This window comes from Ovis aries, chromosome 11 (assembly GCF_016772045.2).
Source record: "Ovis aries strain OAR_USU_Benz2616 breed Rambouillet chromosome 11, ARS-UI_Ramb_v3.0, whole genome shotgun sequence".
NCBI lineage: Eukaryota > Metazoa > Chordata > Mammalia > Artiodactyla > Bovidae > Ovis > Ovis aries.
The window spans coordinates 41,610,297-41,839,653 of NC_056064.1; the positions used below are offsets into that span (position 1 = coordinate 41,610,297).

Consider the following 229,357-nt stretch of genomic DNA (forward strand, 5'->3'; position numbering starts at 1 on the left):
AGACTGAAGCCCAGGGCTGTGCTCAGGAGTGGTGTCAGAGGGGAGGGGGCCCCCTGGCCTCTAGTCTGAGGGCCGGGGCTACCCTTTCTCCCTCTCCCAGCAATGGCCAAGCAACCGCCCAAAGAATCCTGCCCTGACCTTCAGTGACTCCTCCCCAGCCCCTGCCCCGCAGACAAAGGGCAGCTTCGACCATTAGAACGGGAGCACTGACCATGTGCTCGTGAGGATTTCCAGGGCAGCGGAACGACACACGGTTTTGGAAATCCTGAAACACATGCTCAGATGCGCATGACTGTGTGCCTGGCTCTGTGCTGGAGGTTGGGAGGCTGGACCGAGGCCCCACAGCCTGGCGCAGGAGGCTGTGGGCATCGTGGACGGCCCATGGGGCCAGGGCAGGGCAGGTTTCAGGGGAAGCGGGAGGAGAAGCTGAGGACGGAGAGGGAGGGGAAGGGGCCTAAGGATGTGGATAGACAGCCATGCCAAAAAGAACACGATGAGTGTGGCATTTGGAGGTGAGGGTGTGAAAGTGAGGCCAAGAGACCAGCAGGCAGGTGAGGAGCTGGTCTCCAAGGGCTTGTGACCAGGCTGAGATACTGAGAGTGGGGGGCATCGCAGGGGGAGGGGAAGGACCTGACCTCAGGAGGGAGGGACCCATGTTCCCTCAAGCAGACACCTTCTGGGGGCCCTGACCCAGGCTCTGGACACTCCCCTGCCCCGGAAATCCCAAAACCTAGGCCTTTGCTTTGGATAAACACATGAGCTAATGCCCTTCTAATCCAGACCTGCCCTCCAAAGCCTGAAGTTTGCAAAACAGAGAAAAGAGGCTTGTTCATGCAAGTGTGCCAGCTGCTGGGCACTGGGCTGCTGGGAGGGGGGGACGTACACGCAGGGCTGACCTAGCTGGAGGCAGAGGGTCGTGGGCAGGGATACCCCCTAGGCTGGAGGGGGAGCCTCATTCAGATGCCCCAGGGCTAGGGTCCGGGGTGTGGTCAGTGCAGGGGGCTGGGTCCCCAGGGAGTGGAGGCCCCCCAGCAGCAGCTGCTCTGCTTTGCTGCTGGCACAAAGAATCCTGAAGAAGCCAGACGTCTGCCCACTTAGGAAGCTGGAACTCAGGATTTGACTGAAAAGCCTCCCGATCTTTTAAATGTAGAAACTATTATAGCAAAATAACATTCTGGGCAGTTCAAACACAGCATGGATGTGAGAGAGTTCCAGGGGCCTGAAGGACAATGGAACCCAATGGCCTCCTTGACCAAGCAGTCCACTGAGGCCCAGAGAGGGAACGGGCCTGCAGACAAGGATCAAGTTGGGCCAAACCCAGGCCCCTGACTCTCCCAAGCTCACCCTAGCACCCCCAGCCACCTCCCAGGGAATCCCAGGAACAGCAGCACAGACCTTCCCACCACTCACCTGACCCTACCACACAGACCCCAGCCCCTTGAGGGGGAGGAGCTGTGCCCCTCACTAACCACCCCCCAGCCTGCCTTGGCACCCTGCCCTGCTGGGTCCCAAGATGCCCCATACTCTTCAGACCTCAGAGCTGCAGAATTGTTCTCCCACCTATAGACAAGGGAAACTGAAGCTAGAGAGGCCAGACCACTGCCCAGTTTTCCTCAGTGACAAGTTCCAGGCAGTAGGGAGGGGGCTCTATGCCAGCCTGCAGGAATCTGCAACTTGGGCCCCACTGGGAGGGCTGACTTGCAGGGTGGGGAGAGCAGGGGTGAGTCAGAGGCAGAGCTGGGCAGGTTCAGAGCGGCCCGAGCACAGGGCCAAGTCCAGAGAAATCAGAGACTCCCTGTGCCTGAAACGGGGGCTCTGCAGGGGCCCGGACACCCTGAAGGTGAGGGGTGAACATACCAGACAGGAGGAGGTGCCAACCCCAGCTAGTGGGAGCAGCAGCAAGAAGCTGGGGTGCTGAGGACCCAGAATGGCAGCGGCCCCCCATGCCAGGGACCCCTCTCTCCCTTCTGGCACTTTCTGCCCTCCCCACCCTTAGCCCACTTCTAACCCTGGGCCACAGCCAGGTGTGTTAATGCTGGCCTTCTTGGGGGGCAGCAGTAAGAAGAAATACCCCACACACACATTGTCTGGTGCCCTAAGGCCTTGGAGGTCACCCCAAGAATGTTGAGGAATCACGTTCATGCTGAGATGTTCCACACCTGCTCTGTGCAGGTCCCAGGCTAGGAGACACGGATGAATGGCCATGGGCCTGATGTCAGGGAGCCCCAGCCCACAGGAAGAGTGGGAACCAAAACCCCATGGAGCAGCCAGGGCCTTACCAGCTGCCAATGGGAAGAGGAGCATTCCTAGTGGCTAATATGCACAGGATTCTTCTAGACATTCAATCTGGTCTTCTTTCAAAAAAAAATACACATACAGAGCAGGTCATAAAATAACCCCTCCATGTGCTATTATCACACATTAAAATTACCCTGTTAATAGATAAAATGCAAATAGAACTCAATGAAAACTTTCCTTTCTTAAAGACATGTGAAAAGCAAAGTTCGAGGATTTAGAATGCTAGACATCCCAAAATATAGACTTTCTTTAAAAGCTTTTTTTTATTATTATTATTTTTAACTTTACAATATTGTATTAGTTTTGCCATACATCAACATAAATCCACCACGGGTGTACACGTGTTCCCAATCCTGAACCCCTCCCACCTCCCTCCCCATACCATTCCTCTGGGTCATCTAAGAAACAAAGCGCCAGTCTAGGTTCAATGCAGGATACAAAAGCTTTTTTTTTTTAATGTGGAGCATTTTTTAAGTCCTTGTGGAATTTGTTACAATATCACTTCTGTTTTACCTTTTGGTTTTTTGGCCATGGAGTATGCGGGATCTTAGTTCCCCAACCAGAGATCGAACCCACAACGCCTGCATTGGAAGGTGAAGTCTTAACCACTGAACCTCCAGGGAAGACCTTAGACATATTTTTAATATAAATAATCAGAGGGACAGACATAGTGTAGATGCTTAGTCCAAAAAGTGAACTTTTCTAAATTATATTATTGCCATACTTCTTACATGGTAAATGTAAAATAAATATTGAGTAAATCAGTTAAAAAAAATGTAGAGGAATGAAAGAAAGAAAAATGCACGTATAATCTCTGTGCAGCTCAGTGAATTTTCACAAAGTGAAACCAGCACCTGTATAACCAGCACCCGTATAACCGGCACCCAGATAACAAAACAATTTGAACATCTCCCAGAGCCCCCCACCATCCATCCCATGCTCTCTTCCAAGTACTAACCCCCCCACCCCAGGTAGGCATTACTAACAGCAGAGACTCATAGGACTGCTTTTGCGCTTCACATGATTGGGCTCATAATACAGCTCCCTTTATGTTTACTTGCTCAACATTATGTCTGCAAGGTCCTCTCACTGCTGGAGAGAATCCTGCTGTCTGAACACATGTGTGTGGGACTGCGACAGAGCATGGGAAAGGGCATTCAAAGCGGGGGAACCTGGTGGGGAGGCAGGGCGAAGGTAAGGAGGTGAGAAACAGCCCTGGGGGAATTTGAGGGGGAGGAAGCCAGGGAGGTGAGAAACAGCCCTGCCCCCAGCCTTGCTCCCATAGCAAGTGTCCAGAGCTTGGAGAAACTCGCAGGCACTCATTCTGATCCAAAGAGGGTCAGTGCTTAATGCCAGACCTGCTCCCAGGATGTGCCTCAGCCAGGAGCTAGGCGTGGGTCTGCAGCCCAAGGCCTCCACAGCATCCTGGCCCTGTGTCCCATCCACTGCTCCAGATTCCAGCCTGCTCCAACCCCACCTACCACTGCCCCCCACTCCTCCACCTGCAAGAAGACGAAAGGCACCAGAGACAAAGTAACCACGAGCAAGTAATATGCAAATGAACGAGACTCCCTGTATCTCCCCGGACAGTGGCCAGCGGGAGTGAGAGCCAGACCTCCAAGCTCCAAGTGGACAGACCAACCCCTCCCACTGACTCAGTCTTCCCACTAGCGCCTGGGATACACAAGCCCCACCCCCAAACCTTTACCCCAAAGCTCTAGTCTCCTGCGCTTCCTTCACCTACTAACTCGACTCTGAGTCATGGGGGCCTGCAGTATGGTGGCCCTGAGGTGGGCTCAGCCCCTGCCTTCCAGGACACAAACACAACCAAGAGCTGGCCTCAGGATGGCGATTCTCAGCCTTGAAATCACCTGGAGACTGGGGAACTCAGCAGTTCTGGGTGTGGTCCGAGACTCTGCGTTTCTGGCCAGCTCCCAGGGGATGCTGAAGCTCCTGATCCCAAGATACACTGCAAATAGCCAGTAGTATAGAAGTGTGTACCATGATGCCCCCAGGAACACAAAGGGGGCTCGGAGAAACGCAGGCAGGAGAGCAGTTAGGAAGCAGCAGGCCAGGATCAAATCTCAGTCCTGACCTGACTCTCGGTGAGCATGTGTCTCCCCATCCCAGAGCTCACAGTCCTGAGCCAAAAGGTGCCCACGCATAACAATTGACGGGACTTGCCTGGTGGTCCAGTGGTTAAGACTCCACACTTCCAATGCAGGGGACCAGGTTCGATTCCTCGTCAGGGAACTAAAAGCCCATATACAGCAACTAGAGAAGCCGTGTGCCCCCAGGAAAAGCCCACTCAGTGCAACGAGGTCTAATAAATAGAACAACTACCACCACCCCACCAGGTTCCCGAGGCTTCAGTGAGACAGGACTTGTCCCTGAAGCCTGGCCCATTGCAAGCCCTTCATACCTGGAGACATTAAAAACATATCCAAGGTTGACTAGGAAAGTGTCCAGGAAAGCTTTTGGGGGTGCAGGAAATATTCTCTATCTTGATTGGGTGGTGGCCCCTTGGGTAAATGCATTTATCAAAACTCATCAACTCTGCACTTAAGATGGGTGAATACTTCATTCCCTCAATTAAAGTTGAATTTTTACAGAGAGCAATGAGATTGGGCCTTGTAAGGTGATAAAGACAAAGATTTCATTAGGAGGAGGCAACTGCCCAGGTAGAGGCATGGAAGTGGGAAAAATGCAGCCACGGCCACAGGGAGGAGGGGAGGAGAGGGATCCCCTTAACTGACCACTTCTGCAAGGGGTTTAGGAGACCCAGGGCCAAAACTGGGAGGAGAATGTCCTGCCAAGTCCTCCAAGAGCTACTGAGCACCTACTGTATGCCAGGCACTGGTTTGGGACTTTACCTAGATCAGGGGTCACCCTCCCCAAGAGCTAAGAATGGCTTTTTACATTTTTTAGACTTTTTTTTTTTCAATAAAAGAACAACATATGAAAATTGGATGAAATTCAAAATTTAATGTCCACAAGTATTTATTGGAACACAGCCACACCCATGTGTTCAAGGGTTATTTCACACCTGGAGACCAGAATTGAGTAATTATGGAAGAGATCATCAGATGGCCAGTAAAACCTAGAAAAGGTTTGCTTCTTAATCCTGTAAGATAGAGGTTAAGACTGCACTATACGAAAGAGAAAAAATGAAGGTGCCACACAGCCCTCCTCCTTTGCTAAGGTTCTGACCTACGCCATCTCCAGGCAGGGCTGACCCCGCCTCCCTAGTCCTGCTTAGTAAACCCGACCCTCCGCATCCGAGCACCCAGTAGAGCGTCAGCGCCCCTGCCGGCGATCGGGGATTGGACCGAGCAAGTTGAGCCCCGACTCTTGCCGTCTACCGCCACCTGCTGGCCGTCTTTGGACGTGCATACAAGGGGTGGAGTCCGAGGGAGGGCGGGGCCGTGCGGACCTGTGTGGCACCGAGCGAGGCCAACCCGCAAACTCTTCCAGGCCGACTGAAGTCTTCAAACTTGTGTCCACTGACAACGTTTCAGGTCGTCCCTGATTATTTGATGGGTGAGAATACAATTGGCAGTGCCCAGCAGGGTGTCCAGATGCTTAAAAACGTTAGGTGTTAATTGTGTCTTTGAGACTCGGGGAGGGGAGGGGCGGGCGTTGGTGAAGGGGGTGCCCTGAGCAAGGAACAAGAGCTGCAGCCAGAGGGTGGCTGGAAGATACTTGAAATATCATCAACTGACCCAAATCTCCTGACCATGCATTGGGCTTTTCGTGCTTCTTTCATTCTTTCTTACCTTCATTCACTCCTCAATTCTTTCAAGAAACCTTTCTTGAGCACTGAAGGAGGCACCCCACTGCACCGAGAACAGGACAGTGTTCTGTCAGGTATATCTGACAGTCCAGCGGGGACGAGTATTACCCGTTAATTTCTGTAAGGCATGCGTGCTAAGTGCTAAAGCCACTTCAGTCATATCTGACTCTTTGCAACCCTATGGCTGTAGACCAACAGGCTCCTCTGTCCATGAGATTATCCAGGCAAGAATACTGGGGTGGGTTGCCATTTTCCCCTCCAGGAGATCATCCCAACCCAGGGATTGAACCTGCGTCTCTTGTGTCTCCTGCATTGGCAGGCATATTCTTTACTACTGAGCTACCTGGGAAAGATCAGTAAGGCATGAAGAGGCATATTTAGGGGGAATGGAGAAGCCTAAACCAGCAGAGCAGCACTCAAGGCATTGGGGAGTGCTTGGAACGGCCTGAAGGTGGGCGAGTTAGCCAGACAAGAGGGAGTGTGCGTGTGCAAAGGCCCAGAGGTGTGTGTGCCCAACAAGTTGCTGAAGAAAGGCCAGAAAGGCAGGAACACAGAGAACAGCCGGGAGAGGAGGCAAGACGAGGCTGGAGGGTGAAGGGAACTGTGCCAGGCTGTGTCTGCCAGGGTCTACCGACAGCCCCTGAAAGGCCCACAAAGAGGCAAATCACTTCTGCTCTTCAGGTTCACCCTTCCATGACTGGGCAGTTCTGATTGCTGCAAAGCCCTTCATTCTGGGATGAATCAGCCAGCTGTATGCTCCCCTGCCCACAGGCTCCTGTCCTGCTCAGGCCATGCATAGGCAGAGCCCCCAGAACAGCCTCTCACCCCTTTACACCCTCACTGGCTCTTCCCTGAGGGAGGCAGCCTCGCAAGGTGGGGTGGGGGGAAGGCTCCAGGTGCAAATCCCAGCTCATCCCCTTAAAGGCTGTGTGACTTTGGGCACCTTACGTAACCTCTCTGAACCTCAATTCTCTCCTCTGTGTAAGAGGCATAACCCTGCTCACCTCAGAGTGGGCGCACTTACAGGAATGGAGGCAGGACGTGCTCCCCCTCCCAGGTGCTCCCCCAGCGCCCCAGGCTGACCTGTGACACGGGTGGTAGGTGTTGGTCATCAGGGCACACTCCTTGTTTGCCATTTCACTCCCACTACAGTGCCTGCCACTCAGTGGGTGTGCAATAGTGTGAACTGAATAAATGAGTGAGTGAATGATTACTGATTACAGGCAAACCCACAATTGCCACTTGGGACATAAGCCAGCACAATTACAAATGGTAACAATGCCCACAGCTCCCCAGCTTAGCCAGCAGCACCCTCACTCCCATCACATCCCAGGTGAGGGTTGTGGTGGTTGTTCAGTCACTTAGTCGTGTCCGACTCTTCATGACCCCATGGACTGCAGCATGCCAGGCTTCAAGAGCAGTGGCCCAGAAGACAAGTCCATTAGGAAATCAGTCCTGAATATTCATTGGAAGGACTGATGCTGAAGCTGAAACTCCAATACTTTGGCCACCTGATGTGAAGAACTGACTGATTGGAAAAGACCCAGATGCTGGGAAAGATTGAAGACAGGAGGAGAAGGGGACGACAGAGGATGAGATGGTTGGATGGCATCCCCGACTCGATGGACATAAGTTTGAGCAAGCTCCGGGAGTGGTGATGGACAGGGAAGCCTGGCATGCTGCAGTCCATGGGGTCGCAAACAGTCTGACACAACTGAGCGACTGAACTGAGCCGAACTTCGAAGCTGGAGGAAGTTCAAGGCTGGGCTCCGCGTGCTCGCGGCGCCCTCTGCTGGGCAGACCCGTCGTTGCGTGCCCCGGGAAGAGGTGGAAGGACACGCAGTCTCTACCCGACCCAGCTCTCCCTGAGAATTGCTAGGGGTAATCCCTCCCCTTCACCACCCAACTCCTCTCCCCAGGGAAGCCCCAGGCTGTCCCTGACCCTCTCCAGACATCTTTGCCCTTCGCCTCAGGCAGACCCATTTCAGACATCCCTAAATCTACCCCGTCCTGCCCCTGCTTTCTCAGTTGGTCTCAATGGTCAAATGTTGGAGCGGAAAGGACTCCAATAATAAACAGCAATAGCAAATGGGGTCTTCCCTGGCTGTCCAGCAGTTAAGACTCTGCTTTCCAATGCGGGGCGGGGGGGGGGGGGGGGATCCCTGGTGGGAACTAAGGTCCCACATGCCTTGAGTGCAGCCAAAAGTTAAAAATAAAGCCCCCTCTCTGTTCCAACATCGCCCCTCTTCTGGCACCTTGCCCCTCTTCTGGGCCACACAGAATCCCGGAAAAGCAGAGAGTGTGATGACCGTCAGATGATTAGTGCAATCATCATTTCGCCTTCCGAAAAATTGGGGCAAGGGGACTGGAAGAGAGCCGAAAGTGGAGTCCTCGTGGGCATTTGCCGCGAGCTGGACTTTGTGATCAGTTCGTTTCTAGCACACAGACACTCGCCCGAGGCCGCAGGGCAGAACTAGGACCGAACCTGCCACTCCCTCCCCGGTGCTCCTTCCGTCCGACCAGGGTCTCCCTTGGGAGGGGGCGGTACAGGAAACCCACGCACACCCTCACTATAGGCCTCCCATTGGTGCTCCCACCCCAGAACAGACGCCCCCAGTCCTAGAGAGACGGCTCTCCTCCACACACTTCGAGGGAACCGGTTACTTTTTAGGGCCTTGAGTGCAGGGAAGACCCGGGAACATGGGAGGGGCGGGAGCCTCACCTGTTCTGAAGCCTGGTCTATGCTGCCATCTTGTGTCCACAGCAGGAAGTGCGCCCGATTCGCCGCTCGGAGCAAGTTCCCGAGTTAACACTCGGGTTGAGCGGGAACTGAGCCCTGCGCTCCATCTCCTCCAGACACAGGAAGCAACAAGGTACAGCCCATTCCTTTACAGTTCACTTACAGCTTACAGTCTGGCCTCGTGGCCTCCAAGTGATGTGACCCAAAACTCAACTCAGCACCGAATACTCACCAAGATAGAAGGTCAGCAAAAGTTTCCGAAAGATAGAGAAGCATCAGGAAAGTGATGTTGAAGCTGGGCAGGTAGGGGCTTCCCTGATGGCTCAGCTGGTAAAGAATCCGCCTGCAATGCGGGAGACCCAGGTTCGATCCCTGGGTTAGGAAGATCCCCTGGAGGAGGGCATGGCAAATCACTCCAGTATTCTTGCCTGGAGAATCCCCATGGACAGAGGAGCCTGGCGGGCCACGGTCCATGGGGTCACAGAGTCAGACACGACTGAGCAACTAAGCACAGCACAGCACAGGGACTTCCCTGGCGGCTCAGTGGTAAAGATCCGCCTGCCAGTGCAGGAGCCATGGGTTCCATCCCTGGTGGAGGCAGATCCCACGGGCCACAAGGACTGAGCCTGTGCTCTCGAACCTGGGAGCCTCAACTACTGAGCCCATGTGCCAAGTCACTGAAATTTGCGCACCTTAGAGCCGCTGCAATGGGAAACCTACAAACCACAATTGGAGAGTGGACCCCGCCCACCGCAGCCAGAGAAAGCCCACGAAGCAATGAAGACCCAGTATAGCCAACAAAAAATTATAAGCAAGAAACCTCTCTGAATTTAGAAAAAAAAAAAAAAAAAAGAGAGAGAGAGAGAGAGAGGTGGGGTGGGCAGGTAGAACTGGAGGCAAGTGAAGATGAAAGAAGGCCCTCCACACCCTTTTCCTGTGCCCTTTTAATGTTGACGCAGTGTCTTAGGAGGCTAACACAGAAGGGTAAAGACAGTCTCCATAAAATCCAGAGAATAGACCGTGGAACTCCTCTTTGGATCCCGGCTGGAGTCACAGCTGAAGGGGAAAAAAAAAGAAGAAGTAGGCACTCCAGATAGAGGGACTAGCCTGAGCAAAGGCAGGAGTCAGGAAAGCATCGTTTCGAAGGAATCCGGTTTGTCCCAAGACTAGATCAGGTGTAAGGCATTAATGGCAAGATCATTTGGGAGCCTAATGGGCAAGGCTGAGTTTGTACTTAAAACTTTACGCAGGGGTCTTCAAGCAAGGGCAAGCTCCAGCAGCTATGTCTCCAGGAAAAAGCAGTATAACTGCAGAGGAGGGGAGTGAACAGGACGACTGAAAACGGCTGAAGGACACGCAGTGCTGAGCGTGGTACCCCTGGGAGCGCTGATGAGCCAGGGCCACCAGGAGAGACGAGGCCTTCAGCTTGAGTTGCTCTCCGTGAACATGTCCTTCACGCAACTAGGAATAATACATTAGTAAAAATGGAAGCAGTAGCAGTCACGCAGGAGACTACATGGTAAAGGAAGCACTTTAACTCACACATGCCTTCGACCAGTGTTTACTGAGCCTACTATGCATCGGGCCCTGCACTAAAGGGCTTGCGATCTATCAGTAACTGATGGCTGATTCCAGTGGAGGAGGTGGACATTAACAGCCCTGACAAATAGATAAAATACGCGGTGTCCTAGAAGGTGCTAAGGGAAAAAAAAAAAAAGAGCAGTGACGCAGGAAAAGGAGCATGAGAGGACAGGGTGGAGGGCTGCAGCTTAATACAGGGTAATCATGTGACTTCCCTAGTGGTCCACTGGCTAAAATGCAGGGGGCAGGGGTTCGATCCCTGGTCAGGGACTAGATCCCACGTGCCACAACTAAAGGATGTCATGGGCCACCGCTAAAAAGATACCGCATGCCGCAAGGAAGATGGAAGATCCTGGGTGCCACAACTGAGGCCTGGCATAGCAAAATAAACAAATAATAATAAATAAAACAGCATGGCCGGGAAAGGCCTCTGTACAAAGGAGGCATTTAAGCTAAATCTTGAGAGGGAGGAGAGCCAGAAATCTTTTTAAGAAATGTGATACAAATGAACTTATTTTCAGACTCACAGACATAAAACAAATCTATGATTTCCCAAAGGGGAAAAGGGGTTGGGGGAGGGATGAATCAGGAGGTTGGAATTAACATACACACACTACTGTATTTACCATAGATAAGCAAGAAGGGCATACTGTATCCCACAGAGAAATCTACTCAATGTTTTGTAATAATCTATAAGGAAAGAGAATCTGAAGAATTTGTTTATATAACTGAATCACTGTGCTATACACCTGAAACTAAGACATTTTAAACCAACTATACTTCAATTTTTGAGAAGTTGGTTTTTTTTAATTTACTTCGCCTTAAAAGGCCTATATCCCCCTTCCCTTCCCTTCCCTTTTTCCTATTAAAATGATATTTAAATCTAACTTCTAAGCCACCTTGGGCTTCCCTGAGAGCTCAATTGATAAAGAATTTGCCTGCAATGCAGGAGACTCTGGTTCAATTCCTGGGCCGGGAAGATCCCCTGGAGAAGGGATAGGCTGCCCACTCCAGTATTCTTGGGCTTCCCTTGTGGCTCAGCTGGTAGAGAACCCGCCAGTGCGGTAGATCTGGGTTCAATCCCTGGGTTGGGAAGATCCCCTGGAGAAGGGAAAGGCTGCCCACTCCAGTATTCTGGCCTGAGAATTCCATGGACTACAGTCCATGGTACTTCTCTGGTGGCTCAGACGGTAAAGTGTTTGCCTACAATGCGGGAGACCTGGGTTTAATCCTTGAGTTGGGAAGATCCCCCAGAGAAGGAAATGGCAACCCACTCCAGTACTCTTGCCTGGAAAATCCCACGGACAGAGGATCCTGGTAGGCTACAGTTCATGGGGTCACAAAGATTGGACATGACTGAGTGACTTTCACTTCACTTCACTTCTAAGCCACCATGAAGTCACTCATTTTTTTCCTGGTTACCTCCCCTGTATGCTGGAATTATACGTGTTAATAAATATATTGTTTTTCTCTTTTAATCTGTCTTTTATTACAGGAATGACAACCAGAAACTTAGGACAGAGGGAAAATTATATTTTCCTCCCCTACAAGACTTTGGGGAAGAAAGCTATGTGACTGTCTGGGGAGAAGCTTCCAGATCCCAAAGTGGGAGCATTTCTGGCATGTTCTAGCCCAGCAAGGGAGCTGGGGTGGCTGGAGTGGAGGGCCGAGGGTCGCAGAGTTGATATGAGCTGGGAGAGGTGATGGAGGTTGATACAGGCGACCTCATAGAACATGTGAAGACCAGCTTTTACTTTTGAGCAGAAGAGCATCACAATGGGACTTCCATTTTAAGGAGCTTTCTCAGGCTGCTGTGTGGGGACCAGACACCAGGGATATGTGCACAGAGCCCAGAGTTTCCTAAAGACTGGATATGGGGTGGGAGAGAAGAGACTAGTCAGGATGCTGTCTCCATGGGGATGGAGTTGCCATCAGCCAAGACAGGGTGGCTATGGCAGGGGTAATCTTGGTGGGGAGGGGAGATCTCAATCTAGGGCAGGCTGAGTTTGGGATGTTTAATAAACATCATAGAGAGGATAACAAGTGAATTAATTTCAGTCCACTGGGTAACCATGTGTGTGTGCGTTTGTATGTATGCGGGTTTTACTTTGGGAAGATACGCAAGCCATAAAATTTACCATTTTAATTACTTTAAAATATATTCTTTGATGGCATTAAATAGATTCACATTGTTGTTTTACAACCATCATCCATCAGCATTATCCTCATAACAATCCATCTCCAGTAACTTTCATCTTCCCAAACTGAAACTCTGTACCCATTAAAAAATAACTCCACGTTCTCCCCTCCCCCAGCCCCTGGCAACTGCCATTCTATTTCTACAAAATTGCCTATTCTGTGTATTCATATACATGGAAGCATCCGATATTTGTTCTTTTGTGTCTGGTTTATTTCATTTAGCATAATGTCTTCAAGGCTCATTCATTCTGTAACGTGTGTCAGAATTTCATTCCTTTTTTTAAGGCAGGGTAATATTCTATTATATAGATATTCCACATTTTGTTTATCCGTTCATCCACCAGTGAACATTTGGGGTTTTTTCAGCTTTTGGCTAATTGTGAATAATGCTGCTATGAACATTGGTATATGTCTGTTCGCGACTCTCCTTTTAATGCTTTTGGATGGGTACCCAGAAGTGGAATTATGAGTCATATGGTGAGTCTATGTTTAGCTTTTGCTATGAGGAACTGCTGCACTGTTTCCCATTCTTGTGTGATTTTTCCCACTTATCCACAGGAGGGACTGAGAATCAGAGAGGGGAAGGGACTTACAGGAGGTAGGGATCCCTGAGCCCAAGTTCTCTTGATTACTGTGACTCTGACACCCCTACTAGAGAGAGACTTGGAAATAGAAACTCATGGAAGCTGAATTGAACCAAGGTGCAAACTTGGAAGCCATCTTCATAGAGCAGGTGGGGAAGCAGAAGAGAGGAATGTGAGACCCAAGAGAGCAGGAAGCAGGAGTTTGGGATGGGGCATGAGTCCAAAGAAGGAAGGGGAGCTAGTAGAGAAAGCAAAGGGACAGCTGCCCTTCAAGACAGTCCCAAGCCAGGCCCTCCAATCAGAGCTTACTAGCAGCTGTGTGACCTTGGGCAGGTTACTCACCCTTGCTGAGCCTTGGTCTCCCTGCCTATAAAATGGTGATACTAAAAGTCCTTGCCTCATCGGGTTGATGTGACAACTAAATGTGATGAACCAGGATTTGCAAAGCCTGTGACCAAGATATGAAAGAGTGTCACAGAGCCCAGGGAGAGAACAGTTAGAGCAGTCACTGGGAGAAAGGGGACAGCCCTCAGAGGGGCTGCTAGAGGAAACGAACCAATTTGTCTCTGGAGGGCAGTTTGGCAACAACCTTAAAGATATGCTGATCTGTCCACCCAGAAAATCCACTCAGAGGAACTTATTCTCAGAAACCCTGAAAGACGTGCAAGTTGAATTATCCGCAAGGATGTTGATCCAGTGCTGTTGATGAGAACAGAGGATTGGAGATGATGTCAATGTCCAAGTAAAGGAAACTGGTAACATTATTTCTGCTTCATGCAGACAAAAATTACATAGCCATTACAAATGCAGTTGATGTAGCTGTAGAATTAGAATGCTGTTTATCAGTCCAGAAAGAGGCTCATGTGCATACATATACATGTGCGGGCTTCCCTCGTAGCTCAGTGGTTAAAGAGTCTGACTGTGATGTAGGAGACTTGGGTTCAACCCCTGGGTTGGGAAGATCCCCTGGAGAAGGAAATAGCAACCCACTCCAGTATTCTTGCCTAGAGAATCCCATGGACAGAGGAGCGTGGCAGGCTATAGTCTATGGGGTCTCAAGAGTCAAGACACGAATGAGCAACTAAGTATGCGCCTACATATATGTTATGTTATATATATATAAAGTTATTGTGAACTTCTAGATGTTCAAGCTGGTTTTAGAAAAAGCAGAGGAACCAGAGATCAAATTGCCAACATCCACTGGATCATGGAAAAAGCAAGAGAGTTCCAGAAAAACATCTATTTCTGCTTTATTGACTATGCCAAAGCCTTTGACTGTGTGGATCACAATCAACTATGGAAAATTCTGAAAGAGATGGGAATACAGACCACCTGACCTGCCTCTTGATAAACTTACATGCAGGTCAGGAAGCAACAGTTAGAACTGGACATGGAACAACAGACTGGTTCCAAATAGGAAAAGGAGTACATCAAGGCTGTATATTGTCACCCTGCTTATTTAACTTATATGCAAGTACATCATGAGAAACGCTGGGCTGGAAAAAGCACAAGCTGGAATCAAGATTGCCAGGAGAAATATCAATAACCTCAGATATGCAGATGACACCACCCTTATGGCGGAAAGTGAAGAGGAACTAAAAAGCCTCTTGATGGAAGTGAAAGAGGAGAGTGAAAAAGCTGGCTTAAAGCTCAACATTCAGAAAACGAAGATCATGGCATCTGGTCCCATCACTTCATGGGAAATAGATGGGAAACAGTAGAAACAGTGTCAGACTTTATTTTTCTGGGCTCCAAAATCACTGCAGATGGTGACTGCAGCCATGAAATTAAAAGACGCTTACTCCTTGGAAGAAAAGTTATGACCAACCTAGATAGCATATTGAAAAGCAGAGACATTACTTTGCCAACAAAGGTCTGTTTAGTCAAGGCTATGGTTTTTCCAGTGGTCATGTATGGAAAGTTGGACTGTGAAGAAAGCTGAGCATCAAAGAACTGATGCTTTTGAACTGTGGTGTTGGAGAAGACTCTTGAGAGTCCCTTGGACTGCAAGGAGATCCAACCAGTCCATTCTAAAGAATAGCAGCCCTGGGTGTTCTTTGGAAGGAATGATGCTAAAGCTGAAACTCCAGTACTTTGGCCACCTCATGAGAAGAGTTGACTCATTGGAAAAGACTCTGATGCTGGGAGGGATTGGGGGCAGGAGGAGAAGGGGACCACAGAGGATGAGATGGCTGGATGGCATCATCGACTCGATGGACATGAGTTTGAGTGAACCCAGGAGATGGTGATGGACAGGGAGGCCTGGCGTGCTGCGATTCATGGGGTCGCAAAGAGTCAGACACGACTGAGCGACTGAACTGAACTGAACTGAACTGAACTGAAGGTTATTGTTTTATTTAACTTGTATGCCGAGTACATCATGCGAAATGCCAGGCTGGATGAATCACAAGCTGGAATCAAGATTGCAAGATTGCCGGGAGAAATAGTAACCTCAGATGGGCAGATGACACCATTCTAATGGCAGAAAGTAAAGAAGAACTAAGGAGCCTCTTGATGAAGGTGAAAGAGGAGAGTGATAAAGCCGGCTTGAAACTCAACATTCAAAAAAAACTAAGATCATGGCATCCAGTCCCATCACTTCATGGCAAACGGAAGGGGGAAAAGTGAAAGTGACAGATTTTCTTTCTTTTCTTGGGCTTCATAATCACTGCAAACAGTGATTGCAACCATGAAATTAAAAGATGCTTGCTCCTTGGAAGGAAAGCTATGACAAACCTAGACAGCATACTAAAAAGCAGAAATCACTTTGCCGCCAAATGTCCATATAGTCAAAGCTATGGTTTTTCCCATAGTCATGTATGGATGTGAGAGTTGGTCCATAAAGAAGGCTAATCACTGAATAATTGATGCTTTCAAATCATGGTGCTGGAGAAGACTCTTGAGAGTCCCTTGGACAGCAAGGAGATCAAACCAGTCCGACCTAAAGGAAATCAACCCTGAATATTCATTGGAAGGACTGATGCTGAAGCTGAAGCTCCAATACTTTGGCCACCTGATACAAAGGGTCGACTCATTGGAAAACAACACCCTGATCCTGGGAAAGTTTGAAGCAAAAGGAGAAGGGGGCAGCAGAGGATGAAATGGTTAGATAGATGGATGGTGATGGTAAGGATGACTGGCTCAGACATGAATTTGAGCAAACTCCAGGAGATGGTGGAGGACAGAGGAGACTGGTGTGCTACAGCCCATGGCATCACAAAGACTCAGACAACTGAGCAACTGAACACCAACAACTGTTTCATTACAGGAATTTTTTAACATGCACCAAAGTAGAAAAAAGTCATATAAAAGATCCCCATGCACCCACCACTCAAAGTTAACAACTGTCAATTCACAAGCCGCCTTCATTTATATCCCCATCCACCTCCTCCCTCCTCACTACATATTATTTTCAAATAAATTCCAGGAATCACAGCATTTCACCCTTAAATATTTTAGTATGTAGCTAGCAGCTAAGAACCCTTTTTCTTTAACATAACCTCATACAATTATCACACCTAAAATAATTAATCAGTTCAGTTCAGTCACTCAGTTGTGTCCAACTCTTTTCGACCCCATGGACTGCAGCACAGCAGGCCTCCTTATCCATCATCAACTCCTGGAGCATGCTCAAACTCGTGTCTATTGAGTCAGTGATGCCAACCAACTATCTCATCCTCTGTCGTCCCCTTCTCCTCCTGCCTTCAATCTTTCCCAGCATCAGGGTCTTTTCCAATGAGTCAGTCCTTCGAAGCAGGTGGCCAAAGTATTGGAGTTTCAGCTTCAGCATCAGTCCTTCCAATGAATATTCAGGGTTGATTTCCTTTAGGACTGACTGGTTTGATTTCCTTGCAACCCAAGGGACTCTCACGAGTCTTCTCCAATACCACAGATCAAAAATATCAATTCTTCAGCACTCAGCTTTCTTTAAGGTCCAACTCTCACATCCATACATGACTACTGGAAAAGCCAGTAGTCATGATTAGATGGACCTTTATTGGCAAAGTAATGTCTCTGCTTTTTAAAATGGTGTCTAGATTGGTCATAGCTTTTCTTTCAAGGGGCAAGTGTCTTTTCATTTCATGGCTGCAGTCACCATCTTCAGTGATTTTGGAGCCCAAGAAAATAAAATCTGTCACTGTTTCCATTGTTTCCCCATCTATTTGCCATGAAGTGATGGGACCAGATGCCATGATCTTCGTTTTTTGAATGTTGAGTTTCAAGCCAGCTTTTTCACTCTCTTCTTTCACTTTCATCAAGAGGCTCTTTAGTTCCTCTTCACTTTCTCCCATAAGGGTGGTATCATCTGTGTATCTGAGGTCATTGATATTTCTCCCAGCAATCTTGATTCCAGCTTGTGCTTCATCCAGCCTGGCATTCACTTTGCAATAACTTAAATAAGCAGGGTGACAATATACAGCCCTGACGTACTCCTTTCCCAGTTTGGAACCAGTCTGTTTTTACATGTCCGGTTCTAACTGTTGCTTCTTGACCTTAATTTTAATTATTAAAATAATTAATAATAATTCCTTAATAAAGAAACATGGTTTCTCTACTCACAAGACTTCTGACACTAAATGTGAGGATTTTCCATACCAAGCAATTCTGATACTAACTACCCATAGTTAGTAAGGACCTCACAGATTAAAGGTTCAGTCCCCCTCTTCAGACATCAATCACAAGTGGTGGATCCTAAGGTACCCACAGTTCTGTCCAACTCTGGTTACAAATTGGGGGTTCCCTCATCTTCCTCTTTGGATTCGATAATTTTTTATAATGGCCCACAGAACTCAGGAGAACAGTTTACTACTCACTCACTCGTGTATGTGTGTGTGTGTGTGTGTGTGTGTGTGTGTGTGTGAGTGAGTCACTTAGTTTGCAACACCATGGACTGTAGCCCACCAGGCTCCTCTGTCTGTGGAATCCTCCAGAAAAGAATACTGGATTGGGTAGCCATTCCCTTGTCCACGGGATCTTCCCAACCCAGGGGTCAAACCCAGGTCTCCCACATTGCAGGCAGATTCTTTACCATCTGAGCCACCAGGGAAGCCCTTACTATTACCAGTTAATTATATAGCAGAGTAGAAATGACAGAGATGAACAGACAGATGAAGAGGAATACAGAGCAAGGTGCAGAAGAGTCCCAAGCTCAGGGGCTTCTACTCCCAGGAATGAGTGCACCACCCTCCCAGCACATGGGGGTGTTCACCAACCTGCACCCTGCTTCTTAAAGTTTTTATGAAACTTCCATTACATAGGCTTGATTAATTCAATCCTTGGCCCCTGGTGACTAATTCCATTTCCAGCCCCTCCCCCTCCCCAGAGGAGGCTAGAGAATGAGACTGAATGTTCTAACTCTCTAATCACGTGATTGGTTCCTCTGGCAACCAGCCCTCATCCGGAAGTTATCTAGGGGCCACAGCCACATTAACAGACAAAAAGACACTTATCGCTCCAAAGACTTTGAGTCTTAGAAGCTCCTGTGTCAGGAACCAGGGACTAAGACCAAACATTCTAATAAAAAAAATTATTCTAGCACCCCTATCATTCAGGAAATTACAAGGGTTTTAGGAGCTCTGTGTCAGGAACTGGGATCAGAAACCAAATATATATTTATTTTATCACAATACCACACAACATAATAGAATAACTGGTCAGGGACCCCCTCGCACTCCAGTAGTTAAGACTCCACACTATCAATCGTAGGTCCAATCCCAAGTCAGGGAACTAAGATCCCACAAGCCACCTGGTGCAGTCAAAAAAAAAAAAAAAATCTGGTCAGTGTTTAAATTTCTCTCTAAAGAATCCACCTGCCAATGCAGGAGGTGTAAGAGACAAGGTTCAATCCCTGGGTTGGGAAGATGCCCTGGAGGAGGACATGGCAACCCACTCCAGTATTCTCGCCTGGAGAATCCCATGGACAGAGGAGCCTGGCAGGCTACAGCCCATGAGGTCTCAAAGAGTTGGACACAACTGAAGTGACTTAACACACACGCTTATAAATGACACTTTTTGTTTTAATTTGGGATCCATATAAGGTACACACAAAACAACTGGCTGTATAGATCTTAAGTCTTTCAAATGATAGGAACCTCCTCCCTGTATTCTCTTTCCCCTCCCAACGAAATTATTGTAGAAAAGATGATTTGTCCTGTAGATCCAGACTGCTGGTCAACCTGATAGCCAGTGTCTGGACTTTGCTGATTGCATTCTCATGGTGTAATTTAACATGTTTTGCTGTTCTCTGTGTTGCTTAAAACTTGCTACTGCTGCTACTGCTAAGTCACTTCAGTCGTGTCCGACTCTGTGCGACCCCTATAGACGGCAGCCCACCAGGCTCCCCTGTCCCTGGGATTCTCCAGGCAAGAACACTGGAGTGGGTTGCCATTTCCTTCTCCAATGCATGAAAGTGAAAAGTGAAAGGGAAGTCACTCAGTCGTGTCCGACTCTTAGCAACCCCATGGACTGCAGCCCACCAGGCTCCTCCGCCCATGGGATTTTCCAGGCAAGAGTACTGGAGTGGGGTGCCATTGCCTTCTCCATGAAACTTGCTAGTTTGACCTAAAGTCTTGATCAGATTTAAGGGTGTCTCCTTCTCAGCAGAGGCAATTTATAGGTGGTGCAGGAGAAATATGTTTCTCTATCAGCAACTTTAGCAGCTGTAGATGATCAACGCCCAGATCCATTCATTCATTCATTAAGAGCTGCAAAATGGCAACAGTCTAATTGTATCATTCCTTTTTTTCGTGAGTAATTTTACCTATTTAGCTTGGCTGTGCTAGGTCTTCGTTGCTGCACGGGTTTTTCTCTGATTTCGGTGAGTGGGGGCTGCTCTCTAGTTGCGGTGTGCGAGCTTCTCATTGCAGTGGCTTCTCTGGCTGGGGAGCACAGGCTCTGGGGTGTGAGGGCTTCAGTGGTTGCAGCTCCCGGGCTCCAGAGCGCAGGCTCAACAGCTGTTGAACGTGGGCGTAGTTGCTCCACAGGATGTGGGATCTTCCCAGACCAGGGATTGAACCCATGTCTCTTGCATTGGCAGGCGGATTCTTTACCGCTGAGCCACCAGGGAAGCCTGCCTTCTTCATTTATTACCTAGAATACTTCTATAAAGAGAATTACGTCCCTCCCCTACATCTACAATTAGTTTCCACACCGAAGGCACAGTTCTTCCAGGAAAGGCAAGCTCACAAAGTAATGATTTTCTAATATCTTCCAAAGGTGACTGCTAAGGATTTTCTTTAATCATTACAAACTTGTGAATTTAAAAACATCTAAAATTGAATATATTCGCTATACTTCCATCTATTGCATTTATTGGGCTTCTCTGGTAGCTCAGTGGTAAAGAATCTGCCTGCAATGCAGGAGACTTGGATTCAATCCTTGGTTTGGGAAGATCTCCTGAAGGAGGGCATGGCCAACCCACTCCAGTATTCTGGAGAATTCCATGGACAGAGGAGCTTGGTGAGCTACAGTCCATGGGGTCACAAAGAGTCAGACACGACTGAAGCGACTAAGTTGAAACAACAGCATTGCATTTATTATTCTTCTAATTATGTAAAAAATAAACATGGTTCTCAAATCAAACATCCAAAACAAGATAAAGTCAAGGAAATCCAGTTTCTATTAATATTCCCATCCTCTCTACTCTATATCCTATTTTCCTTTATGTCATCTTTTTTTTTTTTAGGATCAACGCACACACACATCTTTTTTCTTACTAAGACTAGGGTACCTCCTTCTCTATTATATGACAAAAACAAGTTATAAAAGAGTTTGTACAATTTGATCTCAAACAAAAATATTGTGTTTAAATGTATAATAATAGAAAAAAAAACATCTTTGATGTTTCTAACTATATCTGCTCTCTAGGAGCCCTGCAATCCCACACGCCCTTTGCTTTGCCAAGCGGAGCTAGGTCTTAACTGCACTCATGTCAAGCATGGGGCAGAGCTGAACTGCAAGATCAAGGGGCCAAGAGTTTAGGGCCTGGAACTGGGAATGGCTCAAAGTGGGAGAAGAAGGAGCCAGAAAGAGCTGCAAAAGACAGGCCAAGAGGGGCCTGCACAAGCTGACTTTTGGGATAGACTGTCCTCACTCACTTTCGTCAAGGGTCATGGGGTAAAACTTACATCGTTCACTAGTGTTTTAAGCACGAATGGATCCTTTGGAGTGGATCTGAAGCTATGTCGAAGGCTGTGAAGAAAATAACAGGGCCCAAGGCAGAGGGACACTCAGAGCAGTGGAAAGATTCATAAAAAATCCATGCAAACGGATGGAAATGTACCAAGCACCAATGAGCAATCACTTATTTTACCAAGGATTTGCTCCTGCAGTGAGGAGGGGCAGGTGGGACACACACCATGCACCAAGTTTTCCTCCCAAAGGCCACCTGAGATCCATCGGTTCTCCCAGCCCCTCCCTCTCCACCTGTCCTCACCGAATGCATGGCCCCCAGCCTGGATGGTGCACTTAATCCTTCCCTGGGGCTTCAACCTCAGCCCAGCATCTCAACTCAATGAGGTTCCTCCACCTGTCCCCTAAGGTCCGTCAGGGCTCTGAAATTGCTCTCCTTAGAGGGTTAACTGGGGATTATAGATTTAAGCCAGTGGGTTTTTCCTGATACATATGGGCAAGAACACTGAGGTTCAGAGAGATTGTGCAAATCGTCTTGTATTAGGGAAGAACAAATCTGGTCCCATGCTGGATCTGTTTCTTTCAGCTTAACATCTCCTTCTGCTTCATTGACTACGTTAAACCTTCGTGTGGATCGTAACAAACTGTGACAAATTCGTAAAGAGCTCAGATACCAGACTGCCTTACCTGCCTCCTGAGAAATTTGTATGCAGGTCTAGAAGCAACAGTTAGAACCGGACATAGAACAACAGACTGGTTTCAAATTGGGAAAGGAGTACATCAAGGCTGTATATTGTCACCCTGCTTATTTAACTCATATGCAGAGTATAACATGAGAAATGCCGAGCTGGATGAAGCACAAGCTGGAATCAAGATTGCCAGGAGAAATATCAATAACCTCAGATATGCAGATGACACCACCCTTATGGAAGAAAGTGAAGAGGAACTTAAAAGCCTCTTGATGAAAGTGAAAGAGGAGAGTGAAAAAGCTGGCTTAAAACTCAACATTCAAAAAATGAAGATCATGGCATCTGGTCCCATCACTTCATGGCAAACGGAAGGGGACAATGAAAACAGTGAGAGACTTTATTTTCTTGGGCTCTAAAATCACTGAAGATGGTGACTGACAGCCAAGATGCTTACTCCTTGGAAGAAAAGCTATGACCAACCTAGACAGCATATTAAAAAGCAGAAACATCACTTTGCCAACAGAGGTCCATATAATCAAAGCTATGGTTTTTCCAGTAGCCATGTATGGATGAGAGAGTTGGACCTTAAAGAAAGATGAGTGCTGAAGAATTGATACTTTTGAACTGCGATATTGGAGAAGACTCTTGAGAGTCCCTTGGACAGCAAGGAGATCAAACCAGTCAGTCCTAAAGGAAATCAACCCTGAATATTCATTGGAAGGACTGATGCTGAAGCTGAAGCTCCAACACTTTGGCCACCTGATGCAAAGATATGATTCACTGAAAAAGACCCTGATATTGGGAAGGACTGAAGGCAGGAGGAGAAGGGGATGACAGAGGCTGAGATGGTTGGATGGCATCACCAACTCAATGGACATGAATTTGAGCAAGCTCCAGGAGTTGGTGATGGACAGGGAAGCTTGGCATGCTGCAGTCCATGGGGCCACAAACAGGTGGACACAACTGAGCGACTGAACTGATCCTTTGTATTCTATCGCTTTTGCTACAAAAATGCTGCCTATAGCCTGAAATACATAGAATAGTCCATTCTCAAAGCTCTGACCTTTAAAAGTATAACAATTTTCCACTCATATAGAAATAAAAAGTTTCAGAACAGAGAATAACATTTGTCTTATTGAAGGTTTACAAAAACTTCAAAACCTGACCTACACAGACAGCTGCAGGAACAAAGGATTCTGGCAACAAGAAGTCTGCAGCAACTAACCACACCCTTTTGAACGTAAGCCTGGATTCTAATTCCAGGAAGATGGTACTTTGGGACACTTGTCCACCATCTTTTCAGTCTGCAGGCTTTCCAAATAAAGTCGCTATTTCTTATGCCAGCAACAGGTCTCTTGATTTATTAGCCTGTTGTGTAGTGAGCAGCATGACCTTGGACTTGGTAACAGTCTGAAGACACAGAACAGACAAGTAGCAGGATAGCCTTTCAAATGGTCCCTTGATTCAAACCCCTAATCTTGGGACTTCCCTGGTGGCTGGGTGGTGGAGAATCTGCCGGCCAGTGCACGAGACGTGGATCTGATCCCTGATCCAGGAAGATCCCATATGCTGCAGAGCAACTGAGCTCATGCACCACAACCATTGAGCCTGCCCTCTAAAGCCTGTGCTCTGCGAAAAGAGAAGCCACCACAATGAGAAGCCCGAGCAATGCAACGAGAGCGTGGCCCTCGATCACCACAACCAGAGAAACGGTCTTACAGCACAACGGAAGATAAAAACAAATAAAAATTTAAAACAGCAACAATCTTATCAGCAGGGCCTCCTGTAGGGACTGAAATGATTCCCCTAGGTTTGGGCTGCAATGCAGGAAGCTCTCAGGTCCTCAGGAGCATCTGGGAAGAAAGAAAAGAACACACTCACATGTACACACTCACACTCAGATACCCATCCACAGGCACACACCAATAGCACACACATGCACTCTCACCCCATTTATTCACATACACACACGCACACACGTATACACACGTCATCCCACTCGTCTCTAAACCACAACTGAACTCTGAAGATTCCCCTGACCCCTCAGGGACAGGCATGTGCCCAGCAAAATGCGGGTCAAAGTAGGAGTTCAAACACTGTTTAAAGAAAGGAATTAAGGGTCAAAAAAGTTTTCTAAAGTCTAGTTATGTGCTGTGATAGCTGCCCTGTCCACAGCAGTACTGGCCACCCAGACTCAGTCTTCAAGCATGAAGTAACATCCCCCCCTCCACCAGGACCTGGGGTTGCACTCCCAGGCACTAGCCCCATCAAGGAAATGACTAACCCCCTCAACAAGGGCAGAATCATCCAAGACTTCTCCCGGAAACCTGGCCCCTCTAATGGCCGTGCTGCCCAGCAAGAAGAGGGTCACCGCCACCCAGGCCAGTGATCTTGTCCAAACCCAGGCACCTTACCTACGAAAGAGCTAATGCCACCTGCTTTGTCAGAATCCTGTGAGACAGGAGTGGGAAACACTCAGGACAGCACCCAGTGGGCTGTGAGTGCTCAGTAATTGTTAGTTTCACAAAATAGAAAATGTATTGCCCAAGAATGAACACTAACCTAAACCATGGACTCCAGGTGATTGCGATGCGCAGCTTCATTGATTATAACAAATGTACCCCTCTAGTGGGAATGCCGATAGCAAAGAAGGTCACGCCTGCCTGGGGGCAGAAGGGAATTCTCTGCACCTTCCTCTCAATTTTGCTATAAACCTGAAACTGTGATAAAAAAAATAAAGGTTTTTTTCTACTTATGTCCTAGAATTCCTCTCAGGAAGAGCGTTATTAGGGGTTAAGAGGGCAGCATATAAGCTATTTGGGACAAAAGACAAGGCCAATGCCCCCAGCCCCCTGGGGCACCGTCAGGCGGCCATGAAAATAGTGAAAGTGTTAGTCACTCAGTGTCTGAGTCTTTATGACCCCATGGACTGTAGCCCGCCAGGCTCTTCTGTCCATGGAATTCTCCCAGCAAGAATACTGGAGTGGGTTGCCATTCTCTTCTCCAGGGGAATCTTCCCCACCCAGGGACTGAACCTGGGTCTCCCACACTGCAGGCAGTTTCGTTGCTGTCTGAACCACCAGGGAAGCCCTCAGGTGCCCGTATCTGGTCACTAACTGGTGGAAGTGTCAGCTTGGGCTGAGCTTGGGTGTGAGACAAAAGGAGAGACCTTCACTTTGCGGGTGATAGAACCCTCAGCCCTGCCCAGGAGGAGACCCAGTTTGGACTTGGGGAAGGAAAAGATCTGTGACTGACTCTTCACATGACTGTCCCTGAGCTGTTTTCTAAACTGGGAGCAGGAAGCAATTGGTCAGCTCATCAGAGAAGATTGAGGAGGGACTAGAAGGCCAGGAGAGAAGTCTGGTGTTGGTAAGGAGAAGGCTGGGGGGAACGCCAACTGTATGAGTGTGGATTTGCCGCTTGCTGGGCCAAGGAACCCTCTCTTCAGTCTGGGATCACCTAGAGCAGTACTTTCCAGGAGCTATATAATGCATGCCACCCATGTAACTTTAAATTTCCTAATAGCCACATTTTTAAAACAGGTGAAATTAATGATCTATTTAACACAATATATCCAAAATATTATTTCAATAAGTACTCATATAAAAGTTACTGAGCTATTTTACAATTTTTTTCAAGCTAAGTTTTAAAAACTCCATGTATGTTTTACATTTAACAGCACATTAAGTGTAAAATGAAGCTGCATTCAGACTGGTCCTGTTTCCAGGGTTCGCGAGCCACAAGTGGGCCCCCACATGGCCCTTCAAGAGTTGGACTTAACCGGGGGAAGGTGGGTGGGTACAGAGGAGAACAAAGGCCACCCAGAGAGGCCCGGGTTCCTCCAGATGACCCGGCCTCAAGGCAGAGCTGCACAGGAGCTGAGTGCCTGGGGTAGGGTACAGAGGTGTGGAGCCATGTGACTTAGTTCAGGGGACACCCAGCTGTGCCCTGTCAACTCTCTCTGTGTTTCTTCTCCAGGATCTCAAGTACAAGCCACCCACTCTCTCCCAGTTGGTAGGAGAGATCTTCTCACATCCATAGGAAGGACTTGAAGTCCAAGGAAGACTTGCTGCTGGGTGAACACAGAGGTTTTCCTGAATATGGCCCTTATATGAATGACATTCGCTTTTTTGTATATGTGTGGTCCCATGGGATCTTAGTTCTCCAACCAGGGATCAAACACGTGCCGCCTGCATTGGTGCACTGGAAGTGCAGAGTCTTAACCGGTGGACCGTCAGGGAAATCCCTACATTAGATTTTTAAAAAGTAAAAGGGCAGACTGCCAGACACACCTGTGTGGTTCTCCCAGAGAGGGGCCAGGTCTGAACTGATTTCCACACCACACGTCTGACGGTCTTCGCTCCATCTGAAATGTCCACACCGCCCCCCATGCCAGGGGATTCCTACTGCCACACTCAGGACATAGCACCTTGGGTGCTCCTGTGCCTGGCAATCCTCCCTTCTGCCTGGGTCCCTGGCTCTTTAGGGGCATCTTCCGAACCCTGGCAGGCTGTGAACTCTCTGACAGTGGGCACCAGGCCTGGCCCTTCTTGGCTTCCTTCACGAGACCAGGCTACACTTAATCCTCCCCACAAGCAAGTCTGCAGTTGGCCTGCCCAGGGAAGGGGAGCCAGGGACTCTGGCCTGTAACTCCCTCCCTAAGCAAAGCTGCCTCCCCTCATCCCATCCCATCCTCTGCAGGATCCCAGAGGAGAGGGAAGGAGAGGAAGGCAGGATGGGGAAGGCAGATGCTCTGCCAGCAAAGAAGAACTGAGCAGGAGTCCCTGGCAAGGGATGTAGTTTGGGGGGACTGTGAGAGGAAATGTGACAAGAAGAAGAAAGCCTAGCAGGACTTTCCTGGTGGTCCAGTGGTTAAGAACCCGCCTTCCAGTGTAGGGGACATGGGAAACTGAGACCCCACGTGCCTAGTGCCAGCTAAGCCCATACACCACAACTACTGAGCCCGTGTGCCTAGAGCCCGTGCCCCAGCAACAAGGGAAGCCACCGCAGTGAGAAGTCCCCGTGCCGCAACCAACAGCAGCCCCCACTCACCACAACTAGAGAAAGCCTGCAAGCACAAAGCAATGAAGACCCTGCACAGCCAAAAATAATAAATTTAAAAAATACTTTTTAAAAATAAATTTTAAAAAAAGATCCAGCACAACCAAAAAGAAGAAAACAGCCTGGCGGGTTGGGGGGTGGGGCGCGGGCGGGATGGTTGGAGGGTAGTAAAGCATAGTAGGCTCCAGGAATTTTTACCACCAGTCTCAAGATCGAGAGTTTCCAATACCCCATAAGGGTCCCTCGCGTCACTTCCCAGTACCCAACCCTGGGTGCGGGGAGGCTGAAGAGATGATCGAGGAAACGCACATCTCACAAAAACCCGGTGCAATCTAGGTGGTCAGAGCCACAGCAGGCCCAGGTCTGCCTCCTTTTCCAGGTGACAAGAACGGCAGACTTCATTCACTGAGGAAGGGTGAGGGGGCATGATTCCCAACATGTACATACATAACCAGTAGCTCCCAGATAAGGAAAGCAAGAAAGAGCGCATTTATTTGACTTTCAATCAAGTTAAATCCTGTGCCAGTTACCCCTCCAGCTGCTCAGAAATCCGACCTTGGGTGTGACAGGGCCTCCAGCGATCCCTGGGGTTCCTCTAGGTCAGAGTTCTCTTTAGCACCAGAGCTACCGGGAACTCCGTTGGACCAGATCAACCATCTGCCCTGGATACCATGGAGACACCTATTTCCCCAGAAGATGTGAGCCTTTCCTGGTGGGAGAGTCTGCTGCTTGCATGCCAAGTTCGGAGCCCTGGGGAATCTTAATCAAGGCTGAGGGTCCTCAAGTGTCCCACGCAGCCATGCCCTTGCCACATTCCGAGCTCATGCCCGAGAGATGCCCTCGTCTGCCTCATTCTGAGGAGCTCGCTCGCTCTTTCTCCCTTCTTTGCTGAGAACCTGGCATAATCCACTTAGTGACTAATAACATAACATTTTTACCATCACATATATTCTCTTTAAATCCCCTCAAAAACTTAAGAGAAAAGGTATGACTCTATCCTTCTGTGCAGATGGAAAAAAATGGAGGCTGGGAGCCTGAGTCACGCAGGCAGGAAGAGGCAGAGGTGACACTCAGATTCAGGTAGCCCATGCTCCATGTCCTGCCAGGACTCAAAACTACGAGCGCGGTAATAAATCAGCCAGTATTGTCAGCAGGCACAGATGTCACTTTCAGACAAACTCATTCTGGCTCCATCAGTACTCCACAAGCTCTCCGGGCTGGAAGCAATCTCCACACTGGACAGTGAGCTCTTATAGGCCTCTCCTTGGAAATGTCCCCAGCAGGGAGCACAGAGCTATGGACTTTAGACCTGGCAAAGGTCTTAGAAATTCCTGAGTCCTCCTTCTAGGGGATACAATGGAGTCCCTGAGAGGTGAGCAGGGCCTAGAAACTTGGTAGTAACCAAGATCTTGGTGTCCTACCTGCCCCAGGCTTGGCCTCTGAACTGCAGCCTGCCCAGAGCGAAGCTTGTGTGTGTTTGTGGCAATAACTGTTTACAGTGAACTGGACATCAGGTCCCTGCAATAAGAGCTGGAGAACATGCTCATCTAGGGCCACCCTCCCTGCCCTGCACCAGCAGGCCAGACCCAGCAGCTCCCCATGAAACCCAGGGTTGGACCTCTGAGAACTTTTCTCAATGCAGCAGCAGAGGCTACAGCCTGGGGCCAGGGGTTGGTCATCCCTACCACTGAGTACCTGTGAGACAGGCCGGGACCTGGGACCCTTTGCTGAAGTGCTTGCACCTGGACAAATGTATCCTCAAGCAACAAAACACAAAGAAACTGCAAGGAACTAAAAATAACTGTGTAAAAAATAATAAAATAACTGAATGCAAGTACAACTGGGGCAAATTATGGACAACAAGATACAAAAAGACTCAAAACCTAACTGCCACTTCTGAAGAGCCGGGAGCAAAAGCAGGGTAGTGCTCAAGGCCCCGGCACCCACCACCAAAGAAGCGGGCAAACCGCCTAAGCCTCCCATCTGGCCCAACCCCTGGATATGCCGCTACCCTCTGTCCACATAAAGAACCAACTCACCCATCCTCGGGGAGCAAAGAAGAGAACTTGTTGCTTGTTTTTGCTCTCCCATGCTGCAGCAGGGGCCACAATAAAGTTTTGCCTGGATTTTTCATCTGGCTTCTTATCAATTTCTACTGAGGGCCAAGAACCCTGATCAGTAACACCTACAATGCCTGTTTGTTCGACAATCACTGAGCACCCACTGTGTGCAGGTACCTATTGTGCATACACAGAAAAGGAGACAGGCATGTACCCTGCTCTTTTGAACTCACAGTCTAGCAGGGACATAACTAGGGAACAGGAAGAGCCAGACCATGGGCATGCCACCTGTGCCATCACACAGAGTCCCGTACTTAGGAGAGCCCTGTGCTTGGCTTTGCTGTCACTGTCTTGAAATTCTGAACCATTTTGGAACAAAGAGCCTCACACTGTCATTTTGCACTGGGCTCAGCAGTTTATGTAGCCAGTTCAAGGAACAGGCAAGCAAAATCCACTGGCTAATGCCAGATAGAGGAAGTCGGGGCACAGGGTAAACTCCCCGCTGAGTTCTAGAGAATGAGTGGGAGACGCCAAACAGAGAAGTAGAGGGAAGAAAAGGGAAGGGACCACATGTACAGACCCTGAGATAAGAAAGTTCAGGTGCTTCATAGAACACTGTAGAATGTGGGGCATGGTGATAACACCATGAGGCGGAAGGGGAATTCGGACCAAGAAAAGTCAAGATAATCTTGATGGAGAACAAAACAGGAGTGAGTGCTATTGGACATGAAGGCTTTTTGTAAAACTCCAATAATTGAGAGATTGTGGCTTGGGGATAAATAGACCAGTGAAACAGAACAGAATCCAAAAATTCACCCACGCATAAATGGAAATACAATGATGATATAGAAGGCAGGACAAATCAGGTATTAATCAACAAATGTTGCTGGGACAACTGGCTATCCACAAAGGATATTAGAGCCCTGTCTCACACCACACACACAAAATTCCAAGTGGTTTAAAGACCTAAATGTGAAAAGGCAAAGCTTTAAAACTTTGGGGGAAAAAAGAAACAGAATCTTTATAAACTGGAGGCAGAGAAACAATTTCTTCTTTATAACATAGAAAGGATGGAAAAGATCAGCTGGACCACATTGCTACTTTGAAATTTCATATTACAAAATATACATGCCCACTGAGAAGGCCAGTTCTGACTCACTTTCTCTCCCCAAACCCCTTTCAAGCAGAGCCATGTCTCTGAGTATAGAGGTTCCCAGGTGGGGGAAGGTTGTGTTCTTAGCTTCTCAGACTGGGATGGGTGTGAGACTGCGACATTAAGGAAGCCAAATTGTTATTTAAAAGATTACTTAGTAAATATGGAATCAAAAAACCTATCAAGAACACCTAGCTTTTCCTCCTCTGGGGCTTTCCATGTTCTGGATACTCATCTTGCCCCATAGTGGACTCTTTCCCACCCTCTAAGCATCAACTGGGATGTCATCTCCTCAGAGGCCTTCTGAAGCCCTTGTCACTCTCTCATGTCACCTTATTCTTTCTTGGCACCTGTCACAATCTGTCATCTTATTTGTTTACTGTCTCTCTCCCCCCCACTAGACTCCACGGAGCCGAGCATCAAGAGACATAAACCGGCAGCCCTTGGGACTAGCACACGTTTTATTTGGCTTGCAGTGTTTTCCCCAAAATTAAATTTATTGGCAATCTTTAGAAATCAAGAGATTTTATATAAACATCTGAATGTCCAAGTTGTCATGAAGACGATCTAGCACAACAGGGTAGAGGTGTCTGGTGGTGCAGCCTCTGGTTTTCACCCCCTGGCCTCTACCACACCCCATTACATCACACTTGGCTGGCTGCACTCCTTTATCTTACCTGTCTGACCTCTGGCCGCCTTTAGAGTCTAAAACCTCGCTATGTCCTCTTGCAATTATGAACATTTCAATTAATAAGCTGAAAGTGCAAGCAAGGCTGACCTTTTTTTGGTCCTTGTTTGGTCCCTGGGGGGTGAGGAGTTGGAGGCGGTGGGATGCGGGGCTCTTAGATCTCTGACAGGATCCAACCTGGGCCCCCTGCATTAAGAACAGTACAGTCTTAACCACTAGACCTCAAGGGAAGTCCCAGGTTGACTGTTTTGAAGGCAATAATTCAACTAAGCTCTGGGAAAGGTCAACCCCACACAATTTGTATGACACCAAGGACCCCCTTCTAAGTGCGTGAATTCTTGGCCCTCAGAACCAACGTTACTCTCCCTTGAACTCCTGCTGATGATCTTGACATTCTTTCCTTGGACGATCTAAATGGTAAGCTTAAAGTAGATTAATCCATTTTTAGATTAGATTCATCTAAATGATAAATTAATCTAAGTAATAAGGTTTTGGTTACACTACTGTACATTGATTAACGTGCAGCCCTAAATCCGTCAAGGAGTAAATCTGTAAAGTAGGGAATTGGGTGGGTTCATACATAGCGAGAATTTGTCGTGTTTGGGACTGTCAGCATCTAAATCCTCTCTAAAAAGTGCCAAATCTACCCCCACGAAAAGACCTTGCCCGGCAACAGGGTCAAGAAGGCAGAACCCTCCAGATCATAGTACGCAGGCGTGACCGAAACCTCCGCCAGTTGTCTGCGCCGCTGTCACCCTCCTCCAGCACTGCGCAGGCGCTTAGACAGACCAACCTTTCCCTCCCCCTTCCATCTCTCCCCTAGGCGAGGGGACGCCCTCCCGCAGCACACAGTTCCTGCGCAAGCGCCGTCCCGCGTCCCCGCCCGAAGGCCAATTGGAAGCGGCGGCGGCTGGGCGCAGGGGGCACAACGCCGTGGGTGGGGCCTGGACGTGAGGGCAGCGCGCTGGCGTCACAGGGGCGGCTATATAAGTGAATACAGGCGCCGCCCCTCCGCCCCAGTCACTGAGCCGCCGCCGAGGACTCAGCAGCCTCCCCCTTGAGCCCCCTCGCTTCCCGACGCTCCGTCCCCCCTGCCCGCCTTCTCCCGCCGCCGCCTTCCGCAGGCCGTTTCCACCGAGGAAAAGGAATCGTATCGTATGTCCGCTATCCAGAACCTCCACTCTTTCGGTAAGTCCCAGAAAGTCCCGAGGGGAGGAAGGCCCCGGTGGGGAGCTCCGGTCCTCAAACAGGGCCAAGAAAGCTGCTAAACGTTGTAGGTCTTCGTAAACTTGGGCGGAGGGGAACTGTCTTGGCCCGCGGGCTGTGGGGCCGCGGCCTGGGCCTTAGAGTTGGCCCCTGAGCGCGACCGGAAGGAGCGGGCGAGAGGTCAGCCCTTGGGCGGGCTTCGCGTCTCGGGTGGCGCATTTACTAATGGCTCCCGGGCCTCTTCGGGCCACACCCGCCCCTCCCGCCACCCATGCGTCACGTCCGGTACGTCACCGCCGTTGTCACGGTGTCGGGAGGGAGAGGCGGCGCCAGGCCTAAATGACACCCGCGCGCGCCAATGGGGCGGGAAGTGTGGCCCCGCCTTAGAGCTCGGGTTCCGGCCGGTTGCATCAGCTGGGTGGGGCGCCGCCGGCCTGCCCTGGCTCCCCCGACACGTGATCTGCTTCCCAGGGCGGGCCTGGGGCAGGAAGCCCAGGCTGGGAAAGCTGGCTGTCCCGGACTGACCTGTTCGAGGAGAGCCAACAAAGAACATGTCTGATCCGACCAAGCCCTGACGATTTCAGTATCAGTTGCTGCACGCAGAAGAGATCCAGTGGAAGGGTGGCAGTGGCATCTGAGCTCAACATCACTAAACGAGCTTGACTTTTCTTCCCAGACCCCTTTGCTGATGCAAGTAAGGGTGATGATCTGCTTCCTGCTGGCACTGAGGATTATATCCATATAAGAATTCAACAGAGAAACGGCAGGAAGACCCTTACCACTGTCCAAGGGATCGCTGATGATTACGATAAAAAGAAACTAGTGAAGGCGTTTAAGAAGGTAGGTTTTTTAATGAGATTTTAGGAAAGTCGTATTTACCCTGCCTCCATGGAGCTGCTGAATTGTATTACTTACTGAAAAGGGTTATTACTGGCATTCAAACTGTTGCTTGGCCTAATTTGTTTTACTTATGGTGTTCTTGCAGAAATTTGCCTGCAATGGTACTGTAATTGAGCATCCAGAATATGGAGAAGTGATTCAGCTACAGGGTGACCAGCGCAAGAACATATGCCAGTTCCTGGTAGAGGTGAGTTCTGTTGCTTTTTGTTGCTACATTTGTGCCTCTTCCCTGGCTAACTAATCTCAGATCTGCCTGGTCTGTTTTTATAAGGCTACACCAAACAGTTTTTGAAGTTCATAGTGTATTTCTGGAAAGGAGGGATTTGTCCACCTTAAAGTTTACTAGCTTGGATCTAGTTTAAGGATGTTGTGCACATAGATACTAAAACAGGATGTCTGGTTGGCTATTCTTAAGTGGCAAAATCTTATTACACCACTGATGATAAACTGAGTGTACCCTGAGTTCAGTGCATCTTGGCTCTGGGACTTTTCTTGGCCAAGTGTAGAAGTAGGAGGAGAGGATTGTTGTCATCAGAAACGGAGGCTCCCTTTAACTCTGCTCCCTCTTAAACTGCCCTTTTTTCCTTTGCAGATTGGACTGGCTAAGGACGACCAGCTGAAGGTTCATGGGTTTTAAGTGCTTTTGGCTCACTGAAGCTTAAGTGAGGATTTCCTTGCAATGAGTAGAATTTCCCTTCTGTCCCTTGTCACAAGTTTAAAAACCTCACAGCTTGTATAATGTAACCATTTGGGGTCTGCTTTTAACTTGGACTAGTGTAACTCCTTCATGCAATAAACTGAAAAGAGCCATGCTGTCTAGTCTTGAAGTCCCTCATTTAAACAGAGGTCAAGCAGTGGGCGCCTGGCAGTGTCCAGCCTGAAACAAAGCAATAACAGTGATGTTTCAGCCAAGTCCAGAGCCCCAGGATCACAGATGGCTATGTCTGGCCGGAAGCTCCTCGGCAGTCCCTCTGCAAAGTTCCCTGCCCTGAGAACATGTCACCACCTGAACAGTCCTCGATGAAGCGGAGAGTGGAGGATGGGTGAGGCAGCTGTACTGCTAGAGGGTGCCTTCGGTGGTCAGGGAAGGATCCTGTGATGTCTCCAACGTGACTGGGTGGGCAGGGCTTAGAGCATCCACCCTCCAGTGAGGTGACAGGACATCTGGCTTGCCACCAAGGTCTTCATGACCAGACATGTCCTAGTTTATCGACATCCAAACTAGAATGTGAGGCCAACCTTCTATCAGTTAAACTTTTGACAAGGGAACAAATTTCAAACCAATGTTATCAGTCACGTAGCTGTAGAGCTTGCAACTTAACTAGCAACAGCTGCCCAATGCCTTGTGAAGTAAACTGGTTTTTTGGTTTTTTTCCCCCCTTCAGTTTTAATGTTATGTAATGTATTTAAACCCTTATTTAAATAAAACTTGTTTTCAGAAACAATTGATTTGCAGATTCTGTTTAATATATAATCAATCACGTGCATGTAGAGGAACCACAGAAATGGCAATAGAGGATACATCTGGACCCACAGCTCCTTAACTGGGCCCTGACCCTCTTGGCCAAGAAAAAGTAGTGAGCTTGTCCCTCCAAGCACACTCCCAGCCCGCTTTGTTAGCTGTTGTGTAAGCATTTGCTCGGTGCTCTGTTGTCTCAGTGTCCTGAAAAGACCTGCTGAGAAGGGTCATGAAAAGTCAACACTTGTTTACTTAGTCACCAGACCATCTGTTAGCCTCCGGGATGTGTGACGAGTTGGTGTAGAGGCCACCTTGGAACCATGACAGTGAATGTGTCTGTGGAACCAACGTGACTTGGGTGGATCTCAGGAGTTAATAGCATAATTGCATCTATTTGATGCTTAAGAAAAATGAGATGTGGAAATTTGCAAGGCTAGTAGGTGCTAACATGTTTTCTAGGACCCAGGGCTCCACTCCTCTTCCCACCAGATGACCTAAATGTTTTACAGAGGTTGCCTGTTTGGTATATGCAAGGAATCATGGGACTCAAGATTCAGGCTAGTCAGACAGACACCCTGTGCTCGAATGCTGACCCCAGATAGGAGTGTGAGACTGGCGTAGAGCCATACAGCTTGTGACAAGGCAGAGGTCAGGCCACCAGTGGCTTGGCGGAAGAGATGCAGCATCTCAGGATTCAGAAATCTTTCCCACCACCCTCATCCAGGCCCTATAAGGCTGGGGAAGGCTCCATAAAGGTGTCATCTGAAGCAGGGCATTCCAGGCAAGGAGTCAAGACCCAGATGTGACAACCCAGTGTGTGTGAGGAAGCCATGGTAGGACTATTTAACTGGAACAAAGCCGGTGCATAGACCCTGATGCAATACTTCTTACTATATGCCAGGCTGGTGCTAAGTGACTCATTTAACAGTGGGGACTCAGTCCCATGGTGGGAAAGAGGGAATTGGAGAAGAGGGCTGGGTGGAAGGTTGGAGTAAGAGCTGAGTGGCCTGAGCCACAAGCCAAGACTTTTTGATGCTAATATGCAAAAGAATCAGAGTAAAGAATGTCTCCCAGGGATCTTGCTGGTGTTGCAGTAGTTAATAATCCCTCCCACTATAGGGAGCACAAGTTGATCCCCTTTCAGGGAACTAAGATCCTGCATGCTATGTGGCCCAGCCCCAAAAGTGAGTGAGTAACAAGATGGTTAATGAAATTTATGGCCAAAAAGTCTCCCAGCTCTGCTCCGTGGTTCCTCTCTCCCACCCCCAGTTACTTCTCTGCCTTCTCTTTCCCCTCTCTCCCATCTGCCCACTCCCAGGCATCAGCCCCCAGTGCCTACACTCTGAAACAGGGACAAAGACTGCAGACTGGTCAGCTAAAATGAGAGCCTGTTGTATTTTAAATCTATAAATAGCTCAAAGAAACCCAGTATATTCCAGAACAAACATTGTATCAGAAGGTTCTCGAATTGACCTTCCTTGTTTACCAACCTGGGTAGTTCCTCCTTGTGGCATCAGGGTCAAAAACTTTACTATTAATCTGAAAAAGAATGTATGTATAACTGAACCACTATACTGTACATCTAAAACTTATACATTGAAAATCAACTATAATAAAAGCTTTTATTAAAGGAATTAAAATTTTAAATCTATATAGGAAAAGAATCAAAAAGGTTGAATATATGTATATGTGTAACTGAATCGCTATGCTCTATACCTGAAACGAGCACAACATTGGCAATCAACTATACTCCAATAAGCTTTCCTGGTGGTGCAGAGGTTAAGGCGTCTGCCTGCAATGTGGGAGACCTGGGTTCAATCCCTGGGTCAGGAAGATCCCCTGAAGAAGGAAATGGCAACCCACTCCAGTATTCTTGCCTGAAGAATCCCATGGACGGAGGAGCTTGGTGGGCTACAGTCCACGGGTCGCAGAGTCGGACACGACTCCAATAAGCTATTTTTTTAAAAGGAAGCAACGACTGTTCACCATTACTTTGAAATTAAGAGCTCCCTGATTAGTTTTTAGCTTTTCAGGAGATAAGACATTATTTCAAAATTAGCTCATAACCTGAGGCTTTGGCAGTTTCTTCTCTTATCTCTAATTTAGATTGATAAAATGCATTGTTCTTGGGAGAACCTATTGAAAATTCAGATTCTAAGCCTCTCCCAGGATAGTTTGGCTGTATTGGGTATTGGCTAAACAGTGCCCAGGACCCAGCTACTTTTCAAGGGCCTAAAAAAGAGGCCTAAGAACTGAAGGGAAAAGTATTATCTCCTAAACTTGACTCCAAAACTGCAAAATCATGATTAACTGTTTAACACTATAGAAGATAACATCGTTAGTACCTACACTGTAATTCCTCTGTGGGCTTCCCAGGTGGCACTAGTGGTAAAGAATCTGCCTGCCAGTGCAGGTAGATGTAAGAGATGAGGGCTCAGTCCCTGAGTCAGGAAGATCCCCCTGGAAGAGGGCACAGCAACCCACTCCAGGATCCTTGCCTGGAGAATCCCATGGGCAGAGGAGATTGGCAGGCTACAGTCCTTAGGGTCACAGAGGGACACGACTGAAATGATTTAGCGTGCATGCATGGAAGCATAATAAAGGTTCTCATGAAAGAATCATTTTTAAGGGAGTCCACATGGCACCAGTGGTAAAAAAAAAAAAAAACCACCTTGTGGGTAGGAGATACAGGAGACATGGGTTCAATCTCTGAATTAGGAAGATCCCCTGGAGAAGGAAATGGCAACCCACTTCAGTGTTCTTGCCTGAAAAATTCCAAGGACAGAGGAGCCTGGCAGGCTATGGTCCATGGGATTGCAAAGAGTTGGACAGACTGAGCAAGCAGGCACCAGGCAGATTGTAAAATTTATAGACATCTTTTTTTTAATGTTACAGAAATACTTCCACCTCAAAAGTTACAAAAATATTATTTTAATATGAACAAAAAAAAAAGTTACAGAAAATGTATGTCTGTTTGGCCTATGGGTACCTTTTTATTCATTTGGTATGAGGTGTGATGGAGCCTCTGAGGATGTTACAGAAGCCTGCCAACTCCAGGAAATGGCCCTACCTTTAGGTCCAGAGATTCTGATCCAGAAGCTCTGATGGGAGCCCAAGGACTGGCCTTTTTAACCAGTATCAGCCGATTCCTATTGGGAGAGCCACAGACTCCACTTGAAGCACTGCTGTGGCTAATGGGAAGCTATTGAGGAACCTGAGAAGCATGTATGCAGGTTAGAAGAAGCACAGTTAGAACCACAGATGGCACAATGGACTGGTTCAAATTGGGAAAGGAGTACGTCAAGGCTATATATTGTCACCCTGCTTATTTAACTTATATGCAGAGGACATCACGCGAAACGCCAGACTGGATGAAGCACAAGCTGGAATCAAGATTGCCAAGAGAAATACCAATAACCTCAGATATGCAGATGACACCACCCTAATGGCAGAAAGCAAAGAAGAACTAAAGAGTCTCTTGATGAAGGTGAAAGAGGAGAGTGAAAAAGCTGGCTTAAAACTCAACATTCAAAAAACTAAGATGATGGCATCTGGTCCCAACACTTCATGGCAAACAGATGAGGAAAGAAATGGAGACAGCGGCAGACTTTATTTTCTTGGGCATCCAAAATGCAGACGGTGACTGCAGCCATGAAATTAAAAGATGCTTGCTCCTTGGAAGAACAGCTATGACAAACCTAGGCAACATATTAAAAAGCAGAAACATCACTTTACTGACAGAGGTCCATATAGTCAAAGCTATGGTTTTTCCAGTAGTCATGTACAGATGTGAGAGCTGGACCATAAAGAAGGCTGAGTGCCAATGAATAGATGCTTTTGAACTGTGGTGCTAGAGAAGACTCTTGAGAGTCCCTTGGACAGCAAGGAGATCTTATCAGTCGATCCTAAAAGAAATCAACCCTGAATATTCATTGGAAGGACTAACGCTGAAGCTGAAGCTCCAATACTTTGATCACCTGATGCTAAGAACCAACTCATTGGAAAAGAACCTGATGCTGGGAAGGATTGAAGGCAGGAGGAGAAGAGGGCGACAGAGGATGAGGTGGTTGGATGGCATCACCGACTCAATGGACATGAGTTTGGGCAAGCTCCAGGAGACGGTGAAGGACAGGGAAGTCTGGCGTGCTGCAAATGGGGTCACAAAGAGTTGGATATGACTGAGTGACTGAACAGCAACTGAGGAACTTTGAGCAGAAAAGAGACATCATCAGAGCTAAACTTGAGGGCCAGTCAAGAGTATTTTATTTAAGATGGTTGAAAAAGGGGTGACCAAGGATTACCAGCAGCTGAGAAACCAAACCCTGAGAGTTTGTGAATAATGTACATGAGTGCATTTTCTTCATAGCTTTGATCAGATTCTTTTAAAGGAAGCCATTACCCAAAACAGTTAAGAATCACTGGTCCATGATTTCTTTCTGAGGCTTGCAAAGCCCCAGGGATTATCAAAGGTTTTCCAGGCACATCCCTACAAGCAGTAACAGTGCCTATTTCAATATCGGTTTTTAAATTAATGACTATTTCAAATATTTAAAAATAGCTCTAAAACTGAGTGTGGTTTGAGCAGAAGGCGTGCACAGTGGCCAGACTGCACGGCGCTCCGAGGCTCGTGTGTGACTCACTCCACAGCCACTTTCAATAGCCATCCTCCAGCCGTAGTCATCTAGTTGGTTGCGAGGTTCAAATTATCATTAATCTTTTAGACCTTTGTGGTTAATTTATACCCAGAATGGACAACTGATTGAAAGCAGGAAGCATAGGGAGCACAGAGGTTGAAAAATGCTAATGTGGGAACGTGGATGCGATAGTCATTCTGTTCAGGTGTCAAGTCATTGATTCTCACTCCATTTCTGTGACATAGTAGAAAACAAACACAAGAGCAAATCAGGGACCAGGAGACTGCAACTTCCTTAGTTCCATGGTCCACTGTGGAAGCAGAACTAAAGACCCAGTGCTCAGTATCATCTGGGAGCTTGTTAGACATGCAGAATTTCAAGCCCACTTCAGACTTAGTAAAGGGCCTCCCTGATAGCTCAGTTGGTAAAGAATCTGCCTGCAGTGCAGGGGACCCCAGTTCGATTCCAGGGTCAGGAAGATCCCCTGGAGAAGGGATAGGCTACCCACTCCAGTATTCTTGGGCTTCCCTTGTGGCTCAGATGGTAAAGAATTTGCCTGCAATGTGGGAGACCTGGGTTTGATCCCTGGGTTGGGAAGATCCCCTGGAGAAGGGAAAGGCTACCCACTCCAGTATCCTGGCCTGGAGAACTCCATGGATTGTGTATAGTGCATGGGGTCACAAAGAGCCAGACATGACTGAGCGACTTTCAGACTTATTAAATCCATCTTCATTTTTACAGTCTTCATTAACAGAGTTTAAGAAGCACCAGTTTGGACCATAAAATTAGCAGCCTTCAGGGATTTCCCTGGTGGTCCTGTGGTTACGACTCCACACTTTCACTGATGGAGATATGGGTTTGATCCTTGGTCTGGGAATGAAGATCCTGTGAGTTGCATGCCCAAAAAAAAAAAAGATTTCCCCAATTAAAATTAGCAGACTTCAAAAAAAAAAAAAATTAGCAGACTTCATAGATTGATCTGCAAGCTAGTTAAGCAAAGACATTAACATTATATGAATTTAAATATTTTTATAAGCGCATTTTCCATTGCAGTTTTAGATCTGCATTGAAATGCACAAAAACAAACAGTGGAAGAATGGAAAGCAACAGTTCTGAGCTGAATATGGACTGATTAGTATCTTGGCACTAGCTGAGAGGTGCAGGAACCCGGCTGTCACAGCAGTCAACTGGGAACTCTCCAGTGATACCAAGCCTGAGCTCAGCCCTCAGCCTCATGACAGAATCCCTGGCGTGGCCCATGAGTGGTGATGAGCTCCCCATTCACCACCATTGAATCCTACCAAGCCTGCAGCTCCCACTCATCTGATTAAGGATGTCAAAAACAATGTTGCGGCAGAAAATACAGTGATGACTATATCAAATTTGGCTTTTCACTTATTGGGACCAAAGACAGCCCCCATCTCTCAGGTGCTGTTTGTTTGTTTGTTGTTGTTTGGCCACATAGCGTGTGGGACCTTCCCAACCAGGGATGGAACCCATGTCCCCTGCGCTGGCAGGCGAACTCTAAACCACTCAACCAGCAGGGAAGCCCTGCACTGGACTTTCTTCTTGTGGATTCCAATTGTAGACATTTGAAACTGCATCTGATAAAGCCCTGTGATTTGCAAACCAACATATCAGACTGATATGGGAGCTTTTCAGAAATGCAGAATTGCAGGCCCCCTGTGAGACCAACTGAACTGGAATCTACATCCTAACAAGACCCTCAGGGGGTCTCATACACATTAAAAGTTGAGAAGCACTGTTAGGAAACCCACTAACGAAGCCTCTACACACTCAACACACTGCTTTTGAAATAACACAGATCCCCCCGCCCCGCAAATTAAGAATTGTTGAGCTTCTGGTGGCACAGTGAATAGGAATCCTCCCGCCAATGCAGGGGACTCGGGTTCAATGCCTGGTCTGGGGAGAGTCCACATGCTGCGGGGCAACTAAGCCCGTGCGCCACAACTACTCTACTGAACCCCGGCTCTGGAGCCCCAGGGCAGTGACTACTAAGTACTTAAACTACTAAAGCCCAGGCACCTAGAGTCCATGCTCCACAGTAGGACAAACCATCACAATGAGAAGTCCATGCACCACAACGGAGAGCACCCCCCACTTTCTGCAATTAAAGAAAGTCCTAAGACCCAGTGCAGCCAAAGATACATTGTTTTCAATTAAAGGGCATTGATCTTTTTTTTAAATTATCAAGAATCATTGCATTTCAGTCAAGGTTTCCACAAGACTTTTGACAAGGGGGCCAAGACAATTCAAGAAGGAAGAATGTAGTCTTTTCAATAAATGTGCCAGGACCATTGGATCTCCACAGGCAGAAAATGAAACTGGACCCCTACTTTTCACCATATGCAAAAATTAACTCAAAGTGCATCACAAACCTAAATATAAGAGCTAAAAAGATAGAACTTTTCAGAGAAAATAGAAGACCTTCATGACCTTAAATTAGGCAAAGCTTTCTTAGATATGCTAGCAAAACTACAAGTGACAAAAGAATAAAGTAGATTAATTGGACTTCATCAAATTTTCAACCTTTTGTGCTTCCAAGAATACTGTCAAGAAAGTGAAAAAACAACCCACCAAATGGGGGGAAATATTTACAAGTCATATATCTGATAAAGGACTTGGATTTAGAATATATAAGAACTCTTACAAAGCAGGATTTTTTTTAAAAAGAACACCAAAAAATGGGCAGAGGATCTGAATAGACATTCCTCCGAAGAAGATATAGAAATGACCAGTACACCCATGCAAGACGCTCAGTGTCATGAGCCATCAGGGAAATGCAAATCAAAACCACCGATGTGAATAGATAACTAGTGAGAACATACTGTTTAGCACATGGGACTCAGTGCTCCGCGGTGACCTAAATGGGAAGGAAATCCAAAAAAAGAGAGGACATATGTAAATATGTAACTGATTCACTTTGCTGTGCAGCAGAAACTAACACAATATTGTTAGCAACTATACACCAATAAAAATTAAAAACATGAGATTCCACTCACAATCTGTAGAATGGCTACTACCAAAAAGACAAATAATAACCATTTTTGGTGGAGAATAGGGGAAAACGAGAACCCTCATACATTGCTGGTGGGAAAGTAAAATGGAATGGCCTCTGAAAGTAATAGTCTGTCACTGCCTAAAAAAATTAAACAGATTTAGCCAGTGATGCAGCCATTCCACTCCTAGATATATACCCAAGAGAACTGAAGACATATAGTCACCTAATACCTCGTCTATAAATATACCTAACACCATTGTTCACAACAGACAAAAAGTGGAAACAACCCAACTGGCCATTTGATCATGTGAACTGATGAGTGAATAAATAAAATGTAGTAGATCCATACCAAGGGATATAATTTGAAGGGGGGGGGGGAGACGAAGTACCAATGCATGCCATAACATGAGTAAATCTTGAAAACCTAATGCTAAATGAAATAAGCCAGACACAAGAGGCCATATTTTGTATGATCCCATTTATATGAAATGCCCAGTCATATCTCGAGACAGAAAGTCAATGAGTAGTTGCCAGGAGAAAGGAGGAATGAGGAGGGACTGCAAAGGGGGGGTAAGGGTTTCCCACTTGGGGTGATGAAAATGGTATTAAATAATGGTAACATTTGGGCAACTTTGTGAATATCATGAAAGCCCCTGGACTGTATACTTTAGAAGACTGAATGGTGTGATGTGTGAACAATCTCTCAGAAAACAGGTTATACGGTTGTTGGGATTTGTTTTGTTTTTTTTGGCCACACCTCGAGGAATGTGGGGTCTAGTTCCCTGTCCAGGGATCGAACCTGTGTGCCCTGAGGTGGAAGTGAGCAGTCTGAACCACTGCACTGCCAGGGAGGTCCCCTGTACTTTTTAAATTGCATCCTTTCAAAGTCCGGCAGGCAGATTATGAACAGGGATTGCCGCGTGGCGGCACACCACTTTGGTTGGTGAAGGAAAATATCCTCTGCCCTCTGCCAGGGATAATAATAGAATGAGGTGAGTTTGTAAGAGCAGGAGAACGTCAGTAAAGCCTGAAGAAACGCACTGCCCCCTCGCCCTTCCCAGAAATAGCTTTTCAAAAAGTCCAGTGAGGTCACAGGTGAAACCAGCCATCAAAACCTCCCATTTCTCCTTAGCCCTGCTGTCTGTCCATCTAACCAACCTCACGCTGGCTCAATAAATAGTAGAGTGAAGGGAAGAGACACCTTGCCATACAGGCAGCAGGAAAGCAGCAAGGAAAGACTTGTATTTCAGGCTTAGGAAATCAAACTGCTAAGTTCAAGTCTCAGTGATGAGTCCCGTGTCCTCTAGCAAATCACTGTGTTGGGTTTGGGATGGACTTGATTGATTTGACTTTACCCTACTTACCAAGCTGTTAGTGGTTTGGATGGTAAAGAATCTGCCCACAATGCAGGCGACTAGGGTTTGATCCCTGGGTCAGGAGGAGGAAATGGTAACCCATTCCAGTATTCTTGCCTGGAAAATTTAATGGACAGAGGAGCCTGGCAGGCTACAGTCCATGGGGTTACAAAGAGTCGGACACCATTGAATGACTAACACACACACACACAAGCTGTTATCCTTTCACTAATGCTGGCAGATACACAAGACTCCTGGGTCAGAGACAAGTAACCTTATAACCTTTATAACCCAGCGAGCAGCACAACTTGCAAGCATTCCCTTGCTCCTTGAGTTCCTCGGTTGGTGGCACAACAGGGACCCAGGTGGATGATTTGTGGGCAGTAGTTGCTGCTGAGGAACACTGAGCTTGGGGACTCTCCCTTCCTATTGGGAGATAAAGAGCTACATCCTTCAAGGCTATTCACTCCAAACACAACCCTGAGACACGGCCCAGGTGAGGAAGTGGTCCTGAGCTTGCATGCTTGGCACCCTCAGCAAGAACATTCAGAGATGCTCAAGGTCCACGATGGACTGCTTCATCACTTCTCGTAAGAATCACCAGCCTCTCCGTGCCTTCGTTTTCTCGGCTGTAAACTAAGGGCAAGACAGTCACCCTCCTCATAGGGTGATGGTGAGGATTAGAAGACATAAAGCACACAAAGTGCCTACCCTGGAGGCCTGGCCGCAGAAGTGCTCCCTAATCATTAATCCCATCATTTTGGGATGGAAGAGGGGAAAATGTGTTGTAGATGTCAGAAGGCTTTCCATGGAGGAGAACTGCAAGATCCAGGGGCATAGACCCCGATTCCCTGCTCACTTCCTCCCCACTGCCAGCTACCTGCGGTACCTTCAGCCAGAGCATCTTACTGTTTCCCTTTCAAGAGAAAAGGCAAGAAGACCCTCTCAATCAACATTGTGTCCTCGGGGTCAGCACAGTGCCTGGCACGAAGAGAGAACTTAAAAAAATTTTGTTGAATAGATAAATGAATGAATGAATGAATGGAAAAGTGAAGGCATAAAGACTCTAAGCAGGCAGGAGGGTCTGGGATGAAGGACCCTGGTGGGGGTTGACCTTGAACAGGACTATGCGCCCCCCAGTATGGAGAGGAGAAAAGGATGGAAGGCAGATTTGAACAACCTCGGTCACGATAGAGAGAAGGGGGATGACGTCAAATGACCCTGAGAGTGAAGGGAAAGAGATGAGTCACACGGTTGCCAGGCAACAGTGCAGCTGCAGCATATTAACCTGAAATCGAAGCAACTGGCCAGTTTCAGGAACTTTCCTGTTGACAGGGTGAAAGAGATAGGAACTGAGGAAGGGGTGATGGCATCCTCTGCCAGGAACTGGGGACCAGCCTGGTGAGCTCTGAAGCAGGACCAGGGCGGCAGTCTGGAGCATCACACACAACAGAAGTGACCAAACACGTGGCCTGGAGTGGGGAGGAAAGTGAGGCCAGGAAGGGTAGGTGGTTTGCGAGGACTCAAATGGGAGAGGAACTGGGCATCCAGCAATGGTAGGTTCAGCAGGAGCCAGGCTTAAGGAGAGGGGGTGGAACAGAGGTTGTGAGTAAGCAGAGTCATCAGTACCCAGAGACCAAAAGGAGAGATTAGGTTCACAGCTCAGCCTCCTCACCTCCTACATGTGAGACCGGGGGCAAACAAGTCAACCTGGCTGACCATCTCTAAAATGCACCTGTGTACAGAGTCCTCTCACGGGTACTTTCAGAATTTTTTTTCCCCGCTCAAAACCACTATCGGGAATTCTCTGGCGGTCCAGTGGTTAGGACTCAGAGCTTTCACTACTGGGGGCCCTGGTTTAATCCCTGATTGGGGAGCTAAGATCCTGCAAGCTGCGAGGCATGGCCAAGTAAATAAAACCACCACCTGACATTGCTAAACAAAACACTTGCCAATATTTTATTATTTAAAAATTCAAACACACAAAAAGTTGGATTTTAATGTGAATATTCATATACCCATCACCTAGATTCTGTTATATTTTGCTGTTCTTGATCTCATATCTATCGAGCTGTCTATCTTGTTTTTTTCATGCATTTCAAAATAAATGCACAGTACACTTTGCTCTAAGCACTTCATTAACTAGAGTTCAGCGTTTGCAATAGTTTTTTAAAATAAAATTGGCACACCATGAAATGCACAAATTGTAAGTGTGCACTCAATGGATTTTGACCAAAATGTGAGTTCAGTGGATTTTGACAGTCTGTAAACAGAGGTTAAAGCATCTGCCTGCAATGCGGGACAGCTGGGTTTGATCCCTGGTTCAGGAAGATCCTCTGGAGAAGGAAATGGCAACCCACTTGAGTATTCTTGCCTGGAGAATCCCATGGACGGAGGAGCCTGGCTGGCTACAGTCCACGGGGTCGCAAAGAGTCGGACATGACTGAGCGACTTCACTTTCACTTTCACTTTTCAAACAGGGTCCCAGGCTTGATTTTGAGTATTTAGTGAGATAATAGGCTCTTATTCAGCAGGGGGAGACATTCATGTTAAGATATGGGAGGCAAAACAGGCCCCAGGGTGGAGGCCAGGGTGTGACCAGGGCTACGGGAGGCAGAAAAGGTGGGTAGAACTGAGGAGCTGGTGTGAGGCCTGCCTGCAGGAGGCGGCACAAACCTGCAGGGGAGGAAACTCACCAAAGACAAGGAGGGAATGGATATTCTGGGAGTCAGCCAGATGCCGCCGCGCTGAGGATAAGCCTGTGGAAATGAAAGCACCAATGATGAAAATAGCAGCTCTTACTCAGAACTGGGGGCTTCCCCAGTGCCTCAGCAATAAGGAATCCGTCTACAGTGCAGGATACGCAGAAACGCGGGTTGGATCCCTGAGTCAGGAAGATCTCCTGGAGGAGGAAATGGCAACCCACTCCAGTATTCTTGCCTGGGAAATCTCATGAACAGAGGAGCCTGATGGGCTACAGTCCATAGAGGCCGTAGAGAGAATTTGCCATGGGTCAGAGACCAAGTGAAGGCTACAGGCATCTCCTTTAAGCCTCACCACTACCCTCCATGTAAGTAAGCCCCCTCAAGTCTGTGTCTCGCCTTAGATGGCATCCAGGAAGTGCCACAGATGGGACTCGAGCTCAGGGTCAGAGCTGCCTTACCCCATCCTTTCTTTCAACAAATGGCAGTCCTGCACACAGACTCCCGCCTGGGCCTCACCCCAGGTTCTGATGTCAGAGGACCCAGCTGCAGCCTAGTGTGGGAGGTGGGTTTAGAGCTCCCCAGGTGATCCTAAGGTGAAGTGTGGGCTGAGCACAGTACAGGCCCAGGTGGGCACCAGGTGAGGAGGCGAGGGACTTCCCTGGTGTCCGGTGGTTAGGACTCCGATGGCTAGGTTAGGACTTCTGGTGGCTTGGGTTCGATCCCTGGTTGGGGAACTATAAGCTCCTGCATGCCGCATGGTCCGGCCGAAAAAAACCAGGCTCCTTGCAACAGCCTTAAAACTAGTCCATGGGCTTCCCTTGTGGCTCAGCAGTAAGGAATCCGCCTGCCAGTGCAGATGACACAGGTTCAATCCCTGATCCAGAAGGATCCCACGTGCCTCGGAGAAGCTAAGTCCCCATGCCACAACCAGTGAGCCTGTGCTCTACAGCCCGGGAGCCCTAGAGCCGGCGCTCTGCGACTAAGGAGGCCACCGCAGTGAGAAGCGCGCCACAGCTAGAGAAAAGCCCGCACAGCAGGCGAGGCCCAGCGTGGCTGTGAAAATAAATAAATGAATAAAAGTGTTTAAGAAAGACTAGCCCTGCTCTCCTCTTCCCCTTCGTGAGTGTCAAATTCCTTCCTCCTGCCCAGCCTTTCTGAAGGTGAGAGGCAGGGCCAGGGAGCGAAGGCAGAGGCTAAAGCTTGGCCCGAGAGCATCGTGTGGGCTGTCCTCTCTTGGTCCTGCAACCTCACGACCCTCAGACAGCAAGTGAGGCCAGAAGCCATGAACCCACGTCCCCCTCCCCAGCCCCTGCCCTGGGAGGGACAGGGGATGCCCCAGTGGACACGAATGGTGCCCAGGTGTCACTGTCTGTCCCAGCACCTTCACACCCTCCAAGGTCCCGTCACCTGAGGCGGCTGACTGAGTCATCATCAGTCTCTCCTTTTTTTTTAATATCAATAACCGATCAGGAAGGCAAACATGGCCTCCCAGACAGCAGCTTGTCAGAGATTCCCCAAGGCTGGTCCTGGCAGGCGGGAGTGTAGTTGGGGGCATTGGAGAGAGGCTGCCCTGGAGAGTCTCCCCGCTCAGGGAGGCTTCTCCCCTTGATGGGGAACCATTGTTATGGTCTATTTTTGTGTGTTCTCCTCCCCAAGAATCTAAACTCCACCAAAGTCATGAGAAGGTCAGTGATAGTCACCTCTTATTCCCGGGGCCTCATCCAGACCCTGGTTTTCAGCACACACTCAGTAACTGAAACGAAAATGGACTAGAACAGCCAAAAGCTTTGAGAAACATCTCTCTTAATCGCCTTGGGAAAATCACCTACCAATTCACGCAGAGCCAGTTCTCACTGACGGAAACCTTCAAAAGGCTGGAACCCCTCGGACTCACTGTCTAACGTTGCCGTGATAAATGAACACAAACTCAGAAGCTTGAAACAACACAAATTCAATCCCCCACAGTTCTGATCGGAGTCCAGGTACAGCCTGGCCCGCTGGGCCAAAACAAGGTGTCACCAGGGCTTCCTTCCTTTCTGGAAGGGCCAGGAATAAACCCAAGTTCAAGTTCATCTGAGTTGTTGGCCGAGTTCAATTCTTTGCGGCTGTGGGGGCTGAGGTCCCTGTTCCTTGCTGGAGGTCAGCAGGGACCACTTCGGTCCTTAAGGCCACCTGCATCCCTCGTCTCGTCCTCCCTCCATCGTGCAACCAGCAAGGGCTGGTCCTTCACACTCTTCAACTTTTTTGCTTCATCCTTCAGCCACATCACTTCTGCTTCTAGCCGAGGACTGCTTTCTGCTTTTAAGGGCTCATCTGATTAAACGGGGCTCTCTCCAATCATCCAGGATGAACTTCCTCTTTTAAAGTCAGTAATCTTAATCACACGTGCAGTGTCTCTTTTGCCACATCTTCTCAGGTCCCAGAGACTGGGGTTGTGGGCCTCTTTGGGAAACCATTATTCTACCCCCACTGGGAGGAGAAAGATCCCAAAACTAGGAAGATAGAGACCTGAGTTTCAGGCCCAGCTTTCCTTGATCGGTCGTGTAAACTCAGGACAGGGATCGCTTCGCTTATCTGAGCCTCAGTTTCTTCATCTGTAGAATGGGGACATGCTCACACTTATGTCCAAGGATTATGGTGAAGAGCAACTACGTTCATTCTTGCAGAGGATTTAGTGCCTGTACTCTGCACTGTTGTTACAGTGAGGACAGGGGAGGGAGCTGGGCCCCAGGTTCTGGGACCTGCTCTTCAACTTGGTAGACCCAGAAATTGGATTTTCTGGTGTTATAGAGCCAGGATTCCACACCTGGCCTCACCAATTCCAAAGCCCTCTGCACACCAGTTGGTGCCGGCCTCTGAGAGGCCCAGCCTCCACAGCCTCCCTCCCTGCCTCCCCTTTCAATAGCAACTCAGGGCAGGCATCCCTCTGAGCCATGGCAAGCAGGAGGGAAAACCTTGGATTCAAAGACACTGATTTTTAGGGAATGATGTTCTTCAGTCCTTGGAAGGGAAGAAGCTACCCTGTGTATGCAAGATCTCGTCACATTCACCCTTCACTGCAGCTGTGTGAGATAGGAATGAGTGATAACCACTTCACAGATGAAGCTAACTGAGGCCAGAGGGGCTAAGGGGAGGAGATGCAAACAGATTAGATGCCCACATTGTTCTATGCCCTGCGCTTTAGGTATATCTTCTTCAAGACTCCTCTCTAAATAATTTCCTTCATTTCCAGGGGGAGAAAACAGCTCAGAGAGAGAGAGCCATCTGCCCAAAGCTGGAAGAGGGCAGTGCCAGGAAACCCTTCCCTTTGCCATAGGACAAACTCCCCTTGTGAGAACATGCAGTGTCTGTGATTGCGAGACCCCCACCCGAGCCCCGCATGCCCATGAGTGCCCGCTAGCAGTAGCCCTCCACCATCACCTGTTGAATGAGAGTACTGGCTTCTATTCTGTGCAGTGGCCACCCCTCTAGGCCAGAATACTGGAGTGGGTAGCCTTTCCCTTCTCCAGAGGATCTTCCCAACCCAGGGATAGAACCCAGGTCTCCCACATTGAGGGAGCATTCTTTACCAACTGAGCCACAAAGGAAGTCGGTTGAGTGAGAGTACCGGCTTCTGTCCTGTGCAGTGGCCACCCCTCCAGCAACCAGCCTACAGAACAGCCAAGGGAGCGTAACCCCCTCCTCAGCAGAAATCAAGTCTCAGTTCCTGTACAACCAACCAGGGCTCTGATGAAAGCTTACAACTTCCCGTTACCATAGCAATGTGAACATCTCTATTCCCCCAGGATGTGAGCAGAGCTGCTCCCCACCCCACCTTTCCTCCCAAGCCCCCTCAAAGTCCCTTCCATCTCTGAGATTCTGTGATTCAATTAATTATCAACAAGGTCTGCCCCGTTTTTGTCATTTTCATGTACTCCATCTGCTGAGTCACTGAGTCCTGCTCCAGAAGAGACTGGTTATTTATCAGAACATTTGGCTACTGGTTGCCATGGACACCTCACAGCCTGCTTCTTTCATCACCTATTAATTCTCAGTAAGGCTGGCTGTGAGCGTGGGTACCATAGCCCCTTATACAGGATCCAAGGGACATCAAAACTCCCCCAGACAGGGAGGGGGCCTGTTGACGCATGAACAAAAGCAAAATCTCTAGTCTCAACTGTGGAAAAATCGAACACAGCCTAGAGCTAGTTACATCCATCCAAACCAGGTCAATGCAGCAGTTTATCAAATAAGTCAACTAAACATACCACTCGATTTTCTGGTTTTCTGGCAAACGCTTTAGTCTGTTTGTTAACCACTTTAAGATGTATTTTTATATTGAAAGGTGCAGATTAATATCTCACTTTGAAAACAAAATGAGGGAGGGAGCCTGGAAGTGTACGAGCCTCAGGGAACTGGCTGAGGGCAGGGTGGGGGTAGGAAGGAGTAGGGGAGGAGGGGCAGACTTGAGAAATGATAGGGAGCCACAAGCTAAATCCAGCTCAGTGCAGAGAGCATCAAGGGCATGGGAGGGGGGACACTCAGGATTCTCCAGGTAAATCAGGTGAAGGGGCTTCAGAGGCAACCAGGATGCAGTCACCAGGCAGAGAGAGGAGGGCCATCAGCCCACGGCCCATTGCTCCTGATAACCGTGACACATCCTGTTTGCAGAGCCTGACAGAGGGGACAGAGGATCAATACCTCACTCCACACTCACACACTCCCTGTTCTTCAAACATCAACCTGTCGTGAAACACGCTTTCTCTGAATCTAAGGTCACTTGGTTCATCTAAATGGGATGTGGTCCAAGGGATGATCAGCAGGTGTCTGACCCTAAGGACACGGCAAGGGACTGTACCCCTGACCCCAGGTTGTCTGTCTCCCACCCGCCCTCATGTCCAGCTGAAAAACTTGCCCCCACCCTGCTCCTACCCCTCACCGTGAAGGTCAGCTCCCCTTCTCTTCCCCCACATCCGGATGACGATTGAGGACAGGGTGGGGCGGGGGTAAGGCACCTGTGCCCACCCCTATTCCTCTGCACTGGGGAGCCTCCCCTCCTGGGAGGGGGAGAGGTTTGGGAGGGGCCTTGAGGGTTTATAAGTCAGGGCTGGAACACCCAGCAGAGCGGAGGAGTGAGGCTTCGGGCCAACACCAGCATCACCCACCTCCCAGCTCCGCAGGTGAGACCACCCAGGAAGGGAGGGGAGAGGCTGGGACGAGGGTTGATGGGACCCCTACCCTCATTAAGTTACCAGGCTCACATCTCAGTGTCTCCGGGGCTGAGACCCTTCCTTTAGCCCAGAGCTGGGTTAGGTCTCAGCTCTAGGATCCACCCTGGCATCCCAACCCTTGCCTTCGAGCTGCCCCACTCTCTCAGCCAGGGCCCTGCCCTGACTCTCTGGCGCCATGCTAACCCCAGCCCTGAGGGGTTAGGATGAAGGCTATCCTCCCATCTCTCAGGTAAGAAAACTGAGGCCCAGAAGGAGATGTGACTTGCCCAAAGTCATACAAATTGGACAGGATTGGAACTGGAACTCATCTCAAGCTATTTCATAGACCAGCACTGCCTCATGGAACTTTCCATGATGGTGGTACTGTTCCATAGCCTCACTGTGAGATACAGTACTGGCCAGCCACATGTGTGCTAGAAATATGGCTGTGTGAGGGAGGAATTCTTTTAATCTTTATTTTCATTTATTTATTTGGCTGCCCCAGGTCTTAGCTGAGGCCTGCGAACTTTTAGTTTCAGGATGTGAGATCTAGTTCCCTGAACAGGGATCAGACTTGGGCCCAGTGCATTGTGAACTGAGGTATAGCCACTGGACCACCAGGGGAGTCCCAGGGAATTTTTAATTTTGTACTAATTTAAATGTAAAGAGCCACCTGTGCCTGGAGGCTGCCATATTGGACAGCATTGCTCTAGAGCATAGATTTTTCAACTTTGTGTCTTTAGCAGAAGAACCCTTCCTCTCCCAAAGGAAATTTAACAGAGAAAACAGATGAAAAAAGTATTTCATGTATACAAATGTGTTCTTTGAAGGCAATATTCTTATCATTTGCTTTCAATATAGCCAATCAGAACAATGAGGCTGAAAGAACATGAAACTTTCGAATCCTCAGAATAGAATTTTAGATTTGTTTGAGCATCCATTTTATTTTTGTATTCTGGTTTTCCCAAACTTGGCTCACCTTGATACAGAGCTGCAAATGGTGACAGTTTCCGGGTCTTTTTTTTTTTTTCAACTGGTAGATTGTAATCAGAGGAGATGTGCATGCTAAGTCACTTTGTTCATGTCCACCTTTTTGCGACCCCCATGGACTGTAGCCCACCAGGCTCCTCTGACCATGGGGGTTCTCCAGGTAAGAATACTGGAGTGGGTAGCCGTGCCCTCCTCCAGGGGATCTTCCTGACCCAGGGATCGAACCCGTGTCTCTTATGTCTCCTGCATTGGCAGGCGAGATCTTTACCACTAGCATCACCTGGAAAAAATCAGAGGATAGTCCTTAGTTAAATGAGAATGGCGGGAGAAACTTCCCTACCACAGTGGGACCCCACCATGCAGTGAAGTTGCTGTGGGCTTCAAAGAGATGCTGTGTGCTTCTGAGTGTGTATATCTCATCCATATTAGTATTTAGAAGTTCACTTAAACCGCAAGACTTTAACATTATAGAGCCACTCACATGGCCTCAAATTCTACAGAACAGTTTGGAAAGCCTTGCTCTGAGTTATAAATTCCTTGCCTTTAAAAAAGGCAAAGGTTGAGATTGGAGGATCAGGGGAGGAGATGGTAGGACCAGGAGGAACGGTCCACAAGCCCATGGAGAATTGCTGACCTGTCGGCAGGGAGGAGGGTCCACCCTGCCCCCGGGTGCCTGGACAACCCCACCTTTAAGCTCAGTCCCTCTCTCCTTTGCAGACAAGATGCAGCGACTGTGTGCTCATGCGCTGATCTTGGTGCTGGCTCTGGCCGCCTTCTGCGAAGCTTCTTGGAAACCCCACTCCCAGCTGCAAGACGCGCCCGTCGCTCCAGGGGCCAATAAGGGCCAGGAGCCTCTCAGGATGGACCGGCTGGGCCTAGCCTCGCACCCCCGCCGGCAGCTGGGGCTTCAGGACCCGCCACACATGGTCGCAGGTAGGAGCTGCTGACAACCGTCCCTGCTTGCCTCGCCCTGCCTGGTTTGGCCAAAGCACCCAAAGCCTGGTGGTCCTGGCCACGGTCTCTAGAGCCTAGATGTCCTTTCCCCCATCCTCACCTCCTCTCCCACCTCTGACCCTCAGACCTGTCCAAGAAGCAGGGGCCATGGGTGGAGGAAGAGGAAGCCGCATATGGATGGATGGACTTCGGCCGCCGCAGTGCTGAGGAAGGGGACCAACATCCCTGAGAACTGAGCCTTGGAGCCCAGTCACCTCCTGGCCCAGCCCAGCCCCATGAAACACACATCAAAATAAACTAGCTTCCAATGGATCAAGTTGTGCCAAGTGTCACAGGGCAGGGGATGCAGGTTGGGGCAGGGCTGAGCTGGGGAGGAGGGTTGAGTACTACTCCAGGGGCAGAGACCATGGCTACATCTCCTCCGTGTCCCCAGAGCCTAGCACGAAACAAGACTCTATAGTGCAGGGACTTCCCTGGTGGTCCGATGGTTAAGACTGCGCTTCCAGTGCAAGGGAGATGTGGGTTCAATCCCTGGTTGTGGAACTAAGATCCTGCATGCCACGCAGCTCCCCCCGCCAAAAAAAAAAAAAAAATCACTCTATATTGTGTTTGGGAGAATAGACAGCAGTGTCACAACCAGAGTGAGCTTTCTAAAAGAGAATCAAATCACACCACTCCAGTCAACCCTCCAGTGCTTCCCATTGCAATTAGAATACAACTTAGGCTCGTTGGGACTTCCCTGGCAGTCCTGTGGTTAAGACTCTGCTTCCACTACAGGGTACAGAAATTCAGTCCTGGGTTGGGGAACTAAGATCCTGTATGCTGAGCGGTCCAGCCAAAACAAGAAACCTAGGATCCTTGGCGAAGCCTTCAGATCTAGCCCCGCCGTCTTCATCCCCCTCATGGATGCCAAATTTCCTTCCTCCCGCCTCTTCCTTTCTGCCACTCAAACACACCATGCTCTCTCCTGCTCTGAACCTTTGTCCTCATTGTTCCCCGTGCCCAGAATGCTTTTCCCTGGGCATGAACATGCCTGGCTCCTCTTTTTCTCCCAGGTCTTGGTTGAAAGGCCTTTTCCCGAGAGGCTCGCCCTTTCTGCTCCTCGCCCTTCACACACAGCCTCCAGTAGTCTCTAACCATAGCACAGTATTGTTCGTGGAGCACACTTCACAATCTGTAGTTGTCTTGTTTGCCAGTTTATTCTCTGCCTCCTCAGTCAGAAGGGAAACTCTGTAAGGGTGGGGACCGTATGTCCTTCTTCCCTGCTCTATCCCAGTGCCAGAACAGGAGGTACCCCATAAATATTTATCACATGGATAGGCAAGCGGCTGGCACACACACTTGGCATCTCATTCATATTCCCTCGCTGCTCTTATGCCTGTCACAGCATCCTGCCAAAGTCACTTGCTACTCTCCACCTGAGGGTTTTGGCAATGTAAAGCAGCCTGGAAATTCCGGGGAGTTAGTGCCTCTGGAAGCATCTCTCAGTCAATGACAGATTGAAAGCTGGAGGATAAATACCCCACCTCTGGAACTCCACTGATCCAGTGGTTAAGACTTCATCTTCCCGTGTAAGGCTAGTAAGGCTCCCTCCCTGGTGGGGGAGCTAGGATCCCACCTGCCTTGTGGCCAAGAAACAAAAACAGAGGCAATATTGTAACAAATTCAATAAAGACTTCAAAAATGGTCCACATGAAAAAAAAAAAAAATCTTTAGAAAGAAATGCCCCAGCTCCCTCACCGCTGGGGTGGTTAATTCTGAAATGTATGCTACTCTGCCTTGCAGAGATCCTCAGCAGGACTCAGCCCTAGTTATCCATAACAGTCACCTGATCAGCAATGTCCTTTCTTGGCTCCCTTCTCTTCCCCGTCTCATATCCTCAGGCTGCTCCTGGTGTTTCTTGAGACGACCGCTCAAATAAATGCTTGCTCTCAAATCCTTATCTCCCAGTCTGCATCCGGCGGGACTCATCCCAAGACAGTGGGTACTAGGGGAATTGTAGGAAGCAAACTCTTATGATGGGATTCTGAGATCGGGTCCTGCACCAGTCAGACTCCATTGCTGTGTTAAGTGGGATGCTCATAACTCCTGAAACGTCACAATCATCTGTGGGTTTTCTCATCTTACATCACAACTCCATTCTAGTGAGCCTGCCTCTCTGAGCCTTTTGACTCCTGCCTCAATACTCTGCTGAGGCAATTCAGAAGTCTTCAACTCAATTGCTGTAGACTGTTGTTTTGTCTGAGCTTCAGGGAGTCATTCCCAGTGAGGCATTAGGCTTCAAGTGTCTTTGCCAGGAAATTAAATCCTGAGTCATAAGAGCACCCTTGACGCTTATATCAATAAACTCTCCCCTGGGAATCCCCTGGTGACCCAGTGGTCAAGACATTGTGATTTCACTGCTGTGGTCCAGGTTCAATCCCTGGTTGGGGAACTAAGACCCCACAAGCCACATGGCACAGCCAAAATAAAGTAAAATAAACTTTCCCCTGGTGGCTCAGATGGTAAAGAATCTGCCTGTAATTCAGGAGACTGGGGTTTGATCCCTGGGTTGGGAAGGTCCCCCGGAGAAGAAAATGGCAACCTGCTTGGAAATGGAAATCCCTACTTGTCCATTGGAAATCCCATGGACAGAGGAACCTGGCAGGCTACAGTCCACGGGGTCACAAAGAGTCAGACACGACTGAGCAACTAGCACTTTCACGTTCCCCTAGCCAACCATTCTACCATTCTGCAGTTCATCCTCCTGGATCTACCAACCTCAACAATCCACTCCATGTATGTTGTCCTGGTTCCTGCTGATACATATTATTCAGGTTATTCAGATCCTGCAGCATTTGGGGGTGAACAATCCCTTTCTTCAGTTATGTGGGGCAGTACTTCTCCACATGCTAGGACCTGATGTTAGCTTTTGATTTAGAAGCCCTGAAGGGAGGCAGGTGCAAAACTCAAGAAGCATCATCGTAGGAGGCATCAGCCTCAAGGAACCTTTGCACTCTCCAGGTAAAGGTAAGCTGCTCCCGTTTGACAAGATAGAGGCCCTTCTTCCAGCCCAGAGGATTCCTGGAAACCTGGATTTCAATATTTTTATTTAATTAAAGTATTGTTTATTGATACTGTTGGGTTCACCTCTAGTGTACAGCAAAATTGTTCAATTAGACACATGTACACATATCCTTTTCCGCTGTGGTTTATTACGAGATATTTAACTTCTATGCAGAGGACATCATGAGAAACGCTGGGCTGGAAGAAGCACAAGCTGGAATCAAGATTGCCAGGAGAATATCAATAACCTCAGATATGCAGATGACACCACCCTTATGGCAGAAAGTGAAGAGGAACTCAAAAGCCTCTTGATGAAAGTGAAAGAGGAGAGTGAAAAAGTTGGCTTAAAGCTCAACATTCAGAAAACGAAGATCATGGCATCTGGTCCCATCACTTCATGGGAAGTAGATGGGGAAACAGTGGAAACAGTGTCAGACTTTATTTTGGGGGGCTCCAAGATCACTGCAGACGGTGACTGCAGCAATGAAATTAAAAGATGCTTACTCCTTGGAAAGAACATTATGACCAACCTAGATAGCATATTAAAAAGCAGAGCTATTACTTTGCCAACACAGGTCCATCTAGTCAAGGCTATGGTTTTCCAGTGGTCACGTATGGATGTGAGAGATGGACTGTGAAGAAAGCTGAGCGCCAAAGAATTGATGCTTTTGAACTGTGATGCTGGAGAAGACTCTTGCAATCTCCCTGGACTGCAAGGAGATCCAACCAGTCCATCCTAAAGGAGACCAGTCCTGGGTGTTCATTGGAAGGACTGACGCTGAGGCTAAAACTCCAGTACTTTGGCCACCTCATGCGAAGAGTTGACTTATTGGAAAAGACCCTGATCCTGGGAGGGATTGGGGGCAGGAGGAGAAGGGGACAACAGAGGATGAGATGGCTGGATGGCATCACCAACTCAATGCACGTGAGTCTGAGTGAACTCCGGGAGATGGTGATAGACAGGGAGGCCTGGCGTGCTGCGGTTCATGGGGTCACAAAGAGTCGGACACGACTGAGTGACTGAATTGAACTGAACTGATTGAATATACTTCCCTGTGCTATCCAGGCCCTTGTTGTTCATATATGTTTTATATAGTAGATGGCGCACTGGTAAAGAAGCCGCCTGCCAATGCAGGAGACACAAAAGACATGGGTTCCATATCTGGGTCGGGAAGATTTCCTAGAATAAGGGAAAGGACAACGCACCCCAGGATTCTTGCCTAGGAAATTCCATGGACAGGGGAGCCTGGCAGGCACAGGCCATGGGGTTGCGAAGAGTTGGACACGACTTAGCACACACACGCACACACAGAGAGTGTGTATCTGCTAGGCCCAAACTCCTAATTTATCCCAACCCTTTTCCCCTTTGATAACTGTAAGTTTTTTTTTTAATGAGGTAGGGGATTTATTTATTTGTGCCTGACTGTGGGGCTTTCAGGATCCTAGTGGGGCTTGTGATCAGGGATCGAACCTGGGACACCGCACTGAAAGCGCTGAGTCCTAACCACTGGGAATTCCCCATAAGTTTGTTTTCTGTGTCTGTGAGTCTGTTTCTGTCTTGTGGATAGGTTCATTTGTGTTGTATTTTAGATTCCACCTGAAGTGATATCATACGGTATTTGGTTTCCTCTTTCTGACCTTTTCACTTAATAATCTCTAGGTTCATCCACGTTGTTGCAAATGGCACTGTTTCATTCCTTTTCGTGGCTGAGTAATAGTCCATTGTATATACCTGTCACATATTTGCTATTCTTTCATTAGTTGATGGACATTTAGGTTGCTTCCCTGTCTTGGCTATTGTAAATAGTGCAGCTATGAACACAGCATGAGTCTTTCGAAATTAGAGTTTTCTCTTGATACATGCCCAGGAGTGGGATTGCTGGATTGTATGGCAACTCTATGTTTAGCTTTTTAAGGAACCTCCAAAAGATTGGAATTAAAGGTGCCATTAAGGCACTAACTTGGGGATGTACACTGGAGGTGGGGATGCAGAATGTACTTTGAATCAGAGGTTCTTAAACAGTTCTGTATCTCTGACAGCTAGAACACATGAAGCCAGGAACCAAGCAGAAAGTGGCCCCATGACCATCTCTGCCAGGCAACCACCTCAGAAATGTGTACTTCCTCTCCCCACGATTCTGGACAGTTTTGGACTAGAAATCCTGGTTCCTGGCAGGAAATGTTTCCACAAAGGAAAACAGTAAAGATTCTCCTAAATCTAAAGTTACAGGGGCTTGCATTAAAAAGAATGAAATAATGCCATCTGCAGCAAGGTGGATGGACCTAGAGAGCAATACTCAGTAAAGTAAGTCAGACAGAGAAGGAGAAATATCTTATGACATCCCTTGTATGTGTAATCTAAAAAGAAATTATATAAATGAATTTACAAAACAGAAACAGACTCACCGAATTAGAGAAGGAGCTTATGGTTGTGTGGGGCTGCAGGGAGGAAAATGAGGGGAAGAGATAACTAAGAAGTTTGGGATAGACATGTCCACACTGCTATATTTCAAATAGATAACCAACAGTGATCTACCGTAGAGCACATGGAACTCTGCTCAATGTTACGTGGCAGAGTGGATGGGAGGGGAGTTGGGGGGATAATGGATACATGTATATGTATGGCTGAGTCCCTGCGCTGTTCACCTGAAACTGTCACAACATTGTTTGTTAATTGGCTATACCCCAGTATAAGATAAAAATGTTTTCAAAATAAATTAAGAAGTTACAGGGGCTTGGGAATTCCCTGGCAGCCCAGGGGGTTAGAACTCCATACTTCCAAAGCAGGGGGCCCATGTTCGATCTCTGGTCAGAGAACAAAGATCCTACATGCAAGCTACACAGCAGAGCCAAAAACAGAAATAAAGAAAAAAAATTAAAAATAAAGTTATAGGGATTTCCTGCATTTGGGGCTTTTCATGCCATTAGACTATCAGGCAAAAGTCGAGTACTAGTCAGGGTTACCGGCCCTGATTAACACAAGGAGCTAGCATCCCTGCCTCATAGTGGGGGCAGGAAGGAGTATTTAGGGTCTGGCACTCAGGGGGATTCACTGAGCTGTGTCCTGGGGCTTCCTGCCTGGTGAGAACCATAAACACGCAGTCGCTCCAACAATAGCCTGACCAGGGCCAACGGCCTAGTGTTCAGACCTCTCAGGAATGAAGACGTAGATTACTTCAGCCAGGAAAGCAACCTGGACCAGCTGAAGTGCCAGCCAAAAGAGAAGGGTGGTAGGGGAAGGAGATGAGAAATATCATTTAGGGATTCAGGATCAACTGCAGCACTGGGGACCATAGCGTATACCACTCATCTTCCAGATGTAATTCTTCTTTATAAGATACTGTGATCAGCCAGCATCTTAAACAAGCAATGCCTGGCCAGAGTGAATTCCACATGGGACTTGAGTGCATCTCAGAGGCACAGGATCTGGACTGTAGCAGACCCTGTCAGTGACCTGCCCACACCCTCAGTACATGGTCAGCGCACACTGACAATGGTCCATGACAAACACAGCTAGTCTCTGCCAGAAGGCTTTTCCCAGCACATGTTCTGAGAGACCAGAGCACCAGAGAGTTAACGCCCCCAGAAGCAGCCCTCAGCCAAGGATGACTGAGTCTTGGTGGAGGCCTGCCCTAGTTTCCACGCCCCTAGGATGGGATAACTGAAATGGGTTCTAGATCTGTGTGTTTCCAACTTTAATATGCATGCGCATTACCTGGGGACCTCATCAACATGCAGATGCTGACAATATAGGCATGGGGTGGAACCCGAGATTCTGCATTTCTGATTAACTTCCAGGGGATGTTAATGATGCTGGTCCACAGACAACACTCAAAGCTGCAACAGGCTGCTCTTCCTCCAGGGTTCCCCAGTATGACTGAGCCTCCATTTTTTTGGCAGCGCTGCACAGCCAGTGTGATTTTGGTTCCCAAAACAGGGCTCGAACCCATGCCCCCGGCAGTGGAAGTTTGGAGTCTTAATCCCTGGACCGCCAGGTAAGTACCATCGTTAGCTCCCTTCCGTTCTCAGTTCCCTACTCTGCCCCAAGAGGGCTTCCTGGGATCATCTTCTAAATAAACAACTTGTTTTTTTCCTTCATGATTAAAATCCTTATTATCAGTGCTCTGGAAACACCTTCACCGAAAACGAGAACATGACTAAACCTCTCTGAGAACTGAGCTGTTGCTTTCCAAAATGATAGACTGGAAATTGAACATTTCAAGGCAGACTCGTTACCAAATTTCTGGGAGTCTGATCTCACCTTGTTTTCTGCCCCTCTCTGCTTCCATGTTTGAGAATCCTGCCTTGGCAAGAATCAGTCTAACAGCCTCCTTTCATGGAAGAAACGACTCGTTTTCACATGCTGTTCTGGGGGACCTCTACCTAAGACAGAGGTGACTCTCCTTGCTTCACCCTTCACAGCTGGGCACCAGAGCAGGATCCCAGGAGCAGAAGGGATCAGGGAAGGAGGGCTGTCTAACTCGGGCTCTGAAGACCCAAGGGCTTGCGTTCAAAGCTCTGCAAGCAGCTGTTTAACTCTTTTTAATTTTCATTTATTTTTGGCTGTGCCAAGCCCTCGTTGCCATGCAGGCTTCTCTCTAGTTGTGGCAATCAGGGGCTACCCTCTGGTTACAGTGCGCAGGCTCCTCACTGCAGCGGCCTCTCCCATCGCAGCTCCCAGGCTCTAGGGCACAGGCTCAGCTGCCCCTCAGCATGTGAGCTTCTCCCAGATCAGGGATCAAACCTGTGTCTCCCACACTGGCAGGCAGATTCTTTACCACTGAGCCACCAGCAAAGGCCCTGTTGGACCTTTGGGAGGGTAACTTTACCTGCCTGGACGTCAGCTTCATCACCTGACATTCATTTATCATATCACCCACACCAAAGGATTTGTGGCTATAATTATGTGTTTAATCAAAGCCCGCAGCACATCATTCAACACTAGAGCCCATCCTCTCTCCACAGCTTTGCCCCACCGAAGTGCATGCACACACGCACACAGACACGCACACGCATGCTCATGCACACACACACATACGCATCCACATGCACACACGCACACGCATGCGCACACACCCATGCACACACACTCATGCGCACTCCCTGAGAAAGACGGCAGAGGTTGGGCCAGGTAGCACACAGGTCCTTTATTTCCTGCACCAGCACGTACACAGACTGACAAGCAACAGGAGCATGAGAAGCACTGTGGGGATCAGGGCAGATAGCAGCGGGGTCCTGGGCCCCGACTCCACTTTCCAAAAGTAAAGATGGGGAGAGGGAAAAATACCCAAATCAAGGAAACAAGGGGCACTGAGGGGAAGATGTGGGTGCATGACAGGGCCTTGGGAGGGGGCCTGGATACTCACAGGTCACAGGTGGGGAGGAGAGGAGATGGGGTGGGGAGGCCCCCACCAGGCAGAGGGAGTCCTCACCCACACAGACAGACACTTCCGGTTACAAAGAGTAATTAGGAACTGGGAAGAAAGAGCCAAGAACAGGAGATCCAGCTGGGTCTGCTAGCTGGTGGGGCCTCCCCCTGGGCTTCTTCACCCCCAGAGCCACCACGTGACCCAGGTCCAACAGCCACAGCTTTTGCACCAGCTGCAGAACAAGGGCCGAGGTTCCTTCAGCCTCTCCCAGAAGAGGCTTGAGGCTTGGGCCCTCAAGTTCCAGTCCAGGCTTGTCTGGAGTGAGCTGGTGACAGAGTAGGGGTCCTGCCTTGGAGCATGAGATTTGGGGTCTGGGGAGAGTGGGGCTTGGGCAGGCAGCAGAAGGAAGGGCCTCAGGCAGTCTGTGGGGCCTCTGCAGGCTGCTGGGGAACAGCAAAGCCTGGAAGAGAAGGGAATGGATGTGAACTGGAGGCCTGAGGACCACAGGCTTGGCCTGGGCAGCACGTAGGGGCTGGGCCTGCTCAGCTACATCAGAAAGAGACAGAAGCTGTTGATAGTTATGCAGGCTGTCCACTGCCCAGCCATAGTGGTCACCATTCAGAGTACAACCTGCACAACCGTATGGGGCAACCCCGATGAGGCCACCCAGCAGTGACCAAAGGGCCATCCGAGTCAGGGCAGTCCAGATAGAATGATGCGGCTGCCGACAGGTTGTAAACTTCACAGCAGACCCAGCAGGCCAAGGAGGCACAAAGACCAGGTTAGAGAAGAGGGACGGGAAAGGGGAGGCATTATGGCATAGCAGGGAAGAAAAGAGCTTCAGTGACCTCGAGCAAATCACTCTGCTCTCTGAACCTCAGTTTCTCACCAAATGGGGATAATACCTACCTACAGGGGTGTGAGGATTAAAGAAGGGAATTTGAGTCACTAAATCATCTTTGATTATTTCCATGAGCTCCTCAAGGGAGGGTTCTCATAGCCCAGGACATGGCCTGTTCTCAGAGGATGCTGCACCAGCCTCTGGGGCTTCCAGCTGGGGAGAGGAGACCCTTACTGGACCCACCGTGTAGGAGACCCTAGCACACCTTCAGACTCAGCCAGGGGACTGTTCCGACTGTGGCCCTTGCTGTCAGAGGCCCTAATCCCAATTGCCTGGGGGGTCCAAGAAGGCCCCCCTTCCTCCCAGGCTTTGGGAGTATGGCTGGCCATTTCCTCCTCCAGCCTCCGTAAGTCCTGGTTTGGCACCCCGGGTTCCAGAATCCCACCCTCCATGTTTGTTTTGGCCTGCTGCTGCCACTGCTGCAGGGTTGGGGGGCCTTGGGAATTGGGGAGGTAGGGTGGTGTACAGGGGAAGGGGGCAGGCAGAGACAGGAAGCTGAGGCACAGCGGGAGGCTGCAGCCCAGCCCTGACCCCCAGCCCAACCCTCAGGACCAGAGGGTGGAGAAATGGAATCCTATGCAAATACCATGAAAATAAGCATCAGGGCCACAGTTCCCACTGCTGGGGACCTGAGGGGTCTATGTAAATGATATGCAAAGTCCATGCAAATCAGTATGCTGGGTGGGCCTGGGCTGGGGTAAGTAAGCCCTTGAAGGGCTCACCTACCCTCACCTTTCATCAGCTTGATGATCTGCAGCTTGTCAGGCTGGCCAGAGAGAGGCCTCCACGGGAACACTCACCTTTCTGGAGCATCTTCTGCCTCAGCTGCAGCCTGAAATAGGCATCCTGTCAGTCGGCCAGCTGCTGGAGGACATACTTTATGTCCAGGTGTGAGGGGCCCAAGCCGCTGGCCTCCAGGGCTGAGGTCACCATGTTCATCTGAGTCGCTTCATCTACCTCCGGCTCTAGGTCCTCCCAGGCCTCAGCTTCCTCAGACACCAGTTCCGCCTCTTCTGTTATCCTCTCCTCAGCTGGCACCGCCTCTTCTATAGCCCCCAGCTGCTCCTCGGGCACCAGCTCTTCCACAGGCACAAAATCCTCGCCGGCATCAGCCCCTCCCCAGCCTCGAGCCCCTGCTCCTGTGCTCTCTCCTCTCGGTAGCGAAGCTCATATCTGGGCAGGCAGACAGGAAAGTCTGTTCCTACCCCCTCTAAACCAGAGCCTCCCCCTTCATCTGCACCCGGGGGCTCCAGCCACCAGGGCTCCCACTCAACCCCAGGCTCTACACAAACCCTGATGGTTACTCCCAAGTTCTGTCCCAACCAAGGGAGAAGGCAGCTGGGTACAAGCCTCAAGGCCTCAAACACCCAGCCCATGGCCCTGGCAAAAAGAAGAATGGTCACCAACACTGCACAAGCCCCCCTTCCCCCAGTAACTTCACCCTGCTGTACAGAACAGACTAGCAATAACATCTCCTCTGCCCTCCTCCTTCATTATTCAACTTTCATAACCCATCCCAGGTCTAGTTGCCATAGGAACAAATCCATATTAGTAAGGCTCAGACAGGTCGAGTGATTTGTCCAAGGACACACAGCCAGTAAAGGGCTCAAGCTGAGACTTAGTCCCAGCATTCCTGGCTCCTAGGCCAGTGCCCATTTGCCTTTTAGGCTCTGGTTGGGAGAAGCGAAGGCTTCAGTACCTGCTTGGAGAGGCCTCTAATCAGAGGGCCACCTATGGGGCAAGTTTTGAAGGCAAAGGGTTAGAGAGTCTCCCTCCCAGAGCATCTCAGCCCAGTTGGCCCGAGAGCCAGAACTTCTCCAGGGCTGAAGGATCACAAAGCCAGTGGCAGGGGGTTGTCTGGATGCTGAAAAGTGAGAGCAAGTGAAGAGGGAGACCCTGGTCGGCTTACCCCAGGTCTGATGTCTCCTCTGGAGTCACTTCCTAATTCCTTCAAAAGAGAAAAGGGCCTTTGCTGTCCCAAGGCAATGGGAAGCTGAAAGTGTGAAATCCCTGGGGACCCACGGTGCAGAAAAATCCCAGGGAGAAATGACAGACCCAGAACATGGACACAGAGGACTGGTGTTGAGTGGAAGGGCCAGGGACCGATGAGGCAGGAGGAAAGAAACCACGGCGGGGGAGGAGGGTGATCGAGCAACCTCCCATTACCAGAAAGGCTGCTGCTGACCAGGTAGGCAAGAGTGAGTGTGGGGCAGGCAAGGGACACACGCACCTTTCCATAAAAAACACAGGGTCTGGGATAATCCTCCTTATAGACATTCTGAGCTCCTCAGCCTGGGTCTCCTGGAAATCAGGAAGTGCCTCCTATGGACGGAGAGGGGGGACATTACCAGAAGATCTCAGCAGAAGCCCCCCCACACACACACCTCCAGGCCCAGGAAGGAACTGCGGATAGACACAGGGCACACAGAGGTAACAGGCAGGAGCCGGGGGCCTCACCAGAGGTACAGTGTACGTGTAGTGGGTGACAGAGCCAGCAGATGCCGGGGCCTGCTGGCGGAGGGTCTTCACCTCCTCCTGGGCTTCCATCAGCATGTCCCCACACTCTGAGCACTTCCCCTGCAGGTCCTGCAGCTGGGAACCCACCCACAGGCTCTGACGGGACCCAGGCGCACCCAGCCCGGACGCCTTGCCCACTTTCTCCCAAAGTGGCCGGGAAGCCTGGGCAAAGAGGCAACGGGCCCAGACTCTAGACCCATATAATGACACAGGGTGACCCCTGGATTCTACTTCATTCAGGCCCCAACTGAACTGCTAGCTGCCAGGCCCTGTGTCAGAACCTGAGTATGTGGAAAGGACAGCATCAGCCCCTGTTCAAGGAGCTGGTTAGACTCAGGCAGCCACCCAAGGGTGCTGGGAGCTCGGGGGAAGCCTCACCTCATCCTGGAGCTTCATCTGGATTTCTTTCTCCAAACCCAGCTGCTTCTGCAACGTCTCAGTCTCAGCCCCATACTGGAAGGACCCAAGGCCAGTGAAACCCCACCCAAGCTCTCCCCACACCCCTGCAGCCCCTGCTGCCAGCAAGTCTCCCCAGGCACATCATTGGGTGTCACCATCTCTTTAAAACAGAAGTCACATGGGACAAGGCCAAAGAAGGTGGAGTCACGTGGCCTGTTTCCTGGGAACACCCTGTGTCTCTCTTTAGGCTCAGTCCCCGACTTGGGACAAGGGGACAGGACGAGAGGCCCCCTGATGTCTCCTCCAACTCTGACTCTGACACAAGAGAGAGGCCTCTAAGCTGAATCCCCTGGGTGGGGGCAGGGAGAAGGGGACATGGATTCCAGGGGGCTGTGACAGGAGGAGGAAGCCCTGCATACGCCCCGACACACCGACCGGGAGCACCGCTGTAGCTTCATGACCCGGCCCTGCAGCTGGGCGACCTCCCTCCACTGCTGTTCATAGTTCTCCATCCTGAGAGCGAGCACCTCCGACAGCTCGGCCGTTTGCTGGCTGGCCTCCACTGGGGAAGAGTGGGGAAAAGTCAGCCCTGGCTCCCAGGGGCCCTCAGTCTCCCAGATGCCCCTGTCTGCCTGCACCCCGCCAGGTACCCAAGGTTCCATGGGGCTTAACATCCCTCACTCGGGTCTTCTTTTCAATAAACATTTACTGACTGACACAGAGCAGGGTGCGGGGGAAGCGGTCAGCAAGACCGGCCCCAGCCCACACTGAGCTCAAGGTGAGTGTGGAGACTGAGGGAAAAACAAATCACAACAGTGCAAATTATGAACTAAGGTGCCGCAAGTGTAAAGGGTGCATCCAGGGTCCCAGCTGCCACACCCAGTCCAGCCTGGCAAGATCTATGAAGCTAGGACCTCCACAGGGCAAGTAGGTCTCACCAAGCAGAAGCAGCAACAAGGCCCAGGCAGAGTGTGGAGGGGCCCAGAGTGGGCCACCGGACACCAGGAGAGAGTGCTGGAGTGGTGGGCAGGGCCCAGATGACTAGGGCTGGGTTAGGGAGGGTGGGGTTTATCCTTTGGCCAATAGGGAGTTACTTGGGCGTTTTAGGCAGAGGACCAATAGCCTGGCTTTAGAAAACTACTTTGAGCTGTGTGCAGAAGGGCCTGGAAGAGCAGGAATGGAGGCAGAGAGACCATGTAACAGGTGGCCAGGGCTAGAGGTAGCTGGGATGGGGAAGAGGAAGGAGACTTGAGCCTTTCCTAGGAGGCAGAAGCAACAGCATGTGAGGACTCCTACTCCAGGGGCCTGGCCCCAGGGGGTCATTCAGGGAACCCGAGGGAAGGAAGGCCAGATTTGGGGTGAGGACAACACCACCTCACTCCAGCTGTTGTTCTGCTGTTGCCACCTCGAGGCCAGCCAGGCCTGAGCTCCTCGGGGACAAACACTGTCTCACTCATCTTCATAACCGCATGGTCCAGGCACAGCCTCTGCCTAATACAGTGCCTGGGGGGATAGGGGGGTCCCCTCCCTCGCTCTCCCCCAATAACAAGAGGAGGCAGGCTTAAGGGAGCCCCAGAGTGCCTGTATAGCTCTTAACTGTTTGCACAAAGCACTTTCTCAACCGAAACCCCTGGAGAGGTCAGCAGGGCCAAGATGACTAACCCCCATTCTAAAGATGAAGTTCAGAGAGGTCAAGGAACTTGTCCAAGCTCACACAGCTAGGAAGGGTCAGAGCTGTGACTTGAAGTCCTGGGCTCTTCCCTCTGCACCTTGGGACAAGCCGCTACCCCAAGTTACAGGTTCACGTACAAAACTGCTCCACACAATCCAGGATGAATATCTGTTCCTCCTCCTCAAGGTCGCTGAGTTGAGACCTGGAGGGAGGGAGAAAGGAAGGGGCTGGGGAGTCAATACCCTCTGCCCAGGAGCACACCTTCTTCCCCCGTCCTCACTTCCTCTCGACGCTGCTCATTCTCCTCCTCCAGTAGCTGCAGCTGCTCCTGCAGGGCCTCCAGCTGCGGGCAGTGCTGCGACTCTGACTCCATCACGGGAGTCCTAGCAGAGGGAGTGACGGAAGTCAGGGTGCACGGGCTTGAGGAACCCAGTCCCAGCCCACCCAGGGCTTCCCCACCCCACCAATCCCAGGCTGACGCGGAGGCCTCAATCAGCCCCAGCAACCCCGCTGGCAGATACACGGCGCTCCTGTTTCCAAACAAGAAAACTGAAGCTCAGAGAAGGGATCGCCCCGGTGCAAAGGCAGGACACTCATGGGGAATTCCCCGGCGGTCCAGTGCTTAGGATGCGGCGTTTTCACTGCTGTGGCCTGGGCTCAATCTCTGGTCCCGGAACTGAGATCCTGAAAGCCATGAGGCATGGGAAAAACTGAAACAAAAAAAAGGGCAGGGCACTCACAGCTCTGAGGCTTCACAGGGATGCTCAGGCCTCTGCTCTTCTTCATCCCCCTCCTCCTTTTCTTCTTCCTCCTCTTCCTCTTCTTCCTCCTCTTCCTCTTCTTCATCTTCATCCTCCTCCTCATCAGAGTCTGAGTACAGCTGAAGGAGGTCATCCTGCAGGCTCACCTGCTGTCTGTAAAATCTGGCAAGGGGAAGAGGAGCCCAGGGTCGGGCACGGGCAAAGGCAGGCACAGACCCTGGCACAGTGGGTTGGCAGCAGGCCTGAGATACACCCCTCCCTGCTCCTCCCATCCAGGCACCTCCTCCTCGGCTGCTGTTCTCCTCCAACACAATGCTGTTTTGTTTCACCAGGGACTGGCCAATGCAGGCTGCCGTGTTCAGGTCCCGCTCTCTCTACAGAAGGACCTCCATCCATTGGGGAATAGGGTTCCTGGCTGCTGGGGTCTCCCAGACACGTGGGAGAAGCTAGGGGTCAGAGGGAAGCAAGGCCACTCAGGGAAATCCCCTCCATCCCCTAGTTCTCCAAGGAACCAGACAAGAGCTTACCATGAACCCACTGTGGGACCTGACTCAGTTTCCCCCTATGGAAAAAGAGATCAGACTGGATGGCGCTAAGAGCTCTCCAGCCTGAACATCCTACATCTACCTGTCTTCCACAAGAGGGACCTCCAGCTTGGCCCCCAGAGAGATAGCCAGGCAGGAAGATGCCTACCCATACAGACATAGTGAAAACGGGAGCCTGGCTGAGACTGGGGCTGGCCCCGCGTAGGGTGGGCAACATGCACCTCCTCCAGCAAGCTTGACATTATTTTGACCTCTTCTTGGGTGATCTTCTTGACGGGCGGACGTAGGTCAGGACACAACACTGCAGGAAAAAGTGGGCAGCCGAGTCAGGAAAAAGGGAGCATATAATACCCGGCACCGTAGCGTTCGGGGCTTCCCTGGTGGCTCAGCGGTAAAGAATCCGCCTACAATGCAAGCGACCCGGGTTCAATCCCTGGGTCGGGAAGATCCCCTGGAGAAGGGAAAGGCAACCCACTCCAGTATTCATGCCTGGAGAATCCCATGGACAGAGAAGCATGGCAGGCTACAGTCCATAGGGTGGCAAAGAGTCGGACACGACTGAAGCGACTGGGCACGCACCTTACTGCTCTCTGCCCTCAACAGCAAGGACCAGCAAAGAGGATGAAGATGGAATTCCCTCTCTGCCGCCAATATCCTCTCCATGCCCCGCGTAGTCAGCACTCCCTTCCCTGCTCCTAGAGCCAACTAGACTCAAATTTTCCCCCTTGGAGGAAAGATACTAAGTGAGGTACTGTGATCACAGTCCTACAGCCCCTGGAACCTAGGAGATTGGAGGTGGCCAGCGGAAGTTCAGCGCCGACTAACTCAACATCCCTTACCCAGAGGGCAGCCCTGGCCAGCTCACTGGAGCCTCATGGGTCACAAAAACAGACGCAGTCACTCACGCCTCACGTGTTGCGCGAGGCGAGGAGGAGGAGACTTCTCCGGAGGGAGGAGGAGAGGCAGATTCTGTCTGAGGCTCCGCCCACCCCCAAGATTGTTTTGGGGGGAAGCCAGATCTTGATCCCGACGTTGGCAAAACTGCCCCCTCTGTCCACCCATCTCCCGGTGGCTGGCGCCACGGACCAGTGCAGGCTCCGAGGGCACCCGGCAGCGCCAGCCGCAGCCCCCCGCCCCTCCCCTGGCACTGCGGTAGCCTTGCGAGGGGGCACTGGGAGTGCGCAGGTCTCCCGCAGCAACTGGCGCGAAGAGGGGGCCCCGGGGCCCGACCCACCGAAGGAAGTCTGGGAACGAGAGAAGCGGGGACGGATACGCGAAGACGAGCCCGGAGAGGCGCCGCAGACCGTGACTTCGCTAGGGTGGGCGGAGGGGTGGAACTGAGTGCCAGCGGGCGCCTGGATCCGACGGGGCCTCCTCCTCCCTGCTGCTGCCCTAGTCCGACTAGTCCTCCTCCAGGGGCCCGGGGGCCAAGTTTGCCTTCCTCCAGCTCCCGAATAAAGGCGGTGCGCTCGGGGCCGGACACCCCAGGCCGCTGGCCGATGTAGGCAGCCGGTGCCGTCAAGATTCTCGTCGCCTTTCCAGTCCCCAAGCCAGTGGCTCGGGGACCAAAGGGCGGCCCTTGGAATATGAAGCGAGTCCGCGACGCATCCGAGTTGTCGGGTACGGACTGGGCATTCCCCTGGACGGCCGAGAATGCGGACGCCAGCTGGGTTCCAGCCTCCGATCCAGCCACGGATGCGCGGCGAGCCCCGGCTGAGGGTCCCGAAACGGCTGTGGAACCGGATCCTGCTCTCTGTCCGGGCGCGGGTGCTTGCGCAGAGGCGGGCTCGGGCACGGCGTAGGGCTCCGGAGCCGGACTGGTTGCGGATAGAGGAGCTGCGGCTACTGCCGCCGGATCCCCGGGTCCCGGCCGGTTCCAGACAGAACCCGGCCCCGACAGTTTAGGGCGCATCTTGAGTCCCCTGTTGACTCGAGCAGCTGGGGCTTTATAACCTGTGTCTGGACGTGCGCCCGCGGGGCCGTACCACGCGCGGGAGGGGGCGGCCGAAGAGCAAATGGTGGTGCCCGGGGCGAGGGGACGCGCAGCGGGATGCGCTTATGGGGGCGGGCCGGAGCACAAAAGTAAGAGAAGAGCGAGAAGAGGCGAGTGGACGTTCCAGCTGTTTCCGCGGACCTCGGCTCCGAGTACTGGGCTTTTCTCCCCTCTCCGACTCCGGAGAATGGTTTTGCCCAAAGCCGCAGCTGGCTGGGAATTCGGGTACCGGGACTTGGAGGTCTTTAACTGGGGGACAGCCCCTAGTTCCGCTCCAGCCCGAGGCTTCTCGGCTGCCTTCCGGGAGCTAATCTGTGAGTTGAGTCTTTCCCCGTTGATTGAGGGATAAATGCAAACTCCAGTACGGTCTCCACGCGCTGCCAGGCCTGGCGCGTCACACTCTGATCCTGGCGCTAACACCCCCGATGCACCAGCCGCTCGACAACCTTCTTTCTTATTTTTTAAGTCGTCTTATAGCCTTTCCTCGTGCCTTACCTCCGCCCTCATTCACTTTGCCCACTCTGGCAAACACCCATTCTTCCGGGAGACCCCACTTAGGTGTCTCCGCATAAAAACTCCTCCGACCCGGTCCTTTATGCGATGGCCGCAGTGGTCACGCTGTGTCTGTCCCCAAAACAAGACCTGCGCTCAGCACAGGGAGCGTGTCCCTCAGAGCGCAGCGCAGGACGGGTCCCTGTGGGGGTCTCCGTAAACCCTGAATGAACTGTGGAGCAACAGAGTTCAGAGGCCATTTCTGTGCCATTGGACTGAAGGAACCTACAGACCAAAAAGATGGCTACATCACCGATTCTTTTAAAGCCTCGGGATCATTCTTGGTGCCCCAATTTCCTTCTCTTCAATACTATCAGTCACCAAATCCTGGTTAATTTCCCTCCTAATGTGCCGCCTTCTTTTCAGCCCTCCTTCTGTTGATGCCTGATTCTCTCTCCTCATTCTCCCTTCTAAATTGTAATCCTCTGCTCCCATCCACTCCACCCCCATCCACATGAATCCATCTCTAATCTAACCCACCTCTCTCACACCCCTATTCAAGCTAAGGATTATTCCAGGAGCCCTTTTCCTACAGCCACCACTCAAAGCCAGAGCCCAGGACAGAGGCTGTGCCCAAGGTCTGGGCCTGGGACAGAGCCTCCTAGTGCTAACAGCATGAGCCGGGTGTCCATGACACAACCTGGAACAGGAGGCGCATCCCAGGAAGGAGAAGCAGAGTGTCCCACTCCCATCCCTCCCGCTCCCCCGGGCAACCACAAGCCTGCTCTCTATGCCTGTGAGTCTGTGCCATATTTCGGATTCCACATATGAGTAGTATCAGTGATATTTTCTTTTTCTGTCTGACTTACTCCACCTAGTGTAATAATCTCTGGGTCCATCTATGTTGCTGCAAATGGCATTTTTCATTTTTATGGCTGAGTAGTATTCCATTATATACACACCACATCCTCTTTATCCAGTCATCTGTTGGTGGACATTTAGCTTGTTTCCGTGTCTTCGCTATTGTAAATAGTGCTTTTATGAACATTGTCCGTGTCTTAATAAAATCTTGCTTTTAGGGAATTCCCTGGCAGTCCAGTGATTAGAATTCAGTACTTTTATTACCAGGTCATGGGTTCAATCCCTGGTCAGGGGACTAAGATCCCACAAGCCCCACGGTGCAGCCAATAGATAGATAAACAAAATCTTACTTTTAAAGTAATAATACCCAGACATACATTACCCCTTGAAAACTCATGTCCTCTACCATGAGTGCTGAAAATCAGTTTCTGGCATCTCTCCTACTTTGTCACCCAAAATATTCCAATCTTACATAGTTTTACTATCATCTTGGCCAACAAGAGTCCAACTTTTTGGCAACACATGTTTGGGGCTCCCATCTCACCCATCTGCACCTCTGCCATCCCCCATCATCCACTCCACTTGGCCATGCAGGATTTCTCCCAACTTTTGGAATCTGCCATGCTTTCATTCAGTCACTCAACTAGTCTTCACTGAGCTCCTGCCAAGGGCATGGTTCTGTTCTAGGAACTGGGGATACAGCGATGAACCAGACAAGTCCCTACACTCAGGAGCTTCCACTCCAGGAAAACAGACGAGGTAACACTAACTCTGCAACCAACTCATCCTAAAGGAGATCAGTCCTGGGTGTTCATTGGAAGAACTGATGTTGAAGCTGAAACTCCAATACTTTGGCCACCTGATTCGAAGAGCTGACTCATTTGAAAAGACCCTGATACTGGGAAAGATTGAGGGCAGGAGGAGAAGGGGACAACAGAGGATAAGATGGTTGGATGGCATCAACGACTCAATGGACATGGGTTTGTGTGGACTCCAGGAGTTGGTGATGGACAGGGAGGCCTGGCATGCTGCAGTTCATGGGGTTGCAAAGAGTCGGCCACGACTGAGCGACTTAACTGAACTGACCTGAACTGAACACTAACTATGTCACATGATGACACCACCTATGATATCCTCTGGAGGCGAGCACTGCGGAAGAGAAAAAGAGCCAAATAAGTAGGAGGAGGAACAGGTGCTACTGTTTCAGAAAGGGTGTTTTGGAAAGGCTTCCCTGAGGAGGGAAGAGAGTCCAAAGAGTCAGATATGACTGAGAAACTGAACTGAACTGATATGGAGGAAGAGCTGTTCAGGCATGGGAAAAGGAAGAACAAAGACCTCAAGAGTCATGCACGATTGGATGCTCCTGGGATAGGACACCACCAAGGATTTTCCAGCAGGAGAGCAACATGGTCTTACTTACATTTACAAAAAGATTATTCTGGCTGCTGAGTAAAGCAGGAATTCCGGAGCAATGCTGTTCAGTAGAAATTGAATGGGAGCCATAAACACAAACCACAGATGTAATTTCATCATATTCTTTTCCATTGTGATTAATCATAGTGTGTTGAATATAGTTCCCTTTGCTATGCAGTAGGACTTTGTTGTTTATTCATCCTATATATAATAGTTTGCATCCGGTGTTATTTGCTCAGTCATGTCCAACTCTTTGAGACCCCATGGACTGTAGCCCACCAGGCTCCTCTGTCTGTGGAATTCTCCAGGCAAGAATAATGGAGTGGGTTGCCATTTCATTCTCTAGGGGATCTTCTCAACCCTGGGATCAAACCTGGGTTTCCTGCCTTGCAGGCGGATTCTTTACATCTGAGCCGCCAGGGGAGCCCCAAGTTTGCATCCACTAACCCCAAACTCCTCAGTCCATCCCTCCCACATGCCCTACCCCTTGGCAACCACAAATCTGTTCTCTATGTCCATGAGTTTTTGTTTCCTCACACACGTAATTTAAAATATTCTAGCAGCTGTATTTTAAAAGCTTACTTTTTAAGCCAAAAAACAGGCAAAATTAGTTTTAATAATATATTTTATTTAACCCAAAATATTAATCTCCAAAATATTACTTAAACATGTAATCAACACAATGATTAATGAGATTGCGTTTTTATAGTAAATCCAGTGCGGCTGTAACCTTACAACACATCTCAGTTTGAACTGGCATTCATTCTTGTCTTTATTTCCCTAAATGGAATCTGTCTTTTTTTCCTACATGCTTTAAAATGTCTTCTCTTCATCACTGGCTTTCAGCAACTTGATCATGGTGTGTTCTGGTGGGGTTTTCTTTTATTCTCCTTGGGCTTCACTGAATATTTTTTTCTAAGTCTCTCTTCTAGAATTTCAATTCTAGTGGTATGTTAGATCCCTTGAGAGTAACCACAGGGCACTGAGGCTCTGTTCTTTGTCTTTTTCTTTCAGCCTTTTTCTCTCTTTCCTTCAGTTTCCATTGTCTCTATTGGTTTATCTTCAAGTTCACTGATCTTCTTTAAGAAACAAAAACAATTTTTTTTTCTTGCGATGAGAACTCTTAGGATTTACTCTCTTACTGATTTTCATACATAACATGCAGCATAAATAATTATATTTATCGTGTTATACGTTACATCCTTGGTACTTTTATCTTTTAACTGCCTTCTCCCACTTCCCCCTTACCCTGCCCCCCACCTCTGGTAACCACAAATCTATTTGTTTTTAAAGTAAAATTGACCTACAACACTATGTTAATTCCTGTTGTACAACAGTGACTCAATATTCCTCTACATTTCAAAACGATCACCATGGGAATTCCCTGGTGGCCTAGTGGTTAGGATTCCAGGATTTCACTGCCTTGGCCCAGGGTCAGTCCCTGGTCAGGGAGGGAATTGAAGTCCCGCAACCCCCATGATGTGCACCATAGCAAACTGTGGGAAATTCTTCAAGAGATGGGAATACCAGACCACCTGACCTGCCTCCGGAGAAATCTGTATGCAGGTCAAGAAGCAACAGTTAGAACCAGACATGGCACAACGGACTGGTTCAAAATTGAGAAACAAGTACATCAAGGCTATATATTGTCACCCTGCTTATTTAACTTATACGCAGAGTACCTCATGCGAAATGCCAGGCTGGATGAAGCACAAGCTGGAATCAAGATGGCTGGGAGAAATATCAATAATCTCAGATATGCAGATGATACCACCTTAATGGCAGAAAGGGAAGAGGAACTAAAGAGGCTCTTGATGAAGGTGAAAGAGGAGAGTGAAAAAGTTGGCTTAAAACTCAACATTCAAAAAACTCAGATCATGGCATCCAGTCCCATCACTTCTTGGCAAATGGATGGGAAAACAATGGAAACAGTGGCAGGCTTTATTTTCTTGGGCTCCAAAATCACTGTGGACTGTAACTGCAGCCATGAAATTAAAAGATGTTTGCTCCTTGGAAGAAAAGCTATGAAAAAACCTAGACAGCATATTAAAAAGCAGAAACATCACTTTGCCCACAAAGGTCTGTATAGTCAGAGTTATGGTTTTTCCAGTAGTCATGTATGGATGTGAGAGTTGGACCATAAAGAAGGCTGAGTACTGAAGAATTTATGCTTTTAAACTGTGGTGTTGGAGAAGACTTGAGAGTCCCTCATACAGCAAGAGGTTCAAACCAGTCAATCCTAAAAGAAATCAACCTTGAATAGTCACTAGAAGGACTAATACTGAAGCTGAAGCTCCAATACTTTGGCCATCTGATGCAAAGAGCCAATTAATTGGAAAAGACCCTGATGCTGGGAAAGATTGAGGACAGGAGAAGGGGGTGACAGAGGATGAGATGGTTAGATGGCATGACCAACTCGGTGGACATGAGTTTGAACAGACTCTAAGAGATGGCAAAGGACAGGGAAGCCTGGTGTGCTGCAGCCCATGGGGTCACAAAGAGTTGGACTTGACTGAGCAACTAAGCTATATATATATATCTCCATTCTTGTGTTTTTTTATTTTTTCAAAATTTATTTTTAATTGAAGGACATCTGTTTTTTTAATTACTTATTTATTTATTTGACTTCGTTGTGGCACATGGGCTCTTCCATCTTCGTTGTGATTTGCAGAAACTTTTAGTTGTGGCTTGTGGGATCCAGCTCCCTGACCAGGGATTGAGCCCGGGCCCCCTGCATTGGGAGTGCAGAGTCTTAGTCACTGGAAACAGCAAAGAAGTCCCTATCCATTCATCTGTTGATGAAACATTTTGCTTCCATATCTTGGCCACTGTAAATAATGCTATTATGAACATAGGGGTACATAAAGCAGGCATGTTTTTCCTATGGTTGGTCAGCAAAAAGTTTTATTAGTATTTCTGAAGTATAGTTGACTTTACAATGTTGTGTTAGATTCTGGTGTACACCAAAGTTGTTCAGTTTTATATATATATATATATTTATATATGCTTTTTCATATTTTTTAATTATACATTATTACAATGTACTGAATATAGTTCCCTGTGCTATACAGTAGGACCTTGTTGTTTATCTATTTTATATACGGTAGTTTGATTCTGCTAATCCCAAACTCCTAATTTACACCCTCTTTGATAACCTTCAGTTTGTTTTCTGTGTCTATGTGTCTGTTACTATTTTGTAAATAGCTCCATTTGGTCTCTTTTTTTTTCTTTTTTCCTTTTTTTTTTTTTAACTGCACTGCAAAGAATGTGGGATCTTGGTTCTCCAGACCTGCGCCTCCTGCAGTGGAAGCATGGAGTCTTAACCACTGAGCTGCCAGAAAAGTCCTTGTTAAAAAAAAAAAAAAAAAAAAGATTGATTTTTGGCTGTGCTGGGTCTCAGCTGTTGCACAGGCTGTATTCTAGTTGCAGTGCTCAGGATTCTCATTGCGGGGGCTTCTCTTGCTGAGGAGCACGGGCTCTAGGGCCTGTGGGCTTCAGTGATTGCAGCACGCAGGCTCAGCAGTTGCGGCACACCGGCTTAGCTGCTCCTCTGCATGTGGAATCCCTGCACCAGGGACTGAACACATGTCTCCTGCATTGACATAGATTGTTTCCCACTGAGTCTCCAGGGAAGCTCCCTATTTTTTTTCATTTGTCATATTTTGTGTGCTCAGTAGCTCAGTCCGACTCTGCGGACAAGACTCTGCGTAGACTGTAGCCCACCAGACTCCTCTGTCCATGGGATTCTCTAGGCAAGAATTCTGGAGCAGGTTGTGATTTCCTACTCCAGGGGATCTTCCTGACCCAGGGATCAAACCCATGTATCTTGCATCTCCTGCACTGGCAGGCGGCTTCTTCACCACTGAGCCACCTGGGAAGTCATGTTTTAGCTTGTACACATGTGTGCTTAGTAGCTCGGTAGTGTCCAACTCTGCGACCCCATGGACTGCAACCCATCAGGCTCCTCTGTCCATGGAGATTCTCCAGGCAAGAATACTGGAGTATTCTTGGAGTGGGTTGCCATGCCCTCCTCCAGGGGATCTTCCCAACCCACAGATTGAGCCCAGGTCTCCTGCATTGCAGGTCGATTTTTTACCAGCTGAGCTACCAGGGAAGCCCATAAGTGATATCATTTGATATTTGTCTTTGTCAGCAGAAAGTTTTAAGACACAACCGAACCCCAAGGGCTTGCCGTGGATGGGGAGGCTGGAGAACACCAGGAGATGGCCGTGACCCAGCATCAGCACAGCCCAGACTTCACAAGGTTGCAGTTCCTGGACCGTGTTACTGAGACATCTCTGCAGCTCCCATACCAAGCACAGAACAGGACTAAAGTAGGGACCCATTCAATTTCTACTGAATAGATGTTTTCTGAATTGAATCATCCCTGACCTGAGCCACTGGGAGGTTTGCGGTGAAGAAGAAAGAAGTAGAATGGAGAAGACAGAGATGAAGGGTACCCATCAAGCTCCCAGGTGACAGTGCGGTCTAGGTCCACACATTGGTGCCTGGCAACTCTCACTGTGACCACCAGAGGGCAGTGCCAGTCCACGTACCACCATTACCCACCCTGAGCTCCCTCCCCTGCAGGTTCATCATCTCCCCACAAAAGAGGCAGTGCAGGAATGGTGACTCCATTTTTCAGATGGAAAAATCAGGGCTCAGACCCTAGTCCCTCTGCAGTAAGCACTGTGGCCTGCCACTTAATGCTTGGGTCAACCAGGTTAGCTAGGCGTACTCCCTACCACAGACATGAACTTGGGGCGCAGACACTCTGATCCCCACCCTTGGGCAGCACCCACTCAGCTCAGGCCACCTCCCCTGGCCTGAACCTGGAGAAAGCCACCTGGGACAGAGTTCCCTATGGAAAGATGCAGGGATGGGGCAGACCAGGCACCAGGCTTAGCGTTTGCAACAGACTGGAGAGCAGGACGGAGGCGGGCCCTGGACTCGGGAAAGCAGAGACCCTCACCCCCACCCCTACTCTTGCTCCTTTCCTGCGGGCCTCAGGGGAGCCCTCCCTCACCTGGCCCCACTTCCCAACCAGCACTAGCACTTCCCCAAGTATAACCTCGCCCCCCCCACCCCTCCACCCCTCAGAGTCCCCTTTCCCTTACTCCTCCTCCCAAGACCCTGGCCAGACTCCAGGACACTGAGCCCTCCGAGCACTCCCCTGATCTGGGGCGAGGACATGGTGATGCTCTGGGGGCCTGAGGCCCTCAGCCACTGTCCTCTGTTGTCCGGGACAGGGAAGGGAGAGAAGCAAGGAGAGAGAAGAGAGGGGAAGTACCTGGGGTGATGGTTGGAATGCGGAGCGGGGGCTCCATAGGGGATGGGCAGGACCCTGGGCAGAGCGATTTCCTCCACTCTGGGCCCCACCAAGCTGTCTGCCACAGGGGAAGGGAAGAGGTTCTTGTACCCTTAGAATACCCACCACCCACACAGACTGCAGGCTTGCTCCTTCTAAGGTTGGCCCCCTCCTCTAAGAAGCCCCCCATGCTCCCAGACCAGGAGGTCTCCTTGTTCTGCCCTCTCCTGGCATCCTGGCCTACCACACTCACAGTTCACCATCTAAGACTGACAGATGAGTTCAGTGCAGTTCAGTCGCTCAGTTGTGTCCGACTCTTTGCGACCCCATGAATTGCAGCACGCCAGGCCTCCCTGTCCATCACCAACACCTGGAGTTCACTCAGACTCACATCCATCAAATCAGTGATGACATCAGCCATCTCATCCTCTGTCGTCCCCTTCTGCTCCTGCCCCTAATCCCTCCCAGCATCAGAGTCTTTTCCAATGAGTCAAATCTTCGCATGAGGTAGCTAGCCAGAGTGTTGGAGTTTCAGCTTTAGCATCATTCCTTCCAAAGAAATCTCAGGGCTGATCTCCTTTAGAATGGACTGGCTGGATCTCCTTGCAGTCCAAGGGACTCTCAAGAGTCTTCTACAACACCACAGTTCAAAAGCATCAATTCTTCGGTGCTCAGCTTTCTTCACAGTCCAACTCTCACATCCATACATGACCGCAGGAAAAACCATGCCTTGACTAGACAGACCTTTGTTGGCAAAGTAACGTCTCTGCTTTTCAATATGCTATCTAGGTTGGTCATAACTTTTCTTCCAAGGTGTAAGCATCTTTTAATTTCATGGCTGCAGTCACCATCTGCAGTGATTTTGGAGCCCCCCAAAATAAAGTCTGATACTGTTTCCACTGTTTCCCCATCTATTTCCCATGAAGTGATGGGACCAGATTCCATGATCTTCGTTTTCTGAATGTTGAGCTTTAAGCCAACTTTTTCACTCTCCACTTTCACTTTCATCAAGAGGCTTTTTAGTTCCTCTTCACTTTCTGCCATAAGGGTGGTGTCATCTGCATATCTGAGATTATTGATATTTCTCCCAGAAATCTTGATTCCAGCTTGTGCTTCTTCCAGCCCAGTGTTTCTCATGATGTACTCTGCATATAAGTTAAATAAGCAGGGTGACAATATACAGCCTTGATGTACTCCTTTTCCTATTTGGAACCAGTCTGTTGTTCCATGTTCTAACTGTTGCTTCCTGACCTGCATATAGGTTTCTCAAGAGGCAGGTCAGGTGGTCTGGTATTCCCATCTCTCAGAAGTTTCCACACAGTCAAAGGCTTTGGCATAGTCAATAAAGCAGAAATTGATGTTTTTCTGGAACTCTCTTGCTTTTCCACGATCCAGCGGATGTTGGCAACTTGATCTCTGGTTCCTCTGCCTTTTCTAAAACCAGCTTGAACATCTGGAAGTTCCCGGTTCACGTACTGCAGAAGCCTGGCTTGGAGAATTTTGAGCATTACTTTATTAGCATGTGAGATGACTGCAATTGTGCTATAGTTTGAGCATTCTTTGGCATTGCCTTTCTTGGGGATTGGAATGAAAACTGACCTTTTCCAATCCTGTGGCCAATGCTGAGTTTTCCAAATTTGCTGGCATATTGAGTGCAGCACTTTCACATCATCATCTTTCAGGATTTGAACTAGCTCAACTGGAATTCCATCACCTCCACTAGCTTTGTTCGTAGTGATGCTTTCTAAGGCCCACTTGACTTCACATTCCAGGATGTCTGGCTCTAGGTGAGTGATTACACCATCGTGATTATCTTGGTTGTGAAGATCTTTTTGTACAGTTCTTCTGTGTATTCTTGCCACCTCTTCTTAATATCTTCTGCTTCTGTTAGGTGCATACCATTTCTGTCCTTTATCGAGCCCATCTTTCCATGAAATGTTCCCTTGGTATCTCTAATTTTCTTGAAGATATCTCAAGTCTTTCCCATTCTGTTGTTTTCCTCTATTTCTTTGCCTTGATCACTGAGGAAGGCTTTCTTATCTCTCCTTGCTATTCTTTGGAACTCTGCATTCAGATGCTTATATCTTTCCTTTTCTCCTTTGCTTTTCTCCTCTCTTCTTTTCACAGCTATTTGTAAGGCCTCCTCAGACAGCCATTTTGCTTTTTTGCATTTCTTTTCCATGGGGATGGTCTTGATCCCTGTCTCCTGTACAATGTCACGAACCTCCGTCCATAGCTCATCAGGCACTCTATCAATCAGTCTAGTCCCTTAAATCTATTTCTCACTTCCACTGTATAATCATAAGGGATTTGATTTAGGTCATACCTGAATGGTCTAGTGGTTTTCCCTACTTTATTCAATTTAAGTCTGAATTTGGCAATAAGGAGTTCATGATCTGAGCCACAGTCAGCTCCTGGTCTTGTTTTTGCTGACTGTATAGAGCTTCTCCATCTTTGGCTGCAAAGAATATAATCAATCTCATTTCGGTGTTGACCATCTGGTGATGTCCATGTGTAGAGTCTTCTCTTGTGTTGGAAGAGGGTGTTTGCTATGACCAGTGCATTTTCTTGGCAAAACTCTATTAGTTTTGCCCTGCTTCATTCCGTATCCCAAGGCCAAATTTGCCTGTTACTCCAGGTGTTTCTTGACTTCCTACTTTTGCATTTCAGTCCCCTATAATGAAAAGGACATCTTTTTGGGTGTTAGTTCTAAAAGGTCTTGTATGTCTTCATAGAACCGTTCACCTTCAGCTTCTTCAGCGTTACTGGTTGGGGCATAGACTTGGATAACTGTGATATTGAATGGTTTGCCTTGGAAACGAACAGAGATCCTTCTGTCGTTTGAGATTGCATGCGAGTACTGCATTTCGGACTCTTTTGTTGACCACGATGGCTACTCCATTCCTTCTGAGGGATTCCTGCCCGCAGTAGTAGATATAATGGTCATCTGAATTAAATTTACCCATTCCTGTCCATTTTAGTTCGCTGATTCCTAGAATGTCGACGTTCACTCTTGCCATCTCCTGTTTGACCACTTCCAATTTGCCTTGATTCATGGACCTGACATTCCAGGTTCCTACGCAATATTGCTCTTTACAGCATCGGACCTTGCTTCTATCACCAGTCACATCCACAACTGGGTATTGTTTTTGCTTTGGCTCCATCCCTTCATTCTTTCTGGAGTTATTTCTCCACTGATCTCCAGTAGCATATTGGGCACCTACTGACCTGGGGAGTTCCTCTTTCAGTGTCCTATCATTTTGCCTTTTCATACTGTTCATGGGTTTCTCAAGGCAAGAATGGCATTCTCAATGGCAAGTGGTTTGCCACTCCCTTCTCCAGTGGACCATGTTCTGTCAGATGAGATGATTATTTTAAAAATAGTGAGTAGACTTCCTTGGTGACCCAGTGGCTAGCACTCGGCACTCCCAATGCAGGGGGCCTGGGTTTGATCCCTGGTCAGGGAGCTAGATCCCACATGCTGCAACTAAGACCGAGTGTAGCCAAAACAACGAGGGCAGCGTCTGTTTCACCCATTTCTGTATCCTCAGGACTCTAATTAGAGTAGATGCTCTGTACTTGTTGAATGAGCATGTGATGGACTCTCTGGGCGAGTCTTGGCTGTTGGGGGGCAGTGTCCCCGCCAAAAGCCAGAGAGGGCTGACTTGCCCAGGCAGGGTGGGAGCCCAGGGTTCTGGACTTCTAGACCAGTGGTCCCCTAGATAGTAGTAGCCTGTGCCCTTCTAGAAAAGTCTCCCTCCAGACGTCTGCTCAAAGATCTTCTTTGTAACCCCAACCTCAGCCCCCAGCCCCACTTCTTGTTCTGGTTTTGCCCTCTGGGGTCCCCGGAACGGGGCTGCACTGCCCAGTGCCCTGGGCCCATCTGACAGGTCTTTCGTCACTGTGCTCCTCCCCAGGCTCCCTATCCTTCAGCCAGGTGTGAACCCCATCCCTCCTGATCTCACTGGGGCCCCCAAGCCAGCCAGGGGTTACCAGTGGCGCTGTGGCATCAACACACACCCTGGTTCCGGGTCCCAATCTTGGAGGAAAAGTGCCTTAGGATTAAGAGTCAGGGGTCCTGAATTCAGATCCCAGCCTGGCGCTCACACAGCCATGCTGCCTTTGGCACGTTTCCTCTCTGAGTCTCAGGGGCTGCAGCTTGTATAATTTACCTTCATTTTTATACACCTCGCAGGGCTGTGAGGACTGAGATTATTTAGTAAAGCACTTCGCACCTGAGGGCTCATAACTGCTGTTGTTCATATTAGTTAAAACAACAGAATTATAGGCAGGTCTCTGGAATATCTCTGGCCTCAAAAGTAAAATGAGAGGCAGATCTCCAGCCTCAAAACTGCTGTGAGAAATCACCCAGCACAAGGTCAGGCATGAAGGAAAAACTAAATGATTGTTGTTATGACCGGCCCTCCAAGAATGACCCCGAGACAGAACCTCACCCTCCAGGTGGGGTCGCTGCTGCCTTCCTGTTAAAACCTCAGGAGCGGGACTTTCCTGGTGGTTCAATGGCTAAGACTCCATGCTTACCATGCAGGGGATCCAAGTTCAATCCCTGGTCAGGGAACTAGACCCCGCATGCTGCAATGACAAAGATCCTGTGTGCCGAAACTAAGACCCAGCACAGCCAAATAAATAAATTAAAAAAAAAAAAAAAAAAAAACCACCTCAGCAGCCCTCACACCCCATCTTATCTGGTAACCAGTTGACACACTGTGGCCAGGTGCATAATGCCTTCTGCTGTTTGACTTTTGCCTGGCTTTCCACCCTGTTTCTCACTATACCACCCCTTCCTCTCATGGGCCAGACACACCAACCACTGTTATCTCTTAAACTCCCCACCCAGCTTCCTGTGTCTGTGTCTTTGCTGTTCCCACTGCCAGGAATGCTGGAGCCTCCCAGTGAGGCCCAGCAAACATCTCTGTACACAAAATGAGGTTCAATTGTCCCCCACTTCCTCTCGGGTTCCTGGACCCACCCAGACTCCTAAGCACGTCCTCACTTCTATGCTGTCTTACTGGCCTTGGTTTATAGTCCATCTTCCCCCGGAAGACCAGGACATTAGCATTTCTACCCCCAATGCCTTAAACAAAGCCGAGCAAAGAGCCAGCCCTTAGGAAGTAGTAGGCTTCCCTGGTGGCTCAGGTGGTAAAGAGTCTGCCTCCAATGCAAGAGACCTGAGTTTGATCGTTGGGTCAGGAAGATGCCCTGGAAATGGGGATGGCTACCAACTCCAGTATTCTCGCCTGGAGAATTCCATGGACAGAGGAGCCTGGCTGCTGCTGCTGCTGCTGCTAAGTCGCTTCAGTCGTGTCTGACTCTGTGAGACCCCGCCAGGCTCCTCCGCCCATGGGAGGAGCCTGGCAGACTGGGCTAAAGCGGGATCCATGGGATCGCAGAGTCGGACAGGACTAAGTGACTAACACTTTCACTTTAGGAAGTAGTTGGTGACTGAATGAATGACCCATGAATCTCACCAGTGCAGCACCACTGTATCCTTCCAGAGACATTATACTTCTAGCAGTGCTGACTATGCGTGTGTGTTAGTCACTCAGTCGTGTCCGACTCTTTGCAACCCCAGGGACTGTATCCTCTATGGAATTCTCCAGGCAAGAATACTGGAGAAGGTTGCCATGCTCTTCTCCAGAGGAATCTTCCTGACCCAGGGATCAAACCCAGGTCTCCTGCATTAGCAGGCAGATTCTTTACCACCTCAGCTACCAGGGAAGCCCAGTACAGACTAGGACTGCATTTTCAGTCATTTCCCAAAGCTTCATTATACTAGCAATTTAGGTGAAGTTGGGGCTCAACTGAATTTCTCAAATCCGTCCTACACTTACTGAGTGTAGCTGAATTTCCCAATGTTTCTTATATGTGCATAGATGTTTTTAAAGTATAGGATTTAGGATTCCATCTAATTACTTCCTATCTAGCTATTTTATCTTTTTAAATATAAATTTATTTATTTTAATTGGAGGTTAATTACTTACAATATTGTATTGGTTTTGCCATACATCAACATGAATCCACCACAGGTATGCATGTGTTCCCCATCCTGAACCCCCCTCCCTCCTCCCTCCCCATACCATCCCTCTGGGTCTTCTCAGTGCACCAGCCCCAAGCATCCAGTATCATGCGTCAAACCTGGACTGGCGATTCGTTTCATATATGATATTATACATGTTTCAATGCCATTCTCCCAAATCATCTCACCCTCTCCCTCTCCCATGGAGTCCAAAAGACTGTTCTATACATCTGTGTCTCTTTTGCTGTCTCACATACAGCATTATTGTTACCATCTTTCTAAATTCCATATATATGCATTAGTATACTGTATTGGTGTTTTTCTTTCTGGCTTACTTCTAGCTATTTTATCTTATCTACTGTATCTTTTAAGCCAATTTATATGCTGTAGAGATGAGGTGATGTAGAAATGTTTTTAAAATATTTAATGTAAGACTCCCATTAATAACTATTTTTCATAACAATTTTTAATTGACAGACTTTAAGAGCTATTTTAAAGATAAGATTTTATTTTTAAGATACATTTTAACAACTTGATATTAAAATCTCACGTTGAACTTTGCCCCTTTATCCTGGCTCATCACCATTTCTGGGGGAGGGCTTGGTTCAGCCACCCAGCAAGTGACCCTTGCTTGTCACAGATATGCCTGTCTGCATTGGTATTGTTGATACCAAGGTAGAGATATTGAGTGTGTGGGTGGCAGAGACCTTCCTCCAGCTCTCCAGACATACAGGGTCAGATTTCTACTCTTTGGATATGGCTCAATCAAGTCTGCCCACCTCCCCTAAACCTGTGTTTCCTTCTGATATGCTACTAGTCTTTTGTTGAAACCCAGACACTCAGCTCTTCTGCTGGTTCCCCAACTTAACCCACCTAAAAGGCAGCAGTTGGTCCAGACACTCATTCCCAGTTGCAGCAGACATGCTTGCTAGTCTACCCTAGGTCTTCTATATCCCCTTTCTTACTATCAGAAACCTGATTTTTTTTTTTTAATCAAGGAGGCAATGTGCGCAGCTGAAATATTCTATTTCCCAGCTTCCCCTGTAGAAAGAGATAGCCATCATGTGACAGTGTCCAGCCCACGTCCAGATATGACCCTGGAGAGAACATCTTTTCTGGAAAAGGAAAAGGCAGTGCCTCTCTAGAAAGAAAGCCCTTTCCCCTCCTTCCTGCTGGAACTGTTGTGCCTTCTCATTGCATCCTCATGCTCGGGAGGTGGAGTGGGCAATATCCCCATTTTACAGAGGATATTGAAGTTCAGAGAAGCAAACTGACTTTCTCAAAGTCGTGGGGCTCAGACTGCTCCTATGTGAAAACCGAAGGAGCAGCCAATTCATTCCATTACTAACTTGTCTTTTTCCCTTTCTGGCCAGGCTGCCAGGAAGCTCAGCACCTAATGAGGAAGCTCAATCATGGCCGGTATGGACTCTTACCACGTGTGCTGTGCCACCCCTTTCCTTCCCCTGTCCTCACTGCCTGTCTCGAGACTTGAATGAGCGATCCTTTCTTATAAGTCATCTTGAAGCCTCTTTAGGAAAAGACAGGGGCTGGGAGACAGAGTTATCTTTCACAGCCTCCCCAGATCTTCTCTCCACTCTGCTCTGGGCAGAGGGGCACATCATGAAGACAACAGGGGTGGGCTCTCTGGTTTCTGATTGGGTTTGGCAAACAGGACACACCAGTAGGAAGCAGTGAGGTCACAGTCTTCCCTTATTAGGCATTTCCTCTGTAGGGCTCTTCCCAAGAAGCACTCCTTCCCTTCTTGCTCGAGGGGAGAGGAGCTGAGCTCTCCATAATTAGCCCAGGGCACTACCCTCTCCCTTCCTGGTTCCTATACTATCCACATCTTTGTAAACTGTCCCTTTATCAAATCCTCAAATAACCTAAACTGAGTGTTTCCTATCAGGGCCATCTTACAGGCTGAATGTCTGTGTCACCACCACCCCCACCACCACTAAATTCATCTGTTGAAGTTCTAGCCCCTAGTGTGATGGTGTTTGGACATGAGGCCTTGGGGAGTAACTAGGTTTATATGAGGTCACAGGGTGGGGCCCTCATGATGGGATTAGTGCCCTTAAAAGAAGAGGGCTCCTTGGAAGGAAAACCATGACAAACCTAGTCCACATGTGCCTGCGAGCAAACTCTCTTCAGTTGTGTCCAACTCTTTGCTACCCCATGGACTGGAGCCCATCAGGCTCCTTTATCTATGAGATTCTCCAGGCAAGAATACTGGAGTTGCCGTGCCCTCCTCCAGGGGATCCTCCCGACCTGGGGTTGAACCCAGGTCTCCTGAGGATTCTGTATTGGATTCTTTACCACTGAGCCACCAGGGAAGCCCTAGACAGAGTATTAAAAAGAAGAGACATCACTTTGCCAACAAAGGTCTGTATAGTCAAAGCTACGGTTTTTTCAGTAATCATGTATGAATGTGAGAGTTGGACTATAAAGAAAGCTAAGCACCAAAGAACTGATGCTTTCAAATTGGTGCTCTGGAGAAGACTCTTGAGAATCCCTTGGACTGCAAGATCAAATCAGTCAGTCCTAAAGGAAATCAACCCTGAATATTCATTGGAAGGACTGATGCTAAGCCTGAAGCTCCAATACTTTGGCCACCTGATGCAAAGAGCCAACTCACTGGAAAAGACCCTGATGCTAGGAAAGATTGAGGGCCGGAGGAGAAGGGGGCAACAGAGGATGAGATGGTCGGATGGCATCACCGACTCAATGGACATGAGTTTGAGCAAGCTCCAGGAGAAAGTGAAGGACAGGGAAGCCTGGCGTGTTGTAGTCTTTGGGGTCAGACATGACTTAGCAACTGAACAACAACAAAGAAGAGGGAGGGAATCTCTCTCCATGAGTAGGCATCAAGGAAAGGCCACGTGAGCACATTGCAAGAAGGTGGTATCTCCAAGCCAAGGGCACTCTCACCAGACATGGAATCTACTGGCACCTTGCTCTTGGACTTGCAACCTCCAGAACTGTGAGAAATAAATGTCCATGGTTTAAGCCACGAGTCTATGGTATTTTGTTACAGCAACCCAGCAGACCAGACAGGCCTGGAACACAGAGTATGAGAAAGTACACTGATCTTTCAAGAAAGACCTTCTTGTGGGAATTCCCTGATGGTCCAGTGGTTAGGACTCCTCACTTTCACTCCCAAGGTTCAATCCCTGGTTGTGGAACTAAGATCCCCCAAGTTGCTTGGTGTAGCAAAAAAAAACACTTCTTGTGGTCCCTAAAAATTCTGTTCTCCCTCCCATTTCATCTCAGTGGAGTTTGGCTCAGTGTCTCATCACCTCTCACCTGCACCTCACAGCCTCGTCCTAATTGGGTTCCCTGCTTTGTCCCCAATACCTCTGTGCCACTGCCTCCCTCCACTGCCCGAGCTCCAGACAGGTGTAGACATGAAATAGATGTGGTGACAGCAGGCCCCCAGGGGCCACATGTGTGTCATACTCAGCCCTCTCCAGGAAGGAGAATTTGGGAACATCAGTGCAGGACCATCACATAAGCTGTCAGTTACACTGTGATGGATAAAATGAAAGCAGAAAAAAAATAAAATAAAATGAAAGCAGAGGAAACAGCATGGGCCGAGATCAGGCGTCAAGAAACAGCTTTGGAAGATGCTGGCTGCAGGAACAGGGGAGGGGAGGCAGGCAGGGGCTGGGCCGGGCCCACCACAGACCAGAAAGGAACCTGGCCTCCAAGCCATAGGCCACATGGAGTGTTCTGCTCAGGAGAAATCAGCCAGTGCTCATTAAGGCTGCATGGGGGGGTTGGGCAGGGAGCATAGGCTGTAGGCTGAGAGGCCAGCAAGGAGGGTCCCCATTGAAGAGATAAATATGGCCTGGTGTCCTCCAATCCCTTTCACCACTTTCACTTTTCACTTTCATGCATTGGAGAAGGAAATGGCAACCCACTCCAGTGTTCTTGCCTGGAGAATCCCAGGGACGGGGGAGCCTAGTGGGCTGGCAACTATGGGGTCGCACAGAGTCAGACACGACTGAAGTGACTTAGCAGCAGCAGCAGTCCTCCAAAGGGGGGACTCACCTCTAGTCAGCTCTTCACCCCTCCTGAGGTTTCGAGTTATATGTATTAATTAAATCAACTCCAGCTCATGGATGCTCCTTTCTTTCCGCTTCTCCCCTCTCCTGCCTTTTCTACACACAAGGTGGCCACAGACACTCAGGAACCAGCCATCGGAGTACCAGGCTAAGGGAGCTCCGTCCCCCTCGATCCTCTCCCTCAAACAAACTCCATCAGATCAGTGTGTTAGTTTTATTTTCTTTGCTTTGGTCTATACAAAAAAAAAAAAAACCAATAACCAAAAACATAAAGCGATCATAATAAAACTCTGCTGGGACCTCCCTCAGCCCCCAGCACCCATGTGCAGGAGGTGGTGGTGGGGAGTTTGAAATAGGAAGAGGAAGAGAAAGCCCCTCACCGCACACCAGAGGGGTCAGCCAAGAGCACTTCTCGGGGGTCAGCTAGGGTAGTTGTGTTGGCGGGAGGAGGGTTCCAGGGCACTGTCCCCAAGCTCCCCTAGGAGAGGCCAAAGCCAACTGAGTGTCCTGGGGCGGGGACAATCTCTCCATGTCTCCCCCCCATCTTCCCAGAGGATCCCTGAACTTTCAAAGACAAGCTTTGGATTCTGGGCCTTTTGGCCTTGAACCTGGGGCCTGGAGATCCCGGGGGCTCAGCACAGTTGGAGTTCAGTGACCAAATCAGAAGCCAGAGCTGTGGGGCCCAAGCCACTGGAGACGGGCACCCTGGGAGGAGGCGGGAGCTTCGGTGGAGGGGGGACAAGGTGGGTGCCTCGAGTCTTAAGTTTTAGTGCCAGGGCCTCAGGGGTGGGAATGGGGTATCAGGCCCTGGACCCACAGCCCAGAACAGAAAAGCAGGAGCAGATCACTATCCCAAGAAAGACCCCACAGAGGACCTCTGGAGGCACGGGGCTCGGCAGGAAGTTGCAGCCCTGCTGCCCAGGTTCAGGCACTTGGCTATCTGGCCCCATCACCTGCACGGAGAACCTCTCAGATGGGGAACCGCACCTGGTGGGGTTGGGAGGGAGCAGACACAGACACAGGGGTTAGGCCAGGTCCATGGCCCTTGGAAGCTCATGCCACTCCTGTGTCACCCACCCGCCATCTACAGAAGGGGCAGGAACTCGGTGCCCAGAGCAAAGATAATAGAACAAGGCAGGCAAGGCATGCCTTCCCTGGGGCAGCTCAGCACCCAGAGGCCCCATGCTTGCTCCCCCTTAAAGGAGCCAGGGTTTCAGGGAAAGCCTGAGAGGCCTCCCGTGAGAAGGAGGTCGTAAGGGAAGGGAAGCCCAAGTCTCAGCAGCCCACAGGGGGAGAGAGAGCTGCAAAGCAGGGGGAGGGGGCGCCATACTAGGGTCCGGGCAGCTAGGCCAGCATGTGGTCTGCAGTTGGGTAGGGGGGCCTGAGGCCGTCGCTGTAGGTGTCAATGGGATAGTCCCCATCCATGTCCATGTGCATCTCCAGTGGGTCCATGGGCACGTCGCTCGAGTACATGGGGCGGTAGGTGGCGTCCATGTCTGGCAAGGAGAAGGGTCTCAGGCTATTCTGCGAGGGTCTGGACAGCCCTCAGCCACACCTTCCACCCCTTCTTGCCCCAGTGGGCTGGACCCCCCCACCCCCACTGAGGGACCTGGACTTCAAGTCAGGGACCTGGCCAGGAGGTGGTGTGAACACTACAGTGACTGTCACTAGTCCTTTGGCCCAGTGGACAAAAAGCTGCTCCCTCGCTCACACACACCCACACAGGACGCCCCTGTGCCCCAGCACTCCAGGGTCCTGTGCAACTCTGCACCCACTTACCATCAGCATAGGGTTCATTCATGGGGATCATGCTCTGGGCCTGAGGACGGAGACAGAGAGAAACATTAGGGGAGAGGGGAACGGAGGAAACACACTCTGGACTGGGGCGGGAGAGGTGGGGAGAGAAGAGCAGCAAGAGATGTTTCTCTTGAGGAGCCAAGGAGGTCTTCCCTGGTGGTCCAGCGGCTAAGACACTTACAATGCAAGGGGCACAGGTTTGATCCCTGGTCAGGGAGAAGGCAATGGCACCCCACTCCAGTATTCTTGCTTGGAAAATCCCATGGACAGAAGAGCCTGGTGGGCTGCAGTCCATGGGATCTGAAAGTCGGACACGACTGAGCAACTTCACTTTCACTTTTCACTCTCATGCATTGGAGAAGGAAATGGCAACCTACTCCGGTATTCTTGCCTGGAGAATCCCAGGGACAGAAGAGCCTGGTGGGCTGCCATCTCTGGGGTCGCACAGAGTCGGACACGACTGAAGCAACTTAGCAGCAGCAGCAGCAGCAGCAGCAGGGAACTAAGACCCCACATGCTGTGCAACCAAAAAACAACAGATAAAGGGGGGCCAAAGGAAAAGCAAAGACCCTTTGGAGGCACCTGCAGCATTAGAGCAGCCCTGGGGAGGGGAGTGTTGGGGAGAGGACTAGAGAACAGGTGTCAGGAGCGGCCCCACACAGGATCAGGGCAGCCGTCAGCCTGTAACAGCACCTTTGTGCAAGTTAGGGAAAGGCACTCCTGCCCCAACACTTTATATCAGTTTGAACATAAAATTGCCATTTTGTAGGTCAAAAACAGTAGATGGTCCAACCTATTACTTTCATCTGCTGGAAATTGTCATAAATGATTCAATTATAAAATTAAAATCTATTGGGAATTCCCTGGCAATCCAGTGGTTAGGACTCTGCATTTCCACTGCAGGGGGCCCAGGTTCAAACCCTGGTCAGGGAACTAAGGTCCCCCATTCGGCATATTAAAGAAAATAAAATAAAATCTATGAGGCTGACAAGATGGTAACACCCCCCACAACACCCCTGACAAAGTGCTGTCCTTGTACAGTACCCAACTTGCACAGCCAGACACTGCGACCCAGCCCAGGATACTCACAGCCTCCCAGGCGGCAGGGTCGTGCTTGAAGAGGGAGTTAGTGAGCTCCACAGACACCCGTTTGCGGTAATCTGGGTTCTTGTCCTCGGAGATGCGGAACAAGACGGCAGCGGCGTAGGTGGCTGAGCAGGGAAAGGACAGGCCAGGAAGGTCAGGTGCTTGCCTCCACCTCCCCCAGCCTCCCTCCTCACCCTCCTCGGCCCTTTGCGCCCAGCCCAGCGCCTCACCGGTGCCCTCATTGCGCGAGTGCAGTAGCTCCATGAGTGGGGCCGACGCGCCCTCCGCGTCAATGGCGTCCGCCGCCTCCTTGTCCTGGGCCAGCTCGCACAGCACCCCGGCGGCCACGCGCTGGATGTTCTCCACCGAGGAGTAGAGGAGCTGGGGCGAGGGGCGCGGGCGGGGCGTGAGGCGAGCCAGCAACACACCTCACCACCCTGCCAATCTCGGCCTCCCATTTTCGGATATAACTCAAGCCCATAGTAAAAAGTGTGAAAAGTCTAAGTAAAATCTAAAGAAAGGAAACGCAGGGAATTCCCTGGTGATCCAGTGGTTAAGACTCTGTTTTCAGTACTGGGGCGTGGGTGCAATCCCTCCTTGGGGAACTAAGATTCTATAAGCCTTGAGGTAAGGCCAAAAGATTTTTTTTTAATTCTTTTAATTTAAAAAAACCAGCCACAACCCCCTACCCAGACACAGCTTCTTTCCATTGGTTTTTCATCATAGTCATAAACACGTATTTGATTCTTTTTTTTAAGACTTTTTTTGATGTGGACCATTTTTTCTTTAATTTGTTACAATATTGTTTCTGGTTTATGTTCTCTTGTGTTGTGTTTTGTTTTGTTTGACCTCCAGGCGTGTGGAATCTTAGCTCCCCAACCAGGGATCAAACCTGTACCCACCCTGCGCTGGAAGGCGAAGTCTTGACCAGTGGACCACCAGAGAAGTCCCTGATTCCTGTTTTTTAATTAGACGTTGTAGCATAAAGCATTTTCCCATATTATTCAGTAACTTTTCCTTAAAAATCTATGAGTTCAGGGACTTCCCCAGTGGCCCAGTGGCTAAGACTCTGCTATCCCACTGCAGGGGGCCTGGGTTTGATCCCTGTTCAGGGAACTAACTGCCAGCCTGAGAAGAAACATGGCTAAAACACACAAAAAAATTATGAGTTCATACTGGTACTCAAGAGAGAAGGAGAATGCTACAAAGCAAAACAACAATGGAAATTAAAAAACCTCATCCATCACAAGTGGAAGTAGCTACCAGCACAAGTTCCTTACACTGAACATTAATAATTAAAGGGAAAAAATTCAAAAACTGAAAATTCTTCGACACCATTGTCTATGTCCACATGATATAATGGACCATTCTTTTTTTAACCATTCTCTTATCACTGGACAGTCAGTTAATTTTCAGTTATTGTTAGTAACAGTGTGACTGTCAGCTGCACATATACATTTATACCACATTTTAAATTACATTATTTCATAGAGAGTCCCAGACCTGTACTACTTGATCAAAGAATACCAGTATTTTCAAGGCTGTCTATACACATCACAAAGTTGCTTCCTGGAAAGGTTTTACCACCTTAGCTTCCCACCAGCAGAGTATAAGACTGCCCATTTTATCGCATCTTCACCAGCACAAAGCACTCCCATTTTTTTTTTTCTTTGCCAATTTGATAGTGGGAAATGGGCTCTCCCTGCAGGATAAGCTTCATTTCTTTTAAACCCCTGGGGTTGATAGAGCACTGTTTGTTTATGAACCACCTGGGAATTACATGTGCCTCTCTGTAGATAACTAGTGAGGTTTAATATTAATGAGATATTAAAGATATTAATATGAAAGATATTATATGAAAGATATTAAACTCTTGTCTGTAGCGAGGCTTGCAAATATTTTTCCAGTTTGTTGTTTACTTTTCAATTATGTTAGGCTATTTCTGACATTAAAACCTTAATGTTGTTTCTGACATTAAGAATACTTGCTGTTTTCGTTTGTGGACTCTTCCTTTACCTCTGAGCTTGGAAAGCCTTTCCCATGTTGGAATTTGCTAAGTGATCATGTCTGGTGTGGCCACTTTTCTCCAAATGCTTCCAAAGACGTCTTGATGCTCGGCCCAGACTGCCTCAAACATTCCCATTTCAGCAGTGGGGAAAAGCAAGTGTTGGGGGAAACCTCTCCTGCCCACCTGCCCTAGACTCACCTGCACAAACAGGGGGATGGTGTTGAGTCGGAAGATCTCCATGCGGTTCATGGGATCCCGGGCGAGGATGTGCAGGGCTCCAGTGCAGCCTTCCACAATCTCCTCCATCCTCACGCCATCCTGCACGAGAGGAGCCATTGGGGTATAGCAACTGTGAGCCTAGGGAGTGGTCACCCCCGGCCAGGACACTGGCAAACCTCACTGGTCCTTGGAGTTGGCCTCAGTCGCAACTTGCCCCCCAGTCACGCACTCATGTGCAGACACGTTCACACAGAAGGCAGCCAGACTCTCAGGGCGGGCGGTCACAGGCCCCAGCAGCTCACTTACCGTGTAGGGCTGCTGTGTGCCAGCAGCCACATGGCGCTGGGCATCCTGGTGGGCCTTGACCAGCAGTTGGACAAGGCGGGGAATGACCGCTGCCTCCTGCAGTGGGGCATGGTTGGCTGGGCACAGGGCCAGATTCCTGATCAGGCCAATGGTTGCCTGGCAAGAAAAAGGGCACCCGTCAAGGGCATTTCGTGGACATCTGGAGGATCCCACTTCTCCAGCAGCATCTCCTCCTTCCCCCTCATCTCTTCTCCCCCAGGCCAGCCGTGGATGTGCTGGAATTCCTCCAGAGAATGACGCTTCTCCCAGCCCATGCCCCTTATTCCATACGATCTGTTGGTCCTCATGTCAGACTCTAATAGCCCTTGCTAAAATGCTACTCCATTCCAGAATATTCCACCAGCCCCCATGCCTTGACCCTCACCCCTGTTCCCTCTCTCTTAACGCTCCCTCACGGACAATATAGTCTTGCTTTTCTGATGGTTCCCAAACTCTGATTATCAGGGAGTCCTCGCTCGGGTTGACCCGAAAGCCTCCTGCATTGGTGACACTCACAATGTAATCCAGCTGAAGCAGTGGGATCTGGAACGAGGTCTCTGGCCCAGGCTCCTACCCTGCCAGCTGGCTCCAGTGCCCTCTGACAAGACCCCATCTATAGTCGCTCCCTCACTCTCTGCAGCAGGTGTCACACACCTATAGCTCTGCCCTGGCTCACCCTCCCCTCCCCTGTCTGTGGCATGGAACTGGCACATCTGTCCTCTTCCCAGGCAGCCTCCAGGTTCCCTGGCTCCCAGTGGCAGACCCCGAGTGTCCCCAGAACCCTCTCTACCCTCTGTGTCTTTAGCATCCTTCTTGAGTTTGAGCAGGACGCATGACACCTGACACCCTTCCATCCACGTGTGGCCAAAGGAACAAGTTCCTGAGTATGGGCTGAAGTGGTCTCACTTTCTGATCACTGCCAGCCCTTCAGGGCTTCTCCACGTCTCCAGGGCTAGAATGTATAGATGAGGGTGACCTCACCCATCCATTCATATGAGGACGACTTTGAACATCCAGACCCTCTAGCATAACGACTGTACCCCGTGGACCACCAGAATCACCTGGGGGCTCGTTAGAAATGCAGAGTCTCAGGCCCACCCCAGGCCTACCGAATCTGAGCCTGCAGTTGAATTGAGACTGCCCAGGGAGGTCCTGTGCGCCTTCAACTCTGAAGCTCTATTCTAGCTGATGGCCGAGCTACAAGATAGGATTCTGGGTCTCGGGAGCAGGGCCACCATGGACTGTGGAGGCTCTAATCCTGTCTTCGGGGCTCCTCCCCTCGCCTGGCCCCACCGGGCAGCGGGCGGTACCTTAACCAGTGGCCACTGGTTGGGCTGGTTGAGCAGCTTGACGATGGCCGGGATGCCATAGTTGAGACGCACGGAGTTCTGGGCCATCTCAGCCTCCGGGTGGCGGCTGGTGAGGTGGCGCAGGGCGCAGACGGCGGGCTCCGCGATGTCGTCCTTGTCGCCCGCACGCAGGATGGCGTGGATGAGCGCCTCCACGCCACTGTTCTGCGTCACCAGCGTCTTGTTCTTGCTGTTGTTGCATGTCAGGTTGGACAGAGTGCCCGTGGCACAGGTGAGGACATTGACATCATCCACGCTCAGCTGGTTCACCAGAATCTTCAGCACGCTCTCCAGGCCCTCCTGGGGTTGGGGAAAGCAGTGGAGAGTGAGGGAAAACCCCAAGCACGGGGCTTCCAAGTATGTCCAGGGGAGCGAGATGGCCTCAGTGGGGGTCTCCAGCCCACTCAGTACAGACTCCGTGGGCCCTGAGAATCTTCAGTCCCACAATCCTGCCGACACCCCGTGAGACGGCAGTTCTACCCATGGAGGATCTGGGGCTGAGAGAGGTTGAGGGCCTGGCTCACAGACTCACAGCTCATGGGCCAGATCTGAACCCAAGCCTATTTCTAAGCCCCATGCTCTCTTCTCCAGCCCCTTCGACTCCTCCTCTGGGTCCTCACACCCGACAGGGCTCGACTCAAGCCAAGGGAGGCCCCTGGGCCAGAATGAAGTTGTTGAGCCATGCTTCAGTGGCCCACTTGAACCACTTTTATATGCTTCTTCCCTTTCTGAGCCTTTGCTGTTGCACACTCAGTGGTCCCCAAGCCAAATCTGCCTTCAAGAAACATCCCTAAGCAAGAAACCTCATTTCTCCCAGGGAGAGCCATGTGGGCCTTGTGGCAGAATATGAAACCCCAGGCGCTGGGGACAGACAGTCCTGAGTTCAAATCCCAACTCTGCTGTCTATTAGCCATGACCAAGGCCATTTCTTAACTCCCGGAGCCTGTTTCTTTCTTTTCGTTCTATGAAAAATTTCTTTTTTTAAAATTTTTATTTTTTCTTGAAGTACAGTTGAAAATGTTCTTTTTTTTAATTTTTATCTTATATTGGATATAGTTGAAATTTTTAAAATATTTTTATTTTATACCGGAGTATAGTTGATCAACAATGTTGTGTTAATTTCAGTTGTACAGCAAAGTGATTCAGTTATATATATATGTATCTATTATTTTTCAAATTCTTTTCCCATTTAAGTCATTACAGAGTACTGAGCAGAGTTCCCTGTGCTATACAGTAGGTCCTTGTTGGTTATCTATTTTAAATATATCAGTGTGCACATGTCAATCCCAAACTCCCAATCTATCCCTGCCCCCCAATCTTCACCCTAGTAACTATAAATTCATCCTCTAAGTTTGTGAGTCTGTTTCTGTTTTACAAATCTGTTCGTTTGTATCATTTTTTTGAGTCTGCATGTAAGTGATATCATATGATATTTGTCTTTTCTCTGTCCAACTTACTTCACTTAGTATAATAACCTCTAGGTCAATCCATGTTGCTGCAAATGGCATTATTTCATTCTTTTTAATGACTGAGTAATATTCCACTGTATATATGTACCACTTGAGCCTTTGTTTCTTCAGCTAATAACTAGCCCCACACTCTACCTCCAGGTACTCAAAGGGGTAAAGAAGCCAGTGTCCCAGGTGCTTAACTGAGCCTAGAACGTGGGGGGTTCTCAATAAGCAGCCTATTGATGTAATTCTTAGCAACGACAAACAGATCTAAAGGAGGAGCCAGAAGACTTGTCCCGAAACTGCATTTTTCCTTAAGTTGTTTTTAGCCACCAGGGCCCCCAAGCCATTGCCTGCACACTACTGCTCCCTGCCCAACGTCAAGCGCATAACTGCTCCTCTGGTACCAACTGAACCCCAGCTTGGAACCATCAGCCCCTTTCCTCTAGCTCTCTTCCAAAACCCCTCAGAGGGATTAGAGCCTTTAGCTAAAGGGATGAAGGGCACTTCCAGCCTCAGCCACAGTGGAGCAAGATTTAGAGGCCTCAGGCTTCTAAGGTCAGACTCCCAGACAGGAGGCTGGACGCAGTAAGACAGCTGAGGAGGGGGACACAGGCCTGATCACCTCCCTCACCTGCTTGGTGGCCACATCCGAGAGGTTGCGCAGGGTCCACAGGCAGTTCTGCACGAGGCGGGGGCTGTTGCTCGTCAGGTGCTTGCCCAGGGCCTGCATCCCACCTGGGGTAGGAGATGAGCACATGTCAGCCACAGGGGAGCACAGCGGACTGACCCTTGTGGCCGGTCAGGGGCCCCGCTCCCACCCACCTGGCTACAGGGGCCATCCTCACGGGCTGCAGTACTCACCAGCCTCCACAATGGCAGGCTTGTTGCTGGGACACACGGACAGCACTTTGAGCACGCGGCTGGTGGTCCAGAGCAGCTTCTCATAACTGTAGTTACGCATGATCTGGACGAGGGCCTGGGGTCCTCCATTGGCCAGGATGATGAGCTGTGGGGGAGGGGGGAAATGAGTGTGAGACACATAGGGTCTCTGGCAAGGAACAAGGAAAGAAGGGAGGGTAGGTGACAGAGCTGTTATTACTGAGCTTCATCCAAAACCTGGATAGCTTTTGTGACTATTAAATAAGCCAAATATTGAAAAAAATGATAATACACAATGCTGGCAAGGATGAGGTGAGACTACTAACATACATTGCTGCTGATGGCATTGTAAATAAGGGAATCCTTTTGGAAAGTACCTGGAAATTTTTATAGAAGCTTAGAAATATTAAAAATCCTTAACCCTACTGATGAAAAAAATTCCTACTTTTTGGGAAAAGCTGTGTCTTGAATATGTTCCTTAAAGCATTGTTCATAAAAATTGAAGATCAGGAGCAACCTAAATGCCCTTCCTCATGATAAAGTCTGGAGTCTCCATTTAATGAAATGTTATTTGCTCTTATAAAGGGTGGTTTTGAGGACAGAGTAGCAAAAAACAATAATAATAATTTTAATATCATACATTAGTAGAAAACATGCCAAGTTGTAAATTGTTATGACTACAACTGTATAAAAAATGCCCATAGGAAAGCACTGGAGGAAGCACATGGTTGTGTGAGGATCATTTTTTCTTTCCCTTGTCCTCAAAATATCCAGTAGTATGATGAAACATGACATCAGAATTTACATATATACATTTAACCTAAAAAGAGTAAGGAAGCAGTGACCCGAAGCTGCAGTTGGATGGAGGGGGTGGCATGGGGGATGCAGGTCTTGGTTGGGGACGGGAAGCACTGGGGGAAGCACGTGGTTGTGTGAAGACGATAGGGCTCAGCCCACCTTGCTCTCCTGGTTACCATAGGCCAGGAGCTGCAGGCAGTCGGTGGTGATGGCCAGGAACTTGGGGTTGTTCTTGTTGAGCAGGGGCACCATCTTCTGCAGCCCGTCTGCCAGGCGCACTGCCATCTTGGCACCCTCCTGGTAGAGCAGCAGGTTGTGCAGCGTGGTGATGGCATAGAACAAGACCGACTCCACAGGGGAGCTGGGATGGGGGTAGAGGGTTCATGTGAGTCAGGTTCCAGGTAAATGTGGGTCACCTCCTGCAGGAAGCCTTCCCCAATACTGACACCTCTATGGAATTAGCTCTTTACTGAAATTTCATTGTCCCTTGAGTCCAGTCTCATTTCTACAAACAGAGCACGCAGCACCTCTCCTCTCTCCACTGAGACCATGACTCCTCTTGCTCTGGACTCCCAGCTCGGTGCTAAGCATACCTGTCCCTATTGAGTTGGTCCCCTGGACACCTGAGTAACTGCCATGTGGAAGGGATCATGCCAGAAAGGCCTGCAAGGGACTCAGAGAGGAGTCAGTTCAGTATCTCCGCCCTTAAGGAACTTGCAGCTGGGTATGGGGATCGGGAAAAAGGCCCCTCAACATTGCAAGGCAGGGAAAGATAATGGAGGCAGGGGATTTTGCACAGGCTGTTCCCTCTGCCTGGAATACTCGTCCCATCATCTACACCAGTCGAAGTCCTCTCCTCTGCCAACCCCCTGCCATCAGAGTGCACAGCTGCTTGGAACTCCACTGACCAATCTTGGGCACACCTTTGCCCTCATCTACACTGTATCCTGATAAATAACCTGAGAGTTACCTGCCTGTCTCCCCTGCTAGGCTGTGGGGAGCTGAGCATCAGGACTGAGCCTGGTTCTGCACCTGGCACAGTAGGTACTCAATAAATCTATGGAAGACCAGGGAAGTCTAAGGGAGGGGATGCCCCTGGCTCCTGCAGGGAGTAGGGGTGGGTACCTGAGCATGCGGACCAGGGCAGGGATGCCACCCGACTTGAAGATGGCAAGCAGGCCCTCGCGGTGGTGGGAGAGGTTGTGCAGGATGCTGGTGGTGCAGCGGGCGGTGTCCAGGTCGCTGGTGTTCTGCATGGTGCGCACGACGGCCGCCACCAGTTGGGGCGAGCCCATCAGCGCCCGCCGAGATGCCTCCTTTTTCGACAGCTGGTTCACGATCATGGCCGCCTTGGTCACCACCACCTCGGGGGGTAAGGAGGAGGAAGGGAGGGAGTGAGCAGACAGGCCGAGATGGCTGCCACTGTGAGAAGGAAGGGCCAGGAGACACTTCCACAAAGCTCAGACAGACTCGGGTCAGACTCCCCACTGATGAGGCTCTGGGTCAATGATCTCTCTCCACCCGGGCAGGGCCCTCTCCTACAGACCCCTGACTCTCCCCTCCCTGTCCTGCCTCCACCCTGGCCAGGCCCTCACAGACCGGGTCCTCATCATTGAGCAGCTTGGTGAGCTCAGGCAGGGCCCGGGTGGCCAGCTCAGCGTCGTCCTGGTAGTTGATGAGATGCACGATGGCCGACTTGAGGAGTTGGGATGGCTCGGCCAGCCGCTGCAGGTTGGTGGTCTGCCCCTCCACCTGGGTGGCCAGCAGCAGTGAGCTGTCCTCTCCTGTCACACCGGGACACATGGCCTCCCGCACCCGCTTGGCTCTGGCGGTCGTGGACATCTGGTACTCCAGGTCACCTGGGGGCCAGCAGAGAGGGACGGAGTTGCAGGAAGCGGGCAGGGGGACACTGGGGAGCAGGCATCCCATCTGGGCTCTCTGGGCTGACTTCCAGTCCATCACTCGCAGTTCTGCCTTTAACCAGTGACCTTGAGGAGGTCATCATCACCTCAGGTCATCAGCGATCAAATGGGGCACCTCCTGTTCTGTTCATCACAGAGAATTCTTATGAGAATTAAATGACATAATCGGGGTGAATTGTTCTTAAAAGAAAGGATGCGTGTGCCTGGCACATATCACTAAAAATAAGGTCAGAGTTTATTCTTATTAAAAGGAATAGTTAACATTTTTTGAGTTTAGGCATACCTAAAAGATATTATGGTTATATAATGTATAATATATAAAAGATACGTAGTTCCCTACCACTACAAAGAAGAAGTGAATATTGCGGTAAAGAGTCATGAATTTTTTGGTTGCCTACTGCATATAAAACTTACGTTTACACTATTTGTAGTATCTTGTGTGCGACAGCATTGTGTCCAACAAATGTACATATCTTAATTTTAAAATATTTTATTGCCAAAAAATGATGACCGTCATCCGAGTCTTCAACAAGTCATAGCAGCATTATCAAAGATCACTGATCACAGATTACCATCACAAAGAGAATCATCATGAAAATGTTTGAAATATTGCAAGAATTACTAAAACGTGATACAGAGACATGAAGTAAGCAAATGCTGCTGGGAAAATGGTGCATATAGACTTGATCCATGCAGTTATCACAAATCTTCAATTTGCAAAAAAAAAAAAAAAAAAAATGTGTGCCTATACTATTTTAAAGGTCTTTCAGCCATGCTGCACAGCATGTGGGCTCTCAGTTCCCCAATCAGGGATTGAACCCACGTCGCCTGCATTGGCAGCACAGAGCCTTAACCGCTGGACCACCAGGGAAGTCCTATGCCTATACTTACTATGTGCCCAGCAGTGAATTAAGCGCTGTCCTTATATTTTTCTCATTTAATCTTACCACCCTACAAGGCAAGGACTATTATTATCTCCACTTTACAGATGGGAAAACTGAGACACAGAGAGGTTATAAGAACCTGAGTTGGGACCCGAACCCAGACAGCCTGACTCCAGAACCCAACCCTGACTCTATGCCCCTCCCTTAACAATCAGGTAGGGGTAGGATGATACAACCTGTCTCTTTCCAACCCTGAAATCTTGTGATTCTAATTACACCCTCAACCTCCCCAAAGGAGGCAATTCTCCCATTATATGGTCAGCTAAATAGAGGCCCAGGGGCTTCCCTGGTGGCTCAGCAGTAAAGAATCTGCCTGTAATGCAGGAGATACAGGAAGATCCCCTGGAGAAGGGCATGGCAACCCACTCCAGTATTCTTGCCTGAAGAATTCCATGATCAGAGGAGCCTGGAGGGCTATGGTCCATGGGGGTCACAAAGAGTCGGGCATGACTGAAGTGACTCAGCAGCAGTAGCAAATAGAGGCCCAAAGGGTCACCCAATAGAATACAATGGATGACAGGGCAAGTTGGGACTGTGGGATTCACAAAACAGGAGAAGGGCTCTCAGGTCCAGGCTCCACCCCCTGGTAAGTCTGGAAGTCCCAGAGACAGGTACCCCAGTTTTCCAGGCAGCCCTGCCCTGGTGAGTGTCCCAAAGCCCAGAGGAGAGGGAGACAGAGGTTCCCCACTCCCATTAGCTGAGAAGGAGGGGACATCCACCTGGCTTTCCCGCCTGGATACTGCACTTTAGCAACCAACGCAATGCCTGGCCCCGCCAAGCCGAGAGGCCTCTGCGTGCTGGCAGGAGGAGCTCCCCAGGGTGCAGAGGCTGAGCACTGCAGTGCCCCGGGCTGCCACCATCTATCCTCCACCCTCCCCAGCTCCCAGGGCTCACCGTACCACACCATTCAGGGCCCTAGAGCCATCTGCGGGCTACAGACGGGACTGGACCCTCCTTTCCCCAAGAGAGGCAGGGCACCCTGGGCTGGCAGGCATCCCCACCCTGACGAAGCCCCAGAACTGGGCTCTGCCCCTGCTGCGTACTTGAGCAAAAGGACTGTGTCTTCCCCGAGCCTCTGGGTTCCCTGAGGGTGATGGCAAGGACTGTGCCTCTTCCATCAGACTGGCGTGCAGGGTCTATGCCTCTCCTTCTTATTAGAGGTTCACGGGACGGGAATCTGCCTCCCTCCCAGATGGAGGGGCACTGTGAAGATGCTGAGCCTCCTCCCTCAGACTGATGAGTCTAAGCACCGGAGCTGGGCCTCCCTCCAAAGACTGGGAGCCTCCTGAGGTCTGCCTCCTTTGACCCTCACCTCCCTCCAGGAGCCACCTGCTTTTCTGCTGGGATAGCCCCACAGAAGAGTCCCCAGGGGTCCTGACCTTGGCCCGGGGGCACCGACTGGGTGTAGGTGGTGGTCTTCTTGAGTGTGTACTGGCGCCCGCAGGCCTCGTCCTCCTCCATGAGGCCCTTGCTGCTGACCGAGGGCACACAGGTGTTGGCCCCCGAGTGGATGCCAGAGTCATAGGTATATGTCTGCTGCCACTCGGTCACCTTGATGGGCTGTTCGATCAGGTTCATCACCTCCATGGTGGCTGCTGGGGACACAGAAGAGGGGCAGGAAATTAGCTGACAAGGCGGGACATCCCATCACTTGGCACGGCCCCCATCTCCAGCCTCTCCCCAGGCCCTGCCTGTCATCCCTTCCCCCAACCACGGCCCCAAGGGCCCCAGTGGGCTGTGGAGGAGGGTGGGAGGCAGAAGGGACCAAACCCAGGGAGGACTGCCCAGGGTGGGACAGCCGGTGTGAGTCCTGGGCTTGTATCTCTGACCTCCAGCCCAGGGTGGGATGAACCCCAGGGGACAGGTGCCTTAAAGGGCCAGGTGCCTTAAAGGGCCAGGTACTCCAACCCAGCCCTGGGTTTATTGCAGTGAAAAGGAACAAAGGAGAATGAGTTTTTCTTTTCTTTCCTGAGAACAAAGAATGTCATAAAGAGAAGAGTGAGCAAGCCAGATTACCCCTAGTTTTCACTTTAACTGTTCCTTATCAGGGAAGGACAGGGAAGCCTGGGGTGCTGCCGTCCACAGGGTCACAAAGAGTCAGACACAACTTAGTGACTGAACAACAAACCTGTAGTCTAACTAAGTTTGCTTCTTCCCCCCTAACTCCGCTTAAGCTCTATTTTGTGCCTATCATCCTTTGATTTCATGCTAATTACATCCTGTATCTGGTGCCCACCTTCACAGCACTCTCTCTGCAGACCACCCCTGGTAGTTTTCTCTGTTTTTGCATTACAGAAAGAAGGCCACACTACAATACACAAAAGACAATGGGCTCAACTACTGGGCTTCAGGACTGGGACTGCCAGACCCAATTACCGGGCTACCTGATGCCAGCCTATGACTGCTTTTGAAACAATGCAAGAAGAGGCTGCAAAATCCTTATATGTTTGTTTCTCATCACCTAGGCCTGACTGCGAGCCTTCATTTTATATAACCCTTCAGATTCCTTATGGAAGAGGGAGAAACAGTTCTTGAGGCACAAACCTACTGTGTTCTCCCCCTCTGCCGGCTGAGGATTAAAGCTACCTTTCTATTTCCTCTAAGCTCTATCTCTGTATTTGTAAATTCAGGCTTCCCTGGTGGCTCAGAGGTTAAAGCGTCTGCCTGCAATGCAGGAGACCTGGGTCCAATCCCTGGGTCAGGAAGATCTCCTGGAGAAGGAAATGGCAACCCACTCCAGTATTCTTGCCTGGAGAATCCCATGGACAGAAGAGCCTGATGGGCTACAGTCCATGGGATTGCAAAGAGTTGGACACGACTGAGTGACTTCACTTTCACTTTCAATGCACAGAGAAAGCCAAGATTTTGGCGGTAACCAGCTCACTCACCTTGCAGCCCACAGCCCCAAACCTCCAGGGCAAAAGACATCACTCAGAGCCTCCAGCAACTTCTAGGGTCCCGAAGGCCCACCCACATCCACTGGGGCTCCTGGGAAGGGCTGCTAGGTGAGGCAACTACACCCCAGGCACTGGGTGGGAAACTGGGAAAGCGGGTGGGGCAGGGAAGCTGTCAGACAGGTTTCTCTGGGAGCCTCAGAGACTCCAGAATCTTCTGCATATGAGGCAGGATCATGAGTGACCCCAGAGGCTCAGGCCTTAAGAACCCCATCTCTCTGGCACTCCAGCTCAGAAGCTTTCCCCAGAATTCTGAGTCCCACCAACCAGTTCAGACCTCAGCCACATACTTCCAGGCCATTCACTGCTCAGCTGAACCCCCATCCTCATCTGTAAAATGGGGCAGCACCACCTCCCACCACCAACCCAGCTGGGCACCTGGCCACACAGTAGGTGCTCAATGTCGGTGGCCATGGCTGGGTATCAGTATTCCCCAGGGTGTGTTCTCTCCTCAGGGTGGAGCAGGCCTCAGGGGAGTCACTGCTACTATTCAGACTTGGGGACACTTGAGGGTCATGAATAGCTGGGCCTGACTGTACCAGCGAGGTGACTCCTACTTGGTCTGTCCAGCTCCCTTGTCTCGGCTGCTGACCTCCAGAGTCCAACAGCCAGGAAGAGGGATGAGAGAAGCTGCACCCCGGTGAGGGCCTACCTGGTGCCTTTCAAGACAGCCAACATCCTCACAAGTGGGTTTCAAAGCACATGCTCTGCTTCCCAATTTACAGATGGGGAAACTGAGGCTCCACCGGGTGAGGGGGCACAGCAGAGAAATGAGAGCCGGGACCAGGCTTGGGTGTGAGTGACACCTGTCCGTGGTCTGTGCACACCCAGTATGGCCTCAGATGGCAAGTAGACCTCAGGCTGGCCCACCCAGAGGGGAGGCAGCACCCAGCACCTCAAACCTGCTGTCCCATTGCGTTGGAGACCAGTCGGGGACGAGGCTGCAGTGGCTGGTGAGCCTGGTCCATCGCCAGGAACAAAGGTCACCACAGATACGTCTTCCCGGACAGGCCCAGTGCCACCTCCCAGGAGGACGCCAGTGATCCTTCAGGCCTCCCTGCCTTTTATGGTGACCCCTCCGCTCCCCTGCCTGTAAGCACACCTGGAACAGGCGGAGGCAGGAGCCAGGCCCACTCCCTGCAGCCTCTTTCCTCTCCTCCCATCACCCCAAGTGACTCAGAGTTTCGGGCTGATAAACAGAAGCAGGCTCGGTGCCGCCAGATGTGCCCAGCTGCTCTCCAGGCCATGCAGCTATTTCAGGGGGAGCCCTCCCCCTCGCCCCTGCCCTAAGCACATGCTGCCCACCCAGCACTCCTGCCTTCCCTGGAGAGACAAGACAGAGAACACAGGAGAACACAGAAAGCCTGTCTCCGAGCAGCCCCCAGGGAGAAAATTCAGGCAGGAAGCCTTGGATATCTGAGCCCGGAGAAGGAAGATGAAACTGCGTCAGTAAAGACAGCTGCATTAACCCTGTGAAGGCCACTTCGCCGGGCAGACAGCTGAGCTGCCATCTGGCTGCCGAGCCTCAGCCAGATTTGCTGAGGACAAACTGGACATCTCCCTGTGGCTGATTCATGTTGATGTAGGGCAGAAAGCAACATAATATTGTAAAGCAGTTATCCTCCAATGGAAAAAACAACCAAAAATTTAAAAAAATTTTCAAACTAGCGCTCAGAGGCAGAAGGAAGGCCCTGCTGGGGCTGAGTTCCAGGCCTGCCTGCCATGGATGCTGAATGTTACCAAATGATCTTTCTACATCTCTTGAGATGATTGTATAACTTTTCTTGTTTATTCTATAGTGAGTTATTAAAAAAACAAAACTGAGTATCTCCAGCCCTATCAGTAAAAACAGCCTATCTGAGCCAGAAAACGCTGCTCCCAGTAGAGACCATCACCTACCCCTGGCGCTTCTCAGCCAAGTGAGAGATGGAGGCCTTGGCCAGAACCTAAGGAACAATCCACTCGCTGGCCCCAGATCCAAAGGGACCCTTGAGGTCAAGGCTAGCCATAAGAGAGGTGTTTCCTAGCAGGCCCCTCAGCACCCCTACCAGCCCAAGCCTGGAGCTAAGAGAAGCTGAGGGCTGGACAACTGCCCAGAATGAGGTCAAAAGATCCACCATAGTGGACGGATGGAGGCCGGGGTGTGTGTCTTAATTAGCAAATGAATCTCATGCTTCTTAGAAGCAACCCTGGTCAGCATTTGATTATTCCAGTTTCTAGATGAGGAAACAAGTACCACACTGAAAAATAGTGGTGCTCTGCTCAAGCCCAGGTCTGCCTCACTGCCAACCAGCCTCTTCCCCTGGCTCCTAACAGGGCATCTGGGGAAAGAGGGGAAACCCTGGAATCAGGGAAAGAATGCCAGACTCCTGCAGAGAGACCTGAGTCAGGGAGCTGAAGGGAGCATAGGTGGAGCCAAGCACTGGATGCTCCAAAATCAGGACTCACAGGTCTGATTGCTCTGCTGGCAACTTGCTGTGTGTCCTTGGGCAACACATTTCCCTCTCTGTGCTTAATCCACAGAAACGGTGGCCCAGGTGATCTCAGAGAAACCTTGATATCTAAGATTCTAGGGATAAAAAGTCAGAGTTCCCATGGTAGTCAAGAAAAGGCTGAGGGTGGGCAAGGTCTGAGGTAGAAAGCAGTTCAGAGAAGACACACCAGAACTCTTCATGAAGAAAGGATGGTGGAGGGAGCTCCTCTCAGCACAGGAAAGATCTAACTAAGACCTCAGGCAGGACTGTCAAGCAACCCCACCTCTTCTCACATACTCCCCAGGAGAACTAGGGGAATTCTCTCACAAGAAACCAAAATGCTGGTTTTGCAGTTCCCAGGGTGGAGGAGGCTGCACCCAGTTCGGTTTCATCCCTCTCGGCCCTGGATCTGGAGACCCACCACAATGCCCCTGGTCAGAGCCAGGGTGGAAGGAGGCGAGACAGACGTGGGCCTTGCCCAGGCACCCTGGCCGGAGATGGGCAGAGCCAGATACAGGGCGGGGCTCCGAACTGAATGGGGGTGCTTTGTTTAGCAGTGGTTCTATTGTTGGCGACACAGGAGGAAGAAGCCAGCTCAGAGATCACAGGATGGGATGGGGACCTCGCAAGGGGCAGGAAGAGAGAACAGGGGCTCTGGAGAGGGGGGTGCAAGGGACCCTTCTCCCACTGGTCCACACTGGCCAGGAATCTGCAAGCAAGCAATGAGGATGCTTTGGGGCACACTCTGCCCCCCACTCCTGCTTCCTCCTCTGCATGGCCAACCCAGTGGGCTGTCACTGGGCACTTTAAATCCAAGACTGTCCTGGCAGAATGCAGTCCAGCTCTGAAATAAAAAAATAACTCCCAGGACTTCCCCAGGAGTTAGCACTCTGCGCTTCCACTGCAGGGGACACAGGTTCGATCCCTGGTTAGGGAACTAGATCCCATGTGCAGTGCAGCACGGCCAAAAATATTTAAAAATTAAAAATAAATTTAAAAACTCCCACCAGAGCTACAGGCTCCTTCCCCCGCCAGCTGGGCTGGGCTGCATGACATCAAGTTTCAATCAGACATCTGGAAATCAGAACAGGAATTGGTTGCCCGAGCGGGGTGCTGGGCCCTGGCTCAGAAGCACTGCAGCAGAGCAGGCAGGGCTTCCAGAAGGTCCTTGGGCCAGAGGTCAGACTCTGCAGATGCAGATCACGGGCTCAGGCAGTGACAGAGAAAGGGGACTGAGGACAGGGTGCAGTCAGGGGAAAGCTCCATCCAGCCCCACCTCACACTGACCCTGTGCCCTTGGGCAAGTCATGTGATTTCTTGAAGCCTCATATTCCTCCTCTGTAAAGTGGAGACTGGGACTTCCCTGGCAGTCCAGAGGTTAGGAGTCCGCACTTCCACTGCAGGGGGATGGGTTCAATCCCTGGACGGGGAACTAAGATCCTACATGCTGAGCGGCACAGCCAAAAATAAAGTGGAGACAATCAAGACACTGCTTTCTTCAGACCACTGTTAAGTTTTGTGGATGGTACACAACCATGACTGCAGAAGGCCTCTGTTGATAGGAAGAACCCAGGCAAGTGTCCTTCCATTAGGAAAGCAAAGAAGTTGCAGAGGAGGCCAGCAAAGATGGGCCCGGTAAGGTAGCTGGCAGCCAGCCTGTTTTTTAGGACCCAGTACCCCAGGGGCTTCCCAGGGGGGTGCTAGTGGTAAAGAACCTGTCTGCCAACACAGAAGACACAGGTTCGATCCCTGGATCAGGAAGATCCCTTGCGGGAGGGCACGGCAACCAATCCAGTATTCTTGCCTGGAGAATCTCGTGGACAGAGGAGCCTGGCAGGCTACAGTCCATAGGGTCGCAGTTAGACACAACTAAAGCGACTTAGCATGCACGCACACCCAAGGTTAAGACCCAAGCTTCTCTTCCCTGCCCTCTCAGATAAGGGCTAGGAGGGGAATTGCCTCCTGGTCCTAGGCCAGAGGCCCTGGGGTTGGGGGCGCAGGGTGTGGTTGGGAAGGATGAGTTATATCCAGGTCCTGGGAGGGGAAGGGGCGGAAACAGAGCTGCCCCTCTCCCCGGTCACAGGTGCTGCGGTCTTCAGTAGGGGGCGGGCAGGCCAATCACGCTTGGACATTCCCCACATAGCAGCCCCAGGGGAGAGGCTGGGCTCTGCAGGGTCACCAGCCCCCACCCTTCCTCACTCTCTCTGGCTCCAGCAGAGACTTGGCCCGCGGGCCCAAGCACAGTCGGAAACAGACTCTAGAAGTACAGAGACGTGACTACTTCCCTTGAGAGCCCTGTCTCCCCCTCGTCAGGCTGGGGCTTCCCAGAGAGGCCACTCCCCTCAGACTAGTGGCTCCAGGAGAAACACCCCACCCATGGACGAGATGTTCCTTGGCCAAAACTGTGGTCTCCCCCATCAGACTGGTCATTCCAAATGGGCAGAGGCTGAAGTGGGCACCAGCCATGGCCAGGGCTCTAGGCCCAGGAGAAGACACAGAAGCCCATCCTGAGCTTCCGGAGGAAACCCCTCACTTCCGGTCTGGAAGACAGCCCGAGCAGCGGCCCAGGCCTGGCTGGGGGTGGAGGAGGTTCAGGTCAGGCCGACCCAGCTGCTGTTTATTTTCTTCCTTCTGGGCTCCTGCCCAAAGCAAACAAACCAGGGTGGGAAAATGAAGGGGACTTGAAGGAGAGGGAAATGCCCAGCCAGGTGGCTGGACCCTGGGAATCTCCGGGCTCCCCTGGAGAGGACTCCAGCTGGAGATCCATTCCCTGCTGGGGACCCTGGGTGGGCAAAAATCCCAAACTAGCAGAGACCCCCAAACCAAGACTCCTGGGAATGGAAAAACGCTTTGCCAGCCTCAGGAAACAACCGCTAAAGACTCACTAGTGTCAGCGACATATCTCAATACACAAGTGCCTGCTGTCCCCACCCAACCACCCCAGGGGGGCCTGGAGAGCCCAACCCCAGCTTGTGTCCACTCCTCAGGCTGTGATTCCCCAGAGTTTCATTCTGCAGGGATTGCTGCCTGACCTCCTGGAAAAGCAAGAAAGATCCAACTGTTACTTCCCTGTTCAGCATTTGCTGGAGAAAACCAGGATTTGGATAAAGGTTTGGTTAAAATTTGTTATTGTATACACAGCATGAGATCATCCAAGAGCAAGGCTGAGAAACAGGAGCATGCTAAGAAATGAGAAGGGAAGAAATGTTAGCAGTAGATGCCTCAAAGGATAGGATTATGGATGACTTTTTTCTTCTTTCCTAAACTTTCCTAAACTTTCCAACTATTTTGCAAAGTGAGCAGATATTACTTTTTCAATCAAGCGGGAGGGGGGGTCATAGCGAGTACAACCTCCGCTCACCCCCAAATAAGCAGTGTCTTGACTGCCAGCCCTGTCTCAATTGTCCTCCATGCCTGCCACTTGCCAGAGACAAGAATCTGCTGTCCCCACAGTGAGGAAAGATAGCTGACCTATTAACCTACACTCTGTAGGTTACAGAAAGCTGAGCTTCCTGCCCTGAGGGCCCCCAACAGCTGAGGAGCCTAGAGGCTGAGCAAAGGGGGAGTGGTCAGAGAGTTTTCTCTTTGGCCTGGCCAAAGAAGCTGCTGGAAATCAGGGCAGTCCATGCCTCCCAAGACCTCCACCAGATTCAACCCAGGAGGCAGGCCTCATGGTGTCCCTTGCAGAGACACAAACCCTGATGACTTGCCCCAGTCACACTGCTCTTTCTCTTCGCAGGGGTCAGTGGGTAAGTGGCTCATGACTCCCTGCCCCTCTCGGAGACAAGTCTCTCCTCCCAAAAGACACAAGACTAAAAGTTTCCCCAGCAGGGACCCACCAGACCTCAGACTTGCCCCCAAACAGTAGTGATTCCTGCCTGCTCTCTTGGGGTAGGCTGGCCCTCCCCAACTCACATGGATGGGGCCCTGCTTCATTTGCTTCAGAGAAGAGTCAACTCTGAGCCTCCATTGGCATCTCCCTCTTACTTATCACCTCAAGACCTCATCTCTAACAGGTGGGAAGTCCTTCTTCCTGTCTAGCCTCCATTCCTTCCATAAGCATCCTGGGGACTTCCACGGTGGTGCAGTGGTTAAGACTCTGCCTTCCAATGCAGGGGGTGCGGGTTCAATCCCTGGTCAGGGAATTAAGACCCCCACATGCCAAAAAGGTGAAAAAAAAAAAGGAAGAAAAAGAAATCAACTTGGGGAGGGAGGTGGGAGGGATGTTCAAGTAGGAGGGGACATGAGTAAACCTATGGCTGATTCATGTTGGTGTTTGGTAAAAACAAATGCAATACTGTAAAGCAATTATCCTTCAATTAAAAATAAATAATTTTTTTAAAAGCTTGAAAAAAAGAGTCCTAATCGCTTCTGTATTCTGGGTGGGAGGTGCGGGGGAGGTTAAGGGTGGAAAACTGCAAGCCTGTCACCCTCTTTGTAGCAATTAGCCAGGACTGAGTTCATTCTCTTTCCTCATCTGTTGTATCAAGTCCCCTCAGTCTTCTCTTCTGCAGGATCAGTAATTCCCCATGCCTGGGGTCCGCTCCTGACCTCAAGTGATCTGGAAGCCCAAGGCTGACAGGCTCAGCACCCAGGCTGTAGTGAAACAGATAGAGGCCCATTTTCCAGGTCCACTGAGTGTCAGGTGGCCAGTTGGCAGATGTGCCAGAGCCAGGAAGGTCTGAGGACAGGGACACCAGCCCCTCCCTCCAGGACCAAGGCTCTGCTGACCCCACCCCCATTACCAGAAAGGCCTTCTCAGCAGCAGAAAATCTACTCCCAGCCCCCAGGGCTCCCAGCTCCAAAGCTGAGGACAGCCAACTTCCTGCCCAAGAGCAGCCTGGCAGCGCTGACTGGTAGAGTCCAGTAGGACACCAGCCCAGTCCTAAATCTGACTCTCATTTCTCTCTACTCCCCAGGGAACAGCTCCCCCTACCCCACCTCACCCCCACCCCCGATTTGCTTGGCACAGCCCCAGCCCCCAGCAAAGCAGACAACTCCCACTTCCTATACACGGACAAACCCAGAAAAGTCCGTGGTTCTGCCCAGCTCAAGCAGGGAGGCAGCAGCAGCTTTGACCCCTGCCCTCCTCTCCCTGTCACAACCTCCTCCACACATCCGCCACAGCCCCTGGCCTTTGGGAAACAGCCCCCTCCAGAAAACCAAGCCATGGAGCAGGGAGGTTTCAGAAGGCTGCAGGCTGGGACATGAGTCACCCCTGACAAACCTGCCCCCACCTTCACCACCCACACACACCATCCTGGGCCCTTTTGAACTCTCATCTCCCCAGACTCCCAAGCAGAGGCTCTTAAAAAAGGCAGTGGCAGAAAAATTCTTCCCAGAGCCTCAGTGGAGTGATATAGCAGGATGAGCTCTGGGCTTGGAGCCAAAGGACCCAAATGCCAGCTGTGGCCCTGCTCAGGTCTCGCTGTGCAATATTGGACAGTTACTTAACTCCCTTGAGTTGAGTTTCCATTTCCTCACCTGTAGAATGGTGAACGATGCTTGCCTAGAAGGATGATCGCAAGGATTAAATGAGAATAATTAATGAAAGTGCTTGGAATTTGTAAGTAGTCCCTTGTCTTTTAAGTTACCAATTTTGCTCAGGAGATCACTGAGGTTCAGACAGGTGAAGTGACTACTCCAATGGGAAATGAGTGACAGAGCTGGGAACCAAACCTAGCTCAAACCAAGTCTAAATCCCTATGCTCAGAACTGCCCCACTATAATATCTGTCCAAATAACAGCTCTTCTGTACAGGAGTCAGCTGCCCCCATCTCATTCGAAGGTGGCTCTTTTCCCCAAGCACTCCCAGGCCAGGGAGAGAACCCCCTCACCTGTACCTGCCTGATCGGTACCCTTTTACACAATGCATTCTCAAAGCCTCATCCTTGGCAGCCCAAACAGAGGTTCCAGAGGAAATAGGGTGTAACTGGGGTTTGGGGTGGGTCCGGGAGAAAGGAGGGAGAGGGTTCTAGCTGAGGTCTGATCTAGCAAGAAGTGACCACTTGGATCCTACCTTTTCCCCTCTCCCTCCAGTCCAGTAAGTAGCTGGTTTGCTCCTCCTAGCAATACTTCCGCACCTCAATATTATCTTTTCATCGCAGCCACAAATCAGATTAGCTAAACTAACCATCTAACCAGTGTAATTACAATGCCTTCCCCTCCTCCACTTTGGCACAGAGAAGAGGGAAATCAGGTTATTTTGCCCAAACTCCTTGCCCTTGTGACACCCACTGGAGCAAAAGAGGCATGGGGACCCCCCTGACCCAGGGCACTCCTGGGGGGCGGGGAGGGTTCTGACCTTCACCCCCACTCTCCCATTTACCCCCACAGTAGAGTTGTAGGGTAGGAAGGGTCTTCCCAAGCAAATCAGAGCAAGCAACCCTGACCCCCTGAATCTTCCCTTTATCCCAGGACTGAAGGGGAGCCTGGCTCTTACATCCCCTACTCTGTTCCCCCAAGGAGGCCAGGGAAAGGGCTCTCAGGAAACGGGAGGAGGGGGCAGGCAGCGACGGCGAAAGCAGCTCTGCCTGAAACCCTTCCTGCTGAAGCCTTCCTCCTTTCCCCTTCGAACTCTCTCAGGAAAGGGGGTGGGTGCGAAAACCTCCAGAAGGAATGTACCTTCGAAAACCTAGAAATTTAATGGAAATCCAGCCCTATCGCTCCGCTTTTCGGACTCAAGTCACCAGCCAGCTAAATGACGTGGGGGATGGGACAGAGAAAAAAAAGACCAGAGCAATCGCTCCCCCCACCCTCAGTCTGCTGGCCCGGCCCTGCCCCACCCCCATTCCTGGGAAGGGGGGCGGAGATCGGGAGCGAGCCTGTAGGGCAGGCCTCCTGCGAGGGGGTGTGGTGGTCCCCGGAGGCAGGAAGAGAAGGAAGAAGCTGTTTCCCCTTTGGCCCACCCACCGCCCCCCCTTACTCCGGGCCCCATCTCAGGCCCCAGGGGCCCAGCAAACAGGATGGAGGTGGGGGCAGGGTGGACGGGGTCATAGCGCAGGCACTAGCCCAGGTTCAGCCCGGACGAATGGGGGAGGGGACTTTGCTCCGGGAAGGACCCCTTAAGCCTGAGGGGAAGCCCCGGGCCAGGAGGCAGGCAAAGCTCTAGGGAAAGCTGCGGTAAATACTTCCTGAAAAGTTTGTTTGGGGTGATTTTTTCCTCCAAGAAAAGGACAGAGAGCAAGGGTAGTTCTGTTCCCATAACACTCTGGAAGCCTCAGCTGCGGTAACTGGGCGGGTGAATTCTCCAGGCGTGCACAACCCCTCCGCCCAGACCCCAGTTCTTGACGCGGGTGCCAGACACCGGCTGCACGGGGAAGCCGGGCCCAGCTCCAATCCCACTGCCATCCCATCCCGCCTCCGATGGCAGAGCTGGGAGCCCGGCACCCAGGGAGCGGAGCAGAGGGAGGCGCCGCAGGTACAGTCCCGACTGGGTTCGCAGAGCTGGAGGGCAGGGCCTCTGGATTCCCTGTGCTCACCTGCTTGGCAGGTGGGGCCCGCGTCGCTGGGAAAATGTGCGCTCAGCCCCCAGAGTTGGGCAAACCGGGCGCAGACAATAGGGCCCCACCCAGGCCTGGGGGAGTAGAGAGGGAGGGAAAGCGAGGATGACGCGTGAGGTGGGGTGAGGGTGGCCCCAAAGAGACCAGCGGCAGCAAGTTTCCCAAACAGTAAATTCCTGACTACAGAGTGAGCGCTGGGAAGCAGGCCGAGCAGGTGAAAGTCTCCCCCGCAAGAGGCAGGGCCAGAGTCAGGGACGCGGCGTCGAGAGAGCTCCGCGGGCCCCAGGGGAGGCGCGATCCAGAGGCACCTGCCCTGACCCCTCCGCGCCCTCTCCCAGAGCCCCCAGTAGCGCTCCGCCCGAACCTCGCGCCCGCTTGGTAGCAGCGCCCAGGACCCCAGCGCGCCCCCTGCCGCCAGTGCAGGGTGGCGCTCCCTGGCTCCGGCTCTTACCTGCCCATAGACGACAGGGATCGGCCTTTCGGCCTCTCTCTACCCTTCCCGCGCCCCAGCTATACCTCCCCCCCGATCGTCCGCACCTGCGTTTGGAGTCTGGCCGGGCTGGGTAGGGGTCGGGCCGGGATGGGAGCCGGCGCGGGCTGCGAACTGAGATCTGCGCGCTCGGGCGGCGGCTGCTCCAGACTCTGGCCAAGGCAGCAACTCAGTAACCGAACAAAAGGCGAAGGGACCTGACAGCCAAGCCACGCCTCTCGCCCCTCGTAGCTCCGCCCCTAAGGGAGACGCCCACCCGCCGATGTGGGCTCACTGGCTGCCTCGCCAGACTGTCCCATCGAGGGGGTGGAGTCTCGCGTCCAGTCCCCTTTCACCGCCGCCTCTGTTTATTCCGCTGACCATTGGCCTCAGGGACTGCCACTCGGCCCTAGGGACGGTCTCCAACTTGAGGTTCCAGCCTAACTCCGCACCTATTGGCAGATTGAAGGTTACTTCCTCCTGATTGGGCAAGGAACTGTCAGTAAGACTAAGGAAAGAACCAATGGGAGGGATGGGGTGTGTCTTGCCCCACCCTACCTCCGAGCAGGTAAGGCTGATTACTCTCCCCTTCCCCCTACCTGTCCAACAGGTGAGTCAGGGTGCGCCATGGGAAAGGACAGACGCCTTCACTGGCCAGCCAACTCAGCGTCAGGCATGATGCTTCTTTGAGCTTATTCACCCTTGCCACAAAGTGGTAATAACATATTAATATAGCATTTCATAGGCTTTTTTCTGGGTTAGGATTTTTTTCTCCAAAGACGGTGTGCTTATGAGATTCAGAATTAGAGAGCCTGGATTTGACTTCTGCGACTTAGTAGCTAGATGATCTTAAGCAAATTACTTGTCTTTCACCCTGTTTCTCCACATCTGTAAAATGGGTACATCACCTCTCTCTCATGGGAGTGAAAGTAAGTTTGTGAAATCACTTGGACAACTGCTAAATCTTAGGATTAAATTAATTACATATATATTTAATTTTCATGACAATTCTGAAAATTTGTTAGGGCAACAAAATGACCATTTCAAAGATGAGGAAACTGCTTCAGAAAGATGACAAAACTAGAAAATGGCACATTCTAAACAAGAACCCATTTCTCTTCTAATTTCAAGGCCCACCAAACCACACGTTCTCCTGGTGGAATAATAGCATAGCCATAAAATGTCAAGCAGAGAGGAGGGGCTGAGGAAAAAGCGGAAGCAAATATTTTGGGGAGAGACAGAACAGCAATGATTTGTGATGAAGAGAAGGAAGTGGTGGGTTTGGAAGAAGTCAGGCAGCAGATCTAAAAGAGATCTGTACTGGCATAAAGAAATGAAGCAGCAGGCCCCTCAGTGGTGGAAGAGTCTGGGTTAGTTATTGGAAAGAACTTTCCAATGAGCACATTGAGAAGACAAGGGTCTTTCCTTTCTGTGGTTGATAAAATGAATGCTTTGTTAACACAACTATTGAGAACCAACTGTGTGCTAGACACTGGGTTAGACTGTGGTGACATGGCAAATCAAAATGACCCCAACTCTCAAAGGACTTCCAGAGGGCCAAGTGTAAATAGGTCATGTTAACAACTCTGTGTCAGTGCCGGAGAGGAGATCGTTCAGGAAAGGGTCTCCCCTCAAAAAACCTTTACATGCCCAAAGCTAGCACACAGGATGGGCTGGATGAAGGTATCTTAGAGGCATCCTTGACCATTTTCCCCACCAGAGAAAGGAGTCGTGGCAAACCAGTCCCACTTCTGAGGTTTGTGCCATCAAAGAAGTCTTCCTGGAATGGGCCAAGGAGACATCAACATCCCAGCCAGTTACCATCCACATGTCTGGGCCACTGCCCTGTCTGCTGTTTCCCTTACTCCCCTTTTTCCAGCTTACCTCAGCATCTTCCTGTCTACCTTCCCCCTGCCCCACCCACCTGCTTGCCACCCTGCCAAGCCATCCAGCAGCTGGCCCCCAGCTTGGGAGAAAAAGAGCTCCCAATTCTAGGCTGCTACCCCCACCAGGGTTTCACTTCCTTCTTCTCCTACCTGCCATCTTTCCCTGCCCACTTCCCACACCCCACACAAAGGCAACACACAAACACACACGCACACGCACATGCACACGCACACTTCCCAGACCTAAGCCTGGCTTAACCCTTTCCTTTCTCTTGACTTCAGCATGTAGGCAGGGTAGGGTTCGCTGAATGCAGAGGGGTGGAGGAGCCTGAGTGGGGTGGAGAAGCAGAAATAAGGCTTCAGAATAAAGCCTCTGTGTGTGTGTCCCATGCAGAATTCTCCCTGCATATCAGCCTGGAACATGCTGCAACAAGCTGGCCCCAAAGCTCAGGCTGGGACTGGGTGGAGGCATTACCACAAGCAGCAGGAAAGACTGAGCTAGCAGCTTTGACTCCCATATCCAGTGGGTTTCTGTGCGTTTATTAAGCACCTACTACTGGCTGTTTGACACTGAGGATTCATCTGTGGGATACAGAAAAGAATCAGAAAATAATATTTACTACATTCAACTGTCTGTGAGGAGAATTTGGTCTTACGGAACAGAGAGGTGCCTAGGCATAAGGGATGAGAGTCCCTGTGGTCAAGTCCCTTCTGGAACTTGAACCTGAAGGCAAGACCACAAGACCATCCTACCCAGTCCCCTACCTCCAAGCCCTTAAAGGCACGGATTTCTCTGACAAATCTCCAGGAAAGGCTATTCTCCAGCCTCCCTTATATGAATACCCTTGTGTCCTTATTCCAACACTGGTTAATTCCTTCTGGTATCTAGCTTCTGTTCATGTCCCTGCAATTTAAACTCATTTCTCTCACCCGGGGCTCAGTGGAAGCAGAGTCCTTGAGCCACCAAGAACACATATGGTTAATTTAACTTGGAGATTTCTGGGACCTCAGAGTAAAGAAAGAAAGGGCATCAAGTGGCCCCTCCCAAGTTGCCCCAGAGACAGGAGTTACTGCCAAAGAGGGATCCCATGAGGGGAGTTGGCGGGGGATCGGGAAATGCTTTCCTGGAGGAAGGTGACCATCTCACTTCCTCTCAACCCCCAGGAGGCCTCTGGGCCATATAAGGAGGTGCAAGAATCTCTGTCTGTTCACAATCAGCCCTTTCTCTGTGGGGCCCCTTCCCCAGACAGAGGCAGGCAAGACACTTAGATCTACACACCATGTTACACACACACACAAGCTTCCATGCTCACATCTCAGGGACATATACTCCCAGGTACAGATTAAGACACATGAACCCCAGCCACACCAGCACTCTCAAGGATGGCCGCCTTCACAGACGGAGACCAGGTGAACAGATGGGACACTAACCTTCAGGCTGATGACTCCCTTTCCACCACCCAGCAGCTCTTCCCAGCAGTGGAAAAGGAGCACAGAGAAGTAAAAGTCACTCCCAGTGGCAGACTGGAGTCCCAGGCCACTGGGCAGAGCCATCTGTAGGCCTAGGGAAGGGCCTCGACCCTGGGCCTGGTCCTTCTGGGGTTGCGCCCTCCGCACAGGGCCAAGGGAACGAACTTACACGGAGTTCACGCTTCTCCCTTTAGAGACCGCACTCCAGGTATTTGTCCAGCACTGACCCTCTTCTGGGCCTGTGGGTCTCTTGCTTGGGCTCTTCCTTCTGTTCGGACAGCAGCACCGTGCACGGTGTGTGCTTAGGCCAAGGGAAGACAAAGGGGCACCAATGGGAAAGGGGTGCACACAGAGGGGACGTGCAAGCTGAGTTGCCTACACCCACGTGCTGGAGGCCCTTGGTGGTGTGGCAGGAGCCAGGAGTGTGAAGGAGAGGGGAGATGGCCCAGGGGCTGGGGGCCAGGAAGGAGTTTTCCACAGGCTGCCGTGTTCTGAGAAAGCGTCAGAGGTCTCAATTACATCCCAGCTTTCAGGTCAGGGTGGAGGTATACTTGGCAAAGTGTACCTTTTTTTTTTTTTTAAACAAAAGAACACTTATTCTTCTCCTTATTACAAAACAATACCTGTTAAGTATTTTAAAAAAAAAAAGAAAAAGAATCAGCTATATTTCCATCATAGTAAAATAATCACTGTTCATATATTGTTCCTATTTCCAGCATTTTCTCTAAGCATTTTCACATACCCATGTTTGTTTGTTTTTAATTTTAATTGGATTAGAGTTGATTTACAGTGTTGTGTTTGTTTCAGCAAAGTGATTCAGTTATACATATACCTATATTCATTCTTCTTCCGATTCTTTTCTAAGTTATCACAGAATATTGAGCAGAGTTCCCTGTGCTATACAGGAGGTCCTTGCTGGTATATCTTTGAAGAGTTCGCTTGCCTTGAACCTTACTTAGATCCGTGTGCGCTGCTGCCCCCTGTCTGCTGGTGTTGGGTGAGGGGACTTGCTCAGGGTGACCCCGTCAGGTTTGGGGAAAGGGCAGGGGCTACAGAAGAGCCTCCCAAATGCTTCTGGCTGGAGTGGCCCAAGCCTCGCCAGGAGGGGCAGTAGGGCCGGATGGTGCAAGGCCCCAGAGGTGAGGGCGGGGTGCTCCTGTCATTTTTGCTGCCCTTTGTCCTTGAGGCGCCTGGAGGCCAGAGCCTGCCCACAGCCTGGTCCAGTGGGTGTGTGCCCAGCGCCAGGAGAGGGCTCTTAAATTACAGAGGTAGCTCCCGCCACACTTCTCGGCAAGGCGTGTGGGCGGGGATGGAATGCAAAGGGAAAACAGGGAGACAAGAAAACAGAGATAGGATGGCCCAGAAATAGAAAAGGCAGGGCGAGATACCAGGGGCCCGGGGTGGTGAACGGAGAGACTAGAGGAGGTCAGGGCCTCTCCAGAGAATGTCTTTCTTCTCCCTCCATCCCTTGGTGGTTGTTTAGTAGCTCAGTCGTGTCTGACTATAGCCCTCAGGCTCCTCTGTCCATGGGATTCTCCAAGCAAGAATACTGGAGTGGATTACCATTTCTTTCTCCAGGGGATCTTGCTCACCCAGGAATCGAACCGGTTTCCTGCATTGCAGGCAGCTTCTTTACCGTCTGAGCTACAAAGGAAGCCCTTACCTACCCTCAATGTCCCAAGGTCTTCAGGAGCCCAACAAGGTGGGCCTCAAGCATCAGGATTCTATTCTGGAGCTGAGTCTCCCTGGGTCTCTGAGCAACCCCCTCCCCGTCCTGAGTGGGGGAAGGGAGGGGGCGAGGCCTTGCCGCTGAGTCACCCCACTTCCTGCTCCTGGCCTGGGTGACTCCAGCACAGGCTGACACAGCTGGGGCCCCACCCGCCCTGCCAGCCTGCCTGCCCCTCCCTCGCTCAACAAGCCAGGAGGGATGCCTGCCCTGACAGGTGCCCTTCCCACGCAGAGGCCACCCCTCCCCTGCCTACACGCATGCGTGTGTGTGAACACACACACACACACACACACACACACAGCAGGAGTTTCTCCCCTACCTGTTAAGAGTCCTGGGGGAGAAGGAGGACTTGAGGCAAACCTTGGGATTAGAGAGACACCCTGGGGGAGGAATGGGGCGGCCCAGGGCTGGCTGACCCTCCTCAGGGGTCTAAATCAGTAACCTCCCTCACTTCCCCTAAACCCTCTAAGCAGGTGACTCCACAACCCACAGCCATCGATTATGCAGATTATGCAGAGAGACCCTTCCCCAACCTCCTCCAGCCCTCTGGCCTTCCCAGTCTCCCAGCCCTGGACTCCACCTCGCTGGGAACTAGAGCCAAGGTTTGGAGGCCCCCAGCCTGGTACATTAATGCCAGCTGCCCTAGTCCCATCCAGCAGCCACCAGGGAATTTGAGAGTTGAGATCCTTGAATATTTCATCAGCACTTCAGCCTCCAGTTGAAGAAGCATGCAACTTACAGCTCATGGATAATTTATGACTCCTGCACAGAACCTGGAAGCGGTGAGGGGGAAGGGCAGGGAGAGTGGGGGTGGGTGAACCCTGGACCCTGCGGTTGATGATGGTGCCTGAGAAGCCAGCTCCACCCAGAGTATGTTTTAGGGGCAGGAGAAGAGCACCAAGGCCAGGGACATTTCCATTTTTGAGGATTTCAAGGTATTACCAAAAAAATGGGTTATCAAAATAATTATGTCTAAAAAGAAAACTGGAAAGTGTTAGTCGCTCAGTTGTGTCAGATTCTATGCAACTCCATGGACTGTAGCTTGCCAGGCTCCTCTGTTCACGGAATTCTCCAGGCAAGAATACTGGAGCGGGTATCCACTCCCTTCTCCAGGGGATCTTCCCGACCAAGGGATCAAACCCGGATCTACCTGCACTGTAGGCAGATTCTTTACCATCTGAGCCACCAGGGAAACTCAAAAGGTTAAAGTTATGTGATAAGCATTTCCTGACTTGATTTCTGTCTCTGTGTACACAACCTCATTTGGAGATAACAAAAAATTTTAATGAGATGTCCTTCATGGCTGTGAAGCCTCCAAAAAGCCCCCTGGCCCCCACATCCACCTGGGGCCAGGGAAGGAGACCAGACTCCCCTCAGCTAGACTGACTGAACCTCACTTCTTCCCTGGTGGCTCAGATGGTAAAGCATCTGCCTGCAGGAGACCTGAGTTCGATCCCTGGGTTGGGAAGATCCCCTGGAGAAGGAAAGGGCAACCCACTCCAGTACTCTTGCCTGGGAAATCCCATGGATGGAGGAGCCTGGTAGGCTACAATCCATGGGGTTGGAAAGAGTTGGACACAACTGAGTGACTTCACTTTCACTTTCACTCCTTAGCCTCTTCCTATAGGAAAGCCACCAGGATTTAGTCAAATGCTCAAAACAAAAGGAAGGAATTTTTAATGGTCACCACTTATCCTGCTCCAGGACTATAACATAGCACTCTTGTTAAAGGAGGGCTGAAAAAATGACTCAAAACAGAAGATGTCAAGTTCTCCTGGCCTCTTCTTCACCAAAGGACCTACCACAGTGAGTTCTGCAGATACAGAGGATCAGGTCTACATGGCAGGAAGGGGTAAGCAAGCTATGTCCTCCTCTTACCTCAGTTTCTCCACCTGAGTCATGGGCATGAGTGGTGCTCCCACCCCAAAGGCTGTTTGGGGGTCAAATGAGATGCTATCCAGGTTCCCCGGCGCCAGCTGGGACCCAAGCAGGTAGTGATTATGGGGTGATGTGTCCACTGTTTATATTCCTAATCCCCAAGCCATCTTGGAGTTTGATTATGCAGTCCTGGGAGCCCAATCTAGTCTCCCTGGGCCTCAGTTTCCTCCATCCAGGAAATAGGGGCCATCTGCTGGAGCCATGAAGGCCCCTGAGTGGGGAAGCTGCGCGGGGCTTGGACCCGTCATTCTTTGTCCCCAGGGAAACCCTACTCTCCCAGAGAAAAGGAACACTAGGGCGAGACTTCAAGAGCTATTTCTCAAACCTAAGCAGGGAATTTTTTCCATTGGAATTTACAAGAATTTGGGGGGATCCCATGGGACTCCCCCTCCCCACCCCCACTGACCCTGGCCATCATTTCTCCAGATTCAAAAAGAGACTGGTCTAAATAACCCGGAGCTTCCCTGGATAGCACCAGTGGTAAAGAATCTGCCTGCAGGTTTGATCCCTGGGTCAGGAAGCTCTCCTGGAGGAGGAAATGGCAACCCACTCCAATATTCTTGATTGGAAAATCCCAGGGATAGAGGAGCATAGGCTGCAGTCCAGGGGGTCACAGAGTTGGACATGCCTGAGGGACTGAGCACACACACACTCTAAGTGATCCCAGCAAGTCTGTGTGATGATCCCAGGCCCACTAACATTTGGTCCAATCTAGGGAGCTGACCATTGGAGAAGGCGATGGTACCCCACTCCAGTACTCTTGCCTGGAAAATCTCATGGGTAGGCTAGGTAGGCTGCAGTCCATGGGGTCGTGAAGTGCTGGACACGATTGAGTGACTTCACTTTTCACTTTCATGCATTGGAGAAGGAAATGGCAACCCATTCCAGTGTTCTTGCCTAGAGAAGCCCAGGGACGGGGGAGCCTGGTAGGCTGCCGTCTATGGGGTCGCACAGAGTCGAACACGACTGAAGTGACTTAGCAGCAGCAGCAGGGAGCTGACCATGGGAGGTGGGACCCAGCTATGGAATCAGACCCAAGAGTGAGGCTGGTTGGTCTACTTCCTCCCCTTCCTCCCTTCCTCCCTACCCCTCTCTCCTTCCCTCTCTCCCTTCTGGAACTCTCTGCCTCCCTCAGCTGACAGCCTAAAGGGATAGAGAGACCAGAGCGTTCCTTCTCTAGCTCCCTTCTCTGAGCAACATGGATTTAGGGAGAAAAGTTTCAAACCCAGCTCAGTCACCCCTCTCCCACGGGAATCTTGGGCAGGTTGCTTCCCACTCTTTGGCCTCGCCTATGGCAGAAGGGAATTGCTATCTATGTTGCAAGACTTTTTGGGGGGGGGGGGGGGGGGAAAAAAAAAAGAAAAAAAAAAGACTTTTTTTTTGTATGTTCTGCATCTCCATCGCTGTGTGGGCTTTCTCTAGTTGCAGTGCGCTACCCTTCACTGCAGTGCTCGGCCTTCTCACTGTGTTGGCTTCCCTTGTTTCGGAGCACCAGCTCTAGGGCACAGGCTCAGTAGTTTTGGCACAGAGACTTGGTTGTTCTGTGGCACATAAGATCTTCCTGGACCAGGAATTGAACCTGTGACTCGCAGCCGGATTCTTTACCACTGAACCACCAGGGAAGCCCCTGCAAGACTGTTCTGAGGCTGTAAAGAACCTGCCAAGAGCCAGGCACACAGTAGATATTTGATACATTGCAGCAGTAATTCTCTCTTCAGGATGGGGGCTTTCCGGGTCCAGGACACTTCCGTGGCATCTGAGTCTGGCCCTATTGTGTGAGGTCGTCATCCCCACTGCCCTTTTGGCCGCGTCTCTAACCTTATAGCCATTATGCTACACTTGGTAGGACGGCTGAGGTGCCCGCCTGGGGAGTTGGGGGCCGGGTAAGGAGAGGGCTGAGGGAGATAGAGACGTGGAGGAGGCAAGGGCGAGGGCGTCTGGGCTGGGTGGGGTTGGAAGAATGAACTGCAGGGCCCCAGAGGGCCCACGCTAGGACTCACTGGAACTCGGTCTCACCGGTTTGGGAAGCTGGCTGGGCAATGGGGAGACGCTGGCATCAGAGAGAGGTGGGAGGGGCTGGTGGCTGCCTGGGATGGAGAAGCTGAGTAAGGCCCCCTGGAAGGGCAGGGCCTGGGCTAACGCAGGGATGGGGGTGAATGCTTCGAGAGGCGCGCCTTTCTGCTATGAGCGGACACACACACACACAGCCCCTCATCCTCAGAGGCCACCCTTCGATGCACACGGACACACACATCAACACACTTTTTAAACTGCATTGCCCCTTCCCCCCTCCCAGTTCCCCTGATCCTCTCACCCCGCTCTATTTTTCCATCTCATTTATCTTAGCCAGATAACTCATTTGTATAACATTTATTGTTTATTACCTGTCTCCCCGAAAGGATGCAAGCTTCACGAAGGCAGGGTGCTTGGCTGGCTTTGCCCACTATTATATATGCTTAGCACCTACGGCGAATCCAGCATACAGTAGGTGCTCAACAAATACGTGATGAAGGGGCGAGCAAACCCTCTCGAACCACAGTCGCGAATGCGCGCACCTTCGGGGACGCATGCGCAAACCCCTTCAGTCGCCCCCCGACTCCCCGCTCCGCGCCTGCTCTCAAGCTGCCACGGAAACACAGACACGTGCATACAGGCACACGCTCACACTAACACAACACACAAGGACACAGAGCTTCTCGCTGTAGCCACACAGGCACTTTCAGACTCACACCCAGCCCTCCGGATTCCAGAGCTAGTAGTCACTGCAGGCACGCTCCAGCTCGTCCCAGCTCCCCACCCTCCGCTGGGCCAGCCCCTCCCAGAAACAGGGGGCGGGGTCTCGGTGGAAGCTGACAACACAGCAGCTTGAGAGGGTGGGGTGGGGCGGGGCCTCCCTGGCACCTGGGAGCTCTCTGGAGACGCTGCCACTGCAGACTCACCTATGGGAGGGAAGAGTGAGATCACCGGCGCCTCCAGCTTTGACCCCGCCCGAGCTCCAGACTCAGACTCTGGCCTTCCTACCCTCATCTTCACCAAAGGCCCAGGGGAAGGGCATGCAGTGGGGCAGGGAATCCTCCTGGGTACCGAGATGGGCAGGAGCCCCGGCCAGGTCACCTGGCACATCTGGGCAGGGGTGTGGAGGCCGAGAACCGGGCTTACCAGCTTCAGCTCCACCCTCCAGTAGGAGGAGAAAGCTCCTCCACCGCCCTGCCGCTGGGAGACATGTGGGCAGTGGGGCCCAGTGTCACCTAGCTGGCCCCAGCCTAGGGTCCTTCCCCAGAGAGACCCCCTTTTGCCCCCACGTACCTGCTCTGGAACGTGGAAACGTGGATGAGTGGAGACACTGGTGACGCATAGGGCTGGGTAGTAGGCACCTCCAGATTCTCTGCCCACCCTCTACCCCCCACCCCCCACTCCCAGTCAAAGCAAGATTGGGCAACACGGTCTGGCAGCCACCACGAAGTCTCATGTTGTCAAGCCATGTTCCTAGGGCTCCTCTGGCCACTGAGAGGGCAAGTTCCCTTCGGCGTGAGCAGAGAGGGCAGGACAGCGCATGCTTGCTCTAGCTCTAAGGAATTTGGGTCAGCAAAAGCTTGGTAAGTAAAAACCGGAGGCAAATGTCCTTGGCCCCTTCCCCATACTTCCTGAGGGAAGTGATGAACTAGGAAAATACCAAAATCCCACCTCAGATATCTGAAACCGTCAACTTCCCAGGACTCACGCAGAACTTCATCCTTACGCCCCCTAGCGGCAGATTACAGTCGCAGGCTGATGCTCCTGGCAGTCACAAACACCCAGGGTCCATAGAGGCCAAATTATGGCCCCTCACCGGTCTCCATATTTATTGATGAGGTGAGATGGGTGCAGAGCGGGGAGGAAAGACCTGCACCGTTACCACTCCACCCAAAGAAATCTGGACCCTAATTCTGTGATTCATTCAACAAGAAATGTTTATTGAGCACCCACTGCCAGTGTGCCAACCACGGGACTCCTGGTCCAGTGCTCTTCATGATGCCAGTTGCCCCCTTGCTGTGTGTGCAGTTCAGGCTGAGACTCAACTCAGGAGAGCTGGAATCTTCTCCAGGAGACTGTCCCCACTGGGTGGGGAGGACACTGGGAGGAGGGCAGGCCTTCAGCAGCTGCAATACCACCATCCTGTGGTCCAGAGACCCAGAGAGGAGGCAGGAGGGGTCTGGGGAGCAGTGCTCACAGGTGGGACAGGATGGGGCCTGGTCAGCTCTGTCCATTTTACATGTTTAATAAATAGTTCTTGTTGGACCCATGCTTCCCAAGCTCTTGAGGGGTGCAGGGGGGCCTCTTCTCATGGTAATTCAGGTTCTGGCTCTGAAAAATGAAAGGAGAGAGCATTGGGGTTAGCTTTCCCATTGTCAACAGGCATCTGGGTGCTGTCCTGGGGACAGGTGGTGCAGGCAGGAGCGAGGGTCCTGAGGAACAGGTCTCAGCTGGCTCCTGCTTCAGGAAGGATACTCCCCTACCCCTCGACCAGGTGGGACAAGGGTTGCTAACAGGCTGGAAGTCCCCAAAGAAGGAGTACCAGCATCCTCTGCAGTCCAGTGCTCAGAGCCTTCTGTCCCTCACCTCCAGCCCAGGCTGTACCACCCGTCCACCAGGACTAGTCACTGACCAGCCTCAGCCTCGTCGCCCTTGGCATCTGGCTCCTGCCACCAGTCAGCATAGATGCTCTCCTCATAGTCGCCCTCCCCTTCAAACTCAGCATCAGATGGGGGCTTCTCAGGCTCCATGGGTGGTTCTGTCTCCTCCAACTCCATCTAGAGCAGCCCAGGATGGGTGGAGAAACCAGGTCACAACAGGCACAAACCCATATCGGCTCCCTTCCTGGCCAAGGGGCTCTCCCATCCCATCTCAGTCCCAAACCCCCCCTTCCCAGCCTCACTCAAGATGTCACACAGGAATGACTTGAGGGTTTCTCCCAAAGTCCTGATCCCAAGCTGCCCCCTCCCTGAACTGATGCATGGGCTCCACCAGCAGAGCTTCAGGGTTGGTGGAAGCATCTCCCTCTCCACAGCCCCTTTTACTGTCCGCTCAGGCTGTTTTGCAGCCAGGAATGCCTTTACTCCCCTGTGCTCTTGTTTATCCCCCCAACACCAGGCATCAGCGCCAGGATGTGGCCCCTGATGCTGATGCTGGGTCAGGAGTGCCCCGAGCATCCAGGGCCCCAGGCTGACCTCTCTCATTGCACTACACTGCCTGTGAGCTGCTTAGGTAAGGGGCTGTGCCTTTCAGCTCCAGTCACAAAGTCTGGCAAACAGCAGACAATAAATAACAGTAATCAAAATAGCTACCACCCCCTGAGGATCTACCATGTGCCAGCTGTACACCAAGTGCTTTACATCCTGGATCTCATTTAAATTCTCACCATAGCAGTGTGAGATGGGCATTATTCTCCCCATTCAGTGGATGAAGAAATGGAAGTTTGAGGGTTACTTAAGCCTGGCCTGGAGGCTGCCCAGCTGGGATGTGGTGGAGCCAAGTCTGGTGAGCACCAAAGCCTGGGGACTCACAGTGCAGACCCAGCCCCCTGTTTGACGAGGGGTGGGGGGCATGGGTACGTGAACAGTGGAGAGGATAGATGAATAAGTACTGGGCAGCAATGCCTCAGAATTCAGACTCTCAAACCCTCATTTAGAATCAACGTGATAACACACTGGGGGTCTTTCCTTCCTGGTGCACTGTGTTCATTCATTCATTCAGCGGTTCATTCAGATTCAGTTTCTGAGAGCCAGCTGTGTGCCAGGTGCTGTGGGAGGACTGGGAATAAGCTAGTCAAAGCTATGGTTTTTCCACTGGTCATGTATGGACGTGAGAGTTGGACTATAAGGAAAGCTGAGTGCAGAAGAATTGATGATTTTGAACTGTGGTGTTGGAGAAGACTCTTGAGAGTCCCTTGTACTGCAAGGAGATCCAACTAGTCCATGCTAAAGGAAATCAGTCCTGGGTGTTCATTGGAAGGACTGATGTTGAAGCTGAAACTCCAATATTTTGGCCACCTGATGTGAAGAGCTGACTCATTTGAAAAGACCCTGATGTTGGGAAAGATTGAAAGCAAGAGGAGAAGGGGATGACAGAGGATGAGATGGTTAGATGGCATCACTGACTCAATGGACATAGTTTGAGTAAACTCTGGGAGTTGGTGATGGACAGGGAGGCCTGGTGTGCTGTGGTTCATGGGATCGCAGAGTCAGACACAACTGAGCGACTGAACTGAACTGAACTGAACTGTCCTGGAGCACAGTTCTCTAGGAGACTGGCTGGAGAAAGGGGCGGAGTGAGATGGATGAGGGCTGCAAATAACTCTGGTCCAGGGAGGCATGGAGGGTCATAATGAGCACGGCAAACCCAGAAGACAGAGCCAGGACATGTAGCGAGCGCTTCCTGGAGGAGGCACCACCAGACCTGGGTCCAGGAGAAGCGAGATTCAGACGTGTAAAGAAGTGGGGCATGGGAACCCAGAGCAGGGAGAGGAGGGCAGGTGCAAGCAAGGCACAGGTAAAATGCCCCTGCCTCACAACAGCTCTGGCACAGCGGCCCACCAGGCCTGTAGGGCAAAGGCCCCCGTACCTCATCATCTGACTGCAGGTACATGTGCGCGAAGTCTAGCAGCTCTCGAAGCTCAGCTGTCTGGTTGTGGTAGAGTCTGGCCTCCTGGGAGGAGGGAAGAAAAACAGGTGAGCCAGGCCTCCTGCTGCCAGATAGTGGAGGAGCCAGAGCTCCTAGACTCTGAGTCCTCTGGTCCTTTTCCAGCTCCAGGAGCAGGAAATGGGTGTCAGTTTACATGCTGATCAAAAAACCGCAGTTGCTTGATGCTGGGTTAAGAAGGATGCCGAGGGCTCAGTGAGAAAGAGTGCCTCAATCGATTAGCAATGTTTGCCACTGACAAGGAAACCGAGAGGTTTTTTTGCCAGTCGTGCCCAGACTCCCAAAGGGTTTCATCAGGTGGTTCAGGTTAGGAGGTCCCTGGGGAAGAAGGGTAAAGGCGAGCAGTGAGGGTGGGAGGATGGGTAGGAAACAGGCAGGGACACACAGATACTTTTAACCTCCCACATCCCAGGTGCTGTGCTGAAGAGGTAGGCTGGACCACCCCCATTTTGCAGGTGAGGCAACCGATTCAGAAAAGGTCGGTAATGGGGGACTTCCTTGGTGGTCCAGTAGCTAAGACTCCATGCTTCCCATACAGGGGGCCCGGGGTTTGATCCCTGGTCAGGGAACTAGATCCCACATGCCACAACTAAGAGTTCATATGCCACAACTAAAGAGCCCACATTCCACAAGCAAGACTTGGTGCAGCCAAATAAATAGGTAAATAAATTTTAAAAAAAGATCAGTAGTGTTCTCAGGACCACACAGTTGGTGGGTCTGAATCTAAGACTCCAACCATAACCCAAATTCTTTCTTTTTATTTCTCATCCTGCCATTGGACGAAGCCAGGAATTTTAAAAAATCAAATCACAGGTTCTGAGAACGTCTTGGCGATGCCCACCTCCCGGGGCTGGAAGTCCTCCTCCTCCAGGCCCCAGCGGGCCCTGTGGAAGCGGTAATACACCAGGTTCTGCTGCATGACATTGTCTTCCGGGTCGAAGAGCATGTAGCTGGCGGCGCTGCGGGCGGCCTGGCGCACGTCGTTCACTGCAGGCAGAACAAGAGTGAGGAGTGGCCCCTGGCACGTCCCCCTTCTTCAGAGATAACCCTCACCTAACCCATCCCCAGCTCCCAATTTAGTCCAGTGCCCCTGGACCCCCAGCTGCCTCCCAGAATACCCTACTCAATAACAACACAAACTAGAGTGTATTGAGCAATTACCCGTTGCCCTGTGTAACTCACTTAAGCCTCACTGTTATTGTCATCCTCATATTATAGACAACAAATCCAAGGCACAGAGAGGTTAGGTAAACTGGTCAAGTTCACACAGCTGGAGAATGAAGGCACTGGGGAATCAGAGGCTGCTGTCCCAGCCTTCAGTCTCTTTGCCAACTGGACCCCAAAGGGTCTCCTGGCCCCTTGTTCTTCAGCTCTTCCTCTCCAACTCCAGCCTGTCTGAATTTTGGCATCTCTGAGTTGATGCCAAACTCATCTCTTAGCCCCAGCTAAAATCTCCCTCAAGTGAGGAGAGCCTTAAGGCCTGGTGCTACTTTTTATTAGCCAGGTGACTGACTCATGGCCCCCTGCCCTCTGTGAGCCTTGGCTTCCTCATCTGAAAAATGGGTCCAATAACATCAGCTACTGGTAGTTTGTGAGAGGGTCCAGCAGGGCTCTGTAAACTGTCAAGTACTGTGCAGTGGTCGACTATCTCGTCCTTCACCTAAGAGGCCCTCGAATTCTCCCCAGAGGCTGCTCTCAGCTTCTCACCTGCCCCCACTACCCTCCCATCGCCAGGGATCCTCAGATCTGACTCGGTTTCGCCCCTAGTGCAGTGCTCCCCCTTGCCCCAAGCCCACCGGGAGGCTCACACTTGTAGTAGGCAAACTGCAGGTAGTGATACATGGTGGCCACGAACTTCTCCACGAAGTAGCCGCCCACATTGGGGGTCAAGTTGGCTTCACAGTCCACCTTACACTGCAGGGATTCTGCAAAGAGATCTTGCGGGGAAGGGGGAAGGCAGCAGTGAGGAGTCGGTGTGCAGAACAGCTCCAGCCTGCAGACAGGGATGACAGAGATGACCTCCAACCCCAGATCTGTCTGCTGATGTCACAAGACAGTAAAGTGACAAGATATGCTGGGGAAGACTACTGTGGACTGGACTGACTTACCACCCCCACAGCTGACCTGCCACCCTAAAGCCACAGGAAGCCAGGGCTCTCTGGAAGAATGGCAGGGGAGGTGTGGAGGTGGACTAAAGCCCAAATATAGACGCTCAGGACAGTCTTTTCTGCCCCTGCTGATGGACTCCGCCTTTAGCCATCCCCAGACCAGCTGTGTTTCTGGCCCCAAACTGCTTTCTGCACACACCTGCTGAGCTGATTCCCACCTCAGCACCTTTGCACCTACATCACCCTCTGAAGGTCCATGGACCCAGCCTCTCCTGATCCTTTTGGGAAGTCACTCCTCGCTACACCCATGCCTGGCACCTTGGACACTCTCCACTGTGTCTCCTTCACCCAGGGTGGCAGGTGATCTGTTAGCCTCTGTCAGCCAACTGAAGGCTCTGAGGTCCGGATAACAACTTATGCCTGTCTGCCTCCCAAGCACTTAAGAAAGTGTTAGTCACTCAGTTGTGTCTGACTTTTTGTAACCCCATGGACTGAAACTCTCCAGGCTCCTCTGTCCATGGAATTCTCCTGGCAATACTGAGGTGGGTTGCCAGTTTCTCCTCCAGGAGATCTTCCCAACCCAGGGATCGAACCTAGGTCTCCTGCTTTGCAGGCAGATTCCTTACCGTCTGAGTCACTAGGGAAGAAGCCCAAAGCACTTAGGAGGCCTCTAGAAATGCGTGTGGAATGAATATTTGTGTCAAGGGGCCTTAGCAGTTCTGGGCCCTGTGGGTGTGAGGGATGCCCACTGGGGTCTGGGTGGAATGTACCTGCTATGGCTGGGTAGAAGTCCTTGAAATCCACCTGCTCGTGGGCCCCCTCGCAGCCAGCCAGACACCGGGCAAAGACAGCCAGGTACTCAGCCAGGGCCCGCTCCATGTCCTCGGTGCTCCCGCGGAAATCTCCGCTGTTGTAGAGCTTCACAGCCCGGAGGAACACCGCCTGGAGGGAGGGGGACACGCAGGAGGGTCAAGGGGATTCGAACACCTCCCCCTTCTCCACCGGCGCTATACCGGGACGCAACTCGGGACTTATGGAGTTACGTCGGGGCGGGTCCTACGCCCGACATCCCACCTCGTATGGCTGGGCCTCCAAGTCTGTGAGAGGCTCGTCGGCGGCGTCCAGTAGTCCGCGATAGTAGCTGAGATACTTGGCGGTGAGCTCATGCTTCGGGTTCCTCTGGAGGAAGGTGTAGGCCGCGGCCACCGCCTTCTCCAGCCGGTTAGCCTGCAGGGTGGGGACGGAGCGGGTCAGCAGAGCCGGAGTCCGCCACCCGGAGCGCGCGCGAGGGATCGGCGGTCGGGCTGCTGAGTAGAGAGCCGCGCTCTTCGCGACCCGACCGGGCAGCCGGCGCGCACCTTGAACTGAGCATAGTGCAGGTACTGGTAGGGCAGGCGGCTCTGGAAGTCGCGCAGCAGCTGGCGCGGCGGATAGGGCACCTGGAAGGCGGGCAGGGAACGCTTGCAGCGCCGTAGGCAGGCGGCGCGCTCCAGGACGTGGCCGAAGAGTCGTAGCTCGCGGGCCCACTCTTCGCCGCCGTCGGGCCCGAGGGGCGCGGGGCCCGGGGGCGCGGCGGCGGGCGGCGCGGGGCCGCTGCAGTTGGCGTGGCAGAAGGCCTCGCTGTCCCGCAGCAGCCGGTGCAGCCGCAGCGCCGCCTCGAGGTAGCGCGCGCTCTCGCGCCAGCTCTCGCCCTCGTACTGCTCCAGCGCGTGCCCGTAGGCCGCGGCCAGGGGCATCAGGTCCTCCGGCGGGAAGCCCCGAAAGCTGTACTTCTCGTACTGCGCCCCGGCGCTGCCCAGCAGCAGCCACAGCAGCCCCCACGCCGCCCGAGCCATGCCCGCTCCGCGCCGGCCGGCTCTCCCCGCCGCGAGCAGGCGTCCGGGTCCCGCTGGCTGGCAGGGCGGGCGGGCTCAGGGGCCGGGGCTTGGCCGGCGCGCCCGCTGGGTCTTAGCGCCGGGCACTGGGGGCGGGGAGGGGTGGGGGCGGCTGCGAGGCGGGGTGTGGCTTCAGTCAGATCCCCCAAGGGGCCGAGGGACCTCCGCTCTTTTCAGAGAGCCGACACTATCCTGAATCCCTGACCTCCTGCCCTTGGGGGTCCTCCCCTCAGCAGATGGTGTGAGTGTGAGGAACGCTTCCGGCCAGGATGGGGAGCCCAGAAAGCCCCTTCCACGCAAAGGCGGTCCCCCCCACCCCCGCCTTAAGATAGAGAAATTGAGGGAAGTGTCACCTCCCTCTAGTTTGCCGAAGCCCTGAAACCCGCTCTTCCATCCATCACAGCGGTCCTTCTGCTCACTCCCCACTCCCAGCCCCCAAGAGGTGACCCCAAGGGTACCCTCCAGCCCGCGACAGGGAAGCACATCCCTGGTTTCACCCTGCACACCCTCCACTCTCACCACCTCCTATTCGATCCCCATCCCCACGTCAGAAAGTCCTCTCTGGCAGTCCAGCTTTTGCAGGACAAAGCAGCTCGTTTCGGCAGCGGCTGTCCCTGGGACAGAGAGGTGGGAGGGAGCACTGAGATCGCCTCCCCGCCCCCGATTCTGGAGCCTCACCAGTCACCTGGAGAGGCCTAAATTGGGGGTTGCCTCCCAAACAAGCAAGGAATGCCTCAGCCCGACTTTAGGACCCGGGGGGCTCCAGGAAAAAAAAGACTAGGAACTTTTCTATTTTTTTCTGTCTGCTCCGCTGTCTCAACTTTCCCGAACTTCCCTACCCCTCCAGGCCCCTCGTCTCTGGGCCCCCAGGGTGGGGGTGGGCGCAAATCTGGAGGGCTTAGCGGTGCTTTCCTCCGACTCCAGCAGCCTGGCCCTCCTCCTGTTCCACCCGTCTTGCCCCCGCCCCGCCAGCTCAACCTCCCCAGCCCCCATTCCACGTGGACCAGCCAGGGCGGGGGTGGGGATGCGGCACAGGAAGAGGGGGAGCCAGCCCTGGGAGAAGAGGGGAAGGAGTCTGGCGGCCGCCGCTCTCTCTCTCGCCCTCACTGCCGGCCGTCCCAGCTCCAGGCACCATGCTCCGCGCGGGCCCCCCCAGCCACATCCTCCTCCGGCTCCCCCTGCTGCAGTTGCTGCTGCTGCTGCTGCTGCTGCAGGCCGTGGGGAGGGGGCTGGGCCGCGCCAGCCCGGGCGGGGGCCCCCTGGAAGATGTGGTCATCGAGAGGTACCACATCCCCAGGGCCTGTCCCCGGGAAGTGCAGATGGGGGATTTTGTGCGCTACCATTACAACGGTACTTTCGAGGACGGCAAGAAATTTGACTCGAGGTAATGGCTTGGGTGCCCCCAGACTCACCATTTCTCTTCCCCGAGCTTGGGGCCAGGCTCCCTCAGTCTTAGGGTTCCCTTGTGGCCGCCTTTAAGCTGTGTCTGCATGCGCCTTCTCACACCGCGATCCCCTAGCCCCAAACAGCACCCTGAATAGGAGAACTCCTAGACGTCCCTCTCCCCGGACATCTCTGCCTTCAGTTTCAAACTTTCGCCTCTCAAAAGACCTCATTTGCTTTCACACAAGCCTCCTCCGTCCCTCAAAGTGCTTGAGAATTGAGAGGAACTCAGCGTTTTATTTAAAGCCAAGGAGGGGATGTTCGGGTTCATCGAGGTGGGGGAAGGGCCTGGTCCCTGCTGCATGCGAACCGTCCAGGGATCTCAGCACAGGACCCTCTCCCTTGCCATCCACGTTCACTCCCTTTGTGGTTCCAGCCCCAGGTTTCAGTGCCTTTGTGTTTAGAGAAGGAGTAAGCAGAGGTTTTTTTGGGAAAGGGGTGGCGGTGTTCAGCGGCCAGTGGGGTAAAGCAGGTGGGCCTTCTAAGACAGCAGGATGGATCAGGGAGTGCAGGGCACAGATTGGTGTAGGGACCTGTCTGTCTACGTGTCACACAGTCACACATGCCACCCTGGGCTCCTCTGAGGGTTTTCATGCCTCCCTCTCCATCTTGGCTCCACCAGGTCAGTGCTGCTGCCCATCTTTGGGGTTTGAGAGACTGGCTTCTGGTCTGGTCCAAGCCTCGGGGCTGCTCTAGCAAGTTCATTTTTCTTCGTGGGGGCAGGGCTATATGCCAGGTCAGCCTCAGTTAAAATTAGGGTCCTGGTGGTCACACACACAAGCCCCCACACCACACCCCAAGAAATCAGTCCCTCTTAGAGATGTCACCAAAACACACACTTCAGCCTGCAGAAATTATTGGTCATGCAAACTTCCCTCGTGGTCCAGTGGCTAAGACTCCATGCTCCCAATGCTGGGGGCCCAGGTTCTATCCCTGGCCAGGGAATTAGATCCCACCCACTGCAACTGAGTGTTTACACGCCACAGCCTGCACGCTGCACCTAAGACCCAGTGTAGCCAAATTATAATTAATCAGTTAATTTTTTTAAAAAGGGCCATGGCTTTGGAGCCAGGCAGAACACAAACTCCTGAGACCAAGACTTTGGGTTAAACCCAGACTGTAATCACGGACAAGGAGTTTTACCTCTTTAAGCTTTACTTCCCTCATCTGAAAAAATGGAGATCAAAAAGCATTCTGAAAAAATGAGTCCCTACTTCCTAAGGCTGCTGTTAGGACTCAAGATGATAAATGAAAGTGAACTTCACACAGGACCTGATGGTCTGCAAGCAGCTTCAGCACACCTTAGCCTTGACTCTGGGGAGAACTCTGGTTTAACTGGTAGAAACTTATTGCCATGCTCGAGCTCTCATAAGGGCTCTGTGAAGTGAGCAGGCCAGACATGCAACCATCTCAGTGGGCAAAATGCGGCCTGGGGAGTAGCCAGGAGTACAGTTCTGAGCCTGTGGCCACAGAGTGGAAGAGGGGTTGGGAGCTGGGGACTGACCTCCCTGCTGGGGACTCTGCTGAGCCCAGTTCACGAAGTGCTGAGTTTGGAAGACTTTCACCACTCATGACCCCTTCCATCAAGATGCCAATCTCTCATCCTTCCTTAATTTTGGAAAACTTGTAAGTTAAAACTGTAACCAAAAACAAAAGCTGTGGCAATTTTAGAGTAGGCCTTTTCAAAATTGAAAACCAATTCCTATCCCTGGCCAGCTCTGCTTCCCCTGCCTTTCCTCCATGAATTGATGGTTTGGTGGCCCACATGTGGGCTGTGGAGTTCAACAGACCACACATTATCTGTGTCACCTTGGGCAAGTCACTTGGTCTCTCAAGTCTCAATTTTTCTCCTAAGAAAGATGAAATCAATAAAGCCCATTTTGGAAATTCCCCACTGCCACGGCCAGGGTTCAGTCCCTTGTTGGGGAACTAAGAACCCACAAAGCATGTGGTACTGCCAAAAAAAATAATAATGCCCACTTCTTAGGGGACATGGTTAAATAACAGAATGAATGCAGAATGCCAAGCATTTCGAGACTTTCCTGGCTATCCTGTGGTTAAGACTGCAAGCTCCCAATGCAGGGCGCAAGGGTTTGATCCCTGGCCTGGGAACTAGGATCCCCTCCATGCCGCCATGCCCCATGGTGCAACCACCACCACCACCACCACCAACAAAAGCCAAGCTTTAGCATTTCTTCCTGCTGGATAACTGGTCTCCCCAACCCCAATCCCTTGCTCCGCCGCCCCCCGACCCCTGTGTCTGTACTTCCCGCTCTGGCCTCCTCGGGGACCTCTGGACCTCCTTTTGTCACAGACCACCCTGTTGAGGTAGGAATCACGGCCCACCTGGGGGGAGGCTTGAAGAGGAGACAAGGAGCCTGTGGATCAACACGTGTGTGTAGGGAGGGGGACTGTGTGTGTGTGTGTCTCCCGGGCATGTATGTGATCATGAGCAGAGGTCACTGTATCGCATCTGTCCCCTCCCTCCCCAGCTATGATCGCCACACCTTGGCGGCCATCGTGGTGGGCGTGGGGCGCCTCATCACTGGCATGGACCGAGGCCTCATGGGCATGTGTGTCAATGAACGACGACGCCTCATTGTGCCTCCGCACCTGGGCTATGGCAGCATCGGCGTGGGTGAGGAGGGCTGGGGCCCGGGCCTGGGGATGGAGGAGATCAGGAGGCAGAAGCAGGGACCCCAGGGCCAGAAAACGGAAGCTCAGAGAGGGAGAGTGACCTTCCAAGGTCACATTGCATGCACAGACCAAATAGCAACAAGCCTGGGACTCAGGTTTGGGTCTCCTGCCCCTGGGGTGGGAGGGAGGACAGCAACAGGCCCAGGTAGGATCCTCGCTTGACTCCGAAGGGGACCTGCGGGTGGGGGAGGGCAAGGCCAGGCTGGATGCTGAGACCTCCATTCCACCCCCTACTCCGGGGGCTGCTTCGCCCTCACAGCGGGGCTCATCCCCCCCGATGCCACCCTCTACTTTGATGTGGTCCTGCTGGATGTATGGAACAAGGAGGACACCGTTCAGGTGAGCACCTTGCTGCGCCCACCCCACTGCCCCCGGATGGTCCAGGACAGTGACTTTGTGCGCTACCACTACAACGGCACGCTGCTGGATGGCACTGCCTTCGACACCAGGTGAGGGCTGGAAGAAGCCCTGGGATCCAGGGGACTGTGGTATGCAGTGGGGAGTGGGGGGCCATCCTGCCTCTCCCACCAATAGCAGCCTCGCCTCTACCTCCTTCTCTGCAGCTACAGTAAGGGTGGGACTTATGACACCTACGTGGGCTCTGGCTGGCTGATCAAGGGCATGGACCTGGGGCTGCTGGGCATGTGTCCTGGAGAGAGAAGGAAGATCATCATCCCTCCATTCCTGGCCTATGGCGAGAAAGGCTATGGTGAGGACAGGCAGGGACTCTGGGATTCTCTATAAGCGGGCTGCCATGTACAGTTGTCCAGGTTGAATATTGCACAAGGACACCCAGCCAAAGAGGCAAATTGGGATGAAATCTAGCCCTGGGTGATCATCGCCTCATTAAGAAGGGGTGCATCAGGATTCCCTGGTGGTCCAGTGGCTCTTTCACTACTGGGATCCGAGTTCAACCCCTGATGGAGGAACTAAGATCTTGCAAGCCAGGAAGCATAACCGCCCCCCCTCCCAAAAAAGAGAAGTACTTTAGTCTTTTAAAATTTTATTTATTTATTTATGGCTGTGCTGGGTCTTTCTTGCTGTTCACAGTCTTTCTCTAGTTGCCTCAGGTGGGCTCAGTAGTTGTGGAGCATGGACTTAGTTGCCTCACAGCACATGCAATCTTCTGGGACCAAGGATCACACCTATGTCACCTGCATTGGTGGCCGGACTCTTAACCACTGGACCACCAGGGAAGTCCCCATATTCTGCTTTATTCTGCTTTACACAAAGGCTCATATGGGCTGGTGGTAGCCTTGGGGAAAACCCAGCTCCGGCCTCACAGGGGGAAGAAGCAGGGCTCCGGCATCACAAGGGAAGAAGCATAGGAAGCAGCAGAAAGGGCTCTGGAAAGCAGGGTTGGCACCTTTTTGGGTGGTGCTCACATAGGCCTTCCTGAGTCAAGAAGCCCCGTTCTGTTCTCCACTTGTATGGTTCAAGCCTATCCCTTCCCCAGGGACTGTGATCCCCTCGCAGGCCTCGCTGGTCTTCCACGTCCTACTGATTGATGTCCACAACCCAAAGGACACTGTCCAGCTGGAGACACTTGAGCTGCCGCCTGGCTGCGTCCGGAGAGCCGTGGCTGGGGACTTCATGCGTTACCACTACAACGGGTCCCTAATGGATGGCACTCTCTTTGATTCCAGGTCCGGGGAGGGCAGGGGGTCCTGAGGAGGATGGTGGGGGCTGAGGCAGCTCGGAGCTGCCTGGCAGGGCAGGGCCCCTGTGACCCCCTTGCTGGCCCCCCACCCCGCCTTGTATTGCAGCTACTCCCGAAACCACACCTACAATACCTATGTGGGGCAGGGCTACATCATCCCTGGGATGGACCAAGGTCTTCAAGGCTCATGCATAGGGGAGCGCCGGAGGATCACCATCCCCCCCCACCTTGCCTACGGGGAGAACGGGACTGGTAGGCTTGCTCCCAGTTCCCCAAGCCAACACCTCAGCTCCTCCTGACCTACCCCTGATAGGGGTGGGGGGATTCCAGCCACTGCTCTGCCCCTCTCGTCACAAAAACTGGTTCCTCACCCAACTGTTGCCGCAAGGACTTTATCCTTTCCTCCAGGGGCAGTCCCCTGCTTCTGCCCTTCCACACTGGAAAAGGGAAGCACACTTCTGAGCTTGGGGAGGGAGGGTGGTACAGCCCTAGGAAGCAAACAGACCTGGATCTGAGTCCCAGCTTTGCTGGATACCTTAGTGTGCTCACCTGTAAAATGGAAATAATCACATTGATCAGCAAAGTCAGTCACTGGGAGGTTGCAAGATATACCTATAAAGGGCTTTCTAATTGGCATGCCCCTCCCTTCTCCTGCCCTGTGTCCTCACCCGTACTGTGTATATGATGAGAGTTGACCATGTGGGCAAACATCCCATCCCATCCTTGCTTAGAATCCCAGGACGGGGAAGTCTAGGGGCCTCCGTGGAAACCTGGAGCAGCCCCCCATGACCCCAGCTAATCCACGTCTCCATTCTGGCCCCAGGAGACAAGATCCCTGGCTCTGCTGTGCTGATCTTTGACGTCCACGTGATCGACTTCCACAATCCTGCGGATCCAGTGGAAATCAAGACGCTGTTCCGGCCCCTGGAGACCTGCAACGAGACGGCCAAGCTCGGGGACTTTGTTCGCTACCACTACAACTGCTCTCTGCTGGATGGCACCAGGCTCTTCTCCTCGTGGGTCCAGGGCAGGGCCAGGGCTGGGCAGGTGGGTGGGCATGGGCCAGGCATGGGGGGTTCCTCCTAAGAGCACCCCTAAGTTCCCACTGAAGCTGAAATTCTTACCTCCAGAGGCAAAGGGAGGGTGAAGTAGGTAGTAGGGGGAACGGCTGGTCCCGTTCTGTGGAGGGCAGCCGGAGCAGGGGCCACGCTGCAGGCCAGGGCCCAGCCGAGAAGGGGACTGCTCCTACCTCTGCTCACTGGGCCCTGGCACCCTGCCCTGAGGGGTAGCTCCAGGGATGACTCAGGAGCTGGGCCTGCCGGGGACCAGGGCGAGTGCTGACCTGGGAATCTGCTCTCCCCACTAGCCACGACTACGGGGCCCCTCAGGAGGCAACTCTGGGGGCCCACAAAGTGATCGAAGGCCTGGACACGGGCCTGCAGGGCATGTGCGTGGGAGAGCGGCGGCAGGTCGTGGTCCCCCCGCACCTGGCACATGGAGAGAGCGGAGGTGAGGGGTCGAGACTGGCCTGAACTCTCCTCCCCTCTGCCCCTGCCCACCTGGGGCCTTGCTGGCTGGTGGGAGGGGTGAGGGGAGCCTTCTGGGTGGTTCTGTCCGGTGGTTCTGTAAACGTGCCCTGCCCCACTCTCCAGCAACCCCAGCCGGCAGCTGAGGCCTGTGGGCCGGGTGTGCGCTGGGCAGGCTGTGAAGCGGGGCCCAGACCCTCCTCTTCTCTGCTCCCCATTCCTGCAGCCCGGGGGGTCCCTGGCAGTGCTGTGCTGCTGTTTGAGGTGGAGCTGGTGTCCCGGGAGGATGGGCTGCCCACGGGCTACCTGTTTGTGTGGCACGAAGACCCTCCTGCCAACCTGTTTGAACACATGGACCTTAACAAGGATGGCGAGGTCCCCGCGGAGGAGGTGGGTGGCAAGTTCTCGCCTTCTCATAACTGCACACTGTCACCCAGCAGGAGCCCTCAGGACAGTGGTGTCTAAGGAGAACACAGCATGTGCCCACTGCATCCCTGGCCCTCTACAGCTCATTGTGCCTTAAGCCCCTTGTCCCCGCCTTTCCCTCTGGCTACCTGACCCCGAGCATGCCCTCTGCCCCCAGCCACCACCCTTGCCTTCCCCTCAGGACACAGCACCAGCTGCTCTCACTCCTCCTGGGAGCGCATCCCAAAGCCAGCCCAGCTGCTCAGGCAAGACGCTCTCTCCCCCTCTCCTCGGCTCTCCCCTCTGCAGTTTTCCACCTTCATCAAGGCTCAAGTCAGTGAGGGCAAAGGCCGCCTCCTGCCTGGCCAGGATCCTGAGAAAACCATAGGAGACATGTTCCAGAATCAGGATCGCAACCAGGATGGCAAGATCACCGCCGACGAGCTCAAGCTGAAATCGGACGAAGACCAGGAGCGGGTCCATGAGGAACTCTGAAGAGCAGAGGCTTGGGCCTGGATGCAAAGGCTCACATTGAAGGGGACAGTGGGCAGTGGGGCTGGCTTCCCAACAGTCACCCTCCCCTCTGCTGGGATGAGGTCTGGAAGCATCTAGAGTGGTCGGAGGGGACAACTCTGGTCTTCCCACTGCCTGAGAGTAAAATCCACAGTACAGACCTCTATTCGGTTTTTCTCTCCCAACCCCAATGCCTTTCCTTAAAAGTTCTGGAATTACAAAGCCACCCGGGGGGATGGTACACTGTGGGGGTTGGCTGCCCTTCACTCAGACCTCCCCTCCATGTCACCACTGAGCAAGATCAAACATTCATTTCCCCCAACTTCCCCTTTACCTGTATTTACCCTCGCTATCTTCAACCCCGCCTGCAGCCTGCATCCTCTGTCCTGGCATCTCCCCAAGAACATGAACCCCCAGCTTTCCTCCCTCAGCTCTGGCTGGTTCCTAGGGAAAAGGGGCAGTTCCAGGGGGGCAACCCTACCTCACCTTCACCTGTCCCATCCCCCTTCACCGTGTGGTGGTGCCCAAAGTGCTCCCAGGGTGCTATACATCAGAGCTGGGCTTTGTGTCACCTTTCATCCCTAAAGAAGGTTGCCTTCTCCAGGGACCAAGGGCCAAGAAAAAAATGAAGGGTGAGGATGAGGAAACCTACTTGGATGGATCTGAGAGCTACGGAACCCTTGGTTTAGGGCTGAAAGTTGGAAGAGGGGCCCACTGGGGACTGAGGGGTGATGGGGGGTGGGCAAAGCTCTGCACACTCCAAAGACTAAACTGGTTTCAGACCCCCCTTCTCCTTTGTGCCAAATAAAACACTAAACCAGAGGTCTTGGCATGTGCTCTTTCTGGGGGAGGGGCCCTTCAACCCATGCGTCCAGAGGAAGGGGAGCTGAGCAGGCCCTTCAGTTCAAGATGCCGTCCCCGGGTCTGTGCTTCCTGCCTCTCTCAGGCTCAGCTGGGGCCCTCACCATGAGGGGTAAGTGTCCACAGAGGAGAGGAGCCTGTGGGCCAGCATCCTGGTCTCACTGCCCAGCTCAGTGAAAAACAAGGTCCCTGAAGTCAAACACGACGTACAAAGCTCAGCGACTGAATTAAACCAGTTTGGATTCTCCTTTCACATAGATCAGTGCTCATACAATATTCCCACCTCTCCCTCCTCCTGGCTGCCAGCTGTTCCCACCTACCTGATGCCTCTTCCTCTCGTCAGAATGGTAAATGAGTTCAAACCTCGTGGGTTTTTTTTTTTTGGGGGGGGGGCGCTGCTGTGGGTCTCAACTGTGGCATGTGAGCTCTTAGTTGCAGCATGTGGTGGGACCTAGTTCCCTGGCCAGGGATTAACCTAGGCTCCCTGCACTGGGGATGCAGGGTCTTAGCCACTGGGCAAAACCTCTCACGCTGAGGAAGGAGCCACGTCAGCCATCAGTCAGGCCATCTGTCCTCATCTGCTGGGGTGGACTCTGGCCAGTAAGAGAGATGACCCTAGCCATCTAAGGATGGGGTGAGGTGCATGGGAGAGAACATCACCAGCCTGGACTCACACCCTGAACTGCCCCCACAAAAACCACAAGCACTGAGTTCTCAGCCAAGACCCTCCGAGAGAGAGAAGCTGCCCCCCACGGCTGCAGTGACTGATATTCCCTGGTCCCAGAGCATCCAGATAGCACTTGAGGGTTGACAGACCCAGCCTTAGGGTAACCACCCTCCCCCAAGCCTGACAGGACAGGCTGACTAAGAAGGCATGGAGGGAGCGTGATGCACAAGCAAAGGCAGGCTCTGTCAGAAACGCTGCAAGCCTGCTTGAGCTCCCAGCTCTAGCCTTTGGGCAAAGGACTGGTCCTTCCTCAGTGGACCTGCACTCCTGCAGGGTCACCATGAGGATGAAACAGCACCTGTGGCTTCTGGGAGCATGAAGCCAGCTCTCAGTCAACACTCCCATTCCTTTAAGACCAGCAGATAAACACGACTTTCCAGCAGCTGGGAAGGCGGGTGAGGGAATGAAGTTGACTCTGCCCAGATCATCAGGTCTCCAGACTCAAGTCCCTGGAAGTCATGTTTCAGTGGCCCTGGAGGAGGAGGGACAGGAGCCAGGGGAACCAGGGAAAACCCACACTCACATGGATCACTTTAGGAAATCCATAAAGATGGGGCTCTGCAATGCCGGCCAGATGCAGCTGACCCCACAGAATCTCAAGTTTAACTGCTGCATGAGAATCAAGTCAAACCATTTTAGGTCAGAAACATACCCTCCCAACCCTGCCTGCGCCCCTCCCCCGGCCCTCACAGACACACCTGGCTGTACTAGCTGTGCATAGAGGGTCTCCTGGGCGAATTCAGTGGTTTTCAAACTGGTTTCCATGGTCTTGGAGATTCCAGCATCTTGGAACCAAGAGGCACAGGCTCTGCTCTGTCCCAGACCCCCAGATCAGATCAGCTGTTTTTTCTTTTCTTTTTATTTTTGATCTGTTTCACATATTAGACTTTGACTTGTTTGAAGAATAGCTTCCCATGTTAAAAAATTCTGGAAAAAAAGATTCCCTGGACCAGCTGGTTCCTAAAGTGCTAACACTGCGTAGGTCCGCAGTTCGCCTGGAATAGCTTTCGCTGTCCTCCCTTCTGGCAGGGCTCCCTCGAGCCACTGGAGAACACGAAACCAAGAAGCCAAGGGAGAGGAGGAGGGAGGGGTGTGAGCCAGCAGCTCCCGGCCACTGGCAGCCTGGAATGTTCTCTGGAGGACTCTGCACGCACAGGAGGAGCAGAGCTCAGAGCAGAGCGGCCTTCCGGGAAGGCCCCTCCTCATTGCAGCCAGCAGGCCCCGCCTGTGCTCAGGAGCCCTGCATCTCTGTCCAGTCACCCTGCTGCAGGATGTGCTGCAGCAGCCCATTGACCACGTCCAGCGTCTCGTCCCTCTCCAGCACGATGTCATATGAGTCCATGTAGCGCTCCCGCCGCTCCTCCACCTGCCCGGGGAGCAGAGAGCAAGAGTCCCCCAGTGCCCTGCCCTCTGCCCAAACCGCTGTTGCGCACCAGGGGCAGAGGAGGAGGGCCTTCAAGCCGTGACTCCCCAAAAGGAGTTCAGGGTTACCAGGCCCTGTCCTTTGGATACACACATGGCCGTGGGTGCAGGCTGTCACAGTTAACCCCTGGGTCAGTGTCAAAAGGAAGGTCACAAGGATTAAGAGACAAAAAAACAGATATTACCTCTAACCTATGAGAACTGAATTTTCAAAAGCCTTCCGTACCTGCTGGCCGAGTCTGATGCCATACTGTGCCCCTCTACAACCCTGGTTTCATCCATTAACCTCTTGTCTGTTTCTACGTCTTCCTTCTCTAAATTATAAACCCATATCTTGAATACCAGCATTCCCCACCTCAATCATGCCCTTATAGGTAAGATTTAGGAGGCCAGGTGATCAGCCCAACCACTTTCTAAACTATGTCACCTTGGGCAAGCTGCTTAATCCCCCTGCCTCAGTTTCCACCCTTGTAAAAAGGTAAAACAGTCACTACACCTCAAAGTATAACTACACAGATTAGCTGGTCTTATGTTCCTGGCACAAAGTGAGCATTCAGTAAGCGTGAGCTCTGATGATGTGCTTTGACCTCCAGATCATGCCCTGTGCTGTGCACACAGCTCTGACCACTGGGTACCTCGTTTCCTAAGAGACTATGGCTTGCGTCTGACCTCTGTGCCTCTAATACTTCACACAGCGTGTATCCCATAACAGGAATGAAGGAGCCAGCCATGAAGAGCCAAGGTCCCATACCTACCTTGTCATTTAGGAAGCCAATCTTGAGAATGTTCTCCACGCCAGGAACCCCATCAGCCATAGTGAGGTCCCCCATGGAGTCTCCCAGCAGGAGGATGTTGGTTTTGCCCTGAAGCTGCTGGAAGTAATCAGAGTTCTCGCACACAGAGCTGTTCTTGTTGTAGGTGTGGATGAGCTGGCCCTTGAATCCCTTTAGGAAGCCCTAAGTAGTCAAGATGAGAGACAGACAGAAGGGCTACAGGGACCCATCGAGGGCCAGTTTTCCAGTCTGCCATGAAGAAGCCGAATCCTGAAAGCCACAGATAATGCCCACACTTCACTGCAGTCCAAACTAGGGGTCAGCAAGCTAGGGCTCGTGGGCCAGATTTGGACTATTTTTGTAAATTAAGTTCTGTGTGTGTTAGTCATTCAGTCACATCTGATTCTGTATGACCCCATGGACTATAGCCCGCCAGGCTCCTCTGTCCATGAATTCTCTAGGCAAGACTGCTGGAGTAGGTTGCCATTTCCTTCTCCAAGTTCTACTGGAACTTAATTTATAGGCCCATTTGTTTACGTCTTCTCAATGGCTGCTGTTTTGTGTGATAGAATAGCTGCAAATGATCCTAGTAAAAAATTTACGATCTGCTCTTTTATAGGAAAAGGTTTTTTTGTTTGGTTGGGTTCTTTTTGGCCATGCCACATAGCTTAGGAGATCTTAGTTCCCCAACTAGTGACTGAATCCAGGCCTTAGAAGTGGAAGCACTGGGTCTTAACCACAGGACAACTAGGGAATTCCAAAAAAACATTTCCAGCCCCTGGTTTAAACTAACAGAGGCCATCAAATATTGTAGATCACCTGCTCTGGGGGAAGCAAGAAGCTGGGATACAAGCATTACCTGGGCTACATATGTGTTAACTTCAGCTGTGGGCAACACCCTAACCACAAGTCAAAGGGACGAACATTCCAGCCTTGGTCTTAAGGGGAAGGAGTCAGAACATGAGTGAGTCAGTGTAGCCCACCTCTGGCTCAAGCAAAACAAGTCCAAGTCCAAGGCCCTGAGTACCTAGGTTGGCACATGACCCATGACAGTGACACAAGGGCCTGGCTGAGCCCTAAACTAGGTCCTCCGCAGAGAGACCACTGTCAGCCAGACACCCAAGAATGGTTCTTTCAAAAGCAACTGTCTCTAGCTGCGCGAATAAATAAATAGCTGCCAAGGGCAACGAAGCCAGCATGCCTTCCCCTCCCTCCTGCTGCCCCCCATCCCAGTTAACATTCGGGGTGAAGCACACTGGCTGGCAGTCCCCATCCTTCTTCCAGCCCCAGCCCTAATGAGATGCAGCTCACATCTTCATCAAACTCCATGTAGTTAGACACGATGTGGATGTTGGGGTGGAACACTTTCCTCTGCCGGATCATCTCTTCCAGGACATCTCCAATGCCCGCAGAAAAGATGAAAAGGGGAATGTTGTTCTGCGAGAGGGTGTTGAAGAATGTCTTGTATCCATCCCTGAAACCAGATGAATGGCTCTGAAAGTGCACTGCCTCTGCTACTGCCCTTTCTTTTCTATTTGGGTTACATCTTTAAAATTTTTCTTTAAACTTTTTTTTTCCCCTTGGGCTGCACTGCTCTGTATGCGAGATCTTAGTTCCCTGACCAGGGACTGAACCTATGCTCCTGCATGGAGAGCTTGGAGTCTTATCCATTGGACTACCAGTTAAGTCCCTCTGAAACATTTTAAATTGAGGTATAAAATACATAGAATAAATCATTAAAGTGCACTAATCGTTAAGTGTTCAGCTCAACTAATATTTACAACATGTGTACATGCGTGTGATACCTACCCAGTTGATGTCACTGCCCCCATTTTGACTTCACATCACCAGTGATTTGCTTTTTGTGTCCCTGAACTTCACATAAATCATATAAATACATTTGTTTGTTTGTTTGTTCCTAGATGATTTTGCCTGAGCAAAATACAACCAGGTGGCTCTCCTAGGGTGGCTTCAGTGGAGAGCACTCCCAACCTACCCGTGCACAATCCTTGACGGAAGGCACCCGTGCTGACTCTTTCCTATATGTGCCCCCATCCCTCTTCTGGTAAAGAACAGTCCAGCAGAGAGAGCTGAGCTCTGAAGGCCACTGATGATCAAGGGTCCCAGGCTGGCCAACTCCCATGTCTGGATAAAGAACACCAGTTACCATGGGGATCCCATAAGTCTTTTTAACCACTGGGAAAAATTACCAAGACGCTGTTTGTTCTAGAAGATGGGGCATCTTCACCGCATCCATGACCAGCAGTGTGTCCTTGGACATACCCAAGGGTAGAAAATTCTCTGGCTGAGTCCAGAGAGAAAAAGCAAGACCTTCTCCTCATGCAGCTACTCCTCATGCTAGGTCCCCTCTGACTCTTAGAGCAACTAACTCCTCTTCAACTCCCTTCCAGCCTCTCTTTGTGAGCAAACCCATTCCAGTCTGACAGAAGCATTTTCCAGAGCAGGCAGCTCACCTGAGCATTGCGTTGGACTCTCTTACCACCTGGGCTATCTGAAACTTCTGAATCTTCTGTTGACACAGGAGGTCATGTGCTTTGGTCCACCTGGAAAGAGACACCCCACAAAACCCTAAACTCAAACCACTAAGTAAAATACCCTTTCCCATCGCAGGCATGAATCCCCTTTGGAAGTACTGGCAGTGGAGGTCTCATCGTTTTCCTCGGAGCCACTTCCTGCAGGACCCTGGCTGTCCCTAAAGGAGGGGGGTGAGACAGCAACACCGCAGACCACAGCTGGGTGAGTTGCTGCTGATGCCAAAGTTCTTCTGAACCCTTTCTCTGGGGCTCCATCCAGTGATACTGGTTTTTCTGAGGCGGGTTATTGCCCCAAAGCACTGATTCCCCCAAACTAAGGGGCTTCTAGTTTACTCCAAGGACTCTCAGTGAGCCCCCTACTTCACCCAGCAGCAGCCATGAGTGACCTGTCTGTGTCTGGACAATCTGTTCTAATAGCTGGGAGTGTAGCATTCAGCTGAGCATTCAATAAAGTAAGGGAGCCTGCATCTGATTTCAAAGCCAGACCAAGCCATCATTCACCACTACTGGCGCTTACCATTCTACCATGTGGGGTAACTTCTCTTTGATGGTCCGGTGTGGGTCAATCTCAATTGGGTAATAATGGTGAAGAAGCGCTTTGAGCTGTGACATCCAAAATGAAGAGAAAAGTCATCAGTCTACATCAAGTGTTCCCCAGCAGGGTCCTATAGTCCCACATGAGAAAAAAAGTCACCAGTCACCTAGAAGATGCGATTCCTATAAGGGAGTCACAGGAGCTTCAGAGCTGGCCATCCTTCTGCATTCCAGCCCCCCCACCCCCACCCCTGCCCCAAAGAGTGAGGTCTAGGCATCAACAACACAAAGGAGTGTTGTACCGAGGTAACATCTAGAATTTTGTTGCCCTTGTTGTCGTTATAAATTAGCTCAGGCATCAGCACTTAATCAGTAAGAACTGAGTTAATGCTGTATTTCCTAAAACATGATATGCTTTCTCAGGTAGGAGGCAAGATAACTTAGGGGCAGGGAAGCACACGGATAAAAACACATTTCATTTTAGTGGTCTGGGCCTCATTTTAATGCTATGTCAGAAAAAGAAAGAAAACAAACACATCAAACTACTGCTTTCACAAAGATTCTTTTGCAAGTTTAGTAGTAGTCTTAGTGTTAGTTGCTCAGTTGTGTCCAACTATTGGTAACTCCACGGACTATAGCCTGCCAGGCTCCCCTGTCCACGGAATTCTCCAGGCAAGAATGCTGGAGTGGGTAGCCATTCCCTTCTCCAGGGTCATCTTCCTGACCCAGGGATCAAACTCGGGTCTCCTGCATTACAGGCAGATTCTTAACTGTCTGAGCGACTAGGGAAGCCCAACTGCCCTGCTTTTAAAGATTTAAGTGCTACGAGTTGCACTTAAATCTTTAAAAGCAGGGCAATTTAGATAGATCTGGTAAAAAACATACCAGACTAGAACAGAATACTGTAGTATGTTCAGGGATAACCGCTGCACTGCCAACATCAGGCGGACAACCTCACCGGGAGCATCTCCATAGGCCTCCTGTGGCTAAGGCCCTCCCCCCTTCCACGTGCCTGGACCCCTCCAGACTCCAGGAAGGCTGCTTCAGGGATCATGTGTCACATGGTTCAGTCAGTAACAGTACCCAATAAAAATGGGAATGGCGAAGAATTATAATTTTAACATGTGCGTGGTCTCAGAATATTATGAGATCAAATGGAGTCCCCGACCATCAGTCCAAAAGAGGGTTAAATTCAAAGACAGGAAGCCCCTAAAATGTATTAAAGATTCTTAATTATTTGAATGTGAGAACATTCTTCTGAAAGTAAAACAGAACAACAGAATATAAATTTTTAAAAATAAAAAATATTTCTTTACAGAAATTTTGCTTTATGAATTTCTTTACGCTTTACATAAATTTTGCTTTATGATGTTTTTTATGAAAAACATCAACACCAGAAATCCTAGTTTTCTCTAGCTTCTTTATCCTAGAGAGGGCACCCAAACCTTTTGTTTTATTTGTGAATGAAGCTCTCTGGAAGTTGCTATGATCGGGGATGTGAGGGACCAAAAAGAGTGACTTCCCAAAGGTGATCAGTGGTAGAGCCAGACTCTATCTTAAGCTACAAATGCCATCTCCAGAGACACAGGTGTAGAAATAGAAAGGCCATCTATAATTCACTGCCCATCCTAATAATCAGTAATCATGCAGAGTACTGGAAGAGCTGACCAACCATGGCCGGCCAACAAACTGCTCTGTACACAATTGGGTGAACTTCATAATCAAGTGGAACTAAATGATAGTTACTTAGAAGAAAGAGCTCAGCAGAGAAACGAGCAGTTAATACAGCTCTGCTCCGGCAAAGAGGACACTGATGGGAAGAATGTGGAACAAAGTAAAATGAACTCCAAGGCTACAGGGATCACCTTATTCTTTCTTGGTAACTGCTAATGCACCAAGAAAATTTATACTATCGAGGAAACAGCATAATACAGTTAAGAAGAGTTTGGGAACAGAATCAGATCTATGGGAAAACCAAGCTCTGCATCTTGCTATGTGACCTTGGGTTAAGTTGTTCAAACCTCTCCAAGTCTCTGTTTCCCCATCTGTTAAATGGAGGCAATAAAACATCTCCTGTAAGTTCTATAGCTAGCAGTAAGCATATTCCAACCATCCATTATCACATGTCTTGGCCAATAAGGAAAAGCTGTCTTAGTGTATAAGACTAAGTCCATCTGGGAATTCCCTGGTGGCCCAGTGGTTAGGACTCCTCCCTTTCATTGCCAAGGGCCCTGTTCAATCCCTGGTCAGGGACCCTTATGATTCCACAAGCCACACACACACACACACACACACACACACACACACAAAGACTAGGTCGACCTGAGCAGAACAACAATTTTTTAAAAAAATTAACCTTCTACGGTTTCAACCCTGGAATCTTTGGTCCTAACCAAGAACCACTGGACGTCATATATGCCAGCTATTTCTGAGCAAAGAAGGGAGTAACCCACCTCTTTCCGGCACTCCTCACTGATGATCTTGCTGTTATCCAGAATGTCTGCAAAAACACAGAACTCCTTTTACTTGTCCCTTAGAAGCCGTCATCCTGTCAAGTCCAATAAAGCAAGCTTGTGTGTGACTTACTGTAAGAAGAAGGGCATCGCTTTCCATTATATGCAAACCTGCTCAAGGTCATGTCAAAATCAGAAATGACCTGAAATGCAAAAGAGAGATGATCCCTAGACAGGCACCTTCCGGTGTAGCCCTGCATCAATATGAAAAGGAAAAGCCAACCAGCTCTATGCCCAGCCTGTAGGCACAGCGGGCAGAGCCCTGGGGGAGTTAGAAAGGACTGGAGAGGGAAGGAAGAACTAATTCTAGTTAGTACCTGTGCCAACCCTGAGAAGACCCAGTTTCATGGAGGGTGGGGATGGGGACTGCAGAATCAAGACCTCTTCTACCCTTTCAATAGCACCCATCTCAATGCTCTGGCTTCTCTTAAGATGCCTCCTCCTTCTGGCTCATCTCCACATCTGCACCTTCTTGGGGAGCCCATCAACCTCAGCTAGTGAGGACAAGACCCGGAGGCCCGGTGTGGGGTGATTTCTGTCTAAAGAAATTTGAGAATATTGAAATCTAGGTTTTCGGGCAGGTGGGCTCTCCTTCAAGGCGAAACAGGCTTGCCCTCAAGTCCTTGGCTATTTCTAAAGGTTGAAGGCTTGCCTGCACGTGTCTGCAGCAACGTGGTAAGGCGCCCAGGGCAGGCCACCTCACCAGCCACCCGCATCCCACCCAGTCGACCGACCTTGCCCCCCCGCGATACCTGTAAGCGGTCTCCCCCGCCCTTGCGGAGGGCGCCCACGATCTCCTGCACCCGTCCAGGCTGCCGCATCAGGACCGTGGCCTTCATCAGGGTGCTCACCTGTCCCGAGACCCGAGAGAACCGCTGATTCCAGCACCGCGCAGACCCCAAGGGGAGCCCCCCGAAGCCGGGCCGGGGGTGCAGGGGGCGAGTGGGGGCTCTGGCAAGGCCTGGGCGTCTACGGACCGCACTGCCGCGGCGGGGCCCAGACGGCTTGCTGGGGGTCTCGGAGCGCCCGGGGGTTCGGGGCCAGCCCCACGCCGGTCTCCTTCTCCCACCTCACCTCCTCCGCCATTGCGCTCGCGGGCCGGTCGGCGGCGTGGACACAACGACCGCCCCGCGGCTTCACTGCGCAGGCGCCGCTTCCAACAGGGGCGGATCCGGGGGCGGAGGGCGGATCCGGGGGCGGAGTGGGTTTGGGGTGCAGGCTGCGAGCCCGGGGTTGGAGGGCTCGGTGCAGGGTCGGGAGAGGCAGGTGGCCTCTGGAGGGCCGCGCGGCGCTGTGCGTGCAGACCCTGCTTGAGAGCCCCGTGTTGAGGACGGGGAGGGTCCCAAGAAGTGGAGGGTACGTGGGTGCCATTCCTTGTAGAGCAAAAATCCTGACCAGAGTGGTCATTTCCAGGCTTACAGTTTGCATGATCAAAAGGTCGCAGGAAGGGAAGGGATGTGAAAGAGACATAAGTGAGTTCTGTTGAACAGCCAGAAGGTGCTTCCTTCTCTGGACTCGCTCCTCATCACAGAAGATGGGTGACTCATGTCCAGAGGGTAGGAAAGCCCTGGACAGGTGGACCAGAATGAAAGCTCATCAGCTTTACTTCTTCCTTCTGCCTTCTCTGACTTAGCTTCCCAGAACTCTGTCTGGGAGTCAAGTGCTGGGCCGTGGAAGAAGGTAGATGGATACTACAGAGATGCCCAGCTGAGTACTTGAAGTAGGCCATGGGAGTTAGAGTGAAACAGAACTCTGATATGGTGGTGGTGGTGGTCACGGGGCCCTGTTCTTCTGGTTGCGGAAGGTGTGGGGTGGTCTTCAACCTGAGTGGTGCCTTGGGGGAGGGGAGAAGGAAGAAGGACAAGGACAGGAGAGAGTTCCAGAACCTGAGAACACAATCCTGAGAGTGACCTCACTGCGGCCCCAGGATTCTGGAACTTGGGCTGCCTGATGGGCCCTATATGAAAGATGTAGTAGGGAAAAGGAGCGACAGCTGGCTAAAGGGGCCCCCCCACAATCCTCCCCGACACCCTAGGAGAGCAGCCTCTCTCCGCTGATCCCAGGGTGCCATGGAGATGGAGAGCGCGGCGGCCTCCACACGGTTCCACCAGCCTCACATGGAGAGGAAGATGAGTGCGATGACCTGTGAGATCTTCAACGAGCTTAGGCTAGAGGGCAAGCTCTGCGACGTGGTCATCAAGGTCAATGGCTTTGAGTTCAATGCCCACAAGAACATCCTCTGTAGCTGCAGTTCCTACTTTAGGTATAACAGGGTTGCTGAACTAAGCCAAAGGGGGAACTGGGCTCATTCTGAGACGTTTTGGTTCATTTCATGTTTCCCACCCCACGATCTTAAGTTTAGGGACCCTGTCAAAGCCCTGGGCTTCTGTAGACTGGCTTCTTTGTTTTCTGAAGAGGCCCAACCAGGGCCAGAGCCTCTCTGGTTTTCAACTGAATTTCAACCAGCTGTTGGTGGGTCAGGTGCTTTTTTTCTTTGATTTGCACCCACACCAACCTTTGGGACAGTTGGACCCCTGTACTGGATTTCCTACTTAAATCTAGGTGACAGTGCCATCTCAGCTACCCCTTAAGGCCCTGAGACTGTTTCAGGCAGGGTGATAAATTAACAAGGATAGAGAAGGGTGTGAAGGGAAAGAACCCGGGAAATATTTATCAGAAGAAAAAGGAAGTTTGAGCCAAAAGTGTTGTAATCAGGAAGGTAAAGAGCTATCTTGCTTATGAGCTGAAAATATTTGAATGCTCAGTTCCAATGAAGATATGGTAAGTGTGTCCCACCTAAACATTCTCATTTGTGTAAACCCAGAGCAAGGTATACAAAAAGGTCGAAGAGAGCATATTTTAAGTGGACTTTTGCAGGCCACACAGTCTTTGTCACAACTACTCCACTCTGCTTTCAGTGCGATAGCAGCCATGTTTTGATGTTGTTCAGTTGCCCAGTTGTGTCTGACTCTTCATGACCCCATGGACTGCAGCACGCCAGGCCTCCCTGTCCCTCACCATTTCCCAGAGTATGCCCAAGTTCATGTGCGTAGTATCAGTGACGTCATACAGCCATCTCATCCTCTGATACCCTCTTCTCCTTCTGCCCCCAATCATTCCCAGCATCAGGGTCTTTTCCAATGAGTCGGCTGTTTGCATCAGGTGACCAACATAGTAGAGCTTCAGCTTCAGCATCAGTCCTTCCAATGAATATTCAGGGTTGATTTCCTTTAAGATTGACTTGCTGTCCAAGGGGCTCTCAAGAGTCTTCTCCAGCACCACAGTTCGAAGACAACAATTCTTCGGTGCTCTGCCTTCTTTATGGTCCAGCTCTCACAACCACACACGATTACTGGGAAGACCATAGCCATGACTATACAGACCTTCGTTGGCAAAGCAATGTCTTTGCTTTTCAACACACTGTCTAAGTTTGTCACAGCTTTCCTGCCAAGAAGCAATTGTCTTCTAATTTCATGGCTGCAGTCACCGTCCACAGTGATTTTAGAGCCCAAGAAGAGGCAATCTGTCACTGCTTCCACCGTTTCCCCTTCTGTTTGCCACGAAGTGATGGGGCAGGACGCCATAATCTTAGTTTTTTTTTTTAATATTTAGTTTTAAGCCGGCTTTTTTAACTCTCCTCCTTTACCCTCATCAAGAGGTTCTTTAGTTCCTCTTCACTTTCTGCCATTAGAGTGTTATCATCCACATATCTGAGGTTGTTGATGTTTCTCCTGCCAATTGATTCCAGCTTGTAACTCATCCAGCCTGACATTTCTCAAAAAGTGCTCAGCATGTAAGTTAAATTAACAGGGTGACAGCAAACAGCTTTATCATAATCCTTGTTCAATCCTGAACCAGTCAGTTGTTCCACACAGGGTTCTGACTGTTGCTTCTTGACCCACATACAGGTTTCTCAGGGGACAGGTAAGATGGTCTCCTATCCCCATCTCTTTGAGAGTTTTCCACAGTTTGTTATGATCCACACAGTCAAAGGCTTTAGTGTGGTCGATGAAACAGAGGTAGATGTTTTCCTGGAATTCCCTTGCTTTCTCTGTGATCCAGTGAATGTTGGCAATTTGATTTCTGGTTCCTCTGCCTTTTCTAAACCCTGCTTGAACATCTGAAAGTTCTCGGTTCACGTAATGCTGAAGTCTAGCATGCAGGATTTTGAGCATAACCTTACTAGCACGAGAGATCAGTGCAATTGTCTGGTGGTTTGAAAATTCTTTAGTACTGCCCTTCTTGGGAATTCGGATGAGGATTGACCTTTTCCAGTGCTGTGGCCATTAGTGGGTTTTCCAGATTTGCTGACGCATTGAGTGCAGCACTTTGATAGCATCATCTTTTAGGATTTTTAAATAGCTCTACTGGAATTCCATCACATTGACTTTATTTATTTATTTTTAATAATTTATATTTTTATTTTTGACTTTGCTGGGTTTTCATTGCCGCGCGTGGGCTTTCTCTAGTTGTGGAGAGTGGGGGCTACTCTCTAGTTGCAGTTCACAAGCTTCTCATTGCAAAGCTCAGGCTCCGTAGCTATGGCACACAGGCTTAATTACTCTGCGATATGTGGAATCTTCCCGGACCAGTGATTGAACCTGTGTCTCCTACATTGGCAAACAGATTCTTAACCTCTGGACCACCAGGGAAGTCCCACTAGCTTTACTGACAGCAGTGCTTTCTAAGGCCCACTTGACTTCACACTCCAGAAGGTCTGACTCTGGATACCTTTCTGTGGTAAAGCGATTTGCATAACTCAGTGAAGCTATGAGCCATGCCATGTAGGGCCACCCGAGACAGACGGGTCACAGTGGAGAGTTCTGACGGCAACCCACCCCAGTACACTTGCCATGAGAACCCCATGAAATGTATAAAAAGACAAAAAGATCTGATACTGAAAGATGAGTCCCCAGGTCGGAAGGTGTCCAGTATGCGACTGGGAAGAGTGAAGGACAACTGCTAATAGCCCCAGAAAGAATGAAGCAGCTTGGCCAAAGCGGAAATGATGCTCAGTTATGGATGTGTTTGGTGATGAAAGTAAAATCCAGTGCTGCAAAGAACAGTATTGCATAGGAACCTGGAATGTTAGGTCCGTATATCAAGGTAAATTGGACATGGTCAAGCAGGAGATGATAAGAATAAACATCGATATTGTAGGAATCAGTGGACTAAAATATACAGAAATGGGCGAATTTAATTTCAGTTCAGTTCAGTCGCTCAGTCGTGTCCAACTCTTTGTGACCCCACGGACTCTAGCATGCCAGGTTTCCCTGTCTATCACCAACTCCCAGAGCTTGCTCAAACTCATGTCCATCAAGTTGGTGATGCCATCCAACCATCTCATCCTCTGTTGTCCCCTTCTCCTTCTGCTTTCAGTCTTTCCCAGTATCAGGGTCTTTTCTAATAAATCAGTTCTTTGCATCAGGTGGCCAAAATATTGGAGTTTCAGCTTCAGCATCAGTCCTTCCAGTGAATATTCAGGACTTCCTTTAGGATTGACTGGTTTGATTTCCTTGCTGACCAAGGCACTCTCAAGAATCTTCTCCAACATCACAGTTCAAAAGCATCAATTCTTTGGAGCTCAGCTTTCTTTATAGTCCAACTCTCACATCCATACATGACTACTGGAAAAACCATAGCTTTGAATAGATGGACCATTGTCGGCAAAGTAATGTCTCTGCTTTTTAATATGCTTTCAGAATCACACGAGTGAAGCAACTTAGCAGCAGCAGCAGTTAGGTGGTCATAGCTTTTCTTCCAAGGAGCAAACATCTTTTAATTTCATGGCTGCAGTCATCATTTACAGTGATTTTGGAGCCAAGAAAATAAAGTCTGTCACTGTTTCCATTGTTTCCCCATCTATTTGTCATGAAGTGATGGGACCAGATGCCATGATCTTAGTTTTTTGAATGTTGAGGGTTTTTTTTTTTTGAATGTTGAGTTTTAAGCCAGGTTTTTCACTCTCCTCTTTCACCTTCATCAAGAGGCTCTTTAGTTCTTCTTTGCTTTCTGCTATAAGGGTGGGGTCATCTACGTATCTGTCAATCTACATTATTGATATTTCTCCTGGCAATCTTGATTCCAGCCCGGCATTTCATATAATGTACTCTGCATATAAGCTAAATAGGCAGGGTATTCTTAACATACTCCTTTCCCAATATGGAACCAGTCCATTGTTCCATGTCCAGTTCTAACTGTTGCTTTTTGACCTGCATACAGATTTCTCAGGAGGCAGGTAAGGTGGTCTGGTATTCCCATCTCTTGAAGAATTTTCCACAGTTTGTTGTGATCCACGCAGTCAAAGGCTTTGGCATAGTCAATAAAGCAGAAGTAGATGCTTTTCTGGAACTCTCTTGCTTTTTCAATGATCCAATATATTGGCAATTTGATCTCTGGTTCTTTTGCCTTTTCTAAATACAGCTTGAACATCTGGAAGTTCTCAGTTCACATACTGTTGAAGCCTGGCTTGGAGAATTTTGAGCATTACTTTTTTTTTTTTTTTTTAATTTACGGCTGCGCTGGGTCTTTGTTGCTTTGTGAGGGCTTTCTCTAGCTCCAGCGAGAGGGGATGGGTGGTGGACAGGCTTCAGCAGTTGCAGCATGCAGGCACAGTTGTTGTGGCAAAGGGGCTTACCTGCTCCGTGGCATGTGGGATCTTCCCAGACTAGGGGATTGAACCCATGTCTCCTGCACTGGCAGGTGGATTCTTAACCACTGTGCCACCAGGGAAGTCCCTGAGCATTACTTTACTAGCATGTGAGATGAGTGCAATTGTGCGGTAGTTTGAACATTCTTTGGCATTGCCTTTCTTGGGGATTGGAATGAAAATTGACCTTTTCCAGTCCTGTGGCCACTGCTGAGTTTTCCAAATTTGCTGGCATATTGAGTGCAGCACTTTCACAGCATCATCTTTTAGGATTTGAAATAGCTCAACTGGAATTCCATCATCTCCACTAGCTTTGTTCATAGTGATGCTTCCTAAGGCCGACTTGACTTCACATTCCAGGATGTCTGGCTCTAGGTGAGTGATCACACCATCATGGTTATCTGGGTCATTAAGATCTTTTTTGTATAGTTCTTCTGTGTATACTTGCCACCTTTTCTTAATAACTTCTGCTATTAGGTCCATACCATTTCTGTCCTTTATTGTGCCCACCTTTGCCTGAAATGTTCCCTTGGTATCTCTAATTTTCTTGAAGAGATCTCTAGTCTTTCCCATTCTATTGTTTTCCTCTATTTCTTCGCATTGATCACTGAGGAAGGTTTTCTTATCTCTCCTTGTTATTCTTTGGAACTCTGCATTCAAATGGGTATATATTTCCTTTTCTCCTTTGCCTTTCACTTCCCTTCTTGTTTAATCTATTTGTAAGGCCTCCTCAGGCAACCATTTTGCATTTTTGCATTTCTTTTTCTTGAAGATGGTCTTGATCACTGCCTCCTGTACAATGTCACCAACCTCCGTCCATAGTTCTTCAGGTACTCTATAAGATCTAATCCCTTGAATCTACTTGTCACTTCCACTGTATAATCATAAGGGATTTGATTTAGGTCACACCTGAATGGCTTAGTGGTTTTCCTTACTTTCTTCAATTTAAGTCTGAATGTTGCAATAAGGTGTTCATGCTCTGAGCCACAGTCAGCTCCCCAGTCTTGTTTTTGCTGATTGTATAGAGCTTCTCCATCTTTGGCTGCAAAGAATATAATCAATTCTGATTTCGGTATTGACCAACTAGTGATGTTCATGTGCAGAGTCTTCTCTTGTATTGTTGGAAGAGGGTGTTTGCTATGACCAGTGCATTCTCTTGCCAAAACTCTGTTAGCCTTTGCCCTGCTTCATTCTGTTCTCCAAGGCCAAATTTTCCTGTTACTCCACTATCTCTTTACTTGCTACTTTGGCATTCCAGTCCCGTATGATGAAAAGGACATCTTTTTTTGGCATTTGTTCTAGAAGGTCTTTTAGGTATTCATAGAACCATTCAATTTCACCTTCTTCAGTATTAGTTGTTGGGGCATAGACTTGGATTTCTGTGATAATGAATGGTTTGCCTTGAAAACGAACAGAGATCATTCTGTAATTTTTGAGACTGCACCCAAGTACTGCATTTCAGACTCTTGTTGACTATGAGGGCTACTCTATTTCTCCTAAGGGATTCTTGCCCACAATAGTAGATATAATGGTCATCTAAATTAAATTCACCCATTCCAGTCCATTTTAGTTTACTGATTCCTAAAATGTCAATATTCACTCTTGCCATCTCCTGTTCGACCACTTCTAATTCATCTTGATTCATGGACCTAACATTCCAGGTTCCTACGCAACATTGTTCTTTACAGCATCAGACTTTACTTCCATCAGTAGTCATTTAATTTAGTTGGACCATTATATCTAGTACTGCAGGCAAAAATCCAATAGAATAAATGCAGTAGCCCTCATAGTCAACAAAAGAGTGTGAAATGCAGTACTTGGATGTTACATCAAAAATGACAGAATGATCTCGGTTCATTTCCAAGGCAAACCATTTCAACATCACAGTAATTCAAGTCTATGCCCCAACCACCGATGCCAAAGAAGCTGAAGTTGATCACTTCTGTGAAGATGTAGAAGACCTCCTAGAATTAACACCAAAAAAAGATGTTCTATTCATCACTGGGGATTGGAATGCAAAAGTAGGAATTCAAGAAAACCTAACAGGCAAGTAACAGGCAAGTTTGACCTTGGAATACAAAATGAAGCAGGGCAAAGGCTAACAGAATTCTGCCAAGAGAATGCACTGGTCATAGCAAACACCCTTTTTCAACAACACAAGAGACGACTTTACACATGGACATCACCAAATGGTCAATACCGAAATCAAATTGATTACACTCTTTGCAGTCAAAGACAGAGAAGCTGTATACAGTCAGCAAAAACAAGACTTGGAACTGACTGTCGCTCAGACTATCAGCTTCTCATAACAAAATTCAGGTTTAAACTAAAGAAAGGGGGGAAAACCACTAGGCCAGCCAGGTATGACTTGCATCAAATCCCCTATGAATATGCATTGGAGGTGATGAATAGATTCAAGGGATTAGATCTAGTAAACAGTGTGCCTGAAGAAGTATGGACAGAGGTATGTAATATCGTACAGGAGCCAGCAAACAAAACCATCCCAAAGAAAAGCAAGAAGGCAAAGTGGTTACCTGAGGAGGCTTCACAAATAGCTGCAGAAAGAAGAGAAGTGAAAAAGCAAGAGAGGAAGGGAAAAGTACGCCCAACTAAACGCAGAGTTTCAGAATAGCAAGGACAGACAAGAAGGCCTTCTTCAATGAACAATGCAGAGATATAGAGGAAAACAACAGAAGGGGAAAGACTAGAGATCTCTTTCGGAAAATTGGAAATACCAAGGGAACATTTCCCCCAAAGATGGGCACAATAAAGGATAGAGACAGTAGAGACCTCGTAGGAGAAGAGATCACGAAAAAATGGAAAATAGCCATGGACAATTCTAACTGAAAGGACATGGCTGTGTTCCAAAAAATTATTTTATTATCAAAATTTGAATTTATTATAATTTCCGGGTGTCACAATATTTTTCCCAATTTAAAAATGTAAAAAAATTCTTAACTCTTGGGCAGGACAAAAATAGAGGAGTTGGGTTGAATTTGGCCCAGAGGCTATAGGTTTGCAGACTTCTTTGATAGAGAATTTGATCTCTGAGCCCATATTTCCTTAAACTTCCTAGAAAAAGGATGCAAAAATATATTAGGGCAGGGACTTCTGCAACACCTAGAAAAGTACCTAGCTATTTAGAAAGGACCCAATAAATAATTGTGGAATAGTGGTCATTTATTCATTCAATAATTTCTTATTGAGTGCCTATTTTGTGACAGGTACTGGAAAAAAAAAACACATAAATATTCCTGTTCTCATTAAGTTTACCTTCAAATAGGGGGAATAGGCATTTAATAAAATATATACCTGATCATAATTGCTAGGGAAAAAGAAGATGGGCATGGTTATTTTAAATAGGATTACCATTTTGCTAACAAAGTGACATTTGAGGAAAGACTTCCACAGGGTGAGGTCTTGGAAAATATGGAAATCTGGGGCCGGGGGGTGGCAGGGAGGCTTCCAGGCTGAGTAGAAAACAAAGTGCAAAAAAAAAGAAAAAGAAAACAAAGTGCAAAGGACCCAAGATGGAAGCATCTCTGGTGTATTCAAGGAAAACAAGGCCAGCAGGGCTGGAATAAGGTGAGAAGGAAGGCGAGAAGAAATATGATTAGAGAGGTATTCATGGTCCAGATCTCAGGCGTCTTTTGTAGTCCCTGGTAAGGATTTCATATTTTACTCTGTAAATAACAAGGGAAGCCAGTGGAAGTTTCTGAGTGGAAGAGGAGCATAAACTCATAAGGATCACTTTGGGGGTTGGGATAAGACTGTAAACTCCGGAGATGTTAAGGGCAGAAGCAGAGAGCTCTGTTAGGGCAGGGGTCCCCACCTCCAGGTCACGGACTGATACCGGCCTATTAGGAACCAGGCTGCACAGCAGGAGGTGAGAGGTGGGCAGGTGAAGCGTCACCTGTATTTACAGCCAATCCCTGTCACTCTCATGACTGCCTGAGCTCCACCTCCTGTGAGGTATGTGGCGGCATCAGATTCTCAAAGGAGCGTGAACCCTGCTGTGAACTGTGCATGCGAGGGATTTAGGTTGCAGGCTCCTTATGAGAATTATTCTGAAACCATCCCTACCTTCCAGTCCATGGAAAAACTGTTTTCCACAAAACTGGTGCATGGTGCCAAAAAGGCTGAGGACTGACGAGTTAGGGGGTTTATTCGCAATAATCGAGGAAAGAGATGGCGGTGGCTCAGACTAAGAAGGCAGCAACAGGAGCAATGCAAAGTGATCAGATTCTGGATATGAATAATACTTGTTTTAAAAGTGTATTTGCTCAAGTTTAACTTCTTTAATTGGGGTAGAGCTTGATAGACAATGGGCTAAGACAGAAAAGACCTGGGTCATACTACCAGCTGTAGATCTCAATTTCTCCATCCCTAAAATGGGAAAAAGGGCTACTGATCATGAAAACAGGAATGAAAGTGACCAAAGACCTTGGAAAGGTTCTTTTGCCCACTATATAAAGCCTACTCTCCTCCCGCTCACCTCACACCAATGTATTTCCAGTATACTAACTGTGTGCTATTTGGAAAATGTCCAAACGCTCCACAAGAAAAGGTTGGGGGGGAGGCGGGGGAAACATGGCAGACCGGAGAGAAATATTTCAGTGACTGCTAGTTTCTGTCTCTCTTCCAGAGCTTTGTTTACAAGTGGCTGGAACAACACTGAAAAGAAGGTATACAACATCCCTGGCATTTCCCCCGACATGATGAAGCTGATTATCGAATATGCATACACCCGGACGGTCCCCATCACACCGGATAACGTGGAGAAACTCTTGGCTGCTGCAGACCAATTTAACATCATGGGTATTGTCAGGGGTTGCTGTGAGTTCCTCAAGTCGGAGCTGTGTTTGGATAACTGTATCGGCATCTGCAAGTTCACAGACTACTACTACTGCCCTGAGCTGAGGCAGAAGGCCTACATGTTCATCCTGCACAACTTTGAGGAGATGGTGAAAGTCTCGGCAGAGTTTTTAGAGCTCTCAGTCACTGAACTTAAGGATATCATTGAGAAAGATGAGCTCAACGTCAAACAAGAAGACGCTGTATTTGAGGCCATTTTAAAATGGATTTCTCATGACCCCCCAAATAGGAAGCAGCATATTTCAGTTTTGCTTCCCAAGGTCATTTAGTTATTTTTTGTGGGATGCTTTGATTGTTCACTCTTTTTTTTCTGGCTGAGCCATGTGACTTGTGGGATCTTAGTTCCACGAAGTGAAGTGAAAGTCGCTCAGTTGTGTGTGACTCTTTGCAACCCCAAGGACTATACAGTTCATGAAATTCTCCAGGCCAGAATACTGGAGTGGGTAGCCGTTCCCTTCTCCAGGGGATCTTCCCAACCCAGGGATCAAATCCAGGTCTCTCACATTGTAGGCGGATTCTTTACCAGCTGAGCCACAAGGGCAGCCCAAGAATACTGGAGTGGGTGGCCTGTCCCTTCTCCAGCAGATCTTCCCGACCCAGGAATCAAATGGGGGTCTCTTGCATTGCAGGTGGATTCTTTACCAACTGAGTCAGTTCCATGCCCAGGGATCAAAGCCATGCCCCCAGCGTGGAGGTTAACTTGGAGTCCTAACCACTGGACCACCAGGGATTTCCCTTAATTGCTCACTTTTGATTCATTAATCCCAGAGAGACTGTCCCAAGGACTACACTCAAAGACGTTTGACAGTTGCCAGAGTTGTCATTATATTTACTTATATATAATACATATATAAATATATACTTATATATGTGGACTTCTCAGGTGGCGCTAGTGGTAAGAACCTGCCTGCCAATGCAGGAGATATAAAAGACTTGGGTTTGATCCCTGGGTTGGGAAGACCCCTTGCATGAGGGCATGGCAACCCACTCCAATATTCTTGCCTGGACAATCCCATGGACGGAGGAGCCTGGTGGGCTCCGGTCCATGGGGTCACAAAGAGTTGGACATAACTGAAATGACTTAGCACGCAGTCACTTATAGACGTACATATGTAGAAGGCATCTCCTGCCACTCTCTGGAATTTTGAAGCTTTCTTCGCCCCTGGCATGGCTAGTTCCTTCTGCCCCAATTATTTTCTCTTTGACCAAAATTCTGATAGTGGGGGAAGGAGAAGGCAGGTCTTCAAAAGAATTCTAAAAGGTCTTCCTTTCACCTCTTTCCTTCTGTGAGTTTCTCCAACCAGAACAGGAGTTGGACTAGAAACCAGGTCATGAGCATTGCACTCAATTGTAGCCATCTGGTGCTACTTCATGTTACTTTATATAGAGAGACATAGATATCCAATCACTGAACAAGGACCACAGCTTTTTCTAGTCTGAAAGTCCTGTCCAGGGGCCAAGGAATGGACTAGCTCTGTGACCACTTGAGGTGGCTTCTCTTTCACTCATTCTCAGCAGCCAAATGTAAGTTACAAAAATGAAACATGACCCTAGTGCATTCAGTGGAGGCTGTGAAGTTGTGGGCTTAAGGACATGGGTTTTTCAGACACCTCACCTCATCTGAATGACTTTCTGTATTTCCTTCTTAGGTTCGCCTGGCCCTAATGCATGCTGAATATTTCATGAACAATGTTAAAATGAATGACTACGTCAAAGACAGTGAGGAATGCAAGCCAGTCATCATTAACGCCCTGAAGGCCATGTATGACCTAAATATGAATGGACCTTCTAATTCTGATTTCACCAACCCTCTCACCAGGCCCCGCCTGCCCTATGCCATCCTATTTGCAATTGGTGGCTGGAGTGGTGGGAGCCCCACCAATGCCATTGAGGCATATGATGCTCGGGCAGACAGATGGGTGAATGTCACTTGTGAGGAAGAAAGTCCTCGTGCCTACCATGGGGCAGCCTATTTGAAAGGCTATGTTTATATCATTGGGGGGTTCGATAGTGTGGACTATTTCAATAGTGTTAAGCGTTTTGACCCAGTCAAGAAAACCTGGCACCAGGTGGCCCCAATGCACTCCAGGCGTTGCTACGTCAGTGTGACAGTCCTCAGCAATTTTATCTACGCCATGGGAGGCTTTGATGGCTATGTGCGTCTCAACACTGCTGAACGTTATGAGCCAGAGACCAACCAGTGGACACTCATTGCCCCCATGCATGAGCAGAGGAGCGATGCGAGTGCCACAACGCTCTATGGAAAGGTGAGACCCCTGGGGAAGGCAGAAGTAACACTTTGTTTTTTGAGGTGGATGGAAAACAGAAGTGGTGGTATTCACCTTGCAATACTAACCCCTTCATCCAACGACTAAGTGGCCCCTTGTAACTATCTTTTACTTATTAAAAAGCAGTGTGTGCACGTGTGGAAAAAAGTCAAGACTGCAGACTGGCATCTGAAGTGTCCTCGGCCCCCAGCCACCATCATATACACCCTCTTTCTTTCTACTCCCCAGAAGTAACAATTTTACTCATCCTGGAACTCTCTTCACACAGGTCTACATATGTGGTGGGTTTAACGGGAACGAATGCCTGTTTACAGCAGAAGTGTACAACGCTGAGAGTAATCAGTGGACAGTCATAGCACCCATGAGAAGCAGGAGGAGTGGGATAGGTGTAATTGCTTATGGAGAACACGTATATGCGGTGAGTTTCTTTCATACAACAAATTGATAGCCTAGGTTTTCTATTAGCAAATAGGTTTATACTACCAGTGGGAAGTATTTGAAAGCTTCTTATCCATGGAAGATAGTGGAAAGAGGGAGGTATGAAATCACAGGTCCCCCGCAAGGAGGGGATCCTCAGTGAACAGAAGCGACGGTTAACAGCCAGGCTTGTTTCCTCTGCTGTCCACAGGTAGGCGGCTTTGACGGAGCTAATCGACTTAGGAGTGCAGAAGCCTACAGCCCAGTGGCTAACACTTGGCGCACGATCCCAACTATGTTTAACCCTCGTAGCAATTTTGGCATCGAGGTGGTAGACGACCTCTTGTTTGTGGTGGGTGGTTTTAACGGCTTTACCACCACCTTTAATGTCGAGTGCTACGACGAGAAGACTGACGAGTGGTACGACGCTCACGACATGAGCATATACCGCAGTGCTCTGAGCTGCTGTGTGGTGCCAGGGCTGGCCAACGTTGGGGAATACGCAGCTAGACGGGACAACTTCACAGGACTAGCACTGCGAGACGAAGTAAAGTACTCTGCCTCGACAAGCACCCTACCTGTATGAGCCTCTTCATATTAGCTAATAAAAAGTCTAAGCAATAAGAATTAATTCTTTTTTTAAATAAATGCAGTGTTTAAACTTGTAAGAGTACTGGAAAATGTTCAACTTAAGGGAGCCAAGGGTTGGATGATGGAAGGGAGTACGAGGGGAAGAAGGAAGCAAATTATATTCAATGGTCCATAATTAAAACGAGAAATCACAGTGCAAGTCAGCTCTAAAGAAATACATTTATTTAAAACTTACATCAAGACGATTAGTAGCTCTAACACAGAACAAGGTAGCTTTAGGAACATAAAACAAGCTATTTTACAAGGTTATGTCTCAGACTGTCCTAAATTCTACATCTCTGACTTAAAGGGAGACAGTCAAGATTATACTTGCGGTAAGACAGGGGCTCAATACTGCTAGCCCAGAAAACTCACTGTTATCAACTTGAACTAAGTATTTATTTTACATGTAACTCAAGGAGCCCCTGCACGTAGACCATAAGAGCTTCAACCACATAGCAAGCACTGCTTTTCAATGAGTGCCAGTGTATCTGGCTGAAGATTAAGGTAACAAGTGCTCTACTGTGTGTGCTTCACCGTCAGACATTCGCAGGAATGGCCATACAGAGCAAGACAAAAGCCCAACAAAGGCAATCAACAAAGAGCAGTTATTTTGGCTATCTAATTAAATTCCTTGAAGCAAAATGACTACTATATTGTGTTACTGTATTACATCACTGGGCTATGAGCTGTTTTGTTTCCAATGACCAAAACATGTTATAATGTAAGCATTATAACAAAAACAAAAATGGACTATTCTCAAGAAATTAACAAGCTGGAGAGATAAACTGTGCCAAAATGTTTAACAATTTGAAAAAGGAGAGACTGAATTGTTTCTCCAAATAGTCTAAGGTTAAATGACAACCTATAAACACCCTATTTTTCTAGTGTTGGCAGAGGACTTGCATCACAACTCTACGTATTTGGAAAAGACATGAAATGTGGCTGATACACCCTTTTTAAGCTTAGTTTGAGGCAAATACAAAAAACATCCCTTTGGTTATGCTTGATTAGGCCAAGTAACTAAAATGCACAATTTAGCTTACCTGTCTACCTATAGTATAGTGTTCATATTAGAATTATGAAGCAGAGAATGAAGTATTTAAACATAGCACATGCTACACTAGTCAAGAAACATAAAAGAGGAAAAAAGTGTGCTCTAGAAACTGCCTTACCGGCAGCTTGAAGAGTTTAATATACAAAAGCACACAAATCTGCCATAAACATTATCTTTCCAGCTTCAAACCTCTGTTCTACATAAAGATTTCAATTTATTTTTTGGTCCCAGAAATACTATACAAAACTCAATAATCAAGACAAAACTGATGTCCATAAAATTTTAGGTTCTTTTTTTTTTAAGCAAAATAGTTTTGAATTGGCACAGCAAAAGCAAAGTTGTATATCAAGATACACAAGACTAATCATGCAAATCAGACTCACAACTGCAAGTGAGAGGTATTACTTAAACACTAAGCTCATGACTGACATTCTCAATATGTACACTGGGCTTTTTTTTTTTTTTTTTTAAACCGTGGTGGGGTAGCTATACTCAAAGGATATCCATTTCAAGATCTAAGCAGCCTCACTTAAAGTTATATACAGTTCTTACTTTTTGATATAGTCAATTCCCCTCTTTTCCTTCTACAAAACAAAAGCAACAACAACAAAAAAGGTTTGCTTAAATACATGTTAAGCTGCCTTTTTAAAGCTGTATTTTTAACTGCTTAAATTGTCAAATGTAATCTTCAGTTTTCATTAAAAAGGAAATTTCTTTCCTAAAGAGCCATTTCAGGCTGGTCATCATAATCAGAACCTTTCCAAATGCTGAGGGATGTTATTTCTAGTTTAAAATTTCAGAATGTCAGCCTTGAACAGATTTAAGCAAATCTGGTTTCTTTCCTTATTAACAAGTTAGTTAGGATATTTTAGAAACACAAGTTATTGATGTGAAATCACACATGTGAATTCAAATATGAAAATTAGGAATTCAGTGGTCAGGAACCCTGCACACATGATCATGCAAGGAAGGACTTACCCTCTCTTTCCAGCCATGGTCTAGGCTGCCTGCTGAGTTAAAAAACAACAGTTTCAATCACGTTTTCAAAACCAGATTATACCTAAATCTTATAAGTTATGGCTTCTGCTACATCATGTGAAAAAAAAGACAACCCTACAAGTAACTTGGTAATGGCTATCTCAGAAGACATCTCTGAGGCCAAAAAAAAAAAAAAAAAAAAGCAGTTAAAAAAAACTGACATCACACCCTCCTGGAAAGAAACTGGTACCTTACTGAGCTACTAAATTATTTCAACACCATCAAGAAAAGGAAGTTTGCTGGTACAGTCTATCAGAGAGAAATGAGAACACCATTCAATGAGCTTTTGTCTTGCATAGACCTCTCACAACTAATCAGCAATTCTCAGAATCTAATAACTTTTATTAAAATAGCCACAAATAAATCGAAATTGAGGAAATGGTAGAGATGGGGTAGGATAATATATCCTCATATAGAAACAGACTTGCAGTTTCCCACCCCTACCCTGGACTAAATTAAATGCATTTAAAGTAGATTTCCAACACATTTTTAAAAAATGTTCTTAGGCAAGGATACCAATTTAGAAATTTCAGGTAATTTCTTAGAATTGAGTCCAAGGGTAAGTATTAATAGTCCTGCAGCACACTGAGAGCCAAAATTCCTGGTTGTGCTTTTTCTTCTGATGTTTGATCCAACTGCTAAGAACTATAATGAACTAACTGGGGGGAAAAAAAAATTACTGCACTTGGAATTTACCTTCTAGAATAGTATTCCAGAATGTCCAAGAAGGTAGAAACATTCTGAAAGAAACAAGAAAAGTATACTGGACCCCACACTTCAAACCACTACAGCAGGAGTTTCTTACATTAACTGAATGCTAAAGGTCAATCTATGTGATAATTTGCATACTGCCTGGGCACAGGTGAGAAGATCACAAGAATGCATTAGAATAAATAAAAGATAACCACAGCGATCAATTTTTAAGAGCTGTAATTATGTGCCCAAATGTTGTAGTCTCGGCTCAGGCAAAGTTTCAATGAAGGTCTAGGGCAAACGGATAAAATATTATAATAATCCAGGTTGAGAAATAATAAGGCTTCTCTTTAGCAACATTTCCCTAAACTGTTAGTTCCTTCCTTCCTATTTTGAAAAGTTTCTTTGAGAAAGGAATGATGAGGATTCCATATAATATGCATTAGAGCAAAATTTAAAACTAAAGGCATTGAGTGTCGATTGTCATATTTATACTCAGTAACTTATCTTCAAATAACTCCTGAAAAAAGCATTTTAAAATTTTTCAATGCCTTTGATTTCTTACTCTAGACTAGTAATATTTTTCTGCTTAGAGAAACAAATTTCAAAGATATAACTTCCTCTGTAATCAGTTCATCAGCTAAAGATCAGTACTCTTGCTAACCACCATTATCTCAGAGTGATAGCCTGAAGTTTACAACAGAGATGCTAAAGAAATGAAAAATATTCCACAAATGCCAATCACAAATTTTTCATCAGTCCTGTCTTCTAGAAATAAACAAGACAGAATTGCAAGATAAACAAAGACAACAAAATAGCAATGCAAACATTGTGAAATCATCTTGCTGAAACATTGTGCTTTTTCCTTCAGACTTCAACCTCACTATTGCACATTCCTCCTATAGATGAGGGCTCAATGCATGTATTCTGATCTTGTCAAAACCAACCATTCAGGAAAAAAAATGAAAAAGATTATCAAAATAAACGTGCAAATAAAATCGGTGCTTAAAGCATGTTCAAAACATAAGTCCCTAAAACAAAGAAGTTATAAACTGTTGGCAGAAAAACAACCAAGTAACTACACCTGGTTTTTCCATTTATCTTTAATAAGATCTTATTTTGCCAACATACACACAAACCAACAACAGATCAAGACGGCAAACTGACAAAAATTACCACGTACTGAATTGATTTTCCCATTCTTCAGTTTTTAACTGTATTTCATTTATATGGGGTGATAATCCATTCATGTAGAAAATAAGTTATTGACCTACATTTTCAAGTAACAGTCTGGGTATCTTCAGCCTCATGAAAAGGTCTGTGTTAAGCATGCATCAAAGAACCTAGCATTCTATCTGAGAGCTTGGCACTCGCCGCATGTTTAGGGCATGTCGATGTATTTCTTGCATCTGTCTGATCCTGTCCTTCTGCCACATTAAGTTTTGAGGCATAGGATATCTCTGAGTGCCATGCAAGTACCGGTATGGGATTCTCACGTGGCAGGCAGTGGCTCGACAACGGGGTTGTGGCATGGGAGGAAGAAGCATCCACCGCTTTCTCTCAGCACAGTATCGGTAGGCTTCTTTCCTATACTGTTTGTCAATATCATCACTGTTTTTCCAGCCTCCAATAATGAAAACGTCATCTCTGTAATAGCAGATGGCCGCTCCTTCAATGCTTAGGACTTCCGGGGGTAAACTTTCAAGGATCTCATCGGAAATCTGGTTGGCGATTTTTCGTATCGCCTCTTCGTTTTCTAAAGAATAACTCTTGGGGCAGCATGAGGCTGTCTGATAAAAGTTTGAGTTGACCACAGACATTTGGAAAAAGCAGTAATTGTCAATAAGCGGCAAAGATTCCACATCTTGCCACTGTCGAGTCTCCGTGTCGTAGCAAGTAATGACAGCCTTTAATCCATCTTCAGTGTCCCGGTCCACAGGAGTGCGGGCAGCAATGTACACAAACCGGTCTTCAATGGCGAGCGCTTTCACATCCCGAAGAATCTTTGGTGCTGATTCCAAATTGTGCCATTTATCTAGCTCGGGATTATAAACAGTCACATCTTTAAAACCGGGACTGAAGTTGCCATGTCCGCCAATGCTGTAGAGCTTCCCCTTGACTTCTGTTAGCCCAAAAGAATGCTTCCTTGTCATCAGACTACAAACGTGTTCCCAGGTATTCAAATTTGGATTATACCTTTCCACAGTTTTAGCGAACCCTGGTTCCATTGACCCAGCAACATACACATAGGATTCTGTTACTGCAACGGCATGTCCATCAAGGTGATTATGGATATGGGGTAGGTTTACCCATCTGTCCTCATCGACAAAATATCCCACACATTCACTTAAATAGTCCCCTCCTTCTGACACGCCTCCAATAACCATGATCACGTCCATGTTTTGCCCATAGCGAGGTAATAATGAGACATGAGAAGCAGGATGCTGGAATGTGCCAGACTGTATGTTCTCAGCTCTCAGAGCGTGCCTCTCCACTGCATCGGCCACCAACTTGACGCAAACTTCATTATTGGCCACCAGCCTCTCTGGTTTGACATGACGAGTAAGGTAAGTAGGTTTCATCTGGGACAATCTGAGCAATTTAAAAAGTTCTTCAAAGTATCTCTCTCTCTCTTCAGCATTTCTCTGAACCCACTTCAAAACTGTTTCAAATAGAACCTCTTCGGAATCAACTGTGATCTCCAAGTCTGACAGCCAGTCTCGGATGAGGTGGAAAGGTAAAGTATAAAATTCCTCATCCTGAATTACTTTGTGGAAGTTTCTCCGTATCATATCCGCCGCTTTCAGAGCAAGCTGGCTTAGGGTATACATGTGAGCTAAGCTATGAATGGCCACACAATTAGAGAGATGAAGCTTTTTCTTGAGAAATTCTCCACAAAACTCTTTTAAACGAATTAATAGGAACCTAAAACCAAGAAAAAGAGGAAGGATTAATTTTCAAATGTGCATACTTTGAAAATGCTCTCTGAGAACATCTAAATTATACAAAGTGAAATACAAGTTTCCTCTCACTTCATTCACAACACTTGAAAAAAAAAAAAAAAGCAAATCCTCCCAAATTAAATAGGATTGTGTGGGAAAGTATGTTTAAAAGTATATATAAAAATCATATTTATATATTTTATTCACATTAGTTTAATTTAATTATATATTATACAGAATTTTGTGATACACACACAAAATGGAGTTTTGGATTATGTAAGGTATTTCAGAACATATCCTTTAATAAAAAACAACAGTCCTACACTCTGTTTCCACTGTAATTTACCCTTGGCAAAGGCAAACCTCAATCCAAATTTGTCTGTGCCCTCCTGCCCAAGTCCCTGGCTAGCAACCAGTCTCTTCTTAGATAAGGCTGGGTCTCAGTGAAGAGACTTCCTTAAACATCAACTACATGGTATAAAAACTGTGACTCCTGGGAGGCTATGTGGTCAGATTTCAGAGGGAATGGCAGTGTAGGCTTTGTGTCAGAGGTTTTAATCTTCTCATCACCAGAACTTTCTCCCTGAGTAACCCAGGGATGGAGGCAGGAGTGGTGCTCAGGGGTTTTGTCCTGAGGTGGGTTCTCATTAAAGCAGGAGTGGCAAGGCAAACTCAAAGATCTGAAGAAGCCAAGAAATGAAACAACAGAAAATGTGTAGGCCAGTCCACATTAAAAAGAAAAGCGATTTGGCATGTAGCTGACTAGATGTTGTTGGCTCACATAAATTAATCTGGCAGAATTAAGCCCTAAGGGTGGCCAATTTGAGACTACTGCTAAGGAGTAAGGGCATGGCAACCCACTCCAGTATACCTGCCTGGAGAATCACATGGACGGAGGAACCTAGAGGGCTAAGAGTCCATAGGGTTGCAGAGCTGGACACGACTGCAGCGATTTAGCACACACACTAAGGATTAAATCTCCAGAATGGAAAACATAACTTAAGAATGACTTCACCAGTCAGTCCAGGCCTCTCTCACTTCAGTAACTACTACTATGATTACTGTGCTTAATAACTAACTGACTTGTGATATGAAGATGAATTTCAAGACAGGTTCCCTTTACCCTCTTTAGGGAGCACACGATCTCAAACATAAGACAAAGACAAGGCAGAGTGGTTAAGAGCTCTAGTGGCTCTCAAATATGCCTGGGTACCAGGATCACTCTTTCTTGGGCTTCCCCACCTTCTACTTGTGATTTTTGGCAGGTGCTCCAGGTAAGCCAACACATATTTCCTTGGACAGGTGTTTGGAAACACTGCTCTATGAAAACAATAGCTGCCTGTCAGATACTAGGCGTGTGTCACGTGACGGGGATCATGCTGGGCACTTCCTATTACAGCTTTACAGTGTAAGTGCCCTGCAAGGTAGGTATGATCAACAGACAGACTACATGGGGGAGGAGGGGTTGTAAAGGAATCCTGCCTCAAAGCTGATGGGTAAGACTGGTGGTGATGGTTGCAGGGCATAGTGTCAAACACAAGGTGGCTACTCAGCAACTGACATATGGAGAGAAGTTAAAGTTTTAAGTAAACTGTCTGGGGGTGTTCTCTCCTCTCCTCACCCAAGTCTCCAGTAAAGGAGGAGAGAACAGTAAACCTGAAAGAACACACGCTCACATGACAGAAGAAAACAGAGCTGGAGTGAGTGCAATGACCCTTCTCCGTCCATCTGCATTCACCAAACCACCCCTTGCAGACACACACCTGCCACATTCCACCCCACCCTCAAATAGATGACCCAGTATCATGCTTTGAGAAAACAGAAGCAATCAGGCAAAAACCTCATTTTCCCATTATCCAATCCTTTTTATTTTTCCAGCCACATCGAGAGGCTTGGAGGATCTTAGTTCTTCAACCAGGGCTTCAATCTGGGTCCCAGCAGTGAAAGCCATGAGTCCTAATCCCTAGACCACCAGAGAATTCCCTCCCACTATTCAACCTGTCTGCCTACAGCTGTACCCTATACTCTGCCTTCCCAGTCCCACTTCTAATATGGATTCTATACCCTTCTTGGTTTCAAAGACTCTGGCCCTTATAACATCAATTTCTCCTCTTCCACAGATTCATTTTCATCAGCACACAAACACACTCCAGGATCTCTCAGGTTGTGTGCGTGTGTGCTTAGTCACTCAGTCGAGTCCCCAACTCTTTCGCGACCCCATGGACTGTAGCCTGCCAGGCTACAGGTAATTTTCCAGACAAGAATACTGGAGTGGGTTGCCATTTCCTCCTCCAGAGATCTTCCCGACCCAGGGATCGAACCCAGGTCTCCTGCGCCTCCTGCATTGGCAGGCGGATTCTTTACCACTGAATCACCGGGGAAGTCCATCTCCTAGCTTACAGAGGGAAAAAGACCTCCCTGGATGACTCCTCACACAGGTCCATGAGTATCATTTTTCTGATCCTCTTGACAGACTATTTCTTAAATACTATTTTTTAAAGATACTGTATTATTTGGCTGCTTGAGGTTATCTTTTAGTTGTGGCATGTGGGATTTAGGTCCCAGACCAGGATAGAACCAGGGCCCCCTGCACTGGAAGTGCAGCATTTTAGCCACTGGACCACCAGACAAGTCCCAATGGTCAGACGTAAATGGCTCTTGTCAGTGCCATCAATGACCTCTATTATCACCAAATCCAATGATCACTTACAAGTGACAGCGTTGCCATGATTGGCTGCTCCCTCCTTGATACACTCTAGCCTTTCATGGGATCAGGTGCTCTGCTGGTGTCTCTTTAACATTCTGGAGAACCCCAGAGCGCAGTCCTTCGGTTTCTCTTTTCTATCTACACTCTCTTCCTAAGCAATTTTATCCAGTCCCAAAGCTTTAATTACCATCTATATGCTAATTTCCTCCCAATCTCTAGCTCCCAATGCTCTTCCATCCAATATCCTATTAGACATCCAGTAGAAGACGTTTCCTGGACCAAAAACCAAACACTTCCTCCCAAACACTTTCCTGCACTTTTCCACATCTTAATCAATAATAACTCCATCTTTCCAATGGGTCAAAAAACCAGCAGTCTTTTCCCTCATCCCTCACATCAAATCCACTGGCAAATTTCTCTCCTCTGCTTTCAAAATACATCTAGAATCAAAGCATTTCTCATCACTTTTACTTCTCCCTCCTCAGACCAAGCCTCTACCACCGCTGTAACAACCTCCTAGTCTCTCTTATGCCCTTGCAGCCCCTTCCCCACCACCTCATACTTTTTCTCAACACAGAAGAATTCTCCAAATCAGAATGCATCATTACTCTAGCCTAAACCTTCCCATGTTACTCAGAGTAGGAGCCCAAGTCCTTCCACAGGCTGACACAGCCCTGTGGGATCTGGATCCATCCCCATTACCACCCTCAGGCCTCTCCTACTTCTCTTCTCTTGCCTGGCATCCCTCTGATCCAGCCACACTGGCCTTTTGCTATTCTCACAATTGAAGAGACTTACCAGCAGCAGCCTCCAGAGAAGCTCCATCTCAGGGTCTTTGCACCTGAGACGTCCCCTACCTGAAACACTCTTAACCACACCTCTTTCAATTCTTTGCAAATGTCTTTTTCTTCAGGAGGATTTCTCTATCCATTCAATTTAAAGAACAGCTTCTTTACATCAACGTTGTCTGTATGACCCACCATCCTTTATTTTTCAAAATGGCTAGAGCAATCATCCAACAGGCTGTTTTATTTGCGGTCCATCTACTTATGTAAGTGCAATGCGGAAAGGGACTTTTGTCTATTTTGTTCACTGCTAAATCCCCAGATGCTCAGAACCCAGTGGCTGACTCAGGAGGTAGTTGTTCAAATAACAAATATGCACATAGAATACTGCCCCAAAAGGCTCCTCCCCATCTCCAAACTGCATTCACCTGCTTCCTAAATAGTTTCTGGAATATCCATCTGGGCCCTCTAAAACCCATTTTCCACAGTAGCAGAATCATCTTAAAAATATTTCAGTCAAATCATTTCTTTAGCCAGCTTCACATCACCTTGTTAAAATCCAAACTCCTTTATCCAACGCATTTCACACACCCTTCTCCCGTTCACCCCCTAGATCACTGAATTTTCCTTTTTTACTTCTCTAAGCCAAACGAGATGCGGGGCCTTTGCACTATCTGCCAGGAATGGTCATTCCGCATCTTTGCATGGCCAGGATTCCCTTGCCATTTAAAGGTCCCATGTCACCTCCTGAGAAAGGTCTTTATGCAATTACTATCCTTTTAAAATATCAACACTGTACTCATTAAAGGCGGACTTTTTCATTGTCTTTGTCTCTTCACCTGGAGACACGACCCCTCGCCTGACTGGCCGGCTGCACCCTGTGTGCCCAGCGCAGCGGCAGCCCCACAACACGCAGCAGGCGCTCAATAAGTATCAAACGAATCCACTTCGTTAGGGCTCACTTGAGCCTACCCAGGGCACTGCCCTCCCCGCCTTTTCCCGCGCCCTCCCTGGATGCGGCCCGCGGTCCGCGAGCATCTCCACCCCCGCCCTCCGCATCCCGCCTGCGTCCCCTACCTGTCGGCCAACTCCAGCACCTCGTGCACACTGCCCGTGCTGACGCGGATGCGCCCCGTGTACATGTATTCGATAACGGCTTCCACCGTGTCGGGTTCGGGCCCGGGCTCGGAACTCCACTTGCGCATCTCCACCCGACCCGAGCGGGACTCGGAGAACTGACCCGACAGCAGGGGCGTGAAGTACTCGGTGGCGGCGGCCAGCACCGAGCGGTGGGCCCGGAACTCTCGGCCTCCCGCACCGCCGAAGCACAAGGTGATGTCGCAGAAGAGGCCCTGGCGCCGCTGTTCGTTCTGCCTCCACGACAGCTCCGAGCAGTGAGAGCTGCACTCGAAATCCTCGGCCTCCGGGCCCGGGTCGCCCCCGCTCGCCTCCATTGCAGACAAACCAGGCCCAGGCCCAAAGTCCACCGTGCCGCTACCTCTGACTTCGGCGGCTAGCCCCGCGGAGCCGGCGGCGGCTGTCTCCATGCTCTCCATCTCCAGCACCTGCAGAGATGCTGCCGCCGCCGCCGCTGCCGCCGCCGCCACAGCCGCAGCCGCCATCTTGACGCCGCCGCGCCCGACTCCTCAGCCCCCGAACGATTCTGCCGTTCTGGTGCGACACAGAGGGATTCTGGGAATAAAGAGTGGGCGTGGGGCGGAGCCAGCCGCCGCTGGGTCTGCGCACGCGCCGCCGCGCCTGTCCTTCGGCGTCCGTCTCTGGTAAGGGGTAACCGTTGCGCTCCCGTTAAGACTGTCTTCCCCGGAGGCCTCCCATCCACATGCCCATTTGGACGATGGCTCTTTCCTCCTCCTAGAGAGCAGCGTGTTCTTTGTGGTCGTTTTGTGCAACAAAAACCACCATAGACCCTTACCCATTAGTGTCTTGGGTGGCACCGTTGGATTTTTATTTAAAGGTTTAGGATGGCCTTGGAGTAAAAATGGAAAAAAGAAAAAAGACTTGAGACTGAGCCCCAGTTAAGTGGATGAGGGTGAGCAAATAACTTACTGTCTTTGAACTAACTTTTCTTTTAAAAACGGGATACTAACTTGGCAGATCTATGTGAAGGTTAAATGTGTTTAACCTTCAGGTGTTTTTACATAGTGCTTGGTCCACAATTACTGGTCCATACATACTTGTTTAAATGATGAATAAAAGCCACTTTGAGGCTTCAGGCAAGGGAATGGCTTAATCAGACACACCTTTAAAAATACCTCTAGTGGGCTGCTTGGAGAGTGGGCTGTAAGGAGACAAAACTAGAACAAAGGGCACTAAGTTAGCAGACCCGATAGGGACAGATCAGTTATTTAAAGGATAAATCTGCAGGACTTGCCAACCAGAGAAGTGAAAGGATGCCTTCCAGGTGTTTGGCTTGTGTATCTAAGTAAACCTTTGGTTTCCATTCACTGAGAAATGGGAGGCACAATTTCACAGAAGATACTGGGGTTTATTTTCTTTTTAAAATCTATTTATCTGTCTGCACCTGGTGGTGTGCTGGATCTTACTTCCCGGACCAGGGATGGAGCCCAGGGCTGCTGGCAGTGAAACTGGGCAGTCCCAAACACCAGACTGCCAGGGGAATTCCCTTGATTCTTCTTTAAGAGATGTTTATGAACTTTTTTTTTTTTAAAGATCTTATTTATTTTTGATTGCGAGCTATCTTTGTTGCTGCACTTGGGCCTTCCCTGGTTGCAGCGTGGGCTTCTCATTGTAGTGGCTTCTTGTTGCGGAACACAGGCTCCAGGCACTCAGGCTCAGGCTCTAGAGCGTGGGTTCAGTAGCTGTAGGACATGCGCTTTAGTTGCTCCTCAGCATGTGGAATCTTCCCAGACCAGGGATTGAACCTGTGTCTCCTGCAGCACTGGCAGGCAGATACCCATCTACTGTACCATCAGCAAAGTCCGTGGATGAACACTTTAAAACTGCCATGTAGTAAAACTTAGTAAGTACACTTCAAAGGAATGCAGATGAAAATATATGGATGACATGAGATGGCAGTCAGTGTTACTATAGAGTTTATTTAAACCAAACTATGATAATACAGAGGAAAGACGGAGGTGGCAGCTGCCTGGAATCTTTGTGGATTACAGATGCAAACTGGCTGGAGAAGAGTCAATAACAGACAAAAGTCAGGGGCATAAATACAGAGAACATAAGACACAAGACATTTCACAGCTTTTTGCTTTGCGTTTCCATTTTAAACATATGTATGTTACAAGTTTACATTTTAAATGACCACTCCCCATACTCTGTAACAATGGCTAAGGACGCAGTGGCCCCATTCCCCCTGACACAAGCAGACACTGGTCTGCAACAGGGAGATACCAAACAAACTCCTAACACACAACATACAAAAAGATCTTAAAAAAAAAAAAATCAGATTAATAACAATGCTATTCAGGTTATATGAGGAAGAAAAGGGAAAAAATAAGATATTAGGGGTAGAGGTCCTTTAAATGGAAAGTATCTTGAGGTCTTAAAAGTATCATTCCCTTCCTTCAAGGGAAAACCTTTTTTTTTTTTTTAAGCTAATGGAAAAAGTAAAAGAAAGCAACATTGTAACACCCTCCAGTGAGGAAGAACACTATCCTGACAGTGCTTAGATGCTTCCATATAATAAATATAGCAGGTAGCAGAGCAAATGTCACAAGTATTGGCTGGGTTCTTATTTCTATGCTTATAAAAAAAAAAATATTAAGCTTCTTTGTGTAGACTGAACAGTGTTAGCCTGTGGATGTTGGTCTTCAATGTCTGTACACTGGGGGCTGTTTATACTCCAGGCCCATCCTTTAAGCAAGCTCCAGTGCCAGATGTCTCTGGCTATTTCCCAAGGGTAAGAGTTCTCATCCTCACTTTATTGTAATAGGGTTCCTGGCTCTGTTACATGCTCATGTGTTCCGGAAGAACATATGAAATATCATCCCATGGGTGACGGTAGAGCCCCTGCTTCAGCCTCTTCTGATCAAGATAGTGTCCTAAAACAGAGCAAACGCATCTTTTTGTTAAGAACTGGTGAGTGTTGAATTTTGGTGAGGGAGAGAAGACAAGGAAGGGAAATCTTACTAATACACACAAAAATGGGGAAGTACATCTAGATCCATCCCACAGGTAGATGTTTGCATTGGTAAAAGGAACTGTTGGATTTCATTCTGTTTTCCTAGGCTAGCAATCAAACTCATTTCCAAGAAAAAAAGGAACAAAGATAAAGCGGAAGTTAAACAAAGGAAGAATTAGCAAAATGATCAAGACAATGTGGCGTCTCTCTGATAGAAACTGGCCTGGGGAGTTCCCTGGTGGTCCAGTGGTTAGGACCGAGATTCGACCCAGCTTGAGGAACTAAGATCTTGCAAGCTGTGCAGGACAGCCTAAGAAAGAAACTAGCCACATAAGTAAGTGGTATACCTGAACCACGGGGTAAAACAAACAAAAAACCGAAACAGACTCTTACTACTAACTTACCAATGAAGCCCATACTCCTTCCCAGCACAAAGATGCCGTTGAGGGCTCCAATGTCAATATATTCATCAGCTTCCTCCCTGTAACACACAATCCACTTGTAGTTTTCAGATGGCTCACATGACTGCCCTCCTTCCCACAGACACTATAATTTCTGCCCAGGAATGAGAAGCTAGCTGTCTTTGGACTCTAATTAGTAAAGGGAGGGTGTTCTGGGTGGTAGGCGTAGAGGCAGTTCTTAATGCTCTCTCATGAACGTGCATTGCTCTTGGAGTTGGGAGGAATCACCGAGAAAAATCAATCAACGTTAGGAGGAAGAAAATAGCTGCAGGCTCACCGAGTGAAGGACCCGCAGTGTCTAAGCATGTCCACAAATGCGACTCCAATTAAACCGTCTACATTCAGGATAAGGTTTGGTTTCTGGGAAGGCAAAAAAAAAAAAATCAACGCATTTGTCATTATTACTCATTTTTTGCTCTGCATGATGTTCCACTATTACTACTTAAACTACTACTGTGAATTCCTGACTGCTATTTTAAAACCTCCCACCAACACATCCCAGTTTATAGGAGAGACTGTCTTGATTTCTAAGGTCTAGCAGAGGACTCTCGTTGACACTGAGTATGTGTCAACTTAGTTAAGCAACAGAAACAAAAATCTTTCAGAAAACCGGGTTCGATTTTAGCGCACAATCAAACTGTGACTTGGCAGTCATTTTCTCCAAGAAATTCACCCAAAACCCTGATTTGCGAATTAGGAACATTTTCTTTTACCTTGGAGGTGGTAATCTTCTCTACTTCCAGCGCGTAGTCGAGCAGGGGGGTGGCAGGGAAGTGCTGTCTGACATAATCTTTGAGAATCTGCACGCGCATGTCTGGATTGTTGATCTAGGAAGTGATCCAAAGTTAGAGGAACCACTCGGACACGGCTGTCAAAAGACATGTTCCTGGGACTTCCCTGGTTGTCCAGTGGTTAAGACACCGCACGGGGCCTGGGTTTGATCCCTGGTGGAGAAACTAAGACCTCGCATGACACAGGCCCAAAAAAGGGGCGTGTCCTTGCTTGTGTCACAGGTAGACACAGCTGTACGTGTCATATCCACTGCTGTGAGGTTTAAGGTTTCTGATGTCCTCTCCTATTTGAGCCTCAAAACCACCTGAGATGTGGAGATATTGGATAAATTAGCCATGGATCCTACAGGGTCAAGCAGCAGGGCGCAGGACTTCCCTGGCGGTCCAGTGGTTAGAACTCTGCGCTTTCACTGCCAGGAGCCCAGGTTCAATCCCCAGTTGAGGAACTAAAATCTCAGGCCGAGCAGCACAGCCAAAAACCAAACCAAACAACAAACAAAAAAAAACCCAAAAGCAATATGCACCTTCCAGCGGGAAGTCTGAGGTTCTAGCCACTAGCCACACTGCTCATCAGCAACCTAGTCAAGATGTAACCAAGTTCTACAAAGTTCTTAGTTTTTAACTAAGTAAGCACATGTTGGCAGTGGGGCAGCAAAGCACCCCTGAAATTCCAAGAAACCCTCTGGACCTGCAATGAGTGTAGATGAACTCTCGGTTCAGAGACCCATACTAGGCGGTCCCATCAGCAGGGGCGTGAGACAGACTGGGTGCCAAGTCCCAATACCACAGTGACCTCCTCCCTTGGCCAAGACACAAGGCCAGGATGGACGGCACCCAAAGACGGCATGGCAGCACAGGCGCGACGCTGGCTAGGCAAGGTGCCCCGTGCTGTGCGTGGGCCGTCTGCCTGGGAGCTGGGGGTGGTGGCCCAAGTTCTGCGAGGCCCAAATGGGATGTCCCTCAGCAGAAACCACTGTCTCCGGCTCAGTCTTTGCCATCCAGCCACCTCTGGACTTACTCTGCACTGGCCCAGTGTGGGGATGCCGGGATGAACACAGGATCCTCTTATATTAATCCGAGTCATACACCCCACTTAGGCCAGCAGAGTGACTAACTTGCTGAGGTTCCTGGAGTGGTGGAGCCATGGACCCTGAACTGTCCCTGTGGGGGCCCAAGCAGCTGCCACTTCTTCTTCTCTCATTCTCTTTGATTTCTAAACATAACTTGGCCCCAGGAGCCACTGAGATTTTTGGAGTGGTTACCCCAGTCCGCAGCATTATCTAGTGACTGATATGTCTGTCCCCTTAACCCTGACCTTAGTCCTTTCTCCTGTAAGAGTCACCTGGGAAGCTAAAGTTACCAAGGTCCCAGCTCATCACATTTTCACACCACAACTGAACATGACAGACACTGTTTTTGGGCAATCTGTTTTATAATGGGAAAAAGAGCTGCTCAGTGTCGGCATCTGTCAGCAAAGCTTTTGCCTGCTGGGAGCCAAGAGCCCGGCTGTGCTCCACACCCTGCTGACCCAGGGCCTGAAGACAACTCACCGACTTCACTCGGTGACCAATGCCCATGATGAGCTTTCCTTCCTTCTTCATCTTGTTCACGAACTCCATGGGGATGATGCCGCTGTCGAAGGCCTTGCTGAACATCTTGGCTGCTGCATCCAGGGCACCCCCAAACCGGTCGCCCTGTGGGAGGAGCCAGCCCATGTCACTCCAAGCTGTCAGTCTCCTTCGGCTTCTCGGGATGATCCAGAGTTCCCCCCAACAGCCCCCGGCATGGGGTCTCACACGCCATGGCTCCCTCTAGGACTTCAGTGCAGCCAAGTGGCATGATGCCAACCAAAGTCCCCGCTGTTCACCTCCTAGGATGACAATACTCACGATGGTGAGCAGTCCCGAGGTAAGGCTGGAGACCAGGTCCTTGCCGGCCCGAGCACAGATGATGGTGTTATGAGCCCCAGAGACGGCAGGCCCGTGATCAGCTGTCACCATCAGGCACATCTCTATGAACTGGCAAGAGTATTTGGGCAACCTGGAGGAGGGCGAGGACAGGGGAGGGGACATGAGAACTGGAACAAAGGTGAGGGGCTTGAACAAGTCACTCAAACTAGAAGGGCAACAAACCCCCAATCCAGGTCTAACACTGTCTTACAACTCCAAGGCAGAACTCTTTGATCCCTGAGTGGCTCTGAATGTTGCTGATATCAAATACTGCTTTTAAAATTGAGCTTAGCAAGCAGGGCTTGAAACCTCTTCTTTGGGCAGTTTTTTTCATCTGAGCTGCTGCGACAGGATGGGACCTGTGTTTGCAGTTACTACTCTCCACGTGCCAGGCAGGGGAGGTGAGGGCCCTGGTCCCTTTCACAGTGCACAGCGATCAACCTCCCACTGATGATTAAGAACAAAGTCTGGGGAGTTCCCTGGTGGTCCAGTGGTTAGGACTCCACACTTTCACTGCTTGGGCAGGTTCCATCCCAGATTGGGAAATTAAGACCACAAAGTGTGTAGCACAATTGAAAAAAAAAAAACACGAAAACCCACAAAACAAAATACCCCCAAGTCTGGAACTATGGGGACGCAAGAGCACATACAGTGAGACCTGTCAGGTATTACAAGCCTTGAACTTTTCCCAGGAAGGGCTCAAGGCAGGACCCAGACCCATCTCTCGGAGGTGAGACCAGGACACACACCAAGATTTCCACCTGGCTTTCTGCCCAGGACCACTCCAAGGCAGGGCTCTGTGACTACCTATTCATCAGCCTCCTTGCCCAGCTGTCAGTCCCAGGGGAGGGCTGAGCTTGGGAGTTGCAGAGAAAACCGATTTTTCCCCCCATGCAAGCTGATAAGACACAGATTCAGAGGACACACTATAAGGTACTTTCTGCCTGTTGAGCAACTCCACCAGGCCTGCACTCTTTAAGCCACTAGGTGCATCCAGACCTTCTGTGCTAACCCTGACCTTTCTCTCAACAGGCGTGCATTCAACTCTGGCCCATTTCTTTAAAAGTTCCCAAGGGAAAGATCCTTGATCCAAGATCCTTGATGAGGTCACTGCTTTCTACTTCTGTTGGTTCAGGCTGGCCTTTCCATCCTTATTAGACTTAGGAACCTGTCTCTTTCCTCTGACCTTTACACTGATCTATGGCCAGAAAGCTTGGCCCTGGACATATTCCCCAAAGCTGCCCACTCCCACTCCCTTGGCAGGGGAGGAAAATGAACGCTGAATCACAAGGCCCTACCCTCTTCTGCCCTCCATGCCTCACCTTTTCTGGAACCAGAGGAGGCCGAGGACCCCGCCAATGCCCATCTCCTCCTTGAAGACCTCGGTGATGGGCATGCCCGCATAGATAAGCTCCTGTCCTCGCTCGTCACAGATGCTGGTCATGAACGAGGCAGGTTTGCGGATCAAGCCCAACTCCTGAGCAGAGATGGGGGCAGAGACAAGCAGGGCTGTGGTGACCAGAGGTTCTCCCAGAACAGTCCTCACTATCTGTGCCCAGAACCAGTGTCCCAGGTCTTAAATACTGGTGGCCAAGCAACAACTCTCAAAGTCCTCCCGAGAAGGAATCACAAAGCCCTTTGATAAGATCACTTGGGGCAAGAAAATAGGAGCAATCACTCCACGGCACCTGCTCAGCCTGGCCTGTTTCTTGTCTTTACTGAATGTTTGTGGACTCAGGCAGGGCACTTAGCTGTTGGCATCCAGGAGTTCCTTTTAACCTCACAACAGAGTAACCAGCCCCAGGTCACCTGGCTAAGAAATGGAAGAATGACTCCAAAGGGACAATTTTTAAATACTTTACACATAGCTGCTAGTCCCCCAGCAAAATGTAATGAGGCACGTGGCTGGGGAGGTGGGAGAATCCCCTCAACATGCCCTTTTCCACCGGGAGAGCAGTGAGGTCCTGAATCTTCCATTTTCAGAGTCGGGGTATAAGGCGGGCAGTGCCAGCTAATTGTCCAAGCCCATTTCTTTAGTTATTCCCTCTGAACTTAAGAAATGCCTCTAATTATATTTTAATTATAGAAGCAACAGGAATACACTCTCCTTTCAAGAAATCGACACTAGAACAAATGAAGTCATGTTGCCTTTGCCCTCCACCCCACCCACCCTGGTTTTCTGATTTCAAGTCTGTTAGTTTGGTGAACATTTTTCTGGACCTTTCTTTCTCTGATTTTATGTACACACATGGACACATGGAGAACAGACATCATTTTGCATGCCTACATTTTTCATACTCAGAAACACTGTTCTACAATGCACTATTTATTCAATGAATCTGAGTGCTACACATGTTAGCATATATCTAGATCGAGTTCATTCCGTTTAACTGCTGTCGAGTATCCCCTCATGACAACCCCACATGTCAGCCATTCCTCCACCAATGACATCAGCTCAAAAAATATTCTTGACCATATGTATACATGCAAGCATTTCCTTCAGGGAGCTTTCCAGACAGGGAATTGCTGGGTCATACGGTATGAGCGCTGTTATACTGAATTGATGTTATCCACGTGCCTTTCAGAGAGGTCACGCCAACGCTACTCCCACCACCAACGAATCAACGTACCAGCCTCATCGTGTGTGCCAAGTCGCTTCAGTCATGCCCAACTCTTTGCAACCCTATGGACGGTAGCCCACTAGGCTCCTCTGTCCATGGGACTCTCCAGGCAAAGAATACTGGAGTGGGTTGCCATGCCCTCCTCCAGGGGATCTTCCTGACTCAAAGGTTGAACCCACATCGCCTGTGGCTCCTGCATCGTTGGCAGATTCTTTACCGCTGAACCACCAGGGAAGCCCCTCCACCCTCTTCACACCCATACAAACAATATATCAGAGAATTTTTTTTTTTTGGTCTTTTTTGGTCCTACAGGCTGACCTGTAGGAGATAACTGGTATCACAGTTTCTACTTTGGTTTCTTTTATAAGGAGTGAAGCTGAGCAACTCTTCATGTTGAAAGAACAGCTCCTACCCATTGTTCTAATGGGTTATTGGTCTTTTAAAAATGGATTTCTAAGAGATCTTGTAGATAAGAGAATTTGCTCTATATCTATGTCCCTGCCTTAGACAAGTAGCCTGAAATCTCTTAGCAGGTGCAGATAGCTCTAGAGGACATTGTCTGTCCCCAGCCCCTGTTTCCAGGTTAGGCCACACCACTGTGGGAGGTACACGCTGCCCTTGCCCCCTCCTGGGCCCTGCATCTGTTTCTCTGGCTGGTCAGAAGGGGCCACCTCACAAGCTCCAGCATACCTCAGCCACACACATGGTTAGGGACAACGCGGGGCACCTACCCGGGCCCAAGAGTAGTCCATGGGTACTGTGGGGGGCGGAACCTCCTGGGCAGGTATAATGACTCCTCTGGCCACGAGATCCTCATACACGGACCTGGGAGGCAGGAAAACGGAGGAGAAGAGACATCCACGTGGATTTCATTCTTCTGGGCTCTTCTAGGGCATCTCTCGAATGCTCTTCCATCTAACCCCAGAGATTCCCAGCCCTGTATCCCCCCTTGTCAGCAGCTTACCCTTACCAGGTGGATTCCCAAAAACTAAATGAAAACAGGTTCTAGCCAAGACCAGCCCCACTACCTCTGAACGGGACCTTAGAGAAGGCTGAGTCTGGAGGCCAAGGAAGCCCAGAGGGGAGGAACGGGAAGAGACAACAGCTCATGTAATGGATGAATGTTCCTACGCTTGTCTCTCATTCATGGCCCACCAAGTAGGTAGGCTCAGAAACTGAATGTTTTAAGCCCAGTCTGAACAGCCTGAAACTGCTGCTTTTAGAAACAAGTTAGAAAAAAAGAAAGCCAAAAAGGAAAGATTCTGGACCATCTGAAGAGCTGCCTTAGACGCCTGAGAGAGACCAGCCATACTGGACACCTGTATTTAGGCAAGGCTGCTGCCCTGGCGAGGGACTGGGAAAGGGGCAGGGAGGTGCCACCCTCCCCAGGTTCACTTACTGGATGATTTCTCCAAGCTCATCAAAGCTCCGGGGCACAAACACTCCGGCCTCCTTCAAGGCCTGGTTCTTGGCAACTGCAGTTTCGGAAGCCTGATTGGCACAAGCTCCAGCGTGGCCGAACTGGACCTGGAATGCAAAGAAAAACGGCTTTAGCAGGGCAGTCAATCCCTAAGAGAGAGAAGGCCCCTGAGGATGTTGGCACTGATTACAGGCCAGATCCCATTCAATGCTCTATGTCAGCGGTCCTCCACTTTTCTGGCACCAGGGGCCAGTTTTGTGGAAGACAATTTTCCCACAGACCAGGGGGTGTCGGGGCGGGGGTGGTGGTGGTGATAGTCTCGGGATGACCCAAGTGCATTACATTCACTGTGCATTTTATTTCTATTATTATTACATCAGTTCCACCTCAGCTCATTGGGCATCAGATCCTGGAGATTGGGGACCCTTGCTCTACGTGAATCACTTCAGGCCCCCAGAAGGCTCACTGAATAGGTGCGCTGGCTGACTCTCAGGCACAGATGAGACTCTGAGGCACCAAGAAGTTCAAGAGCTTACTCAAGGTCACATAGCTGGGGCGCTGGAGCCAGGATACGAGCCTGGTGCCCAGCTCCACAAACACCTTCCTCTGGCTTCCCATGGGGCCCTTCCTGGGTAGGGGTGGAGATGAGGGGAAACAGAGTAGCAGTCAGTTTGGGGCAACTGTGAGAAGTTACACCCTGCCAAGCTGCAGAGCTCGTAAGTGTGACCTGACTGTCCTGCACATACTTTGGATGAAGTATGCACCCTTACTAAACAAAACAGAACCCCAGAAGATTTCCTGTAAAAATCCAAACTGCCACTCTTTTTCAAAAAGAAAAGCCACATTTTGCATCATTTGGCCTATATTCCCACATAGCAACAATCAAAGGGAGCTAATTAGCTATTGCCCCCTTCCACCTGAGCATGAACTAAGATTAAACTATAAACCCAATGGAATATGGGGTAGGGAGCTGGTTATGGGGAGAGAGAAGGAAGGAAAAAACCAATCAGAAGAGCTATGTAGTAACTGTATCAAAGAGATTAACTTAATGAAATGTGGTGCAAAACTTTTAGGGCAGGTGTGATAATCATATCTTCCCCGTTTAAATAACACTTCATATGTACGCTCATGCTTAGTCACTCAGTCATGTCTCACTCGGACTCTTGCGACCCCATAGACTGTAGCCTGCCAGGCTCCTCTGTCCATGGGATTCTCCAGGAGAGAATACCAGCATGGGTTGCCATTTCCTTCTCCAGGGATCTTCCCAACCCAGGGATTGAACCCAAGGCTCTTGCATTGCAGTCGGACTCTTTAAACACTGAGCTACAAGGGAAGCCCAAAAGAACACTGCCTCCAGGCACTTTTCTAAAAGCTTCACAAATGTCATCATTTAGTACCTACAACTGTTTCCTCTCAACAAGGAAGTGGAAGCACAGAGCAATAGAGTAACTTGCCAAGGTCACACAGGCGGTATGTGGCAGCATTTAAACCGGACAATGAATGTGGCCTAAGTTGTTTTCTTCTTTTAATTTTATCTTTTCTTTTTTTTGGCTGTGCTGCACGGCACGTGGGTCTTAGTTCCCTGGCCAGGGATCAAACCCACAGCCCCTGCATTGGAAGTGCAAAGTCTTAACCACTGGGACTACCAGGGAAGTCCCAGAGCTGAAGTGTTAAAAAGGTAAACCAGAACCGCTCTTTGGTTAGCAAGGCTTGAAGACACATGCTTCAAAGCAAGGTCCCAGGGCCTTCTGTACAGAACTTAATCTGCGTGGGTAGACAGGGTGTGAAGAAGAGACTGTGCGTTCACATAAACTCAACAAACACCGGACTTAAAGAAGTTAAGCAAGTTTAACTCAGATTTCTCAGAGCTAAAGCTTTTAAAAGGGAGATAATGAAATCTGAGTATGTTCAGAATTTATAGAAGCTTCCTTTTCATTGGTTTTTGTTTTGTTTTGAGGACCATCGCTACAGGACTCTGATGGCTCAGCAGTTAAGAATCCACCTGCAGTGCAGGAGACCCGGGTTCAATCCTTGGATCAGGAAGATCCCCTGGAGGAGGGCATGGCAACCCACTCCGGTATTCCTGCCTGGAGAATCCCACGGACAGAGGAGCCTAGCAGGCTACAGTCCATGGGGTCACATAGAGTTGGACATGACTAAGCGAATCAGCAGCAGCAGCAGCAGCTATGGGACCAGCGTTTTGGGACACCGCCATCCTACCACTGTCCTCTTATCTCTACTCCCAATTCTTCTTCTTCTTTTAATATACCTGCTATGTTTTAATTTATTCTTGGCTGCCCTGGGTCTTGAGTTGCTTTGTGCGGGCTTTCTCTAGCTGTGACAAGTGGGGGCTACTCTCTAGTTGAGATGTGCGGGCTTCTCATTGCCATGGCTTCTGTTTTGAGGAGCACAGGCTCAGCAGCTGTAGCTTAGTTGCTCTGCAACATGAGGAATCTTTCCTGATTATGGATCAAACTCGTGTCCGCTGCACTGGCAGGCGGATTCCTATCCCCTGTACCACCAGGGAAGTCCCATCTCCCGGTTCTCAGTTCCATTTCCCCGAGGCTCTGAACTGAGGATGTTGTGTGGTGTACCTATCTCACCTCCTCTATGGGGCAGAGAGCTCTGCAAGGTCATGAGACCTGTTCAAGGAATCAAAAAACACTTAGCAGCTGGACCATCACGGTACCACTCTATGTTCATGTATTCTTGAAACTACATAAAGAAAGTTTTTTTAAAAATGAATAAAAAGCAAAAATAAAACACCTTGAGGGCTTCCCAGGCGGCTTAGGGGTAAAGAATCCACCTGTCATTGCAGGAAACATGGGTTCCATCCCTGATCCAAGAAGATTCCCACATGCCGTGGAGCAACTAAGCCACAACTACTGAGCCCACGCGCTGCAGCTGCTGAAGCCCTCGCACCCTAGCGCCTGCGCTCCTGAACAAGAGGAGCCCCTGCAGTGAGAAGCCCGCACACCGCCACTAGAGGAAAAGCCCTTCAGTACTGAAGACCCAGGACAGCCAAAAGTAATCATTTTTAACCTGTCCTCCCAAAAAAGCAAAATACTTCAAGGACCTGCCCTACCCCGAGGGTGATGATGAGCACCTGCCCAGAAACAAATGAGCAGGGTCCTCACCTTCTTGGAGGGGTCCTCAGCATACTGGGGGCTGCTGTAAAGCAGAGCTGGTTAAGACAAAGCCTGCAAGGGTGGGAGGAACTATTTTCAGATGTTGTAGTGGAACGGACTTCCCTGGTGGCTCAGACGGTAAAGCATCTGTCTACAATGTGGGAGACCCGGGTTCAATCCCTGGGTCGGGAAGATCCCCTGGGGAAGGAAATGGCAATCCACTCCAGTACTATTGCCTGGAAAATCCCATGGCCAGAGGAGCCTGGTAGGCTACAGTCCATGGGGTCACAGAGAGTTGGACACGACTGAGCGATGCTGGGAAGTAGCATTGTGTGAGTTCTAGAACTAGTTCTAGTGGAACGGAGAGCAGCCACGAAGAAACAGACTAAGAACGGCTTCATAGAACAGGCGTGTTGAAGATTGGAAACCAGTATTTGCTAAGACCTGTATGTGCCACACCTTTACAATTAATTACCTTCTTAACTTAGCCACACAGCAATCCCGAATCATCCCCCCAACGCCTCTTTTTCATGGCCACATCAGGCAGCATGTGGGATCTTAGTGTCTTAGCCACTGGGCCGGCAGGGAAGTCCCTCAGAATCATCTCCTTTCTACAGCTCAGGAAAATGAAGTACAGAGAGGCGAAACGACTCGCCCCAGTCATACAGATCCACCAGGAGCTAACTCTAAGGCCTGTGGAAGTGGAGCTCAGCCCTGGAGGATGGGCAAGATACATGACCCGCTCCCTTCCCTTTCATTTATTCGGAAAAAAGATACACACACGTACAGTTCACAGTTACACAAAGTGGATCCTGTGGTAAGCATCGGCCACATCTTGCCCCTTCCTGGATCCCACATGAACCCTTTCTACATCGACATCTCAGGATCCACCTTGTTCTTCTACTCAGTGTTCTATTACATGGTCATGCCATGAGGACACAACACAGTCCCCTCCCATCCAGCGTTGGGTGTTTCCATGTCTTGCCATCACCACATGGCAGCAAGTATCCTCCACGTACACATACTTCTCAACAGTTCTGCACGCACATCCACCAAGTAAATTAGCAGAAACTGAGCTGCTAGTTCACAGGAGAGGTACATTTTACACCCGGACAAACAGTGCTATTTGGAGGTGACAGGAATCTGAAGGAGAAAGGCAATCAACCTAAGGGGAAAGGGTAGTGTGACAGGCTTACTGGAAGGAAGAACCGAGGGTGGCCGCACCCCGCAGCGTGTGGGATCTTAGTTTCCCATCTAAGGACGGAAGCTGTGTCTCCTGCAGTGGTAGCATAGATTCTGAACCACTGGACCACCAGGGAAGTCCAAGGACTGAGGGTTTAAGTGTAGGAATTACCACTGCTGCAGGAAGCCTTAATGACCAAATTTTACTTTATATACACACAGCAGAGGTCAAGGTCTGACACTCAGCTGCTGACGAACTGATGGGTGACAAGCGGTTGTTTCCTTGGTTTCATCATTAGTGGGTGGGCCTTCTTTAAGACAGGATTCTCTAAGCTGGACTCCAGGGGCTGAGGTCTGGCCAGTCCCACCCAGCAGGAGTGGGAGAGCTCAGAGGGCTTCTAACATGCACCACAGGCTGGACTTCTGCTCCCAGGCACTTTCATATGTATCAGGTCATATTAACATATCCAGAGGCTTTCCTCTACAATCCCTGTCCACACAGGACTTCTCACCAGCTCCTCGCCAGCTCTGAGCCTAGGTTATGTCCTCTCCCTCCCCGCCCCCCATCTCGCTCAGCGAAACTCCTTCTCATCCCTTAAGGAGCAGTTCATCTTCTCTAGACGCCATCTCAACTAATCCAGGCAGTACTCGTACTCTGAAGAGGGACACAAAGCCTTGCTCTGGCCTCAATCTGGGGATGAATTTGTCTCTTGCAACTGGACTTGAGCTTCTAGAGAGGAGGGGCCCACCTGGCCCTTGCGGTAACCAAGCAGGTAATGCATGCTTATTGACGAAACCAGCCACTTGCCAAGAGGCCCATGTGGTTTCCCAGAGATGCCCTCCCTGGGACCCCAGCCCAGCAGGGGCCAGTCCCGGGCCTACCTCGGAGGAGAACATGGCCGCACAGGTCCCGATGCACCAGCAGACCACGGGCTTGGTGATGCGGCCCTCCGTGACGCCCCGGCAGATCTTATACTCCTCCGTGCCCCCTATCTGCCAGGCGACAAGAAAAAGCCCCTGAGCCAGTGGAATCCACGCTGAGCTGCTCCCAGAGCAGCAGGAAAATCTGTCCTGAGTCAGGCAGGAGCCGAGAGTTCAGACTTGAAGAGGAGGGAACAGGGGCTTTGGTCAAATAACAGAGTGAAAGATGGAGATGAGAGATGCCACAAAGTATTCTCAAACGATGATGGGTATCCTCGGAGAGTTCCTAGGACTCCCCCTTCCTGATCTAAGGGTATGAGATAATTTAGGGCCAGATCTGATCAGGGGCACACATCAGAGAGGTTCTTTGACTCCAGCTATCCACTCCACCCACCAGGGACAGACTGGGGCCAGCCAGGGACCGTCACTTTCAGTTATACATAAGCAAAATGCATGACTTTCTTAAAAACCAAAATCCCATGACTTTTATAAAAAGAAAAAAAATAAAAAACAAAACCAAACAAACTTACCTCTCCGAGAACCACAATCATTTTGACTCCTGGAGTGTCCTGATAACGTAACACGTGATCCATAAACGTTGAGCCGGGGTACCTGGTGAGAGCAGGAGGTGCAGTGAGGTGTGAGTACAGGTGTGGGAAACACACATGTACTAAGAACACGGTGGAGTTCTTTGTGGGTGTGGATGCTCAGTGAGGGTCTGGAGATGCCTCAGGAATAATGAGGAGGGGGGAGGGAGTAAATGGAACACAAGGGAAGGGGAAGAAGAGGAATTAATAAGTGCAGAGACGTTCCCACGGCAGTGAGAGACACCTGGAGGGTGCACATGGCAGGTAATTTTAAAATATGTCCACGCGGACTTCCCTGGCGGTCTAGTGGTTAAGACTCTGTGCTTCCACTTCAGGGAACACAGATTTGACCCCTGGTTGAGGAACTAAGATTCCACATGCTGTTCAGCATGACCAAAATAAATAAATAAATACAACATGTCCATACGTTCCTTTAAAAAGGTGGAAATTCATGCCTCTCTTCCTGCATTTGGGTCATTCAACACTCTCCCCTGACTAACTCATTTTGGGGGAAGGCAGCCAAGAGTAGTGGCTGGGGGAAGGATTCTCAGCCGTCAGGGCAGAAGCCCATCTGCCGGGCACCTGCAGCCTGCCCATATCTGACCACCTCAACAGAGACCTCCCCTGCACTTGCCAGAACCTCCCAACCAAGCCCTGGCTCCTAAAGCACAGGAACCATGAGGATACACGTTTATCACTGCAATCACTTTGTTTTGGGGTAGTGATTTTTAAGAAACACAGCAATAGATAATGAATACTGCATGCCAAGCTGCATCCCAGGCTATTGCTAGAAGGTCTATGTATAAGCCAAAATATTTTAATTTTCTACTGTCACGTGAGTTTGCAGAAGGACTTAAGGCCAAGTAGGCTTCAGATCTCCAAGGTCCTTTCGATATACTCAGGAGCATTAAATCCCAAGAGGACAATATAACTGGTAGCACCGCCCAGACTTGTCTGACTTGGAGCCTTCTGTCAGGGAGCACCAAGGGACTAGGGGTCCTAAGACCACCTCCCCAGAGACCTCAGCGGAAGTCCCTTCTCACTCAGGTGTTCCATTCGGAATGATCTGGGAGGCCCAGGAGGGTTGACAAGGTGACTCAGTCTTAACAGCTTTTGGTTCCTAGGCCAAACAACAGCTGCAGTAATAACAGTAAACAGTAATAGCAAACATTTATCATGGTAACAAGTACCAGGCATTGCTCTAAGACATTACTCAATTGATGACCTACTGATTATTGTTCCTACTAACAGAAAATAATAAGAACACAATTTGAGACATAGTAAGAAAAAAAAAAATATATATATATATATGTCTCTGCTTCCAGTTCCTGGCACAGAGCTCTGAGAACCCTCACTATCTGAGTGACAAGGGTACTGAGAGCATCTTTTGTTTTGCTATTTGGTCTTTGGCACTGGTTCCTGACCCAGCATGCATAAAACCTTCGTCATTTTCTGAGTCACGGGGGTGGATAGCAGTGTGTTTTGTCTTCATGAGGCAACTCTTGGCAGGCTGGTACAATGTGCTCAACGGAGAAGGCACAGACGCTCCGTGCACTCTCCATGCCATGACCCATCACCCTCTTCCACCTCGTTCCATACTTTTGTAATAACCCAGGAAGCCTGTGAGTAAATTTTTCCTGAGTTCTGCAAGCCTTTCTAGCAAATTATTAAACCTGAGGAGGGAGTCATAGGACCACCCTTCCGATCCCCCACTGATTTATAGCCAGCGTTCAGAAGTACCAGAGGCTGGAGTTTGCAGAGTCCTAGGGGACCAAGCCCCAAACCTATGGGATCCGATGCTATGATGCTATTTCCAGATAGACAATGTCCAGAATTTAATTGAACTGTAGGACCCTGAGTGGGGGTTTCTGCAGAGAATCAGAAAACTGCTCAGCGCTAGAAAATTACCCTCATATTTGTTAATGAGTAAAAGAACAGTTTTCTCTTTCCCTCTTTTTTCAATTTGGCTGCCCTGCATAGCTTGTGGGATTTTAGTTCCAGGGATTGAACTGGGCCCTTGGCAGTGAGAGCTTAGAATCCTAACCACTGGACCACCAGGGAAGTCCCCTCCCTTTCATACTTACTAACTGCAGTTAACACCGAGTATTTACTAAGCATCAAGCCCTGTATTAGTCTCATTTAATCCTCTAAACCCTGGAGAAGGAAATGGCAACCCACTTCAGTATTCTTGCCTGGAGAATCCCCACGGACAGAGGAGCCTGGCGGGCTACAGTCCACGGGGTCACAAGACTCGGACATGACTTAGAGACTAAACCACCGCCACCACCAATACTCCAAAAAGCCCCAGTGGGGAATATTACTCTACTCATTTGCTCTACAAGGTTGATAGAGGTCTAGGGAGGGCTGGTAACCTCCCCAGGATTGCAGCAGCCACCCCATCCCCGAACCCTGCTACCCCAAACACAGAAACTAGGATTCGAACCCCTTGGGCCCGATTTCGGAATAGGCCCTGCTAAGCACTGCCCTCTGCTGTCTTCCTCTGGCTACAAATCAGACAACAGAATTACACCCGAAGCCCAAAACCCTTTTGAAACATCTTTTTAGGGAAATTGGGATGGTCATGTACACACATCTATGTCTAAAATGGATAACCAGCAAGTACCGACTGTATAGCACATGAACTCTGCTCAATGTTATATGGCAGCCTAGATGGGAGAGGAGGCTAGGGGAGAATGGATACATGACTATGTGTGGCTGAGTTCCTCTGATGTCCACCTGAAACTATCACAACATTGCTAACTGGATATGAAAGTGGAAGTGTTACTTGCTCAGTCATGTCCAACTCCTTGTGACCCCATGGACTGTAGCCTGCCAGGTTCTTCTGTCTATGGAATTCTCCAGGTGAGAATCCTGGAGTGGATATCCATTCTCTTTTCCAGGTGAGCTTCCCAAATCAGAGATAGAACCTGGGTCTCTGGCACTACAGGCAGATTCTTTACCATTTGAGCCACCATTGGCTATATCCCAATACAAAATACAAAGTTAAAAAAGGTCACCTGTCCCCACCAATGGCCACGCCCTCGTAGACGCCATCCGTGGTTCGAGAGATGATATTGTTGAGCTCGTTGGACATGCCTCCCGAACGCGAGACGTAGGCCACACTGCCCGGGCGGTACAGCTTAGAGGCCAGGATGTTGTCCAGCATCCCACCAGTGTTCCCGATCTTAAAGCACCCGGGCTTGATGCCACCAACCTGCCGGGGTGGGAACTTCAGTCAGGGAGGAGGGCAGGCTGAGTGACCACAGAGCTCTGCCGAGTCACAGCCCAGGATCGCCCGCCCAGCCCACCCTGGCCAGCACCTGCACCTGTGGTTTCCTGCTGAGGAAGGTTCTTCTCCCCCTCAAGAGACATTGCACAGGAAAAAGGAGCCATGAGGTGGCTTATAATTGCAGATACAGACGTGCACACTCAGGGTTAAATAACCTCTTTTGCTCCAAAAGGACAATGTCATCCAATAAAGGTGTCTAATGCAAGCGAGTACTCTGCTCAAGATCACCCTCCACCCCCGAGAAGAAAGGTGCCTGGCTTAGCTCAAAAATCTTAGCTTCAACCAAATTTTTAGCATAACAATTAAGTAAAAACAAACAACAACAAAAAACATTCACAGGGCCATTTTTTGTTATACCAGGAAGCTTTGTGTCAAGAATAAGGCCCCTAGGTAGATTTCTCTTTGGTTCACAGTTGCAGGAATGAATAATCAAAGACCATGCTATGGTTGTATGAGGATGGACAAACACTTAAAAAAATCTTATTGGTCCCTTGAAACTATAATGGGGATATGGTCTGGGGTGACAGCCCTTTAAAAAATTAACTGGAAATGGACAGGGAATTCGCTGGTGGTCCAGTGGTTAGCGCTTCCACTGCTGGGGCCTGAGTACAATTGCTTGTTGGGAAAGTAGGCTTTTGCAGGTTGCAGGAGCCGTCAGAACAAGCAAGCAAAAACTGGCAATGAACAGACTGACTTTCAGCAGGTACTCTCAATCTTTTCAAACCAGACGGGAGACAGAAGAGGCAATGATGAGCTTTCTGAGAGCCCGGAAGCAGAAGGGACACTCACGGTGGCAGGTCCAATGATGGTCACTCCTTTCTGCTCCGCCTTCTTGATCAGCTTCCTCGTGAGGGCCTCAGGGATGCCTTCGGCTATGATGGCGATGGTCCGGATCTAGAGCACGAGGGACAGTTATCGTTTCACCACGTGAGACGACGAGGCGGCAACCTTTCCTAAACCCACCTCCCAGACCTCTCCCAGGAGTAAACATGACAATATGCACCTCCTTCTTCCCACTAGCCTCTGGTCGTCCAACCCTCCCCCAAAAGAGAGGCACCTGAAACTGCTCTCCAGTGGTTACTACCACAGTGAGTCCGTAACCAAGCGGAAGCAAAGGTTCCAGAAAACTTGCTGTAGTCAAAGCTGTTATATTCTCGCCCATCCAAAAACTGACATGACTCAGCCCCATCTGTCCAGGTGCCTGATTATAAACCAGCTATAGGAATAAGCCACATGATAGAAACAAGCTGTTTCCACACTTGGACCAGAGAGTAGGCTAAGGGAAAAGCCAGAGCAGGTGGGGATGAGTGAGAAAGATCCCACACAAACCTTTTCTATAAAGTGTAAGACAGTGTTTGAGGGTTTGTTAGTCATATGGTCTCTGGGGGTAACTAGTACATTTTGCCTTCGAAGCATAAAAGCTGCCATGGACAATGTGTAAATGAATGAGCTTGTCTGTATTTCAATAAAACTTTGTTTACAACAAAAGGCAGGGGGCTGGGTTTGGCCCTTGGGCTGTAGTTCACTAATCTGTACTCCAGACTAGAAAAGCTGCTCATTTTTAACAGATATGTTTTGTGTTTTTTTTTCACTTCACCTAGATATCAAAACAAGTTTATGTTTTCTAGTCATAAACTGAAACAAGTCAGTTCTGTATCAGACAATAATTTTAAACAGAAAAATGACTATCTTAATCTGTAAGAGCTCTTATAAATCAATAACAAAAAAGATAAACCTCAATAGAAGAAAAAGAAGGGAGGCCACATCATAGAATGCAAATGGCCAACACATATTTTCAAAAGCTCATTTTAGTTAATAATAATCAAAGCTATGCAAATTAAATAGCATGCCTATCATTCTATCACGTATATATGTTCTTTAAATCCAAGCATTCAGTGTTGGCCAGGGAGGCCTGGCATGCTGTAGTCCGTGGGGTCACAAAGAGTCGGACACGACTTAGCAACTGAACAACATCAACAGTGTTGGCAAGCAGGATGGATCAAAGGCTTTCAAAGCTGCACATTCTGGTGCAGCAGTGTGACTTCTAGACATCTACGTGGGGAAGCAATGAAAGATATCTGCTCATCCCGAGACTTGAAAAAGCAAAAATGGTAAATACTGATGTGGAAAGCATCTCTGACAGAGATGGATTATAAAACAGTTACGTTATTCCATTTGTTCAAATCCAGAAAAAGGTATGGATAAGGATGTACACAGAGTCAGCAACCGTGTTTCTGGGAAATTAATCTTGAGATGTTTATCCTCTTCTTACTTATCAGCAGTTTTTTCGACAACAAATGTGTAACAATCTTACAATAAAAATAATGCTTTTGATCCTGTTTTCAAAACCAGTCTCAGCACGGAGAGCACCTGGTGGGTACGGATGATCCTGCGCTCTGGCAGCCCAGGTGAGCAGCCCGCCTACCCTCAGAGACCCCATCACCTCCTGAAGGTCAAGTCTCCCACCACTTTCATCCAAATCACTGGTCAGTCCTGAGACCCAAGGCCTTTGTCACCGGTGGACACCATTCAGGACTCGCCCGGCCTCCCACCCCCAGGGCGCAGAGCTACCTGAGTGTAATTCATGGTCTCCATGGTGCTGTCGTAGGCTGAGCGCAGGGAGGCAAAGTTGATTAGCACGTCTACCTCCGGGTGCTTCTTCATGGCATCAGCCATGTTCTTGAAGACGGGGATCAGGATCTCCTTGTGACCCCAGTAAAACTTCTGTTTGTGGTCCCCGCTGTGAGAAAGGCAGAGGAGGGCTAAGGACATGGTCAACCTGCCCGGGCTCAGGAGGAGCTTCACCCAGAGGGTAAAAAGGCAGGGTCGCCGTCTTCAAAGAGTTTAGTTTACGGGAAAGAGATCCCCCAGAAACATCAACCGCCCCCATCTGAGATGGGCAGACGCCTCCCCAGCCAGGGGGGAGAAGCCAAGGGCCCCCAGCTGTGTTGCTGTCAGAGGAGATGCGATGAGGACCTCCCACTCGGTGGTTGCATCCAGTCTCCCTGCCCTGAGTGACTCACGTGAACGGGTAGACCATGGCAGCCACCGAGGGCTCGTCCCGGGAGCAGACGTAGTCGAAGTCCAGCATGCCCTGCACAGCCCGGGTCTGCATGCCCCACACAATGGCCTTGGTGTGGCGGCTGAAGAGGGTGGCGCTCTTTCCTGGTGGGCAGAGACACAGCGAGTGCACCCAGTACACACACCCCTAGGGGCTCCCTGCCAGACCCCTCCTCGCCCCAGGTCCTGGGAGAGCGAGTCATCAAAACTGCAAAGAAAGGCAAGAGGACGGAACTCGGACAACCTGGGGGACAATGCGCCTGGATTTGTTCTGCAAAGAGGTAGCAGAGAGTGAGAAAAGAGCAGAGAAGTCTTGCCTGGCTGGCAAAGAGCTCAACAGTGAATGGACAGCAGAATTCCTACAGGAAAGGTGTATATATGCAAATGAGGGCTTGATCAGTTTTTTTTTTGGCTGCGCTAGGTCTTCATTGCTGAGTGCTGGCTTTCTCTAGTTGCAGGAGCTACTCTCGGTTGTGGTGCATGGGCTTCTCATTGTGATGGTTTCCTTTATCGTGGTGCACAGGCTCTAGGGCACAGGCTCAGCAGTTGCCATGGGTGGGCTGAGCTGCCTCGTGGCATGTAGAATCTTAGTTCTTGGCCCAGGGATCCTCTGCACTGGCAGGCAGATTCTTAATCACTGGACCATCAGGGAAGACCTGATCAATTATTTTTAAAGTCATCTGAAAAAAAAAAGTTAAGTTCTCCCAATCAGAGTGACTGAAAGATATGTTTTTTTCTAACTTTGGTGTAGGGGCAGGGGAGGTGGGGGTGGCAGGAGGCTCGGCCATGCTGCTCAGCACGAAGGATCTTAGTTCCTTGTCCAAGTATTGAATCTGTGCTCCCTGCAGTGAAAGCATGGAGTCTTAACCACAGAACCACCAGAGAAGTCCTGCGGACTTTTTATTTTTTAATTGAAGCACAGCTGATTTACAATGCTGTATTAATTTCTGCTGTATAGCAAAGTGACACAAATACACACAGACACACACACACACACACACACACAAGTACATATATATCTCACAGGACACTGAATATAGTTCCCTGTGCTATACAGTAGGACCTTGTTGTTCACTATAAGACTTCAAACAGATGCCCAACAATCCTTACCACCTGTGAACTTGGACATAAGTCAGCTCATGTCAGGATTTAAACCTCTTGATTCTAGGTCAGTGCAGGTGCAAGAGAGAGGTTTGTTGTAGGCTTATCTCATCGACCTTCCACCCGACCTTCTCCCCACAGCCTCCTCCCAGCTGGCTCTTTCCTGCTCCTAGAGGGGTCACCAGAGGCCAGGAAAGGGCAGAGGGGATTGGGAGCTGGCAGTCACCTAGAGCTGACCCTCCTGCTCTCAGCTGGAGGAAAGTAGCCCTCAGGGGAGGTCCTCAGCTCTCCCTCAAGAAACATAATGCAGAAAGCTCAGGGGGCATTTAGTATTAATTAACCTGCTGTACTATCACTGGCTTGGCTAATCAAGTTCAAGGTCTGATTAAATTAAGAGGGAGCTTCCCTAGTGGTTCAGTGGTTAAGAATCCGCCTTGCAATGCAGGGGACACAGGTTCGATCCCTGGTCAGGGAACTAAGATCCCACATGCAGAGGAGCAATAAACCCGAACACCACACCAGGGCCCGTGTGCCACAAGATACCGCCTGTCACAAGGAAGACCCCAGGTGCCACAACTGGGACCTGATGCAGCCAAATAATTTTTTTTTAATGAAATTTAGAGATCACTTTCCCCAGGCATGGAGGATTCACATCCCCATGCAGGCTCGGCTCTTCCATCACAGCCATAAGCTTCTCATGACAGACAGCTCCTGATGGTGCCAACACTCAGGATTTACTGTGCCCTGGATCCATCTGGGTTCAGTGAGACATGAGAGAGATCACAGAACAAGTGAGGCTACCTCGTCCAGTTCCCTCACTTTCCAATTCCTGCAAACTGAAGCCCAGAGATGCCAAATGATGGAAACTGTAGGTCATCTAGCATCAAAGTCAGGATTACACAAATACTACCTTGAGATGCAGCTCAACTGTGCAAGAGAGGAGGGCCATAAGCTAGCACTGCCCCACCCAGCTCCCCATTCCCGGGGATCCCAGGACAAGGTCTGGAATCTGTACCAACCCACGTGCACTCCTAGCTTGAAAAGGGCAGAACTGGAGCACTCAGCACACAGAGAAGACAAGCTGAAGGTGGCGATCCCCAGCCTGCTGGAAGCACACAGGCCCCAGAGAGAACCTGTGCTTTGGGGCTAAGCCCCCACGAGGCTCCTCCACTGGCTCCGCTGTCCTGGGCCAATCTGCCCCCACCTCCTGCCCTCCTTTCCCACATAGCTCAGGACTGACGATGAGATCAAACCCATTTCTCCCTCCACCCCCACCCCTGTCCTGGCCAAGAGCACTCTCATTGAGTCTATTCAGGGCTCAGCCTCAGGTCTGGTTTTGTACGTAAACAACAAATGGTGCCAGAGGCTGGGAGGAAGGGCTACTTGACCTCACCTAGTTACCCCTTTCCTCCTCTTAGCAAGGAGTCACAGGTCATCCTTAAGAGACTACCATTCCCTGGATTTTTCACAGCTGTGAATATCAAAAAGTTAAATGGAAGACCTGACACTTTGAACTGATGCCTCTATCCACCTCAGTGAACCTAGTCACATCTGCACGGGAGCATGAGCACACACAGATCATATCCCTCCTAAACAGTGACCTTACACAGACACAAAGCCCAGTCCAGATTGACTGTGCACCCTTCCGGGTCTCTCTCTCCTCCATCCTGTCTTCCTCCCAAACCCCAGAGAAATCTGAACTTGTCCCAGGTGCTGGGAGCTCTGGGATGCAGTCGGCAGTGGTGAGACTGAGGTGGGAAAAGAAAATGAAGCCGTCATGGGATGCAGAGAATCGGGTGGTCAGTGGCTCCCCTCCTGGCCCGCAGGCTCCGCCAAGCCCTCTTCAGTTTCCACGGCCTCCTCCTGGGCTCCACTCCCCTCTCTGAGGCCGTGGGCCTGGCTCCTGCCCCTCCTGCACTGTCCACTCCCTCCCATGTATGAGCTGGTGACAACCCCCATGGCAAGGAAAGCAGGGTGTGAAATAAAGCAGGGGTGGGAAGGGATGGGGCGAAGACCAGGACTTGGGGCAGGCTACACCGAGGCAGGGACAGAAAAGATACCAGACAACACCGCAACCCACCAGGGACAGGGAGACAGAAGCACAGAGTAAAGACTGTAACCCACTAGAAAGCCACACGCGGAGCTGGGGGCATCCTACCTTGCAGGGGTCTTGGACTTGGGACTGAATCTGTCAAAGAAAATGACCAAGGCGACTGAGTGACCCGTTGATGGCTGGAGGCTTTGGAGGGAGAGGGTGGGAACAGGAAGGGGTTGGTGGATGAGCCTCGCCCGGCTGCCACCCTCACCGTCTCTCATCTGTTCATGACAGGGGCCCGGCCAACGGGAGAGCCCCGACCAGCAGAGTGGAGCCAAGAAGGGGCGGAGGGCCAGCGGGCGCAGAGAGAGGAGCGAAAGCACCGAGGCTCAGAGGGTGCACCGGACACCAAAGGCCAAGGGCCTCTGGACGGACAGCTGGCCCATGCCCGCCCTCCTAATCCTGTTTTGTCCCCGGGAAGCAGGGGACATCAATGAGATGATGAGGCTGAGAAGATGGACCTGACACTGTGCTGGGAACAAAGCAGCCGTTTTGAGGGCTTCCAACTGGGAGCGCCTGGAGCCAGTGCCACTATTTCACGAAACGTCAAGCACACTCTGTCCATCCCAGGAGGAGACCCAGTGGTAACTGACATGGGCCACCTAGTTCTGATGGCAAGGGCTGGCTGGCAGGGATCAGGTCTCTGATGAATCAGAGGAGGGAGAGACGAGCGGGCAAACCAGACGGGAGGGCAGACGACGTGTGCCCTTGCAGTGTGCTCCCAGGAAGGTGAGACCCAGGATGGTGGAGGCGGGCACAAGAGTCTTCTGCCATTCTGGGCTTTGGGCTCCTGCCGTCCGCTCATGGGGAGGGCCTGCGGGACCTTCCCCTGACCTGGTACTCCTATAACTCCGTCTCCTCCGCAGCCCACCAGCCCAGATCACACACCCCGTGGGAGGGGGCAGAGAAGACAACCGAGGAGAGGAGAGACCCCGCTCGCAGAGCAGGCTCCGCCCACCACATCTTTGTGTCCCATTTCCATCCCACGTGCCACGCCCACAGCGAAGCCCAAACTGCTTCCGTCCACCTCTGCTGGCCCAGCGGGGTCTCAGAAAGGAACAGAGGGTTCTAAAACCGCGCTGGGAGTTACCTTGGGGCATGGCAGGCTTGGCCTTCTTGGCAGGGGCCACCTCATCAGTTCTGGACTCAGAAAAAGATGCTGTCCTGCTGGGGGCCGGAGTCTGGGGGGACAACAGGGAGAGAGTAAGGGTCATAGAGAATAGCTGGGAAAAAAGCCAATGGTCCTTGAGGCTCCAGAGAACTCAGGTAATAAGAACTACACACAGATTTGTTCTCCACAAGATGCTTTCAAAAGTACTATGCTTAATTACCCTCTGAGATAGGAATCAGTAATGTCCCCAAGCTATAGACAAGCAAACTGAGGTTCTTGGTGATAACTGCTGAGGTCCCACCCTCCGCAGGATTTGAACTCGGGTCTGATTTTAAAATCCCCTATCTTTCCACACCACCACCTTGACTAGGGCAGGAAAAAACCCAGCAGAGATACAGAAGCTAACCACATACAGCCTTCTCCCTGTACCTCCCCAAGGTCCCCAAAAGCAAAATGTGGGCACTGGGCCCCGGATGGGATGGGGTATGAGGGGCAACAAAGATGACTCTGCGGGCTTTGCAGCAGAGGAAGGCTGGCACCTACTGAAGTGCTCCCGCTGGCGTTGAGGAGGAAGTTGGCGGTGTGGGCCGCTGTGGGCGGCTGATTGGGGATGGGCCGATGGCCCAGGGCCATGCCCACGATGGCCGTCATGTGAGTCTCGGTGCCAAAGACGTGAATGGGGATCCCGGTGGTCTTCCCTGTGAGGAAGGAAAAGCACCCATCACTTGAGTCTCCTAAGAAGCGCCCGAGGCCACAGGACTCTGCCAAGGACCCTTCTGAGCCCTGGCCGTGTCTGGCACTTTCTGTGCAAGCCCAATTATCCCAGGACAAGTTGGTGGTCATTTTCTCCACCACTAAACAAATCTCTGTAAAGATTACCTGCCAGCAACAGCAGGAAGCAGCTTTATGGACACCCTCCACTGACCACAGTATTGTGAGAGCCTGCCCTCCCCCTTCTCCGCCTGTCACCTATGGCCACCGCACCACAACCCCCCAGGCCTGGCCTCTGCTCCTGAACACCTGGGCTCCTCTCCTCTCCCCAGGGCTCTGCCCTGCTCCTTCCTCCACACGGAGCTGCCACCTGGCTGCCGCTCGGCTCGGCTCAAGTGTCACCTTCTGAGTAAGGCCCTCCCTGATCTGACAGCCGTGCCCCTCCACGCCGCCCTGCCTGGAGATCCCCGGCAGACAGCATCTCGTTCCAGCCGCTGTTTACTTGTCTTAATGTCCCCAGAGTTTAAGGCCCCAGGAGTGACTGGGTGGCATTCACTAAGCTGTGAGCCCACAGCAGGTCTTCAGTTTTAGGTGAGAATTAGGACTTGATGCCACTCCAAGTGATCCAGGTGGCTGTAATATTTGCCGTGGATCCCAGATTGGGGAAAATGGGAAGGCGGAAAGGTCCAGTCTCTCAGTCAGAGGGCCTGCTTACTGAGCAGGAGCGTCTCACATCACCTCCCCTCTGTCTTGTCACCTGCCCCAACCCCCGCCCTATCCCCCTCCACCCCCACCCCCCAACCCCTCACAGAACTGCTCTTGGCACCAGAACTGCGCTTCACTCAAGACCAAAGCCCGCTGGTTTGATCAGGTCAGTTCAGAGAGACCTAATGATAGTCCTCACTGATGAGACATGGAACCCCAGTTCTTGAAAGCCCTGAGTCTGAGGTCTCTGGAGCCTGCAGGAGGCGCCCAAAATGGAGAAGGAAGAAAGGAAACCAAAATGGACCCATGCCCTCGCTTCCCTCAGCTCAGCGAGGGGGCGACTCCTTCCTGTTCTACCACCTATTGGACCCCTGCCTCCATCCAGGCCTGGACACTGACCCGTCTCCCTCCCCTCGCCCCTCAGTCTGGGCCCCCTGCTCTGTCCTGGAGCTGCCACAGCCTCCTGGGTGGTCTCCTTGCTTCAAGCTGGCTGCCCTGGAGGCCCTATCTCCACCTGGCAGCCTAAATAGCCCTCAACCCTAAGTCAAATGGTGTCGCACCTCTGCTCAAGTCTTCCAGCAGCTGCCAGGGTCACGGCCAAGCGCCCCCGGGACCTGTACTAGCCCTGCACGGCTTCTCCCTCAGCCTCTCTGCCTCCAACCTCTGCCCCAGACCCCTCAGTTGGCCCCACCTCAGGGCCTCGGGACCTGCCCATTCATCTGCAGACAGCCACCACCAACTGCTCCCTCTCCTCCTCAGATTTCTGCTCAAATGCCACCTTTTTGGCCAAATGCTCTCTGACTGCCTCATTTAAAACAGCCCCGTCCCTTCCCACAGAGGCCACCCCTTCCCCAACTGGTCCTGCCACGTGCCTGAGGCTGCAGCCACTCAGCTGTCGCGTGCGGCTGTGACCCCAGTGGCTCAGCACAGCGCCGGGCGTGGAACAGGCCTTCCACAGGCAATTGCTGAATGAACAGCTGAATAAACTGCTTTCCTGCCCACCCTGAATCTAGGTTTCGGTCAGGTGCCGTGTGTCAGAGGGCAGAGAAATGCAGCGGAAGCCAGCTGTAGCTCCAGGGAGTGAGGCAGGTGGTGGGAGGAGCATGGAGACAATTAGAAGACTGACCTGCTCAGGAAATCCCAAGGAGGGACAGAAAACATCCCCCCATCTTACCGACTTCTCCCATGACCCGTAAGCCCTCCTGATAGTTGGGGCCACCTCTTCGGACAAAGATCGTGACCTCGTGCTCCTTCAGGGGACCCTGGTAATCTCGAATTGCTCTCACGATGCCCTAGAAGGACAAAGGGACAACACTCAAGTGCTTAGAAAGAAGGCAGCAAGAAAGCAAGCACTTACAACCATGGGAAACAAATGTCCCAGGGCTGCCGGGAGTTTCCTGGTGGTCCAGTTGTTAGGACTCAGTGCTTTCACTGCCAGGGCCCCAGGTTCAGTCCCCGGTCAGGGAACTGAGACTCCATTGGCTGTGCTATGCAACCCTAAACAAAACAAAAAAACCCAGGGCTGCTTCTCATGAAGCACAGAAAGACCCCAGCAGTCAAGAATTCCATGAGTAAACTGGACTACCGCAAGCACCCACAGGCCCAGGACTGGTGACCACTGGTGATGGTGCTGAGGTAAGAACACGGGGCACCCGGGGTGACACCCCTCAGAGCATGGGGTATCGGGCCTCCAATGTTGCTGTTGTTCGGTCACTAAGTCGTGTCCAACTCTGTGATCCCATGAGCTGCAGCACGCCAAGCTTCCCAGTCCTTCACTATCTCTGGGAATTTGCTCAAACTCATGTCCACTGAGTCAGTGATGCTATTACCATCTCATCCTCTACCGCCCCCTTCTCCTGCCCTCAATCCTTCCCAGCATCAGGGATGAGTCGGCTCTTTGCATCAGGTGACCAGAGTATTGCCAGTGTTGAGTACTGGTTCTCAGATGCCAGTGGGGCTTTGCTGGTCTCTCACCCCATCTACAGCTGTTGTTTTCTTACTGTAATTTTGGGGGAAGCTCTACACCAAGATCCTATGCAAGAGCTGTTGGGGTTATCAGGGCAAAGTCTATTTCACTGGCAAAGTTTCACAAAAGCTTCTCCAAGTGACCTGGGAACAGCTGTTGCAACGGGCCCCTGTGGGCACATGCCCAGGTGTGGACCGGTTTTGTCTGGGCAGACGAAGGGAGAGACTAAGTTCCATCATTCGTGGCATTTCATGGCGAAGCTCTACACACGGCGCCTGCTCCAGACATAATCACCCTTATCACTGGCACTGCCTTTATGACAGGACTGCTTAGAAGTTAAAACAAAGCTGCCAAGATTCAGCTGTGTCAGATTTATTTGTTGAATCAGGTCCAATTAGGGACCTGTTTCAGGTAAGACTGACAAGGCCTTGTCCTCTACTCCTTGATAGCTCAGACTTCCAAGACTGACATTCATTTAGGCATTCTTCTTTTTTTAAATAACATACACTTCTGATTTTTTTTTTTTTTACTTTGCCAGGTCTTAGTTGAGGCACAAGGGATCTTTGATCTTCATTATTGCAGCATGGGGGATCTAGTTCCCCAACCAGGGATCGATCCCGGGCTCCTTGCATTGGGAGGATGTAGTCGTAAGCCACTGGACTGCCAGGGAAGTTTCAATCTACGTGTTATTCTCCAAGTTTATATGGAACTACCAGATGGCCGACGTTCTTTTGAACAGCTGCCCTGAACATCTGACGGTATGGGATAATAAGTGGCCTCCTGAGGCAACCACCTTGAAGGGGAGGAGTCTGGAGACATGTGAGCTCTCATTCTTCTTACTGGCAGTCACACTTTCTTTAAACTGGTGCCCACGGCCCTGACCTATGTACAGAGACCCAGGACAACTGGTCTCTGACTAGATAAGCAGAAGCCCTGCACCCCAGGGCATCAAACACTTCGTCATGCCAACCGTTTGGAGAAGGGGCAGATGACTGGGAGAAAAAACACCAGGAGGTGCAGAGAACCCAGTCTTGGAAATGTTGGAAATGGGGTCAATCAAGCCAGTTCTTTAAGAACTGAAACAGGAAAGGCAGAAATTCACCTTCACATTTGTAGATGGGAGAATCACGGCTCAGAGAGGGTCAGCTGCTTGTCCAGAGAGACACACAGCTTCAGAGAGATCCATCCCAGGGTCTTCTGCATCCCTAGGTCAAGACCGCCCCCACCCTGGCCTAGGTAACTCTTGGCGATCTTTTTCTGTCCCAACTCTTCTTACAGAAACTTCCCTTCCCTGCCTCCCCCCAACCCGCCACGTTCCCCTGCAGCTGGTTACCTTGAATGTGGCAGCCACGTTGGTGAAGTTTGCAATGCTGCCTCCGATGATGAGGATCTTGCCTGGATTTGGAGCAAGAGAGAAGTCAAAAAAGGGTTAGAAAGGTAGACCTGGGCATCGTATCAGAAATCCAAGTGAGAACCCCCAATTGTTAGGAGATACCAGTGCAGAGGTGGGGAGCAAGCTGGTCTCTCCTGACTTACTTTCATCAGCTCAACCCTCACCTACACCACCGAGCAGGTGGTTAATCCAAACCCACAGAATCTCTGCATCGTTCCTACCTGGCATCGAGAAACCCAGCATGGTTTCTGGACACCCCTGGTGGGACTCTCTGTCTGGCTCATGGGAAGGGGAATCAGTATCTGTAGTCCCAAAACACAGCACAGGTGGTAAAGGGAAGTTGGGAACCACACAGCCTGAATAGTAAACGTGTAAGCAGGCCACAAAGAACTGAATTTATAGCAGTCAGCAAAAGCATGCTGCCGCCACTACCTCTGCTGCTGCCTCCCTTGCACCTGCTCATAGGACTTCATGTATCCACCCCTTCCTCACCTGCTTCGAGCCCCCGGAATGACAGGTGCTGTCACTGCCTGCTGCAAAGTCAGGGCAACCTCGGTCCAGAAGTTAAACGGTGAGCCCCAGGTTGCAAAGGACTGGGACAACCTCGTGCCTCCCAGCCCAGCCAAAGCTCTTCCCACCCCAGGACACTGGGCCGGGCCAAGGAAGAGCTCGTGTGTCTCACCATCTGGGTGCTTCTCGCGGGTCATAAGGGAGAGGATCGTCTTGGCGTAGTCATAGGTCTGTTGCTCGCTGGGGGCGCCCGAGTACTCCCCGTAGTTCGCCAGCTCGTTGACACCCCCCAGGTCGCAGATGGTGTCACTGCCAGGGAGATAGGGAAGTCAGTGCTGGCAAAAGGCAGCAGCCTGGTGCCTGGGGTGCCACACAGAAACCCCTGAAGCCTTGAGACCAGGCCGCCTCTGGAAGCGACCTCTCAGCCCTCAGACCCTCAAGCCCCTCACCAGTCATACTTGAAGGTTAACTGTGCTGCACCAGACCCTCCTAGGGGAGCACCCTGCCAGCCCTATGTGACATCTCTATGAAGTGTGAAACTCGACCTCATGGACTGTAGCCCGCCAGGCTCCTCTGCCCACAGGATTTTCCAGCCAAGAATACTGGAGTGGGTATCCGTTCCGTGCTCCACGGGATGTTTCCTGACCCAGGGATCAAACCCGACTCTGGCACTGCAGGCAGATTCTTCACAGATGAGCCACCAGGGAAGCCTATGACTATTGATACAGGCGCTAAAACACCTGGAGGGACACACTGGTGACACCCCAGGCCGAGGCGTGGGGACACGACCTGGCTCATTTCCCTTATCTGCGGCACCTTTGTATGGAGCACATTATCACTAATGGTAAGAATTAAAACTAAAAATTTAACTTTGAAGCAAAGAAGACAGTTTTGGAGACATCATGGGTAGGCCTTTCTGGGATGCCCCGAGGGTTCCTGCTCTGTGCCGGAGAGGGGGGTCAAGCTCCATGGTGAGGGGCTTGATTCAGGCCACACGTGGGAAGCCTGTGGGGGACCCGACCGTCAGCCCCTCAGCAGCCCCTTCGGTCACCTGTACACAACAGAGGCACCCCCTCCGGCCACCATGGTCCAGATTCTCCCCTTGGGATTCAGCAAAGTCAGCTTCAAGCTTGCCCCGCTTTTGGCGTCCAGATCTGCGATGTAGGCTTCCTGGGGACCAGAGAGCAACAGGTGGGCTCTGGGGGCACCCCTTTCACCAGGCTGCAGACCCCAGGACCCCTCCCTTTCCCCTGGAGCAGTAGGAAAAGGGCCTCCGTTGTCCTCACAGGGTCCAGAAGAAGGGTTTGTGTGGGGCCTCATGGGCCTGGGACAAAATGGGATGCTGTCTGTAAGTACCAAAATCATCTACGGCCAGTCACTGCCTGGAAACAAACTTTCCAACTCCTTTCTCTCTGATTTTAAGTCCCGCTAAGTCACTTGCTTCTACCCTGGCCCCACCCCCAGCATCTCCTTGCCTAACTCATTACGTCCCACCCTCCCCCAGCTGGCCAGGCCCTATCCGTACCCCTAGCCCAGACTCTTCCCCTGGCCTAGGTTCTGTCACACACGCCTGATCCTGCTGTGAGGACCTCTCAGAGGATGGGGTGGGAAGCAGCAATTAAAATTCTCAGCAAGTGGCTAAGACAACTATCTTCCCGACAGGATCAGGGGGAGCCACTCGGAATTACTGTGAAACAACAAATCAAGTTATGAGCCCAGGGAGGTTGATTGAGAGAGGAGTCTAAAAGGATTTCTGGCCAGGATTCAGAGGTTTGGCTCTCTCCTACCCCCACCTCCTTTGGGGTTTTAAGAAAATTAAATGGCTCGACCTTCCTTTCCTGCCAAATATATAGCTCACAAAGGGGTGGGGAGAATGCTCATCTGAGATTAGTCACCCTGCCCGGGCCCCCCTCACTCTCAGTCTCCTCCCCACAGCAGCCTTACCTCTGGGTAAGCCTCCCGTCCGAAGGGGGGCGGGAACTCTATGTCACCCCACTTCACTTTGCAGATGTAGTCGGCAGTGGCATCCACCTTGGCGGCCAAGTCAAGGATGTAGACACCATCTTTGGTCACGACTTTAAGAAAAGAAGAGGCGATCGGACATGGGTCCCAGCAGAGGTGACCATCCACCTCCAACCCCCTCCAGGCTTTCCCACACCCACCCCCATGAGGCCCCCAGGCCTCATGACTCTCCAGCTCAACGAGAAACCAGATTGGTTCTTATGGAGACACAGCTTTTCCCTCATTCAAGGAAAAACAAATTCTACAAGACCATCCCCACTCCCTGATCTGTAGGTACTAAGGCGGAAACCTGTTTTGGTTGCCATGGCAATTTTAAAGCACTACCCATTCACCCATCCACAACTCTGCTACTTAAAAACAAAAAAAGTGTTTCAAGCACAATGTCTAAGGCCCCTAGGTGGGTACCCCAGGGTCCCTTAGGGTCCAGAGAGAAGTGGGAAGAAGGGGAGCTGTGGGTCCACCGGGCCCCCAACTAGCAGAATTCATTTACTGCTGCCTCGCTGGAGTCCACTTCCCTTTACCCAGGGCCACTGAGCTAATTTAGTTAGCACAGAGCCATCTGGTCCACGAGAGGGGCTACATCCCCCAGCTGGAATCTGAATCAGGAGTCTGACCTCAGAAGCTCTGGCCAGAGCCAGCCCACACCACCTGCCTCTTGCACAACCGGAGAGCCTTCGCCAAGGTGTTTCCAGCTGTGGGGGGTCAATGATTGACTAACTCCTGGAGTGGGTGGAGGGGAAGGGGGCCTCCGAGGCACCAAGAGGAAGGGAGGGTCTGACTGGTCAGGCAGATGCAGGGGCAGCCCAGCTCCTGGGAAAACAGCCTAATCTACTGGCAGGAAGAGCCACTGAGCAGATAAACCAGAACCAGAACTTCCCCATCACAGAAGAAACTGGAGTTGGTGAAACAGAAGGATGATCATGGCCTCCTGAGAGCTCAGAAACAGGAGCCCGGGGAATCCCTCTGCCCCCACACACCTGTCTGCGCTGCCCTCTGCAAGCGGGAGTGAGGGCCCACCCCAGCAGAGATAGTTACCAAGGGGGTTGATCTCAAGGTAGGTGAAGTACAGATCCTCATAGAAATTGAAGAGGCCGGAGATAAAGCTGGCCAGAATTCTAGAGGGGGAGGCAGAGAGGGACTGTCAGTCCATGAGGGAGCGGACTCAGCAGCATCTCTCACTGCTATTGACAATTCCACTCCCCAGCACCCACTCTGCTGACCCCTCCCTCTCCTCTCCAAACTCTGCTCCCTGGATGTCACTCTTCAGCCACTGAGGCGGAAAAAGGTTGTCAGGCATGGAGCAGGAGGGGGGCCCATGCCAGACAGACGGGGGCAAGGAGGTGAGGGATGCTGACGGACATTTCAGTCTGAGCCAGGCTCCCCACTGCCCCCGCATTCCTCCTGGGGACAGGGAGGGGGGACAGGGAGGGGCTGTGACTGCTGGCTGCTCCCCATCTTCCAGCCAAAGGCTGGGGCCGGGTAGCCGGTGCCCAGACAGGGAAGACTACTCCGCTTGCCCCCCTGTACCCAGAGCTGTCTGCCTGCCCCGTCCCTATACCGCCACTGCCCTGCCATCCCTCTCACTCAACTCTTTCTTGTCTTCGGGGGCGTGGACCAGCAGGTGTTTCTTGATGTCCTCGGGATTCAGCTTCTCATCCACGGCAACGAGCAGTTTCTGGGCTTTGGCATCCACGTCGCCCACGTCCACCCCACCCTCGTGGTGGAACAGGACATAGTCCCCTTCTCGGGTAGCATAGATGCAGACGTAGAACTCCTCCTCCTTAAGAGGGAAGAGGGCACCATATGGGTGAGGGGCCCAGCCCCAGTCGTATCAATTCTAAAATCCCATAGACACCTCCTACCGGGTGAGACCTCAAGGACGAGAGGCCACTGCCTTGCTGGCTGACAGTCCAGCCTGGGCCAGTGTGACCTGCTCTGGGGGAAAGGTCCTCCCTTCAAGTCCTGCTCACTCCAGCACTGGGAAGTCCCCTCTGTTGCCAGCACTGGCTCCTTTCTGCTGCAAATTAAGCCTTTCCCCTCATCTCTGAATTCCCCGCTCTGCACCACCCTCAGACCCTAAAAGCGCAGCTTCAGAGACTTTGGTTGCCCTGACTTTTCTCCAGCAGCTTGATTTCTCCTTTCCTCATTTTAGGATCCACAGGCACAATGCTCCCAGAGAGCAAAGACCCAGCTGGGAGCCACCTCACACATACCTGAGTGTGTGGGACGAAGGGTTCGATCAGGAAGTTCTTGAGGAAGCCTGTGGCCTTGCCAACCTATGGAGATTGAAGGAGATACAGCTCAGGCGGATGGCACGCCTTGCTCGTGGGGAAAGAGGAGGGATGACCCTCTGCTCCTTCTACCTCACCCATCCATCAGAGGTGGGGCCCCAGCACTACTGCCACAACACCTGCCAGAAAGAGATCTTTCCAGAAACTAAGGCAATGGGGTCACAGACCCTTACACTAAAGAAGTCTGCATGAGACCCCCCTCTTCCACCCACTGCCCTTGTGCCAGCCACACTTTGACACTTCTAAAACGTCTCACACCTTTTCCACCTCCTCTGGAGGGTGACAAATGAGCTGTAATGTGGCCCCGCCCCCCAAAGCAGCGATCTGGAGCCTCTACCCCTCTGCTGTCCCACAGATCACATGCTTGGACAAATCAAGGTTATCGATCCCAGAGCTCAGGCAGGGAGACCCAGGCTCAGGTGCAAGGCTGGGGAAGGGAGAGAGAAAGGAGCTTGACAGGGAAAACTTTTCCGCACAGACTTTCCCTGCTGACGACAACAGGCCTGCAGAGCTAATCAGTTTGAGTGGGTCCCTGGCGGCAGCTGAGGCGAGACAGTCCTCACCCTCCCTCCCTGCGTGTCCCGAAGCCCCCGCCCGCCCATGCGTGCGTCATTGCTGAGTCAGGGACCAGACAGTGATCCATCAGAGGTAATGAGCCGCTCCTGCCCGGGCAGACACTGCTGCCAGCTCAGATGTCCCCAGCATCTCCCCCCGCCCCCTGACAAAAGCCAGCTAAGAAGGAAGCATAAGGACCTCCCTGGGGACACTGCTCAGCCCCCCAACCCTGCTGTCCTCTCCCCAAAGGCCTAGGGGCATGAAGGTCAAGATCCCTCCACCCCCAAGCCCGTGTATAACTTCAGGGATACCTCTTCATCCAGGAGAGCCAGAAATGGGAAATTAAACAAGAAGAGCTGATTTAAGGAAGCCCGGGTAAAAAGGAAGATGGCTCCATCACCACCTTCATCCTACTCTGGGGAGACCAAGTCAGCAGCTCAACGCTGATCCACAGTCACCCCAGATGGGACAAAGCCAGGTATGGACAGCAAATGCTCCCCGGCTTAAGCCGAGCCTTGGTCCACTCCCTCCCTTCAGTTCTCCAGCTCCCTTGGGGAGAAGAAAAAGAAATGCAATTTTATTTCTGGGCATTACTTAGCCTTCCTAAGCCATATTTCACTTCAACTCTCACCTACAGAGTTGAAATTAATCAACAAACTGGGAGAAGACAAGAACTGAATTGACTCTTCAGTATTAATTGTTTCTTCCTAGATTCTTGGCCCAAGATCGTTTCTGCCTAAATGATTCTGCATCTCCCTTCAAGTTCTTTTTTTCCCTTTATCGTTCCTCTTAGGTATGCAGGTCATGGCGAGCTACCCTACCCTTTCTGGTAATTGAAAAGAAAGGAGTTCCCAGAGTAGGTCTCAGAGTCCCATCACCACGACTGTTGTTAAAGGAACAGACTATTTCGGCCTGGCTCGGGTTCCTCAGGCTCAGCTTCCCTGTAGCACGTGGGATCTTACTTCCCCGACCAGGGATAGAACCTTCATCCCCTGCATTGGAAGGCAGATTCTTAACCACTGGACCACCACAGAAGTGCCTGTAATACTTCTACTTGTACAGCACATCTCACCATTCCCTGTCAGGGGAGCTCGGAATGAGCATCCAACTGGCCCTACTACATAAGCCAGCTCTGCAGGACTCCTGCCCTCCCCAGGCTGCAATCGGACCAGTCGCGGGGGTGATCCATAGGGTTGCAGATCTGGAAGCAGCCATGTTTGCTTCTGTTACCACAGCACATCCACCCCAACCCTACACCCAGACTCACTGTAGCCTCCTGTCCCAGGCGTGGCTTCAGCCAGGACTTGACTCCATCCAGAGTGAGGTTGACCCCAACTAGGCCCAGCTTTCCACGCCGTTTGATCAGCTGGTCTGGCTTGACCACCAAGCTCTGGAACAAGAGAGTTGGTTTGCTTGTTTTGTGTTTTGGCTGAGCCATGTGGCTTGTGGGATCTAGTTCTCCAACCAGGAATTGAACCCAGGCTCTTGGCATTGAGAGCCTGGAGTCCTAACCCCTGCAGTACCAGGGAATTTCCAAGAGGGGTTTGTATTTAGAGCAAAGAAGGAGAGGGAAGAGTTAAGAGGTAATAGTCTAGGGCCCCAAAGCACAGGATAGCCTGGGTGGCTTCCAATTCACCCCACCCCCAAGGTAAATTCCACCCATCTTCAAGGTCAGCTCCCAGAAGCTTCCTTCACCTATCCCAGCCAACACCTTTGACAACCGGGAATCTAGAGCTGTCCTGGCTCAGGATAGGGTCTGGCACAGAGTAGGTGCTCACTGAATACCTGCTGAATGAGTAAAGGATTCCCTACCCTCCCTATGTGATATCTTAGCTTCATTCAACACCTCAGAATATGGACCGGCACCCACATTCCAAAAAGAAAGAATAGAAAGACAGAGCCCTGGGGTGACAAAGCACCGCAGAAGACATCTGGTCAAGACATCCCTATGTTTGAACCCCACCTACAAGATCTACAAGCAGCCCCTGGCCACTGCTCACACACCTCCAGTACCAGGAAGTTTACCAACTGCCTTTGTGGTTTGGGGTTTGGGCTGCCTCATAGCAGAAGGAAAATTGCATCCCTGAACACCCTCCCACTCGGCCCCTCACTGGTCCTAGTTCTCTGGGACCTGCCAGAGACGTCCAAATGGATCTACAGAGAGGATTCCCTACTCTGGGTGGATTCCATCAGCCATTCTTCACAAAGTACAGCATCGCATTTCCTCGTGGCCCTGACATATTCCTGACGGAGCAGGTGCTTTTTACTGAGCATTTACCAAATGCCAGGCAGCAGACCAAAGACTTTCCAGGCATTATTGCTAGTCCTTAAATTCACAGGGTGAGTGGTTTGCCCATATGACAGATGGGGAATCTAAAACTCAAGAGAGGTGAAATGGTTTGCCCCAGGCCACATGGTTAATAACCAGAGAGCCGCCACCCGGACTCCAGCTGACCAGTTCCAGTCCAGGCGCAGCACCTCAGCGTGCGGCACAAAGGGCTGAACACAAAACGCGCTCAGCCCCCTGCACCCTGCCCACCCAGGCAGGCCATCTGCCATCACACGTTCTAAGGGGACATCTGGGCCTGGAGGAGGGGCCTGGCGGGACGGAGGGCTCACCTGGCTGAGCAGCCACGGGTGGTCCTGCAACAGGCGGGCCCAGTCTGTGTCAGGGGTGACCCGGGCGTACTTGAAGCGGTTCTGGATGGCCGAGGTGGTGCAGATGTACTTGTAGAGGAGTTCTTTGCCTGTCTGCTCAGAAATCGCCTTGGCCGACATGGCTACAGAAGGCCCTGCGCTACCTGTTGGGGAGAGAAGGGCTGGTCAGAGGGGGCGGGGAGATGGAGGCGCTATCTTCTCCAGCAGGACAGACCCCCACCCAGCTGCCCCAGAAGGAAGGATGGAAGGGAGATCTCAAACAGCACTGACCACAGAGAGAGCGGATTAGAAAATGATGGGTGAGGACAGAGGGTGGAGAAAAACAAAGGTGGCATTTACGTCCCCGGGGACTCATGGCCTCTACTCTCCAGGCAAACTAGTTCACCCAAGAGCACATTCACGAACATTCACCCTGGAGCAAAGAAAGCTGGATGGGGAGACCATGAATAGCAGGGATGTGACCCAAACCTGAGTGCCTGTCCCACCCGAGATGGGCACAAAGACCCTGAAATGCACCCTCTAGTTCTGTGACCTGCGGGGAACACAGTTAAATAGTGTAAGACTGGCCCTACCCCTCCTCCATGTCTGGTCTCCAACACACTCAGACTCACTCATTTTACACACTCACACACATCACCAGCCCGAAGGCTGGGTAAGCAAGTCTATTTAGCCTCACGCAGGACCAAGCCCCCCAGGAGTGAAAAGGAAGAGTTATGTCAAAGTCCATTTCTCCCAGGACACCAGACTCCCACCCAAGTTCAGAGCTGACACAGGGCGGGAAACTGTGACCTACAGTGCATCCCACCCACCCCGCTGAGTCATCCAGCTACTCATTTAGAGCAAAACAGAGTCCTCTCTGGGAACCACCCATACCGGTCACTTCTAACCGACCCAGAACTGGGGGAAGAGAGGCAGAAGCCATCCTGGGTCACATGTAGGTGAGCCCGGGGAGGTGCATGGAGATTGAGAGTCCTATTTCTTATTTTTATTTTTGGCCACACCACATGGCACGCAGGACCTTAGTTCCTCAACCAGAGATCAAACCCATGCCCTCCGCAGTGGAAGCACAGATTCTCAACCACTGGACCGCCAGGGAAGTTCCCACAGCCCTATTTCTTAGATGAGGAATAAAAGCTCAGAGGGGTTAAGGCAACTTGCCCAAGAAGCCTAATTAATACGCAGGGGTCCCGAGGCTTGAACTCAAACCCTCTCACTCCTGGTCCCCGGAAAATCCCACAGTCAGCCCGAGAGAAAAGACCACTTGTCCAGGAGCCAGGCCATTTCCCCCGTTCACCTCGTTCACCTCACAGAAGGGTCTGTGATGACAACTTCACCTTCCCTCCCTGTCACTTCGTCCTGACACACCCCTTCTCCCTTAGTGCCTGGAGCAATTTGGGAAGATAAAGGGTGGGGAGACAGGAAGGGCAAGGAAACTAAGTCATTCATGCCAAGAGTTTGGCCAGATCAGGAAGTCACTCCTGTCTCTCCAACAAAGATCCAGAATTGAGGTTGTTGAATTTACTGGGAGAGAAAAGCCAAGTGTAAATAAAGGAGGGTGGAGCTGAAGGGCTGGCTGCTTTACATATTCAGGAAGGTTGGTCTCTCCATTTCCAGCTCAGGGAAGGCCAGAGTTTCTGGGGCCACTCTGCACCTCCTTTCCAATTCGCCAGGCTGGGCTTCAGGTTCTAATCCTGGCTTGACTGGCTGGCTGAGCCTCCCAGCTATCCTCCAGCAAGGCACAAAGGGTGCATTCAGTCTGGTGTCTGGCCCAAAGGCGGGTAGCTGGGAAGGGGCTCAAAGGAAACGTTCCCGTTTCTCGCCTTCCCCTGGGATGACTTCCGGCTCCTTCTCAATATGAGTTTCCAAAGGAGACGCCTCAACCAGCCCCACTGCCCCATACCCCTCTATCCCCCACCCACTCCAGCTCCATTTCCCAACCTTCTTGACTCAGACCAGAAAAACTGGTCCTGAAATCAGATGGGTACATGCGCCCCTACCCTCTCCCAAACAGAGTGCAACCCAGGGCAGATCAAGCAGATAAAGGAGAGAGGAGCCGCTGACCACCCTCAGTGGTTAGGACACATCAGTTCAGTTCAGTTCAGTCGCTCACAAGCTAATCACAAATTCCAAGAGAAAGGGAGCCCCCCGCCCCCCGCCACCGCCCCCTCAACCCCGGCTAAGCCTCTCCAGCAGAGAGACACTCCCAGAACAACGACCGCCCCCCACCGGATACAAAGACCCAACTTTGGAAAGAACCTGGATGAGAAAAGGGACCTGCAACTGAAAAAAAAAAAAAAATCACAATTTCCATGAGCCTTGGTTCAGATCTCAAATTCAAGAACTCATCTCTGTCTGGTGCTCAGGAGAGGCATGGGAGAGCAGATAACAGGGGAATGGCACAGGATAGAAAAGCTTTGCCAGCTCACCAAAACACAGACTGGCCACCAGAGCACTTTGGCATAGATGGGGCAGGCCCTCTCAAGGCCAAGACAGAGAATTTATAGGATAGAGTAAAAAGACAGGGAAAGAATCTGGCCTCTGCATATTTACCAAGACAGAGTAAGAAGGCTCACAAAGCCAGGGAGTGGACTGGGTGGCAATAAATCACAAGTTTAATCATTCGGGGGAGTCTCTTGAGGGTAGTGGATCTTAACTTATTTGAGGTCTCAGACTCTTTTGAGCACCAGAAGAAAAGCCCCGAAAAATGTACACATACCCAGTTTTGCTTATCCCTTCAAGATGGTGACCTGTGACCATGATCTGACAGCCCAGAGACCCACAGCTAAGAACAGTGGCTCAAGCGACAAAAGCACTTAAAGTATAAACCTGTCCGGGCTGGGAACACAACACACACACACACACCCCACTGCGGAGTCTTGGGCTGCCTCCCCAGTAACTGAATAACTGTATGTGCTGTCAGACTGGTCAGAGATGGTTTCAGGGCAGAGCTAAGATCCTAGGGGTCCACTTTGGGGGTCCCAAGAACTGTTACCTAGGTAAATTTGGGGAAAATCACGACAGGGGACCTGAACACACACACACACACACACATTCTCTCAATGGAAAGGAGGGCCCTTCTGAGCTGAATGGGGTCTTTTCTGCAGACAGGATAAGTGAACCAGAATTGAGTTCATCCACAGCAGCCATGGAGGGCAGAAGTAGCCCACAGGGAGGGATGAATGAAAGGAGTCTGTTCCCCAGGACTGTACCCCTGGGACACAGCCAGCAGAGAGGAACCACTGGGGATGCTATGTAGGGTCTCTGTGAGAAGGATAAAGAGCACTTATTCTAAGGTTAGTATCCACAGGAGTGGTTTTGTTTCTTTTTTTTGGAAAGGCCAGGCAATCCCTGGAGTAAAGAGAGGGACAAAATTCTGAGGGTCCTCTACTGCAGCAAATATAGTGGAGAATGGGGGTGAAGACACCTACCACCCAGCTGAGCTCAAGAGCTGTTCCCATTATCATCTTCCAAGCTGTTTAAGAAGCTCTTTAAATATTAAAAGAAAAAAAGAAGCAGCAGCAACAGCTCTTTAAAAAGTGAAAACACCCCTCTGAGCAGCTGGGTCTACCAGCTGTCCTTCACCCATCATTTCAGAATTTCAGAAATCCAATGATCTGAGCTGGCTGAAACAGTGCAAAGTTAAAGGGTGGAGAGGGGTGGGCTGGTTGACCGAACAATGCTATGCACTGCTTCCCCGCCACCTCCCACCCCCCGCAAAATCCTCTTTCCAGGCAGACTCCGGAGGACCACCTAATGGTAGAACTCCTTTATCCGCCAAGGTTGGAAAGGGCAGCAGGCGCTGGGACTGGCCCTCTGCCAAGCCAGACAGGAGGGTGGCGGCAGCATCCTCCAGCCCCTGGAGGACCTTGTCTCGGCCAAGCTCGGCATCAACGCCAAGGGTGGGGAGAGAGACGGGCACCCCGACCATCTGTCGCTTAGCGGCTGGGCCTGACGGCACCCCCAGAGCGAGGAGGGTTCTCCCTGCGCCGTCCATCCAAGGATAGGTCCTCGTGGCGAGGCCTGGGGCGGCCCTGCCAATGTGATCCTCGGCGGCTGCGCGCCCTGCTCGCTCCTTCCACTTTGGCGCGGGGCTCAGTCGACTCTCCACAGAACTAAAAGGGAGGGCCTGAACCGACTGGTGAGGAGTAGGAGTGGGGAGACTAGCCACCGCTCTACCTCCTTTGACCGGCATCCGATGGCGGGGGTGGAAGGACCCAGATCGGGGCAAGAAGTGGCCACAGAAAGCCCGATGAGGCTCGGCGACTAGTCCCGGGGTGGGGATGAGGGGAGGCAGTTACGGGCGATGTAATACGGCGGAGGGAAGGCAAGCAACAACGGCGGCCAGCCTTGTGCAAACTCCGGGAACTAGAATGTGGAGGAGTTGGGGCGGGGGAGGGGAGGGCGACACGAGGCCACCGGCCGGGATCCCAGCGAAGGCTAACCTAAAACTAAGACCCCCAAAACTCCAAGCAGGTGCAGGGAGCGCGCGTGAGCCCCAAGCCGGCTTCGAGGGAGGCGGTTCCGGGTTGGGGGAGGGAAGCAGGAAGCTCCTGGACCAGGTGGGGTCCATCTCGCGAAAACAGCCGTCCGCCACTCACCTCTCGGAGTAAGTCTGTGCGCGGCGTTCAGGCTACAGGCCCCAAGTCACCGCCCACTGCTAGGAGCGCTCCAGCCTCCCGCAGTCGCCGGGGACCTGGCTTTTGTCCGGGCGCTGGCGGGCTTCTCCCCGCCCCCATCGGCACACAGCGCGAGCCGCCGTGCCATTGGCCACACGCACTCCCTAGCCTGAGCCCCAGAGCTCCTCCCAATTCGCTGGCTGATATAGCCCCGCCCCCCGAGGCCAGACCCCAGAGTTTGCTGGGACTTGTAGTCCCGCTGGTGCGTCTGTCCTGGACGGCTGGCGGGCACCGCCTCTCCGGAGCCTGCCGAGCCAGGGAGGGGTCGGGGGCGGGGCCTCTGGTGGGGAGATGGGCCGGGCTACGCAGGGAGGAGAACATACGAGGCTGGGGGCCATGGCCTGATCGCTTAGGAGGTGGGCCTAGAGCCGCTGCGATGGGGTGTTGGGGAGTGGGGGCTGGGGTGTTGGCCGAATGGGCTGTATCGCAGCCTTGGGGACCCAGAGTCTCCTTCCCATCTCGCTTTGGGAGAAACTGACGTCCGTATCCTGGCAGCTTGAAATCGGCCACATCGAACCCAGATGCTTAGACCTGCTTTTTGCAAGACTTGCTTGCCCATTTGCACGTGGACCCTCTTCCTGAAGCTGGTGGAGCGAGGCTGAGAGCAGAGACTAATAGATGAGACCTCCCACTGTAAGTGGGATAGGGCGGAGGACCGCGTGAGCAGGCGGGGCTGTAAGGGGTCAGTCACCACCTTGCGTCAGTCACCACCACTCATCCACTCACCTGGGCGCACAGAGCAGAGAATTCAGTGAGAGATTCTAGCGCAAGGCTGGGGCCATCTCTGCTGCTCGGGCTCCCCGCCCCGCCCCCACTATCTCACGCTTAGACCAGAGGAATGAATGAACTGCTGCCTTCCCCTTCTTCATTACCGGGGAAACAGTGCATTTTCCAAATCAAAATCTGGGACACCCGGTCTGACAGGTATTGGTGAACTTGTGGGACAGAATTTTTTAAATCAGACAGTCCTAGAAACCAAGACATAGATTTACTGCTGAGACATCCTGGAGCCTTCCTATGTCCATCCCAGTCCTCTGGGTCTCTGGAGCTGCTTCCTGATCCTAACAGCTGTCTAGCTCCAGGAAGGAGGATCATGCACTGAGCAGCTCAGGTGAAAGGGTCAGCGCAGTGTGCAAACAGACCACATGTCTGTGTTCCTGCCAGGCGCTGGGGTCACACCATAACAGTGTTGTTACCACATTGCTGTACACAAAAACCTCGCCAAATCCCTCTCCCCCGAGTCCAGTCACAGCCAAGAACAGGGAAGCTACACTTGTTGGCCATGCCTGAACAAAGTGATCCCTGATGATGTCAGTTTCTGGTCCAATCCCTCACAGGCATCTTTTTGAAACAGGATTTCCTCAGCTCCTCTCTCCTGTTGGTCATAGAGAGCCTTCCACTCCTACATGGAATGAATTCCACCTCTACTCAGAATCTCCCCAAATAGCACCCATCTTGGAGAAGGATCACCTCTCCAGAGCTAAAGAAAACACGTCTTGTGAAGGTACTCCTTTTCTGGCCTTAGCGGAAGCAACTCAGGATCTTTCTGGGCTAATGGGAAGACTGAAGTCAGGGAGAATCCACTGTGTAGCAATTATCCCCCTGGTTAGAGAGATACAACCATCCAAACAACAAGGTCCTACTGTATATCACAGGGAACTATATTCAATATCCTGTGATAAGCCATAATGGAAAAGACTGTAAAAAAAAAATAATACATATGTATAACAATCACTTTGTTGTAAGCAGAAATTAACACTTTGCAAATCAACCATACTTCAATAAAATAAAAAAAAAATTACACATCCAGAAACAGGCATTCAGACTGTAATAAACTTTGTACATCGATTTGACAATATTGAGAAAATTTTTAAATGCACATGTCCACAGCCCCAGCAGTTCCATTTCTAACAATTTATCCTTCAATATATTGCAGATGTATTTTCTGGCCTCTCTCCAGCACTTTCAGTAGGGCCTAGTATCCAGTCAATAGGCTTGCCAGGTGGTGTTAGTGGTAAAGAACCCTCTTGCCAAGGCAGGAGATGTAATAGATGCTAGCTCAATCCCTGGGTCAGGAAGATCCCCTGGAGTAGGGCATGGCAACCCACTCCAGTATTCTTGCCTGCAAAATCCCAAGGACAGAGAAGCCTGGCAGGCTACAGTCCATAGTGTCGCAAAGACCCAGACATGACTGAAGCAACTTAGCATGCATGCACCTAGTCAATAAGTATTTGCTGAGTGATTAAGTTCCCCATCTCAATGTTGCTGGACCCAGGTTTTGACTAATCCTGGACAGAACAACAAGAAAGTTACTATCCAAGGAGTGGGAGACGAGAGGTGCTGACCAGGGGATCCGTGAGCCAATCATGGAGGTTTTTCAGTTCCCTCAGTGGGCTCATTGCAGACCCCCAACACTCCCCAGACTCCCTCATTACCCCACCATGCCACCACAGAGGCTCCTCTGCCTCAAAGGAATCAATTTGGACCCCCTATTCTTACCTTTCTGTTCTCTGACTTCAAAGATTTAAACTCTTCTGATTTTCCTATTTGAATCACCTCCCTCCTCAGCTTGGCAGAGGACAGGTCCCTGTCCCTGGGTACTGTTGATGGCCTCAGGCTGCAACAGCTTGGAGCAAGGCTTGGGTTCCCAACCAGAGGTTGGGGTTGGGTCGCAGCAGTGAAAGAACCAGATCCTAGCCACTAGACCAGTGGTCAGTGACAAGGGCCCTGGCCCTTTGGATTTGCGAAAAGAATTTCCATGAATACAGAAAGTAGTGAAGCAAGTAAGTATTTATTAAGAGGAAAAAGAGTATAGTACGTGTTGGTAGGCATACCAGCAGACTCAGTGGAAGAGTCCCTGTGTTGCACCATTATGGCAGTTTAAATCACTTAAATGGGGCAATTCTTCCAGTTTTCCCTTGGCCAATCTTTTTTTTTTTTTGGCCAATCATTTTGATTTACCTGGTTCACAGTCCGTATTTGGTACATCTCAGTGTCCTTCCATGTGTGCACACATCTCTTAGCCAAGACGGATTCTACCACAAAGACTTATGGGTAGAGCATCCCTTGACATCACTCCTCCTTTGATTCCCAAGGATCCTTTCTGAGCACCTGTGGTCAGGGAGGTCTCCTGACTTCGGGAATGAGAAATACGTGGTCTGGGCAGGGCTCAGCCTCCTCCCTTAATTGTCCTGCTATTCTTGTATTAAAGTTTTGGTCCACAAGGAATGAATCTCCAATTGTTTTATGCTGGGGGCAGGGGGAGGAGGCATTTACCGCCTGCCTCACCATCTTTGTGCCTAGGCTTTGGGCATTCTCTCTCAGTTTCAGAAGCTTTAGTCTGGGGACTTCCTTGGTGGTTCAGTGGTTGAGAATCTGCCTTCCAATACAGGGGACTCGGTTTAGATCCTGGTAAACTAAAATTCCACATGCCACAAGGCAGCTAAGCCCGAACTAGAGAGGCCCACGCTTGGCAACTACTAAGCCTGCACTCTCTGGAACCCATAACAAGAGAAGCCCTGGCACCCCAACTAGAAAAGCCCCCATGCCACAGCGAAGACCCAGGACAGCCAAAAACAAAAACAAAAAGAGAGAAGCTTTAGACTGCCTAATGACTCCTCCCTGGATTTTAATCCATTTTAGCTAATATTTATTGAGCACCTACTATGGGAAACCCAGTTCCCTACCACCGCTTCAGGTGAAGAGGAGGGAAAGATAATCCTCTCCAGTGCATCTCCCCATTGGCTGATGTACCTCAAGACTCAGCTGTGTGCCTGTTCATTATGCCATCCCCTGTGCCTCACAGGGAGCTAGGCACATATTAGGCACTCACTGTATGCATGACTGAATATCAGCTGGATTGAATATGTGAATGAAGGGAAGGAATCGTAGGGGAACAGTAGGGGGGAGGAAGGAGAAGATGCAGCCAGGAGGAGGGTCTATGAGAGCCTGGGGTTCTAAACCCACTTCTATCACGCGACAGCCATGGGTCTCTGACCACAGAAACCCGTCATTCTCCTCCCTCTGGAGAACCAGACGGAGTTCTCACTCCTGCAACACTCATTTTTTTCCCCACAACAGTTGGAACCAAGGGCGAATGTGCTCTGGGGAAGTGCCCCAGGGAGGGTCCACCAGAGCCAGCATCTGTGCTCAGGAAATATTTCCCAGCCAGACCAACTGATTCGTGGCTGGCCTCTTTCTAGTCATCCTCAAATTTACCACCCTCTGTGTGCTTAGTTGCTCAGTTGTATCCTACTCTTTTTGACCCCATGGACTGTAGCCCACCAGGCTCCTCTGTTCATGGGATTCTCCAGGCAAGAATACTGGAGTGGGTTGCCATGCCCTCCTCCAGGGGATCTTCCCAACCCAGGGATCAAACCCAGGTCTCCCACATTGCAGGCAGATTCTTTACAGTCTGAGCCACCAGGGAAGCCGTCACCCTGTCTAAAAAACTGCTGCCACTTCCTCCCTACCAAGTGTTTTTCTGTGACATTCCCTCTTCTTTCAGGAAACTTTCCCCTAAGAAGGCAGTTGACCACTTCCTTTTCCAAGACAGAACCTGTGCAACTTCTCCCTAACAGATTACTCACCTTCAGCCTTTACTTACCATGTTTTGCCTTATCTCTGAGCGGATTCATCATTTTTCCCTCTTGTCTCTCTTTGTCATGTTCTGTTTTGGGGATGTAAAGGGTAGGTAGAAGCAGAGGTCATGATGTACAGATAAGAGATGTCAAGTTCCATCAGGGCCACAGTCTCTACCCTGACACCAATCTTTTTTTTTTTTTTTAATTTGTTTATTTGGCTGTGCTGGGTCTTAGTTGTGGCACACTGGATCTTCGATCTTCATTGTGGCATTTGGGATCTAGTTCCCTGACCAGGGATTGAACCCAAGCTCCCTGCATGGGGAGTGCAGAGTCTTAGCCACTGGACTACCAGGGAAATCCCACCACCAATCTTAAGAGACATCCTGGGATGTTGGGAGGCCTCATCTAAAGCATGGGTTGTGTTCACCGCTTTCCCTCTCAACATAGGTGTTGCCTCAAGGATGCACAGCCCCCAAGTGCTATGTATTCAAGGCTCCTTGATGACAGAACCAAAAGAGACCTCAGAAGAACCCTAGTCCAGTTCGCTAATGTTACAAAGGAAGTACAGGGAGAATTGAGGTCCAAAGAGGTGACCGTATTGCAGACAGGTGTCCTTATTATAGATGGGAGGGCAGATTGATGCAACTAGTTTGGAAACCATTTAACATTATCTTATTAAGTTGAAGAGTCATATACACGAAGACCCTGCAGCTCCACTCCTGTGAATGTATCTCGTAAACATATGTGCCAGGACACATATACAATATTGTCCAAAAACGAGACAGAGCCCAGATGTCCTTCAACACCTGGCTGGCTGGATGGTAGTGTATTCATACTACAGGAAGCTTGACAGCAGGAGGAATGAATGAACTACACACAGCTACACACAGCAACATGAATGAATCGCATAACAGAATATTAAGCAAAAGAAAGTGGAACAACAACAAAAAAACACAGTTATAGTAAGATTCAAATCACATGGAACCCTGGAGAAGGAAGTGGACTCCAGTGTTTTTGCCTGGGAAATCCCATGGCCAGAGGAGCCTGACGAGGTACAGTCCATGGAATGAGTTGGACACGACTGAGTGACTGAGCACACACATAGCACACAATATAAGGACCAGCTTTTGCTTTTAACCAGTTCTACCACTCCTTTGGAAAGTCATTTCTGACAATGTCTTTAAGTTTGAATTTATTGCTATGAGTTGAGTATTTACTAAAGGTCTCTTTTTTTGTTGCCTTTGCTAGAGACTTATTACTCTGGGTAGACATTTTGAATAATCACATAGAGTTAAAATAAGAAAAACTAAATTGTATTATTTGGAAGGGATACATAGTTGGAAAAACTGCAAAAAAAAAAAAAAAGGCATGGAAATGATTACTGCTTAAAAAAAAAGAAGAAGAAGGATAGTCCTTCTTCCATTCAGTGAGTACTTACTGAACTGCAAAATGCCAGGTACTGTTCTGAGCACTGGAGCAACAGCAAGCGAATGGAACAAACAAAAATGCTCACCCTGTGGCGCTCACATTTTATCAGGGGAAGCAGCAATAAACAATCCATAAAATAAACAGAGAAGTTATAATAGTATCTTGAAAAGTGGGGCTATGGGAAAAAGAAAACAAATAAACAAAAAACAGAGGATAAAGAATTCCCAAATCAGGGAAGGATAAATTAGGAGACTGAGATTAACATATACACACTACTGTATATAAAATAGATAACCAACAAGGACCTACTGTTTAGCACAGGGAACTCTACCCAGTATTTTGTAATAACCTATAAGGGAAGAGAATCTGAAGAAGTGTGTGTGTGTGTGTGTGTGTGTGTGTGTATGTATAACTAAATTTCTGTGCTGTATACCTGAAACCAGCATGATGTTTTAAACCAACCATACTTCCATACAAATATTAATTAAAAAATAAGTAAATGAATAAAGAATTTCCTCATCAGAGGTTGAGGGCAAGTAGGTTACAGTATTAAATAGGGTGGTTAGGCTTTGCCTCGTTGCAAAGGAGAGATTTGAACGAATACACAAAGGAGGAGAAAGAGTCAGTTAAGTAGTGGGGAGGAAGCCTTCCAGGCCAATCCAGGTTGACTGGGGCTGAGAGAACAGGCAGCATGAAGGTCCTGAGGAAGGAGTCTAGCAGGGGTCTTCCCGTGCAAGGAACAGTGAGGAGGCCAGGTGGCTGGAGCTCAGGGCATGATGGGGAGAGTAGCTTTTACTCTGAATGAAATAGGGGACCACTGTAGGGTTTTACACAGAGTGACATGATCTGACATATTTTATAACTCTTGGGTTTTTGTGGGGTGCTGTGCTGAGTCTTCATCGGGGTGCACGGGCTTCTCTTGCAGTGCACAGGCTTAGTTGCTCCAAGGCATGTGGGATCTTAGTTTCCAGACCAAGGATCAAACCCGCATCCCCTGTATTGGTAGGTGGATTCTGAACCACTGGACCACCAAAGAAGTCTCATCAGAGCTATTTTAGAAGGAATATTCTGACACCAGCGTTGAGAAGAAAGAGGGCAAGGATAGAATGTGGAGACCTTGTTTACAAGGATCTTGATTAATCCAAGAAAGAGACCATGGGGCTCCAGCCATGGTAGTAACTGGAAAGATGGTGGTTACCTGTGCAGGGGGTGGCCGTGCAGGGGTGCAGCTTTGGTTGGGGAGGGGTCTCACAGGGAGCCCTTGGTTGACAATATGTTTTTCGACCTACCTGGGTGATGTTTATATAGGCGTTCATTTTATAATTATTTATTAAATTGCACTTATGTGTTTTATTAATGTTTCTGGTGTTGCTATTGTTCAGTTGCTCAGTCGTGTCTGACTCTGTGACTCCGCGGTATCTATATTCTAATTCACAATAAAATAAGAAATAAAGAAGTAACCTAAGGAGATCAGCTAGTAAATGGCTGGGACAGATTGGGATCCAATTCCAGTGACTTTTACTCTACCAATCCAATCCAAAGCATGGGGCCCAGCTCAACTTACCTATATTCTGGTGTTGTAGCTTAGGGCAAACCCTGTCACCTTTCCCAGGTCCTGTGTTTCATCTGGGAAACCAGGCAGATACTCTGCTTCCTCCCTTCTTCAGATGCTGTGAAGATCACAAAGTGTTTCGTAAGCTGCCAAAAAGCACACATTACTGTTATTATTTTATTGGATTTTTAAAAGCATCTCTATTGATATAATTGAAGTATGATGAAATTTACACATTTAAGGTACACAGTTTGATGAGTCTTAACACATGCATGCATGATGAAAATGTTACCACAATTAAGATCATACACATAGGGAATTCCCTGGCCGTCCAATGGTTACAAATCTGCCCTCTCACTGCCAGGGGCCTGAGTTCAATCCCTGATCAAGAAACTAAGATCCCAAGAGCTGGGTGGCATAGCCAAAAAAAAAAAAAAAAGATAATACACACATCCTACATCTCCCAAAGTTTCCTTCTACTCTTTTGTAAGCAATCCCTCCCTGTCCTAACTCTGTGTTCCCAGGATACATCATTTTTCTTTTGGGCAATAAAGATTATGTTTGCATTTTCTGAAATTCTATATAAATGGAATCATATAGTCTTTTTTGTATGAACTGTTTTGTTCAGCATAGTTTCTTTGAGATTTATCCATATTATGCATGTATCAATATTTCTTTCCTTTTTACAGCTAAGTAGTATTCCATCACGAAGATAAACTATGATTTATCCATTCACCAGTTGATTGGAAATGTTTCCACTTTGGGGCTATTACAGATAAAACTACTATGGATGTTCTCATACAGCTTTGATTTCTCTTGGGTAAATTCTTAGGAGCAGACTGGCTGGGTCATATGGTAAGTGTGTTGAACTTTTTTAAGAAGCTGCCAAACCATTTTCCACAGAGGTTAAACCATTTTACATTCTCACCAGCAGTGTATGAGAATTCTGGTGGCTTACCGTCTTCATCAACACCTGGGAAACTCAGTCTTTTTTCACTTTAGCTATTCTAGTAAAGTGTGTATCGGTGTCTACTTGCGGGGCTTATTTTGTATTTTCCTAATGACTAAAGACAGTGGAGCATGTTTCATATTCTAATTGACCATCCATATATCTTCTCTGATGATATAACTATTACAATCTTTTGCTCACTTTTTATTTGCCTTGTTATATGGAGTTGTAAGAGCTCTTTATTTATTGTGCATACAAATTCTTTGTCAGATAGATGTTTTGCAAATATTTTGTCCCAGTCTGTGGCTTGCCTTTTAATTTTTTTAACTTTGTTGTTTTTTAAAAATATATAATTTTATTTATTTATTCTTGGCTATGCTGGGTCTCGGTTGTTTTACGGTGGCTTTTCTCTGATTGCCACGAACGGAGGCTGCCCTCCAGTTGTCAGTTGCGGTGCACAGGCTTTTCACTGCAGTGACCTCTCTTGTAGCAGAACACGGGCTCTAGGGAATGCAGGCTTCATTAGTGTGGCACGTGGGTTCAATAGTTGCAGCTGCCAGGCTGTAGATCATAATGAGCTCAGCAGTTGCGGCTGGAGGGCCTAGTTGCTCCTGGGCAGTTGGGATCTTCCCAGACCAGGGATCAAACTTATGTCTTCAACATTGGCAGGTGGATTCTTTACCTCTGAGCCACCAGGGAAGGCCCAATAATATTGTTTTGAAGAACAAAGAATTTTCACTTTGATGACATCAAATTTGTTTTTCGCTTTTCACTCTATTACATTCACCTATTTTTCTGGTTTTATAATTCTACCTCTTACATTTAAATCTTTTGAGTTAATCTGTCTGTATCGTCAGATTTTTGTTTGTTTTGGCATAGTGAAAGTCGGTAAGTCACGTCTGACTTTTTGAGATCCCATGGACTGAAGCCTGCCAGGCTCCCCTGTCCATGGACTTCTGGAATGCGTTGCCATTTCCTTCTCCAGGGGATCTTCGCGACCCAGGGATCGAACTCAGGTCTCCTGCATTGCAGGCAGATTCTTGACCGTATGGAGCCACCAAGAGGCTCACTCTTGAGGGTGGTACACATGCACAAATACTTGCCACGAATGCCTTATCCCTATTTGGAATTATGCCCCCAATCTTTTCCCTATCTTCAGGGCTGTACT

General features: G+C 50.1%; 10 protein-coding genes, 1 long non-coding RNA gene and 2 other non-coding genes across 32 annotated transcripts; 6 read left to right on the forward strand and 7 right to left on the reverse strand.

Moving 5' to 3' along the window:
- The first annotated feature begins 9,767 nt into the window (after window positions 1-9,767).
- On the forward strand, window positions 9,768-9,889 carry LOC114117086 (small nucleolar RNA SNORA26). Its single transcript, XR_003590877.2, has one exon. It is a non-coding gene; the product is annotated as a small nucleolar RNA SNORA26 (small nucleolar RNA).
- Window positions 9,890-31,989: 22,100 nt separating this feature from the next.
- On the forward strand, window positions 31,990-34,527 carry EIF1 (eukaryotic translation initiation factor 1). Of its 2 annotated transcripts, XM_004012907.6 has the most exons (4): window positions 31,990-32,164; window positions 32,859-33,022; window positions 33,168-33,269; window positions 33,675-34,527. In XM_004012907.6, exons 1-4 carry the CDS (start codon window positions 32,134-32,136, stop codon window positions 33,717-33,719), a joined length of 342 nt encoding a protein of 113 aa, XP_004012956.1. In that variant the 5' UTR covers window positions 31,990-32,133; the 3' UTR covers window positions 33,720-34,527. The 2 variants fall into 2 exon arrangements, with proteins under 2 accessions (XP_004012956.1, XP_060251587.1); XM_060395604.1 differs by having other exon boundaries at window positions 33,168-34,527.
- A 16,835-nt stretch (window positions 34,528-51,362) lies between these two features.
- Window positions 51,363-53,702, forward strand: GAST (gastrin). The gene is made up of 3 exons (XM_027975447.2): window positions 51,363-51,416; window positions 53,154-53,369; window positions 53,516-53,702. The coding sequence occupies exons 2-3, from the start codon at window positions 53,159-53,161 to the stop codon at window positions 53,617-53,619; spliced, it is 315 nt and encodes a 104-aa protein (XP_027831248.1). The 5' UTR covers window positions 51,363-51,416; window positions 53,154-53,158; the 3' UTR covers window positions 53,620-53,702.
- Window positions 53,703-61,562: 7,860 nt separating this feature from the next.
- Window positions 61,563-70,523, reverse strand: HAP1 (huntingtin associated protein 1). The gene is given in 14 exon segments (XM_042255949.1): window positions 61,563-62,264; window positions 63,506-63,811; window positions 63,814-63,878; window positions 64,615-64,653; window positions 64,936-65,027; window positions 65,163-65,297; window positions 66,053-66,183; window positions 67,431-67,496; window positions 67,573-67,676; window positions 68,034-68,216; window positions 68,267-68,271; window positions 68,306-68,500; window positions 68,821-68,900; window positions 70,037-70,523. Coding segments are annotated over 14 exon segments (1,923 nt in total). The 5' UTR covers window positions 70,512-70,523; the 3' UTR covers window positions 61,563-62,217.
- An 18,444-nt stretch (window positions 70,524-88,967) lies between these two features.
- Window positions 88,968-125,119, reverse strand: JUP (junction plakoglobin). 8 transcript variants are annotated; one of them, XM_060395606.1, is made up of 15 exons: window positions 124,930-125,119; window positions 102,948-103,163; window positions 100,302-100,561; window positions 99,828-100,066; window positions 98,862-99,063; window positions 97,887-98,031; window positions 97,657-97,760; window positions 95,533-95,871; window positions 94,184-94,339; window positions 93,857-93,976; window positions 91,881-92,031; window positions 91,654-91,775; window positions 90,547-90,586; window positions 90,098-90,263; window positions 88,968-89,754 (listed from the first exon to the last, which is right to left on the reverse strand). In XM_060395606.1, the coding sequence occupies exons 1-14, from the start codon at window positions 125,111-125,113 to the stop codon at window positions 90,112-90,114; spliced, it is 2,430 nt and encodes an 809-aa protein (XP_060251589.1). In that variant the 5' UTR covers window positions 125,114-125,119; the 3' UTR covers window positions 88,968-89,754; window positions 90,098-90,111. The 8 variants fall into 8 exon arrangements, with proteins under 8 accessions (XP_060251589.1, XP_027830318.1, XP_060251588.1 ...); XM_027974517.2 differs by lacking the exon at window positions 124,930-125,119 and adding an exon at window positions 115,036-115,159; XM_060395605.1 differs by having other exon boundaries at window positions 88,968-90,263.
- TRNAG-UCC (transfer RNA glycine (anticodon UCC)) lies at window positions 91,425-91,497 on the forward strand. The gene has a single exon. It is a non-coding gene; the product is annotated as a tRNA-Gly (tRNA).
- Window positions 125,120-125,922: 803 nt separating the features above from the next.
- Window positions 125,923-132,667, reverse strand: P3H4 (prolyl 3-hydroxylase family member 4 (inactive)). Of its 3 annotated transcripts, XM_027974521.2 has the most exons (8): window positions 132,135-132,667; window positions 131,851-132,003; window positions 131,547-131,718; window positions 130,477-130,605; window positions 129,510-129,655; window positions 128,591-128,674; window positions 126,636-126,780; window positions 125,923-126,334 (listed from the first exon to the last, which is right to left on the reverse strand). In XM_027974521.2, exons 1-8 carry the CDS (start codon window positions 132,609-132,611, stop codon window positions 126,312-126,314), a joined length of 1,329 nt encoding a protein of 442 aa, XP_027830322.1. In that variant the 5' UTR covers window positions 132,612-132,667; the 3' UTR covers window positions 125,923-126,311. The 3 variants fall into 3 exon arrangements, with proteins under 3 accessions (XP_027830322.1, XP_027830323.1, XP_060251593.1); XM_027974522.2 differs by lacking the exon at window positions 126,636-126,780; XM_060395610.1 differs by having other exon boundaries at window positions 125,923-128,674.
- Window positions 132,668-133,714: 1,047 nt separating this feature from the next.
- FKBP10 (FKBP prolyl isomerase 10) lies at window positions 133,715-141,716 on the forward strand. Its single transcript, XM_004013390.5, has 10 exons — window positions 133,715-134,034; window positions 136,586-136,731; window positions 137,050-137,239; window positions 137,354-137,499; window positions 138,247-138,436; window positions 138,557-138,702; window positions 139,274-139,466; window positions 139,817-139,959; window positions 140,203-140,366; window positions 140,691-141,716. Exons 1-10 carry the CDS (start codon window positions 133,784-133,786, stop codon window positions 140,874-140,876), a joined length of 1,755 nt encoding a protein of 584 aa, XP_004013439.3. The 5' UTR covers window positions 133,715-133,783; the 3' UTR covers window positions 140,877-141,716.
- Window positions 137,784-143,170, reverse strand: LOC105611406 (uncharacterized). The gene is made up of 4 exons (XR_001043594.5): window positions 143,006-143,170; window positions 139,119-140,893; window positions 138,822-138,999; window positions 137,784-138,457 (listed from the first exon to the last, which is right to left on the reverse strand). It is a non-coding gene; the product is annotated as an uncharacterized LOC105611406 (long non-coding RNA).
- Window positions 143,171-143,323: 153 nt separating this feature from the next.
- Window positions 143,324-151,400, reverse strand: NT5C3B (5'-nucleotidase, cytosolic IIIB). Of its 2 annotated transcripts, none has more exons than XM_015098783.4 (9): window positions 151,354-151,400; window positions 151,032-151,130; window positions 150,353-150,422; window positions 150,220-150,266; window positions 147,750-147,835; window positions 147,152-147,241; window positions 145,989-146,151; window positions 144,660-144,860; window positions 143,324-143,848 (listed from the first exon to the last, which is right to left on the reverse strand). In XM_015098783.4, exons 1-9 carry the CDS (start codon window positions 151,363-151,365, stop codon window positions 143,714-143,716), a joined length of 903 nt encoding a protein of 300 aa, XP_014954269.2. In that variant the 5' UTR covers window positions 151,366-151,400; the 3' UTR covers window positions 143,324-143,713. The 2 variants fall into 2 exon arrangements, with proteins under 2 accessions (XP_014954269.2, XP_060251594.1); XM_060395611.1 differs by having other exon boundaries at window positions 151,032-151,125; window positions 151,349-151,400.
- Window positions 151,401-152,348: 948 nt separating this feature from the next.
- On the forward strand, window positions 152,349-165,094 carry KLHL10 (kelch like family member 10). Its single transcript, XM_004012910.5, has 5 exons — window positions 152,349-152,542; window positions 161,574-162,063; window positions 163,453-164,070; window positions 164,360-164,509; window positions 164,720-165,094. Exons 1-5 carry the CDS (start codon window positions 152,349-152,351, stop codon window positions 165,092-165,094), a joined length of 1,827 nt encoding a protein of 608 aa, XP_004012959.1.
- A 205-nt stretch (window positions 165,095-165,299) lies between these two features.
- KLHL11 (kelch like family member 11) lies at window positions 165,300-176,036 on the reverse strand. Its single transcript, XM_004012912.6, has 2 exons — window positions 175,438-176,036; window positions 165,300-170,851 (listed from the first exon to the last, which is right to left on the reverse strand). The coding sequence occupies exons 1-2, from the start codon at window positions 175,980-175,982 to the stop codon at window positions 169,270-169,272; spliced, it is 2,127 nt and encodes a 708-aa protein (XP_004012961.2). The 5' UTR covers window positions 175,983-176,036; the 3' UTR covers window positions 165,300-169,269.
- Window positions 176,037-177,417: 1,381 nt separating this feature from the next.
- Window positions 177,418-219,788, reverse strand: ACLY (ATP citrate lyase). 9 transcript variants are annotated; one of them, XM_027973961.3, is made up of 30 exons: window positions 219,636-219,788; window positions 219,048-219,079; window positions 214,963-215,149; window positions 213,611-213,733; window positions 211,711-211,773; window positions 211,087-211,277; window positions 210,533-210,612; window positions 209,420-209,550; window positions 208,527-208,645; window positions 207,648-207,784; window positions 206,906-206,967; window positions 204,781-204,898; window positions 202,734-202,888; window positions 202,170-202,260; window positions 201,143-201,172; window positions 197,847-197,988; window positions 197,395-197,563; window positions 195,613-195,717; window positions 194,552-194,748; window positions 191,478-191,559; window positions 190,909-191,019; window positions 185,696-185,823; window positions 185,028-185,121; window positions 182,998-183,152; window positions 181,616-181,766; window positions 181,277-181,420; window positions 179,649-179,762; window positions 179,213-179,295; window positions 178,879-178,955; window positions 177,418-178,394 (listed from the first exon to the last, which is right to left on the reverse strand). In XM_027973961.3, exons 1-30 carry the CDS (start codon window positions 219,735-219,737, stop codon window positions 178,300-178,302), a joined length of 3,468 nt encoding a protein of 1,155 aa, XP_027829762.1. In that variant the 5' UTR covers window positions 219,738-219,788; the 3' UTR covers window positions 177,418-178,299.
- Window positions 219,789-229,357: the final 9,569 nt, after the last annotated feature.

Bases quoted from the DNA above. Each gene is read 5' to 3' on its own strand.
- FKBP10 (XM_004013390.5), top strand. From the start codon at position 133,784: ATGCTCCGCGCGGGCCCCCCCAGCCACATCCTCCTCCGGCTCCCCCTG. The intron at 134,035-136,585 runs GTAATGGCTTGG...CTCCCTCCCCAG, and splicing joins GGCAAGAAATTTGACTCGAG to CTATGATCGCCACACCTTGG. The intron at 136,732-137,049 runs GTGAGGAGGGCT...TCGCCCTCACAG, and splicing joins CTATGGCAGCATCGGCGTGG to CGGGGCTCATCCCCCCCGAT.
- KLHL10 (XM_004012910.5), top strand. From the start codon at position 152,349: ATGGAGATGGAGAGCGCGGCGGCCTCCACACGGTTCCACCAGCCTCAC. The intron at 152,543-161,573 runs GTATAACAGGGT...TCTCTCTTCCAG, and splicing joins AGCTGCAGTTCCTACTTTAG to AGCTTTGTTTACAAGTGGCT. The intron at 164,510-164,719 runs GTGAGTTTCTTT...TGCTGTCCACAG, and splicing joins ATGGAGAACACGTATATGCG to GTAGGCGGCTTTGACGGAGC.
- KLHL11 (XM_004012912.6), bottom strand. From the start codon at position 175,982: ATGGCGGCTGCGGCTGTGGCGGCGGCGGCAGCGGCGGCGGCGGCAGCA. The intron at 170,852-175,437 runs GTAGGGGACGCA...TCTTGGTTTTAG, and splicing joins GTGCTGGAGTTGGCCGACAG to GTTCCTATTAATTCGTTTAA.
- EIF1 (XM_060395604.1), top strand. From the start codon at position 32,134: ATGTCCGCTATCCAGAACCTCCACTCTTTCG. The intron at 32,165-32,858 runs GTAAGTCCCAGA...TTTTCTTCCCAG, and splicing joins CCAGAACCTCCACTCTTTCG to ACCCCTTTGCTGATGCAAGT. The intron at 33,023-33,167 runs GTAGGTTTTTTA...GTGTTCTTGCAG, and splicing joins TAGTGAAGGCGTTTAAGAAG to AAATTTGCCTGCAATGGTAC.
- GAST (XM_027975447.2), top strand. From the start codon at position 53,159: ATGCAGCGACTGTGTGCTCATGCGCTGATCTTGGTGCTGGCTCTGGCC. The intron at 53,370-53,515 runs GTAGGAGCTGCT...TCTGACCCTCAG, and splicing joins CCCGCCACACATGGTCGCAG to ACCTGTCCAAGAAGCAGGGG.
- JUP (XM_060395606.1), bottom strand. From the start codon at position 125,113: ATGTGCCAGGTGACCTGGCCGGGGCTCCTGCCCATCTCGGTACCCAGG. The intron at 98,032-98,861 runs GTGGGCTGAGCC...CCTCCCCCACAG, and splicing joins ATGGTAACCAGGAGAGCAAG to CTCATCATCCTGGCCAATGG. The intron at 91,776-91,880 runs GTGAGGCGCTGG...TTCCCTGCTCAG, and splicing joins CTCGCGCAATGAGGGCACCG to CCACCTACGCCGCTGCCGTC.
- ACLY (XM_060394708.1), bottom strand. From the start codon at position 215,121: ATGTCGGCCAAGGCGATTTCTGAGCAGACAGGCAAAGAACTCCTCTAC. The intron at 207,785-208,526 runs GTGACCGAAGGG...TCTCCCTGGCAG, and splicing joins GGTGCCTCTGTTGTGTACAG to TGACACCATCTGCGACCTGG. The intron at 197,564-197,846 runs GTGAGTCACTCA...CCTTTCTCACAG, and splicing joins GCCATGGTCTACCCGTTCAC to CGGGGACCACAAACAGAAGT.
- P3H4 (XM_060395610.1), bottom strand. From the start codon at position 132,611: ATGGCTCGGGCGGCGTGGGGGCTGCTGTGGCTGCTGCTGGGCAGCGCC. The intron at 132,004-132,134 runs GTGCGCGCCGGC...CCCACCCTGCAG, and splicing joins TGCACTATGCTCAGTTCAAG to GCTAACCGGCTGGAGAAGGC. The intron at 131,719-131,850 runs GTGGGATGTCGG...CCCTCCCTCCAG, and splicing joins TGGAGGCCCAGCCATACGAG to GCGGTGTTCCTCCGGGCTGT.
- NT5C3B (XM_015098783.4), bottom strand. The intron at 147,242-147,749 runs GTAAGCGCCAGT...GTCTCTTTCCAG, and splicing joins TTACCCCACATGGTAGAATG to GTGGACCAAAGCACATGACC. The intron at 144,861-145,988 runs GTGAGCTGCATC...TTGACTACTTAG, and splicing joins ACATGGAGTTTGATGAAGAT to GGCTTCCTAAAGGGATTCAA.